Source organism: Numenius arquata, chromosome 6, assembly GCF_964106895.1.
Source record: "Numenius arquata chromosome 6, bNumArq3.hap1.1, whole genome shotgun sequence".
NCBI lineage: Eukaryota > Metazoa > Chordata > Aves > Charadriiformes > Scolopacidae > Numenius > Numenius arquata.
Genome location: NC_133581.1, coordinates 1788305 through 2034565, shown reverse-complemented (window position 1 = coordinate 2034565; position 246261 = coordinate 1788305). Strand labels below are relative to the sequence as shown.

General features: G+C 56.9%; 13 protein-coding genes across 13 annotated transcripts; 7 read left to right on the top strand and 6 right to left on the bottom strand.

Moving 5' to 3' along the window:
- Window positions 1–2683: 2683 nt before the first annotated feature.
- VPS37C (VPS37C subunit of ESCRT-I) lies at window positions 2684–5449 on the bottom strand. The gene is made up of 4 exons (XM_074149225.1): window positions 5357–5449; window positions 4145–4316; window positions 3669–3751; window positions 2684–3400 (listed from the first exon to the last, which is right to left on the bottom strand). Exons 1-4 carry the CDS (start codon window positions 5447–5449, stop codon window positions 2684–2686), a joined length of 1065 nt encoding a protein of 354 aa, XP_074005326.1.
- A 12367-nt stretch (window positions 5450–17816) lies between these two features.
- On the top strand, window positions 17817–21054 carry LOC141465666 (pepsin A-like). Its single transcript, XM_074149222.1, has 9 exons — window positions 17817–17872; window positions 18229–18376; window positions 19204–19321; window positions 19560–19678; window positions 19771–19970; window positions 20190–20306; window positions 20414–20552; window positions 20701–20793; window positions 20905–21054. The coding sequence occupies exons 1-9, from the start codon at window positions 17817–17819 to the stop codon at window positions 21052–21054; spliced, it is 1140 nt and encodes a 379-aa protein (XP_074005323.1).
- Window positions 21055–22355: 1301 nt separating this feature from the next.
- Window positions 22356–30825, bottom strand: VWCE (von Willebrand factor C and EGF domains). Its single transcript, XM_074148693.1, is given in 22 exon segments — window positions 22356–22768; window positions 22925–23015; window positions 23114–23196; window positions 23332–23422; window positions 23634–23716; window positions 24548–24644; window positions 24802–24887; window positions 25437–25530; window positions 25532–25549; window positions 25635–25720; window positions 25846–25933; window positions 26055–26137; window positions 26215–26308; window positions 26390–26730; window positions 26830–26958; window positions 27194–27310; window positions 27403–27519; window positions 27633–27761; window positions 28243–28332; window positions 28412–28506; window positions 30202–30342; window positions 30806–30825. Coding segments are annotated over 22 exon segments (2586 nt in total).
- A 2821-nt stretch (window positions 30826–33646) lies between these two features.
- Window positions 33647–50659, bottom strand: DDB1 (damage specific DNA binding protein 1). The gene is made up of 27 exons (XM_074149208.1): window positions 50599–50659; window positions 49264–49412; window positions 49023–49139; window positions 47159–47380; window positions 44676–44790; window positions 44481–44578; window positions 42615–42773; window positions 42212–42295; window positions 41918–42034; window positions 41508–41610; window positions 41277–41352; window positions 41087–41195; window positions 40765–40943; window positions 40506–40669; window positions 40308–40415; window positions 39779–39986; window positions 39242–39337; window positions 38944–39055; window positions 38251–38374; window positions 37258–37422; window positions 36750–36844; window positions 36426–36596; window positions 35621–35730; window positions 35242–35411; window positions 35037–35139; window positions 34585–34708; window positions 33647–34431 (listed from the first exon to the last, which is right to left on the bottom strand). Exons 1-27 carry the CDS (start codon window positions 50657–50659, stop codon window positions 34348–34350), a joined length of 3423 nt encoding a protein of 1140 aa, XP_074005309.1. The 3' UTR covers window positions 33647–34347.
- Window positions 50660–51678: 1019 nt separating this feature from the next.
- Window positions 51679–55531, top strand: TKFC (triokinase and FMN cyclase). Its single transcript, XM_074149223.1, has 16 exons — window positions 51679–51865; window positions 51947–52057; window positions 52156–52337; window positions 52450–52528; window positions 52698–52787; window positions 52921–52955; window positions 53047–53131; window positions 53209–53298; window positions 53418–53534; window positions 53674–53793; window positions 53896–54039; window positions 54499–54605; window positions 54716–54819; window positions 54912–54945; window positions 55067–55156; window positions 55308–55531. The coding sequence occupies exons 2-16, from the start codon at window positions 51964–51966 to the stop codon at window positions 55458–55460; spliced, it is 1524 nt and encodes a 507-aa protein (XP_074005324.1). The 5' UTR covers window positions 51679–51865; window positions 51947–51963; the 3' UTR covers window positions 55461–55531.
- Window positions 55532–56303: 772 nt separating this feature from the next.
- Window positions 56304–60557, bottom strand: CYB561A3 (cytochrome b561 family member A3). The gene is made up of 6 exons (XM_074149239.1): window positions 60495–60557; window positions 58741–58946; window positions 58461–58669; window positions 57476–57630; window positions 57045–57201; window positions 56304–56896 (listed from the first exon to the last, which is right to left on the bottom strand). The coding sequence occupies exons 1-6, from the start codon at window positions 60554–60556 to the stop codon at window positions 56873–56875; spliced, it is 813 nt and encodes a 270-aa protein (XP_074005340.1). The 5' UTR covers window position 60557; the 3' UTR covers window positions 56304–56872.
- Window positions 60558–60703: 146 nt separating this feature from the next.
- On the top strand, window positions 60704–65176 carry TMEM138 (transmembrane protein 138). The gene is made up of 5 exons (XM_074149241.1): window positions 60704–60738; window positions 62504–62741; window positions 62827–62998; window positions 64559–64634; window positions 64780–65176. The coding sequence occupies exons 2-5, from the start codon at window positions 62614–62616 to the stop codon at window positions 64890–64892; spliced, it is 489 nt and encodes a 162-aa protein (XP_074005342.1). The 5' UTR covers window positions 60704–60738; window positions 62504–62613; the 3' UTR covers window positions 64893–65176.
- A 326-nt stretch (window positions 65177–65502) lies between these two features.
- TMEM216 (transmembrane protein 216) lies at window positions 65503–66913 on the top strand. The gene is made up of 4 exons (XM_074148692.1): window positions 65503–65515; window positions 65712–65813; window positions 65917–66009; window positions 66678–66913. Exons 1-4 carry the CDS (start codon window positions 65503–65505, stop codon window positions 66911–66913), a joined length of 444 nt encoding a protein of 147 aa, XP_074004793.1.
- Window positions 66914–67912: 999 nt separating this feature from the next.
- On the bottom strand, window positions 67913–77857 carry CPSF7 (cleavage and polyadenylation specific factor 7). The gene is given in 10 exon segments (XM_074149217.1): window positions 67913–69011; window positions 69132–69306; window positions 69463–69631; window positions 69739–69857; window positions 69997–70277; window positions 70279–70406; window positions 72036–72181; window positions 72470–72573; window positions 73192–73410; window positions 77804–77857. Coding segments are annotated over 9 exon segments (1389 nt in total). The 3' UTR covers window positions 67913–69011; window positions 69132–69137.
- Window positions 77858–78969: 1112 nt separating this feature from the next.
- Window positions 78970–82290, top strand: SDHAF2 (succinate dehydrogenase complex assembly factor 2). Its single transcript, XM_074149242.1, has 4 exons — window positions 78970–79082; window positions 79753–79976; window positions 81735–81844; window positions 81998–82290. Exons 1-4 carry the CDS (start codon window positions 79068–79070, stop codon window positions 82126–82128), a joined length of 480 nt encoding a protein of 159 aa, XP_074005343.1. The 5' UTR covers window positions 78970–79067; the 3' UTR covers window positions 82129–82290.
- Window positions 82291–87229: 4939 nt separating this feature from the next.
- On the top strand, window positions 87230–88093 carry LRRC10B (leucine rich repeat containing 10B). Its single transcript, XM_074149238.1, has one exon. It carries the CDS (start codon window positions 87230–87232, stop codon window positions 88091–88093), a length of 864 nt encoding a protein of 287 aa, XP_074005339.1.
- A 7004-nt stretch (window positions 88094–95097) lies between these two features.
- Window positions 95098–128194, bottom strand: SYT7 (synaptotagmin 7). Its single transcript, XM_074148691.1, has 13 exons — window positions 128164–128194; window positions 114408–114511; window positions 111815–111894; window positions 110059–110190; window positions 109173–109388; window positions 104204–104566; window positions 101621–101746; window positions 98573–98708; window positions 97780–98050; window positions 97176–97345; window positions 96563–96677; window positions 96272–96471; window positions 95098–95202 (listed from the first exon to the last, which is right to left on the bottom strand). The coding sequence occupies exons 1-13, from the start codon at window positions 128192–128194 to the stop codon at window positions 95098–95100; spliced, it is 2049 nt and encodes a 682-aa protein (XP_074004792.1).
- A 67766-nt stretch (window positions 128195–195960) lies between these two features.
- DAGLA (diacylglycerol lipase alpha) lies at window positions 195961–235582 on the top strand. Its single transcript, XM_074149210.1, has 19 exons — window positions 195961–196055; window positions 196601–196812; window positions 199249–199350; window positions 200647–200785; window positions 205093–205180; window positions 210645–210779; window positions 211910–211987; window positions 213892–214016; window positions 215178–215334; window positions 215659–215742; window positions 215889–215966; window positions 221277–221357; window positions 223362–223504; window positions 225127–225195; window positions 227004–227076; window positions 228775–228971; window positions 229772–229901; window positions 231145–231326; window positions 234655–235582. The coding sequence occupies exons 1-19, from the start codon at window positions 195961–195963 to the stop codon at window positions 235580–235582; spliced, it is 3096 nt and encodes a 1031-aa protein (XP_074005311.1).
- Window positions 235583–246261: the final 10679 nt, after the last annotated feature.

Sequence of the window (246261 nt, the reverse complement as noted above, 5' to 3'; positions counted from 1 at the left end):
AATAATTTGCCATATCCATCCTTCCCCCCCCTCTTTACCCCCCCCCCCCCCCCCCCCGCAGCCCTGGAAAGTGCCTGCAGAGCATCCAACCCTCCGGACAACTCCTCCGACAGCGATTACGACCTTCATTCCACCCGCAGACTGTGACACCCCCCCCCCCACCCCACACCCCCCCGCCACAGCTGGGACCCTCTGGGGCTGCCCGGGTCCCCCCCCCCCACCGTGTCCTCCCCCCCCCCCCGCCTGCCACCCAGCGCGGTGACAAACCTGAGCAATTGCTGAATTAGCGGCTTTTCTCCCACTTTTTTTTTTGGCAAACCATCTTTTTTCCGTCACATCCCCCCCCCCCCCCCCCCCCCTTTCCCACCCTGCAGGCAGAGGTGGGATGCAGCCCCCCCCCCCCCCCCTCCAAAAAAAAAAGGTGCCATCCCTGCCCACGGCGGGGGGGGGGGGGGGGGGGGGATCCTTGAAGGTCTTTTTGCCCCCAACCCTGCTGTGATTCCACGCCGTGATGACCCCAAGGAAGCCCAGGGAAGAAACGATCAATACCTGCTTATCTTGGAAAAAAAAACCTGCTCGCATCACCCCCCCCCCCCCAAATCAAAGGGGGGGGGGGGCCCTGGGGAGGGGCAGGACCCCCCCCCCCCCCCCCGAAATCCTGCCCGATTGGGAACCAAACTGGCCCATACTGGGCACGGGGATGGCAGGGGCTCAGCTCCAACCCGGCTTCGGCTGCGCCCCGGTATCCCAACACCTTTCCGAGCAAGTTTTTCTTCTTCCTTTTGAGCCCCCCCCCCCCCCCGCCCCCCCAAATCACGGGGGGGGGGGGGAATTTTTATTTTTTAAGTTATGAATCTAAAAGGCAGCTGGGTGGAAGGAGGCGTCATACCAGCACCCAGAGCGAAGGTGGCGGGGGGGGGGATGTTTGCCGGCTTCTCCTTCTCTAAAAACCGGGATAACCACACTCTTCCTCACCCCCCCGGCGGGGCTGAAAGTGAAATGGGCTACGAGACACCCCCCCCCCCCCCGCCCCCCCCCCCCCCAACGTTTGCCGGGGTTGGGGGGGGCCACGTAAACACGATGCTTGGCTGCGTTGGCAGCACGGGGAAGGGAGAAACACCCGGAACCGAGCCTAAAATATTTAATAAGTTGGAATAAAATTGGGGTTTGGTTTTTTTTTTTTTCTAATTAGGGCTGGTTTTCCTCCTTCCCGACCCCAGCGAGGGCCGTTTCTTCCATCATCTGCCCCCCCCCCCCCCCCACTTCCCCCGATGGGGGGGGGGGGGGGAAGAGGGGGTGATGGAGAGGAGCCCCAGGGAAACGAGCCCCTCGGGGAAGATGAAAAGGAGAGAGGAGGAGAGATTGGAAAAAGATGGTCCTGCCGGGGGGGGAGGGGGGGTGGTAAGGTGGGGGGGGGACAAGGTTTTATCGACAAAATCAAGGGGAAGTTGGATGCAACAACACCGGGGGGGGGGGGGTGGTGGTGGTGCAGAAAAAGATCAATCCAAAGCATCAGCCGGATGCCCCGTCGTTTCCGAAAGCAACCACCGCCGGGATGCAATTCATCAAATTTTATTCCTGTAATTAAGCCCAGAGAGGGAATTGTTTCCATCGAACGACCCCCCCCCCCCCCTCCCACCGCTCTCCCCCCCCCCCCCCCAAAGTGTTTGCCTTGTTCTAGTCCATTAGTCCTCTCTCCTTATAAATAACTTAGAGGGATACAGGCAGGAGCCGTAAGGATAAAGTGCTGAGCAAAGCAAATCCCATTAATTGCTGGCTCCCTCCGTTAATTAGTGTTTCCTGAGAAAAGGGGGGGGGGGGGGGCGGAAAGGAGCCGGCAGCACCCTAAAAACCACCCCCCACCCCATTCCCAAGAGCCCCCGGTTTTCCCGGAGCTGTCACCCCCAGATGCCTGTCCCCCGGAAGCGGTGGGTGGGAAAGGCTCCTGTGAGGGACGGAAGAGAGAGGTTTTTACCCCAAAACCAAGAGAATTTGGGAAAAGGCGCCGTTTCGGTACCTCTACTGGGGGAAGCCGGAGCAGCTCGAGAAGAGCTGATGGGGGGAGTTTTCCCATCCCGGTATAAAAACCACGGATAGATCTCACCGTCCGGCTCGCCCGAGGGGCAAGTTGGCTACCTCTCCCCGCCACAACTAGTCACGGATGGGCCACGAGCCGGGGTGAGGGGGGGGGGGGGGGAGGGGGGGCTCTCTGCCTCTCGCTTCCGGGAAGGTGAGTAATTTTGTGGGAAATACTGTCAAGGATTCTCCGCCGTGTCCAAAAAAACCACCCGGGAAAAGGCTGAGAATGAGGCTATGAGGTGTGTCACGGTCTCTCTCGCCCACACACACACAGATACGAAGGGAGGGGGGGGGTGTCACGGTTTTTGGGGGGGGGGGGGGGGGGTCACGGTCAGTGCAGAGCATTCCCCAGTACCTAAAATATGACCTGGCTTTCACACCGGAGCCCGGACGAGCCCATTTGGAAGCCACCAATTCATCCCGCCAGCCATCCTCACCGAATTGCAGCCCGCGGGGGGGAGAATCAGCCTGTCTGACCCCCCCTCCCCCCCCCCCGGAGCCGCTACTGTCCCTTCTCCAAGAGCAATTTTCTCGACTTGCTCCTCTTCCTCAGTCCACAAAAATAAGCGGAGAGGGCAGAAGACACTCCCCCAGGAGTCCCCATTTAGTAGCCAGGCCAAGCGGGGCGCTGAGGGTTCGGAGGGGGGAGGTATCCAAAGGGTCGGGGGGGGCCAGAAGGATAGGGAGGCTGCGGGGGGATTGGGAAACTGGGGAGAGGGGGCTGGGTTGGGTAAGGACACTGTGGTCTCCCTGCCCCGGGGGGAAAATAGGGAGGGTACCCGGGTCTGGGGGGAGGAGGAGGAGAAGGACGAGAGCCAGGAAATGGTGGGAGCTGAGGGGGGGCCCTGGATGGAGACCAGGAATAGCCCGGAGCTGGAGATGAGCCCCCCGGGGGGGGGTTGGGATACCCTGGGGCCGAGTCCGGTGGGTTTCCGGGACCTGGAGGGTACGGATAGGTGGGCTGGGAGGATGCAACGTGCCCCACGGTGACTGGGGGGGCAGAGAAAGGAGCCGGAGGGAGAGCTCCGTGGGCTGTGGGACCCACCGGCATGGTGGGGGTCGGGCTATAGGGCAAGGGGAAGGAAGGAGCCCCCGAAGGAAAGGGTTGAGGCTTTGGGGGGTCCGTGGGCGCAGGTACGTGAGGAGGTGGCGGCTGCTGAGAGTCCCTGCCGGGCTCCTGCGACGTTTCCAGCTTCCTCAGGATCTCCTGGAGCTTTTCGACTCTGACCCGGCGCAAGTGGGACAATTTCCTCATCCCGGAAAAGCGTTCCAGAAACGTCTCCAGGGGAACTTCGCCCTCCAGGAATTTCTCGGCCATTTTCTGGAAGGGAAAACAAACATCAGCACTTCATCCCTCTACTCTTCTTCCTCGAACCAAGCTTAGGATTTACGTCTCTCAGAGACACGCAGGGAACTGTTGAACCACAAACCAAAGAACAAGCCAATTTTTTTGGAGCAACGACGCCAAACTCCAAAGAGATAACCCTTTATGTCTTCGATAAAGGATATAGACGAGTCTCGGGAGCGTAACTTTAAGTCTTTGAGGACTAATCACTTGAATTGTTAATGGATTTAAAGCTTAAACTCACCTCGGACTCCTCTTCGATCTTCTGGCTTTCCACCTGCAGGAGATCCAGCAAGGTCTGAGGCTGCATCGCTGCGGAAAATTTCTCTGGAGAAACAAAGAGAGCAGGGGAGCGAAACGTTAAAACATAAAAAGGGGCAAAAATATTAACAAAGAGCTCCATTGCACTCCCTTTGAGAGAAAAAGAACTCATCCCGCCTCGGAAACTCCTGATGCAAAGAGAAAACGTGAAGAGGAAAGAATTTATCCACTGCTGCACAAGAAAGGTCATTTTCCAAGGACAGCATCCTTGATCTATCCGGCTGAATTTTACCAGGAAATAGGAAAATATAGATTTTACAGGCAGCGAAGTCCTTTTCCGCCGCCACCGTAGCGAGCTTCTCTCTGCTCAGTACGGCCAGAAGCGAAAGGGAAGGATGTTGCACTGACTCCAGCCCACGTGACATCGTCGGAAAAGGCGCAAGGTTTGCAGAAGCTCACCCAGTTTGGCTTTTTGCTCTTTGCAGCGCTCAGCCAGCTTCTGCAGCTCCTCGTATTTGCTGGAGAGCTCGGTGCGGCCCGTCTCCAGCGGCGCCTGGAACTTCAGGTTCTGCTCGGCCAAGCTGCGGTTGGCGGCCAAGGCCATCTCCCGCTCCAGCTGCAGTTCCTGAACCTGGGGAAGGAGACGGGATGGTCATAGAATCATGGAATTGTCTCCAGGTTGGAAGGGAGAGAGTTGGGGGGTTCAGCCCAGAGAAGAGAAGGCTCCGGGGAGACCTTGGAGCCCCTTCCAGTCCCTCAAGGGGCTCCAGGAAAGCTGGGGAGGGACTCTTGATGAGAGAGGGGAGCCATAGGAGGAGGGGGAAGGGTTTGACACTGAAAGAGGGGAGATTGAGATGAGATCTGGGGAAGAACTTCTTTGCTGTGAGGGTGGTGAGACCCTGGCCCAGGTTGCCCAGAGAAGCTGTGGCTGCCCCATCCCTGGAGGGGTTCAAGGCCAGGTTGGAGGGGGCTTGGAGCAACCTGGTCTGGTGGGAGGTGTCCCCCCATCATGGAACTGGATGATCTTCAAGGTCCCTTCCTACCCAAACCATTTTATGACCTTTCGGATCATCGAGTCCAACCAACAACCCAAAACTGCCAAAGCCACCACTAACCCATGTCCCTCAGCACCACGTCTGCCCAGCTTTTAATTATCTCCAGGGATGGAGACTCCACCACTTCCCTGGGCAGCCTCTTCCAAGGCTTAATAACCTTTTCAGTGTAGAAATTTTTCCTATTCATAGAATTGTCCAGGTTGGAAGGGACCTTTAAGATCATCTAGTCCAACCATCAACCTACCCCTGATAAAAACTAAACCATGTCACTAAGCACTATGTCAACCCGTCTTTTGAATACCTCCAGGGATGGTGCCTCCACCACTTCCCTGGGCAGCCTGTTCCAAGGCTTAATAGCCCTTTCAGTGTAAAAATTTTTCCTAATATCCATCCTAAACCTCCCCTGGCGCAGCTTGAGGCTGTTTCCTCATCCTATCGCTTGGTATGTGGGATAAAAGACCGACCCCCCCTGGCTACACCCTCCTTTCAGGGAGTTGTAGAGAGCAAGAAGGTCTCTCCTCAGCCTCCTTTTCTCCAGGCTGAACACCCCCAGCTCCCCCAGCCGCTCCTCGTTAGACTAACGATGCCCAGCCAGAGCCACGCCGTCCCCACGTACCTCCTGCGACTCCAGGGCCAGGCGTTCGATCTCCTCTGCATTGTCCTGCAGCTCCTGAAGCTCCTCCACCGTCCGGTTCCTCAGGCTGTCCATCCTCCCAGAGAGAGCTCCTAAGACAGGGAAAAGAAGTCAACTAAAGACGAGGTTTTTTCTAAAGCCAACTGCAAATAGGTACTAATCCTATTAGGGATTTAAACCCAGCTTTGCTAAACTGCTTGAAAGAGCTACACCAGAGCGCTTCCCCCTGCGATAGAAAGAATCAGCGAGGCCAAGGGCAGAGTGAGAAGAAAAATAGAACATTTCTATTCCTTCCTGCTTGGGAAACTGACTTTTTTTTTTTTTTTTTTAATCCTTTTTGGAAGGATTATTTGCTGCATCAGGAAGAGTGTGACCAGCAGGTGGAGGGAGGTCATCCTCCCCCTCTGCTCTGCCCTGGGGAGGCCCCATCTGGAGCACTGGGACCAGTTCTGGGCTCCCCAGTTCCAGAAGGACAGGGAACTGCTGGAGAGGGTACAGTAGAAGGCTACAAAGATGATGAGGGGCCTGGAGCATCTCTCTGATGAGGAAAGGCTGAGGGACTTGGGTCTTTTTAGTCTGGAGAGGAGAAGACTGAGGGGGGATCTGATCAACACCTATAAATACTTAAAGGGTGGGTGTCAGGAGGATGGGGCCAGTCTTTTTTCCAGTGGTGCCCAGGGACAGGACAAGAGGGGACGGGCACAAACTTGACCATAAGAAGTTCCACCTAAACATGAGGAGGAACTTCTTCACTTTGAGGGTGGCAGAGCCCTGGAAGAGGCTGCCCAGAGAGGTGGTGGAGTCTCATCTCTGGAGACATTCAAAACCCACCTGGACACATTCCTGTGGGACCTGCTCTGGGTGGACCTGCTCTGGCAGGGGGTTGGAGGAGATGATCTCCAGAGGTCCCTTCCAACCCCATAGCATTCTGGTCGCCACCCGTGCCCTCCCGTACCTCCCCAGTTCCTGTCTCATTTGATGCGTTTTCTAAGCGTTTTCTTTACCAGCCACGTGGTGCCATCGCTTCCTTCACCGTGTTTTCCCTTAGGAAACGTTAAATGATGGAATTATTCACGTGTGCTTAAGTCCCCATCCCTGGAGGTATTTAAAGTGGACGTGGTGCTGAGGGACGAGATTCAGTGGTGGCTTTGGCAGTTTCGGTTTGTTGGTTGGACTCAATGACCCAAAAGGTCATCACTCGACTTGAAAAATCAGTGAAATATGTCTAAAATTGGTGAAAATAATGGATTTTCTGCACTACATCCATGACTTATTCCAAATAATCTGGGCTGTCTGATAATATTTAGTAATTATTAGCTCTTCGTGTCCCAGGTGGGATGCAGGAATGTGGGAATACACTAAAAAACCAACAAGAAACACAGGAGCAGAGGAATTCCCGCACTGGGAAAGGGCCGTACCAAACAGGCGATGGGGATTTCAGCGGCGTCCTAAATTGCTCCTGGTTCTTCTACCTTTCACCCGGGTGAGACATCCCAACGATATCACTCTGGGAACGTTGCATCAGCCTCCGCACCTAACACAGCAGGACACGGTGAGGCTGAGGGTTACCAAATCTCTTCACCCAGCATCCAGCCAAACCCGTCCCAGCAAAAACCACCTAAAAACTGGGAGATTAGCCCCTTTAGTACATGTATACATAGGGAACTTCATCACTCTACGAACAGAAATAAACTTATGGGTTTTTTTTTTTTTTTGGTCATTAATGAGGCTCACAGAGTTTAAGAAGGAAAAAGCAGGGATAATATCAAATGGGAAGCTCAATCTCCGGGCGCAGAGGTCAGGGATGGTCTGGGGAAGCGTCCCAACAGCCCACAGGAGAGGGGACACAAAGAGCTGGGCACTGTCCTGGCTCTGGCCAGGCACCAGCACGTGGCTGGGGCTCTCTCCTCACGGATCTCACCGGTTTTTAGCAGCGTCCCGGTAAGAGGCAGCCAGCGAGGTGACACTTTGCCTCTCCGAGGGGCAACGCGTGGGTCCCTACGGCTCGGAAAGGCTGGGGGGCTGCCCGCAGGACTGCCGCGCCCCGGTCACCCCCTCGGTGCTCTGTGCCCTGTTAGGGAAACCCTCCCCGCAGCCCTGGGGGTGTCTGCCCAAGGCCTCCGCGTCCCGCCACCCCGGGGCAGCGGAGCCGCTCGGGGCCACTCTCCTACCGGGACACGGCAGAGGCTGCTCCACCAACACCAGGCCCGTCCTGGGAGATGGGGGGGGGAAACTGCAACTGCGGGGAAAAGGCAACCGGGAGGGAGCGGGCGAAACTGGGCTTCCCCCGCGGCTCCCGGTACAAGGCCCGGCCGAACCCCCCCCACCTTCCGCCCGGAGGTCCCGGCAGGTAACAGCTACAATCGCCCACCGGAGGGGCCGTGAACACCGGGGGAAGCGTCGGGACGAGCGGGGCCCGCCTTCCCTTTGCAAGACACCGGGTGTAACCCCGTTACCGGCTCCGCCGCGCCCGCCCGGGACTCACCGCCGCGCAACCGGGGCCCTCCCTCCACCGGGTACTTCCGGCTTCCGGCGCGGGAGCGGAAGTGGGATGTACCACCCCGAGGCCAGGGCGGGGGGGGGGAGGGGAGGGAAGGAGGCGGGTGGTACATCCCGCCGCCGCCATCTTGTGGGGGTGAGGGGGGCGCCGCGGCCTGGGCTTCAGGGCTGCCGTGCCGGTAGAGTGCGGCGGTATTTTATAAATATTGTGCCTTTTTTTTTTTTTTTTTTTTTTTAAATAAATAACGTGTCTTTATCTGTCAGTGTGGCTCTCCTCGAGCTGTGGCCTGCTTGAGCCTTTACATCCTACCTGTTCGTATCATGCAGGGCCTGCCCTGACGCTCTGGTCCCTTCCCCCTGCTGCCTACCTTTTTAAATTTAATTTAATTTAATTTTGTGCTTTCCTGGTACTTGATGTCAGCCTGCTAAATTATTTGGTGTTAGCGATACGTCTCAACTCATCGTAGCAAGTAGCTGGGTACGGCCTGAGCTTGAGCACTGCAAGTAACAGGTTTGCCAGCTCCTCTGGATAGGATATCCTTTAAATGTTATAAGGCCTTATGTGTGTTCTCACGAATAATGAGGCTTCCATCCTTAAATTTATCAAGCCTGCTAATGAAAAGAGCTCCTAATCAAGGGAGGCATGTATTGTATCACTCTCGAGGAAGCCCATTGAGCATAAAGACCCTGAGGATGCTACTAATCTATGCATTTTGAGAAGCTTAGCCAACTTGGCTAAAGGAAAGTGAAAATTCTCAGTGTCCTAAGCTGAACTACTTTAATTACAACACTAAAAATACACATCCATAGGTCAGGAAGACCCTTGCCCAGGTGAACACTCTTCCCTTGGGCATGTGGTAGCTATAACTTGAGGGTGTAACGTTACGTAAATTACTAACCCATCAAATACAGGTAGGAGGTACTAATACTAACATATAATATACTAATATATAATATAAATTCCATACATAGATGCAAAGTCTCCACGTGAGCCCTGAGAGGCAGCTGCTGCTCGGACACTTTTGCCTTCACCAGCCTGTTCCTAAAAGCCGGGAAGCTGTAGAGCCACAGACAAACGATGGGGCGAGATGAATCGTTACGACAAAGAGTTAAAAGGAGGGCATTACAGCACAGCTCACCCTCGTCCGCGGAGCAGGCAGCTGGTTGAAAATTCAGGCGTAGCGGCTTCGGGTTGGATTCGCGGTGAGATTTGAGGGGGTTTCTGCCTCCTCACGACCTCACCGGGGTCTCCCACTCAGGCAGCTTCCTCCCGCTGTCCCTGTTTTGCGGAGGTCTAAGAGCAAGGAGGGACGCTGTTCTCCGCAGACCATTGATGCTGGGGGGGCTGGAGCCCCTCTGCTGTGAGGACAGGCTGAGAGAGTTGGGGGGCTTCAGCCTGGAGAAGAGAAGGCTCCGGGGAGACCTTGGAGCCCCTTCCAGTCCCTAAGGGGGGTCCAGGAAAGCTGGGGAGGGACTCTTGATGAGGGAGAGGAGCCATAGGAGGAAGGGGAAGGGTTTGACACTGACAGAGGGGAGATTGAGCTGAGATGTGGGGAAGAACTTCTTTGCTGTGAGGGTGGTGAGAGCCTGGCCCAGGTTGCCCCGAGAAGCTGTGGCTGCCCCATCCCTGGAGGGGTTCAAGGCCAGGTTGGAGGAGGCTTGGAGCAACCTGGTCTGGTGGGAGGTGTCCCGCCATCATGGAACTGGATGATCTTCAAGGTCCTTTCCAGACCAAACCCTTCTATGGTTCTATGATCTCATGCTGGTGCTACAGACACTCAAAACGCCTGTTGTTTGGTGTGACTTGGAATTCTCTTGGCTGTAATCTGGGTACGTCCAGCCCTGTGAGAAATGAAAATGAAATTAAAACTTCAGTGATGGGTAAAGGGATGGAGGGGACGTGAGGTGAGTGGCAGTAAAGATGTAGCAGAGGGGGAGATGGGGGGTAAGGGTTGGTGGAAGGGCAAGAGAAGAGAGGACAGAGAAGCGGAGGCGGTGAGATATCGGATACGGAGCACTGAGGCAGAACGTACAGACCTCAGCAACGTGCCAAAAATCCACATTACGGCTTTTTTTTTTTTTCCCCCCAGGTGGTGCAGCTGGAACCAAGAGAGAAAAGCAAATCCCTGCTGAAGACCTGCGTCAGGTCTTCCTTGTGTGGAGATAGAGGAGGAGGAGGAGGAGAGAGAGGAAGCAGGAGACAGAGGAAGCTCTGAGAGCCCCTCACCCTCGACGCCAAGCCAGCCTCGGCTTTTCCACCCGCAATTCCCCATCCCGCAGACACGAGCGGGGATAAGGAAAAGCTCCTCGTTGCGGGATGAGACGAGCTGGAGGTGCCGAGGGGGAGAGAGAGGAACGTGGAGGAGGTGGCAAGAGGCTGGGCAAGGTCACCCAGGTGTCGGAGAAGGGCTGCAATATCCCCGGTATCTCGGGGAAAAGGCACCTCGTCCCTGCCAGAGCCACGCACCACGTGAGGCCGCCTTGGCTGGTGTGTAATAAATAACGAGTCACGGGAATCCTAATGGGTCCCCTCACGGTTTAATCAAGGGCGGGTTTGTTCGTGGCGGGGCCGATAACCGGGTCAAACCCCGGTGGCGTTGCAAGAAAAGGAGCTTGACTTTCCAAAGGGAGATGGATATTTTTCACAAGGCTCGTTTGAGGAGCCGTCTCCACGGACGCAGAAGGGCCGGAGCCCTTATAATCGTTAAATTTAGTTCACAATTTATATTAAAACGTAAGGACTAAGCAGAGGATGAACTAAGTTGGGTTCAAATATGTTCTTTGCAACGGAGGAAGGGAAAAGTATCCGGTTTATATAGTAAAGTGTTACCCAGCAATCAAAAATGTGATAAATTGCTATTTTTCTGGTTAATGCTGAAGGATGTGCCTGACTAATTTACTTAATTTGTATAAGAAGTGGTTTCAGCTGGTCCTTATGATACATCACTGTTGCTTTATCAGGTGAAATACTCAGAGGCCGATACCCAGCACACGCCGTGAGCCAAAAATGACTGAAAACAGTTAAAAATGCAAAATTTCACCAAGTGGCACAGAGCAGCTGAGGTCAGTTCGAGGTCTCGCTCCCCCGAGGAAGTGAAACCGTGATTTAAGAAGTGTTTTGGAGTGAAATGGAAACTTTGCAGGACTTCGTTAGCGCAGCTGATGTTGTTTGGGGCTCCCAAGTGGGGGGGTGGGGGGCAGGGTAAGACCAGAGAGCAAATTAACATGCAATTAGCCAAAGGTTAAAAAACAACCCCACCACCCCTCGCGTGCGAAGGGCTTGATCTCATCCTTTGTGGGATTTCACCTTTTACTGATTATCGGGGCCAAGTTCAGTTGTGGTTTTGATTGAATGTTCCTTCTGAGCCCGGGAGTCAAGTGAAATTTGGAGCCTTTCCCAATGAAAGGGGGGGGGAATAATCGATAGCGTTGTTCTTTCTTCTTTTAACCTGTTTGTTTTCAAGCGGGTGTTACCTGTGTTCCTCAATAGGGAAAGGATTCACACGACGGAAGAGCCTTTCTCGGGATCCCACCCTTCTTTTTCACGGGGAGTTGATCAGAAAGCGCCGCTTCTGTCTTCTCAGCGCCACATCCCGGCCATCTGTCTGCCTGTCTGCTCGCGAAAGCCACAGTCTAACCAGTTCCTCGCCCTTGGACAACCAGGAAGCTTCGTGGTCCCCGTGGTCCAGCCGCTATCTCGGCGATCTGGTCAGAGAATCTAACGTTCACCGATTTAACAAACCACAGACCAAGGTCACCCAACGTGTTTGTCACCCTCCAGCGTCACCCACCGCAGGCAGAGCGGTGGCCTTGGCCGCCCACAGCATCCCACCACCAGCTCGGCAAGAACCTCTGGGGGCTTCCTGGGTAAATTAATCGACTATTTTTACCTTAATCAGAGGAATTTGACACCCGAGGAGCCTCAAACCAGCCCTTGTGCCTTTCATCTGACAGCTCCGATAAAGCACTTCTGTGACGTGTGATAATACCGTTAGGGGAAGAACAGGAAAAACCAGGAACAAGGGACTGGAAAACAAGTTTACTTCCTTCATTTGCACTTACCAAGATAATCTATATCTCAAGAAGGTGATTTTTTTTAATTTTTCATTTTCCGGGCAGAGTTTTTCAAGCCTGAGTGTGGAAGTCGGATAAAGCTGTCCCTGAGCTTAGTCAGCAAAGTCTGGAAATCTGCAGCAGTGGCGTTCCCTAATCTTGTGCGTCTCCCACAGAGACTTTCAGGCACCTGGCCATGGGGATTGGTGGCATAATTCGCAACGGACCTTGCATTCCTGACGGGAATTTGCCGCTCGAGGGCCCATCTTGGAGCCAAAGCAGCTTTTGGAGGTGCCTGTCTCCTCTTATTGGTGATGTAAATTGCTCACGGAACCTTAGGAATTACATCCACCGTGTCTTGTGTAACCTTTTTTAGGGACAATCTCTTTGCCCACAAATTGCTGCCGATCACTGGAAGCGTAAAACATTGCTGTCACCATTCCTGTGCCACCATGTCCCCTCTCGGCAGGGGGACACTGTAGTCACCACCCAACTTTTCCACCTTTGAGGTCAACCACCACCAGTCCAGCCACCAGCTGGTGTCCCCCCAGACCATCTGGGGCCACCGGGGGCTTTATTTCAGTCCTTTTTATGAGTGGTTTAATTCTTCTGCAGAGCCCAAGCTCCTTGTGAGCTCCTCTGCACGCAGGGAGTCAACTCCAGTCTCTCTCAGACATCAAAATCTCACATTTTTCTGGACACAAGCATAAATCTTGGAGGATTTTATCGAACAGGAATCCGAACCTGGCCACAGCTGCATCGGGAACAGGGAAACCACAATGAAAAGCCTCCGGATCCATTCCTCCAACTGAGCTTTGGGGATCTCCGCATGGTTTGGTGCCCTCTGCCGCCAAGCTGAGCTACAACAGAGCGGCCACCCAAAACTGGGCACCCAAACTGGGTGCCCAGTGGCCCCCCCAGCACTGCCTGCCCCCTGCCCTCCCCTCTGCCACAGTGGGGACATGACAGAGTGGTGTTTTGAGCCCTTCGCAGCTTGGTTTTGGAGTTTCCTCAGGGTTTCCTTGCTCCCTTTGGGGGCCAAAGGGTAGATTTTTCTGGAATCCAGCGTGTCTCGTTCCTTCCATTTCTCTCCCAAGGTTGGAAATGTCCCGTTGGCCTGAGCCTGGCTCCTTTTTGCACTGCATCCCCCTTCGATGGCACCACGAGCCTGTCTGCGGAGCCATCCCCGTCTTTGACAACACCATGAACCCACCAGGCGCTTTGTGCTGCTGATTTCCCCCTTGAAGAACCCACAACAACTTATTTAGATGAAGTTTGGACAATTATTCTCTCACCTGATGACCCCTCCCCACCTGGGATGGAGAATCAGGAAAAAATAGAAGAACCTGCGGGTTGAAATATAAACAGATTTAATAGCATGAGACGAAATAATTAACATTAATAGCACTAAAGAACCAATACTGATCCCGATATTGATATAAAATACACCAGGACTATCCCCATCCCATCCCAGGAAGCTGGTCCCTCCCAGCAGGGACAGCCGGTGTGGGACACTGCGAGCGCTGCAGCTTCGGGAGGAATGGAAGGGCTCAGGGCTCCAGCGCCAGGGCAAGTTCTCAGGGTGGCAGCCATTAAAGGAGAGAGAGAAAACTCCTCAGCAAACTTCCTAATTTCTATGGAATTTAACGTTCGTGGTATGAAATAACCCCGTTGGCAGCTTGGGTCAAGCGCCCGGGTCTCGCTCCTCCTCGTCCCCACACCTCGAAATCACTGAGACTTTGAAACCCCCACCCCAGAGCTGGCTGTAAAGTAAATATTTTCACCAATTCAGAACACTAGACTCTTCTAAAAATGCAGTTTTCCCAGGCATTCGAAGAGACCTTACTGAAAATTAAAATTACTGAAGGAGAAATGAATCCTGCATCGCTCAAACCAGGATGACGGGTCACACCACGTCTGCCTCCGGATTCCAAGGGGCTGAGCTTCCCCAGAGGGCTCTGAAAACCCTCATTAATTAAGACTGGAGGGCGCCTGGGGTGGAAGGGGCTTGGGAAAGAGGGTGCAGCCACTGATTCACCCTGTCACCGGCATGGGGAAGCTCGGCGCAGCAGGAAAGGGCTGAAATCCGTCCGTCTGGCCAGGCTGCCACTTTCAACCACCTTGGGAGGGAGAGGACCCTCACCTCCAGAGCCACCAGCGTGAGCCACCACCACTTCCAGCCCCAAAAAGACCAAGCTCATGTGTTTTTCCAGCAAAATCCCTCCCCTGGATTCCATACTTCCATGGATGGAAGGGAACGGCGATGCCAAGTCCCTGTTGAGAGCCGCAGCCCTATGGGAAAGTCATTTCACACCCCGAAAGTGATTATTTTCCATCCTCCCCCATTTCTTTTGTTCCTTAATGGTGCTAAATATTTGGTCTGAGGTTTTTCTGGGGCCAAATTCCACAACTTCTTCACGCTGTGGGTAATGACGCATCCAAAAAATCAATGCCTGTCTGAATACACACAGTTTTTCATTGGCTCTTAGCGATGGGATCTATTGACAGAAGAATGTGCTCAGCCCAGAACCGCTCATAGTTTGACAAATTACTTCTTTACATTGAAAAAAAAATAACGAAATCCTGATCCTCAGTCATTACAACTTTGCATGTGGAGCCCTGTTTCAGCAGAAATTGTGTGCAGGAAGGGGTCTGCAGCAGAAGACTGAAAACCTGCTTTGTGTCTTCATGAGGTGAACACAATTCCCGGATTTGGGATGAAGTTTGGGCATTCAGAAGAGGCCGAACCTGAAATGTTACTGCTCTTCAACACTCCCTTTCTCAGGTGTCTTCTGCTCGTTACCAAAATCAACGCAGGATGAGCATTGGTGTTGGAGACCACTTTGGAGGCAGCTCAGTTCTTCATCACCCCACCCTGAGCAGAGGTGCTCTGCTCCACCAGTGTCCCAGCAAATGCCTTTCACACAAATAGAGGAAAGAAAGTCCATCGGGACCTCCATCCCTGTCCCAGCAGAGTGGACAGTCTGCTCAAGGAGTGTTCCAGCAAATGCCTTTCCCATAAATTGAGGAAAGAAAGTCCACCCTGGCATCACCAGGACCTCCATTCCTACCCCAGGAGAGGGGACAGTCTGCTCAAGGAGTGTCTCAGATCACACCTTTCCCACAAATGGAGGAGAGTCCACCCTGGCATCACCAGGACCTCCATCCCTGCCCCAGGAGAGGGGAAAATCTGCTCCACGAGTGTCCCAGCAAATGACTTTCCCACAAATGGAAGAAGGAAAGTCCACCCTAGCACCACCAGGACCTCCATTCCTGCCCAAGGAGAGGGGACACCTACCACCCTGCTCCCCCATCACATTGCTCCTCACCTGCACCCACCAGTTACCTCCTCCTGGACTAAGGACCGTTTCCACCTCTCAGCAGGACCTTGCTCTCTACACAAGAGCCACACCAACACGTGTCCATGGCTAGTGGCCCTATGGAGCTCCAGCCACCACCTCCTGTGGACCTCCTATGGCATTATCTTGCTGCAGCATGAAATGGGTGCCCATCCCAGGAGATCCCAAGCAGCATCCTGGAGGAATTCCTGAGCTTCAGCCCTTGGAAGATGAACAGGTGGGAGCTTTAACATTTCTCCAAACCACCCCGAGATGAGCATGGCCATCAACAGGCTGGTCTTCCACCAGCCCCTAGGCGCAGGGAAGCTCACAAAGGGCTCCCAGCACAGGGCAAGCAAGAACCAAACAAACCAGCAACCTCCAGTTTGGAATCACCCTTAAATACCAACGGGATTTGCAGCAGCTGATCCTCATTTCTGCAGCTGCCCAGGGGAAAATCACCCAGAGCCCCCCCTGCTGGGGTTCCCCGGGGATCAGTGAACACCCCCTTGCCCCCGTGTGCTGGGGAGGAAGAGGCTTTGCCCTCCCTGGGTCTCGCTCCTCCTTTTCCCTCGTCCGTCCTCTTTTTTTTTGCTGAGGTTTTTCCTCCCTTTCTCCCCAACATCACCCATCAGATCCTACCAGTGATCATTTCATTCCCCCACTGCAATTTAGCATCTCTCCTCAATTCTTTTATTATTCTGGGGTGAAACTGGGAGCGAGGGAGGAAAACCAATTGGGCGGGCTGGTCCCCAGCTCGTTGGCGCTGGATCTGGTTTTGTTTTCCCTCCCAGTGCAGGACAAGGTGACCGTGCCGGTAGCCACATCTCAGCCACGTGGTGCTGTGACGGTGGCTGTGACGCCTGGTCCCAACGCCGGGCGCCTCCGACACAACCCAACGCGGGCGACCTTGCCGTTATTCAACCAACCTGAGCTGATCTTTCCTCCAACTGGTCCCATTTCCACAGGCAGCCCTGGGGCAGGTGAAGGTGCATGAAGTCCCAGCATCAGAAGGACATGGACCTGTTGGAGCGGGGCCACCAAGATGCTCGAAGGAGGCTGAGAGAGTTGAGGGCGGTTCAGCCTGGAGAAAAGAAGGCTCCAGGGAGACCTGAGAGCCCCTTCCAGTCCCTCAAGGGGCTCCAGGAAAGCTGGGGAGGGACTCTTGATGAGGGAGGGGAGCCATAGGAGGAGGGGGAAGGGTTTTAAACTGAAAGAGGGGAGATTGAGATGAGATCTTCAAAGAACTTCTTTGCTGTGAGGGTGGTGAGAGCCTGGCCCAGGTTGCCCAGAGAAGCTGTGGCTGCCCCATTCCTGGAGGGGTTCAAGGTCAGGTTGGAGGGGGCTTGGAGCAACGTGGTCTGGGTGGGAGGTGTCCCCCCATCATGGAACTGGATGGTCTTGAAGGTCCCTTCCCACCAAAACCAGTCTGTGATTCTAAGCTGACCCCAGGGGCAGGGGGGCAGATGTGGGGGCTCAGCTCAGCCATGGTGGAGGAGGTGGGGCTTCCACCCTCCCCACCTAGAGCCCTGGGACAGGCGGACAGAGACGGGCTGTGTTGAACTAACAGGAACCACCACCTATAACAGGTAAAACTGGTGAGGAACCATGTTTTCCCGTTGGCTGTGGGTGCAAGATAAAGCTAATTCACCCCAAGGCAGCCCCGGGGGGCTCAGGGCAGTGGCCAGGGGCCACCAACTTTGTCCCCCGCTCCCCCAAGGGACGTGCACCCTTGGGCGGGAGCTGCGCGAAGGGTGTGAGGCTTCAACTCCCGGGATCAGACTGGCCAGCAAAGGGGGGAACCGGGGGACCAGGGGACCCCAAAGTGCTGATGGGGGACACCAGGGGACCCTAAAGGGCTTGGGGGGGGGACAGACCAGGGGACCCCAAAGGACTGGTAGTCCCGTGCTAGCCCCACATCTTCACACCGGCTCCACCCTGACAACTCTTCACAGTGGGGCAGGGATGATCTGGAGCAGCCCCAGGACCCTTCATACCCCAGTTACCCCAGGGCTGGGGAAAATGTCCCCCCCTCCCCTCCCGACCCCCCAGCCAGGTAAAGGCAACTGGGAAATAAGTTGGGTTTTTATCTAACGGCGCGTGATTTACACCACAGTTCCTAGGTCGCAGCCGTGTCTCCGCCTTGCGTAATTCCCCTGGTGGTCAAAGACGGGGGGAGAAATGCCCAGAAATGACCACAGCCATCCCCGTGACCCCCCCTCACCTGTCACCCTCCCCCCAGTGCTTCCCCCTCAGGACGCAGAGTAACTGTATGTGTGGGGGGGGTGCTTTTCTCCCAGCCTCCCGCAAGCATCCCCGTGTCCCGACCGAGGTATTTGACCCCAGGGAATGATGGACAACCCTCAACTTGACATTTCCCTCCCCTCCTCACCTCCCTTAAGGACGTTGTGATAACTGTCCCCGGAGCCGTTTGCCTTTCTTATCACAGACGGTGGCCAAACAAGCCTGGCCAGTATATAAGGAGCCGGGCCAGGACCGGTGGCATACGTGGTGTGTCCCTTCGCCTCAGTTGTTGGCTGGTAGAAGACACCATGAAGCTGCTCCTGCTCCTCACCTTGGTGGCCATGGCCCAGGGACTCGGCTACAGGTGAGCCATGGGGGGTGTTGGGGTGGCCACAAGGCCACCACGGGTCCTGAGGACCCCCCAGCACCCATACTGGGGGAGGCAGGACCAGGTTGGATGGGGCTTTGAGCAACCTGGTCTACCGGGAGGTGTCCCTGCCCATGGAACTAGATGGCCTTTAAGGTCCCTTCCAACCCAAACCATTCCCAGCAGGGATGGAGGGGGACAACTTACAGCCACCCCCCCACCCCCCTCCCCAAGCCATCCCCATGTCCCCTGGGTCCCGTGGGGCAAGAGACAGGGGGAGCATTACCCACCGCCCCCCCCAGGCCCTTTGCTGCCTACTTCCTGATGATGGAATGTCCCCCCCTTGTCCCCAGGGTCCCTCTGAAGAAGGCGAAGTCCCTGCGGCAGATGCTGCGGGAGCGGGGTTTGCTGGAGAGCTACCTGAAGCAGCACCACTTCAACCTGGCCGCCAAGTACTTCCCCTCCCGCATCTCCGCCGAGCCCCTGCAGAACTACCTGGACGTGAGCATGGCGGGGCTGGCACTGGGGGGGCTGCCGCTTTACCTGTCCTCCTAGCCCCTTACCCAACCCACTAGCCCCTTACCCTTCCCCCTAGACCCTTACCTGACCCATTAGCCCCTTACCCTTCCTCCTAACCCCTTGCCCATCCCCCTAGCCCCTTAACCCCTTACCTGACCCACTAGCCTCTTACCTGACCCATTAGCCCCTTGCCCATCCTTCTAGCCCCTTACCTGACCCACTAGCCCTTACTCATCCCCTTAACCCCTTACTTGACCCCCTAGCCCCTTACCCTTCTTGCTAGCTCCTTACCTGACCCCCTAGCCCCTTACCATTCTGCCTAGCCCCTTACCCATCCTCCTAGCCCTTTACCTGACCCACTAGCCCTTACTCATCCTCTTAACTCCTTACCTGGCCCCCTAGCTCTTACCTTTCTCCCTAGCCCCTTACCTATCCCCCTAACCCCTTACCTGACCTCCTAACCCCTTACCGGACCCACTAGCCCCTTACTCATCCCCCTAGCACCTTACCTGACCTCCTAGCCCCTTACCCTTCTCCCTAGCCCCTTACCTATGCCCCTAATCCCTCACCTGATGCACTAGCCACTTACCTGACCTCCTAACCCCTTACCCGTCCTCCTAGCCCCTTAACTGACACCCTAGCCCCTTGCCCTTCCCACTAGCCTCCTACCTGACTCCCTAACCCCTTACCCTTCTCCCTAGCCCCTTCCTATCCCTCTAACCCCTTCCTTACCTGACCTGCTAGTCCCTCACCCATCCCACTAGCCCATTATCCATACTGCTAGCCCCTTACCCATCCTGCTTTGACAGAACGAGTACTTTGGCACCATCTCCATCGGGACCCCAGCCCAGGAGTTCACCGTTGTCTTTGACACCGGCTCCTCCAACCTGTGGGTGCCCTCGATCTACTGCTCCAGCCTTGCCTGCAGTAGGTGTTTGGTAGCCCCCACGGCCACCAAGCGAGGGGTGAAGGCAGGGAAAGCATTGGGCTTGGCCACCCCCCTGCCGTGCCTGGCTCTAGGAACCCCTGGTGGGGGCTGAGAGCTGAGGACAGGTCTGCCCTGTTCCTCCCAAGGGGACGTGGGCAATGGGGGACCACCAGAGGGTCCCCCCCTTTGTCCCTGGGGACAGGATGGACCGTGACCACCTCCCTCCTGTGCCCTCAGGCAACCACAACCGCTTCAACCCGGCTGAATCCTCCACCTTCATCAGCACCAATGAGAGCCTCTACATCGCCTACGGCACCGGCAGCATGTCTGGCGTCCTGGGCTACGACACCGTCACCGTAAGCTAGGGCCACACCCGTCCCCCCCAATCCCACAGGAGCAGGGACACGGGGACATCATCCGCCCAAATCCACCCCCTTTTCCTGAGCAGGTCTCAACCATCGAGGTCCTCAATCAGATCTTCGGGCTGGCCGAGACCGAGCCTGGGGCTTTCTTCTACTACACCCCCTTCGATGGCATCCTGGGGCTGGCGTTCCCCAGCATCGCCTCTTCCGGGGCCACCCCTGTCTTTGACAACATGATGATGCAAAACCTGGTGGCCGAGAACCTCTTCTCCGTCTACCTGAGCAAGTAAGTCCTGGCTGAAGCCACCCAGCCCTTAACCCAGCATTTTCTCCCCTTTTTCCCCTCCCACCGGGGTTGGCTCCAGCCCCGTTCCCCGCTGGCGCGATGCCCCGTGGCTCCTTGGGGACACGGCTTCAGCGCCGGCGGCAGAGGGTGGCAGCAAAGCCCCCCTCAGTGATGACTGGTGTGCTGGGACCCCCCCACCCGATGGCTCCCCCCTTTCAGGGACGAGCAGAGTGGCAGCTTTGTCCTCTTTGGTGCCATCGATCCCTTCTACACCACCAACGGCATCACCTGGATCCCGCTCTCTGCCGAAACCTACTGGCAAATCACCATGAACAGGTAGCCCCCGGCAGAGCCGCCGGGGTTGGTGGCTACCATTTGCCCCCCCCCGACCGGTGTTTTTGGGAGATGCAGCCCCTCGTCTCACCCTGCACCCCTCTCTCCAGCGTCTCCATCGGCGGGAAGGCCATCGCCTGTGCCTTCGGCTGCCAGGCCATCGTGGACACGGGCACCTCGCTGCTGGCCGTCCCCGAGAGAGCCCTCAGCGTCATCCTGAGCGTCCTCGGCGCCAGCCCCAGCGGCCAGGTGAGGTCCCAGGGGACCGCGCAGGGCTTTGGGGGGCTCTGCGGGGCGCCCAGCTGGGGGTTCACTGGTCCCCATCGCTCCCTGGGGTACATGGTCCCTCTTGGGGTGGCCGCTGACTGCCACTTGCCACTGTGTGTCCCCCCCCCAGATCAGCTGCAGGGCTGCCAGCAGACTGCCCAGCATTGTCTTCCACATCAACGGCAAAGCCTTCCCAGTGCCTCCCAGTGCCTATGTGATAAAGGTGAGCATCCCACCACGGGGAGGGGACTGGTGGGGCTCAGGGGCAGGGCGGGGGGGGTGTGTGTGTGTGTCTGGCAACTGGTAGCCACCATCCCCCGTGTTCCCGCTGCAGAGCAATGGGTACTGCACCCTCGGCTTTCAAGGCATGGATGTCCCCACCGAGTCGGGAGAGCTCTGGATCCTTGGGGACGTCTTCATCCGCGAGTACTATGTCATCTTCAACAGGGCCACCAACATGGTGGGGCTATCCCGCCTGCCCTGAGCGTGCCACCGCGCTGGGGACGGGGACAAGCAGCACACCCTGCTGTCCCTGGTGTCCCCAGCCCAGTGGCTGGCAGGGCTGGCCCTTGCCCAGCGCTCCTGTCCCCTCCAGCCATGGCCACCAAGCACAATAAAGCTGTGGAGAAGCCCCCCTTGTGTCGTGTCCCTCTGGGAAGGGCTGGCACGGCCACCCCGGGGTTGCCACTGCATCCCTGGGCATGGCCAGAGGACACTGGTGGGTGGGTAGAGGAGGTGTCACCTTATCCCATGGGGCAGAGCCGCCTCCTGGTGGTGTCCTCAGCCCCACAGAGACCCCACAGACGTGGGGGTGGAGGTACCCACAGCCGCTAAGAGCTCTGGGTTCCCCAGGGGGGCTTTATCAAGGGGGACAGTGCTTGTCACCGGGGCCAGGACTTGCCTCTATGTACAGGTGGCCCAGGGCCACTGCTTTCTGTCCCCGTGCCAGCCCAGGGCACAGCATCCGATGCCCACCTGGTCCCATCCTGGTGGTTGGGGGGTTGCTTTGTGCCACTAATGACAACTTCTCCCTGCTGGGGACCACCTGGAGAACTGCCTCCCCGCCCCCCCCCCCCCCCCACCCCGTGATGCTGCCGGGTGCCACGGACCCATCTTGTCACCTAGGTAGGGCTATGTCCCAGGTGCCCCTACCCAGGGGCAGCGCCAGTCTTGGCCCCCCCCCCCACATGCTTCCCAGGACTTTTGCTCAGGGAAAGTCCCGACCAGGAGCAGCCAAAATTAGCCAAAACCACCCCAAAACACCCCAAAACCAGGAGCAGGGGGACAGGGCATAAATATCAGGGTGACTTTATTGGTGGCAGGGAGGGCAGGTGGCCCCCTCCCCATGGTAGCCGGGGGGGGGGCAACACTCACCCTGGGGTGTGCATGCCACAGTTGGGGGGCTGGCACAGGGCACCCCAGGAGCATCTCCCAGCCCCACATCCTGCACCCAGAGGGATGGGGGGAGGGAGGGGGGGGGGCACTGATCCTGCCCCACAGTCCTGCCTCAGTGGGGTGGTGGGGGGCTGGGGGACCCCCCAGGGGGGCAGACGGGGACCTCAAGAGAGAGGCAGTGGCCACAGACCCGTGGGAGAGGGGATGCTGTTGCCCACCCCATCTGCTTGCCACCCCCTCCCCAGCCACCCCCCAGCCCCCCCCGGGGACCTGATGGGCCAGGCCTGCTGGTCCTGCAAGACCCCCTCCTCCTCTCCCTTTCTTCATCCTCCTCTTCCTCTTCATCATCCGTCCATCCATCCATCCATCCATCCATCCATCCATCCATCCCTAGGGAGCCCCAGTGGGGCTCTCCCCGCTGGCCCGTGGCTTGGAAGAGGGAGCCGTGTCCCCGGGGAGTCCCTTAGCCTTGGGACTGGGGCTGCCTGTGGGATCTGGGGGGGCTGCGGCCTCAGAGGGGGTGTTGGGGGGCAGAGGGACTGTCGGTGGGTTCCTGGGGGGGTTCAGTGTGGTCGGAGGGTGTTCAGGGGCACTCAGTGTGGTCAGGGGGGGCTCCCTGGCCCCCCCACTCCCCGGAGAGGGGCCGAGGGGGGCTGTGTTGGGGAGCAGGAGCTGGGCCAGGCGGTGGCGGGGGGGCCGGGTGGATTCCGGGGGGCGCAGGGTGCCAGTGGGTGACTCCTCGAGGGTTGGGGACAGGGACGGGGACAAGTCCCTGCTCTGCAGCGGGAGCCGGACGTCTGTGGCTGATGGGAGAGATGCTTTTGGTCAGCACCCACCTCTCCCCCCGCAACGGGGATCCCCCCACCCTGCACGGGGAGCACCCAGACACCCCGGGGGTGTCACAGCATGGCAGGATGGGGGGGGGGGGGGGGTGTCCCCAAGCCAGATGTCCCCGTTACCTTGGCAGGGGGGGCAGCAGGCAGCGGGCAGCGTGGGGGGATCTGCGCAAGAGCGGGGACACAACCTCTTCTCACAGCTCACCTCCCCCAGCTGGCAGTGAGGGGGGAAAAAAGGGGGGGGTTAACCATCCCCGTTGTCCCCTCCCCAGTCCCCCCCCTGTCACCGGAGACCCCCACCCCCCCCCTCACCTGGCAGGTACAACGGGTGCAGGGCTGTCCCTCGGGGGTGAAGGTCTGGCCGTTGCCCACCTTCCTCCCCTGGTAGTTGCAGTCTGGGGGGGGGGGGGGAGCGAGGCAGTGGGGGGGCTTAGCACGTGGTGGTGGGGGTCACAGGATGGGGGGGACGGGGTGCCTCGTGTACACACACACACACACACACACACACACACCCCAGCCTCATTTCTTACCCTTACAGACGGGGCAGCACTCGCCCTCGGGGTGGAAGGGGTAGGTGCAGAAGATGGCACAGTCCACGGGCGAACAGGCCACCGAGCCCAGCTGCGAGAGACGGGAGAGACGGGGGGGCGAGGACCGGGCGTTAGCCCCCCCACCCCGGCCAAGGTGGGTTGGGGGATAAAAAAAAGAGGGGGGGCAGCCCCAAAACACCCAGGAGATTTTTCCTGCAATGGAGGAAAAAACTGGGGCTCAGCCCATGGGGCAGGAGCCCCCCCAAAAAGCCCCATCTCACGGTCCCCGGCGCGGCCCTCACCAGGCAGATGCAGCTGAGACAGGGGTCCAGGATGGAGGGGAAGGTCTCGTTGTTGTAGAAGATCCTGCCCATGTAGGTGCAGCCTGGGGGGGGGGGGGGGAGGGGGGGGAAAAAGGGGCATTTGTGGTCCCCCAGGGGGGCTTGGGGACCTCCTGGGGATCCCTCTGCTTAAGGCCAGGCTGGCTGGCTCGGGTCCTGCCTGGGGATGGAGAAGGGACGAGGAGGGAGAAGGGGATGGAGAAAGGATAGAGACAGGGGGACGGAGAAGGGAGGATGGAGAAGACGGAGGGAGAAGGGGGAGATAGAGAGAGGATGGAAAAAGGGATGGAGAAAGGGGGATGGAGAAAGGGGGATGGAGAAAGGGGGATGGAGAAGGAGAAGGGAGGGTGAAAAAGGGGATGGAGAAGGGAGGATGAAAAAGGGGATGGAGAAAGGATACAGACGGGGACAGAGAAGGGGGGACAGAGAAGGAGGGGAGAGAGAGAGGATGAAAAAGGGGATGGAGAAAAAAGGGGGGATGAAAAAGGGGGGATGAAAAAGGGGGGATGAAAAAGGGGATGGAGAAGGAGAAGGGAGGATGGAAAAGGGGATGGAGAAAGGATACAGACAGGGGGATAGAGAAGGGAGGACAGAGAAGGGGACAGAGAGGATGAAAAAGGGAATGGAGATGGGATGGGGATGGAGAAGGGGGGGACAGAAGGGGGGGGACAGAGAGAAGATGAAAAATACGATAGAGAAGGAAGGATGGAGAAGGGGGGACGGAGAGAAGATGAAAAATGGAATAGAGAAGGAAAGATGAAAAAAGGGACGGAGGAGGGGATGGGGACGGGAGGATGAAAAAGGGGACGGAGATGGGGATGGGGACGGGAGGATGAAAAAGGGGACGGAGATGGAGAGGATCCAGCAGCCCTCACCTGCCGAGCAGTCGGGGCAGCACTGCCCGGGGATGCGGATGGGGTAGGGACAGGTCTCCACGCAGTCTGTCCTCTTGCAGCTCACCGAGCCGTCTGCCTGCGGGGGAGAAGCACTTGACAGAGACCTCGGGCTGGCCAAAACTACGGAGTTTAAAGCCCAAGGAAGCCACCGGGGAGCACGGCCGCCAGCGTCCCCGGCGTCCCCAGGGCAGGAGGGGGACAGGAGCCGTGAAGCAGAGCAGGTTCTCATTCACCTGGCAGATGCATAACTCACAGGGATCGCCCGGAGACCAGATCTGTCCGATGGGAAACTCCACCCCGTTGTCATCCACGAAGCAACCTGGGGTGAGGGGACACGGGGGGACACGCTGTCACCCTCCCGATGCACGCTCAGGCGTCTGCACCCCGTTTCCATCCTGTGCCCACTCCCCACCTCCCAGCCCCATGGCTGTGCAGCCCCCCCAACACCCTGCCGGTCCCCGTGCACCCCCACATCCAGCGCCCCCACTTTCCCCTATCCTCCCTGTCCCCAGGTGTCCCCTACATCCCCCTTCTCCTTGTCCCCAGGTGTCCCACACATCCCATCCTCCCTGTACCCAGGTATTTCCCACCTCCCACCTTCCCCATCCTCAGATGTCCCCCCCATCCCACCCTGCCCACCCCCAGATGTCCCCTTCCTCCTGTCCTCTGTCCCTCCCACCCCACCCTGCCCGTCCCTGAATGTCCCACCCATCCTGTCCTAAATGTCCCCCCCATCCCACCCTGCCCACCCCCAGATGTCCCCCCCATCTTGTCCTCACTGTCCCCCACGTCCCGCTCTCCCTGTCCCCCACCTGTCCCCCCCCATCCTGCCCTCCCCATCCCCAGTTGCCCCCCAGTGTGGGCTCACCGGCGGGGGGGTCCCGGCAGGTGAAGCAGCACTGCCCGGGGCCCAGATGCCGCTGGTGCTGGGGACAGTCCAGCACGGGGCAGGGGGCGAAGGAAGCACTCCACCTCGCCACCCTAGGGACACAGGGACATGTCATCTGCTAGCCCCACAGCCAGACCCAGCCCCGGGGACCCCCCTCCCAAGCCCCCCAGGACCTACCCGGCAGATGCAGGTGGTGCAGTTGTCCCCGTCCAGGCTGAACCGGGCACCGTGTGCGTACGTACGGCCCCGAAAACTGCACTTTGCTGGGAGGGAGAGGGGTAACGGGGCCGGGACTGGTGTCGGGGAGCAAAGTACGGCCCCTACCGAACCCCCACCCTCAGCAGAGCCCCCCCCAAACCCCAGGGGCTGGGGGTGCCAGGGGACCCACCTGGCTGGCAGGAGCAGCAGTCGGCCGGTGAGGCACTGGGGCAGGAGCCCGGGGGGCACTCAGGGGAGATGCAGGAGACGTTTCCAGCCTGTGGAGGAGAACGTGGGGGTGTCACAGGCCAGCTATGACATGGGGGGGGGACAGTGCTGGGGTTGGGGGGGGCATCCTCCACCCCTGAGCAGGGATACTGGGGCGGGGGGATGCCTCACCAGGCAGAGGCAGACGGTGCAGTTCCCATCGGATGGGGTGAATACATCACCCTCGGCCCGGGCCACCCCCTCGTACAGGCAACCTGCAAGGCCAGGAGGGTCATGGGGACACCGGAGAGGGGACAATGGGGACAGGGGGACAGCGGGGGGGGGGGCTCACCTGCGCAGCTGGAGCAGCAGCCCCCGGCCGGGGCGGGCAGGGGGTGGGAGCAGGGCACAGAGCAGCTCACAGCCTCGCACAGCACTCGCCCCCCCTGCAAAGTCACAAGGTGGCTCGGCTGATGTGACAAGGACAGGGACGGGGAGGGTGGGATGGGGGGGGGGGGGTGTCTTACCTGGCAGGAGCAGCTCCGGCACCCCGGCTCCATCCAGCGAGCCCCGGGCTCTCGGGGAGCCCCCCGGTACCAGCAGTGAGGGGCCGAAGGGGCGGAGGTACCGGGGGCTCCCACCGTCCGTGGGGATGGCTCGGTGGCCGGGGACATCGAAGCGGGAGAGGAGGAGGAGGAGGAGGAAGGGAGTTGGGTCCCAGGAGCCGCGGCGGCGGGGAGGTGGGATGAGGGGGAGCCCCTGGGGACCAGGAGGGGTCCCCCAGAGCCAGGGGGCAGCAGGAGGAGGGTGGGGGGATGCTGCAGGGACTGCAGGATGGGCGACGGAGCCAGGATAGATTTGGGGTAGCCTGGGAAGGAAGAAACAGGAGTCACTGGGGGGAACCGGGGGGGGGGGGGGGGAGCAGGGGGGGGGGGTCCCCTCCACTCCCAGAGAAGGGGCTGGCTACCTTCGCAGGAGACCCTGTCGCCGCTGAGCCGGTAGCCAGGGCGGCAAGAGCAGAGATAGCTGCCCGGCGTGTTGTGGCAAGTGTGCTGGCAAGCTCGGCGCTCTCCCGGCCGCCGGCACTCGTTGACATCTGGGGGGACACGGGGACTCGTGTCAGCGCACGGGAAACAGTTTGGGGGGGGCGGGGGGAACATGGACAGACCCCAGTGCCATCCCCTCCACCGTGGCCCAGGCAAGGATGAGGGCAAGGTAGCAACATGGTGCCACCGGCGGCCACCTCCGTCCCCTGGGCTTCATGGGATGGAGAGGGGATGGAGAGGGCAGAGGGGACGGGGGACACAGGGACACGGAGTGGGGGGGCTCACCCACGCAGGAGTGGCGGTTGCCGTGGAGGTGGTAGCCGGGTCGGCAGGAGCAGCGGTAGCTGCCGATGCTGTTCTGGCAGCGGTGCTGGCACGGCGTGGCCAAGCATTCATCGGTATCTGGAGGGGTGGGGGCTACAGGTTAAGGTTTCGGTAGCCCAAACTGGCTACTAATTGCCCCCCCACCTATCCCTTTCTAGCCCCCCCCGCACCCTGGCAGCTGTGGCGATCGGCGGAGAGCTGCATGCCGGGCCCGCACTCGCAGACGAAGCCGCCCTCGGTGTTGACGCAGAGACCCTCGCAGGCAGCGCTCAGGCACTCGTCGATGTCTGGGGAGGTAAGAAAGGAGAGCTGGGAATGGCAGGGGCGGGGGGGGGCCACCCTCACCGGGACGGACCCCCCCCCCCAACATCCCACCGGGACCCTCCCCATCCCGGCTCACCTGTGCAGCGGATGCCGTTGGCCGTCTCCACCATAGAGAAGCCCAGGGGGCAAACGCGAGCCACCTCTTGGCAACCGCCGTGGTTACAGGAGAGGTCGCAGCCGTACTCCCCGCAGGTTCCCGGCGGCTCTGAAAGGCGTGCGAGGGGACCACGGGGCACCGATGCCACCCCAGAGACCACCCCAGTGTGGCATCCCATTGCACCCCCTGCCCTGGGAGCGCCCCGGATCCCTGCTGGGGACGGGGACCACAGGGCATCGACGGCACCCCAGCGCCCACCCCACTGCAGCACCCATTGCCCCAGGGACTGCCCCCCGCCCTGGGAGCACCCCAGAACCCTGACAGGGACAGGGACGGGGACCACAGGGCACCAATGCCACCCCAGCACCCACCCCACTGTGGCACCCATTGCACCCCCTGCCCTGAGAGCACCCCGGACACCTACTGGGGAGGGGCACCACAGGGCACCGACGCCACCCCAGCACCCACTGCACCCCAGACCCCCACCAGGGACAGGGACCATGCCGGGGGATGCCACAGGGAGAGGTGACAAGGAGCCGGGAAAACCCAGGGGTGCCAGTTTTCGGGGTGACGGGGAGCGGGTGGGTACCTGGGCAGGTGATGCCCTGCTCTCCATCCGGGCAGGAGCAGAGGTTGGGGGCGATGCATAAGCCGCTGCCGCAGCCAAAGGAGCAGAGAGCTAGGAGGACAGGGGACTATCAGGGGGACAAGGACACCTCCCCTGTCCCCCCCTGAAACCCCAAAAAACCTGTACTCACGCAGGGTGCACTGCCCGCTGCCCGGGGACAGCATCCAACCGGGACAACATCCGCTGCCGAAGCCCGAGAAGCAAACGTGGGGCCCCACACGGCGCCTGGGCGACCGATCAGAGGCTGAGGCCACCCTGTCCCGAGTCCCCCAGGACACAGGGCAAAGGTCCCCCCCCCCCGGGGAAGCTCCTCCAGCTGGTGAGGACCCCCCCTCCCCCCCTCCCCAGGAATGCCAAGACGAGGGGGACATACAGGAGCGGTCACAAGATGCTCATGGTTACCCCATCCTGGGGTGCACAGCATGGATCGGAGGGGGGAGGCAGGTGTGGGGCAAAATGGGGTGTGGTGTGACCCCAAAACCAGGTGGGACAGAGGGAGAGGACCGTGTCCCTCCTGACCCCAACACACAGTGACAGTGGAGAAGTGTCCCCCAGGAGGACACGGGGAGCAGGACATGGTTGTGGGCAGCAGAACAGGGATGCAGGGGTCACGCTCTCCTGGTCCCTGGTGGATCAGGACAGGGGAGAACCGTCCCCCAGCAGGACGTGGGGAGCAAGACATGGATGTGGGGAGTAGGACACGGATACAGGGAGCAGGACACAGATGTGGGGGTCACGCTCCCCTGGGTCCCCACAGGACCAGGTCCCTCGGGAGGATGTGGGGAGCAGGACAGGGATGCAGGGGTCACGCTTCCCTGGTCCCCCAGCAGGACATGGATACAGGGAGCAGGACACGGATGTGGGGGTCACACTCCCCTAGTCCCCCCCAGCAGGACACGGGGAGCAGGACAGGGATGTGGGGGGGTCACACTCCCCTGGTCCCCCCAGGACCAGGTCCCCAGGAGGATGCGGGGAGCAGGACAGGGATGCGGGGATCACGCTCCCCTGGTCCTCCCAGCAGGACATGGGGAGCGGGATATGGATACAGGGAGCACGACCTGGATGCGGGGGTCACACTCCCCTAGTCCCCCCCAGCAGGACACGGGGAGCAGGACAGGGATGTGGGGGGGTCACACTCCCCTGGTCCCCCCAGGACCAGGTCCCCCAGGAGGATGCGGGAGCAGGACAGGGATGCGGGGATCACGCTCCGCTGGTCCTCCCAGCAGGACATGGGGAGCAGGATATGGATACAGGGAGCACGACCTGGATGCGGGGGTCACACTCCCCTAGTCCCCCCCAGCAGGACACGGGGAGCAGGACAGGGATGTGGGGGGGTCACACTCCCCTGGTCCCCCCAGGACCAGGTCCCCCAGGAGGATGCGGGGAGCAGGACAGGGATGCGGGGGGTCACACTCCCCTGGTCCCCCCAGGACCAGGTCCCCCAGGAGGATGCGGGGAGCAGGACAGGGATGCGGGGGGTCACACTCCCTGGTCCCCCCAGGACCAGGTCCCCCAGGAGGATGCGGGGAGCAGGACAGGGATGCGGGGGGTCACACTCCCCTGGTCCCCCCAGGACCAGGTCCCCCAGGAGGATGCGGGGAGCAGGACAGGGATGCGGGGGGTCACACTCCCCTGGTCCCCCCAGGACCAGGTCCCCCAGGAGGATGCGGGGAGCAGGACAGGGATGCGGGGGCTCACGCTTCCCCGACTGTGGCCACCCCGGGAGCAGAAGGGGGGACCCGTGGGGTGCCAGCCCCTCCGGTGGGGATGGAAGCCCCGAAGGCAGGCCAGGGGAGGGCTGGCCGGAGCCGGGCACCGCACGCCGCCATCCCCAGGTGTAGCTGGGAAGAAGGAGAAGGGGGGGGGGAAAAAAAAAAAAAAAATAAAAGAGGAGGAGGAAGGGGAGAGAAATGTGGCTACCTCTCCACGGCAAAGCTGGCCGGCTTCTTCCTCCCGGGATACACCCTGCCCTGGCCGCCCGGGAGGAACAGGGACACACAGGCAGCCTGGAAGAACAGCTCGACCAACATGACAGGCGGCTCCCCGTTCCCAACCGCCTGCCTTTCCTCGGCGGCACGGGGCGACTACCGCATGTTGGCCCTTGGCCCTGCTCCTCCTCCTCCTCCTCCTCCTCCTCCTCCTCCTCCTCCTCCTCCTCCTCCCCGCCCGGGGAACAATGCGGGGGGTGGAGGGAGGCGAAAACTGGGGGGGGGGGGGGGGAAGGATGAGGAAGGGAAAGGAAAATAAACCATCGGCACCCAACTCTCCACCCACCCCGGCGCTGGGGACCCGTTGGCCATGGGGATGCTCGCCCTCAGAGGGTGACTCTCTTGGTGGCTCCATCCTGGCCACGAAGGGTCGGCGGCTGGAGGAAAAAAAGGGTGATGGTGGTGGTGGTGGGGGGTCCCGTCCCCGTCCCCCCGTCCCCCGTCCCCCCCCCAGCCCAAGGGGGGCGGGAAGCAGCAAGGAAAGCGTGTGTTTCCCCCCCCCCCCCCCCCCCCCCCCTTCTTCTCTCCTTTCCCACATCTGGCAAAGCTCCGGCATGGCCCTCTCCCACCCCTCCTCCTCCTCCTCCTCCTCCTCCTCCTCCTCCTCCTCCTGGAGGCACTGGGCCGCCTTCCCAGTCCTGCACGGGGACCCACCAAAGAGGAGCAAAGCAGCAGATAAAGAAGGGGGGGGGGCCCCCAAAATAGAGCTGGGGAGGGTGGGATAAGGGATGGCTTTGGGGCAACCCACCCCACCCCCCCCCCAGAGGCAAAATTCCCCCCCCCCCCCCGGGGTCCCCTCAAGCCTTCCCGAAGCGAAGGTCGCAGGCAGGTAAATGATTTATAGCAGGGAGCAAAGGGCTGGGGCTGGTGGCCCCCCGGCAAGCGAAGGGCTGGGGGTCAATACCTGCAGCCTCCCCACAGAGGGACTGACCCCCCCGACCCCCCCCTCCATGAGGATTTACCCCCCAAAATACCCCCCCCCCCCCAGCCCAAGGGCTGGGGTCACACACCCCGGGAACGAGCCTTTGCCGCAGCGTCACCCCCCCCGCAGGCTTAGAAATTAGATGCTGGGGGGGGGGGCACAGGCTGGTTTTAGGGGTGCAGGACCTCCCCCCCCCCAGTGGCCATGGCTGGGGGGCAGCGAGGAAGCCCCTGGAGGGGGGGGGGGGGGGCATCACCCCAGCCTCAGCCATCAGCTCCTGGGATAAATACCACCCCCACCCCCCCAGCAGCGTTTCTAACCCACCCCAGGAGGCTGTTTGCACCCCCAAAAAAACCCAGGGGGAATCTGCCAACATCCCCTCGGCACCAGTATCCCCAGTTTGGATAGCGCCTACGGGAGCAGGGCAGAGGCTGCCACCCCCCCCCGAAGACCTCTCCCCAAATTTTAGTGAGGGGCCAAGCAAGCTTCCCCCCCCCCCCCCCCCCCCCCCCCCCCCAACACACACACACACAGAAGGGAATGTGGAGCCCAAACACCCCAACTAATTAAAAAACCCCACCTCTAATTAAACCCATGCTGCTTGTAGGCAGCAGGAACACAGGGCCCAGGCTCGTTACTGGGGGTCACGCTCCATTCCCCCCCCCCCCGGGTCCCAAACAGCCTCTCCGGGCAGGGATATTCCCAAATAAAGCCTTCTCCTGCCACCTCCACCAAGAACCCGGGGGAGCCCCAGGATGTTTTTGGCACCAGCTGGTCCCACCTCCGAGGGTTTGGGAGAAACCGGCCCTGGAACAATCTGGGGGGGACGGGGGGGCTGATAGGTCTTAAGGGGGTGGGTTATGGAGATCCAGGGGGGACACGGAGCCATGGAGAGGCCCAGGATAATCCAAATGCCATGAGCGCTGTGAGGAAGGAAGGAGGGAAGGGGGGAAAGGAAGGAGGGAAGGGGGGAAAGGAAGGAGGGAAGGGGGGAAAGGAAGGGAGGGGGAACAGGAGGAGGAAGGGGGAAAGGAACAGGAGGAGGAAGGGGGAAAGGAGGGAAGGAGGGAGGGAAGGAAGGGAGGGGGGGAACAGGAGGAGGAAGGGGGGAAAGGAAGGAGGGAAGGGGGGAAAGGAAAGGAGGGGGGAACAGGAGGAGGAAGGGGGAAAGGAACAGGAGGAAGAAGGGGGAAAGGAGGGAAGGGAGGGGGGAAAGGAAGGAGGGAAGGGGGGAAAGGAAGGAGGGAAGGGGGGAAAGGAAGGAGGGAAGGGGGGAAAGGAAGGAGGGAAGGGGGGAAAGGAAGGAGGGAAGGGGGGAAAGGAAGGAGGGAAGGGGGGAAAGGAAGGAGGGAAGGGGGGAAAGGAAGGAGGAAGGAGGGAAGGAGGGAAGGAGGGAAGGAGGGAAGGAGGGAAGGAGGGAAGGAGGGAAGGAGGGAAGGAGGGAAGGAGGGAAGGAGGGAAGGAGGGAAGGAGGGAAGGAGGGAAGGAGGGAAGGAGAAGGAAGGCAAGCAGGGGCTCCTCAGCCACCCTCACGTGCATTTTGGCAGTGACCCACAGGCGAGGGCAGCGTGAAGCAGGGGCAGCCCCCGCCCGCAGCCAATTTACAGCAGAAATAGCCAAACGGAGCTAATTAAGGTAATTATTAATCTGTACTCTATGCACAGGGAACTGCTGCCCAGCAGGGAGGAAATCGCCCCCCCCCCCGGGCACCCATGGTGGGGGGGTCGTGGGGCTGCAGAGGAACCCTCAGCCTGAGCGCCAGGCCCTGGAGCTGCGAAGAATTCAGCATCGTTAGCGCTAATTAATGCTCGAGGACTAGCGTCCATCACCCTCATCCAACAGCGTGGTCACAGGGGGGTCACAGGGGGGTGGTGACGAGGGGCCGGAGTGGGGGCCACGTGGCAAGGAGAGGCTGAAAAAAAAAAAAAAACAAGCCCCCCCCCCCCCCCCAAGCTCTACGGGGACCCGAGGCCGGAAGGAAAAGGCTACTGGGAGAAGGATCTCTGGCTCGCTGTCACCAGCTGGGGACAGGCCCAGGAGGGTGGCAAGCGCCCCTGTGTCACTACACACCCCCCCTTCCTGTCCCCACCACGAGCCGCCCAAAAGGGACGCCTGCAGAGATGCTTGGTCCGAAGGGACATAAACCGGCCCAAATCTCCTCAAAATCCAGTACAAGGTCGGCCTCTCCCTACTGGGAGCACTGGGCAACGCCGCTCTCCACCCGTTTGCACCAGGTGTGTGTGTGTGTGTGGGGAGTCAAATTTTCTTAAAAGTCCAAAAAAAAGCCATAAAAAAAAGCATCCGGGGAACAAACACGGACCCTGGATTGATCCGTTGTCCTCCCCCCTCCACGAAGGGACAACGGTCTCCAGGAAGCGCCTCCTCGGGCGGTGGGGGCCACGGCTCTGCCCTGAGGACACCGTCCCCGCGTGTCACCGGGAGGAGCCGGACCTTTCCTCTTGGACTACTTTATTTGGTAAAACTCAAGAAACCTGACAACTGATGGAGCTTCCCAGAATTTTCCCCCCCCCCCTCCCTGAGAGAGAGGGAGAAGGGAGAAGGGGGGGGAGAGGGGTTGTGCCGCTCCAACCCCCCCACCCCCCCTCTCACCTCCTGCACGTCCCACCAGCCCCAGGTGACTCCTCCAGCCCTCGGTCCCAGAAGGGGCTGCGCTTCCTCCTCCTCCTCCTCCTCCTCCACCCCACCCCCCAGAAAAAACCACAACGAATTGAAAAAGAATCCCCCCCCCCCCCCAAAAAAAAACCAAACCACCAACCAAAAAGCCAAAAAAATAAAATACTGAAGACAACAGTGAAGAGTGAATCCAGGCAAGGGCACGGCCTCAGCCAAGCGCTAGCGGTTGGTTGCCCAAGGAGCCACCAGTAAAGCCCAGTTTGGGGTCAGCGGAGTCCGAGGTTTTCCATCTCCGAGGGGCAGAGATTTGGAATCCAAGCAGGCGACGGACGCGGTGCCTGAACAACACCACCCCCCCTTCCCCCCCAAAATCCCTAACAAGCCGGTTCCCCCCTTCCGAAATTCCTTCCCCCACGTCCCCTCGGGGTAAGGGCCACCACCGCCGGTGTCCCCAAGGTGGGGACCAAGTTGCCCTCGTTTTTACGTGGAGGAAGGTTGGCAGGAAAGAACCTCCAGATCCCGCTAATGGATGCGGGTCAGCTCCTCCACGATCTTGATGAGGTCGTCTACGGTGGCCTCTCTCTTCATGCCGCTGCCGTCATCGATCTGCCAAGGAGAGACAAAGGCATCAGGGCACAGAGACGTCAAGTAGATCCCAAAGAACATTCCCAAATCCAGGAAGGAGAGCGTTTAGGGATGCCGGAGAAAGGCTTCCGCGGCTGATTTTTGAAGGGTTTTGGTTCACATCACCCATCTCACCTGCAAATTTGCCACCACCTCCTGCATCTTGGGCCGGCTGATGTCCAGGAAGCTTTCGATCAGGTCGCCGTCGATGAAACCCGTGGCCGGTTCCGTCTTGCGTTCGGTGTGGAACGATCTCCAGGTGCCAGCGTCAAGGAAACGAATCCAACACAGAGTCACATCGACCCCCGGGATTATCCCAGATGGGCAGGACAAGGCGGCGTCACGGAATTGACATTTTTAGGTGCTACCACAAAGCCAGATTCATCCTCAAACCCTCCAAGATAGACCCTTCTCTCTCTCTGGGCACCGGAAAAAAACACGCTCCCACCTTCTCCAGCTGATGGATGGTGCCACCAGAGTGTCCCAAAAGGGACAAACCCACGGCTGGCTCAGGCCAGATTCACAAGCCACTCCCCCCATCCCAGAATTAACCAGCACCGGCTCCAGGCTGAATTGGGAAAGGATATAAGGAATGCTCGATCTTGCCCACGCTCTTGATGACTTTATTCAGTCTGTTCTGCATGTCCAGGAGGAGGTTGTACCAGCTCTCCGACAGCGAGGTCACCAGTCCTGCCAACAAAAAGGGACACGAAGGTTCAGGGCTCATCCCAGTAGCTCCCAGCATGCAGGGATGGGCAGGTTGCTGGGACTGGAGGGAATCCCGGCTCTTACCGATCATGCCGTTGACCGTGCCGAAGAGAACGGAGCCCTGGGTGGGCGTGGATGTCTCACCCAGGTTCTGCATGACCAGAGACCCGTGACAGAAAACGTTGACAAACTCTCCCAGGTGGGACAGTCCCACCTCCTGCAGATGCTGGCGCTCCTCATCGGTGGTGGCCGCACTGGAATTCAAAGTATCCTCCTCAATTTGTGCTTGGGGGCGGGGGGGGACAGGATGACACATAAAAGCTTCCCCCTGATGCTCCTCAGAGCTGGGCAGGTTTCCTCCCAGCTCTCCTGCCTGATCACAGGCTTCTGTGGAGGCCAGAAGGTGCCATCGCCCCATCCCTCCCCGTCACGCGGTGCCACCTCCCTCTCACGGCCAACTCACCTGTCCTTCTGGCAGACAAAGAGATTGAAAGCGTTCTCCGCTCCCAAGAAGTTGTCGTCGTCCAGGATCTCCACGGCGCTCATCCAGTTTGGATTGAAGTCCCTGGCAATCTGGAAAGGGGACAAGAAGGCACGCGGTGGGCACAGATGGCACATCCTTTGAGCCAGCATCTTCATTCCACCCAATGCAGACGGTCGGGAGCGAGGTGGGATCCCGTCCGTCCCCTCTCTGCTATGTGAAGCGGCTGAGGAAAAGGCTCAGAAGCGTCTTCTGGAGGTGGCCCTGGCCCGAGTGGCACTTGGACAAGGTCAGGGCGCACCCTGGGCAAACGCATGGCCTGTGCCAAAGCCAGACCCGGAAAAATTAACAATCTCGGTGCACAGATTGTCTCAGTGCTTGGTCCACCCTCCAGATGGAGACGTCCATCCCCCCAGGTCCACCTTCCCTGACAGAGACACAGCTCCAGCTGCACGACAGGGACACCAGATGGCAGCTCCTCACCCCAGCAGGAGCCAAACACACACCCAACAAAACCTGCTCCTCTCAAGGCTTCCGATTCCTTGCCCGTTTCCCTGGCAGCTCAGGGATCCGTCCCCTCCAGAAACCACAGGGATCTGTCTAAAAGCATGTCCAGGTGACGCCGTTCTCATGGCACAGCCCCACCGCCTTGTCTTCAAAAGGTGGGACGAGCCACGCTCCTCCTTTTGTCACCTTAAACACTGTCCCCCCTGCCCAGAGCCTGTTGGGACAGGCGGGATGGGCTCCCAGCACCCCTTCGACCGCGATTATTCGACAGCATCGATACCTCCTCGAAGTTTCCTTCCATGGGCTTGTAGGCAAGGAGGAGGACGGAGCGCATCAGGTCTCCCACGAGGATGAAGTCTCCCTTGGTCTTCAAGTAGAGGGCCATGATGTTGTTGTAATGGTTGCACTCCGTGCGCAGCTCCTTCTCCGCCGTCCACTCGTAGAGGCGCACCTGAAGGAAGGGACACGGCGCTGAGCCGACGGGGACACACCCCCCCCGCCCCAGCGAGGACACGCTCCCCAACAGAGATTGGGGACCTGAGTGACATCCAGCAGCTCCGAAAAGTGCTCCCCAATCAAGTCAGGGTCTCGCAGAGAGTCCTACCGTGCTGTTGATGCTGGCTAACAGCTTCCCGTTGAATTCCACCATGGAATACACGGCTCCCTTGACCTCCTTCTCAGCCAGGCTCTGCAGCTTCCCTGGAATAAACCCATGTCCCACCCTGTTATTAGCCCTGCACTCCCAAAGGTGACAAACCAAAGGGACACGGATGAAAAAGACCTCTAAAAAACCCTAAAAACTCCCTCAGAGGATCTGTGGGAAATAGGACAGGAGTGACAGTGACAGCAAGGGCAGACACAGCAAGCAAATCCCAGAATCCAGCTCTGGTGAGGGATTTTTGGAGCTTCTCCAGGAGACGGGGGGAAAGGGAAGATGCTGGGATGACCCGTGGTGGAGTGACAGCACCTACAGATCCTGTCCGGGGGCAGCTGAGGGTGGCCCCCTCGGGGAAAAACTCCGCCTGCTGCCAGGACAAGAGCTCTCTTGGGCTTGAGGAGCTCAGCTCTGATCTCCTTGAAGCAGCTGGACCACGAGAAGACCTCGCTCTTACCGTCAGAGTAGTGGAAGACGACGATGCGACCCTGCTTGGGCTCCGCCTCCTCGGGATACACCATGGCGGTGCCCACGATGAAGTAGGTGTTGGGATCCTTGCCCAGCTTGCAGGAGACCAGGCTGAGGGCATACTCGTTCTGCAGGAACTGGTGAGCGTGAAGCACTGGGCAAAGAGGAAAAAGGTAGAAACAACTGGGTCCACTCTGGTCCCGGGAGGCAGCAAGTCCACACGTGGGCAGAGCAGCTGAGAACTTAAATGTCTAGTTCTCCCAGTTCCAGAAGGACAGGGAACTGCTGGAGAGGGTACAGCAGAGGGCTACAAAGATGATCAAGGGACTAGAACATCTCTCTGATGAGGAAAGGCTGAGGGACTTGGGTCTTTTTAGTCTGGAGAAGAGAAGACTGAGGGGGGATCTGATCAACACCTATAAATACTTCAAGGGTGGGTGTCAGGAGGATGGGGCCAGTCTTTTTCCAGTGGTGCCCAGGGACAGGACAAGAAGAAACGGGCACAAACTTGACCATAAGAAGTTCCATCTCAATATGAGGAGGAACTTCTTTCCTGTGAGGGTGGCAGAGCCCTGGAAGAGGTTGCCCAGAGAGGTGGTGGAGTCTCTGTCTCTGGAGACATTCCAAACCCACCTGGACACATTCCTGTGGGACCTGCTCTGGGTGGACCTGCTCTGGCAGGGGGTTGGAGGAGATGATCTCCAGAGGTCCCTTCCAACCCCATATCATTCTGTGATACGGCCACGTCAGCTACCTGGAGACCCCCTTTCCTCTTCCCCACCACCACCTTGCGCCACTAAAACCCCACTAAGCCTTAAACTTATGCCCTTATGGCCGATATTCCTCCAGGAAAAATGCTTCACCTGAAGGAAACATGCAAAATCCAGGATCTTCACAAGTTTGTGAAGGTCATAAATCTCAGCCACACGCTCCCGGAGGAGAAAACCGGACCGGGGTATGGCCAAGTTTTGGGTGGTGGTACCTTCGAAGGTGTGTTGATCTATGATGAGCAGGTTGTGCACCTCCACCTCCTCTCCAAAGGACGTCTCGTGTGGCGCCGTGCTGCTGGAGAAGAGTTTGCTGGTGCTCACGCTGCTGGACAAGGCCTAGGACACAGGAAGATGGGTCACATCCTCGTGCTACGTCCTCACGCTGCTCCACACGGGCTGAGGCAACCAGGAATCAGAAGAATTAATGGGACAGAAGGTGAAACAAGGAGATCCCTGGGCCTGAGTAAAGGGACACGCTCCCTGCACCACAAGAGGTGTGTGACACGCACAGCAGAGGTGGCACCGCTGAGACACAGCATTTATAGAAGATTTTCTGAAGCACTGTGGCTTCCACCAGAACTCCCTCAAGGGGACTCGTCCCAACATCCCCAGGAGGAGGAAACCACTTGAGACCCAGAAACCTATACGGGAGACGGAAGGAGCAGCACCCAAAGGTGATGTGACAGAACAGTGAGCGTGCCACGGAGAGTGGCACAGAGAGCCCTTCTCACCACCACGGAGAGATCTTACCACCCCATCTCCTCCCAGGCTGCCAAAGGGAGAGCTTGCACTCAGAGCTTTGGAAGAGAAGATGGTCAAAGGAGGATCTGCATCAGGGTTTTGGCCTGAGGAACCATGATCCCCAGGGCCCCAGAGCTCAGATTTAGCAGTGACCCTCCCCTCACCTGGGTGCTGGCGCTGGGTCTGAGGGCAGTGGTGCCTCCGCTGGCATCCTGCACCTCGATGCGACTCGAGAGCACCCCGAAACACTGCGATACCTCTTGGTAGCAGATCTTCCTGCAGGACAAACAGGGCTGCTTGGGCAGGAGGGCCAAGAAAGGCCGCTCCAAGGAGAGAACAAAGGCTCTGGAGATAGCAGGAGACTTGCCCGGACTGCTATCTCCCCCCAACCTTGTCCCACACAGCACAGCAAGGACCCTCAAAAGCCAGGCTCCCTCCTCTTCCTCCTCCTCCTCAGCTCACCTGGGCGATTCATAGAGGGGAACCGTGCGGATGTGAAGCTTCTGGATCTCGTCGATGGTGCCGATTGTCAGGGTGCTGTTATTGGCCAAGGCCAAGCTGCCAGGGTTGGGGCGGGGGGGGAAACACAGAAGAAATAGCGTTTATAAGGGCGGGGGGCACAGAAAAATCCTCCCTCTCCTCCACACCCCTCATAACTGCTGATCCCAAGGTCCCACTGCTCATCCCAAGACCCCATTTCTTCATGCCAGGATCCCACTGCTCATCCCAGGACCCCGTTTCTTCATGCCAGGTTCCCACTGCTCATCCCAGGACCCCGGTTCTTCATGCCAGGTTCCCACTGCTCATCCCAGGACCCCGGTTCTTCATGCCAGGTTCCCACTGCTCATCCCAGGACCCCGGTTCTTCATGCCAGGATCCCACTGCTCATCCCAGGACCCCGGTTCTTGATGCCAGGATCCCACTGCTCATCCCAGGACCCCATTTCCTGACCCCAGGTTCCCCCCACCCCATGTCACACCAGGCAAAGGGCCTGCTTACCTGTCGGGATACCCGTCCGAGTTGAGGGGACACATGTAGTTGACCTCCTTCAGGTTGACGTTGGAGAAGACCAGCTTGTGGTTGCTGCTGTAGATGACGGTGGGGCGGTCGGAGCAGGCAAAGACGTTGGTGGTGGACAGAGAGCGGAAAGTCCTCAGGACGGTGGGTTGGGTCCCCAGGGTCACCTTCTTCCTGTCACTCAGCAAACCTGCATGAAGGGAGGACTGATTTTTGGGAGAAGCCGCAAGGGAGCTCGCAAGAGTAGGACGGCATCGGGGCTGGAACAACATGGGGAGAAATGAGGGTGGGTAAAGGCATCCTGCTGTCAACGCAAAGGAACGGATGTCACCATCCATCTCCTTTCCCAGAGAGAAATCTGCCACCTCCCAGTGCCACAGTCCCACCCGAGCACGACCCCGTCACGGTGAGAAAGGGAGCAAAAGAGATCTCTCTCCAGAAGGGCAAAAGAAAACATGTCAAGGAAGGAAAAGGACACGAGTCCAGCTCAGCGCTTGGCCCTTGCAGTCACCTGTCTCCAGGCTGAGCCCAAAGTAGAAGAGAGCTCCGTCCCCCAGGGCACACAGAAGGTAATGGCTACTCTCGAAGGTGGTCATCAGGATGGAACGAGGGATAATTTCTGCGGGGAGCAGAAGAGAAGGCCTATGTCACTCCTGTCAGCCAGGTCGGTGACAGCTGCCACCACCCAGCAACCCCAGGAGAACCCTACCTCCTCCCAGCATCTCCTTGTGCAGCAGCTCAAACGAGGGCAGCTTTAGGATGCGGGCAGAGATGTCTGTCCAGAGCCCGATGGCACACAGCGGGGACATGCCATTAGTGTCCCCCAGAGGGGTGATGTCCAGGCAGGCAACTTCGTGCTCCATCTCTGTGCAGCTGGAAGGAAGGAGGAAGCAGACAGAGGTGTCAGTTTTGAGCCCAAGGACAGAGGAGGCTGAGAGCCCTCGGGCCACGATAAAACATGCACCCACCTGATCTGCCTGAGCTCCTGGGGTCGGATCTCCAGGTAGTACAGGGCTCGTCCCACAGCCACCACCACCTGGTTGCTGTTACAGGAAGCCACGCTGATGTTCTTGCCGTTGGGCTCTTTCCACTCGCTCACCAGGGCTTTGGGCTCCTGACTAACCAGTCTCACAGAGGCAGAGGTGATCTGGGGAGAGAAAACACCTCTGCTCGGAGCCAGAACACCACCTCCCTTCTGCCACGGGTCCAAGGAAGTACTGCAGCCCCCGACAAGGGGCACAGATCTAAATTAGCCCCGCGATTAATAAGGACAGAGACATCTGGCATTACCTGGATCAGCTGCTGATGAGCCACGTTGCCACAGAAGAAAGTCTGCTGATCATCCACGAACCCCGTGAGCTCCGTCTCTTCTACTTCCTCCCCGTTCAACATAAGGACCCTGAAGGGGAAAGGGAGCTCCTGTTATTTCCTGCTCCGACGCGTGGCCGAGAGCCTGGCTCGTTGTTTACCCCACCTTTACCTGGTCTGGCCAACAAAGGACAGCACCAACGTATTGTCCGTTTCCCGCTGAGAGTCCGACCTCAGGGGCCACAAACCTGCAATAAAGAGAGGCCGCGTTTGCTCACTAGGAATATTCCACGAGCTGGTGGGTGGCGAGTCCCCTGTCCCACTCCTCAACCTCTGTCTGTGTCCCCAACTGGGCCCTCTCAGGCTGTGGGCTGAATTTGGCAGCACCGAACAGGTCACGCACCTTTAATCCCTGGTAAATCAATGCTGGCGTGTTCATGGATCCCGATGCCGTTGCGGATGATCCGCAGCGATCCCTCTTTAAACGCGCCCGAGCACGTGACCAGCTGGAAGAAGAAGAGAGAAACTTCACCAACCCTTGCTGGGAAGCTTCCCCACTCCTCCTTATAGGGCTGGGTTGAGGGGAAGAGGGAACACCCATCTTCTCCGCTTCTACAAGCAAGTTTTTTGGCAGCTGGTCCTTCTTCATGATCTAAGAATTAGCCTCCCCACTTGTATCTCCCTTCAGTTTAAGACCTCAATCCCATCCCCGCACCTGGATAAGTCTTTGAGATCCTCCAATAAATGGTTTGTGGTATTTTCCTTCCATGGACAACCCCAGCACCGAGGACAGAAAAGCAGAATCGACATTACCTGCCCTTGGCCTTGTCTTTCCAGGTCCACCACGCACATGTCGACGATGGGGCCGAGGTTGGTGAAGGTCTCCATTGCCACCACATAGGAGCCCTGCTCGTTGCTGTCCACGTTGAGCTACGAATAAACACAATTATCGGCTTTCAACAAGGGAGACCGAGCACAGGGAAAGGGCGTAGGACAGAGGAGAACGGGAAATCGATCCACAAACACCTCTCGAGGCCACGATGAAAATAAATACGTACAAAATCCTGTCTGAACACACAATTAAGGCAGGAGGCGGTCGCCACGTACCTTCACAAGCTGGGAATCCCCAAGCCGAGACCCGACAAACACAACTCCATTGTCCAGGTAGGTCAGACACTCTGCAATGGATGTCTGGGAATTGAGAAGACACAGATGAACCACCAGTGGCATGAAGAAAACCCTGCCGTACCCCAAAAGCACCACTCCTGAGCTGCAGCCCCACAGGAGGGGAATTTAATCCCTTTATAATACCCACAGAGAGTCCAAACTTCTCCCAGGGATGGCGCACAAGCACTGGGCAAAGCCATGGAAAGATGGTGACATCTTTCCATTCCAGGCTCCAAAAAAGCCACCGTTCCTGCCATCAAGAGCATTTCCAGCCCATGGAGCCTCCCAACCCCGTGGTGAGGAAGTGACAAGGGACAGCACAGGCCACGTGGCCGAGTCCTACCTCGCCGAGCAGTTCCACCCGCAGATCCTTCAAGGTGACAGTGCCATCCATCTGCTCCTCTTTCTCCAGCAGCAGCATGAAGAGGCGTCCTTCCATGTCCCCCAGCAGGTAACGGGACCCGTTGGGATCCACTCGGTTGTGGCATACGATCGTACTTTGCTGCAAGCAAAGGAGGAGGGGATTTTTAGGAACAACCACATCCACAGCGCACCAGCTGCTGGAACCACAGCTGAGTCCCACTTCTCCTGCCTACAGGGCTGAATTCGCCCTTCAGCAAATCGTATCAGCAAACACAACCTGGGTCTGTGGTCAAACAGTCAAACTTTTGATCATTAGGAACCATCTCCTCACATTCCTAAATTAAACACGTCTCTAGCTTGTTCACAGCCCAGGGAAGACAGAATCATAGAATGGTTAGAGTCGGAAGGGACCTTAAAGATCACCCAGTTCCATGATGGGGGGACACCTCCCACCAGACCAGGTTGCTCCAAGCCCCCTCCAACCTGGCCTTGAACCCCTCCAGGGATGGGGCAGCCACAGCTTCTCTGGGCAACCTGGGCCAGGCTCTCACCACCCTCACAGCAAAGAAGTTCTTCCCCACATCTCATCTCCATCTCCCCTCTGTCAGTGTCAAACCCTTCCCCTTCCTCCTATGGCTCCCCTCCCTCATCAAGAGTCCCTCCCCAGCTTTCCTGGAGCCCCTTGAGGGACTGGAAGGGGCTCTAAGGTCTCCCCGGAGCCTTCTCTTCTCCAGGCTGAACCCCCCCAACTCTCTCAGCCTGTCCTCACAGCAGAGGGCCTCCAGCCCTCCCAGCATCTCCGTGGCCTCCTCTGGCCCCACTCCAACAGCTCCATGTCCTTCTTGTGTTGGGGACTCAAGATGCCACCAGAAAGCCTTGTTTTCCTAACGCTGGGCCTTCCACAGATGCTATTTGGGACCCGCAAAGCTCCAACCCCCCCTGCATCTCCCCACCCAAGCTCCGCAGACATTTTGCTCTGCGCGGTGGTTGCTGCCTGGCCTCCTGTCAACATATTTGGTTTTGGTTTAAAAACCCTGCTCTTGCAGATCTTTATTGTAGGCAAACATCCCACTGGCCTTGAGCACAGACGTGCCCGAACTCTGTTTGCAGGTCGAGGCCCAGATCCGTATCTCAGCAGAGCACAAACGACTCGCTCCACCTGCTCCAATATAACAGCTTCTCCATCGCAGAGCCCCGGCAGCGGTTTGAGAGCCCGGCTTTACCCAAGATTTATCGTTCTTTTCCAGCCCTTCATTATTTCCAGCTTCAAAGGACCTTTTCATCACAGCTCAGCCCCAGAGCGGCACCTCAGCTGTGCCATTTGTGCTTCCTGCACCATTTAAATGTGGGAACTGGCCCGTGCCTCTGACAAAAACCACAAGCTCAAACTTCTGTCACTAACCCTGTAAAGTTTGGGGGGTTTTTTTGTTTGTTTGTTTGGTTTTTTTTTTCCCTTTGAACAAGCGCCCAAATCACACACGGATGGACTCAAGTCCTATCTCTCACTGCCCGAACTGAAGACAGGTACTGGCCCGGATCCATGCCCAGACCACGCACCACCTCCTAATTAATCCCTTTCTCTGGGACCTAAGTAAGATTTCAGCTTTATTGCACCGTTTCCCAGCGCTCCACAGAGAGCAGAGCCACACGCTGCCACCAGAAGAAGGATCACATACGTCCCTCAGTCCCCAAAAACACAGACCAGGCAGTAAGTGGCCCTATTAGGCTACAATTGGAGACCAGAGCAGTTTAAATTCTTGATGACCGGTAGCCCGATACCCCACTGAGACACCTGGGAACGGAGGAATTACACGGGATGCATTTCTAGATCTCAGTAGTCACTCACCTTGATGATCGGTGGAGCTATAGCCAGATATTTATCTCCGTTGTGATAGGTGATAGACTCTTGCCCGATGATGATGGCGCCTCCAAAAGGCTCTGGCACTGCGCAGGGGAGAAGATAAATGTCTCATTAGGGAACCTGTGCAGCACCGCTGAGAAAAAAACGGGAGGGAAGGTCTTTTAAGAAAGAAGAACCAACCTGCGATGACCATGGAGGCTTCGGCCTCAACGTTCTCCTGTTTCCAAGGCCCTTTGTTAAACTCCTTCTCACGCAGGGACACCTCGTACGTCTTGACGTGGCGCCCCTGAGGGTCCTGAAAGAGAAGCCACAAGTGATGACTTACGCTGATGACTCCGGAGGCCGAGGAACCTGCCAAAACCAGGAGATTCCACTTCATCTCCTGCAAAAGCTGCCGCCACCACCACCAGCGAGCTCCTGAGGCTTCCCACCCCTTCCTCAGACCCCCTCAAACCACCCACGGGTCTCAACAGATGCCCGTCAACCTTCTCCCTACCTTTATCCACATGCAGAACAACCTTTGAATCAACCTCTGAGCCCAAAAAAAAAAAAAAGACTAAAAACTATTTTTGCAGTTTTATACAAATGATTTTCTGGGATTTACATTCATCTGACGCACAGCTCTGCAAATCTGGGCATGGGTGGCACTACGTAATGTCACCACCACCTCCAGTCCCCAGCAAGGTGTTGGGGAATTCAGCTCAGCTGTAGCCTCATCTCGATGCTCTTTCAGCCTGGTTTTCCAAGGAAACATAATCTGCTTGTCTAATAATCCCCCCGCGGCTCAGCCATTCCAGTAATTCCCAGCCCAGCGGGCAATTTCCAGCCAAATCTGACGCACACAGAGGTCTCCGAGGCAGCGAGGCCACAAAAGCTTCACGGAAACACGCCGTGGGTGGAGAAGAGACTCCCCAAAATCAACTCCTCGCTAAGGAAAAGGGGGACTACGCTCGAGAACCCGCATGGGGAAACGATGTACGAGCACCCAAAGCACAGAGAGGGCTTTGAACACAACCCACCGACCGATTTCATGTCTCAAAAGCTGAGATGAGGCTTTAAATCACAGGGAACCGGGTTTCCTGTGGGGCAGAGGAGTCACTAATGAAACTTATGACATTTCTTGACCTTTTTACTCCACGCCACAACAGCTCTTAAGCCTTTTTTTTTTTTTTTTCATTTATTTTTTATGAACTTTCCCTTTTTGTGGTATCTTCCGCTGGTTTCAGAACTACCCAAAAATTCTCTCAAGACGCTGCTGCTGTCCTATTCCGTCCAAATCCTGTGATAATGATTAATCAATTGAGAAGGAATCAAAGCAGCAGCTTGGAAACGTTCCCCTCTCCACGCACACGCAAGTCAGACACCCGGGGACCAAAACAAAGCCAGAGTTTTATGTAAGGCCTTAATGACTCAGAGAGAACTCGCATCTCGCTCCTGCTGCAAGGATAAAAATCGCTTTAAGGGCGTTAAACACGGAGCAAGCTATAAATTTACTCTTTATTCATATAATACCCGTTTAGAACGAATGAACCGTTAACAGATTTGCTGTGATTTTATCTGTAAAGATGTCAGATTCGCAGATAAAACCTTTTTTACTCGCTGAGTTCATGGGATGACCAAACTCCTCCTTTACAACGCTCTCGAGCGGCGAGTGGAAACCCAGCAACACCCAGCGAGGCCGAGGAGAACACGCTGACGTCGGTTCAGGTGACAAAGGAGAGCATCAGCCACGCACAGGGCAGGGGAAAAGCACCCTCCTGACACAGGGGGGGAAACCTCAGCTGCCCTCCCAACCCCTAATTATGTGGCGACAAAGTGATTTTCCATCCCCTCTCTCTACTCAGGAACTGTCAGGGGGGTTCGACAGCACCCACCTCTCTTGGAAATAATTATAGTGACTTTTGAAAGTAGACAGGGAATAATGAAACCACTGGTAGGCAGCCATTAGTAGGTCTCATGGTATGAGTTTGCCACCAAAAACTATCCTGAAGCTGAACTAAATTCACACCAGATCCTGTCCCAGGAGCTTTTAGCCAGGCCCTGACTAGCCTCGACTTTGACAAAGGAAAAATAATCCCTCGCTCAGTCAGCACAGCACAATTGATTCACAATAAACATTTAGTGAAGGGCCTACAAGCCCTGTCTCTGTGTGGATCCAGGCGACAGCAGAGGTTATGGCCACTCTTTACGAGATAGAACCTTTAGGAGAGGTTATGGCCGCCTGGAGCAGCCTCCCAAATACCAAACGAGACATTCTGCCTCTTTTTTTTTTTTTCCCCAAGGGAAAGGCTCAAGTCTCACAGCAGTTCCTGTAAGAAACAACTAATTCTGGCTCTAATCTACCTGTTCGGCACTTGCTGGAAAGATCCGTGAGTGTTTAACAAGGAAATGGTCCCATCCAAGCACCAATTGTGGGAAAGCATGGATTATTCTCTCCCCCCCAGAAACGGAAAAAAGCAGCACAGAGGAAAGATGGACTTTCCTCGGCCACACACTGAGCCTGCAGGAGCCTTTCACTCTGCCCAAAGCACTGTTTTCCGTAGGTTCCAGGACACTGCCGCTGCTCCAAGCCCTTCGGAAGACCTTTAGAGAGCTTTGGCTAGCCCAGCAGCAACCTCCAGCGCCCTCCGCCCGCGTCACCCATCGCCAACCAACCGCGGTACCTGGTAGACGAAGCAGATGGTGGGAGCCTGACAGCCGTAGAGGAACTTCACATCGATGACTTGAAGCTCTTCCAGGCGGATGTTAAAAGCCTTTAGCTCCTTGTTCTCCCGGTCCAGGGGGATGACCTTGAAGAGGCCGTCGTAGAGCCGCAAGCCGATCATCCGGCACTCGGGGTCAATGATGCCGATGATGCCGGTCTCCGAGGGACGACCGATGCGATCCTGAGCGAGAGATTCGTGGAGAAGGGAAAGAGAAAAGGGCGATTAGCGTCAGAAAAAGATCCCCCCCGTGGGACTCGGGAACAGTAGGTACAAGAGTTCGACTTGTACGGCTCCCTGCACGTCTCCCAATGGGATTTAAAACACCCTGTGGCAAGCGAAAGGTGTTTTCTTTCACTTCTCCTGCCTCGAGCGGCAGGTCCTTTCCACCAGCGAGCCTGGCAGAACTCCCACAGCACACATTTTCTCTCTCCCAGGAACCAGACGCTCCAGGAGCGGACCCTGCAACCGTTTTTTTCATCCCAGCTCTCTACTGAACGACCTGGGAGAAGCCACATCGCTTGCCCTGCGCTGGCAGAGCGCGCTGCTCTCCCCTGCTGCGAAGGGCTTTGATATCCACGACCGAAAAAAAAAAAAACAATCACCCTTCGGAAATCCAGCCCCGTTATCAGCCTTCACAGATCCCTCGGCACCGGGTGGTATCAGCATTTCCATATGTCGCCAGGCAGAACCGTGGCACGGGGGAGATTAAACACTTTTCCACCCAAACACACTAACGAGTTACCGACAGGACACGACCACCTACATCTCCTGTCTGTAACCACCCCCCCCCGGCTCAGCTCCACCAACGGGCCGTCAGCAGGAAGTTCAAGAGCCTGGAAACAGATGGAAGATAATTCTGGCTTGACAGTCGATGGAAATCATTTGGCCAATGACCACCAGAAAGGCAAAGAGAGACGGGGATTTCTGACCTGCTCCAAAGGCCTGATTTTAATCCACATAAAGAAGAATAATAGAGAAGAGCCACAATTACTAACAATATTGATTAGGGGGCCTGGAGCATCTCTCTGATGAGGAAAGGCTGAGGGACTTGAGTCTTTTTAGTCTGGAGAAGACCAGACCGAGGGGGAATCTGATCAACACCTATAAATACTTCAAGGGTGGGTGTCAGGAGGATGGGGCCAGTCTTTTTCCAGTGGTGCCCAGGGACAGGACAAGAGGAAATGGGCACAAACTTGACCGTAAGAAGTTCCATCTCAACATGAGGAGGAACTTCTTCACTTTGAGGGTGGCAGAGCCCTGGAAGAGGCTGCCCAGAGAGGTGGTGGAGTCTCCGTCTCTGGAGACATTCAAACCCCACCTGGACACGTTCCTGTGGGACCTGCTCTGGGTGGACCTGCTCTGGCAGGGGGTTGGAGGAGATGATCTCCAGAGGTCCCTTCCAATCCCGTATCATTCTGGGATTCCGTGACTGCATGGCCACAATGAGAAGAGTAACTTCAACAGTCATGGTTCTGGTATGCAGCAAGTAGAGACGGGCCACGAGATACATTTTCCAAGGAAAATTCCACCTTACATTGAGTTTTGAGCGCTAGTTCTCTTTAGTATCTCAAATTAATCTTATTCTTCTGCTAACTACCCCGTTGGAAGACAACTGTAGCTGCATCCTCAGTTCTTGAGCCCGAAAATGCAGGTAAAAAGCTCTGAAAGCAGCAGTAGAATGGTATCGGAGTCAGCGCTTGGCGAAGAATCATAAATAACGAGGCAGAAACCCATCAGCTGGGCTCACCCTCAGCGCTGGCAAAATTAAAACCATCCCCAAGGAAGGGAATTCTCCCCTTCAAGGTGCTGCAGCTCCACTCACCTGCACGTTGCCGTGAGCGCGGGTGATGATATCGATGCTGTCCCCGTTCTGCTTGTACTCCAGGATGCAGGCGTTATACTTGGCCGTCAGGATGAACAACAAATCCTTGCTCTCCCCCTGCGAAAGGAGAGCGGCGGCGGGTCTTCAGGAGGGTGTCACGTCCTTCCAGTGGCCCCGGAGGACTCGCGCTTGCCCTCCCCAGCTGGCCAGAAGCCCCCCTTTCTCCCCGCAGGGCACTCACCTTGGGGCGGAAGAGCTCCATGACGGCGGTCTTGCCGTACATCCCCACCTCCTTGACGGGCCGCAGCCCCTCCGCTGTCACCACGTAGATCTCCAGGCGCGTGTTCTTGGCGATCAGCAGGTTCAAATCCTCCGCCGAGGTGAAGTGGCCTGAGAAACGGAGAGAGGGAATCGCCATCGGGCCACAAAGAAGCGACAAGACGGCACCTTGAGGTGCTCTCGCTGAACAACCTGCAGGAGCCTGGTGATTTTGGGGAGTCTGAGCTGCACCTCCACAGCCTCACCCTGAGCACCAGCACCCCGAAACCCCAACATCTTCCTCCTGAACACCCATCCCCTCAGCAACCACCTTCCCTGAGCTCTGACTTCCCATCTTTCCCCAGTAAACCCCATTCCCAGGGGCCCTTTCCTCTACACCCCCTCTCCAGAGGATGTTGCGACACCCCAAAACACCTTGCAATAAGGCAAGACACACAGACAGACATCACCACCCCCCCTCCCCACAGCACCCCAATCCTCTGCTGCTCTGTAATCCCCCCCCCCCCCCCAGGAACCCCACTAAGCTCTCAGAAACCTCAAGCCCATCCCAGATCCCCCAGAGAAATCCCACTGCACCCCCAGTTCCCCCCAGCACCCTCAGTGCAAACCCAGTGCCCCACACCACCTCCAGGAACCTCAATGTGCCCCCAGTGCCCCACAGCACCCTTCTAGAATCTCAACCCCCCCACAGCTCCCCAACAAACATTAAGCCCCCCCAGCTACCCTTGGTGCCCCATAACACTCCTACGAACCTCAGGGCACCCCCCAGGGCTCTCATTGCTCCCGCAGCCCCCACCTCCCCTAAATCCCCCCGTACCTCAGCACACCCCAAGGCACCACAGTGCACTCACAGACCTCAGGGAACATCGTGGCTCCCCTCCAGTGCCCCACAACCCCCCCAGGGGCCTCGGCAACCCCTCAGTGCCCCCCCCCCCCCCCCCCCAGGGGCCTGGGCGCCCCCTCAGTGCCCCACAGCCCCCCCCAGGGGCCTCGACACCCCCTCAGTGCCCCACAGCCCCCCCCAGGGGCCTCGACGCCCTTCAGTGCCCCACAGCTCCCCCCAGGGGCCTCGACACCCCCTCAGTGCCCCACAGCCCCCCCAGGGGCCTCAACACCCCCCAGCCCCCCGGTGTCCCGCTGACTCCCAGGAACCTCAATATCCCCAGCCCCCCCAGGCAATTCCGTGTGTCCCCCCCCCTCCCCATTCCCCAGTGTCCCGCAGCCCCCCGCCACCCCCACAGGCCCTGTCGCCCCCGTTAGGCCGGCAGGGTCCTGGCGCCGCCCCCCGCCGGTATACCGGTGACGCAGCCGTTCACGGCCGTCGGCTTTTGGGCCGTGACGACGTAGTTGTAGGACATGGCGGCGGCGGCGGGCGGAGGCCGGTAGGCCGGAAAAGGACCGGGGCAGGACGCAGAGGGGAACGCAGAGGGAGCTGGGCCTAACGCGGCCTCTCCGCCGCCGTCACCACCCCTTCCGCCCGCCGCCGTGACGTCACCGGAAGTGGCCGCGCGGGGCCGCTCTAGGCAGCTTGGAGGACCCCGAGGAGCAGACGAGAGGGCAGGTGGGGAAGGGGGATGCTGCGGCGGATCCCTAGTTTGGGGGGGGTCCCTCTTGGGGGGGCCGGTGTCCACTTGGAGGTGCACCCCCTGGTCCCTCCCATCTCTCCGCTGGGGAGGGAGTGCATCCACCCGGTCCCACGCTGAGAGAAGGACCCCCATGATGGGGTGCCCCCCTCTCCAACCCCCCCCCCAAAAAGGGGGTCCCTGCTGTGTGTGGGGGGGTGGCACACCCACCCATGTCCCCCTGTGCCCCAGGGATAGTGACCCCCTTTCCCCTCCACCCCGGGAGGGGGTCTCTACTCGGGGGGATGCTCCCACCCTTGTCCGTCCCCCCCCAACCCTGGAGGGGATAATCATTGGGGGGGCTCTCCCACCCTGGTGTCCCCCCCCCCACGCCAGGATGGGGTCCCTGCTTGAGGAGGGGTGCTCCCCTCTTGGTGTCCCCCTACTATGAGGGGGTCCCTGCTGTGGGGCTTGTCCTACCCTGGTGTCGCCCCCCCCTGACACACATACACAACCCTCCCAGGAGGTTATCCCTGTTTGGGGACAAAGCTGAACCCGACTCTCCCCCCCCCCCCATCACGCCTCGTCCCCGTGGGACGCCGGGGTGGGACGGGGGCCAGTCCCTGCCAGCGGCGGACCTTGCCCTGCCGACAGAGTTTGGACTCGGAGCTGAAAAGCTGCACGGGATCCGCTGCCCACATGGAGGTGAGCCCGGGGTGGCGGGGAGCCCCCCTGCTCCCCCCCACCCCCCCTCCATCCCTCTGGGGATCTCCTGTGCCCCACCACCACCGCCACCCCCTCTGTGTCACCAGGTCCCCAAGAAGCTGGTGAACTCGGTGGCCTGCTGCGCCGATGAGGCACTGGCCGGGTTGGTGGCTTGCAACCCTGGCCTGCGGCTCCTGCAGGGACACCGGGTGGTCCTGCGGGCTGACCTGGTGGCCATCCGGGGTCGGGTGGCCCTGCTGTCCGGTGGGGGATCCGGCCACGAGCCCGCCCATGCAGGTGAGCCCCCCACCACCACCAGCCACCACCGTGGGTCGGTTGCCCCCAGCACAGCCCCGAGCACCCCCTCCCTCTCCGCAGGGTACATCGGCAAGGGCATGCTGACCGGCGTGGTGGCCGGTGCCGTCTTCACCTCGCCGGCCGTGGGCAGCATCCTGGCGGCCATCCGGGCGGTGACACAGGCTGGGGCAGGTAGGGTGACACGGCGGGGCACGGGTTGGGGCTTCGACCCCTTGCCACGGCTTCCCTTGCCCTGCCTTTCTGTGTGTCCCCCTCTTTCCCCGCCACAGCCGGGACCCTCCTGATCGTGAAAAACTACACCGGGGACCGGCTCAACTTCGGGCTGGCGCTGGAACGGGCCCGGGTGGAGGGGGCCGACGTGCGGATGGTGGTGGTGGGGGACGACAGCGCCTTCGCCGCCCCCAAGAAAGCCGGGCGCCGCGGGCTCTGCGGCACCATCCTTGTACACAAGGTCTGTAGGGTGTCGCTGGCGCCCAGGGATGCCCCCCCCCGCCCCACCCCATCTCCTCTGGGTAGGGGGGGACGGGGCACGACGGTCCCTCACCCATGTCTGTCCTTTGCAGGTGGCGGGGGCCCTGGCCGAGGCGGGGGCCGGCTTGGATGAGATCGTTGAGAAGGTGTCGGCGGCCACCAAAGCCATGGGTACGCGCACAGGACCCCTTGCTGCCCTTTGGGGACCCCCTGAGGATACTGTGCCTTGTCCCCTGTCCCCCCCCAGTCCTCTTGGTAGTTCACAGCCCTGGGGCAAATCAGAGCCCCCCCATCAGCCCCAAACCCCCCAGGTTTAACCCCATCTTCCCTCTCCACACAGGTACCCTGGGGCTCAGCCTGTCCCCCTGCAGCGTCCCGGGGTCCAAGCCCACCTTCCACTTGGCTGATGATGAGATGGAGCTGGGCCTGGGTGAGGAGCCACCCCCCTCCCCCCCTCGTATCCCCCCACCCTCTCTGCGTGTCCCCCGTCCCCCCGTGGGGCAGACATGGCCCGGTGCGGGAGGTGCCCCTCAGCATGACGTGATGCCCCTCCATCTCCGCAGGGATCCACGGCGAGGCGGGTGTGCGCAGGATGAAGGTGAGCAGGACCCCGCTGTCTGTCCCCTCCCAGTTCTGCTCCCCAGCCCCCCCCGATCTGCCCTCACGGTCCCCCCTTGTGCCCCCCCCAGGTGCTGCCGGCGGACGAGGCGGTGGAGACGATGCTGGCGCACATGACGGACCCTTCCAATGCCTCCCGTCTGCCCCTGAGCGCCGGTGAGCCCCCCTGACCCTTTGTGCCCCCCCCACAAGAGCACCTGGGTGGGGGTCTCATTCTGCCCCCCACCCTGCAGGAGCCTTCGTGGTGCTGGTGGTGAACAACCTGGGTGGCTTGTCCTGCCTGGAGCTGGGCATCGTTGCCGGCGCGGCCATACGTCGCTTGGGTGAGTGCAAGGGGGGGGGACCTTGGGACACTATTCCCTGGCTCTTCTGCTCCTGGGGACCTCTGACCCCCCCATACTTTCATTCACGGACCGCCCCCCCCTGCTCCCTGTGCCCGCAGAGAGCCGAGGCGTCCGCGTCACCCGGGCTTTGGTGGGCTCCTTCATGACGGCGCTGGAGATGGCTGGGGTGTCCCTCACCCTCATGCTGGTGGACGAGGAGCTGGTGAGGCTGATCGGTGAGTGGTGGTGGTGGCGGGGACACGGACGTGGCACGGGATGGGAACGGGGTTTGGGGAGGGGGGGGGATGTCCCCAAGGTGCTGGGTGAGGATCCAGCAGAGTCGGAACTCGCCTCTTTCACCTCCTGCCGCTCCAGACGCCGACACCACGGCCATGGCTTGGCCCAAGGTGGCCGCGGCGCCTGCGACGAGCCGGAGACAGGAGGTGCCAGCGCCGAAGGAGGGACAATGGACCACGCAGCATGGGACCAGCACGGGTAAGGGCAGCCCCGGGGAGTGGGGGGGGCTCGAGTCCCTCAGGAGCTGTCACCTCCCCCTGCCTCAGTTTCCCCGGCAGGAGTGACGTGTCCTCCCCGCAGGTCCTGGTGCGGCGCGGGCGCAGGCGCAGAAGGTCCTGGAAGGGGTGTGCAGCACCCTCCTGGCCATGGAAGATCAGCTCAACGAGCTGGACCGTGCGGCAGGGGACGGGGACTGCGGCCACACGCACGCCCGGGCTGCCCGAGGTGGGTGCTGTCACCTTGGGGAGTGACGGGAGGGGGGGGTGAGGGGCACTTTTGGGGACAGGGTCCCCCAGCCATCACCTCCCAGGAGTGGGGGCTCTCCTGGGATGTCCCTTCTTGGGGAGGAGGGGACGACCCTGAGCTGTTCTCTCCATCTGTGGAGCAGAATCTGCCCCCCATCTGCCCCTCCCTGGGGTACAGGGTCCCCCCCCAATCTGTCCCTTTCTTGGGGGGGGGGGACGACACCCCCATCTGTCCATCCCCACACCCTGGGAGCCACGGCCCTGAACTGTCTCTGCCCCAAGGCATGGGAGTGGGGGGGACAGTCCCTTCTTGTCCCTGTGGACAGGGATCCTCAGGTGCCCCTGGGGCACTTAGGGGTCCCCAGCTGCCCCCAGGGGAGATGGGGGTCCCCAGGGGTCAGTGAGGGAAGCCCCCCCCAGCTCATTCTCATCCCCGCAGCCATCCAGGAGTGGGTCCGCACCTGGCCCCCCCCGGCAGCTCCGGCCCAGCTCCTCTCCACCCTGGCCGACCTTCTGCTGGAGAAGATGGGGGGCTCCTCCGGCGTGGTGAGTGTGGGGCGAGAGAAGGCGGGGGCCGTGGGTCTGGCTTGTCACCCCGGGGGGGAACTCTGGCTGTGCCACCACCGTGGGCGGTGACGGGGATGGTATCCTGGCAGCTCTACGGGCTCTTCCTGACGGCGGCCGCCCGGCCCCTGCTCAATGGCAACGATCTCCCAAAGTGGGCTGATGCCATGGATGCCGGCATCGAAGCCATGCAGAGGTGAGTTGCCGTGGGCTACGGGACCCCCAGATTCTCACCGGGACCCCCAAATCCCTCTGCAAGACCCTCACAACCTCCTGCACCCCACGCAGGTACGGAGGAGCTGCGCCGGGGGACAGGACGATGGTGAGTGCTGGCATCCCGGGGCGCGTGGGGCAAAGCCACCTCGCTCCCCACAAGCCACAGGGTGGGGGCTACCAGCCCAGCCACGGCACTGGCTCTCAGCCCCCTTCCCCGTTTCTCCCAGTTGGACTCGCTCTACGCTGCGGCACAGGCTCTGCAATCCCTACGTAGCCCTGGTGCCAACCTGCTGTCGGTGCTGGCCACCGCCGTGCAGGTAACGGGGCAAGGGGAGCCCGGAGTGGGCAACCTGAAGCTGGGCTGGCAAGGGATGGGGTGGGAATTGCCACAATGGGCTGGCCCGGTGACACGCCGGCTGGCCCGGCGACACGCCAGGTGGCCCAGCGTACCCCGTTTTTCCCCGGCAGAGCGCGGAGGCCGCGGCGGAGGCCACCAGGCACATGGTGGCCGGGGCGGGCAGAGCCAGCTACATCAGCTCTGCCCAGCTCCTGCAGCCCGACCCCGGGGCGGTGGCGGTGGCAGCCGTGCTACGGGCCGTGCTGGAGGGGCTGCGGAGCTGACGGTTCCAGAGGTGACAGGGGGCTCGGTACCATCCCCCACATACCCCCAATAAACCTTTTGTGGACCCCCCAAGGTGGCCCAGAGCATCCATCACCATGAGAGGGACGGGATGGTGGGGTCTGGGGATGGTGGGGATGTGGCCAGCTCCTCCAGGACGTGTCCCCATGCCAAGGGGGACAGGAGCAGAGCTCAGAGAATGGTTTTGGTGGGAAGGGACCTGAAAGATCATCCAGTTCCATGATGGGGGGGACACCTCCCACCAGAGCAGGTTGCTCAAAGCCCCCTTCAACCTGGCCTTGAACCCCTCCAGGGATGGGGCAGCCACAGCTTCTCTGGGCAACCTGGGCCAGGCTCTCACCACCCTCACAGCAAAGAAGTTCTTCCCCAGATCTCGTTTCAATCTCCCCTCTTTCCATTTGAAACCCATCCAGCTGGTCCTGTGCTCCAGCGTGAGCGTGACTGGGCTGGTGAGGAAGGAAGCTTCTGGGCCGGCCACCAGCCCTCCCCATCGGCTGCTGGGAGGGGAAACCACAGGGCTCACATGGCCCCACGCACGGGGCCTGGAGGAGGCTCTGGGAAGGGGACAAAGAAGAACTGGGGGATGGGGAAGAGCCTGCCCCGCTGAACAGGGTGACCCCCAGCTGGGGTGAGCAGGGGCACTCGCTGGCGTGAGCCCAGGTTGCCCAGGGACAAGGACAAGCCAGGTCCTCAGAGAGGACAAGGTCCTTGGGCAGCATGGCCGGGTTCGGCCACCACCAGGATTTGCTCCCTGGGCACCCACCTCTCCTGCCCCAGCTCCTGGTTGTACCCTTTGTCCCCAAGGAGGTGGGTGCAGGAGCGCTGCAGAAGCCAGCGGTTTATTACGTGTCCACGAGGGCCCCAGGAGGCCGCTGGGCTGATCCCCGCACCCGCGGGGCGAAGGGAGAGGCACAGACAACCCGACGAAGGGCAAGGCACAGCGCCAGCGTCCCCTCTGTCACCGCTGCCAGGCACAGGGGTCCTCCTCCGCTGGCTTCTGACCCGACCAGGTTCCCACAGCTCCGGCCGCTGCCTTGAGCGATGGCACCGCATGGTCCGGGGAGGGCTTGAGGGCCACCAGTTTGGCACGGATCGAGGAACAAGGGGCCAGCTGGACCCGGCAGGAACTGGCAGGCAGAGGCCCGAGGATGCAGGCAGGAGCATCACGGCCGCGGCTGCCTTCATCCTCCGGCAGGCAGGAGGCCAGGAAAGAGGCAAAGAGACGTCCTCACCGCAGCATTTCTCTGCCGTTCCTCTCGCTTGGAGCGTGGGGTGCAGGCAGCCGGAGTCCCCAGTGAGGTGACAGGCCGAGGGCAGAGCAGGCAGGGGACCCACGGGGAGAGAGAGCTCAGGGCTGGCAGTCCCGGGAGGGCAGGGAGGGCCTCGGCAGGCGTCAGCGCTCGGCGGTGAGCAGGGGCTGCGGGGAGAGCAGGGCTGAGCCCGGTGCCTGCACCCCCCCGGCCCTCCCCACCCCACGGACGGGGCTGCGGTGCCAGTCAGGTCCCCCAGCTCAGGTCCCCAAAGCCACCCCGTGACCCAGCATCTCCCCACAGAGGTGCCGGTACCTGGCGAGAGTCCGGGGAGTCGGCGTCGGGGCGCTTCCAGCTCGGCCTGGCCAGGGCGCCCAGCACCAGCACCCCAAAAAGCAGGATGAGGAGCCCCAGCGTGTTGGCGAAGACGGCCTCGGCGGGCAGGAGCTTGTACTCCATCGTCCCGTTCTTCCTTGGGAGATAGAGGGGACAAGAGCTTTCCTGGATGTCCCCAGCCCTTCCCCTAAGGTCACGCAACCCGCCCTGCAGCGCGAAGTCGTGCAGATTAACCACACACCTGAGGGGAGAAATGGCTCACTTCCCTTCTCCGCCCCGCGCTCGGTTTCACTCGAGGCCACTTCTGGCTCTGAGAGGCAACGAAAAGCCCAATTTCCTCCCCCCACCCGACCCCTCCAAGCCCCCCCCTCCCTGCAAAAGGCTCTCCCCACGCTGGCCGCGATGCTCACAGGCTGAAGAAGAGCTTCTCGTTGATGCCCGACACGCAGGAGGCCACGGAGAGCATGAGGATGGTGGAGCCGAAGAAGACGTGGACGGGTTTGTAGAGGGCACGGAGCCAGGCAGGAGCCCAGGGCAGCAGGAAGGCGCTGAAGCCGGCCACCCACTGCAGGGACAGAAGATCGGAGGGTGACAGGCACAAGGGGACAGGGTGAGGGAAGGTGAGAGGGTGACAGGCACGAGGGAACAGGGCGAGGGAAGGTGAGAGGTGACAGGGACAGGGTGAGGGAAGGTGAGACGGTGACAGGCACGAGGGAACAGGGTGAGGGAAGGTGAGAGGGTGACAGGCACGAGGGAACAGGGCAAGGGAAGGTGAGAGGGTGACAGGGACAGGGTGAGGGAAGGTGAGAGGGTGACAGGCACGAGGGAACAGGGCAAGGGAAGGCGAGAGGGTGACAGGGACAGGGTGAGGGAAGGTGAGAGGGTGACAGGCACGAGGGGACGGGGCAAGTGAAGGCGAGAGGGTGACAGGGACGGGGTGAGGGAAGGCGAGAGGGTGACGGTGAGAGGGTGATGGGGTGAGGGAAGGTGAGAGGGTGACAGTGAGAGGGGGACGGGGCAAGGGAAGGCGAGAGGGTGACAGGCACGAGGGGACAGGGCGAGGGAAGGCGAGAGGGTGACAGGGACGGGGCGAGGGAAGGCGAGAGGGTGACAGGGTGAGGGAAGGCGAGAGGGTGACGGCGTGAGGGAAGGCGAGAGGGTGACGGCGTGAGGGAAGGCGAGAGGGTGACGGCGTGAGGGTGACGGGGTGAGGGAAGGTGAGAGGGTGACAGGCACAAGGGAATGGGGCAAGGGAAGGCGAAAGGGTGACAGGGACGGGGTGAGGGAGGTGAGAGGGTGACGGGGTGAGGGAAGGTGAGAGGGGGACGGGCACGAGAGGATGGGGTGAGGGAAGGTGAGAGGGTGACGGGCACAAGGGGCCAGAGCAGCACCCACCTGGCAGGAGAAGAGCAGCACAGTGGCCAGCCCCACCCAACTGTGCAGCGAATACATGTTGGGCGTCCCGTGGTCGTTGTGGAAGCGAAAAACGGCCACCAACCCCAGCACGGCCAGGATAAAGGCTGCCAGGGCCAGGGCGCCGTGCAGCACCTTCCAGGGCAACTTGGGTCCCCTCCAGGTGGGGGGTAGGCGATACACCAGGGCCGCTGTTGGGCGAGAAGGTCAGGCAGGAGCCGTGCGATGGCCGCGTCGCGCCGCCCCGTAACGCCCCGCTCACCTGCGCCGTAGAGCACCACCATGCCCGTCACCATCAGCACCGGGTGCCAGTTGAACATCTTGGCGCTGCCGTCCAAGGCGAAGCCACCGCGCCAGTGCTGGCACCAGGCGCTGACGAAGGCCACGCAGACGAAGCCCAGGCCGCCCAGGAAGGCGCAGAAGGGTAGGAAAGGCAGATCCAGCATCTCTGCGATGGGATGGCGGTGCCTGGGGAAGAGAGAGGTGTCCGCTCAGCCTCCGCCGGGGGTTTTCTGCCGGCACCGGCTCTCGCCTGCGTGCGGACACCCCCCAGGGAGGAGCCAGACTGAAAGGGGAACCAGGCACCCCGAGGAGAAGTGGCCCTGGCCCAGCTGGTCCCTGACCTGGGAAGGACGCCAGGACCGGAGCCGTCCCCAAGCTGGGGTGAAACCAGCCCCTTCAGAGCCAGGTCCCTGGGCAGCACCCCATGGTGTCACCCTGGCATGCTGCACCCCAGTGCCGTGCCCAGGGGGACAGCAGCCAGGGCCCTCACAGGGGGTCCAGGTGTCTCCTGTAACCCTGCACCCCCCTTAGATCGTCCCTAAGAACCCACTGATCTGATCCCCTCCCTCTCACACACACTTACACTCTCTCCGTCCCCCCCAGCACCCCCAAACCTGCACCCCAGCTCCCCATTGGCACCTCCACTCCCTCTTGATGCGCCCCCCCCAGCACCTTGTACCCCTCCAGCTGCACCCACAACACCGGGCTCCTCCCAGCTAGGTGCGAGGAGGCATTCCCGTACCCCCCCCAAACCCGGCAGCCCCCGCACCCCTTTTCCCTCCTGCCCACTCTGGGTCAGCCCTCACCCCACCTGCTCCACGAGGGCTGGGGGGACCCCCCGGTAACAGCCCCACAACCCTGACTGGAGTGGGCAGTGGGACCAGCACTGCCCTGCTCTCAGCCCACGGGGCTCGAGCAGGTGACTGGCAGGAGCATGGCTGCGCTCATTTGCCTGGTGATTTGCATCTGCCCCCAGAAATAGATATTTATATCTCCTCCCAGGGCGGGGGATGGCCCTGTCCGCCCCAGATCGGCTGCCCCACGGGATGGTGCGGCAGGAGGTGGGTGGGACACGGCCCCGGCGCCGCGTGGGGATCACGAGCTCAGCCGCCCACTCGCTCCGAGGCCTTGCAATGCTCACCACGGTGCCGAGCGGCCCCACGTCTCCCCTGGGCCTGGCCCCATGGCTCCCCCAAAGCCTGGGCCCCAAAGTTCCCCTGGGGCTGAGAACGTGGGACCTGGCCCCACAGCTTCCCCAAAGGCTGAGCCTCAAAGTTCCCCTGGGCCTGTAGATGTGGAGCCTGACCCCACGGCTCCCCCAAACATAAGCCAAAGGTTCCCCTGGGCTTGGGGATATGGCGCTTGGCCCCACAGCTACCCCAAAGCCTGGGCCCCAAGGTTCCCCTGGGCCTGGGGATGTGGGGCCTGGCCCCACAGCTCCCCCAAAGCCTAGGCCCCACAGCTTTGCTGGGCCTGGCCCCACGGCCGGGGTCCCCACAGCTCCCCCAGACACAGGGCCTCGTCACCACGACTCGTCACCACCACCACACCGGGAACGCGGGGCCCAGCCCTACGGCTTCCCCGGGCCTGGGGACACGGAGCCCGGCCCCGAAGCTCCCCCGAACCCGGAACACAGGGCCCCGCGGCTCTTTGCCGGCCCCGGGAACAAGGAGCCGGCCCCACGGCTCTCCCAGCCCCGGGGACGCGGGGCCCGGCCTGGTCCCGGGGCCGTACCTCAGCCCCGCCCGCCGCCCGCTGGGCCCCGCCGCCCCCTCGGCCTCGTCGGGCGCCTCCATGTTGGCCGGCGCCGCTCTGGCCGCTCGCCTCGGTGGTGGCTCCCGCCCAAACCCCTCCCGGGCCGGCCACCAACGAGACGCGGCGGCCAGAGCGGCCCCGGTGGCGTTCCTCCAGTCGCGCACTTCCGCCCCCGCCTCGGTGGCCGCGCCGTTGCCATGGAGACGGAAGATGGCGGCCGCAGGTCAGCCCTGGAGCTGCTCCCGGCGGGCGGAGGGTGGGAGGCGGCGGGGACCACCGTCACCCACAACCCCCGGCACCCCGGATTGAACCGGAGGGGCGGGACGGGGACACAGAGGCCTGGAGGGTGGACGGGATACGAGCTGGGGAAGCCCGGGCGGCGCTGCGGCCTCCTCAGGGACTGGGGTGGAGGGGAAGGGGGTGGTCGGGGGCTGCATGGGGAGGCAAGAGGGGACCCGGGGCCGCATGGAGAGGCAAAGAAGGGACCCGGGGCCGCATGGAGAGGGCCCGGGGGCCACGCAGGGGGAGGACATCTGCATGGTGGCTGTGTGGAGGGGGGGTGGCATGGGACCTGAGGGTGCAGGGAGCTGCCCCCCCTCTGCCATGTCCAGCCTTGCGGCTCCCTTTCAGAGAAGGAAGGCCTCAGCAGGACACAGGGGATCCCCCGTTTTCTTGGACCCCTCCCCAAGCACCACCTTACCTCCTTCTGTGTCACCTCCCGCTGTGCTGCTGTCCCCAGGCCGTGCGGACCCCGGGATGGCTGTCAGCGTTGGGAGAAGTGGGCAGGAGGGCTGTGCCTCCTCGCTCGTCCCCGGCCAGCCCCGCTCCCTCGCTGTGTCCTCGTCCCCTCTCGCTGACCCGCTGCCCCAGGCGGGGTTGCACAGTCCTGGGGTGGGGCGAAGGAGAGCGATGCTGGGACACGGCGTGCCCAAACCTGTCCCCATAGCGTGGCCTGCTCAGCACTGCCCGTGGAGCCCCGTTGGCAGGTTTAGGGTTTGTCCAGCGCAAGAGGTGTGAGTAACCTGCCTGGACGCTGCTCCCCGGGGCTCGCACGTCTCCCTCGGCCCTGTGTTTCTTCCCATCTCTTCCCTGAGATCAGGGTGGCTCTGAGGCTGGAGGGTGGGAGGGAGATACCGGACCTGAGGGTGCTGCGTGGTGAGAAGACAGAGGGGAGACAGCTTATTCGTGACAGCCCAGGGGCAGAGCACGGCTCTGCATCGGGGTGCTAAAAACAGCAGGAGCTGCTGTTGGTTTGATCTTGCTTTGGGTTTTCTGGCAGAAAAAGGTGCAGGAGGGTGCGTCCCACCCTGTCAAACAGGATGCCCGTAAGCCAGCAATGTGCCCTTGTGGCCAAGAAGGCCAATGGCATCCTGGGGGGCATCAGGAAGAGTGTGACCAGCAGGTGGAGGGAGGTCATCCTGCCCCTCTGCTCTGCCCTGGGGAGGCCCCATCTGGACCACTGGGACCAGTTCTGGGCTCCCCAGTTCCAGAAGGACAGGGAACTGCTGGAGAGGGTGCAGCAGAGGGCTACAAAGATGATCAAGGGACTAGAACATCTCTCTGATGAGGAAAGGCTGAGGGACTTGGGTCTTTTTAGTCTGGAGAAGAGAAGACTGAGGGGGGATCTGATCAAGGCCTATAAATACTTAAAGGGTGGGTGTCAGGAGGATGGGGCCGGTTTTTTCCAGTGGTGCCCAGGGACAGGACAAGAGGTAACGGGCACAAACTTGACCATAAGAAGTTCCATCTCAACATGAGGAGGAACTTCTTTACTTTGTGGGTGGCAGAGCCCTGGCAGAGGCTGCCCAGAGAGGTGGTGGAGTCTCCGTCTCTGGAGACATTCAAACCCCACCTGGACACGTTCCTGTGGGACCTGCTCTGGGTGGACCTGCTCTGGCAGGGGGTTGGAGGAGATGATCTCCAGAGGTCCCTTCCAACCCCGTATCATTCTGGGATTCTGTGAAATGAAACCTCTGCTCCCCCTCCAGGTCCCGGCTTTAGGGAGAGCCGACGCTGAGCCCCTCACAGCTCCGGACCATGAGCCGGTTCTGCCTCTGGGGATGCCGGGGCTGAGGGCTCCAACCCCGCGAGAAGGAAGATGCTTCAAACCAGCAACTACAGCCTGGTGCTGTTCCTGCAGTTCATCCTGCTTTTCTATGACCTCTTCGTCAACTCCTTCTCGGAGCTGCTCCGCACGGCCCCTGCCGTCCAGCTCGTCCTCTTCATGTGAGCACCGGGTGGGCGTCGCAGGCGGCGCGATGGGGGCAGGAGGGCTTGGCTTCTCACCACGTCTCTCTCTCTCCTCCTACAGCATCCAGGACATCGCGATTCTCTTCAATGTCATCATCATCTTCCTCATGTTCTTCAACACCTTCGTTTTCCAAGCCGGGCTGGTCAATCTTCTCTTCCACAAGTTCAAGGGGACCATCCTGCTCTCGGCGGCCTACCTGGCGCTCAGCATCTCCTTTCATGTCTGGGTTATGGTAGGTTCAGGTGGGCTCAGGGCTGTCGGCTTCTCCCCAGGGCAGGTGGCACGGGCAACGGTTCTCCTCCTTTGCTGGCCACAACCCCCTGCTCCCTTCAGTCCCTTTCCCGTGAGAGGAAGGCCACGATCTACCACTGCAGGGACAGTTTGGCGTCCCCCTGTACGACCCCAACATAGACATCAGGCTGGAAGGGAGCTGCCCCATCCTGGGTCCTTCCCTCTGAGGAGAAAGACCTGGGAGTCCTGGTGGACAACAGGATGCCTATGAGCCAGCAGTGTACCCTGGTGGCCAAGAAGGCAAATGGCATCCTGGGGGGCATCAAGAAGACTGTGACCAGCAGGTGGAGGGAGGTCATCCTCCCCCTCTGCTCTGCCCTGGGGAGGCCCCATCTGGACCACTGGGACCAGTTCTGGGCTCCCCAGTTCCAGAAGGACAGGGAACTGCTGGAGAGGGTGCAGCAGAGGGCTACAAAGATGATCAAGGGACTAGAACATCTCTCTGATGAGGAAAGGCTGAGGAACTTGGGGCTTTTTAGTCTGGAGAAGAGAAGACTGAGGGGGGATCTGATCAACGCCTATAAATACTTCAAGGGTGGGTGTCAGGAGGATGGGGCCAGTCTTTTTCCAGTGGTGCCCAGGGACAGGACAAGAGGGAACGGGCACAAACTGGAACATAAGAAGTTCCATCTCAACATGAGGAGGAACTTCTTCCCTTTGAGGGTGGCAGAGCCCTGGCAGAGGCTGCCCAGAGAGGTGGTGGAGTCTCCTTCTCAGGAGACATTCCAAACCCACCCGGACACGTTCCTGTGGGACCTGCTCTGGGTGGACCTGCTCTGGCAGGGGGTTGGAGGAGATGATCTCCAGAGATCCCTTCCAATCCCGTATCATTCTGTGATTCCGTGACATGCTGGAAAATCCTCTTTCCCCAGGGAAAGGCCAGCTCTGTGCTGGCACAGGAGCCCGCCCTGGGGTAATCCCCGCTGAAGGCCATGACAGCAGCTCCTGGTTTACCTGGAATTAATCCCCAGCAAATGCCAGCGCTCAGAGCTTGGGGACAGTCCCCTCCACGCTGCCATCGAGCAGCACCAAGGGCTGTCGGGGGTCCTGGCTCTCTCCAGGAATTATCTTCCCCTTTTCTCCCTAAATCCCTCCTGTCTCCTGCCCCAGCCCCAAAGGAGCAGCCCCCACGCCCTGCCCAGCCCCTGGGCAACCTCCGGCCTCTGGCCAAAGGTCCATCCCCACCTCGCTAACCCAGGGACGGGGGAAACGCTTTGAGCTGGGCTGGTAGCCACCAGGTTGCCCGAGCGGGCCAGCATGCTGGTGGCTGCCCACGCCATCCGGGCTGGGGATTTGAGGGGGATTTAGGAGGATCTGAAGTTCTGAAGCCAGAATAGGTCCCGGGCTCGCTGGCTCAATCCCCTGAGCTGCTTAACCTTTGGGGGGGCTACTCCCCCAGCCGGCACCGTTGCCCCTGGCCCGTGAACAGCCCCCAAACTTAACATTTTTTTTATCACTGTCTGTCCATCCGTCCATCCGTCTGTCCGTCCATCCGCCTCAGAACCTGCGGTGGAGGGACTCCAGCCGCTTCGTGTGGACCGAAGGCCTGCAGACCCTTTTTGTTTTCCAGCGGCTGGGTAAGGACTCACCATCCCCAGGATCTTGGGCCGGGGGGGGGGGGGGGGGGGGGGGGGGGTAAGGGGTTCCCCTCTCTTTTTGGGGAGCCTTTGGGGGCTAAAGTGGGTGCCCTCCCCCCCTCTCCTCACCCCTTCCCTCCCGCAGCCGCCGTGCTCTACTGCTACTTCTACAAGAGAACCGCCGTGCACCTGGGGGACCCCCTTTTCTACCAGGACTCGCTCTGGCTGCGCAAGGAGTTTGCCCACTTCCGTGGGTGACGGGCCCCCTCGGGCTCTGGGCCACCCCCCGCCCCCCCCCCCGGCTCTCCTCCCTCCGCTCCCCGCTAGCCCCCGTTGCCGACTGGGACGGCTCAGCCACTGTCCCACCCCCCGGGGGACCAGGACTCCTGCGGATGCCGGGAATGGGTGGAAAGCCGACGGTGGTGCATCCCGGTTGTGCATCGGGAAGGTCCGTCCCGGTGCCACGGCCCCTGTTGGGACTTGAGTGGTTTTTGTAAATGGTAAAAACAACAACAAAAAAATAAATTGGCTGAGTTTTCCAGAATTTTTCCATCATTTCCTGATGTCTTGTGTGCCCCGTGTCCCATCCCCGCCTCTTCCCTTCCTCTCCCAGCTTTACCCACACCTCACAGAATTCCCACCTCCCGGCCTGGGCCGCTTATTCCCACATAGGAACGGAGGCAGAATCGGAGGGCGACCGAGGCTACCGGCCCGGTAGCCCACCCTTCGGCCGGCGGCGGGACTCGAACCCGCGTATAAGCGGCCCAAGTCCTCCTGAACCATAGAGAGGGAGGGAGAGAGCGGCCGAGGCCGCCTTCCCGCCCAGCGCTGCCGGGAGCGAGGGCGGCGGTTTCCATGGAGATGGAAGATGGCGCCCAGGAGTGAGTGCGGGGCCGCGGTGGGTAGAGGGGCCGGGGACCGCGACAGGGGAAACGGAGCCGGGGCGGGGAGAACAGCGGGACGGGAACCGGCCAAGAGGCAGCCGGGCCTGGAGCGGGCCCGGGGTTTAGCGGGACGGGGAGCGGGGCCGGACAGTGCCGCCCCCGCCCACCTCTGCCTTGGGCCCCCCCGCCCCAGGCCGCCAGCGCTCCTCGGCGCCGCTGCAGGTCCTGCTTTTCCTCAACGGCTGGTACAGCGCGACCTACTTCCTCCTGGAGGCCTTTATCTTCGTCTACAAGGGTAAGCCCCCCCCCCCCCCCCCCCCCCGGGGCTGCAGCCCCCCGCCCCCGAGGCCGGGGTGGTTGGGTGCAGGCCCTGAGGGCAGCCATGGCTGTGCCCGCAGTGCTGCTGCTGCCCTACCCCTTCACCAACCTGGTGCTGGACGTGGTGCTGCTCTTCCTCTACCTCGGCACTGAGGCCACCCGCATCTTCTTCGGTAAGTCGTCATCTTTGTGCCGTCAAGAGGGAGCCGGATGGGGCTGGAGAGAGGTGGATCCACGCAAGGTCCTGCACGATGGGTTGGGGCAATCCCAAGCACAAATCCGGGCTGGGCGGAGAATGGCTGGAGAGCAGCCCTGAGGAGAAGGATTTGGGGGTGTTGGTGGGTGAGAAGCTCAACACGAGCTGGCAACGTGCGCTGGTAGCCCAGAAAGCCCCCCACATCCTGGGCTCTGTCCCCAGCAGCATGGCCAGCAGGGCCGGGGGGGGGGGGGGGGGGGGGGGGCGGATTCTGACCCTGTGCTCCGCTCTGGGGAGACACCCCCTGAGGTGCTGCCTCCAGCTCTGGGGCCACCAACATCAGAAGGCCATGGAGCTGTTGGAGTGGGGCCAGAGGAGGCCACGGAGATGCTGGGAGGGCTGGAGCCCCTCTGCTGTGAGGGCAGGCTGAGAGACTTGGGGGGGTTCAGCCTGGAGAAGGCTCCAGGGAGACCTTCGAGCCCCTTCCAGTCCCTCAAGGGGCTCCAGGAAAGCTGGGGAGGGACTCTGGATGAGGGAGGGGAGCCCTAGGAGGAGGGGGAAGGGTTTGACACTGAAAGAGGGGAGATGGAGATTCGCAGTGTCCCCCCAGGGGGACAGCCCCCCCCCCAACTGCATGTCCCCCAGGGTCCAAGGGCAACCTGTGCCAGCGGAAGGTGCCGCTCTCCATCAGCCTGGCCCTGACCGTCCCGGCGGCCGTGATGGCGGCCTATTACCTGCTGCTGCAGACCTACGCCCTGCGCCTGGAAGCCATCCTCAGCGCCATCCTCCTCCTCTTCTACGCCGCGGAGCTGCTGCTGGGCGTCCTCGCCTTGGTCTCCTTTTCCAGGTACCGCCGCTCGGCCGTGCCGGGAGCTGGGTGACGCCGGGGTGCGGTGGTGGTGACACGTCCCCAATTTTTTTCCCCTCCTCGGCAGCGTGGATTCGTACTGAGGCCCCGGCGCCACGCCAAAGGACCCGGCACAGGTACGCGAGGCGGCGGGGAAGCCCCCGGTGCCACCTCCACCACCCAAACCAGGCCCACGCCGGTGCCCGCGGGGAGGGGACACCCCCACCCGACCCCGCTGCCACCCGGGACTCGGCCCCCCCCCCCCCCAGGGCTTGTGACAAAGGTCAGTTCGAGGTACGGAGAATTACGATGGGTTTGGGTTTGGTTTTTTTTCTACTGCCTTCACAGAATAATTCACTATTTTCCAATAAATATTTTATTTTTACCTGCTGCCTGGCCACATGGCGTCCCCCCGGGGGGGGGGGGGGGGGGGGCAGCGGGCTGGGGGTGAAGCGCTCAGGAGCTTCCAGCACTGCCCTCCCCCCCCCCCCGAGACAGCTTGGGGGGGGGGGGGGGGAAGGCACAGGAGCCCCTTAAAAGCATCAGGAGGGTCAGGGAGGGCAGGCACAGAGCCACCAACAGTCCCCAAGCGGCGCTCCCCCCTCCCTCCCTCCCTTCCCCGAGCCCCCCCCCCCCCCAAAACGCTTGTCACCTACAAAAACCCCGGCGACACAAGAGCCCCGCCAGCGCCGTCTAAAAGATTTGACAACGTCATCAAGTTTATTACACAATTTTTCCAACCTATCAGAAAGACAAAAACGCATCTAGTCGCTGCGAGCAGGAGGGGCAGCGCCTCGCTTGGGTGGTTAATAGGGGTTTTGCTCTGCACTTCATCCCCGCTATTTCGGAAAGAAACTAAAAATTTGTGGCGTTAAGTAAAAAAAAAAAACCAAAAAGAAACAAAAAAAAAAACAACAAAAAAACAAACAGAACTCTTCCCCCCACCCCCCCCCCCCGAGCGCTCCCCCCCCGGCACCTCATGGTATTTTACAAGATGGAGGGTTTTTTTGTTTTGTTTTTGTTTTTTTTTTTTCATTTGTTCATGGGATTTCACCCTAAAAAAGACCTCCGGAGCTGGGTTTTTCCTGTCCAGCAACAGTTCAGAGGGTAACGCCGCCCGGCCGGCAGCCCTGGGGGCTGGCACTCGCCCTGGAAGTCACCCCCCTGCCATGTCCCCTCAGCTCGCCCCAAACCCCCCCGGGGTCCCCCTTTCCTGCTGGGGGGGGATGATACACCCCTGTGTGGGGTCCCTAAAATGGTACGGAGCCGGGGTGGTCTCCTGCCTGACTGCCCGCTGCGCAGCCAGGCTGGGAAAGGGGGGAGCCCCCAGTATCCCCAGGGGACAGATGGGTCCCCAATGGGGAGGGGGGTGACAGCCCACCCTGCCTCCTCCGCTTCCTTTAAAACAAGGAAGGCGCTTGCAGGAGAGGCCGGAGCTGGTTTTGGGAGACGAGAGCGGAGGTGGCGATGCCGCTGCGGGGAACGGTGTGGCAGAGGGAGGGGGTGACCCCCAGCCCAGCTCCAGCCCCCCCCCAGTCCCCAGGGAGGGGGATCGGCCACGCTTCCCCTCGGTCGGAGGGGATAAAAAGCAGGAGCGCGGCGCAGCATCCCACGGGACATGGACTGCCAGGGTGATGGGGACAGGAGTGTCCCCAGACGAGGTGAGGGGGTGGTACGTGGCAGAAGACCCTGTACCGCTTTCCAGCGAACCCAGTCACGGGGTTGGGAGCCACACGCCTCCGAGCCCTCGCGCTCCACGGCACGGGATCCATCCCCTCCAGCCACCCCCGGAGAGGAAAGGGCTCACAAACCTCCCTCCGTGGATTAAAAAGCACCATTTCTCTTTGGGTCCGAGTGGCCACGGAGCGGAGCGGGGGTGGCCCAGGCGTTCCCCGTCTCTCCCGGGGAAGCAGCAGTAGCGGTGGGTGCGGGCAAGGGCTCAGGTCCCCCCCCCAAGGCCACGAGGTGTCGGTGGGAATCCCGCCGGGGCACGGCTTTCCTCGGGTGCCCGGAGAGAGCGAGCTGGGGGGGTGGCGGGGAAGGGACGGGGGGAGGCGGAGCGGCCTCGGTCACGTAGTCCTGGTCGAGGTGAGGAGATACAAGTCCATTAAAAACCACTTACTGCCAAATTCCTGCAGGGAAGAGATGAAAAGAGGGATCAGAGCAGCCTCGAGTATCTTTTCCCACCCCATCCTCAGCCCCCCGAGACCCCCACACCGTGGGGCAGCAAAGCCCTGGCCCCACCACCTCACCTTGTCTCAGTGGTGCCGGTCCCTTTCTCTGTCCCTGTCCCGATGTCGTTCGTGCTCCCGGTTCCGTTCCTGGAAATAGTCCTCGTGCCGATCTTCGCTGTGGAGAAGGTCCCGGTGTCTCCGGCTGCTTTCCCGGGACCGGCTGGGAGATCGCTCCCGAGATCGGTGTCTTTTCCTAGGGAAAAAAAGAAGAAAAACCCAAAGCTTTCGGTCACCTCCAGCGAGGATCTCGAGGGGTGGGGACTGAGATGGCGAGGAAAAGATCGAGACGGAGTGTGAGGAAGCCACCCCCCCCTGTGGCTACAAGCCCCCCCCAGAGCCAGGGGTGTACCTGGAGGAGCTGCTGCTGGCGCTGGTGCTGTAGGACTTGGCTTCGATGCCGTGGAGACAATCTTTGAGGGAGGAGAGGAGGACGCGGCACCGCTCGTCGTTGGCCACGCGGGACTGCTTGATGACGGCGATGGCCGTGAGGAGGGTCTCGATGGCGTCGCTGTAATCGCCTGGGTGGGGAGAGGAGGAAGGCTGAAGGGATGAGGATCTGCCGCGGGATGGGGGACAACACTTGACGGTGGCGGGGTTGGGGACGGGGACACAAGGTGACCGTTACCTGCGCTGGCGCCGGATACCGCCTTGGAAATGGCGCTGCTGGAGATCGCCCGGTTCCTGTTCATGATCTCCTCAAATTCCACTTCGCTCACGGGGGGAGGCGGGGGGCCGAGCTCCCGGCTGCGCAGGAGGCACACGGTGGGGTGGGGGGGGGAAGGTCAGCAAAGCTCCCCCTACATTTGGTAACCCCCCCCCCCCCCCCACCTCCCCCAATTTGGTAGCCCTCTCCCCAAATTTGGTAGCCTCCCCCTCATCTCACCTGCTGTGGTTGTAGGGAGCCATAGCCTTGCCGTAGGTGTCCGGCGGAGGACCCAGGGCCGCGTTGGGTGGGGGGAAAAAGGCAGGGTTGAGGTGTAGGGCTGGGGGGACAGCCCCCGGGGGTGGCACAGCCAGGTGGGGGGGCAGTCGAGGAGGCGGGGGCATGAGATGCTGGTAGTGGATGCCGGGTGGAGGTGGGGGGACGCCGAAGCCGGAGGAGAGGGGTGGCGGGGGCGGCATGGGGGGCGGGGGCAGCCCCATGAGGGGCAGGGCGGCGGGGGGGGCGGTTGAAAAAAGGCAGGACAGAGGGGGGTTTCTCCAAGCGGGCAGGCGGCAGGGCATTCTCCGTCGGCGTTGCACGGCCGTCCACCGAATCCACGGAGTCCCGGGAGTGAGCCCTCGGCGGAACACCTGCAAACGGCACAGGAAGAGAGCCATGAGTCGTGGCCGGAGGACCCTACAAGGTTTCGGAGACCTCCTCCTCCTCCTCCTCTTCTTCCTCCCCACCCACGGTGACCGGCGCGAGGACTGTCCTCTCCCGCAGCCCCAGTGAGATCTGGCCTCGGGAGAACTCAAGGTGCCCAGAGAAAGATCCAGCCAAACAAACGTAGCCTCCGCTTCCAGGTGCCTCCAAGAAGGTGGTCCCAGCTCTCCAGCAAGACCCCAGTTGCCCGCAGGGTGCCCCGGGGATGCCCGCTCTCGGCCAGCGGAAGCCACCGAGCAAGCGATTAACAGGGACAGAAGCGAAAAGCCACGAGAAATGGCCGAGAGATCCCCCAGCAGAGAGGTCGCTGGGTCCCCAAAAAGACATCCAATGACGCGGAGAACCTGCCATCCGCGCACGGGGTTCGGAAAGGCCTGAGCGTGGAAGGAACACGAGGGGAAAGACACCCCCAAGTGCCCACAGCAACGGGAGCTGCTGGAGGAAAGAAAACTCAGCTCTGTCCCTGAAGAAAGGGACAGGAACCTTTGCTGTGTCCAAAGAGGCTTCGAGGATGAGACAGGAGAGGTTGGATGGAGGGCACTGCCTCTGCCCGAGCCCCTCGGGGGAGCCACGGCTCCCCACCGGGTCTTGCCGTCAAGCGGACCACCGTTCCGGCACCGGTGCTGCCGGGGGGGGAAGGCTCAGGACAGGCCAAATCTCAGCCTCCCCGTGCCCGGCCAGGCGAGGGGGTGGAAGGGACCGCGTCGGGAACACCATCTACCACCGCACGGTGCTGCCAAGCAGCAGATCACGGCGGACACTGGAGCTGAAGGGAGGGTGCGAAGGTCACGGCTACCCCACTGCAACTCGGCCTGGGGCTGGGGGCGGGGAGAAGCTTAGAAAGAAGGGGTTTGGGTTTTGTTTGTTTTTGTTTTTTTTTTTTAAAACTTGTTTGAAAACAAGCCACGGGGATCTACAATGACCACAGTTGGCCAAGACCTCCTCCTACACGCTCCTGCCATGACAGTCCCTGCGGAACGCCCCCCCGCCCCCAGCCACGGTCCGTCCGTCCGTCCGTCCGTCCGTCCCCCCCGATCCCAGCTCAGGGCTGGGGGCGTCACATCGCTGCGGAGTGAGGCGAGGACCACCTATTGCCATTGTAGAAAAGCCCACGGCCAGGCCCCAGCTGGAATATTGAGTCCAGTGTTGGGCACCTTACCTCCGCAGGGATGGACAAATTCTGGAGGAGATCCAGAGAAGAAGCTACTAATAGATATGGAGGGTCTTAGCTATGTTGATAGGCTGAAGAGCTTAAGCCCATTCAGTTTGGAGAGGAGGAGGAGGAGGCTACGAGGGATCTTCGCAGTGTATGAGCACCTAAAAAGGGGATCATAAAGACTCGGGTCAGGATCTAATCAGACTCAGCAGCAACAGGAAACAACCCCCAGAGACTCCTGGCAGCGCTTCCCCCCCAAACCCCAAGGTCTCGGTGGGTTTCGGCCTGACAGCTTTGCTCGGGGTGGGGAGTGTCTGTGGGGCCCACGGGAGCCGCTGTGTGGCACGGAGACACCCCCCCCCCCCCCGCCCCGACACGTGGCGTTTTAACCTCAACTCACGTTTGCGAGCCTGGGCCTCGAACTGTGAGAGGTTCTGCCGGGTTGCCAGCCTCACCTCCACCTTCTCCCCGTTGAGGATTTTGCCGGGCAGGAGCTCCAGGAGTTTGTGGACCGAATTTTCGGAGGCCACCACCACCTCCGCGTACCTGCAGGGGAAAACCCGGCGCGTCAGCCAGAAAGAGCCAAGCCCACGCTTTTCACCCCCTGGTAGGGGGTAAGGACCCCCCCCGGGGCTCCATCCATCCTCACAGAAACCACCCAGTGCCACCACCTCCCCCTGCCTCCCCTGGGAAGCCGAGCCCAGCCTGGAGTTACGTGTCCCCCTCCTCTTTACCATCCCAGCTCCGTGTGCCCCCTCACTCCCCCCACAACGCAGAGGACGTGGCCACAAGGTTCCCCAACATGTCCCCCCCCAACCCCCGGCCAGTTCTCACCCTTTCGACTGGCCATTGGCTCTGTTCTCCGCGAATTTCAGCTCCACGACGTCGTAGACGCCAATGGAGCGGATGGTCTGGATCAGCTGCTGGTCGGTCGTCCACTGAGAGGAAGAGGAGGGAGAGAGGTCGATGTCAGCTCATGCAGCCCTTGGCAGGGCCCCGGTGGCCCCCCCAGTTAACCCAGGCTCAGCGCACAGTGGGTGGGGGCAGCGCATTTTGAGTACAGACCCCCTCAGAGCCCCTAATTTAAAATCAGCCTTGAGTCTGAAACCGGCCCCGGGCACGGCTACCAGAGGGGTCTCTGTTCTCCAGACAAGACAGAGCCTTCCCAAGACTGTCCTCGTGTCCCAACAGAAGAAGATCCCCCCACGCAGCCCCCCCCAGGAAGGCAGAACCAGGCAGGGGGAGCAACCGGTGCGAGTGAGGCACCACAGCCACTGGCGACTCGCCCCAGCCTGGATTTGAAGCCCCTCAAGGCTACAAATCCCTTTTCCCTGAGGATCACAAGGTCAAGCCCAGCTCGTCACCCAGTTAGCGTGGACTCAGGAAGAACAGCACACCCCCAAAAGAGCCCTACAGCCCCTCGGGGGTGTGTGTGTGTGTGTGTGTGTGTTTCTTTGGAGGACTCCCATCTGTGTAGGCACCACGGGAGACCCCAAATGATCCAGAGAACCCCCACGGCGGGCAAACCCAGCCAGGCAGGCAGCGATGCCACTCACCCAGGAGAAGCTGCCCACGTAGACGGCGGCTCTCTTGTTGCGCAGCCCGCTGTACGTGTAGAGGATGGCGGGAGATTTGCTGTTGGGTTTGGGGGAGGGCTCCTGGCGGATCTCCGGAGGTGGCTCCGTGTTGGCGGTGCGGCTTTCGGCGGGCTGCGAGCTGGCTGCTAACACGTCGTCGTACAGATCCATCTGATCAGCATTACTGAACTCGGAGTCCTGGCCAGGGGGAAAAAAAAAAAAAATATATCAAAACCAACAACAACAACAACAAAAAAAAAAACCCCAAAACCAAAAAACCTGAGCGCCTCCGCCAAGGGGACACCCCCAGGGTGAAAATACAGCTCAAAAAGGGACCCGTGGGCTGCGAAGAGCTTAAACGGAGCCCTGGAGATCTCCAGCGCCGACCATCCAGCAGAAACACAACCAGAGGAGATGCTTAAAAGTCGCCTCAGGCTCTGCCGCAGGTGTCCCACCGGGCGGACGAACGACGTTGGAGGTTTGGAAGCCTCCTTTGGAGTTTGCAAACCAGTCGTCCCAGTTCCCCGCCTGCACAGGCTCTTCCGGGGCAGCGGAAAACCCCGAGTCCAAAGGTTTAGCACCCAAAGGCTTGTCTCGGGTCTGTTCGCAGATGATGGGTGAATCACTGCCATGAGTGAAGCCACGGCAAACAGATCCGGGTGCCTGTTATCTCTCAGGAGCCACGTCCTCTGGCCCGGAGCCCTGTCCCCTCCCCTCGGTGACATCCTGACGGCGTGGCCCCTCGATCAGCACTTCATTTTTACAAGGACAACTGCCCCCCCCCCCCCCCAGGAGCTGCTCTTCCCCCACCGCTCCCCTGCCTTGCAAAAAAACACCCCTTTGGCCCCGGCTTACGACCACCCCTCACTGGTGGAATCCACCCCGGAGCGTCTCCTCTTCCTCCCGGGAGAGGTGGACAATCCCTCATCTTCCACACCTCCATCTCCTCTTCCACCAGCCGAACATTAATCCCGAGCCCCACAGCAATGGGATCAGCATCTCCTTTCCCCACCAAGGAGGATTACCGGTGCCCCGAAAACAGGGTGACGGGCTCTGCTTTGCGATGCTTGACGTAACCCTGGAGCATTTGTGATCCGTAAGGAGATGGAAAAGGGAGGAATTCTCCACAAGGCTTTACCCCCGCTGGTGACCGGTGCTGGTTTAATTTGCCACCCCTCTCAATTTCCAAGTAAAAGTCCTTTTTTCTTTCCCGCCCGCTCCTCCGCTGAGCCAAACTGGCCCGCGGGGATCTCGGCTCTCCCGAGCGACGGGGCAAGACCCAACTCGCTGCTCCGGGCGGCCACCAAAAAGCGACTCCCCTTTTCTAAGCGGCGCGAGGGCAATGAGTTCAGTGGTGGAAAACCGAAGGCCCTCAACGGACCAGCCTCTAACTCCTCGGCGGGCACAGGCTTCGCAAATCCATCCTGGGGGTTGCGCCCCCACCCTCAAACCCCGCCGTTCACCGCAAATTCCTTGCTTTTTTGGGGCCAGCAGAGCCTTTTTCAGGGCGGGAGCTCCACACGCTGTCAAACTGTGACAGTCCCGTCCCCTCCCCTCCCAGCACACGAACCAGCCGCCGAGGAAGCTTCCGAGCTACGGAACTCCAGGTGTCCTAGATCCGCCTTCCAATTCCCACTCTTTTCCCGGCTATATTTAATTCGGAGCGTACGGCAAGCGTTGTGTTTACTACTAGGGCTCTTCAGGCTAATTGCTCGCCCGGATTCAGCGCGGGCCGAGCATCGTTTCACGCTACAAATTTCCTCCGTTAGTAGCCGGCCGGCGGGAGAAACGCGCAGGTCGCCTGATGCAGCACTAAAAAAAAAAAAAAAAAAAACCAAAACACAAAACCCCAAGAGATTCTGCCCCCAAATTTTAAATTCCAGGATTTCAGAGGCGGTTTGGATAAAATCTTCTCCCGGAAAACATCTTCCGCGAGGTGGTTAAACCAACTGCGCTGCGACCGTCACGCGCAACACGGCCCTTGGCGGGGAGAGACGGGGAAAGGTGCTCAGCACACGGCTTTCAAAGGCTCAGGGAAATCTAAAAAAATCCCACCGTTTTACCAAAACCCACTCTTTTTTTTTTTTTTTTTTTTTTGGCACCTCGTACCTTTCGCGTCCGGCTCTTTCGGCTGATAAAAAAAGGCGAGAAGAATTTCACCAGGGAGAACGGTGTTTTTGTTTTCCTTCTCAAAACAGCTCGAGTGTTTGGTTTAATCCGCCTCCCACGCTCCTGCCCTCGACCAAGCGCCTCTGGAAACGGCCCAACTGGCAGATTTCAGCCCAAAAAGTTTTTTAAAAAAAAAAATAAATAAAAAAATCGAGAACAAAAATAGAGAAGGGGGTGGTGCTAGAGGAGAAATGGCTCGGAAGCCCCCGGTGATCCTGCTTAGGGGATGCTTCAGCTTGGGAGCTTTTAGGGATCCTCTTGGGATCTCTAAAAAATGCTCTGCTTTAAAAAAAATCCCTGGGGTTTTTAAACCCCCTGGGGAGTTCTGAAAGCCCCTGGGGGGGGGTTTGAAGCCCCTGGGGTGGCACAGGGACCACGGGGCAGGCAGGGCACCTTCCCACCCCGCTTCGATCCCGGGCGCGGCGGCGTGGACAGATTAACGCTGGGTTTCCTCCCGCGGCCGCCTAGCCCGGGGCGAGCGAGATGCCGGAATCGGCAGCCTCCATAATCACTTCCAGCTTCAAGGAGCCTCCGTCTACTCGCCCGTGTCAAAGATCTTTTGTCTCCTGGCCCCCAAAACCCTCCAGTTAAATCGTTCCACGCTGTGCAGCCAGGCCTGTTCCGTCCTCCTCTCAACGCTGCGTAACTGCTTTACGCCCAAAGATCTCCAAAACTCAACCGAGACCAGTCCAGACCCACCCGAGACCAGTCCAGACCCACCCGAGACCAGTCCAGACCCACCCGAGACACCCTCAGCTCCCCAGCAGATATTTCCACGTCAACTCAAGCCACTGCTTTTGTCACTTTTCCTGCTCCAAGCCACCAAGCCTTGGCAGAAAAGCCCACCTGCAGGGACAGGCCCGTCCCCGCAAGCGGCAGCGGAGTCCTCCCGTTAAATCCTCCCGCTCGTCCCGTTGTCCATCCGTTGTCCTCCGAGACTTTCCGACTCACGCCCACCAACGTCCCAGCTCTCCTTCTCCCACCGACACCAAATACCACGTTGGATTTCGCTGCTTCCCTTCGGCGTCCGGAGTAATTGCCATAGATGAAATTTCCTGGTTATTCCTTCTTAATCCGCGCCTTCCACCCTTATTCCCTGCATTTTTCCAGCTCTCCCTTCCGCTCCCAAGTCCAAGTAGAACCTATTTCCCCAATTCTCTTGAAAGCAAATTGCAGGAGAACAGGCCCATCAAGGCGATTCCAAAGCCGGAGAAGTCCTGTTTGCTCCCAGCATGGTACTAGATTGTCTAATACATGGGGAATCGGCTTTATTCCAGGATTTTTTTCTGGAAGGACGCAGGAATCGGTACTTCAGAGCAGGAAGGTGGCCGCAGCTTCTACAATTTCTTTGCAACTCACCTTTTTAGGGAGATTCCCGTTCTTTTGGCCACCTTGGAGCCAGTTTGGACCCTGCCCTTCTCCAAGGCGACTGCTCCCAGCGGAGAACTCCTGCTTCTGGAAAGAACCTCGCAGTCCCCTCGGCTCCAGGGCAATTAATATAGTTTCTGGGATTTTGCTTTTCCTTGGAAGGTCTAACCCACGGCGAATTCTCACCCGATAACGTCCCGTCTCACCCAGTAACATCCCATCTCCTTAGAGCAAAGGGTTTCTCACCCTCAGCTCCTCTCCAGCCCCCTGGGAGCTCACAGCAATTCCTTTCTCCGTGTGTTTTTCCTTTCCAGTTCATGCAGCTCCCTCTCCGCTTTCCTCCACGGGTTTCCCACGGCAGTTTTTAATCCTCGAACATCCAGGTTCGCGCTTGTTCTCCCAGATCCCCTAAAATTCTCTAAAATCTGCTGCTCTAAGAGCTACATCCCCCTCCTTCTCCGTCATTTCTTCCTGCGAGTCCCAGGTGGCCCCAGAACGGGGAAAGGTGGCACAGGGACATCTCTCCGATCGCCGCGTGTCCCCGTCGCAACTTCCCAGCCCCGGCGGTCCCGCAGTTTCCGTGCCCTGGGTCCCCTCAACCGCCCAAGTTCCCTCTTCCAGTTTGGATTTCTCAGTTCTCCAAGCGGGCTGCAACTATCCCCCTTCCGTCCCCGCTCCTCACTGCCCTGCTCCAAACCCTGCCTCCTCCTCCCAAAGGTTTTATCGCCATCCACACGTCAAATCTCCGGAGAAACCCACAGAAAGACACGTTATTCCCAGCTCAAGGTGGCAGCTGCCAGGATTTAGGAAGGATCCCAGCCCTGGGTTCCCTGCAGGGACTCTCCAGCGCTGCAAAACCCTTTCCCAAACAACACCGGTCGCAGCCTCAGCCTCCAACCAGTTGGTATGTCCTCGTTAACGACTCCAGCACCTCGTTAATAAGTTGGTCGATGCTGGTAACGGTGTTCTTCCCTCCCTCCCCACCCCACAAACGTGCCCCCCCCCCCAAAAAAAAAGAAGAGGGGGGATCTGCTCGCCTGGACGCGCTGCTCACCTGGTTGAATTCCTCGTCGGCGTAAATATCAATCAGATCCACTCCCTCGGACATATTTCCAGAGACGGGAGCAGGAGCCCGGGCTGGGACCGGGGCGAAGCAGGAAGACGGAAGGTGCACTGCAGTGGGGTGGGGGGGAAAAGGGGTCAGTGAGGCACCGGGGACCCACTCTGCAATTACCCCCCCCAGGTCCCCTCTGCCCCCCCAAGTCCCCTCTGTCCCCCCCAAGCTCTCACTAGGGGACTGTGGCATCCCCTTTCCCTGCAGCCACCCCCCCCAGAGGAGCCCACAGCCCCAGAGGGGCGGCCGCTGCACCCTCTGGCTGGGACCCCCCCTGGAGGGCAACCCCACCCTGTCCCCCTCGCCTCGCTGAGAGCCACCCCCAGAGACAACATGGCCCCGTTTCCCCCAAGGCCTGACCCATCTCTGGGGGCAACAGATCCTCCCCCACCCCCCAGGGGGGCAATAAACCCCCTCAGGGGACAACCCCACCCCGGGGCCCACAGCCCCCCCGACCCCTCCTAATCCAAACCCGGCCTGACCCATCTCTAGGGGCAATAATCCCCCCCAGGGGGGCAGCAAACCCCCTCAGGGGACAACCCCACCCCGGGGCCCACAGCCCCCCCGACCCCCCCTAATCCAAACCCGGCCTGACCCATCTCTAGGGGCAATAAACCCCCCTGGGGGGGCAACAAACCCCCTCGGGGGGCAACCCCACCCCGGGGCCCACAGCCCCTCCGACGCCCCCTAACCCAAACCCGGGGCCACCGACTCCTCCCACCCCGGGCAGCCCCTCCTCAACGCCGTGATCCCCGAGGTGGGGGAACACGACCCTACCGCCCCCCTCAACCCCGCCCTGGGCCCGCCACCGACCCCCGGCCCAGACACCCCGCCGCCTCTCGCCGCCACCGGGGGCCAGACCGCCATAACGGCCCGCCCCTGCCCGAAGCGGCGGGGCCTGAGGGAGAGGGAAGAGGTGGAGGGGAGGGGGCGGCGGGTCGGGACCCCCCCGCCCTCGGTCCCGGTCCCCGGCCCGGCCCCGCCCGTTACCGCCAGCAGGCCCCGAGCGCGCGCGCCAACCGCGCTCACCGCCACCGCCGCCGCGCACACGTCACGCCCACTTCCGGCACGCGTCACGCCCACTTCCGGTTCCTTCCCGCCCCTCCGCCCGCCGCACCATAGAGTCGGGAAACACACACACACCGCCCCCCCCCCAGCGTCCCAGAGCGGCCCCGGCGGAGGCTAGAGCGGCCGCTGCGGGGACATGGCGGCGGCCTGGGTGAGCGAAGGGAGGGGGTTACTGGGGGTAAACGGGGCTTACTGGGGACGGTGGGGAGCCCGGGGGGAAGAGCCAGAGGCCTGGGACGGAGGGAGGCCCTGGGAGGGGTATAATTGGGGGATCGGAGGCGGCAGGGCCCGGTGGGGGGGTGGGGGGCTATGGGATCGGGGGCAGCAGGGGATTTGGGAGGGATTATGGGGGTTCGAGGGCAGCAGGGTCTGGGGGGGGGTGTCACAGGATCAGGGGCAGAAGGGTCTGGAGGAGTTATGGGGGGGACAGGGACAGCGGGGTCTGTGGGAGGGGGGATGGGGGGCAGCAGCGTCTGGGGGGGGCATGGGATCGGGGGCAGCAGGGTCTGCAGGTGATTATGGGGGGGGTGAAGGGGCAGCAGGGTCTGGGGGGGGCATGGGATCGGGGGCAGCAGGGTCTGCAGGTGATTACAGGGGGGTGTGTAGGGGCAACAAGGTCTGGGGGGGGGGTGGAGTGGGGGAAAGCAGGATCTGGGGGGATTATGGGGAGGACTAGGAGCAGCAGGGCCTGGGGGGGGGTGTGGGACAGGGGGTTCATGGCCAGCGGGGGGGGTCATGTGTGTGCTGGGGATCTCCCCATCCCTGCTGTGCTGGGACAGCCAGGCCTGATGTCCCCTGTGCTGTCCATGTCCCTTTCACAGCTCTGCTCCCTGCCTGGCCGGGCTCTGTGCCGCCGCGTTTTGGGGCCAGTGTGCCTCCGGCGTGGCTACCGTGGCGACTCCCCGACGGATTCGGGCAAGGACGTGCTGGAGATCCCCTTGCCCCCCTGGCAGGAGCGTCCCGACGAGCCGCTGGAGACCAAGAGAGCCCGGCTGCTCTACGAGAGCCGGAAAAGGGGGATGCTGGAGAACTGCATCCTGCTCAGGTGAGGTTTGGGGCACCCGGCCTCCCTCCCGGCTTCTCAGCCACCCTCCGCCGCTTGTCCGTCTCCCCGCTGTCTGTCCTTCCCCGCAGCGCCCTGACAACGTGTCCCCTGCAGCCAGGGGCGGGCAGGGATGGCGTGTGCTTCGAAGCAGAGAGAACATCAGCCCTAAGAGATGGAGAGCTAAGGGTGGAAGGCCAGCTGAGGTGAGCGTAGTTCAGCTCCTTAACGATGTCAGAGGTTTTTAATTCACAGAATCACAGAATCTTCATGGTTGGAAGGGACCTTTGAGATCATCGAGTCCAACCACAAAAAAAAAAAAAAAAACCACAACAAAAAAACCCCCAAAACCACAAAACACACCACACCCACCCACAAACAGACACAACCCAACAATCTCGGGCACTAGAGCACGCTAGGGACAGGATGTCATCCAGAGGGACCTGGACAGGCTGGAGAGGTGGGTCCAGGTGAACCTTCTGAGGTTCAATAAGAGCAAGTGCAGGGTTCTGCACCTGGGCCGGAACAATCCTCAGTATAAATACAGCCTGGGGGATGAGGTATTAGAAAGCAGCCCTGAGGAAAGGGACTCGGGGGTGCTGATGGAGGAGAAGCTGGACATGAGCAGGCAATGTGCTCTCGCAGCCCAGAAGGCCAATCACATCCTGGGCTGCATCAAAAGAAGTGTTGCCAGCAGATCCAGAGAGGTGATTCTGCCACTTTCCTCTGCTCTGGTGAGACCTCACCTGGAGTGCTGTGTGCAGGTCTGGAGCCCTCAATATAGAAAGGACATGGACCTGATGGAGCGGGTCCAGAGGAGGGCCACCAAAATGATCGGGGGGTTGGAGCACCTCTGCTACGAGGACAGACTGAGGGAGCTGGGGTTGTTCAGCTTGGAGAAAAGGAGGCTCCGGGGAGACCTCATAGCGGCCTCCCAGTACCTGAGGGGGGCCTACAGGAAGGCTGGGGAGGGTCTGTTTACAAAGGCCTGCAGTGACAGGACGAGGGGCAATGGTTTTAAGCTGGAGAAGGGGAGATTTAGATTGGATATTAGGAAAAAGTTCTTTACTCTGAGGGTGGTGGAACACTGGAACAGGTTTCCCAGGGAGGTGGTTGAGGCCCCTTCCCTTGAGATATTCAAGGTGAAGCTCGACGAGGCCCTGGGCAACCTGGTCTAGTTGGGGGTGTCCCTGCTGACTGCGGGGAGGTCGGACTAGATGACCTTTGGAGGTCCCTTCCAGCCCGGCCCGTTCTATGATTCTATGAATTAACAGGGAAGAGCCCTGAGCGTTGCGGGAAGGGAGTTTGGTGGGGCAGAGCACAGCCGTCATCCAAAAAGCCGAAGGAGAAGCGATGTTGCTTAGAGGACAGAAGGCGGAGAGAAGGATGTGATGTTGGATAAATCACCACACAAGAGCTGTGCTCGCGTGAATCCGGGATGCAGCCATCGGTGCAGAGCAAGAGGCACAGGAGAGCTCTGGAAAGCTCCGAGCTGGTGGCTGAGCCGAAATCCTTTGGGAAGGACATATGTAATTCCATGTGCAATTCCATATACAATACATATGTAATGGGATGTATGAACGAGGCAGGGCCAGTCGGGTTTCAGGACTGAGGCAGTGGTTAAGGAAGAGAGGCTGGGGCTGGAGAAAGGTCACTTTGGCATCACGTGGAGAGTTGGGCACCAGCGCGGCCGGGAGCGGGTGCCAGCCCCCCCCTCTTCCTCCTCTCCCCCACACTCATCCTCCTCCATCCTCTTCCCAGCCTCTTTGCCAAGGAGAACCTGCACCGCATGAGCGAGCACCAGCTGAACCTCTACGACCGCCTCATCAACGAGCCCAGCAACGACTGGGACATTTATTACTGGGCCACAGGTAGGGTGCAACTCCCTGTCACCCCCATGCCGGGATCACCGGTGCCACTCTGAGCCGCGGGAGCTGGGCTCAGCGGGGTGACGGTGGCACTGGGGCGCTTCGGGACAGGACGGAGACGTTCTTTTTGCTGCCCCTGTGCTGTTTTCACCGCAGAAGCGAAGCCCACGCCGGCCGAGTTCGAGCACGACGTGATGGCCATGCTGCGGGAGTTCGCCAAGAACAAGAAGAAGGAGCAGAGGCTGCGGCAGCCGGACCTGGAGTACCTTTTTGAGCCACCCCGCTGATGGAGGGGGGGGCCCACCTTTTCCTTCCCCCGTGGTGGGGCACGGGGCCCTGTGGAAACGCTGCTGCTGCCTCCCTGTGCCTCTCCTCCTCTTCCTCCTCCTCCTCCGGCAGCGGCTCTCTCGGACTCTCAGGGCAAGAGGAATAAAGCCCTGGCTACTAGCCCTGCTGCTCCTCTTGTTGTGTGGTGGGCGCTGGGGCTCTGCCCTTCGGTGCCGTGGGGAGCGGGTGCTCGGGGGAGGCAGCGACACTCCGGGCTCGCTGTGGGACGTGCCACCTCCCCGCTGTCACCATCTCCCAGCTGTCCTTTCGAAACCCCTTTTTCTGGGGATCCAGGGAAGGTGGCCCCGCACCCAGGGGGCTGTGGTCCCCTCCGAAGTGGGACATCCCGCTCTCCCGGTGCCCTCTGTGGGGTGTCCCTGCCGCCCCCAGGCAGCAGGACAGTCCCTCTGCAGCCAAGGTTCCCGTGTGTCACCACACCCCGTTACCAGGAGACGGTGTCACCATGGCAGGGGACATTCCTCAGCCCTCCGGGTGGGCCAGGAGCTGCTCTGGGGACAGTCTGTGTGACACCATGGCGTCCGTCTGTCCCCGTGCCAACCTGCGGTCCCTGCCGTGGGGCTCGCCCGCCGTGGGGCTGGGCACCGGGGGAAGAGCCGACCTCATGAACTTCTATGCCATGACCTACGCCGTGGCCCACGGTAGGGGGTCCCAAAGGCCTCCCCCTGCGACCTGGGGCGGGGGGGGGAAGCTCGTTCCCGCGGCTGAGCCCCCTCTCCCCGTTGTCACCCAGCCCAGCCGCGTTTCCATCCCTGCCTCGGCCACCACACTGTCACCGGCTACGTGCCCAACAACGACTCGGCCATGCCCTGCCTGCTCCGCGCAGCAGAGGGGTGGGTATCCCTGCTGGGGGTGAGGGACAGGGGACAAGTTTTGGGGTCACTCCATCATAGCCACGCTGGCCTCCCGCCGCAGCCACCGCCAGGATGCCACGTCCAGCACCACGGAGCACTTCAAGCCCTTCTTGCTCCTCGATGGCCGGAGCCTCCTTCCCCGGCAGGTCCACCAGTCGGAGAGCGGGTACTTCCAAGCGTCCCCCCTTTCCTGGCTCCGCATCGGGGCGCTGAGTCCCCAGGGGCCCCCCCAAGCACCCAGGGAGCACGGCACAGAGAGCCCCTGCGCCAGTCCAGGTATGGGCTTGGGGGGGGGGTCGGTGGTCCTGGGGCTGGCTTTGTCCCCAGGAGGGTTGGGGGGTGTCGGTGGTCCCAGGGCCAGCTCCATTCCCAGGAAGGTTTGGGGGTGTCAGTGGTCCTGGGGCCAGTTCCATCCCCAGGAGGGCTTGGGGGTGTCAGTGGTCCTGTGGCCGGCTCCATCCCCAGGAGGGTTGGGGGGTGTCGATGGTCCCAGGGCCAGCTCCATCCCCAGGAAGGTTTGGGGGTGTCAGTGGTCCTGGGGCCAGCTCCATCCCCAGTAGGATTTGGGGGTGTCAGTGGTCCTGTGGCCGGCTCCATCCCCAGGAGGGTTGGGGGGTGTCAATGGTCCCAGGGCCAGCTCCATCCCCAGGAAGGTTTGGGGGTGTCAGTGGTCCCGGGGCCGGCTCCATCCCCAGGAGGATTTGGGGGTGTCGATGGTCCTGGGGCCGGCTCCATCCTCAGGAGGATTTGGGGGTGTCGATGGTCCCGGGGCCAGTTCCATCCCCAGGAGGATTTGGGGGTGTCGATGGTCCTGGGGCCGGCTCCATCCTCAGGAGGATTTGGGGGTGTCGATGGTCCCGGGGCCAGTTCCATCCCCAGGAGGATTTGGGGGTGTCGATGGTCCCGGGGCCAGTTCCATCCCCAGGAAGGTTTGGGGGTGTCAGAGGCCCCTTCCCCTGTGTCACTCACCCCTGCCCACCCCCAAACACAGGGGGACAAGCAGGGCCCCCAGACTGTACCCGGCACGGTGACACCGGGTAGCACTGTGGCTGTCTGCAGGGCTGGGGACAGGGCTTGGGGACCGGGCTGGGGACGGGGCAGGGGGGCTCCCTCCCTGCCCCCTCTGCTCCCCGCAGATATCCTACAGAAGATGACCATCGGCACCGTGGAGCAGTCGGGCTTCTCCAGGGCCACCCGAAGGACCGCCAGCCTCCTGCCAACCCTGCCGGGCCAGCCAGTGAGACCCCACATCACCCCACCGCGTCCCCTGTCCCCTGCCAGCCCCCCCCCCCCCCCACCCTCTCTGCCCCCCAAGGGACGCTTTTTCTCCCCCGCAGCTCGGCGTTAGCGTCACCAGGAGCGATTACCTGCCCTCCCTGCACAGCCACGTAAGCGGGGCGAGGGGACGGGGGGGGTGGCAAAGCCAGCCCCCCCCCCACCCCAGCAGGCAGAGCCGTGGGGCGGGGGACGTGGTGTCCCTGCCACCACCCCATCTCCATCCTCCATCAGGGCCACGAGATGCTCCCGGCGGTGCCCACGGGCTCCGAGAGAGGCAGCGGGTTCAACCGGGAGGTGCCAACCTCCCTGGGCACAGCGGTGAGCAGGGCCCCGTCCCCACTGCCTTGTCCCCACGTGTGTCATCCCCCCCCCCCCCGACCCTCCTCATCTTCACCTCACCCCCTGTCCCCCACACAGGGCTTGCCCGCAGTGGGCCACCCCTTCCCGCTCATCTTCCGAGGGCAGCTGGCACCCCCAGTGACCCTGAAAAGTGGAAGGAAGGTGGGTGCAGCTGTGCCCCCCCCCGCCCTTGTCCCCTACCCTGTCCCCTCAGGACCACGTACCCAACCCATCTCCATCCCCCCAGGAGCCATCGGGGTTCACCACCAACCACGGCCAGTATGTCCCATCCGTGTCCCCGCCAGCGCCAGGTGAGTTTGGGGTGACCCCAAGGCAGGGGGGGGGGGACACGACACATGTCCTTGTCCCAAGGGGGGGTCCAGCCTCAGCGCCTCGTTTCTCCTGGGTTTTCCAGCCCAGCGTTGGCGGGATCCAACCTGGATGATGGGACCCGTGGGGAGCATCCAGCCCCAGCGCCCCAGTGGCTTCAGCACCAACAACCACCCCACCGGGGACATTGTCACCCACCCCCCAGCGTGACACCACACACCTCCCACCCCGGGGTGTGCTGCTGCACTCCGGAGGTGCCAGCCCCCAATTCTTTAGGGACACCCCCCTATCCCTGGGAGCACACGGAGAAATAAAGCCCCAAAAAAGTCTTCCTGGGCACAGTGTCATTGTCACCTCTTCCCCCCCTCGCACCCCCCCGAGACCCCTGTGGAGGGGCTGTGGCTGCCCCCAGCTCTCGTTTTGGGGGCTGCCTACACCCCGAGGGCTGGCAGGAGGATTTTTGGGACACACACACACACACACACACGACCGGGGGGTGTCGCCTGGCCAGCAGCCGCTGGGGGGCTGTACGAGCCCGGCTTTGGGCGCTGGCTTTGGAATGACACAGCTGATTTGCGGCAGGGAAAAAGCGGGGAGGGCTGAGGAGGGGAGGGGGGGGGACATCGGGGGGCTGAGGAGGAGGAGGAGGAGGAAGGAGACCCCCCAACCCGGCCGGCAGGACCCAGTCGGGTGGGCAGCCATGGCACGGGGGTCCCCAGCCAAGTCCATCCCCCCCCGACCCCGGCCATGGGGCGTGCAACAGGGCTTCGGGGGGTGTGAAAAGGCACGGGGGGGGGGGGGGGGGGGGCTGTGCCCTGGGGGGGGAGCCCTGCAGCAGCTCCCGAGAGGTCCCAGGGGATGTGGGTGGTCACAGAGGGACACGCACACCCCCCTCCTCCAGCCCCAGCGCCCTGGGAGGGGAAGGAGATGGGAGAGGGGTGCGAGGGGAGGGGGCTGCTTGGGGGGGGGACAGGGCAAGAAAAGTGTAAGGGCAGGGCACGGGGGTGGCAAGGGAGGGCACAGGCAGGGGACAAGGAGGGGACAGGCAGGGCAGGATGGGGCACAAGCAGGGGACAGGCGGGGGACAAGGAGGAAGACAAGGAGGGGACAGGCAGGGGAGGGCAGGGTAGAGCACAGGCAGGGGACAAGGAGGGCAAGCTAGAGCACGGAGAGGGGACAAGGAGGGGACAAGGAAAGGACAGGCAGGGGATAAGGAGGGGACAGGCAGGGCAGGGTAGAGCACAGGCAGGGCACAGGCAGGGGACAAGGAGGGGACAGGCTGGGGACAAGGAGGAGGACAAGGAGGGGACAGGCAGGGGAGGGTAGAGCAGAGGCAGGGGACAAGGAAAGGACAGGCAGGGGATAAGGAGGGGACAGGCAGGGCAGGGAGGGGACAGGCAGAGGACAAGGAGGGGTCAGGCAGGGGATGGGCAGGGCAAGATGGGGCACAGGCAGGAGACAGGCAGGGGACAAGGAGGGGGATGAGGAGGGGACAGGCAGGGCAGGGTGGTGCACAGGCAGGGGACAGGCAGGGGACAGGGTGGTGCACAGGCAGAGGGGACAAGGGGGAATAGGCAGGGGACAGGGAGGGTGCAGGCAGGGCAGGGTGGAGACAGGCAGGGGACGGGCAGGGCAGGATGGGGCACAGGCAGGAGACAAGGAGGGGACAGGCAGGGGACAAAGAAGGGACAGGCAGGGCAGTGTAGAGCACAGGCAGGGGACAAGGAGGGGACAGGCAGGGCAGGGGGGGACAGGCAGGAGACAAGGAGGGGACAGGCAAGGAGATAGGGAGGGGACAAGGAGGGCAGGGTAGAGCACAGGCAGGAGATAGGCAGGGGACAAGGAGGGGACAGGCAGGGCAGGGTAGAGCACAGGCAGGGGACAGGCAGGGGAGGGTGGAACACAGGCAGGGGACAGGCAGGGGACAAGGAGGGGACAGGCAGGGCAGGGGGGTACACGCAGGGGACGGGGTGGTGCAGGGGCAGGGGACAAGGAGGGGACAGGCAGGGCAGGGTAGAGCAGGAGATAGGCAGGGGACAGGCAGGAGATAGGCAGGGCGTGGCCAAAGGGGCGTGGCCGCTCGGTGGGCGTGGCCCCTCGGGCGTGCTCACCACCGGGGCTGTGGTGGTGGGCGTGTCCTCTGTCAAGCCCCGCCCTCCCTTTCCCCGCGCTCCTATTGGCTGCGGCCGGTTGCCTTGGCAACGACGGCGGCGTCGGCGTGGTGTGTCCCCCGTCGGCGGGGATGGGGAGCGGCGGCTCGGCGGGGCCGCGGCTGGCGGCGGCCGAGGGCCCGGACGGTGAAGAGCAACGGCTGGAGGTACGGGGCGGACGAGTGCCGGCCGCCCTGTGGGCCCAACGGGGGTTACGAAAGCTTTACCTGAGCGGCGCGGGGCTGCGGGAGGTGCCGGCCGAGCTGGGGGCCTTGCGACACCTCCGCACTTTAGCCCTGGACGGTAACGAGCTGATGGAGGTGCCCGAGGCCTTGTGCCGCCTGCCCCGCTTGGCCTACCTCTACCTGGGCCGCAATGGGCTGCAGGCCCTGCCGCCCGCCTTCGCCCGCCTGCAGAGCCTGCGCTGCCTGTGGCTGGAGGGCAATTTCCTCGCCCGCTTCCCCCGGGCCCTCCTGGGCCTGCCCGACCTCCGCAGCCTTCAGCTGGGGGACAACCGCCTGGCCCGCCTGCCCGCTGGGCTGCCCCGCATGGCCGGCCTGCGGGGGCTTTGGCTCTACGGGAACCGCTTGGAGGAGTTTCCCCCCGTCCTGCTGCGCATGGCCCACCTCCGCGTCCTCGACCTGGACCGCAACCGCATCGCCCGCTTCCCCGACCTGACCTGCCTCGCCGCCCTGCGCCTCCTCTCCTACGACCACAACCCCGTCCGGCAGCCGCCCAGCGTCGGGGATGAAGTCCGGCTGGTGGGCGAGGGGGCGCAGGAGTTCATGGAGGCGCGGCAGGAGCGCCTGCAGAGCCTCCAGCAGCAGCAAGAGGAGGAGGAGGAGGAGGAAGAAGGCACCGAGGCCCCACCGGCGGCCCCCGAGGACGGCTCCCCGCTTCTGGAGGATGGGGAAGGCGGCTTGGCAGCCCTGCCGGGCTCCCCGGGGGAAACATGAGCCGCCAGGCTGCAGCCAGACACCCACAGGGACGCAGCACAAAGGGATGGGGAAGCCTCCACCGGGCTCCCAAGGGCCACCGTCTGCCCGGTAGGGCTGGGGAAGAAGGAAGCCCCCCAAGCGAAGGAAAACAGACGGTCTGAGGACCAGCATCTCCCAGTTGGGACAGCAAAGAGCTGCTGCCTGGATCCACAGGGCTCGTGGGTCACTGTCTTGATCTCCAAGCCCACCTCAGAGCCTCCCACGTAACCACAGGGTGCCTTGGATGGGGGGAAACATCCCTCTGCCGTGACGGGTGGCCCCACAAACCCTACTTGCCTGCTGGACAGGCCCTGGCTGGCAGCACGGGGCTACTGAGAGCCACACGTGCCCACGATGCCTGCACACGAGCACGGGGACCTTCCTACCACGCACAGCAGCTGCCCCACGACCTCCAGGGGTGTCCTTTGCTCCCGGCTCCGTGGGGCAGGACAGGAAAAAGCAGAGCCGTTTGCATCGGCATCGCCCCGAGGAGCAGCAAGGTTTGAGAGCGAACACACAGATCCCTTATCAGCCCCGAGCCCCCTCGTCCTGCTGCTGGAATTGGGCTCGTGGGGGGGGGAGAGAGAAGTCTCCTGGTGGGCTCCTCCCAGCTGTCAGGTTTGGGAAGGAGCTGATGGAAACTCCGCCCGGGCACAAGCGCTGCCTCTCTCAAGCCTGGAAGGTGTTTTGTACGGGAAGGGGAGCCCCACCTCTGGCTCTGCCCCAAAACGGGCACCAAAGCCCAAGCTCCCTCCTCTTTCCCCTCCCCGAGCGCCGTTTCTACCGCGATTCAAGCAATAAAAAGCACAAACCGGAGTGAGAAAAAGGTGACGGGGGTCGTTCTCCAGGGGAGGGGAGCTGTGGCAGGGAAGAGCCTGTTTGGGAGCCTTTGGAAACACAGGGACGCATCCTGGGGCAGGACCCCCAGCTCCTCTGATTTTTGAGGATGGAGGGGGGCCCCGTTTTCCTCCCTCCATTCCCAAAGCCGCGCTCCCGCTTCACCACCAAGCCCCAAGAGCTCCCTCCCCCAGGGGCTGGGACTTGCTGGAGGTTTCAGACCGCGCATCCGCTTTTAATTGCGAGGGGTTTGGGTTTGGTGGCTGGGAGGCAGCCAGCCCTCCTGCCACATCCTCTCCCACGCTCACGGGGCGGATGCTCACGGGGCAGATGCTGCCCCTTTGGAATTTTTTCCTCCCTCCCTCCCTCCCTCCCTCCCTCCCCGCTTTTTTTTTTCTCTCTGCAGCGGGAACCGCCGCTATTTTAGACCCGGCGGAGCATCCTTCTCTGCGGGATGCGCAGGGCCACGGCGGTGCCAGCCTCTCCGCCAGTGGAGGCTGAGGACCCCCCCCCCCCCCCCACCACCACCACTTTTCCAGTGCTAACGAGGCCCCATTTCCATTTCCCCGTGAATCTGGGGCTCGGCTCGCTCTTTCTTGGGGTTCGGGTCTGCCCGTGGGGGGACAGGGGACGCATTGTCAAGTCCCTCCTGCCACCCGGGCAGCCTTCACCTGTGTGGCTCGTAGCGTCCTGGCGTAGGGCACCCCCAGCCCCACGCGTGGCACCCCGGGGTGCTGCGTACGGCAGCGGGTGGCTCCCAGCCCCACACTGGGGTCACACCATCTGCTCTGCTTTGCCTGGGGAGACACTGCTGCTAATTAGCTGCTAATTATCCATCGACCCCCCACCCCCCCACCCCGCGGGGTGCTGCTGGCCCTGGCAGAGATCTGCAGGTTGCGTTTCTGCCCGGCGCAACCTTCCTGCTGCCACCGGCTCCGTGCAAGACCCCCTGCCAGCCCTTCGAGGGGTGCAGGTGGCTTCGGGTGCCACCAGCCTGTCCCCTGCAGCAAGGGCCGGATCCAGAAGCCCTGACACCCGGGGAGGGGGGGGGGGGGGTGTCCTTGCCACCCTGCAGCCTTTTCCCCCCCCCCAGGCTTTCGCAGCCCCGGGTTTCACGCCCTGGGCTGGGGAAAGGAGCTGGCTGGGGGTCCAGGCACCGAAGTGGCATCGGTGACAATCGGTGCGGCGACACGAGGGCCGGGAGCCACCAGGCTCAAGTTCACACATCGCCGCTAGGCAAGAAGTATTTCGGGGTGGGGGGCGGGGTGGGGGGGCTGCTGGCACGGCAGAGCCCCAGCAGCCGGCGAGGCGTGCGGGCGGGTGCATCATCCATACGTCTGTCTCTCTCTATATATATCCCTGCCTCCATTCCCGGCTCCGCGTCCGACGGTTTGTGGCCTCGCCGCAGCTGGGATCACGCTGCTATTTCCATCTGCTCCCGCCGGCTGCCAACCCGAAAGGGGAAGGGGCTCGGGCCATCGCCGCGGCTCCCACCGGCAACGGGAGCATCGGGATCTCCGCAGGGATCCAAGCGTAATTCCAATTTTTTTTTTTTTGGGGGGTTTTTTTTTGCCACGTCCAAAGAAGACGTAGCAGGAGAAAAGAAACCCGGGCTCTGGGATAACACAGCCCAGGTTTGGTGGCACCGACGCCATCGGTGGCTTTTTTTTCTTTTGCTGCCAAAAATCTCCAGTTTTGGCTCAGCTGGATGCGAAGCAGAGCCCGAAGGGGTGCGAGCAGCAGCGACCTGACCCCGACAAGGGGACAGCCTTGTCCCCTTCTCTTCTCCGCTGCCACCTCCAGCGCTATCTCAGCGCCCCCCCCCCCCACCCCAGAAGGTGGATCCGCAGGGACAATGTCCCGGGTGCGGAGGACACGGCTCTGCTGCCACCCCCGCGTTTGGAGTTTCTTTTATTTATTTAAGACCAGTGTGGGGTGAATTATTTAACGCAGCCACTCGAGCCTTTGCGGTCCCAGCCAGTGCCCCCCCCCCCCGTCTCGTTTCCCCCCCCCCCAGGCTCCCAGGTAGCCACGTGTCCCCTGCTTTGCCAACAGGACATGGTCCCCCGCCTCTGTCACCCCCTTCCTTCCTTCCCCCCCCCCCCCAGGGACCCAGCCCAAATTGTCCCCTGGCTGGGACAGGCACTCACCCTCCTGGAGCAATTGCTGCCCACATCAGGGCTGCTCTTAATGAACCCTCATTAATTGCCCTCGTTAACTGCCCTCATTAGCAGGCCCACCCCCGCACCCTTGCAGGTTACCCAGGTGGCTTTCATTGTTGTCCCCCCCCCCCCTCCCAGCAGGGACCCCTCAGAGTGTTTCTTCCCCCCTCCCACCCCCCAACCCCATGTGTCCCCCTCACCAGGGGGGTCCTGTCCCGTCCTCCCCCCTCCTTGTGTGTGCAGTGTGTGTGTGGGTGATCAGTGCTGGGGGGGTGCTTAATGCGGGGGGGGGGGGTGTGTGCTCAGTGCTGAGAGAGTTCTCAGTGCTGGGGGGCTGGGGGGGAGGAATCTAGATGCTGGGGGGATGCTCAGAGCAGGGAGGGAGGGGTGCTTGATGCTGGGGGGGGGATGCTCTATACTGGGGGAGACACTTGGCGCTGGGAGGGTTCTTGGTCCTGGGGGGGTGGTCTATACTGGGGGGGATGCTCGGTGCTGGGGGGGTTCTTGGTGCTGGGGGGATGCTTTATACTTGGGGGGGGCTGCTCTGTGCTGCGGGAGGGCAGTTCTTGGTGCTTGGGGGGATGCTAGAAGCTGGGAGGATGCTCAGTGCAGGGAGGGAGGGGTGCTTGATGCCGGGGGAGAATGTTTGATGCTGGGGGAGAATGTTTTATGTTGGGGGAGATGCTCTATACGGGGGGCTGCTCAGTGCTGGGGGGGGATGTTTGATGCTGGGAGAGGGGGGATACCCAGTGCTGGAGGGGATGCTCAGTGCAGGGGGGATGCTCTATACTGGGGGGATGCTCAATGCTGGGAGGGATTCTCTACACTGGAGGGGGATGCTTGATGCTGGGGGGGGCTGCTCAGTGCTGGTGGGGGATTTTTGATGCTGGGGGGGATGCTCAGTGCCGGGGGGATGCTTAATGCTGGGGGGGGGGATGCTCTATATTGTGGGGATGCTCAGTGCTGGGGGGATGCTTGATCCTGGGGAGGGATGCTCTATATCGGGGGGATGCTCCATGCTGGGAGGGATTCTCTACACTGGGGGGGGATGCTCAGTGCTGGGGGGGCATGTTTGATACTGGGAGGGGGGGATGCTCAGTGCAGGGGGGAGATGCTCTATGTTGGGGGCGATGCTCTATGCTGGGAGGGATTCTCTACACTGGAGGGGCATGCTTGATGCTGGGGGGGGGATGGAATTCTCAGCCAGGTGACACTCTGACCCCCATCCCCACTCCAACCAGCGCTCGCTGTGGACACAGCTGCTGGGGGACCACCGGAGTTGCCCCCCCATGTGTCCCCCCCCCACACCCCCCAGAGCCCAGAGACGAGGCACACGGGCAGTTACTGACTGTCCTTTATTACTGAGAACAGGGGCTGCCTCCAGAAAACGAGGGGCCCCGCTCCCCAAAAATAGGATTCTGCAAAGAAGGCGCCCCGACCCTCTCCCCCCCCACCCCACCCCGGCCTCTCCACGGTGTCCCCAGCCTCTGCTGCCCTAATTAGAAAAGGGGGCAGCCGGGCACGGCCACCACCCCCCCCCCTTGCAGCAAAGCCACCGGTAGCGGGGTGGCATCGCCAGCCGGGCATCCCCTCGCTCCAGCCGCTTGTCAGCCGGTCTGGGCTTTTGTATTTATAGAGGTTTGTTTTTTTTTTTAATTTTTTTTTTTTTAATTTTTTTTTGTCTTTTTTGTTTGTTTGTTTTTTCCTGTTTTTGTGGGTTTTTTTTTTTTTTTTCTTCTGTATTTTACACACCAGTTGGATGTTACCGTCACATGAAGAAGAGAGATACCTGAACAAGATAACGGCTAAGAGCTCTAGAGTTAAAAATGAACACACAAGCCCCGGGGGACGAGAAAACCTTCCCGGAGGAACGGGGTGCCCGAGGGGGTGACGGGTGGGCACCCCCTGCCCACGGTGCCCAGCCTTGGGGGTGCCCTGGCCCTGCCACCCCTTCCCCAGGCGTGTAAATCCCTTCTCTTTTATGTTAAAAAAAGAGAGAACATGATAAAAATACAAATGTCCCTAAAAGCATTATTATTACTGTAGTAGCAGAATTATGACTTCTCTCCAGATTGTCCAAAATTGTCTAAAGAGGGGGCTGGGGGGGGGAGGGGGGGCTGCCGGACCCTTCCCGGCTGCAGCCACAGGACGGTCCTGCTGTCACCGTGTCCCCAGGTGGCTTGTCCCCAGGGTGGCAGGGATGTCCCCCTCGGAAGGAGAAGGAACAAGCAGCCGGCCACCCTGGGGATTTTTTTAGGGGGGGGTTGGTTCTGGTGCAGGATCCCCCCCCACCCCCCCCCCCAACCCGCTGTGCAGTGGAGAAACCCCATGGAGCACCCCGGGGGTGTCCCCTCAGTGTCCTGTGTCCCCACACCGCCCGGTGGGGTGGCATTAACGCTCGTGGGGACGCGCCTGCCACGGGGCTGGGACACGCTGTGGCACAGGGACAACGGTGACACGGTGAAACACTCACTAAAACCAGGGTGTGTGTGTCCCCCCCCCCCCTTCAAGGGGACAGCCCGTGGCCTTGGTGGCACCCAGGGGGTTGGTGGCACCTTGCAGTGGGGTGTTGGTCTCTGCCCCACGGGTGCCGGAGGGGCGAAGGGTGGTGGGTGCCACGGTGGGGAGCAGGAAGACTGAGGATGGGGGGGACACCCACCCCCCACACCCCCCCGGCCAGGTGGGATGGCTCCGTGCTGGTGGGCACCCGGCCACCTTGGGGCTCGCTCTGGGTGTCCCCACACCCACGGGTGGCCATGCCCTGACCTGAGATGGCTGCGGAGGTGGCAGCACCCACCTCTCCTCTCCTCTTGGGGGGGGGCGCTCGCCATCCCTCACGCCCCCCCAGGAGCTACCCCCCGACCCCCGTGGGTCTGTCCCTATATCGGGGAGCCCCTGTCCCCGTCACCTCAGCCCCAGGGAGGGGGCAGGGGTCTGGCATGTCCATCCGCTCCTGCCAGGGGATGTCACCTGCCCAGGATGGGGACAATGGCGCTGGCTCCATCCCTTATCCCACAGGGACCCCAGCACTGGCCACAGGGGTCCTGGGGGTCCCGGGCCAGCCCGGCTGGGAGGGGACACTCTGGGGCTCAGCATCCCCTCGGAGTGGCAACCACCTGGCTTGAGGACATGCCCAGGGTGGGGATAACGGGGGTAGGGGCAGGATGGGGGGGGTCCCTACATGGGGTGTGACACCCCCCCGCCCCCCCAAGGACGGGGGTGTTCTCGACCTCCCGCTCCCACCCAGCCCCAAGAGGGAGGTAAAGCATCGAACCCGGCTGAAGGCAGTGCACAAACGAGCCCGCTTTGGCTAACGAACTGTGTCATGGCTTCCGATCCCAGGAGCCCGCGCCTGGCCCAGGAAAGGGGGCTGCCACCCCCTTTCCCCCCCCCACCGGGTGCCCCCTACCCCTTGCCAGCCCAACGGGGCCAGGGAGGGGCTCGGGGAAGGCGGTGGGGACGTGGCAGGACATGGGAGGGGGGGCTCCGTGGCCCCACTTGGGCGACGCTGATGGCTCGGAGAGGTTTTATTGAGCTGAAAGGGAAGGGGAAGTGGGGGGGGCGGGAACACCCCTCGGACCCACAGCCTGGCCCCCTGAAATTGGGGGGGGGGGTGGGGGGGAGGCTGGGGAGGGGCAGAGGGGCTCCCAGGGACCGGGGCTGGAAGCACTCACAGAAGTCCTGGCCGGTGGCGGGGATGGGGGGATGGGGGGGGGGGTCATCGCTTCTGGCATCCCTTCCCGGCTAGGGTTCCAGGGTGGCTGCGTGACCCCCCCCCCCAATATCCCAGCACCGGGGAGAGGTGAAAGCAGGGGGGGGGGGGGTCTGTCCCCCCTCCTACCGCAGGGTCCCCACCAGCCGGGCTGCTGTCCCACCGGTCCCTCGGCTCCTCGCAGAGGGGTGAAGGGGGGAAAGAAGGTGGTGGTGGTGGGGGGAGTGGGAAAGGGGGACCTCCCCGCCCCCATCCCTGCAGTCCTGGGGCGCTCAGGCCTTCAGCTGATGCCACTGTGCCACCGCCTGCCGGGGACGGGCGATCATGTCCTTCCAGTGCTTCACCTCCCCGGGGCCGCTCTTCCAGGACAGGTAGATCTGCGGGGACAAGTAGCCCTTGGACCACCCCCGGCTCCGTTCCTGGTCCCCTCCATCCCCACCCCACTCCCCGGCGCTGCCACCTTCGTCCCCGACCACCTCTGTCCCCATGCCACCGGCCACGGGCACCGTCCCCGGGCTCCACGTAGTGCCAGCCTATTTTTATCCATCGATTTTCCGTATGGTGACGTGGAAAACGGCTCGTGCCAGCCTTCATCGTGGCCACCGCTTGGGCTAACGTGGCTCCTGGTGGCAGAGCCACTGGCTGGCGTAGGGTGACACCGTGCCCGTGTCACCAGCGATGTCCCCGCTGGGCTCTGCCAGGGCTGGGGATGCTGGCACCTCTGTCCCTCCGCGGTGCCGAGCTGTTGTGGCCACCCCCCTGCCAGATTTATCCCCATTTAGGTGTTTTCTCGATGACAGCGTGGCGTTTGGGGATCACCGACCGACCGCGCGCGGTGGAGGGGTAATCAGGGCGATTAGCGCGCTCGTTTGTCATCGTTACCCTAACGAGCCCAGAGCCGGATAGATTTAATGTAAATCAAACCCAGAGGGGGATGAATTCCTCTATTCATCTCCTCGGGGCAGGGCCGGGGGGGAGTCCCATCGCGGGGACTGGGGCTGGGGTCTGCCCGGTGGTGGACAAGGACACCTGGGGACCCATCCTGTGCCCCGTCCCTGCTCTCCAGGGGACAGGGACACCACGGAGGGGGCTCTGCCTCTACCTGGCACCGTGACACACAGGAGCCATCGGGGACTTTGATTTTTGCCTGGCTATAAATAGCCTTTTGGCAGGTTCACGCTGGCCCCGGTGCAGGCTGTGCCACAGCATGACGTGGGGGCATTGTCACCTGGATGGGGGCCACCACATCGTCCCCAGGTGAGTCCTTGCCCGCTGGGACCAGAGGTGGCCAGGGGAAAGCCAGCACGAGGAGCCCCTGCCATGCTCCACCTTCCTCTCCTGCTTGAGATGGCACCAGCCACCATCAGCCAGGGACACGGCTGCCCCCCAGATGCCACCCCTTGATGGGACGCATTGCCGGGGTCCCTCCACCGCCGCAGGACCCACCTTGCCGATGACATCGTTGCGGCTCAGCCTGTCCTTGTCCATGACGGTGATGACAATGGTGGTCTCACGCAGCCGCTCCGTGGGGATGTCGAAGGCGAAGGACTCGTTGAAGACGGGGTTCAGGCACCGCTTCATGACCACCGTCTTCTTCTTCTCCACCCGCTTGTCCTTGTACATCAGCCACACCTTCACGTAGGGGTCTGGAGGGGGGGAACGGGGACAGGAGCGGCTCTCAGCCCTGGCTGGGCATCCGGCAGCCATGCCCGGCGTGGCAGGAGCCAGAGCTCGTACCTGACGTGCCCCCGATGTCCATGGCTTTGAGGTTCCGTGCTTTGATGATGTTCACCACGATGGAGTTGGCGGAGGGGTTGTAGCACAGCGACAGCAGCAGCTCCCCACGGCTCCCCTGGGGGACCCATGGAGGCCGTCAGGTGGGTGCCCCTCAAAATGCCCACCCCTTGCCACCACACCCAGCACAAGCCCTGATGGCACCCAAAGGCCCTGTGTCCCACTACGCAGGGACCCTCTGGGCTGGGACCTCCGCGCCCCCCGAGCTGTCCAGAAGGTGGAGACTTTGGGGCCACGTGGAAAATCAGGGCAGGAGGAAATGGGGCTATCCCCAGCGGGACGTTTTCTGGCCTTGCTGGAGGCAAGAGAAAAAGCAAACTTTCATTTTAGATCTCCCTGAAACAGCTCTTTTTGACCCAAAACTAAGACACTCGCTTTGGGCTACTTAGTGCCTTAATTTATAGATAAAGATTTGGGAAGAGGAACCTCCCCATCAGACCTCAAACCTTCTCGTAAAGCGGAAAACGTCCCCGTTGGGGGTAACAAGAGGGTGGTCATCCCACTGGGACACCACAGGGACTGTCCCCAAGGGGTGGGAGGGGGACCAGGGCCTTACGCTGCCGTCGCTGCACGGCTTCAGGTCCTTCCAGAAGGTCTGCATCTGGGTGAGGTCCACCTTGTTGAGGGGGATGGACACCTCCCCGATGGGGTCGTTGCGGCTGAAGCGGTCGTAGTCCAGGACCTGGAGGTACAGCACCCGCTGCACCACCTTCTCGTAGGGGAACCCTGTGCCGGAGAAGGGATGAGGAGCCATCATGGTCACGCCAAGAAGCACCCAGTGCTGGTGCCACCCTGCCTTGCCCGTGGTGATGGGGAGATGGTGGCACCAGGCAGTGGATGGGGAGCAGATGACAGCATGGGGCACCTCTCGTGGTGGCTTCGGACCACCACGGTGGCTGGTAGCAGATGAATTCCCCTGTGTGCACCCACCCACGGGTGCCTGATGGGGGGGGAAATGAGCCTTCCCCCGTGTCCCCTTCATGGGACACAGAGCAAACACCTCCAACCTGGCCTTGATGGCTCAGCCAACCCATCTCATCACCGATGGCCATCATGTCAGCAGCTCAAGCTGAGTTGATCTGGCCCAGAAGGGAGGACAGATGGTCCCCACAACCGCTCCTCTCCCACCCCAGTCCACTCCATTCCATCCCAGCCCCTACCTTCGAAGAGGAAGGTCTCGTTCCAGTGCGGGTTGAGGTTCTTCCGCTTCACCTTGGTCTCCAGCTTGTGCTTCTTGTCAGGGAGCAGGTAGATCTTGACGAAGGGGTCACTGGTGCCGCTGAAGTCCTTGGCCGGCAGCTCCTGCGCCTTCATGATCTTGACGGTCAAGGTGGACTCCTGGAAGTTGTAGCCGACGCTGAACTGGATGCGGCCCAGGTTCTCCCGGCTGATGCCTTCGTGGCCCTCGTCATCCTCGGAGCCTGGAGAGAGCTGTGGGGTGGGGTGTGGGGGGGAGAAGGGCGGTGAGACCAGCGCTGTGGGGCTGGTGGGGGTCTGCACACCCTTGTCCGTGTCCCGTCCCGTCCCGTCCCCCCCCGCCTCGATTTCAGGACCCAGCCCCGCGAGCTGTCAGGGGGCATCAGCCTCTCCCCGGCTCCTTGCCACCGCCATCGCCTCGGATGACTCCTGGCTCGGTGCCACGCGTCCCGGGGAGCGCCAATTAACCAAATTCCTCCTGACAGCCCGTCCCTCCCAGCTCCTCCGGCACCGCTCCCTCGTGCCATCCCCGGGAGGGGGACGACACACACACACACACACAGGGCTGCGTCACCTCGGCTGAGCCCCGGCTGCGGTGGCCGCGGTGCCCGGCTGTGACGGGGACTTGGCAGAGCGGGGTGGGACGTGCCGCAGCGCTTTGTGGCACAGGGTGGGAGTGGGGAAGAACCGAGGAGGGGTCCGAGGGGACAGCCGAGGGGGTGGGATGCCATCCCCAGGGACCCCCAATCCACCCACCATGAGCATCTCGCTGGTCAGGGAGTTGACCAGGTCGGAGACGGAGGAGTGCGGCTCCGTCTTGCGGTCGGATTCATCCTGCGGCGGCTGCCCGGGCACCGGCGCCGTGTTCACCGCCTTGCCGCCGGCTGGCAACCTGGGCAAAGAGAGGGCAGCGCCTTAGAGGAGGGTGGGGGGGACCCAAGAGCTGATGGGGAGACAGCGAGGGGCTCCCTGGGGGCACCCTCTCCCGGCGGATGCTGTGCCAGGCCCCGAGGGATGCTGCCGGATGGGATGGGGGCAGAGCCGGGCTGCAGGGATGCCCGGGGCTGTGCCACCCCCTGCACATCCCCTGGCCAGCTGGTTCTGCCCATACTGCCACCAGGGCTGGGTGCCAGCCGGTGCCCTGGGACATGTGGCATGCTGTCCGGGAGCACAGTAGCAGGTCACCCCCCCACCCCTCCCGGCCACGTCCCACTCCTGGCATCCAGAGAGCCCACGGCGATGCCAGGGATGCCCACGGCTACCAAGTCCCTACCAGCATCTGTGGCTCTGGCTGCACCTCACCCCCCCGGCTTTCACACGGGGCTGGGTGACGAGATGACCCACGGGTCCTTCACGCTGCGGTGCCCGGTGCTAATTGTCCCCTTTTTTCCTTCTGCCACCGAGCCCCCCGTGGTGTCCCGCAGCCGGGACCCCCGTCCTGGCTGTCCCCACACAGCCCTGGTTGTGGTAGCCGGGTCAGTGGGCAAGGTGCCGGGGAGGGTGGGCAACCAGGAGCCGTGGCGGGCACGGGGAGGGGGGAGGAAGAGAGCAGCGATGGAGGCAGGCGGGCACACACCGGGGCCACGCTTTCACGAGGCACAAAGGGGACAAGAGGGGACACAGGCACACGGCGGCAGGGACGGGGGGGGGGGGGGGGGGGGGGGGGCAGCCCCGGGGCGGCTCCGGCGGTGCAGAGAGATCCGAGGGGTGGATGCGCACACAGACACGGCACCCCACGATGTCCGTCCCTCCCGCCCCCCCACGCTCCTTCCCCAGCCGAGACACGGTGACAAACCAAGAGAGACGGACCAAAAGGGACACGGAAGGTGGCGGGCAGCCCCCCCCCCCCCCCCCCCCCCCCAGCCGGCACAGCCCCGGAGCGGGCAAAGCCACAACGCGTGCCACGAAGACACCCACCGACACGCCAAGCACACGGCGAGTTGAGGGGTTGGGGGGGGTGGGAGGGGGTAGCCTGGGGGCCATGGGGATGGTGGCCCACGCGGTGGCACGTGGTAGCCACCCTCTCGCACACCCACACATACGCACACGCACACACACAAGGTTATTCCGCAGCCAGGGAGGACCGCTCCCTGCCCGAGGCAGCTGGGGAGGCAAAAATAGGTTAAAAAAAGAGCAAAAAAAAATAAAATAAAATAAAAAAAATAATAAAAAAAATGAAGGCGGAGGAGCCGGCGGCGGGAGCCGCTGGGCGAGGAGGTGCCGGTGGAGCCGTGGGTGCCGGGGCCAGCGGAGCTCATGGGTGGCAAAGAGAGAGAAAGAGCAGGAAAAAGCAAGAGAAAGGAGGAAAAGGAGGAAAAGCGTCGTCCACCGCCGGCCTGCCGGGAGGGAAAGGGTCAGGGCCGGGGGCGGGGGGGGGAAGAAAGGAGAGGGGCGGATGGACAGACGGACGGACGGACGGACGGAGAGCGGTTGGTTGCCAGGACAGGAGACACGCCGAGGCTGGAGCTGCCGGGGACAGGCTGGAAGGAAGAAGCTGAGAAACGAGGGATGGAGGAGACGTTTCGAGGCAGAAGAGCGGGCGGTCGGCAGCAAGAGTGGAGGGGGCCGGAGCCCCCATCTCCTCTGCCGGCCAAACACCCCCCCCCCCCCCCCCCCAACATCCAGCAGGGGTCCAGGGGGGGGACGGGGAGGAAGGGGTGAGGAGGAGGATGGTGGTGGGGAGGCCATGCTTGTGCTGGGATGGGTCTTTCGGAGCAGCGAGCTGGGGCGGGGAGGGGGGGGGGAAGCAGGGAGCAGGGTTTTGCTGCCGCACAGCCACCCCCCCCACCCCTCCCGTGCCAGGCACCCAGTGTGTCCCCCCCACTCTTTGTCCCCTGGCACGGTATGGCACGGCCACCGGTGCTCCCGGCTGCTCAGTGCGACGCCGGGGGAGGGAAGCGCTAAAAAGATGGAGCGAAACCAAGCCGAGCAGGGTAAAAAATAGCTGGGGGGGGGGACGGGACGGGACTTGGGGGGTGTGTGTGTATGTGTGTGAGAGAGAACGGTGCCAGTTCATTAACACTCCGAGCACACGGCGGGTGGGGGGAGGCAGCAGCCCGGGATTAACACCCGATCCCGGTGGCAAAGAGCCAGCCCTCGCTGGTGGCCACGGTAGCCACGGTTGGGCTCCGAGCCCTTCGGCACAGCGGGAAGGCAGGGAGCAGCCAGAGGCGAGGGGTTGTGCCGCTGCCTGGGAGGAGAAAGGCGGGGGGGGGGTTGTAATGCGTGTGTTCCCCCCCGTCCCCCCCTCCTGCCGAGGTGCTTGCTCAGCCTCGGGGCCAGCAAGGCACGTGTCCCCGTGTCCCCAGGGGAGCTGCGGACCCCACCGTGGGGCCGAGACATGCATTGGGATGGGATGTGGTCCAGATGCCCATGTGGCATCATCGGGGAGGGTCCCAGAGAGCCTGACCCCCCCACCTCCGTGCATCCCAGTTCTCCTCCCGGCACCCTGCCCCGAGCATGTGTCCCCCCCCAACCCCCAGCATGCAGCCAGGGCTGGGGGGTGGGAAAGGGGATGGCAGGGAGGGAGGAGGAAGGGATGATGGTGAGGGGGGGGGGAGGGGGTGTGTGTCCTCTCCGGTGCAGAACCGTGGGTCCCGGTGGCGGTGTGTGTGTGGGGGGGGAAGAGCTGAGGACATCACCGTGCCCGCTGGGCCACCCTGTGCCGCTCCAACCTTTGGGCTCCACGAGGTGAGGCCAGCCGCCTCCTCCTCCTCCTCCACCCTTGGATGAAGCCCTTGTCTCCTCCTCCTCCTCCTCCTCCTCCTTCTCTTGCTGCGGGACTGCCCTCGTCCTCGCTCATACCTCTTGTCCCCCTGAGCGTTCGGCTGGTTCGGCTGCGTCCCAGCGGGTTGCAGGTCGGGGATATTGGCAAAGTCATCTTGCTCTGAGAGTCCCAAAACCAGGGATAACACCACCATCCGGCCTTCCCTGCCCGGGCGGCCCCGCAGGCAGCGGGAGAGAAAGAGAGAGAGAAAGGAGAACACAGCATCAGGCAGGGAACCGGCAGGAGCAGCGGGACCCCCTGGGTCCCCCCCCACCTCTTCCCGGGGTCGGAGAGGGGACCCTGGCTCTGCCCGCCGACCCCTGCATAGGAGATGATGTCCAGGATGGGCACGGAGGGGGCTGTGGGGACAAAAAGGTGACATGTGGGTACCGCCGCCACCCCCTCTCCTCCACCGGTCCAGGCAGGGAGGATGCCGAGGTCCTGCCGAGGTGGGGGATGAAGGTGCCTGGAGGGGCTGGGGACGAGGGACAGAGCGAAGGGAGGGAGGTCCCAGCATCCTTCCATGGAGTCGGAGATGGCGGTGCCATGGCCGAGGTTCTTTGGCCCCCCCAAGCTCCGGTGCCGCAGCCCCTCCCGGGGGCCCGTAACCGCATTTACGCCGCGGCGGCGGGGAGGCCGGCGGGAGGGTAAACAGAATAAAGACCAAAAGCGAAGTTAATGGCTTGGGGAAGCGGCGGGTGGTAAATGGCAGCGGCTCCTCCGCGGGGAAACGGGTGCCCTGGCTCGGCACCTCCCGGCTCTGCGGCTGCTTTTTACCCTCCTCCCCTTCCCCCCCACCCCCATCACCAATTAATGCTGGGACCAGCGCCGATGCTGGGTAAACAGGGAGAAACGTGACGCTGGGGAAGGCTAATGAGCCGCATCTCGGCGTCGGGGACCGGTGGCAAATGGAGCCTGTGAGGAACCTGCCGGTGGGTGAGGGCAGAGCCCAGAGGGGCGCCCACCGGCCGGTGGTGAGGAGGGGGTGCCAGAGCTGGGAGGAAGGCTCAACCCCCCCTCTCTCCGGGGCTGCCTGCGCAGGTGGGCACCCAAAGTGGCATCTCTCAAGTCTTTTCCCACCTAACCCTGATGGAGAAGGTGCAAGGGTAGGATCAGGCCCTTGTCCCGTGTGTCCCCGTCCCCCCCCCCCCCCCCCGATCTGAGCAACACCAGCCTCTGGGTCCAACATCCAGGACCCGAGCATCCCCTCTCCCGGGGTACCGGGGGGGGGGGGCAAACGGAGGTCAAGGGGGGAGCAGGAGGACCCCAGGGAGGATAGAGATGGTGGGGGACGATGCATCAACTCTGTGGAGGAGTGACAATGTCATGTGCCGGGGGGGGGGGGACGACACAACTCAGATTAGCCCCCAGCCTTTTTGAGGTTTGGAAGCCAGCGCCGACAGAGGAGATAGAGTTAAGCCAGATTAAAGATCACACGGCTCCGGCGGAAGGCAGCCTGGCAGGCAGCGATATCGGGGCCAAACAGACAGTCACCCCGGCGTGGGGGCCACCGCCGGCACGGCTGTCACCCCCCCCCTTGGGCAATGTCACCCCCTGGGGACAACACAGCCATCCCATGGGCTGGAGCATCCCTGTACTGCTTGGGGACCTGAGCTCGCAGTGCAGGGGGTGATCAGCAGCAAAGCCGGGGGGCAAAATGAGTTGGGGGGGGGGGGGGGGGAATGACATGAGACCCTTCTCCGGGCTGGGGGAGCCACCTCTGGTATCCCCGGGATGGGGCTGGAGGGGATGTGGGCTCTTCCTGCCGGCAGCGTTTCCCCAAGGTGGTGGCAGCTGAGGGGTTGTGCCAGGGCAAGCGATGGAGGGAGAGGAAGGAGGGAGAGCGAAGGAGGGAGAGCGAAGGAGGGAGAGCGAAGGAGGGAGAGCGAAGGAGGGAGAAAAGGGAGAGGAAGGAGGGAGAGGAAGGAGGGAGAGGAAGGAGGGAGAGGAAGGAGGGAGAGGAAGGAGGGAGAGGAAGGAGGGAGAGGAAGGAGGGAGAGGAAGGAGGGAGAGGAAGGAGGGAGAGCGATGGAGGGAGAGCGATGGAGGGAGAGGAAGGAGGGAGAGGAAGGAGGGAGAGCGATGGAGGGAGAGGAAGGAGGGAGAGCGATGGAGGGAGAGGAAGGAGGGAGAGGAAGGAGGGAGAGCGATGGAGGGAGAGGAAGGAGGGAGAGCGATGGAGGGAGAGGAAGGAGGGAGAGGAAGGAGGGAGAGGAAGGAGGGAGAGCGATGGAGGGAGAGCGATGGAGGGAGAGCGATGGAGGGAGAGCGATGGAGGGAGAGGAAGGAGAAAAGGAGGGAGAAAAGGAGGGAGAAAAGGAGGGAGAAAAGGAGGGAGAAAAGGAGGGAGAAAAGGAGGGAGAAAAGGAGGGAGAAAAGGAGGGAGAAAAGGAGGGAGAAAAGGAGGGAGAAAAGGAGGGAGAAAAGGAGGGAGAAAAGGAGGGAGAGCGATGGAGGGAGAGCGATGGAGGGAGAGCGATGGAGGGAGAGCGATGGAGGGAGAGCGATGGAGGGAGAGCGATGGAGGGTGCAGAGAAGATCACAATGGGGAAAGCGATGAAGAGAGCAAGGAGAGAGCAATGGAGAGGCAAGAAGAGAGCGCAAGGAGAGCGCACACTTACAGGAAGGACTTCATGTCCAAGCCACGGTTGCGGATTTGCCCCACCACGTGGTCCCAGCTGCCGGGATTGGAGCGGCTCCGGCCACCAGCCGTCCGATGCTTGGAGCCGGCGGCGATGCCCTGGCGCCCCTGGCCACCGCGGGAGCCCCGGGGGTTGCCGGCGCCGGCGGAGGAGCCGCTGTGGGCCTGGAGGTGGCCCAGGCTCTGGCTGGTGGTGGGTTGGCTGTGGTTGGCGCGTTGGCTGAGGGGCTGCTGGAGGCTTTGCTGGCGCATGAGCGTGCGGGGCCTCTGGCATTTGGGGTCTCCTGCTGAGGTGGGGATATACTCAAGGGTAGTGGCTGTGGACAAGGTGGAGTCCTCGAAACTTAGGGAGAGGAAGGGCAGAGGAGAGGAGAGAAAGGAGAAGAAGGTGAAGGGGCAAAATTGGAGGAAGGAAAAGAAGAGAGTTAGAGAGAAGATGCCCCAGCGCAGGGAGCGTTCCGGCAGGGGCCAGCGGATGCAGCGACCGGTTCCTCTGCCTCTCGGCCCCCGTTGGGTCTCGCCGGCGGCACGGGGGTCTCGCGCCGCCGCGGCTGCCGTCATCATCGCGCCCCGGGCTGCCGGTCCTCCCCCAGCTACCGGGGAGCACCAGGTCGGTTGGGTGCCCTCCCAACCGATTCCGGCGGCTGCCGGAGCCTTCCCAACACGCCGGCCGACCTCGTCTGCGAGCTAATTAGGCTGCTGCGTGAAGGCGAATCCCCGCGGCGCCCGCTCACGTGCCACCAGCCAAGCCCGCCCCGTCCCTCGTGTCCCTCCCAAGCCCAGCACCCACACCGCCGGGTCTCAGCATCCCCCCCTCGGGCCGGCTTGGTTGGGGGGAGAAGGTGGGGGGGCGGGGTGGGGGGGGTCCCACAGCGATGAGGAAGGGTGGCGAGCCCCCCCCCCCCCGTGATCATGGCATGCCACCAAGCTGGGTGTCCCCAAGGGCTAAGCCAGGCTGCCAGCAGAGGGGGACCCCACCGGGTCACACTCCCGGCCCCTCCATGATGGGGTTGGGGGGGGGGGGGGGTGTGACGGGGACATGGCCCCGGTGGGATGGGGAGCGCGGAGAAGCTCAGCCCTTTGGGGGACGGAGAGGGACGAGCAGGCGAGAGGCCGGCGGGGGGGAGCGGCGGTGGCCATCGCTGGCCATGCAGCACATGCCTGGCACGGCCCATGCAGGCGGGCAGCAGGAGCCCCGGGCACCGCGCTGGTGCCCACGACAATCTGAAAAAGCTGGTGGTCGCAAGACCAGGGGGTCCAGCCCTCGGGGGGGGGGGGGTGTCCTCCCCCCCCCCACCCCCACCTCAGGGACCACCAGGGAGTCGCCTTCGGCAGCGGCCACTGACCTTACCCCGGTCCCTGCGTGGCAAAGCAGTGCCATCGTGCATTGCCAGCAGCGGGGGACAGAGAGGGAACGGGGGGGACGGGACTGGGGGGCGGGAAAAAGGATAAATAGCTTAAAAATAATAATAAATTAAAAAAAAAAAAAAGAGGTGAAGAAAGAACGAAAGGTGAGAGGAAGAGAGAGAGGAGGGAGGGAAGTTGAAAGGAGCAGAGAGCTGGGACGGATCCGAACCCCACGGCCGTTGGCACGCAGGGCACTGCGCCGTTCTTACCCCCACCCCGACACCCCCCCCCACCCCCCTCCTTCCCCTTCCCCTCCCCGCCGTCACCCTCCGCCGACCTCCTTTCGCTTTCCTATCGAATCCCAAATTAGTTCCATTTACAACCTCTCAGTCACAGGAAACTAAATCTGGCTCCTCTCGGCCCGGCGCCAGCTGGAGGCGCGAGCTCCTGCCAGCACCGTGCCAGGCGGCAGCACGTCCTGCCCGTGCCCGTCCCGCTGCCACCGGGGTCGGGGTTACAGCCGCCAACCCCCCCCCCCACGGCCACGGATCCCCCAAACCCCTCCGCGCAAAAGATGCTGGAAGGCGGGATGCTTCACCGTCGGCTTCCTCATCCCCTTAACTCTGCCCTCGCCAGCCCAGCGGACGTCTGTCCGTCTGTCTGTCCGTCCGTCCGGCTCCTGGCACCTCCAGGCTCTGGAGTTGTCCCCACCGGAGCCTGTCCCCACGGCCACCGGAGATGGTGGGAGCAGAGGGGCCAAGTGGGCATAGCAGCGATGCCTTCCCATAGCCGGCTCCTTCGCCAGAGGAGCTCCCAGTGGGTTCCGAGACCGCGAAGGGATGAAGGCTGAGCATCTCCCCCTCTTCCTCACCTCTCGACAGGTTGAGAGAGTTGGGGGGGGTTCAGCCTGGAGAAGAGAAGGCTCCGGGGAGACCTTAGAGCCCCTTCCAGTCCCTAAAGGGGCTCCAGGAAAGCTGGGGAGGGACTCTGGATGAGGGAGGGGAGCCATAGGAGGAGGGGGAAGGGTTTGACACTGACAGAGGGGAGATGGAGATGAGATCTGGGGAAGAACTTCTTTGCTGTGAGGGTGGTGAGAGCCTGGCCCAGGTTGCCCAGAGAAGCTGTGGCTGCCCCATCCCTGGAGGGGTTCAAGGCCAGGTTGGAGGGGGCTTGGAGCAACCTGGTCTGGTGGGAGGTGTCCCCCCCATCAGGGAACTGGATGGGCTTTAAGGTCTCTTCCAACCCAAACCATTCTGTGGTTCTATGGTTCTCTCCCTCTCGCCGGAGAACACCAGCGCCGCGCCAAACAGGCACCCACGGCTCCAAACTGGGACACACACACTCCCCCCCCCCCCCCCCCAAATCTTTGGGACTCCAGGAGGCATTTGGGATTCACCCAAGGTGGCAAGACGGGATTTTCTCCATCGAAAAGGGTTTTCTCCCCACCGGGAAGGCTGGAAGAAGCAGCAAGGAGGACAGGGGCCAGCCCTGGGAAGCACCTTTGCTGTCACCACCGACCTCTCCGAGGACTCCGGGGAGGATGCCGGGACCCGCCGGCTGCTCCATTCCGGGGGCGATCAAAAACACAGGACGGATCCCACCACAGATAAATCACCGCCTCCCCCCAGCAGAGCTACGGTCGCTACCGGCAGCAGAGGATCTCACCGAGATCCTCACCCAGGCCACGAGCCCCACAGAATGTGCCAAAGCTCTGGTTTTTCCCCCTAAATCTGCCAAAACCACCGATTTCCCCAACTTTCCCCCAGGGATGGGGTGGTGGAGCTGCAAGAGAGGTGCCGGGGGGGGACACGGCGGCACTGCCACCGAGGGAAGAGGCTGGTGATGCCCCACACCGTCCCCGATGGCCGCATCCCTGGGAAAGGGACAAGGGACAGCTTCTCCTGCCTTTGGGACCATCCCCGAGATGATGCCCACTGGCATCCCCAGCCACCCTGGGCGCTGGAAAGGGGGGCACCCAAAGGTGCTCCTCCTGCTCCTGGCCCCCCCCCCACCCCGAGCCAAAACGCTGCCAAAACACTGCCAGGAGCCAGGGCAGTTCCTCATGGTGGGCACAGGGGGGGCATCTCTCGGTGTCCCCCATCCAAATGCAGCCCCACAGAGGGGAGTGGGCACAGGGGCACCCAATGTGGGCACCCAAAGGTGCTCCTCCTGCTCCTGGCCCCCCCCCGAGCCAAAACGCTGCCAAAACACTGCCAGGAGCCAGGGCAGCTCCTCATGGTGGGCACAGGGGGGGGCATCTCTCGGTGTCCCCCATCCAAGCACAGCCCCATAGAGGGGAGCGGGCACCCAGGCACGCTGTCGGTGGTGGTGGTGGCACCCAATGTGGGCACCCAAAGGTGCTCCTCCTGCTCCTGGCTTCCCTCCTGAGCCAAAAAGCTGGCAAAACACCACTGGGAGCCAGGGCAGCTCCTCATGGTGGTCACGGGTGGGCATTTCTTGGTGCCCCCCATCCAAACACAGCCCCACAGAGGGGAGTGGGCACCCAATGTGGGCACCCAAAGGTGCTCCTCCTGCTCCTGGCTGACCCCCGAGCCAAAACGCTGCTGAAACACTGCCAGGAGCCAGGGCAGTTCCTCATGGTGGGCACAGGGGGGGCATCTCTTGGTGTCCCCCATCCAAATGCAGCCCCACAGAGGGGAGTGGGCAGAGGGGCACCCAATGTGGGCACCCAAAGGTGCTCCTCCTGTTCCCGGCTACCCCCAAGCCGAAACACTGCCAAAACACTGCCAGGAGCCAGGGCAGCTCCTCATGATGGACTAAGAGGGGGTGATCTCTCAGCGTCCCCCATCCAAGCACAGTCCCGTAGAGGGGAGCCAGCACCCAATGCGGGCACCCAAAGGTGCTCCTCCTGCTCCTGGCTATCCCCCAAGCCGAAACTCTGCCAAAACACTGCCAGGAGCCAGGGCAGCTCCTCATGGTGGACCAATGGGGGCATCTCTCAGTGTCCCCCATCCAAATGCAGCCCCATAGAGGGGAGCGGGCACCTGGGCACACTGTTGGTGGCAGTGGGGGGCACCCAATGTGGGCACCCAAAGGTGCTCCTCCTGCTCCTGGCTTCCCTTCTTGAGCCAAAAAGCTGGCAAAACACCACTGGGAGCCAGGGCAGCTCCTCTGGTGGTCACGTGTGGGCATTTCTTGGTGCCCCCCATCTAAACACAGCCCTGTAGAGGGGAGTGGGCACCCAATGTGGGCACCCAAAGGTGCTCCTCCTGCTCCTGGCTATCCCCCAAGCCGAAACGCTGCCGAAACACTGCCAGGAGCCAGGGCAGCTCCTCATGGTGGGCACAGGGAGGGGATCTCTTGGTGTCCCCCATCCAAGCACAGCCCCACAGAGGGGAGCAGGCACATGGGGGCACCCAATGTGGGCACCCAAAGGTGCTCCTCCTGCTCCCGGCTCCCCCCCTGAGCCAAAACACTACCAGGAGCCAGGGCAGCTCCTCATGGTGGACCAAGGGGGGATGATCTCTCGGTGCCCCCCATCCAAGCACAGCCCCGTAGAGGGGAGCGGGCACGCTGTCGGTGGCGGCGGGGTGTGTGTGTGTGGGGGATGTCCGTGCCGGGGGGGTGCCGTGCTCACTCACTTGGACAGGCTGAGCTTCCCCGCGGCCAAGTGGCTCTGCACCGTGTGCCAGCGGCCCCTCGCCGCTTTCCCCGCGCCGGGCTCGCTGTGGGCAGAGACGCTGCTCCTCATGCCGTCCTCGCCGAGCCGCTGCTTCTCCCCGGGGCGGCCGTCGCGGTCCCCCGCCAACCCGGCGGCGGCCGACGCCGTCAGCTTGGCCCCTGATAACAGAGAGCCACTGGGCCGGGCCAGCGGCCGGACCCCCCCAAAAAAGACAGCCGGACGGACGGACAGACGGACACGGTGGTGTGTGGGGAGGGGAGCCGTTTGGGGGTAAAAGGGGAGGGGGGAAAAGAGCCGGAGGGGGACAGACGGACAAGAGACGGACAGACAGACAGAGAGAGAAAGAGAGACATCAGCACTGCAAAAGAAAAAGTTGGGGGGGGGGAGTGGTCCTGGCCGTGGGGGGTGTGCGGGGGCCTTGGCAAAACCATCCGAAATAAAAGTGGGGAGGAGGGGGGGGATGGGGATAAGGGTAAGGAAGGGGGGGGGTCCCGCTCGCCGGCAGCCCAGCCCCGGGGGGGGGGACCCGTCCCCGCTCCGAGGGGGTGCCCCCAACGCGCAACCCCATCCTGTGTCGCCGTGACGGGGCGAGGGGGTGTGGGGGACACACACACACACACAACACCCACCGTGGCCCCGGTTCCTCCCCCCGCAGCCCCCCAACCCCCGGGGAGGGGAGCGGGAAGGAGGGGGTTGCTCGTCTCCATGGGGCTGCCCATGGGGTGGCGTGCGGGGAACCCAGGATGAAGAGGAGGAGGAGGAAGAGGAGGAGGAGGAGGAAGGCGAGTGGGTGCTGCCCATATATACTCACTACACGGAGCAAACCCGGCAAAGGAGAGACTCACTTGAGGGAAAGGCGCGGATCACCGTACGGAGCGTAAGGTGAAATGTTTAGTATAAACTCCTTGGGAGGGTAGGAGCTCCATTTCTGCTGCACTGTGTTGTCATTGTTATTCCAAAAGTCTCTGTCTAGATCGCTACAGCGGCCGGAGACCAGGGGAGAAAGAAAAGGGAAATACAAGAGAGAAAAAGCTGAATTCCTGCGAGAAGGGGGATGGAAGAAAAGAAAAAAAAAAAAAGAAAAAAAAAAAAGAAAAAAATAAAAAAAAAAAAAAAAGCTGCCCTCCGCCCCCGGAGCGCCGGGATCCTGCGGAGAGAGAGACGGGGCGCCGCGGCCGCCCACCCCTCAGACACCGACACACACACAGACAGACACACGCACACACAGACAGACAGACGGACGGATGGATGGACGGACAGACGGAGCAGGGCAGAGCTGTGGAGAGACAGGAGCGAGTGGCTGGGAAGGAAGAGAAGGATGGAGCCGGGGTTAGAGAGGTGCCGGCGTGGCGTCCCCCCGGCACGCGTGTCAGCGCGTCCTCGGCACACGTGTCCGTGCATCCCCAACGCACGTGTCCGTCTGTACGTCCTTGCCTCCTCAGCAGCCGGGTCCTGGAAGCGCAGGCTGCTCGGTTAAACGTGATGCCGCTGCGTTTCGGAAACCCTTCCGGCCAAACCATCGTTGCCGGCACCGAGCCGGAACCTCCTGGCTCTGGCCAAGACACCCGTGGCACCCAGTTGCCCGGTCCCAGCTGCCTGTTGGGGGCTGTGGAGCCGAGCAGCCCCCCTGCCGGTACTGGGGGACTTGAAAAGCCACCGGTGGTCATCCCTCAGACCCCTCGTCGATGCCCTGCACGGAGCCGGGGAGGGAGAGCCGCCTGTGCCATGCCATGCCATGCCATCCCCTCCAGTCCCAGTGGGTCACGGCCAGCCCCGGTGTGGCCAGGAGCACCAGACCCAAGCGGAAGGGTGCCCGAAGTAGCTCCAGATGCCTGCACCCCAATAACACTCCCAGCAGGAAGCCAGGCCAGCCAAGGGAGGAGGTTTGCAATAGCCTTATTCCAGGCTATTCCCCTCCTGGTGGTCCAGCCCTGGCTCCTCCCAAGAGCCCTGCGGGGTGCCGGGGGGGCAGAGCTGGTGGCCAGGGGAGCCCCCCTGGCTGCCAAACTCCCACCTCGCACCCCAGCTTCACTCTCCTTTCCCCCTCCGCATCCCTGATGCCCATGGGCAGCGGAGCTGTGCCAGCCACGCACGCAGTGGGGCTGGGGAGGGCTCCGGCAGTGGGGCAGAGCTCAGGGTCCGCACACCCAGACCCAGGGCACCCGTGGGGACACCACGCTGAGGTCCCCGTGAGCCCATCCACTCAGTTGGGTGAGCAGAGGGGGCTGGAGAGACCCACCAGCCCTCCCGGTCTCCCGGAGCCCCTCTCCCAGTGGGGCTGGGGGACGTGGGGACACCTCTGCCCCAAGAGGGGGGACCGTCCCGTTCTGCCGGCGGCTGCAGGAGGAGCAGGGATGGGCGATGCTTTGGCACGATGGTGGGGACCCATCGCTCAGTCGCCCCTGCTCTCCCCCCGAACTCTCTCTGCCAGGGCTGGGTACAGACCATCCTTGCTAGGAGCAGAGGGACGGCCACCTCTGTCCCCAAGGAGGGACCTCCCTGCTGCCGGGGTTGAGGGGTGGCACCGATCCGGCACGTGTCCGAGGCTCCCGGCACCGCAGCCCCCTGCCCTTTTTACTCCCCCCTGACCCTGGCACCTACTTGATGGTTTTCTTTTCACTGCGGCCTCGGCTGGAGTCCGGGGTTCCCACAGTCTCCAGGGATGTCTTGTAACGCTTACCCTGCGGAGAGGAGAGGAGAAGGGGGGGTCAGGGGGTGGGCAGGGAGACCCCCCCGCACTGCACCACAGAGCAGAGGATGGGAGCTACCAGGGCCGCACCTCCATCAGCTAGATGGTTTGACCTGGATTTCCCCCTTTTTCCTTACAACCTCCTTGTCACCCGGCTCCATCCCATCGAGCCGGGCAGTAAAACTTCCCACAGCTTCATCCCTTGGCCGTTACGAGCCAGTAAAGGCACTGGGGAGGCACTGGTCTGGCCACCCTAGCTCTTGGGCACTGTCCCCAAGGGGCTGGAGGACAGGAGGGGTGCTCCTGCCCTGCGTCACCCCAAAGACAGAGCAGCAGCCACCACCTGCGTACCCTTCCACAGCCTCACCGGGGGAGGAGGCGGGTAATTTTAGGATTAATTGAACCTGAATTAATTGAGTTCACCTTCCCCACCGAAAGGGAAGAGCTGCCGTATGATAATGAAGCAGGCGCTGGCTCCTAACTGGGGCTTGTAATCAGGGCACTTCACTGTGATTTCCGACAGCAGGTTCAGCGTGCTGCTCCCATCCAGGGCGGACAAGAGCCCAATTAATGCCAATTAGCGAACAATTAGGAGGGGAGGCCGCTCTGCGCAGGTGCGGGGAGGCTGAGGTGGGATGGGAGCAGCTGCTGGAGCAGGTTGGGGTTGGGGACCAGCCCTCCCACCATGGTGGCCCTGGAGCTGTGAGCATCCCTCCTGCAGGAAACAGGAAGGATTTCTCCCTTCTCCTTCTCCTTCTCCCTGGCCTCATCACTTCCGCACGGAGCTGTCTCCTTGGCCGTGCTGCGGCAAAGGACTCCCTGTACCCCCGGCACGGGTGTCCTTGGGCAGCCTTGGGCTCGTCCTGCTGGGATCTGCAGATATACTGGTTCTTCTTGGATGCCCATGGGCTATACCTGATGGGATCTGCAGGGATGCTGGATCTCCTTGGGTGCCTATGGGCTAATCCTGCAAGGATCTGCAGGGATGCTGGACCTCCTTGGGTGCCCATGGGCTAATCCTGCTGGGAGCTGCAGGGATGTCCAACCTCCTTGGATGCCCAAGGGTTAATTCTCCCAGGAGCTGCATGGATGCTGGATCTCCCTGGATGCCCATGGGCTAATCCTCCCAGGATCTGCAGGGATGTTGGACCTCCTTGGATGCCCATGGGCTAATCCTGCAAGGATGCTGGACCTCCTTGGATGCCCACAGGCTAATCCTGCTGGGAAGCACGGGGATGCCCAACCTCCTTGGATGCCCATGGGCTAATCCTGCAAGGATGCTGGACCTCCTTGGATGCCCACAGGCTAATCCTGCCAGGAGGTACAGGGATGCCCAACCTCCTTGGATGCCCATGGACCGTTCTGGAAGGGGTCAGCCCTGAGCCCTGTGTCCAGCCTTGTCCCCAGCTGGCCACAGCACAGGGCTCGTGGGGACACAGCAGCAGCAGCGGCTGCTGGCCCATGCTCCCCTGGCACTAGCCGACCTGGGGCCAGCCCGGCAGGCGCTCAGCGGCTTTGGCCGTGGTTCCCATGCTGCCGTTCCAGCTCCGTGCGCTGTCGAGGGCCGATCAGGATGAGCCTTTCCATTCCCAGCCTGAACGCCATCCCCGGCCAATTTATACTTCTTTGTTCCTCTGCCAGCTTCGTCCTTCAGCCCAACTGGCCCTTCCCCTCCCTCCACCACCTCCCTCCCCAGCCTGCCCTTCCCTGCGTGCCACCAGCCGGGCTTGGTAGCCCCTTCTCACTCCCGCACACTACGGTGGCTCCCACCAAGGCTGCCTCGTCCTGGCCGGACCCCCTCACCCCTTCCTGGGGGAGCGTTGCCGTCCCACGGCTCGGGGGGAGCCACCGTGGGCATCTCCCAGGTGGGAAGAGCCGCCACCGTGGCAGCACTTGACCCAGATTTGAATCCGATGGCGAAGGAAACGCGGCCGAGAACACGGCTGGATCCTGGTGCCAGGGCTGCTCCGGAAAGAGGAGGAGGAAGGATGCAAGGCAGGAAGAAGTGCTTCCCCAAGCTAAAGGACCCCCCCCCTACCGCAGTGGGGCTCGGGGGGGCTGCGGTGGGGCCGGTTCACAGCTCCTGGCACTGCCAGGGATGGGCTGGCCACCTTCCCGTGGGGCTCTTCCAGGCAGAAGGAGCGTGCCCAGCAGGACAGGGGCCAGATTGTTACTGCTCATCGCAAATATATATATCTATCTATATATGTATTTGGAAACTTCCCTTTATGCCGCACAAACAATCTCACCCAAACATTTAATTATCACATCTCCTAAAGAGCAAAATAAAAAGCCGCAGCCGGCACCCGCCGCAAACCGCTCCCGGCAACTGCCTCCGCCTGCCGGTAGCCACGCTTGCCCAGCCGCGCACCCCACTGCCCTGGGACCCCCCCCCCACCCAGTGCCACCCCCACCCCAGCCATCACCCAGGGCCAGAGGGTGGCCGGGACCCCGTCCCAGAGGACCCCGGGACTCCCTGCCCCCAGCCGGCGCGGGGTCACTTACCATTTTGCGCTGGCACCACTGGCAGATCCCACAGAGGACGATGGTGACACTAAGGCTGACGGTGATGATGGCTGAGACGAGGAGGACGTCGCGGGAGGGAGCCCCTGCGGGGGGAGAGCAAACCAGAGCCACCGCTCAGCGAGGGGACAGGGAGGGGGGGGGGGTCACCCTGGTCCCCAGAGCTCCCCGGGAACTCAGGCTGGAGCAGAGCGATGGCTTTAATCTCTGCCGGCTCCCCGGGAGCGCTGGCGTGTCCAGCAAAGGTCACAGCATCACCACGGGCCTCCTGCGGCTCCCACCACCTCAGCTCGGCACAGCAGCTGCTGGTTTGTGTTGCTTCCCCTTCCCCTTCCCTTTCCCCTTCCCCTTCCCCTTCCCCTTTCCCTTCCTCTTCCTCTTCCCCTTCTTTTTCCCCTTTCCCTTTCCCTTCCTCTTCCCCTTCTTTTCCCCCTTCCCCTTCCTCTTCCTCTTCCTCTTCCTCTTCCTCTTCCTCTTCCCCTTCCCCTTCCCCTTCTTTTTCCCCTTCCCCTTCCCAATTGCCAGCCCTTCCCCTTTCCTCTTTCCCTTCCCCTTTGCCTTCCTAATGCCCATCCCTTCCCCTTCCCCATCCCTTTCCTTCACCTTCTCTTTCCTCTTCCCCTTTTCCTTCCTCTTCCCCACCTCTTCCTCTTCCCCTTTCCCTTCCCTATCCTGTCCTCTTCCCCTTTCCTCTTTCCTTCCCTTTTGCCTTCCTAATGCCCACCCCTTCCCCTTTCCCATCCCTTCTTCATCCTTTCAGCTTCTCCATCCTCTTCCCCCTTTCCTTCCTCTTCCTCACCTCTTCCTCTTCCCTGTTTCCTTCCTCTTCCCCACCTCTTCCCCTTTCCCTTCCCCATCCTGTCCCCTTCTCCTTTCCTCTTTGCCTTCCTAATGCCCATCCCTTCCCCATCCCCATCCCTTCAGCTTCTCTATCCTCTTCCCCTTTTCCTTCCTCTTCCCCTTTCCCTTCCTCATCCTGTCCCTTTTTCCTTTCCTCTTTCCTTCTCCTTTGCCTTCCTAATGCCCATCCCTTCCTAATTCCTTCCCCATCCCTTCCCCAGCCTCTCACCTTCTCCATCCTCTTCCCTTTTGCTTTCCTCTTCCCCATATCTTCCTCTTCCCCTTCCCCATCCAGTTCCCTTCCCCTTTCCCTTCCCCATCCCACCCATCCCCTTCCCCTTTCCTCTTTCCTTCCCCTCTGCCTTCCTAATGCCCATCCCATCCCCTCACCTTCTCCATCCTCTTCCCCACCTCTTCCCCTTCCTCTTCGCCATCTCTTCCTCTTCCCCTTCCCTTCCCCTTCCCCATCCCATCCCCTTCCCCTTCCCCATCCCCTCCAGACAAGCCTTTCCCTGTTCCCTTGCTGGATCCGTGCCCTTTCCATCAGTGCCCCGCAGCCACCCCACCACAGGGGTTCCCTCTTTGGTTCAGCCAAATCCCCACGGATTCACCCCAAACAGCAGCCCTGGGGGTAGAAAACCCCCTCGCCAGCCCCCGAGGGAGACCTGCCCCACAGCCCCCACCCCGGCACAGCCACCGAGATCAAGGCCACGCTGCCAGCGAGCGTGGTGGCCCTGGCACTGTGGGAATGTTAATAGGGACACAAAGTAGCTCGGAGGGGGGGGTCCAGGGGGTCCCCAACGCAGCTCAGCCCCATCCCCTGGCAGGACCCCCCCACCGTGGCAACCCCGGCATGGGCACGGGCCACCGTTGGTGCCACCGCCAGCGGTGGGAAGCGGCGCGGCCGGAGCGGCGCGCCCGTAGCCATACTGCAGTATAAATATTAAACAATAATTGTTAATAATTAATTTGCCCGCAGACCTTGTTATTGTAATGAAATTTGCCAGCGGCTCCGAGGCTGGGGGTGAGTCAGAGCGGCCATGGGTGGCCGGATCTGGGGCTCAGGCAGCCCCCCCCCCCCAACATGTGTTGGGGTCCCCGGTGCCACCGGTGCCCCCCCTCCCACCCCGGCATGCCCAGGGTGCCAAAGTGGCCACCTCACCGGTAGCCCCGTGGCCTCCGGAGGAATAAAAAAGAGAAGCAAAGGGGATGGGGGCAATAAAGGGGAGTTTTATAAAAGCCACACGGACGGCGCTGAGCGGGATGGAGGGGGCAGGAGGGTGGTGAGGTGGCCCCAGGGGGTTTCGGGGGTCAGGGTTACTGGGGGGGACACCACGGCCAGCCCCCCACCAGCGGCACAGCACACGTGTTCCCTCCATCCAAACCCGGCAAGGGCCCCCCCCCCCGCCCCCCCCAATCCCTCCTCAGTCACGAGAAGCCTGTGTATAAACCTCGCGTAGCAACTGTTGCCTAGGAGGGAATTTGGGACCAGCCCTTAATTTCAAACATTTATAAACCCCAGCTTGATAAAGCTGCTGGGGGGGGGGGGGGGAGGGGAGGGATATAGAGTCCCCCCTTCCCTTGAGATACCCAGTTCTCAGCGGTGTGGGACCCCAACCTGTTCAAATTTGGCACATGGGCTACCCAGGCAGGCTGGCGTGGCTACTAAATAGGGTGAGCCCCCCCCAAAAAAAAGGCCGGCTCACACCCCCCCCCCCCCCTCCGGTGCGCCCCACAGCCCTGATGCCTGCTTGGGGACACGGTGACATGCTGAAAGCGGGGTGCCCTGCCTGGCTGCGGTGAGAGTGACAGTCCCGTCCCCCCCTGCCATAATCCGCCCCCCCCCCCCCCGGCTTAGCCTGGAGCTTCAAGAGATGCTTCGGTCCTTGGTGGGGTCAAGTTCATCCTCAACTTAATCTGGCGAGAGGGGGATCAAAGGGGAGAAGGCGAGGGGCGAAGGGATGCGCGAGGTGCTGGCGCGGCATAAATGAGGGATTATCCTGCTTAGGGAGGAAAAAAGCCAGCGCTGTGTCCGGACACTGTCACCCAAGGGCTTGGAGAAGGACCTTGGTGCGTGCCGCCACCCGCCCCCCCCTGGCCAAACGTCCCCTGCCACGATGCCACCGCAGCCCCCCCTGAAGCCTGGCATCACCCCAGGAGCTTGATGGTTACACCGGTGGGGACCTGCCTGCCCGGGGGGGGTTCCATGCCACGGTGCTGGGGACTTAATGACAGAGTGGCTTTTAGCCCCCAGTGACCTCCAGGTGGGTGCCAGCCCTCCCCGATGGGGACACATGTCCCTCAGGCCATGCTGGCCACATCCCCAGGGCTGGGGGAAGAGATGCTGCCCCCCCCCTACCCCACCCCCGGGCTGCTGCTGCCCTCAGCACGATGTAAATGACTCATTTTCTGGGCAATTACCGCTGGTTAATTAGAGAAGCTGAGCGGAGGGCAGCTCCTGGCTTGTCCCCAGCCCTGGGTCCCTGCCCCGGGGCGGGGTGGGGGGGTAGCATCACCTCCCCGCTTGGGATGCCTGGCGTGGGGGATGCCATGGGGAGGGTGGCCCTGGGCACCGAGAGGCTGGAGGGGACACGAGGAGCTGCGTGGCCATGGCATGCGCCGGGAGGGGGGGGGGGGACGACGACACAGCCCTGAGAGCGGGTGACAAACGTGACGCTTGTTTGCCGCCACCGCTGCCCCCTCCTTCCCCCGCCACTCGCCATCAATCTCTTGGCTCTGCCGGCACGGATACAGCCGGGAACCTGCGAGACGGCAACGCCGGGACCTCAGCCCCACGCATCAGGGGGGGTCCACACCCCTGCCCTGGGGTTCCCACAGCCACATGTGTCCTCCCCCCCCCAAACCTAAACCACATCTTCCCTTCGGTGGTCCCGCCTCATGCCAAGAGCACAGTGAGGGGCTGCTCCACAAGCTGAAGAGCCCACGTCCACCCTTGGAGGCCACCAAGGGCTTGAAGGGCCATGGGGACACCAGGGCTGAGGTGTCCCCATCCCCTCGCACCCGCCGATGGAGGCTGGGGAAGGGGGGGGCGGCGCAGCCCTGCTTTCATCAGTATTCAATGCCGCTTGATGGGATATAATTCCACTTTTACAGCCGGCTATTGATGAGGGGATTACCTGCCTCGTTAGCGCTGCAGCGTGGGATTCGTGGGGCGCTGCGTGAGCAGCAGCCGGCTGTGCTGGGGGAGAGGGTCCTCGTGCTGGGGAGAGGGTCCCTGTGCCGGGGGAGAGGGTTCTTGTGCCAGGGGAGAGGGTCCTACATGCAGGGAGAGGGACCTTGTGCCAGGGGAGAAGGTCCCTGAAGGCAGGGAGACAGGGAGAAGGTCCCCATGCAGGGGAAAGGGTCCCCGTGCCATGGGGAGAGGGTCCCTGTGCCATGGGGAGAGGGTCCCTGTGCCAGGGGGAGAGGGTCCCTGCATGCAGGAAGAGGGTCCTTGTGCTGGGGGAGAGGGTCCTTGTTCCAGGGGGAGAAGGTCCCCATGGGAAAGGGTTCCTGCATGCAAGGAGAGGGTCCCCACGCTGGGGGGACAGGGTCCCTGTGCCAAGGGAGAGAGTCCCCGTGCCGGGGGGAGAGGGTCCTTGTGCTGGGGAGAGGGTCCCCGTAATAGGGGCAAGAGGGTCCTACATGAAGGGAGAGGGTCCCCATATGCAGGGAGAGGGTTTCCGTGCTGGGGGAAGAGGGTCCTTGTGCCGGGGGGACAGGGTCCCTGTGACAGGGGGAGAGGGTCCAACATGCAGGGAGGGTCCCTGTGCCAGAGGGAGAACGTCCCTGTGCTGGGGAGAAGGTCCCTGCATGCAGGAAGAGGGTCCTTCTGCTGGGGGAGAGGGTGCCCGTGCCAGGGGAGAGGGTCCCTGTGTTGGGGAGAGGGTCCTTGCATGCAGGGATAGGGTCCCCAAGCCAAGGGGAGAGGGTCCCTGTGCCAGGAAAAGGGTCCCTGCGGGGAGGGAGAAGGTCCCCATGTGGGGGAGAGGGTCCCTGTGCTGGGGAGAGGGTCCCTGTGCCAGGGGCAAAGGGTCCCTGCAGGCAGGGAGAGGGTCCCCAAGCCAAGGGGAGAGGGTCCCCCTGCTGGGGAGAGGGTCCCTACATGCAGGGAAAGGGTCCCCATGTGGGAGAGTGTCCCTGTGCCAGGGGGAGAGTGTCCTCACTCCAGGTGCCCTCCTGTGACCGTGCTCCTTGCCACGGAGCACCCCAGCGCTTGGCCAAGCAGGGCACCCCCCACCCTCTGGAGCGCTCCCCCCCCACCCCGGGTGCCTGGCAGTGGCGTCCGCTGGCTGTGACAGCGGCGTGCCACCGCGTGCCCATGTCCCCTGAGCCGGATCAGCCTTCGTGGCGGCGGAGAAAACACTTCCAAACCCGACACCGGCACAAGCCAGAGGCGCAGAAATCCCAGAGGGATTATTCTCCTCCGAGCAGGGTGTGAGCCCGAGATCTGCCACCATTGGCCACACGGAGAGAGATGCCAATGACAAAGGACATGACATGTGGCTGAGCGCCGGCGACGTGCCGGGGTGGCCACGGGTGCCAGAGGAGCCAGGTGGCCCTGAGCAGCCCAGCCTGGGGACACCTCATGGTGTCCCAGCCTGCTCCTGAGTGGGCTTGGGCTTTGGCTTTGTTTGCTTTGGTGGCCCTGTGGGTCTTGGTGGATTTGGGCATCCCAGTGGCTTTGTGCATCTTGGTGGCTTTGCACATCTTGGTGGCTTCGTGCACCTTGGTGGCTTTGGGCATCTTGGTGGCTTCGTGCACATCTTGGTGGCTTCACGCACCTTGGTGGCTTTGCACACCTTAGTGGCTTCGTGCACCTTGGTGGCCTTGGGGCATCTCGGTGGCTTTGTGTACCTTGGTGGCTCTGCATATCTTGGTGGCTTCATGCACATCTCGGTGGCTTTGCACATCTTAGTGGCTTCACGCGCCTCAGTGGCTTTGCGCATCTTAGTGGCTTTGGGCACCTTGGTGGCTTCATGTACCTTGGTGACTTTGCACATGTTGGTGGCCTCATGCACATCTTCGTGGCTTTATGCCCATCTCGGTGGCTTTGAGCATCTTGGTGGCTTCGTGCACCTTGGTGACCCTGCACATCCTGGTGACTATGCACACCTTGGTGGCCCTGTATATCTTGGTGGCTTCATGCACATCTCGGTGGCTTTGTGCATCTTGGTGGCCCTGTGCATGCTCAGCTCTCCAGGACAGATATCGCTCGAGTCCAGTGGAGGGCACAAGCTGCCAGGACCTGCCAGCACCAGGGGACTGACCTCTCCGCAGGTGACCCAGACAGGACAGCCCCAGCCGAGCTCTCAGGACCAGATTTTTGGGTGCAGAGCCCCAAAACACCCAACTTGGGGTCAACCAGGGAATGGGATGGACATCATGTCTACCCCGTGGCTGCTCGGTATTCCAGTCCCGTCTCCCTGAGCATCCTCGCCCCGAGCATCCTCGCCCCAGCCCAGCGGCAAGACTCAACGCTGCAGAGTACCCCAGGGGGGGGGTGTGGGGGTGGGAAATCAAAGCTACACGGACCCCCCCCAGCCCCATCTGCCCACCATGGTCCCCGCAAGTGGCGATCAAAGCCTCTCCCCGCAGAGAAACTTCTCCCCGTGCCGAGCCTCCTGCCACCGCCACCGCTGCCACCGAGCGGGTGCCCGTCGTGCCAGACCCCCCCCACCCCCAGCCCCTCCGCTCACCAAACCGGCAGCGGAAACGCGTTCACACCCTGGGAGGGGGGGGCGGGGGGGGGGGGAAAAGGAGGAGAAGGTGCCAAACGAAGCGGCGGCGCATCCCTCCCCCCCCAGCTACGTTTTTCGCCGCCAGCCGGGGTGGGACGTGACGCTGAGCCCGAATGGGGATGATGGTGATGGGGAAAGGGATGGGGGGTGGGAGACAACGCTGTGATGCCGGGAGGGGGTGTGGGGGCCCGACCCTGATCAGAGCATCCCCTGGCACAGCAGGGGGAGGGGGGGGGGGGGGGGGGGCCATGCCGTGGGGCAAGGAGCGAGGCGGCCGCCTTGCCACGCCGGGGCTTCCCAGATGCTGTTTGCCTGGCGCCGGGCCGTTAATTCCTCCTCTTCTCATCCTCCCACTCATTTGCTAGATATTTCCCAAACCTCTTATTTTTAGGCTGCAGCTGAAAAAGCTGTGAATTTGCAGCTTTTTGCTCCTGTGGCAGGATCCCGGGGCGCAATGCCGGGTGGGAGCGGGGCAGGACCACGGCGGGCAGGTGAAACCCATGCCCCCGGCACGGGCAGAGGAAGGGGAGCCGGGTATGGGGGGGAGGGGGGGGGGGGGGCTGCTGGGGTGTAAAACCTCCGAGTGGGGGGACAAGGCCTGGCCACCATCCCTAGAAACAACCTGCCGGGTGCTTTGGGGCTGCTTTGAGCCAGGCTTGATGTGCCACAGGGCAGAGCCAGGTGGCCACGGAGCTGGTTGAGACAGCTGGGTCTGCTGGTGCCACCCCCCCCAGGGCACCAGCTGCTCGGTGGGGGACGTTGGGACCCCCCCCCCAGCTCATCACAGCAGGGTCCTGGCCAGCGTCCCACCGTCGGGATGAGCCTCGGGGGGAAGAGGACGTGCACGGTGCCACAGCTCAGCACCCCGAAGCGTGCCTGGGGCAAGAGGGAAAGGGAACGGGTGTCTGTTCTCCATCTGTCTGTCTGTCTGTCCCCGCGTCCTCCTCTCCAACACATCCATCAATCCCTCCATCCATCCATCCATCCATCCCTCCATCCATCCCTCGTACACACATCTGCTTCTCCATCCAGCCATCTGTCCATCCCCCGGAGCTGTCAATCCTGCCGTCTCTGCCTCCCCCACGCGCGGAGCTCGCCTGCCCCACGGGCTTTTGCCTCCAGACACCCCCCCCCCCCCCCGCCCAACGGCGTGGGGCTGCCCCCAGTAAAAGCACCCGCCAGTGACCGCGGGCACCGTCCCCACCACCAGGGGTCTGGGGGATGAGGACCCCCCCCCCCCCCCCAAAAAACATAGCACAGCTCCTTCCTGGTGCCGCCAGGTGCAGCCAGGACACCCCCTGTCCCCAACCTGTCACCGTGGACCCCAAACCAGGACACAGGGACGTGTCCCCGGGGCCCTGACGCCACGGTGAGGGGCAGAGGGAGAAACCTGTGTGACGGAGGATAAGGAGGGGTGTTTCGCCACTTAATTTGCCGGGTCCCTTGCGCAAGCTCCCCCCCAACGGCTCCCAGTTTGGGTTTGGCACCAGACACCCAAACCGCCCCCCCCCACCCCGGTGGGCACCGTGGCCCTCGGTGCACCAGCGTGGCCAGGTTCTGCCACGGGCTGTAGCCACGGGGACGGGCTTAGCCCATCACACCTTCACGTGCCGCTCGGCAAAGCCACAAAGCCCCGGGCCCCGCGTGAACGGAGCCACCACCAGATCCACCCCCCCCCCCCCCCGTGGCCACCCCGAGCCCCCCGGCACCGGCTGGGGCTGTCACCCCCCCCCTCCTCCGGGGTGGCCACAAGCAGGAACTGGCGGTGGAGGGAGAATTTGGCAAGTGAAAGCGCTTCTTCCCCCGGTGCTGGGTTATTTTTGGCTGAGGATTTCCGGAGAGGCGCGTGGTTTCTCTGCCTAGTGGTCCCCACCACATCTCTCCTCCCCAGGAGTGCCCGGGCCCCCCCCCTTCCCTGAGCCCCCAAGGACTTTCTGCCCCCACGGGGTGTCCATCCATCACCCTTCCCATTCCGAACCCCGCTCCCGATGGCCTCCCAACGTCCCTTGTCCCCTTGGTGGGGCTGGCTTCTGCTCAGCCCCTTCTCCAGGTCACCAGCCCTGGGGTCCTGATGGTGTCTATCCCCTCTAGCCCCCCCCCGGGCATCGCCCCCCTGCCCTGGTGGCACCTCACCCGGGTGGCAGAAACCTCTGCCGGCGGCGGCAGGCACAGAGGAGCCGGGGCTGGGCTTTCACGCCGAGTGGCACTGCCAGCTCCGCCGCCCGCCGTCGCCACTTAGCCTCTCGCCCCAGGGCCCTCCATCATTCCCAGCCACTTCGGGTGACAGCGGGAGAGAGAGGGAGGCAGAAAGCCAGGGGCTCCCAGGGGACAGGAACGAGCAGGCTCCGTGCCTTGTACCCAGCCCTGCAAGCCCCGAGTTGCTTCCCCACCTCCCTGACACACCCCCCCCCCACCTCCCTGGCCACCGCCAACCTGGCCCCACACTGAGCTTTGTGGCCAGGAGGGCCACCAAGAGGACAGGAGCCCCGCAGAGTGTCGGGGGGATGCTCAGCATCGGCCACAGCCCCCCAAAGCAGTGGAGGGCTGGTGGTGCCGGGGGAGGAAGAGGAGGGTCAGTGGGAAGCACATGGAAAGATGGAGAAAGGCAGCTCGGGGGGGAGGAGAGAGGAGGCAGAGGAGGGGAGTGAAGGGCCGAGGAAGGCCCCAGGTGGAGGATTGGGGACACAGAGGTGCGGGCAGGTGCCTGGGGGGACGTGGGGCTGGTGGAAACCCTGGTCGCTGGGGTGCACCCTCCAGTGAGACAGGCTGACACCCTGGGGGAATAGGGGTGGCCACCCATGGGGGAGCGGGGACGGTCACCCATTGCCCCCCCTGCAGCCGCCAGCGTCCCACAGACGCAGGGGATGAGCCGCATGGACCTCGTTTCATGGATGTCTGGACATCCCCCCCCCCAAAAAACGCAGCCTCGGGGCTGTCCCCACAATGTCCCTGACTCGGGAGGGCAGGGACAAGGGCTGCCGTGCTGTGCTGTCCCTCTGCCGCCGCCCCGGCTCCGGCTCCGTCAGCGCCATCGGCCGCTTCCCTTTCAAACCTCATTAACTCCCCCCCCCCCCCCCAAGGTGACCCTCTCCCTCCTGCAGCAGGAGCTGCCCGGGGACAAGAGGAGGGGACGGGGTGCTGGCAGGGCACCCCCAGCTCGCAGCCGGCTCCAGAGCATCCCCGTAACCCCGACCGGGGCTGGCACCCACGGGATGCAGGACCCCTAAACTTAACTCAACCCAACCCACCGCCCCATCAAGACCACCCTGGACCCCTAGTCGCAACCCCGGGGAACCCTGTGTCCCCCCCCTCACCCCCCCCCCCACCCCGGTTTGGTCCCCCCTCGACGCTGTGGCTCTGTCTCTGCGCACCGGCCCCGCCGGCGGCTCTTCGAAAGCCCTTCCCCTGCTGGATCCATCCATAATAGATATTGTAGCTGAGCCCCCAGGGGCCGGGGGGGGGGGGTGGGGGGGATGGGGGGGGGTGTAAGGGGGGGGGTGGTGGTGGCAGGGATATTATCTGCATCTGTCTTCATTCCCCGCTCCCCCGCCCTTCTCTTCTCCGTCAGGCTGAAAAGCCGCGAGATCAGGCGATGGAAAAGCCGCCTCCAGCTCCTCGGCATTGCATTGTTGGGGGGGGGGGGATATCAGGCAGACCCCCCTGCCTGGCTGCAGCCCCCGGCCCTTCTCCTTGCTGTCCCCAGGGCCCTGGGACACGCGTGTCACACGTCGGAGCGTGGGTGCCCCCCCCCCCCATCCCCAGGCACAGGGAAGCTGAACGGCTCGGAGGTGGTGGGGGGGAAGGAAGAGCAGGCAGGACCCCCGGGGGGGGGGTGGGGGTGTGGGGGTCTGAGCACCTGCACCGACACCCCATTGCCACGGGGGGGAGGGACGTGATGGGGCTGCCAAGGCGGGGGGGGGGGGGGGAACACGAGCGCTGGGAGACAAAGGGACGGGGTGAGGATGCGGGGGATGCTCCGAGGTGCAGGCAGGAGCATCCCCCAGGCTTAAACCCGCTCCCGGCGCAGCAGAGGGGGCGGTGGGGAGGGGGTGAACCCCAACCCCGAGCTGGATGGGGGTGCCGGGAGGGGGGGGGACACACGACACTGAAGCCACCGGTGCCGTGCTCGTGCCGTGCGGGACACATGGCTGCAGCAGGTGCCTGGCTCCCGGCGAGGCCGGCCGGCCAGCCCGCACGCTGCCAGCCCCTCCGCTCTTTGTCTGCCTTCCCTGCCTGTCACGCTTCCCCCCCCCCCAAACCGTGTCATGCCCCCCCCACACACCCCCCCCCCTCTCTCTGGACCCACACCTCGCTCCTCAAGGTTTTTCTCAGCCCGTTTTGAACCCAGCCTTTTGTCACAGCCCTCGGGGACCAGCTTGCCGGTGGCCCCCGCCAGCCCGTAGCCCTGAGCCGGTGCGGGGAGGGAGGGGGGGCGGGGGGGGGAAACAGGCAGCTGCCTGGTTATTGATTCACCACCTCCATGGGGGCCGCCGCGGCTCCGCTCGGCATCAACCGGGCAGGAATGGAGACCGGGGGGATGGGGGTGTAGGGTGGTGGTGATGGGGGGCCAAGGACCCCCACCACCCGCTTGGGGTGCAACCGTCTCCGCCATCAGCGGGGACAAGGGATTGGGGGGGGGGGAGGGGGGTGTCTCGCATGGCAGAGGGGAGGAGGGAGCTGCCCGGTGCTCCCCAGAGCCGGCGTGGGTGGCGTGGGGGGGGGACACACGCGTCCCCGTGGCACAGAGGGCACCTTTGTCTTCCAACCCAATCTCGGCACCGCACTCGGTCCCGGTTTTCCCGATACCTCACAGGACACGGGTAGCTCAAACGATGGGCCCCCCCCCGCCCCCCCCCACAGCCCCCCAGCAAAGCCGCCCAGCTGGAGGGAGCCGTTTTGGGATGCTCCTCGGCTGGGTCTCAATTGCAAGCGCCTTTTCCCAGCCCAGGCCGGGCTCCCTGGGATGTCTCCCATCCCAGAACCAGACCTCCCACCCCCAGCATCACCTCCCAGTTCCACCTTGTCCCCCGCCCCCCCCCCCCCCCGCAAAAGCCCCCTCGCCCTCAAGGCCCGGGCGCAGGTGGCGGCAAAGTTTCCCGAATTTCCCCATACGGCATCTTCCCCCCACCGTGAAACTGGGGACTGCTGGGGGCCGCTGGGGGCCGCCGCCACTGTCCCCCGCATGGTGACAGGGAGCAGGGGATGAGGCCGATGTTGAAGGAGCCGAGGCGGGAGGGGCGGGGGGGCACACGGGCATCGCTTCCCCAGGGATGTGGGGTGGCAAACGCCAAGCTCCTGCCAAAGCCAGCGGGGGTGTGAGCCACCAGCGCCCTCCCAGCCTCCATCGGCGGGAGGGGGGACAGATCGGGCACCCCCCATGACGCCGGGGGGGGGGGGGGGGAGGAAAAGAAAGGGCGGGGGGACAGGGTGAACAGAGCAGACGGTGTCCCGGCACCGGCCGAGAGGTGTCGGTGCGGGTGTAGGCACCCCCGGCCCCACCAGGGCACCGCCGCGGGCCGGTGACGTGGGAAAACTCCCACGTGACGGGAGACCATGGGGATGGGGGGCAGGGGGTCTGTCCGTGTTGTGTCCCCCCCCCCCCCCAACTCCCCCCTTTCCGCCTTTTAACCTTGCAGCCTGGTGAGCGTTACCGGCAGCCGTCGGTGACCCACCGGGGATGGCCGGGGGGGGGGGGGCGAAGGGGCCGAAGCGGGGCGAGATGTGAAGTTTGGAGGGGACGTAACTCGGGTGCCGACCTCGGGAAGGGGCCGCGCCGCTACCGGTGGGGACAGGCTGGTGTCCCCCTTCTGTCACCCACCCCGCCGGGTGACCTTGGGCCAAGCTAGTCGGCAGTGCCGTGGCCCGCGGGGGTCACGGGGACGCGGTGACACGGGACGGAGCTGCTCCCGGACTGCAGCGGGAAGGGGGGGGACCGCTCATCCTCCGGGGTAGGGGGAAACTTCCCCTCCAGGGTAGCTTTGCCTTGGAGCCACCAACTCCCGGGTGGCCCTGACGCCTGTCACCTGCCCAATGGGTGGGTGACGGTGGCGGTGGCGGTTGCGTGGCCGTCCCCAGCGCTGCCCCAACCTGCCGGGCTCCCGCAGGCCCTGGCTCTGCCTTGCAGCTCGCCCCAGCGACACCAGCAGCGCCCGCTCTCCCCGCCTGGGTGCTCCCCCGCGTCCCCGCCGGCACGTCCCCACGCCACCGCAGGACACGCTGTCCTTCTGCCGCTCCCGGGGCTGGGGGGGGGATGTTGGTGGGAGGGGGCCCCCCTCCGGGACCCCCCGCCGGTGAGGGCTGCCAGGCCCCGGTGAGATGCGTCGCACCGGCAGCATCCCTCGCCCTCCGCATCAACAGCTCGGGCAGCCCCCCACCGGGTGGCTGCACACACACACCACACCACACCCCCCCCCAAAAAACACACACACCCCCCCCATCCCCGGTAGCGTCCCAGATTCCTGGGTGACGGGGCCGACCGATGGCTTCGGAGCATGAGCTCAGCAAAACGGCACCGGTGGGAGCCCCCTCCCCAGGCGCCCACCCCGGCGGGTGCAGCGGGACGGCGCTGGGGGGGACCGGGGCTGGGGGACACCCCCAAAAGGATGGAGGGGGGGGGGGGGGGGCAGCGATGAGGAGGGGCGGACGATGCGCTGCTCGCTGGGTGCTTGTCTGGGTGCCGGCACCCAGCGGGGGCTGGGGGCTCACCCCGGGGTGGGGGGTGTGGGGGGCTAGGGCTTGGCCGGGTGCTGGCCCGGCGGGTGGGGTGTCCCCATGCGGGGGTGTCCCCGGGCGGGGGGGGGGGGGGGGGGGGGGGGGGAACCGGGGCTCCAGCCGCTCCGCAGGGCGGTGACTCATTTGAAAGCGGCGGCGGTGACTTCTTTCTCCGCCAAACTACCGGTAACTCCCGACCGGCCGCTCCGGCGGAGCCGCAACCGGGGAGGCGAGGTTGGCGGAGGGGGGGGGTGGGGGGGTGGGTGGTAGAACCGGGCAACGTAGAAGGAAAGGGACGGGGACGGGGACGGGGACGGGGACGGGGGGCGCGGACCGGTCCCACCCGGGGGGTCGGCGGACCCCGGTTGGGTGTCAACCCCCCCCACCCACACCGCCACCCCCTCCCGGTCCTCCCCGGTGCTCGGTGCGGCGCAGGACGGGCTCACCTGCGCTGGCAGCCTCCGGGTGCAGGTACATGGTGGTGGCGGGCGGCGGGGCGCGGCGGGGCGGCGGGGCGGCGGCTGCCCGCTTCGGCGGGGCCGCGGCTCATCAGACGGCGGCGGGCGGCGGCGGCGACGGCGGAGGGGACCGGGGGCGGCGGCGGCGGCGGCGGCGGCGGGGAGGGGGGGGGCCCGCATGCGGCGGCGGCGGCGGCGGCGGCGGCTGGAGGGGGGGGGGGTTTGGGGGAGGTGGGGGGGGGGGGGGGCCGGCAGCCCCGCGGAGCCCGTGCTGCCCGCCCGCTGCCTGCCCTGCCTTGCCTTGCCTGCCTGCGGGGTGTGTGCGGGTGTGTGTGTGTGTGTGCGTGCGTGTGTGCGGGGGGTGTGTGTGTGTGTGTGTGTGTGCGCCCCGATCGCGCATCCACTTGCTGCTCGCTGCTGGCGGGAGAGGAAACTGCAGCCGCCGGGGATGGAGGGATGGAGGGAGGGATGGATGGAGGGATGGAGGGATGGATGGAGGGATGGATGGATGGAGGGAGGGATGGAGGGATGGAGAGATGGAGGGATGGAGGGAGGGATGGAGGGATGGATGGAGGGATTGAAGGATGGAGGGAGGGATGGAGGGAGGGATGGATGGAGGGATGGATGGAGGGATTGAAGGATGGAGGGAGGGATGGAGGGAGGGATGGATGGAGGGATGGATGGAGGGGGGTGCCGCGGGGATGCTCACCCACGCGGGGACACGCAGGGCCACGGAGGGGGGACACCCGCAGCCCCCGCACACGCAGCCCCGCGGACATAGATGGGGGACCGCGCAGGGGAGGGGAGGGGGGGGACGACACACGGCATCCAGGCACCCACGCACCCACGGAGGCGGGGGGGGGGGGACGGGACGGACACGACGACACGGGACACGGCGCACACGCCTGGCGACCCCCGCGGGGACACAGGGGGCTTGGCACAAGGGTGGCACACGCGTGCCCCCCGCACACGCGCGTGCACGGTGGCATTCCCCAGGCGTTTCCCATTCCCTCGGGAGCCCGAGCACAGCCCAGGCACCGCGCATACACGCGGGGGTGTGTGTGTGTGTGTGTGTGTGTGTGTCACATCTCCCTCTCCTCCCCATCCCCGCGCTGTCCCCATCCACCCCCGCAGGTTTCCCGTTGCCCCGCTCCGGTGGGATCCAGGCCGGGTTTTCCCGGTGCCGGGGCGCGGCGGCGGCTGCCGGGGCACTGCGGGGACGGCGGCGGCTGCGGGCGGAGGAAAACCCGGCACGGATTGATGGAGCGGGGTTTTGGGGGGGGGAGGGAGGGGGGGAGAAAGCCGTGTGCTCTCTCCCGTTATCCCCCCCTCACCCCCCCGCCATCCCCAGCACGTAAAGGCAATTTGTGCCCCGGCGTTAATTGCCTCTTTAACGATTAGCTACGGAGGTGCAGGCGAGAAGAGCAAACAAAGGGGAGAGCTGCTCCAGGGGTGCGCAAACAGCGGGGCCTGCCAGGCACCCCCACATCCCTCCGTGTCCCCAAGGTGCTGGCCTGGGAGGTCCCCCGGGGTGGGAGGGAGCATGGCCGAGGAGGAGCCCCCCCAACCTGGTGCAGGAGATGCCCCCAAATGCCTCCCCTCAGGCGCCCCTGCAATGGGGCAGGGGAGGAGGATGATGCTGGGGGCTTTGCTCCCAGGGTTGGGGGCTGTGCCCGCTTCCCCCTTCTGCTGGGGTGAGGGGGTCAGAGACACCCCCCAGCACGGGGGCCATGGGGCTGGGACAGCTGCCTGGATGCTCTGGGGCTGGTGGGAACCTCGAGGGGCAGAGCCCACCCTGGCCGTGTGGGATGGAGGGGGTCGAGTGGGAGCTCTCTGGAGTCATACTGGGAAGTACTGGGCTGGGAAGAGCCAGAAAACCACCATCCCGGTGCTTCAGAAGCTCTCGGCACTAAACCTCGGCTTTCCTTGCCCCCGGACTGGGTTTTGAGCAGGGAAAGAAGCAGGAAATATCTCTTTATAATAATATTTAAGGCAGAAAAGCCAGTGGAGGAAACCCGGAATGGACAGGGACTGGATTTAGGGATGGGGCTGAGCTGGGGGCAAGCGTGACCCCCCCTGGCACCGGGGGCTTCCCCGGCAGCGGGGGTGCCGGCACCGGGTGCTGCCTGTTCCGGCGAGGCCGTGTGGGTGATAAGGGACCCCGGTCTCGTGCTCCTGACTCACGCCACGGGCTTCTAGTAGCCCATCCTGGCATGCCACCCTTGGGGGGGGGGCACGGGGAGGGCTTCCTCTCCCAGCCCCTCGGAGCTGGGCCAGCGGCAGCCCGTTTTGGTGTCGGTGCCAGGAAAGCCAGAGCCGGCGCGGCTCGCCGGGGAGCTGCGTGCCAGGCAAACTTCTGCTCCAACACCCGGGAGAAGCTCTTCCAACCAGGGGGACGGGTGCCAGCCCTCTGCCCCTCTCCTTCGGAGCGCTGGCAGAGCCTCCTCATGGGAATGTGTAGCTTTATTTTGATTTTTTTTTTTTAATAATTTTTTTTTTTAATTTTTTTTTTTTCCTTCCCCCCCCCTCCTTCTCCTTCTCCTTTTGTGGGAACCTTCTCATCAAACCCCCTTGGCACAAACCCTTGCTTTCACTCTGCTTCTCTCCGCTCGCTTCCCACACACTCTTCAGCTCTAAAATCCCCGTCCCCGCAACGCGCAGACATCCCGGCAGCGCCGTTAACCTCCCGCACCCACACAGCCGCGCTCCGCCGCCCGCCCGCCCGCCGTCGCTTCCACCGGGGCCAAGTGGGTGTTAAAAACGCTGCTGACTCAACGGCGGAGCCGGGACCGGGCGCCTCGCTGGGTGCCACGCACCGGCCCCCGCCGCCGGCCGGGGCTCCTGCCGCGGGGCCAGTACCCAGCTGGGTGCTGAGCAGCGATCCCGGAGAGGCTTTTTCCTGCCCCGCGGAGGGAGAAAGTTGGCCCGAAAACCACGGCTCGCCCGAGGTCCGGGGGATGTGGGTTTTTGCGGGGAGTTGAGCCCCGAGTCGCGCTTGCCCCCGCGATCGCCCCCGTCGCTGCCTGCCGTGGTGGGGATACGAGCTGGCCCCAGCCCCGTCCTCTCCACCCCTTCTCCCAGCGTAAGATCCTGCAAACCCCTGCCATCCCAAAATCCTGCCCCCACAAACCCCTGGGCGACCCAAACCTCTGGGCAATCTGAGCCCCTGCTACCCCAAACTGGACCCTGCCATCCCAAATCCCTGGGCAAGTAGATCTCTGCCATCCCAAACCCCTGGGGACCCCAAACCCCTGGGCAACCAGATCCCTGCCATCCCAAACCCCTGGGGACCCCAAACCCCTGGGCAACCAGATCCCTGCCATCCCAAACCCCTGGGGATCCCAAACCCCTGGGCAACCAGATCCCTGCCATCCCAAACCCCTGGGCAACCTGAGCCTCTGCTACTCCAAACCCCTGGGCAACCAAATTCCTGCCATCCCAAAGCCCTGGCTACACCAAATCTTAGGAAACCTGAGCCCCTGCCATCCCAAAGCCCTGGATACCCTAAATCCCTGGGCAACTTGAGCTTCTGCGATCCCAACCTCCCAGGCAACCGGATCTCTGCCATCCCAAACCCCAGGGTACCCCAGACCTCTGGGCAACCAGACCCTGCCATCCCAAAGCCCTGGGGACCCCAAATTCCTGGGCAACCTAAGCCTCTGCTACCCCAAATCCCTGGGCAACCTGAGCCCCTGCCATCCCAAATCCCTGGGTACCCTAAATCCTTGGGCAACCTGAGCCCCTGCCATCCCAAATCCCTGGGCAACCCAAATTCCTGGGGCAACCTGAGCCCCTGCCATCCCAAATCCCTGGGTACCCTAAATCCTTGGGCAACCGGAGCCCCTTCCATCCCAAATCCCTGGGCAACCCAAATTCCTGGGGCAACCTGAGCCCCTGCCATCCCAATGCCCTGGGCAACCCAAATCCCTGGGCAACCTGAGCCCCTGCCATCCCAATGCCCTGGGCAACCCAAATCCCTGGGCAACCTGAGCCCCTGCCATCCCAATGCCCTGGGCAACCCAAATCCCTGGGCAACCTGAGCCCCTGCCATCCCAATGCCCTGGGCAACCCAAATCCCTGGGCAACCTGAGCCCCTGCCATCCCAATGCCCTGGGCAACCCAAATTCCTGGGCAACCTGAGCCCCTGCCATCCCAATGCCCTGGGCAACCCAAATTCCTGGGCAACCTGAGCCCCTGCCATCCCAATGCCCTGGGCAACCAGACCCCTGCCAACCCAAAGCCCTGGGCAACCCAAGCCCCTGCTACCCGGGACACCGGCACAGGGAGCTCCCTGGCCCCGAGCCCCAGCCCCAGCACGGCCAGATCTCCACCACCTCAACCCAAATTTCCCCGGCAGGCGCCGGCACAGGGCTCCCCAGAGAGCGGGCTCCAGCGCCAAATTGCAGTTTTCAGTTCGCAGCCGCTTTGGCTTTCACACTGTTCAGAAAGGAGTCATTATGCTCCTTTTCTTCTCCTTTTTTCCTCTTTTATTTTGTCGACGGGGAGAAAATGGCTATTTCTTATTCTCCCTTCCCCACCGAATGGGGAGAACTTTTTCTTATTCCTTTTTTTTTTCCTTTTTTTTTTTTTTTTTTTTTCTCTTCTCCCCTCGCTCGAGCCTTTCCCTACAAATTAATCTTTGGGCCGAGGCCAAGCCCGGGGAAATTTCATCTCAAACGATGAAATTTTCCGAGCCTACCGGGAGTAATTACAGGGGGGTTAGGAAGCAAACTGCTTCGCAACTTCGACAAGAGCGGGCTGTGACCCGGCGCTCGTTACAGCTAATAAAAATGCTAATGAACCGGCAGCACCGTCGGGGTTCTCCCCTCCTTTCTCCTTCTTCCTTCCCCGCCGGAGGGTCCCGGGGTGGAAGCGGAGCCCGGCGACGGCCGTGCCGTGTTTGCCTTTCTGTGCAAACACGACGGGAGACAGAACGGGTCGGGTGGCTGAGTGACATCGGTGGCTACCGAGCTGGCAGGAGTGGCTAGCGGTGTGGGTGGCGGGAGAGCGCCGTGGCCCCCCCCCCCCCGGGGGGCTGTGTGTGTGTGTGTGTGTGTGTGCGGGGGCCGGGGTGGGGGGTTGGGGGGGAGGCGAGTGAGCAGCAGAGATTTGCTCCGGGAGGATGCTCATCCCTCCCATGAGTTATTCGGGTGGGCCAATGATGCTGATTGCCCGTGGGCGAGCAAATGGGGGCTGTGACTACCGGTCAGCTGGAAACATCCCCCCCCGCCACGGGGGCCACTGAAGGGCTGCGACCACCACAGACCCGCTTTGCAGACCCAGGGCCAGCCCCCCTTCCCCCCCCCACCCCCCCCACGTCGCTGACAAGCCCTTCCTCTCGCTGGCAGGCTGGCGTGTGAATAACTGGCCCGGTGGCCACTAAACGCCCTGGTGTGTGTTTTAATTACCGAGAGAGCATCTGTCACCAGCCGCTCCCGGGGCGCAGCTGCTGGGCGTCGCGTTTGCTCAGGGCTCGGAGGGAGATTTCCGTGGTGGCCACCGCTGTTTGCCCTGGGCACAGCCTGCCTGTTTGCTTTGCGTTGGCTCATAAGCGCCGGATCCAGCCCTTTGGGGCTACAAACTGTGGACGTGAGGCTTTCTCGCTGTGCCGTGCCGTGACGTGCTGTGCCACGCCGTGCCACACCACACCAGTGCAAAGGGAGCACGTCCCTGGGCACAGACCGGTGGGGACACTGATGCACAAGGTGTGGTGGCTTCTCAAGAAGGCTCGTTGGCTATTTTAGGGTCCTCAAAGGGCTTGAAGCCATCAGGGCTCGGGCACGGAGGGTGGTTGCTACCGGGATACTGCCCACCCAGCCCCGGCGCTGTGCTCTCCGTCGGAGGAATTCGTTAGCGCTCCTCTCCCGGGCAGCAAAAATTATTAAAAGGACAAAAGAAACGCAACCAGAAACATGAATTCTAATTAACGCGCAACGCTGGAGACGGTGGCACGGCTGGAGAGACACGAGCCACGGTGGCCACGGTGGCCACGGCGCCGTTTCCCGCAGCCCCGGCCCAGCCTCGCTGACCCTGAGCCCCTCTCCACCCCTCGGTGTTGCCCCCACCCCAGACTATACCCCCCCCATTTGTGCCCCTTCGGAGGTAAAGAGTGTGCGAGGGAGGATGAGGAAGAGAGAGAAGCCGTTGTCTACGGGGGCTCCTAAAACCCCACCGGATTCATCCTGAGCATCCCACGGTGCTGGCTGCTGCCAGCCCCCTTCTTGGGGAGGGGGTTTCGCGTGCTGCCAGGGGGGATGTCACATCCCCCCCCCCCTCCTCCTGCCACCCCCTCCCCACTCCTCGCTGCCAGGCGGTCCCGGTCGAGGTGTTTCTACACCTCGGCTTCCCGGTGACCCGACGCTTTTTGCCTCTTTGGGAGCAATTTGGGCTAAAAATACTTCTTTGGGGAGGAGGGGTGGGATTTAAACGGGAAGTTTTCCCATGTGCAGTGTCGGCACGTCCCCTCCGTGTCCCGGCAGCTCCGGTAGAGCGATGTGAGAGCTGGGATGGCGCTTGCCACCACGGAGATGGCGCTTGCCACCAAGGGGATGGCCAGTGTAGGGTAGGGAGGAGGGCTCCCGTCCTCTCGGCATCGCCGGGGCAGCTGTAAAGCCCCGAGGAAGGCGAGGGAAAGGCAGCAGATGGAGGCTGAAGGCTGCGGTTCGGACTTTGCCCGAGCAGCTGCTCAGCAGGTGAGACGGGCACCGAGGCCACCCCAGCGAGGGCTGGGCTCCTCCCTGGTGGCCCCGGGCCAGCAGCACCCCCAGGATGCGGGGACACCCTATGGATGCAGGGGTACCCCGGGAACCTCTGTGGCGGGTTTCAGCCAGGACCACACGAGCCCTGCCCTCCGAAACCCTGCAGATGAGGTGGGCATCTCGGGGTGGCTGCCTGGAGTCCACACTTGCCCTTTCTGGCCGCGGGGAGCCAAAAATTGGCTTGTGCCAGGGTCCTTCTCTGCAGCCAGACCTTCTTATCCCCTTCTCCCTGCACCCACACGTCGGGCAGTGCCTCCTCTCCCTTGAGGTGCTGTTAAATAAAGGGACAGAAGATTGTTGGAGCACTCGGCCTGAAATGAAGGACATCGCCCCCATCGCCCTGCACCCGGGAAGCGGGAGCCGCTGGAAAAATCCTGGCCGATGCCGGCGTCCACCTGGGGACGGGGAGAACGATGCGGCGGCTGCATCTTCTCGGCCCTGGGTTTGGAATCAGGTTTCGATCGATGAAGAAGAAGCGCTCGCTCCTGACTCAGCAGGTCCCCCGCTGCCCGGCCGGTTGGCAGAGCTGGGCACCGCGGTCGCGTCCGGGCGCCAGTGGCTACCAGAATCCCCCGGGGGTGGCCACTGTGGCTTTGGGTCCCGACCGGGAGGGCTGGCACCGGCTGGGTGCCTCTTTGGGAGCGCTGTGTGTCCCACTGCCCGGGATGCTGTCCCCAGGGGAGCCGGGAGAGGTGACAGCGGAGCACGGGGAGCCCCACGGGGGGGTGTCTGTGGTGGCCCCACTCTTCCAACCTGGTGCTGCCGGGGTGGGGGGACAAGCCGTGCTGGGCTCAGGACACAGCCTGGGAGTGATTTGCAGCATCATCGGACCCCGCTCTTCCCTTTGCCCTCCCCCCACCCAAAGCCTGTTGAAGCCCCATCCTCCCCCCCCCTCCCCGCTGCTCTCAGAGCCCTTCAGGACTGGCCTCGGGGCATCTTTTTTTCATGAGGGCTGGAAGATGTTGGCGGTCGATGGCCGGGAAAGGCAGGGCTGGAAGAAGACGCTGCCCTTGGCCAGGTCGGCCGGGGCCGGGGAGGGGGGGGGGGGGGGGGAGCAGAGCCACAACCGCTGCCCTTCCTGCCCACCCCAAAGTGCTCCCGCGATGCCGAGGTGGGTCTGAGAGTCCCAAACAACAGCTCTCCGCGTCCTGATGCTCGTATAAAATGCGGTACCCGGCTCCGTAACGAACGGTGACCTCTATTAGGCAGGCAATTAGTCTCCTCAGGAGTTCCTAAAGTACATCGTTGGGGTTTTTCTTTTTCTTTTTTTTTTTTTTTTTGGTGGGTAGAAAGGCAGGCGGGTTCTGCCGAGTAACCGTACAATTAGGAATAAGTCATTCCGGCGAGAGCCGTCGCTGATGGATCGGAGCCGGTCGGGGATGGCTGGAGGCCGGGGGGGGGGGGGTGGGGGGGGGTGATGTGTAATTTCCTTGCTCGTGGCCGCTCTCAGCCCTGGCGTGGCTGGAAGGGCAGGAGCGAGGTCGCGTGGGACCGGCCGTTCCGCCGGAAAAACCTGATAAGAGATAAAAAAATGAAAGATCTGCCTGAAAAATCAGAGAGAGATATAAAAGGGCCGGAGAGGGAAACGGCAGTTGCACTCGTCGCCCCGACTTGTAGCAGCTCCCCGGCTCCCTGCCACGCCTGGGCATCCCTTGGACCCCTTGCCTCCTTCCAAAGCCTCCTGAGATGCTCCAGCAGCGTTGATGAACCCTTGCTTTGCCCTTGGCATCACAGAAACCTCCTCTCGAGGCAGCAGGAGGGTGGGCAGAAGTAGCCTGGAGAAGAGAGAGCCCCAGAGAAGACCCCGTCCAGAAAGATGTCCCAGGGGATGGGCTTGGCTTCGCAGTCCTCGTGTGGGATTAGGGACTGCCGGGTGTCCCCAAAGCCATGGGGTCTGGCTCAGCCACCCAGGAGCGGGGAACCAGCCCGTCCCCAAAGCCAAGGCTGGCCAGGACCCAGCGGGAGGTCCCCAGACGGGAGGGACAGCCTGGCAGACCATGTGGGGGCTCGATGCCCCCAGGTGGGAACTCGATGCCCCCAGGTGGGAACTCGATGCCACCACTGCCTTTCCCTGAGACCTTGGAGGGGTCATTTGTGCCCCATCTCCCTTCCCCAAGAGGCAGGGGAGCACAGCACCTGCCCTCTCTGTTGGTAGCCACGTGCGATGGCAATAGACAGCCCTCAGCGAGCCCAAATCTGCATCTGGAATCCATCCCCACCTGGTGGGTACCGCTCACAAGGGCTCGGGCACCAAAACCTGCCAGGGACGCAACGGGGACGACGGGGACACGATGGGGACAATGTGTGGGAAATTCCTGCCAAGGCAGAGCCGGGGGAGCCACGGAAAAAGCGACGGCGCAGGGCTGGGGCGATGATGCATGGCCGAGCGCTGCCACATCCGCCTGGAAACCAAACAGCTCTGTTCTGCTGCAGGTGTCGGAGCAAAGTCCAGGCCACCCGGTGTCCCCTGCGAGGGCTGGCACGGGAAAATCCTCCGTCACCTGCACTGGGATGGATCCAAAAAGCCAGGACCCCCCCGGGGCAGGGAGAAGTGGGGAATGGGGAAGGGAAGGGAAGGGAAGGGAAGGGAAGGGAAGGGAAGGGAAGGGAAGGGAAGGGAAGGGAAGGGAAGGGAAAGGGAAAGGGGGGAAAAAAAGAAAGGCAAGGGAAAAGGAAAAGAGGGAAGGGAAGGGAAGGGAAGGGAAGGGAAGGGAAGGGAAGGGAAGGGAAGGGAAGGGAAGGGAAGGGAAAGGGGGAAAAAAGGAAAGGCAAAGGAAAAAAGGGAAGGGAAGGGAAGGGAAGGGAAGGGAAGGGAAGGGAAGGGAAGGGAAGGGAAGGGAAGGGAAGGGAAGGGAAGGGAAGGGAAAGGGGGAAAAAAGGAAAGGCAAAGGAAAAAAGGGAAGGGAAGGGAAGGGAAGGGAAGGGAAGGGAAGGGAAGGGAAGGGAAGGGAAGGGAAGGGAAGGGAAGGGAAGGGAAGGGAAGGGAAGCTACAGAAAGAGCAAAAGTGGGAAATGTAGCCATAGGAGGAGGGGGAAGGGTTTGACACTGACAGAGGGGAGATTGAGATGAGATGTGGGGAAGAACTTCTTTGCTGTGAGGGTGGTGAGAGCCTGGCCCAGGTTGCCCAGAGAAGCTGTGGCTGCCCCATCCCTGGAGGGGTTCAAGGCCGGGTTGGAGGGGGCTTGGAGCAACCTGCTCTGGTGGGAGGTGTCCCCCCCCATCATGGAACTGGATGATCTTTAAGATCCCCCCCAACCCAAAGCATTCTATGGTTCTATGAGTCTATGAAATCAGCTTGAGATCCCGCCCCGGCGAAAAATCTCCGTCTGTGGAGGAGCAGAGTCACTAATGCGAGCGCTGAGGAGAAAGGTTTTTGATAGCAACAGGGGGTTTATTAAGAACAGGTTGTGCCAAAGGCCTCTAATAGCCTCCTGAAAGGTAATCAGCGATGAAGGAGATGGGGGAGCACAGGGCAAAGCAGCTTGGCACCTTCCAGCTCGGCGGTCGCTCTGGGGCCACGGCGCTGCCATTAAGAACCTGGCTCCTTCCCAAGCAGCCCAAGATGCCACCGCATGCGTCAGTCTGGGAGGGGGGGTGGGCAGGCGAGGGTGCCCGGGGGGGGCCGTGGGGATGCCAGGGGCCCCAGGAGGGATTTGGCAGCACCGAGATTTGCCGGCGGCATCCAAACCAGCTGCGGGGATGAGAGGAGCTGGAAAGCAGGGAGCCCAAGGGCAGCTGGGGCTTGGAGGGGACAAAGGGGTGGCAGGAGATGGAGGGGAGGGAGCCCAAGGACAGTTGGGGTTTGAAGGGGACAGAAAGGGTGGCAGGAGATGGAGAGGGGGGAGCCCAAGAGCAGCTGGGGTTTGGAGGGGACAAAAGGGTTGGTGTGAGATGGAGAGGAGGGAGCCCAAGGGCAGAGGAGATTTGGAGGGGAAAAAGGCTTGGAGGGGACAAAAGAGGTGGCAGGAGATGGAGAGGGGGAGCCCAAGGACGCCAGGGTTTGGAGGGGACAAAAGGGGTGGCAGGAGATGGAGGGGAGGGAGCCCAAGGACAGTTGGGGTTTGAAGGGGACAGAAAGGGTGGCAGGAGATGGAGAGGGGGGAGCCCAAGAGCAGAGGGGGCTTGGAGGGGAAAAAGGCTTGGAGGGGACAAAGGGGTGGCAGGAGATGGAGAGGGGGGAGCCCAAGGACAGCCGGGGTTTGGAGGGGACAAAAGAGGTGGCAGGAGATGGAGAGGGGGGAGCCCAAGGACAGCTGGGGTTTGGAGGGGACAAAAGAGGTGGCAGGAGATGGAGAGGGGGAGCCCAAGGACAGTTGGGGTTTGAAGGGGACAGAAAGGGTGGCAGGAGATGGAGAGGGGGGAGCCCAAGGGCAGTTTGGGCTGGGAGGGGACAGAGGGGGTGGCTGTGTTCAAGGAGAGGAGCTGATGGCCTTGTCCCTCCGTGGGGTGGGTGACAGCACTGGCAGAGGCAACCATGGCTGTGCCAGGCTTGGGACCACTCTCTGCCAGCAGCCCCTGGGGCAGAGAGGAGGAGGAGAAGAAGCAGGAGGAGGAGGAGAAGGAGGAGAAGAAGCAGGAGGAGGAGGAGAAGGAGGAGAAGAAGCAGGAGGAGGAGGAGAAGGAGGGGGAGGAGGAGGAGGAGGGAGACATGGCTTTGCATTGCGGCTGAGCAGCCCGTGAGCGGAGATAAGTGGTAATGAGGGGATTAGCAGTTATTAAATGGTAATGACCACGCTCCGAGCCATCACAGGGAAGGGGACACTTCAGGACGTGGTAATAACCTCTTGTCCCTGGCCGGGCGGTGGCATCCAGGCGGGCACGGCAAGGAACCGGTGGGACTGGATCAACCAGGGTCTCCTCGTCCTCCAGGGACCTGTGGGACAACACCTGGCAGCCTCATTTGTCCCATGTGTGTCCCCAAATAGCCATCTATCAGTCCTGCAGACCTGGCCCGGGACAGATGCGCTCTGTCCTGCCGGTGACAGACCCCAGGAGGGGTTGTGCCACTGTGTCCCTCCAAGGTCTCCCGCTCCCTGCCACCTGCTGGCCCGGTGCTCTCCATCCTTGGCTTCCATCTAGGTTCCACCTTCTCCATCCCAGTTCCAACCTAGGAGGGGGGGGGGAGAGGGGGGGAGGGCAGAGGCTTCTCCCTGTCCCCTCTGCACTGGGGACAGCATCAGAGAGAGGACAGCAGCCCCTGTCCCATCTGATTTCTCCTGGCCACCACCCCTGGACCTTCTGGCACCTGATTTCACCCGGTGGGAGCCGGCAGATGTTGGGGCCGTTAACACCCTGCGTGCTTTCGGCAGCCTGCGGGTTCCAGTATCACGCGCCACCGCCTGACACCAGTCCCCCCCCCCCCCGCCCCCCTCCTGTCACCGTGGTCCCCGAGGCTGGCAGCAGATGTCCGGCACGGTATCCCTCCGGCGTTTTGCCGCCCTCTCCATCGCCCCACGGCACCGGAGAGCACCAGATGGGCCGCTCCCGATGCTCCAGCGCAGCGCAGGAAAGCAATTCCCAACTCAGTTGGGGGGGGGGGGGGGAGGAGGAACGAACCCGCTCCCGGCACCTCCGTCACCCGTTAGCCCGGTGCGGATGGCGCGGGAGCCGTTCCAGGGCGCAGCGGGGCTGCCTCAATTCCCAAAAAGGCTTTAAAATCCATCCTGCTGCCAGCGCTGCCGAGCACCTGCTGCCTTCGCCGGGATGTGTGAGCCTCGGGCATATTTTGAGAACATTTAATTGCCTAAGTGTGGATTCGCAGCGCTTGAGCAGCGCCTCCCGCTCTCCCCGAGCCCCTTCCGAGAGCTGGGAAGGAGCTGGGGGGGGGTCCCTCAGGCTCCGGGGCTGTCCCCACGGCGGGGTGGCAACAGAAGGGTCTGTGACCATAGAATTAGGAGTTGTGTCACGGAGCAGAGGCAGGAGCTGGAGGAGGGTGTGGGATGGATTTGCCTTTTCCCAGTCTCCAGGCTCTCAACTCCAGGCACGGAAGGCATTTCAGGCTCGGACGTGCATGAGCAGGGGCAGCGCCAGCACTTAATTGGGCTCTGTTGTGTCTTGCCCTCGTTAGTGGCAGCTCAGCCTCATCAGAGGGGGGGGGAAGTTCTCCCTCCTTGGGCATGGCTGGGCTTGGGGATGGGTTCTCCATCCACTGGGAAGAAATCCCTCCTGGCACATGGAGGGATGGGAGTGGGTAAGGGATGGGATGGAATGCGGGGTGAGATTGGGATATGGTGTGGGAAGGGAGGGGGATGGGAAGGGATGGGGTGGGAGAGGATGGGGTGGGAGAGGATGGGAAGAGATGGGATGGGGATGGAGATGAGGATGGGGTGCGATGGGATGAGGATGGGAAAGGACAGGATGAGGATGGGGATAGGATGGGATGGGATGAGGATGGGAAAGGACAGGATGGGGATGGGATGGGATGGGAGAGGACGGGAAGAGATGGGATGGGGATGGGAAAGGACAGGATGAGGATGGGAAAGGACGGGATGGGATGGGGTGGGAGAGGATGGGATGGGAAGAGATGAGAGAGGATGGGATGGGGATGGGGATGGGATGGGGATGGGGGTGGGGATGGGATGGGATGGGAAGAGATGGGATGGGGAGAGATGGGAAGAGATGGTAGAAGATGGGATGGGAAGCAAAGAGATGGGGAGGAATGGGGTGGGATGGGGCAAAAGTCCCCCTCTGAGGAGCATCCAAGTGGGGCATCCCCATCAGCTACTGATGTTTTGGGGTTCCAAGTGTGGGTGAGCTCCTGCTCCATCCCAGCCAGCAGAAACATAACCCAGGACCAATTGTTCCTGCTGGGTGGTGGAGGGGGGAACACTGGGGCCCAGCTCAGCCCCCCCTGGCAGCACACGGTGCCAGCCTGGCACCTCCTGTGCCACAGCCAGGAGCTGCCAAACGCCTGTGGCGGAGCTGGGGGGGGGTGGGGGGTGGGGGGGTGGGGAAGCACCGCAAAAGGCTCCTCTCCCCCTTCCTTCCATCCTCATCCTCTCTGCACATACCAGGCTGGCATGGCGGGTCTCCCCCCACCCCCAGGGACCACCACGGGCCCCATCCCACCTGGGGAAACTTCTCCCTGTGTGACTCAACCCCTCCTGCTTCCCCCGACGGAGTCCCCCTCCGCGGCTGAGTGTCACCTGCTGACGCAAATCCTCCCCCCCCTCCCCCCCAAACGCCGGGTGCTGCATTTAGAAAGGTTTTATCCGCGGTGCCAGGGAGGAATCAGGCACCCGGAGGGGATGAGCGTGCGAGCCCCGGTGGGGGGGGGGGGGGGGGGCGTGGGGAGGACACCCCCAGATGTGGGGCAGCTTGGGGGGGGGGGACACGACACAGGCCACTCAGCCTTGTGATGGGGTGTCCCGTTCTCCTTCAGCAGCCGTGCAGAGCCGCAGTGAGGATGATGATGGAGGGCTGCTGGGAATAACTCGCCCCGATAGCAGAGGAAAAGTCCCGGCAACCCTTTCCCAGCAGCACAACGTCGACCTCCAGTTCCCGTATGGACAGGGAGGAGCGTGATGGTGGAAACCGGACATGAGTGTGGGCGCAGGTGCCCATCTCAGGGTTGGTCCCACGTCCCTTGTGCCTTCACTTTCAGGGGTGATGTCCCCCCTCTCGCCGCTATCTTGCCACACAAGAGCCACAGAGGACCCCATGGGGGACCAGGGCAGGAGCCTGAGCAGCTGCCAGGGGGCTCCAGTAAAGCCCCAGTTTGAATCCAGCCCTTCTTGGGTGGTTTCCCACAGGATGGCCCAGGGGAAGATGTGGGACCCCGAGGGGTGAGAGCGGGGCTGGGGACAGAGAAGCCCTGACCCCTTCCAGCATTCCTAGAGCACAGCCCTGGGGATGGGTGTGAAGGGCCGAGCTGAACCGGGAGCACTGGGAGCACTGGGACGTGTCAGGAGCACAAGGAACCTCAGGATGCACTGGGAGCATCAGGATCCCTGGTAACACAGGGATGCTCCAAGGAGCACTGGGATATGCTGGGAGCACCATGATCATTGGGAGCACAGGGATGCTCCAGAAGCACTGGGAGCTCTGGGAATGGAGGGAGGCCTGGGATGCAACAGGAGTACTGGGAGTATTGGTATCCCTGGGAGCACAGGGATGCTGCAGGAGCACAGGGAGGTCTACGAATGGAGGGAGCTCTGGGATGCACCAGGAGCACCGGGATGCACTGGGAGCACCATAATCATTGGGAGCACAGGGATGCTCCAGGAGCCGAGGGAATGGAGGGAGCTCTGGGATGCACCGGGAGGTCCAGGACAACTGGGAGCTCCATGAATGGAGGGAGGCTGGGATGCATCAGAAGCACCGGGAGCCCGGGGAACAGAGGGAGTTCTGGGATGCTCCAGGAGCACTGGGATGTGCTGGGAGTATCGGGATCGCTGGGAGCACAGGGATGATCTGGGAACCCTGGGAATGGAGGGAGCTCTGGGATGCTCCAGAAGCAACGGAATGCTCAGGAGCACCGTGAGCCCTGGGAACAGAGGGAGCTCCGGGATGCTCCAGCAGCACCGGGATGCGCTGGGAGCATGGGGGTCACTGGGAGCACCGGGATCACTGGGAGCACCGGGATGCTGCAGCAGCACGAGGATGCTAGGGAGCACCAGGAGCCCTGGGAACAGAGGGAGCTCTAGGATGCTCCAGCAGCATCGGGAAGCGCCGGGAGCACCGGGCGGGCGGCGGTGCGGTCTGAAAGCTCCTCCTCGTGGCTCCCGCGGAGAACTACCGGGCACCGGCAGCGGCCGCCGGGAGAGCCCCGGGGCAGGGACCGGGCCGAGGTGCGGGGCGGCGGCGGCGGGACGTGGGGCCACGGCCCGATGCTTCTCTCCTACCCCACGGGGTCACATCCACCCCCCCCACCGGGAAACGCGGGGTGACGGGGATCCCGGGACAGGGATGGAATTCAACAAGGGCCAGTGTAGGATGCTGCACCTGGGGAGGAATAACCCCCCCCACCAGGACAGGGTGGGGGTGACCTGCTGGAGAGCAGCTCTGAGGAGAAAGACCTGGGAGTCCTGGTGGACAACAGGATGCCCACAAGCCAACAATGTGCCCCTGTGGCCCAGAAGGCCGATGGCATCCTGGGGTGCATCAGGAAGAGCGTGGCCAGCAGGTGGAGGGAGGTCATCCTCCCCCTCTGCTCTGCCCTGGGGAGGCCCCATCTGGAGCACTGGGACCAGTTCTGGGCTCCCCAGTTCCAGAAGGACAGGGAACTGCTGGAGCGGGTCCGGCAGAGGGCTACAAAGACGATGAGGGGACTGGAGCATCTCTCTGATGAGGAAAGGCTGAGGGACTTGGGTCTTTTTAGTCTGGAGAAGAGAAGACTGAGGGGGGATCTGATCAACACCTATAAATACTTCAAGGGTGGGTGTCAGGAGGATGGGGCCAGTCTTTTTCCAGTGGTGCCCAGGGACAGGACAAGAGGAAATGGACACAAACTTGACCATAAGAAGTTCCATCTCAACATGAGGAGGAACTTCTCTACTTTGAGGGTGGCAGAGCCCTGGAAGAGGCTGCCCAGAGAGGTGGTGGAGTCCCCTTCTTGGGAGACATTCCAAACCTGCCTGGACACGTTCCTGTGGGACCTGCCCTGGGTGGACCAGCTCTGGCAGGGGGTTGGAGGAGATGATCTCCAGAGGTTCCTTCCAACCCCATAGCATTCTGTGATCCTGTGATTCTATGGAGCTGGCCCTGCAGCCACCTGGGATGGGACCACGGACACATCCCGGCTCGCTTCCCACGGGGCGGGGGGGGACCGCCAGCGTGGGCCACTCTCTGCACAGAGCCACCAGCCACCTTGCCAGAGGCTGGTTTAGGGTTTCTGCTGGCTTCCAGGAAGGCATTAAGTTAATGCATGAAATATGATTTCAGGCCACAGGCCGGGTATGAGTGTGGGGAGCGAGGCAGGAGCACTGCGAGTGGAAAATCACTTCTGCTGCCACCAGCAATTTCTTTTTTTTCCCCCCTTGCTGGCAAAGGTGTTTAAAATCAAAGGGGGAGAGGAGGAACGGGAACAACCAGGACCCTCGGGGCAGCTTGTGGTTGCATTTGCAGGGGGCTGTGCCCTTTTCCCTGCACCGTGGGAATGCCCGGAGAGGTTGTGCCGAGTGTATTGCGTCCCCATCCCAGCAGGTTGTTGCTCCTCCCTGGGAAATGCCCCCTGGAGTGCATATTCCCAGCACCTCTCTGCCAATCCCCAATGGATGGAGCAGGGCCTGGCAGCGTCACAGCAAAGGGAGAGGAGTAGAGTGGGGTCGGGGTGGTTTCGGGTGCTGGGACCCCGTGGTGGGGTTACCCCTCCTCCCATCACCCTTTCCAGCTGATACAAGCGGGATGTGATGCTGACGGGATCGCACCTGGCTCGCGGGGGAAAAGGGGTGGCCGGGTCCCGCAGGGGCAGAGCTGGCCCCCCCCCCCCCCCCCAATGCTGTACCCTCCAGTTATAGATACACAAGGAAAAATCAATACCTGGCTGCAAAATAAAAAAAAAAAAATAAAAAAAAAAAAGGCAGCTGCGAGGTGCTTTTTATAGCAAGCTGTCCCATTTGCATCCTTCCTCAGCGCTGACCCAGGGAGACTGACCTCTGGCTAAATTAGCTGCGTCGTCCCGAGGGAAACGGGCTTTAAAAAGCAGCAGCCAAAGACGAGGAGGTGAGGCTGGATGTGCTGGAATATTCCACCGCTGCCAACCCCTTCCCTTTGCTCCTCGCTGCCCCAAGCCCGTGTTCCTCGCAAGGAGGTCAGGCTGGTCCCCCTCGATGGCTTTGTCCCCATCCCGGAGCAGGGATGGGCGGTGGGACGGGGTGGCTGCCAGCAGCCCTGGCCCCTCTTTCCCCTGGGATCATTTTCCAGAGGGAAGAAGGGATTTGGGCAGGAGTAGAGCCTGGCTAGCCCTTCCCTGGGGATGCCACGGGGTGGTAGCCTCCTGCTCTGGGTTCAGGGAGGGAACCAAACAGAGAGCACCACAGGGAGAACAAACAGCCCCCCGAGAAACAGGGAGAGGGATGGGGGACCCTGTAGGTGCAGCCCCGGGATGGAGAGGGGCTGGCACTTTCCCCCTACCCTCCCAGAAATCCCACTCGTTCCCCCCTGGATTACGGAGGCGCCGAGGCAGGGGAGGGGAGCACACCAGCTTATCTAGGTCACGGATGCTGAGCGGCTAAATGAGCTCCCTCATTAGCTGCCTCCGTCTCCGCATTGCACCTACGCGGGGGCCGGGGCGTGCAAATCGGCCTCTGCCCTGACGAGGAGGGGATTTGGAAACTCCTGAGTGGGAGGGAAAGACAGATGGGTCCATTATCCCAAGGAGATGGGAGCAAGCTGCAAGGTGGGGAGGTAATGCCCCGGGGGTGGCAGGTTGAGGGGAGGGATGGCACGGCGATGCCAGGGATGGATGGATGGATGGATGGACGGATGGACGGACAGACAGACAGGGGACAGCAGGGGTGTTCACATGTACCCAGCGCTCCAGCATCCTTAAATCACCCTTGGCTTTCCTGCTCCCAGTGATGCACTGGAGGCAGGGCTGAGCCCCAGCTGCCCACACCAGTTCGCCCAGGTGCTGTGCATCGATCTTTCCCACCTGGAGCAGATGAGTGATAACACACGCCCTGATAAAAGAGGGATCAAGGCAAGCAGGACCTCTTTGGGATGAGAGGAGCCTGGCCTGGGACTTGTTGCTGTATCCGCAGGGATGGCTGAAATGGGGGGGGGTTCTGGAGCTGCTGGTGATGTGTCGGAGGAAGGTGAGTCATAGAATCACAGAATGGTTTGGGTTGGAAGAGACCTTAAAGACCATCCAGTTCCATGGTGGGGAGACACCTCCCACCAGAGCAGTTTGCTCCAAGCCCCCTCCAACCTGGCCTTGAACCCCTCCAGGGATGGGGCAGCCACAGCTTCTCTGGGCAACCTGGGCCAGGCTCTCACCACCCTCACAGCAAAGAACTTCTTCCCCAGATCTCATCTCCATCTCCCCTCTGTCAGTGTCAAACCCTTCCCCCTCCTCCTATGACTCCCCTCCCTCATCCAGAGTCCCTCCCCAGCTTTCCTGGAGCCCCTTGAGGGACTGGAAGGGGCTCCAAGGTCTCCCCGGAGCCTTCTCTTCTCCAGGCTGAACCCCCCCAACTCTCTCAGCCTGTCCTCACAGCAGAGGGGCTCCAGCCCTCCCAGCATCTCCATGGCCTCCTCTGGACTCGTTCCAACTGGTCACCTCCTGAAGCCTGTGACCTGTGGATGGACCAGGGTTTTTCCTCCGCCTTCCTCCCAGGTAACTTTTTTCCCTGTTGGCACTGCCTGGTTGTGACACTTGCTCTTTAGGTGTCAACAGAGTTGAGCTGCTCATAACCTGTCTGTCGGGTGTTAAACCCAGCCCCGTTGTCATAAAACCTTTTCTTGCTTTTATTTGATGTTGGTGGGGTTTTTTTGTGGCTGAACCTCAAATTGTGGTCCTGGGCTGGTCGGAGCCCTGCTGCGATGTCACTGTAGTGAACTTGTGTCACTCCCATCAGAAAGGCGCTTCCCTGCCTCTGGGAGGACTTTGGGTGCTTGTGGCTTTGAGGACACACTGCTGGTGGCCCAGCCGGCCTCTGGCTAGGAGAAGCTGTGGGCCAGCAGAGCCAGAGATGTTCCCCCATGGGCTGGGAGGGTATGGCAGGGAGAAGGTGAAGGAGGTGAGTCTGGATCAGAGAGCCGGAGAGGGACTCTTGGTCAGGAAGTGTAGTGACAGGACAAGGGGTAATGGTTTTAAATTGGAAGAGGGGAGATTTAGATTAGATATTAGGAGGAAATTCTTTCCTGTGAGGGTGGTGAGGCACTGGAACAGGTTGCCCAGGGAGGTTGTGGATGCCCCATCCCTGGAAGTGTTTAAGGCCAGGCTGGATGGGGCTTTGAGCAACCTGCTCTAGTGGAGGTGTCCCTGCCCAGGGCAGGGGGGTTGGAACTGGATGATCTTTAGGGTCCCTTCCAACCCAAATGGTTCTATGGTGGCTGCCCAGGGAGGTGGTTGAGTCACCATCCCTGGATGTGTTTAAGAGCCGTTTAGATGTGGTGTTGGGGGATATGATATAGGGGAGAACTTTATAGTGTAGGGTAGATGGTTGGACTCGATGATCCCAAGGGTCTCTTCCAACCTGGACAGTTCTATGGTTCACTGGCTGATAGGATCTGGAGCGCAACTGGCAGCGAGAGCACTCCTGAGGATGAGTCAGTGTCGCTGATAACCAGGCAAAAATTAAAAAAAAAACAACAAACCACAACCCCAAACCCTTTCAAGGAGAGACTCTGTTAAAGCTCTGCTTCGCACGCAGGGCTGCGTCGCTGGCGTGATCCCCGGGAGCTGCCTGCTCCTGCCCGGTTTCCCCCCAGTTGCGTGACCGCTCTGGGATGCGGATCCCGGTTGTCCGTACCCCAGCATCACGCTGGGGTCGTCCCAGTTCTACGTGGTGTCACCTTGTGCCCGTGCCAAGCCCCAAGCTGCTGGCATTAAGGCCTCGGGAAACGCTGCCGGAGGCCAGCGGTGGCCCTGCGGTGGCCCATGCCCTGGGGATGGCTGTAGTACCAGTGTAGGCGGGTGACCGGTCAGCAACAGCAGGAGTGACTGTGCGGTGCTGGGGTGTAATTGGTATCACCGCGAGCAGCTGAGGCCGGTGCTTTTAGGATGAGTAATTACATCAGCCTAATTTTGAAGAAAAAAAGGAAAAATCTGGCTCTTCGTGTCTTTGCCAAGCTCATTTGCAGGACAGCCCTGTCACAGTCGGGGTTGCTGTGCCAATATCCAGGCAGCTGTGACACCGGCATGTCCCTGGCCCCGTGCCCGCCAGAGGTGGATGGAGCACAAATGCCTGTCCCTCTGTCCATCCCCCCCCCTCCAAAAAAGTGGGGGTGTCTCTGCCCGCTGCAGGGAAGGGGGTGCCCCCATCAGCATCCAGGCAGCTGGTGGGGCTGAGCCTGAGGCAGAAGGGACAGAGGACACTGAAGTCCTTGCGGATGCAAGAAGAGCAAAAGGCTTGGGACAGCAGCCTCTTTATTTTTTTTTTTTTTTCTGCATTTACTTTTGTTCATGTCCTTGGTGTCTTGGTTTTAAGGTGAGGAGAGAGGATTCGGAAAAAAATCCTTTTGAGTCTTTCTGTGCTTGAGTGAGCTCCAGGTGTGCCTGAATTCCCGGCCACCTCCACCTGGGCTCTTCCAGGGTCTTCCAAAATACTTGTTTTTAAGGCAGTTTTCTGCCTGTGAGAGGAGCTGTGTCAGTGTCCCAGGCTGAGGGTGGGTCTGACTTGCCCATGTGGAGGACGAGCAGGGTTGTGGCCTTCAGTGCCAGTGTCCCACGAGCCACCAGGCTGCTTTGGTCCCTGTGTCTGGTTGCAGATGTTCCTCTCCAAGCTCTACCACCCAACACCCAGACATTCCTGCTCGCTTGAATTTTGGGCTGCTGTCACAGAGGCACAAAAGGGGGGTGGGGGGGGCTGCGTGTGCTCCGGGCAACCCCTCCGTTGCCCTGATGGGGACAAGATGTGCTGATGGCATCTCCTCCCCGACAGGACCACTAGGAGAGGACAGGCTGGAGAGCGGCCAGCCTGGGGACAGCCCCGTGGCGTGCGAGCGGGGCTGATATATTATATCTTCTTGGCTTGTCTAAGCATCTGTTTGTTTGTGTGGGTTTATCTCAACAGCAGCCGTGGCAGTTTGGCAGGCAATATGGTAGCTGCTGATATCTGCAGCTACTTTGAAGGCAGCTCCAAGATGTAGCTGCCTACACAGCCAGCTGAACGGTCTGGGCGAGCGGCTCTGAGCTGGCACTCGCCCCCCTAGCCTCATCTCTCTTCCCTACTACCAGCCCTGGTGATCCATGGTGGCCCAAAGAAAACCTGGAGGAGGATGGTGGCGTGTCCTGTGTCCTGCCCTGCGTCCTCCATCAGCTGCCTTGAAATATTCGAGGATGTTTTCCGTAGCGCTGGCTTCCAGGCATGCCCACCCGCATCCCAGTGTGGTCCCAGGGATGCGGAGCTTCTCCCTGGATGAAGCCATGTGCTGCCGAGGCGGCCAGAGCAAATTCTTCCTCCTCCTCCTGGCAGCAGGAGTGGAGTAATCCCGGGAAGCGGCTGATCTTGTCCCTGCTGCTTGGGATTCCCCCCCCTCTCCAGGGCTGCGTGTGTGCTCCCGTACGGAGGCGCGTTGGCTGGGAACACGTGGCTGGTGAGGGTCCCGTGTGGGCAACTTGCCGTAGGGTTGAGAGCCACAGCTCCTCGTTGGACTTTCTGGGGGTGATTTCCAAGTCCAAGAGGCGGCTGTGACAGTAGTTTGGGTGGTGGAGTCACGATTGCTGCCCCCGGAGTCCCTCTGGTTTACACCCTGTGGCTGTGGGAGGTGGTGATGGGAGGCAGCCTGCTCCAGCCCCAGGAGAGCCAGAGGTTCTCCAAAACCCCACGTCTCCATGATCTCAAAGGTTCCTTCCAACCAAGAAGATTCTGTGATCCTGTCTCTTCCTGGTAGACCTCGCAGCCTTCAAATCCCAGCTCAGAGCTGCTGTGGTCGGCACCACGCAGCTGTGCGTGTCGCAGTTTGTGAGCTCTTGCCGCCTCTGCTGCCAAGGTTTTTTTTTGGGGGTTTTATTTTTCTCCCCCACTTCCTTTTCAGCTCTTTCCTTCAGAGACTTGTTTACGGCCGTCAGGGTTTGACAGGCTCTTGGCACCTCTCCCACCCCCGGGAGCAGAAACTCCCGCCCTTGCCCCGTTTCGCCGCCGCTGCCGCCGTTTGAGACCTGTTGGGAAGGGCTGTCTTTGCAGGGACATCAAGTTGGGAGACTTTTTAGAGCCAGAAAAGACCTGGCACAGGGATGACAGCAGCAGAAGCCAAAAGGCTCAGATGGTTTTAAATGTCAGGGAGAGGTGTAAATGTATCTCAGAGACAGCGTGTCCAGGAGCTATGGTATTTTACAGACAGCTCCATCTCCAGAGCCAGCATCCCCTTGGCTTTTCTCTCTCTCTCTCTCTCGGAGCTGTGACTTTGCCTGGTCACTGTCCCCAGGCCTGCTGTCGGGTGGCTGTGACTTGCCCGTGGCGTTCCCAACCCGGGAGCTGTGGGGATGATGCTGATGTCCGTGGCCTCCGGTGAAGAGGAGCGGGATGAAGGGCTGCCGGAGGCGGGGGGTGAAGAGCTCTTGATGAGCAGAAGTGCAAGTGCATCTTGTCTCCTGCTGCTTGTGTGACCTTTTTCATTCTGAGATGATGGACCCTGACAATTGGAGGTGGGGGGGGGGGGGGAGAGGGGGAAGCAGTCATCTTCTTGCTTTCGCTGCTGCGTATTTGCCTGCTCTCCTCTGCGAGCCCCACCACCAAAAAAAAAAAAAAAAAAAAAAGAGTTTTAAGTCTCCAAGAGTCAGCAAGTTCTCTGTGCCAGCCATCTGTCCCATTTCCCCTAGCAACCATTCGTCCTTTTCTCCTTCATTAAGTAGCTGAGGCAGATCCTGACTGTCAGACCCTCTCTCGCTCCCCCTTTTCGCCCGCGTTCGGCTCTCCGGATCCATCCCTCTTCCCTGTCACGGCTGCACAGACTCCTTCCCCGGGAACACGACGGCCTCCCACGCAGGGGACACGGCCACGATCGTGTTTTGACAGGCTCTGTGTTTGCTCACGTTCTGGGCGGGCTCTGGTTTCTGCGCCTGCCTGGTGGCTAGTTCTTCCCAGCCTGATCTTAGAATCATAGAATCATCCAGGTTGGAAGAGACCCTTGGGATCATCGAGTCCAACCATCTACCCTACTCTACAAAGTTCTCCCCTACACCATGTCCCCCAACACCACATCTAAACATCTCTTACACACATCCAGGGATGGTGACTCAACCCCCTCCCTGGGCAGCCTGTTCCAATGCCCGACCACTCTTTCTGTGAAAAATTCTTCCCTGATGTTCAGTCTAAACCTACCCTGTTGGAGCTTGAAGCCATTCCCTCTCGTTCTGTCATTAGTTACCTGTGAGAAGAGACCAGCACCAACCTCTCTACAGTGTCCTTTCAAGTAGCTGTAGAGAGTGATGAGGTCTCCCCTCAGCCTCCTCTTCCTCACACTAAACAGTCCCAGCTCCTTCAACCGCTCTCCATAGGATTTGTTTTCCAGGCCCTTCCCCAGCTTCGTTGCCCTCCTCTGCACTCGCTCCAGCACCTCCATATCTCTCTTGGATTGAGGTGCCCAAAACTGGACACGATACTCCAGGTGTGGCCTCACCAGTGCTGAGCACAGGGGGACAATCACCTCCCTACTTCTGCTGGTCACGCTATTTCTAATACAAGCCAGGATGCCGTTGGCTTTCTTGGCCACCTGGGCACACTGCCGGCTCATCTTCAGCCGCTTGTCAATTAGAACCCCCAGGTCTCTTTCTTCCAGGCAGCTTTCCAGCCACACTTCCCCAAGCCTGTAGCGCTGCTCGGGGTTGTTGTGGCCCAAGTGCAGAACCTGGCACTTGCCCTTGTTGAAACTCACACCATTGATGTTGGCCCAATGATCCAATCTGTCTAGGTCTCTCCGTAGAGCTTCCCTATCCTCCTGGGAATCAACACTCCTGCTTAGCTTGGTGTCAACTTATTCCAGTTCCTTCTCCTTCGCCCTCATCCTGATCCATGTGCTGCTTCCTCAGCCTGCGTCGGGGTTTTTGGGGGCTGCGCAGGGAGCAGGGATTGGTGTTATTTGTGTCCCCGGCACATCTGGGCTCCAACCTGCCAGGGTGAAGATTAAATAGTAATTCTTGGGGAAGAGGCTTTGGAGAGTTGGATCGGGAGCTGTGGTGTGTGTTAATTTGATGGCTGCTGGTTTGGCTGATGATGTGGGTACTCAGCTAGTGACTTCCAGGACAAAATAGCCTCGATTATAGCAGCTGGGGCTCAGGGTGGTCCTAACACCCCATCCCTCAACACCTGCACACCCGTCATCTCTGCTCTGGGCACGGCCAACATGGCTGAGCAACTGCATTTCCAGCATTGCCTATCATAGAATGGTTTGGGTGGGAAGGGACCTTCAAGATCATCCAGTTCTATGATGGGGGGACACCTCCCACCCAGACCAGGTTGCTCCAAGCCCCCTCCAACCTGGCCTTGAACCCCTCCAGGGATGGGGCAGCCACAGCTTCTCGGGGCAACCTGGGCCAGGCTCTCACCACCCTCACAGCAAAGAACTTCTTCCCCACATCTCAGCTCCATCTCCCCTCTGTCAGTGTCAAACCCTTCCCCCTCCTCCTATGGCTCCCCTCCCTGATCCAGAGTCCCTCCCCAGCTTTCCTGGAGCCCCTTTAGGGACGGGAAGGGGCTCTAAGGTCTCCCCGGAGCCTTCTCTTCTCCAGGCTACTTCACCCTTGCTGCTTAGTTTATCTTCTGCTCTTTCCCTGTGCTGTGGTTTGACCCAAAGGTGCACAAGGAAGGATCACCCTGGGTTTTGCTGCTCTTCTCCCAACAGAAATGGGTTCTGGGTGGTCAGAGCAGCTCCTGGAGGCCACCTGAATGTAATACTGGGCTGTTTTGTCCTTCTGGGGTGAGGACAAAGGTTCTGGTGCACCATAAAACCAAAAACTGCCACGCATCTCTCACTGCAGGCTCTGCCTGAGAGGTCCTGGAGGAGAGACCCGTGGGAAGGTCTCACAGAAGCTGCCCTCTGCAAAACCAAGACCATCTTGGAGACTCAAGGCACTGGGAACTTCTCTGTAGGATAATTATTCCAGGATATTGGTTTTCACAGCAACCTTCGCTTTGTTCCTAGGTCCCTCTCCCATCTGCCCGACGGGCTGTGATCCCAACACCTCTGTGCGCTGCTTTGTGGAGGAGCGCCTCGCTCTAACTAATACAAGGAAGAGGATTAGGATCTCCACGGGAAGCAGAGTCTCCAGGCGAGAGCAGAGAGTCCCCCTCCGGCAGTTCCAGAGCTGGGCTAAAGCCAAGTGGGTTAAAAAAGGTCTTTGAGGTCCTAGAGAACCAAGAGCTGGCTCTGCAGCCTGGTGCGAGGCGTGGGAAAGGAGCCAGGAGCAGAGCCAGGAGAGGAATCCTTAATGTGAAACCTTCTGGTTCAGTTCAACCTCTGAGAGTCGCCTCCAGAAGCGAGAGCAGGTTCCGGAGTGAGCGGAGGAAAAGGGATAGCATTTGGCCTAATGAAATTATCCAAGAGCCCTGGCTTCAGCTGCTGTTTTTCTTTTTTTTAATTGCATCTGACTGATGGCCAGAGCCACGGGGAGGGGTGGCATCCTCTGTGCGGCATCTGCATCCTCCGCCCGGTGCCCGCATCCCACAGCGGCGTTATCATTCCCCCTCGCTTCCTCGAGAGCCTGGGAAGGGTGGAGGTGCTGCTCGGCGAGGAAGAAGCAGACATGGTGCTCTCTTTTGACTGCTTCTCTCCGTCGCCGACAGCCACAACACAGCTGAACCGTAAAGCTTCCCTCTCCCGCCGCAGCGATTCCCGGCGCGGGAGGTTTAGCGAGCTCCTGACAATCGAGAAGCAGCTCATCCATCCTTGGTCAGCCCCGTGGGCTAAATTCTCATGGTTTTGATATCTCGGCCAGCGCTTCTCCGCGGGGAATCTCCGTTAATGCCACCTGCCCGAGTCCTGCGGAGCCCTGGGAAAAGGCCAGCTCTCCTGCTTGTGGGGGTGAACGCATCCCACATCCCTAAAGATCCTGTTAAAAATCCTGATTCATCTCTGGGCTAGAGCTCTCCTTCCAAAAGAGGTTGTTTTTTTGTTTTTTGGTTTTTTTGTTTTTTTTTTTTTTTTTTTTTAAGCAAGGAGGATGGAGCCAAGGGCATTTGAAAAGTGGGCGGGGAGGAGGACTAAGAGAGCACGGAGGAATTTGGAGGGGAGGGGTGGTGGGGGTCAAGCGGATAAAGAAAATGACATTTTTATGTTTTATTCAGGTTATTGCACCTGAATTAGGCAGTGCTGGGATGAAGCCGGGGTCTCCGCTGGGCTGCCACCGCTGCGAACCCAACACCGTGAGGTCAGGTCTCCCCTTTGAACCTTTGGGGTTCACTTCTACGCTGGTGTGTTTTTTTTTTTTTTCTTGAAAACCATGAGGTTTTACAATCCGAGGTGGGGGGAAAAAAAAAAATATGCAAATTTCAGCACAGGGCAGCACACAGCTTGTTGAGAACGAGGGATCTGGGGAAGACGGAGCGCTGGAGGGTGATGGCAAATGTACCGATGGTCCAGAACCGCTCACCCCCTTGTCTCCCATGGAGGGGCCACCTGCAGCTCCCGGGCAGGAAAAGGCCCTGAGCTTTGCTAAGCAGCCCCAGCAGCAGCCAGAGAACTCCAGCGAAACGTTATTTAATGTTCCTCTTCGCTGGAGACGGCTATTTACCAGCGAGAAATTTCTGGGCTGAAGAGTCACAGCTTGGGTAATGCTGGATAATGTCCTTGGGAAGCAGAGGGGGGTTTGGGGAAGGAGGGGGGGGGGTGGTGGTGGTGGGGAAAGCGCTGGCGGGATTTATAGCAAGCCTTTGAGGCTTGGCTTCCATAGTTAGATCTGGCACAAATTTAGAAAAGCAGCTGGAGGATGAGTTTGTGCCTGGAATCATTAGCAGCGAGGGCTGTGCTGAATTACCGAATGCAACCTGGGCGGGGGGGGGAAATAATTTCTAGGCTTTCTGTCAAGGCCGGGGAAATAAATCCGTGCGCGCACGTAGGTATTTACTACGTGGCCGAAAGTGAAGCCACAGCGTGGTAAAGGCGTGGAGGGCCCTGGCTCCCCACGTGGAAGACAGGTTGGAGAAGGGGAAGGATCCTGCCAAGCCCGGGAAAGCAGCTTTGTGGCTGGAGAGGCATCGAGGAAAAGCTTGGGAGAACTCAAGGCTGGGTAAAAAGGGGCAGCTCACCAGTGCTGGTGTGGATGGAAAGAGCTGTGCCCAAGAGAAGGAGCTGCCAAAGCGGTCGGGAAGGGGCCAGCAGGGCTCTGCGGTGGGGACTGGCTGCTGCCCCCTACCCCCGTAACGGTCTGTCTCTTCACCCGTGTGGCAGGGGGTTGTCACCCCTGGGGGTAAAGAGTCCCTGTCCTGCATTTGGCTGGCATTTCAGCTCCCAGAGCAGTCTGTAAACCCCAGCTTGTCAGTCTAAGAGGCTGATTTTCAGCTTCCAGCTTGTCCCCAGAGCATCCATCCGCAGGTTGATACTGGAGAGGTCTCATCTCTGAAACAAGCCCTAGACTACGGCAGGAATTAAATGGTTTTAGGGGTTCAGGAGCAAGGTGTGGGGGCAAGAACCTGGGCTGCTCCGTGTTAGACCAGCCTCTACCCTTTTGAAAGGCACAAATAGGGGGCAAGATACCCAGGTTGCACTGAGTGGGAGTTTTTGTCCCCAGAAGGCACCAAACCTCTCTCCTGGAGGTACCTCTAGAGTACTCAGAGAATCAGCAGCATCCCTGCTTTGACTCGTGCAACTCCCGGAGCCTTTACGTGGGTACTGCTGCTGGCTGGTTTAGCTGGAAATATGCCTGTAAAATGCTAATGAGCATTTAATTAGCAGGAGGGGAGGCCGGGTGTGGAGTCCTGACCACGGTGTGGGGAGATGGAACTGGGAGAGCGGTCCCTCTCCGTGGCCTGGTGCCTGGAAGAACCGCAGGAGGCTCTGACCCAGCTTGAGGGAGATTTTTCGCAAACAGGCTGAGCATGGGAGAAGTGCCGTCATTAGGATAGTGATTTTTAGTTAAGATTTGAGTAATGCTGTTCATCTGCAGTGCTGCAGCAGCTGGTCCTGCTGGGGGGGCATTAACACCTGCTAGTTCCTGCCTTGATAGCTTTACGGTGCCAGGGACAGGAATGTGAGGAATCACAGAATGGTTTGGGTTGGAAGGAACCTTAAAGATCATCCAGTTCCATGATGGGGGGGACACCTCCCACCAGACCAGGTTGCTCCAAGCCCCCTCCAACCTGGCCTTGAACCCCTCCAGGGATGGGGCAGCCACAACTTCTCTGGGCAACCTGGGGGAGGACTGAGGAGCAGAAGGGGTCAATCAGGAAGCAGAAGATGGGGACAATCTAGGAGGTGGTGGCTTTGTGCGTTGGGGTTACAGCCGATTCTAGGGGCACCAAGGCAGAGCAGGCTTCTGGGGAGCTCTCATGGTGGATGATGAAGGACCTGGGTAGGTGGGAGCTTCTCTGAAGCCAAACAGGACCAGCCTGAAGTCTAGAAACGCTTTGGTTGTAGGTGATGGAGGCTGGTAGCTGTGGCTAATTACAGATGGGAGTCATGCTGGGTAATGAAGGAGAACTGATGGGGAGGTGGGGTGGAAAACCATGGATGCTGGAGGAAAACACAGCCACTTTATGCTTGATGCCATGGAAATGGGGGACAGGGATCCCTCTTGCTTTGGTTTTTAAAAGCGCTTCCCAAATTCTGGGTGTATCTGGCATTGATATCACCCGAAGGAAACCCAGAGTGGTGCTTCTCTTATTTTGGTGGTACTTTTCTGTGGAAATAGGGTGGATTGACATTCCTGAGACAGTGAGAGATGGTGGGTGAGGTACCGGGGCGTTTGCCTCTGAAGGGAATATTGGGGTAATATTATCATTCATCTGTTGTTGATGATCTGTCCCTAGTCACCCTCCCTTTGAGAACGACAGAAACATCTTTGCCACGTTCCACAGTCACCCCCTTTGAATTTAGCCATGTGAAATGGCCGCCATCACCTGGAGGGTCCTCTGCAAGGGCTGGAGGCTGGTTTCTCACCCCACACATCGCTCGGGCATCCCACACCCTCTGCCGTGAAGAAGCTGCCACCAGCGGCCAAGAGATGACTTTATTTTTCCCTCGATCCACGTGGTGGAAGAAGCTGTGGGATGATCACTTGGTGGTGAGAGTTTGCGCCCAGGCAAAAAGCCATCTGAAGGCAGCTTTAGCCTGCGAGGAAATAGAAATGAACTTGGCCCGACGCCTGCAGCTGGTTTGCACCAGGTTCACCCTGGTTTGGTGTTTTGCAGGGCTTGAACAGGAGCCAGAAGGCGGCTGGGTAGCCTGGATGCTCGAACCACTGTATCGAGGAGACTCTCAGAAGATCCCATGTAGGCTTGTTATTATTATTATTATTATTTTTTTTTTTCCCCCCCCTATGATTTTATTGTAATCTTCGCAGAGCGGTGGAGGGAAACTGGCAGGATTGAGGAGGAGAGGGGCTCGTTACCACAGGAGTAACGAACTGTCTGGTTCTGCCTGGGAGGCGAGCAAGAGCAGGATTTAAGAGCAGAGAGATTGGATGTGATGTGCTTGGGGGCGGTGGTAACTAAAACAAACTGAATAATAATAATAATAATAAAAAAGCTTCCCATGTACACAGCTATTTTTGGTAGCTGATGGCTTCTGGGTTTATACATTTCAGAGCCTTGTTACTTTTCTGAATTTCCTGGAGAGAGGGTTTGTTGTTTTTTTTTTTTTTTCCTTCTGGGTTTAGGAGAATGGGATCCTTAACCCTGGAATCCCACTGGCTTTCTTCAGGATGCAAGATCAGCAGAGCTGGGTGGGTCTGGTGGACCTGGGAGTCCTGGTGGACAACAGGATGCCCATAGCCAGCGATGTACCCTTGTGGCCAAGAAGGCCGATGGCATCCTGGGGTGCATCAGGAAGAGTGTGGCCAGCAGGTGGAGGGAGGTCATCCTCCCCCTCTGCTCTGCCCTGGGGAGGCCCCATCTGGAGCACTGGGACCAGTTCTGGGCTCCCCAGTTCCAGAAAGACAGGGAACTGCTGGAGAGGGTACAGTAGAAGGCTACAAGGATCATGAGGGGCTTGGAGCATCTCTCTGATGAGGAAAGGATGAGGAACTTGGGTCTTTTTAGTCTGGAGAAGAGAAGACTGAGGGGGGATCTGATCAATGCCTATAAATACTTCAAGGGAGGGTGTCAGGAGGCTTGGGCCAGTCTTTTTCCAGTGGTGCCCAGGAACAGGACAAGAGGTAACGGGCACAAACTTGACCATAAGAAGTTCCATCTCAACATGAGGAGGAACTTCTTTCCTGTGATTGTGGCAGAGCCCTGGCAGAGGCTGCCCAGAGAGGTGGTGGAGTCTCCTTCCCTGGAGACATTCCAAACCTGCCTGGACACGTTCCTGTGGGACCTGCTCTGGGTGGACCTGCTTTGGCAGGAGGGTTGGAGGAGATGATCTCCAGAGGTCCCTTCCAACCCCGTATCATTCTGTGATTCTGTTCTTTGTCGATGGCACCCTTCCTGTGTGCTGCTGTCATGTTATAGAGATCTCTGGTGGACCAAGTTCACCCGCAGACTCTTCACTTGTCCTGGAGAGCTGATATTGGTGATTCCAAGGTGACAGAGCAGCTCTGTGCCATATCTGTCTCTGTGGTTGCGGTACGGCATGGTCACACTTAAAGAACAGCACGGAGAATTCCCCCAGCCCTTGTATTCCTGGCTTATTCTTCAGACGCTGCACAAACAGCCCAGAGTAGTCCGGGGGTGAGCATGGGTGGTGATGGCCGGCAATTTATTAAGCTGGTGTTGGTGCTGAAGGTTTTATTGTGAAAGCGATGGAGGAGATGTCCTGATGGAGAGGCAATAAAGCAGGCTGTGTGCACCCGAACAGGCATGCGTCCGAGCCATCCACCGCCATAACCCCGCTGATATATGTACGATTATCTCTGATGCTGTAACTTCGCTCTCCTACATCCCTCCCGAGGCATAGGACTCGTCACTGATGCAAGTACATCTCTGCCCTGGGCACTCCAAACCCAAACTCCTTCGTTTTCCTCAGGTTGGGAAACTCCTAAGTTAATGCTCTTGCTACAGAGGATGTAGGTGGGGACCGGGCTCAGCAAGGCTAAAAAGGTTCTTAGCAAACATCCCATCTCTTGCGATACGCTCCCATTAAAGTCTTAATCAAGCAGCTTTTTTTTTTTTGCTTTTTTTTTTTTTTTTCTGGCAAGCAGTTATTAGCCCGAGTGTTCTGCCACCCGCCCTCGCACGCAGCGATGGGGGGCAATGCCCTTCGCGCGAGGGCAGAGCCGGGGGTGTTTTGGAGGGAAAACCCTCGAGGGAGTGTTAAGGAAACAGGTTTACCCAAAACAAAGTCCCAATTTGTTTGTAAATTGTCCCACTGCCAGGTAGGAGCCTGGAAAGAAAAGACCTGCCGATGGCTGCGTTGTGCTCTGTCGCTGGAGCCCTGCTAGAAAATACACAGTAAATAGAATAAAGCCTGGCCTTTGCGAATCGGCAGAGGTTTTCATGGAGCTGAACTGGATACAGACAGCTGGGGCTGCTCGCAAGCAGAAAGCCTGAGCTGTATGAGATTAATTGCCTGTGATGACTTGTGTATGTTAATTTGGCAGGATCTGGGCTGGTATGTACTCTGTAGCACCCCTTGAACTGAAAGGCTCGAAGGGCTCCTGATTGTATTTTCATTAATTAAATAGTCACTTCTAGTTTTCCTGGGATTCTTGCTTCTCTCTGCTCCAGGTTTCGGCGCTTCCAGGAGGCTCTGCCCACCGGGTTGGCACCTCTCTGCCGAGAATGCTTCGTGCTGAAGGAAGACCTTGGAAGTGCCACAGGCAGGATAAAATGATTTGTCTAAATACTATATTTGGCATCAGCTTTTTATCTAAACCCGAGCCACTTTACACCTGTCTGGCAAGATAAAGGGGACTTAAAATGAGCATGATTTTTATGCCTGAACGGTATACAAAGACCTCAGCATAAATGAATACCAGAGCTTCAAAGCTTTTGCTGAATGTTTTTCTACCACCTATAGGACTGTCAGGCTATTTTATTTTCAAGGTAGGGGTGATATCACTGAGCAGACCATTTGAAAGCTGCTCTACTTTGTTTTAAGGAGGTATGGACAGACGGGTATATGCCGTTATCCCCCGCTGAATGAGCTCAGCTCTTTTCTGGGACATGCATTCCTACCCACAGGAGACTTTTTTTTTTTTTTTTTTTCCCCCTACTTTTCCAGTCTTTGGCAATAACAGCATCTAAATGATGTCCTTGGCTGATATGTTGAAGTCGCTGCTATGTCTGACCCGAGCCACCGCTGTCCTCCTTCCCACCCAAATACCATGACCAGGGGAAGGCTGTTATGGTGAGTCCAACCTTAAAGGATTTTGTTGGTAAGTGTACGCATGAACGAGAGAAAATGGCACTTGTGTTGCCCCAGAGCGATGGCTGACTGGGCCGCACAGAGCCCTGAGCGACTACCGTCAACAAAACCTTATTTCCATTTCACTCACGTTAAAGAGTTTGAAGCCTTTTGATTCAAAGGCGATTACATTTCAAGCCCGGCGAGGGTAAACCGTTGCTTATTCTGCTCTGGGGGTTGAAAGTGGGGTGCAAGCTGTAGTAGAGCTGGAGCCTTGGCCTGGGGAGGGTCCCTGAGGGGAGGCCGCCATGTTGTGCTGGGGGGGGCTCTTCTTGGGGAAAGGGTGTTGGGAGAGCCAGGTTTCCCTCTGAAAGGCTGTGGCAGGGCTGTTTGGAGAGCAGTGCTGCGGGAATAAAGCTGCTTTGATGCCCAAAGTGGTTTTAGGGGGGGGGGGTCTGGCCACCACAGGGCTGGTATGTCCCTACCGCTGGCTGGAGGCTGGCAGCGGGAGGGAACGGGCTCCCTTAGGGGGGGCTACGGCCCTGACGCCAAGCAGAGGAGGCTCCTGAGGAGAAGGGGGAGGCCTGGCCGGGGTCGGGTGGCCCCGAGGTGGGGGGTGACTGGGCCGAGCCGGTGGTGGCCCCCCGTTACCGACCGGCGGGATCGGGAAGGCCCGGGCTGCCCGCGGCGCCGCCTCAGCACCGCCAGGGGGCGCCGCCGCCTCCTCCCGCACGTACGCGCACACACCACCCCCCCCCAGCTCCAGCCGTCGCCATGGTGACCGCTGGGTGCGTAGCGGCCCTTACGAAGCTGACGCAGTGGGCGGCCCGGCACGGGCGGGGGCGGCCCCTGCACGGGCGGAGGCGGTGTTAGAGAATCGGGGGGCCGCCGGGCCCCCGGGATGGAGGTGGCGGCGGCGGCGGCCCTGGGCCTGCGGCGGCGGAGAGGTGAGGGGAGGCGGGAGGGCGGCGACGACCCCCGCGCCTCGGGTCGGCGGGGACGGCCCCGGCGGGGGGGGCCGGTAGCGCCCCCCGCCCCGGTGGGGCCTTCCCTGCGGCGGGAGGGCAGGTCTCGGCGGGCCGTGAGGGGAGGAGGCCGTTGCGGGGTCCCGGCGGCCCGTTGAGGGCGAAGCGGGCGTTGGTGCGGGCCTGGGGAGAACTGCCGGCCGCTGTCCCCCCGCCCCGCCGGGGCTTCGTTCTGTCACCCCCGTGCTCGGGAGGCGGCGGGGCAGGTGCGGGAGGGGTTGGCGGAGCTGTACCCGGAGGAAGCGTTTGGCTCCGGTGCTGGGGGGAGGCGGCGGGGCCGCTGTCTCCTGCGGGAGCCGCCTCTTTCCTTTCCCGCTGCAAGGCCCCCTCACAAGGCGGGCTGCACCCTACAGAAAGAGGTGGGTTCCCCCCCCCCCCGCAGACAGGTGCAAGGCAGCACGTCAGGGCGATGTGGGGTCAGAAATGGCACCCAAGACCCCAGTCCAAGCTGGCCATGGCTGTCAGCGCTAGCCCGGTGTGGGAGATTGGCTGGGTGCTGCCGGCTGACTGCACAGGGAGAAGCCGCTGGTGTGTAGAGGGGTGGGTGTGACACAGGGATTCTTTCTTTCGGCCTTTATTACGTCTGCACTGGTATCTGAAACAGTTAGCTGGCACTAAAAAGAACTTCAGGGGTGTGGATCTGCCACAGTGGGTGATTGATGAGCCCTGACCATAGAAATCCCCAGTTAGGGTCACAGAGACCCGCAGGCACGTAAAAATAAAGGATATATCGCTCGGAGATCTTAGGGCTGGGACGATTGCCAGAGTTCTCGGCCAGAATTCATGCTGTGCCCATTATGGGAATATGGTACCTGCCGGCGTGTTTGGGACAGGCTTCAGTTGTCACTTGGAATATAGGAATTGGGGATTGCTGAGTCTGCAGGTCCTGATATGCGGGATGGTACTTAAAGCCAGCTCCAGGTGGGAAACGGCATAGTGATTGCCCAAGATAGTATGTACAGCTTCTGGGACGCAGGGGTGTTTCTAAATGTTACATACTGAAAGCAGCAAGTCTCCGTGCGATGGATTAGCCAGCATGTTAAAGGAAATAGTTCTGTGGGAAAGTATAACCTCTGCCAAGGTGGGAAGGAGATTACTCGCCTGCCAGGATAAAACCTTGTGTTACCTGGTGCTGAGTTGCTACATCCCGCTGACTGTCATTTTCTGGTTGAACAGGGAGAAGTGTCTTGAGCTTGTGTGGTCAGGCTGAGTGTTTTTAAAATAGTCGTGGTTGGGAGATAATGAAATTGTAGGAAGTGGCTTTTGTAAAGACAGAGTCTTTAATCTCTTGGGTTTATGACATTTGGCTTCTGTGAAACGTGTGCCGAGTGGGGAAGCGTCTACACTGTTAAGGAGGTTAGTTTGGGATTGGGGAGGAAGGAATATCTATTGGGCAGCAGTGGAAAGCTTTCAAAGTAGAAAACGTTATCTGGGTGAAGTTACTTGTTGTCCTAGGTGTTAGCTTTCTGTGTCGTAAAAGTTACACTGGGTTCTTAAAGCTGCTGATTCGATTACTGCTCAGCCCAGTGGATGTGTGTCAGTCTGTACTGGATGGACAGACCAGTAATGGCTAACAGGAACAAGAAACTTGAACAGTGCCTGCTCCGTGGTAAATAATGCATGTCGCCTGGAACTTCTGTAACCAAAACTCTTCAGAAAGGAGTAGGACAAGTGTTTCCCTTTAATCCATATTTAAATAAAAGAACAGATTTGGGAGTTATCATCTCTGCTGTTTTACAGCAATTTTAGTCCCTCTCTAACATGCTACAGAGCCAAAATTATAGGCTCGAACTACATACGTTTGCTGGCACTGATTTTGGTAGCGCTGACCTGTAAAAACAGATTTGATCCTTTTAACTTAAGGTTAGATCCTTTTGATTGCTATAGGGAAAATCAAATCGGAAGCCGCAGAAAGGGAGATTGCTGTAAATCCCTGACAGCTTCATAATCATTGCTGGGAAATGGGCAAGGAGAAATGCAAACTCGAGTGGGCTGTGTCCACCGTGTTCCTCTTTGGAGTCCTAGGCAGGAACAGTTGTGCAACAATATCATTTGAGTGGTTAAAATTGAGAAATGTGCTGCTCTAGGAAGAAAAAGTGGGGAGGACAAAAATACCTCCCTCCAATGACAAAGTTACATTTAAAAAAAAACATTAAAGAAGAGAAATAGGGCAAACCAAAATACTTGTCAGTCTGTTTCATTAGAAAAAAAAAAAAAAAAAAAAGACTGAATGTAGATATCAAACTATTTAAAAGTGTTGAGGAGACTTGTCTGCAGCAGATACTCGGTGAGTTTGCGTCGCACTCAATTTTGGCCGAGTTTTGCTTTTTATGAAACACGGTCAAAATTCCTACGAACAAACAGTTACAACAAAAAAATTCTTTGTGTGTAAGCGCGCAGATGTGCTTTTGGACTTGGGGTGGGAATATAAATGTCACATTCCTTGCTCTGTCTGCCTCGGTTTGTTCTTAGATTTTTATGTATCCCTTAAACACGGCTTTCCTCTAACCGGGAACTAGAGACACAAAACTTGGAAGCCCTCTAGCTTTTAGACCCGCTTGACTTGTGTGTTTTTTATCAGTCCCACCTGCCTTTGCTTCCCTCTGCAAACCAGTTTGGCGTTCCCCGTGGGACCCCGGTGCACCAGCTGTGGGTTACCATGTAATCCATGTGGAGTTCAGGTTGTGTCTCTATTTGTGTTGCGACCTTTAATCCCAGGGTGCTGCAGGTAATTGAGTTTTATAGTCCCAAGTGGAAAAACGGGCAGAGGGGTGTTTTTCCTGTGCAACCTCATCTTCGAAGTGAATTAATTTCGAGTTAACTCATCAAAACTAGGTCACGTTGCTTTTGAAGTTGCAATAAAGCTATACGGATTTGCAAACAAGATTTAATCACTTCTTCCAAGCCTTTGTGACTTAAAAAACTCTCCTTAAATTAATGGAAAGACCAATCTCCTTGGTGTTGTGGGTCCTTCCAGGCAAGGACCAGCAAGCCTGAGACCTGTAGGAGGTAAAAGAATTTTAACACTCGATTTAAACCAACAGTGATTCTTTTCTATCTTCAGATAAAGGAAAGATGATGTTTGAGGCTTTTATTTTTTCCCTTGGGTAGCAAAGTTTTCTATCTACCCTAGAACAAGCAGCTTTTACTTTGGGGAGTCTGCCTGCGCCCTCCTTTTCCTCCCAGAAAACAGCATACTCCTCTTTTTTTTTTTTTTTCTTTTTCTTCAACTTGCCACCTAGGTAGCAGCGAATAATACTTGGTTAAAGCCAGCAGTCTCAGATTCTGACAGTGATCCAGCAGATGAATAAGTACATCCTGAGCTGGATTCAGCAGTTTGAGGAAGTTCCGTTTAAAGAGACAGCAATTGAGATGCTCGGAAGAGTGAAACTTATTTTCATCTGCTTTTAGAGAGCTGTGGGGCTGGAATTTTTGGAGAGCTGGGGGAAAAGGAGTTCATGAAAGTGCCCTTTGTGCTATCGGGAGCGTGACAAATGGACTCTTCTGGGATCTGTGGCCAGCTTTGGGATGTTTGTTCTTGCTGGAATAGATTCTTGGAGTAAATCAGACTTTTAATTTGAAGCTAGTTTGCAATGATATTTTCTTTATTCTGCACTGTACATACACGATACTCTTAATTTAAGCATATGTCTGCCAGAGCAAACAAACATGGCACATGTTTCTCAGTGGTGGGAATCCTTGCGATGCTTTTAGTCAGAGCTATGTTCCTTTGTTTTCCAGCTAATGTTTTGGTTTGTGTATTCCTAAAGAGAAATGAGGAAAAATCTTGAAAATTTGCCAGGCAGTAGTATCTGTCCAGCTTTGAACTTTTAAGACAGAAGAAACTGAAATTATTTTGTCTGGTTTTGGTAAGAAATGGAAAAGTTTGCCCACCGAAAAAAACCTAAAAATCAAATTGCTGTGTATTTTCAAGAGCATGAGTATAGCTGGGCGTTGGTAGTGTACTCCCAGGGCACAGAAATACTCTAGAATTTGTTCCCTTTGTGCAACCACGTCGATCCTGCTTACGAGATCTCACTCTGCTTTCCAATAACACAATATATGTTTTGTCTTCTGCAGCAGCAATTGCTCTGCGGATAATTCTGGCATCTTGATTCCAAGTTCATTATAAAACCAAGTGTATATAAGAATGTACCCATACCTGATCCGTTTAAAAAAAAAAAAAAAAAATAGTCTGAAATACTGTGGACTGCTTAATTATTTGAAGCATCATTACAAACTTTAAAGAATGATAAAGATGCACATGAAAATCGATAGTTTTATATTTTAGAAGCAACATATAGTAGAGTGGAGTATCGTGGTATAAAATGCATACAAAATTTGGGTTTAAATGCAAAGCATAATGGTGCTGTACCTTGTTGATGGCTTTGAATGGAAGGTAGAACTCCTACTGAGCTTTAGAAAAAAAAAACGTGCCCTCTTTCTTCAGTCATTTCTCCTTTTCTGTTATTTTGCTTTCTCCCTCTTTATCCTTTTCCCTCCTCCTTCCAGTGAAAGGGCTGAGGGTCCCTTACCTCATACACTGGATTTCTTTGAAAAGATGTCAAGCTAAAAGATTAAATAAATAAATAAATAAAAAGGCTGCTGATTAATTTTCTCTTCCTTGCAGCAAGAGTAGGAAATGTGCATGGCAAGCAGAGGCTGCTTGACTAACAAGGAGTTTTCTCATGGGCTCTTAACTCGCAAACTTCCACTCTCTGCCTTTACACTAAGGCTTCTTTAACTGGATTTGTGCTCCTGAAGACCCCTGGAAGTCCTCCTCCTCCTCCTCCCTGCCCTTCCACTGGAGTTTCTGTCCCTCTGGCCTGGCCTTCTGGTCTCCTTCAGGCTGACTCCAAATGTCTGTGGAATTGTGTGAGAATTCATGGCTTTTTAGTTCTGTTCTAGCAATTAAATCCTTGCCAGCCTGCTTTGGTTCTTGCACATTCCCTTTGGCTGAAATTAAAACTACAAGTGGATTCCTCAGTGATGTCTTTGACCTTAGTAAGAATTTCTCCCTGAAAAGAGGCTACAACATGCCATCCTAGAGTCTTAAAAATTGTAATTTTCCTTGTGTTCTTCGCTTGCCATTTCATCAGGCAAAGGTGCTGTTCAGCAAGCAATGATAGCAAACCCTAGTAAGCTAATAATATGCTTGATAAATTGCCTCTGAGTTTTTAAAATGATCGTGTTTCCAGATCTACGTTGCTGCATCGGCAGTAGTCTGGTGATTACTCCAGCACACACCTCTCCTCACACATTTTCAGGAGTTTGTTCTCCCCCCGTTGCTGCTGGAATAGCTTATTTCTTACAGCTTGGCGCTCTGCGACACGCGAGACGGGAAGATTTGCTTGGAGCATCTAAACGAGTGTCATATTATCGATGAGCTAATTACTCTTTGCTGAATGAGAGCGGAGACTTGCTGATACTGAAATTGATAGGATGAGATTCTCCTTCTTGTGAAGACACGGTAAGATAATTTGAAACAGTGTTTATGGTTACTAGGAGTAATTAGCTAATCGATAAATATGAGAATGCTTCTTTAATAGGTGCTCTGAGCGTTTGGATGTCTTTTTTTTCTGCTGAAACATCTGGGTTTTTGTGATTTGTACATCTAGATTATCAGCACAGACCTGAGAGATCCTGAGTTTAGATCCAGGCAGGCTTCTAGGCTGAGTCCTCATGCTTTCGACAAATGTGCAAATAAAATGGTGAATCCCTTAGGCCACCTGAAATAAAATAGAACTGGATAATAGGAAGAAACAGGAAAATTCAGGACCTTGCTATTACATTTTTATTGCAGTAAGTACAATAGAACCGTGAGGCCGGTATGAAAAAAAAAGAGCTTCGGTGCATTTCTACCCTGAAAGGTTTCCATTCAGATCTGTTGTGCTGCTCCGTGTCTGTTAGAAGTTGGAATTTACACAGCTCTGCAGCTTTTAGAAAGAAGAATAAAATGGAATATTATGTCATGGCTTGTCTTTTCGGCACAGTTCTGTGTAACGTGCTGGCTGGTGTTTACAGCCATAGATACAGCCTTGATGTATTTTTGGAATATAGATTCCAGCTCCAAAGGCTGAGCTTCTGGAGGTTTGTCTTTTCCCCATGTGATCTGCCAAATGATCTTGCAAAATTGTGCTGGTTTCTCTTATGGGAAATTAACTATTTCACCTCCCATAAAAATCAGAGCAAGTCAGGTGCTTCTCGTGAGTTTGCAGCATCTCAGCCAGCCCGTGACTGTCCTGAATAAAGCGAATTCAATTGCATGCTGTGTTCCTTGGTCATATCAGGACCCCTTAAAAGTGTTTTTTATTGAAATTCAAGCTAGTGCTGTCTAATAGTTTCCCTTTATGCCTGGCTTGGCTTTTTCAGCGTCCAAAAGGTATGTTCTTTCCTTGTTTGAAACACAACTCGGATTTCAGCGTGTGAGAATTCAGATGTGAGAAGTAGTAAATGAAGTGAACTTAGGGCAACTCCCAGTCGCTAAATGGTTCTGGAACAGTAAGTTGACCACTTTGTTGCTTGTCTGCTGTTGAATTCAGAACAAGAGCTCTATTAAAAGTGCATTTCAAGAACTTCAGACCCTCTGGAAACAGCAGAGTTTTTCTAGCCCGATGGTCTGTCTCTTGTTCCGGGACATCCCTGCGAAGAGGATGTGTCCTTCCATCTCAAAGGTCTTGTGTTGAGCGCATTTACCTCTCAGCCAGATTTAACCTTTTAAACTACAGTACCCTTTTTGTGACTCTGTTCCGTCTGATTCAGTTGTTTGTCACCATCTCCATGGCATCCAAGCATCCGCTAATGACAACCGCTTCAGTAAATGAGAGTATTCACATATGAGCGTCTGTATTTTTGCTTGGAGGGGAAACGTGTCCGTGATTCCCCTGTCAGAGGAAGTGGGGAAAAAAAAAAAGGTCCCATTTGCTCCACTGAATGGCGGATAAGTTACATCCTTAAAACAAAATGAAGAAGCAGTAATTTGCGACTTCTCCCTTAAGTTCCTGTTGTAGTGGATGCTCTTTTTCTTCCCTGAATAGAATGGAGAATAATGACACATTTCTTTGAGAGGTTCTGTCTGTGGGATGGCTCTTCCCCTCACTTCTGTCATTTTCACTTATTTTCTAGCAGAGAAAGAGGCTGCTCTTTCTTTTCAAGCCTTCCTTCCGAGGTTAACATGGGGCTAAAACTATTTGGCACATGAATAATGAAGCGCATAGGAAGCGGGAGATGCTTTTCCTGAGATGTTACGTGCCTGTTCTAAAACCGGAAAGAGTAGAGTTTTCCTCCAACTTCAGTGACATGGGGAGCGCAGGGCAAAATGCCTTTGTGTAATTGTGGTGCTAAAGCTTCGCTCTGCAGGGAGCCATGGGCTTCTTTCTCCAGAAGCTCTTTCCCCTCTAAATTTCATGCCTATTCCTCGTTCAATATCTTGCTTTTGGAAAACAGTCTTTTATCTTCATTGATCTTTTTTTTTTTTTTTTTAAAAGAAGAAAAGCCTAAAAAAAGGAACATGCTTTATTCCGGATCTGAGAGCCATCCCTTTTGAAAACCTCAGGGGCCGTAATCAAATTTAACTCGATAGGAAATGAGGACATTCACAAATGCGGTGTTGTCCTCGGTGCTTCCAAATGTCACTGGCCTGGAAGAGTCTTGAGAGAAAGAACTTTGCGGGTTGCATGTAACTATTAGTTAAGTTGCTTTATAGAACCCCAGCTCTCTGCTGGTGGGAAAGAGAATTTATCGATTCTCCAGGGCCTTGGTCTGACTTTGTCTTTCTCTTGGGTGAGGGCGGAGGAATCAGTATAGGCGGGTTTGGAGGTGGGAACCACGTAGGATGCTGCAGAAAATGCTCCTTCTTCTGTGAACGGGTGGCTGAGTAAGTGTGGTACGTGCATCTCAAGTGCCTCCTGGGAGCCTGCTGGTAATATTTACAGAGTTTGTGAATTTGGAGTATGCGGTGGAAGAGTTTGCACGCAAGCCCAGAAGTGTCAAATATGTTTAATTTGCCCCAGTGAAGCAGGAGAAGGGTGTCGAATCTTGTGGAGGGAGGGGAGGGCAGGAAGCCCGAAAAGCCTCTGTGAGGTGGGGTGCAGGTATTTGGGGAGAAGAAACAGGAATATGCATATTTTGGTGGTTTCTCTGTGATCCAGCGTGCAAGTTTGAAGGATGTGTGCTTGAGTGTGGTTAGAGGTGTCTTGAGGAACACGGCCTTCATGGTGTAAGGAACCTGTATTTTGTGTCTAGTAGAACCACTACTGGCTTCTCGGGTATTTGCTCCCTGGAATAGCTTGAAAGCCTCTGGTTTGGAACTCTTAAGGTATATTGCACCTTAACCTTTATTCTTTGGGACATGAAATGCTTATTTTGTGATGTTACTTTGACCAGGTCCCCAAGGGGATAAGGCTCCTCATCTTGGGCTGCATCAAAAGAAGCATGGCCAGAAGATCGAGGGAGGGGATTCTGCCCCTGGTGAGATTCCACCTGAATTACTGTGTCCAGCTTTGGAGTCCTCAGCACAGGAAGGACGTGGACCTGTTGGAGCGGGGCCAGAGGAGGCCACGGAGATGCTCCAAGGGCTGGAGCCCCTCTGCTGTGAGGACAGGCTGAGAGAGTTGGGAGGGGCTCAACCTGGAGAAGAGAAGGCTCCAGGAAGACCTTAGAGCCCCTTCCAGTCCCTCAAGGGGCTCCAGGAAAGCTGGGGAGGGACTCTGGATGAGGGAGGGGAGCCCTAGGAGGAGGGGGAAGGATTTGACACTGACAGAGGGGAGATTGAGATGAGATGTGGGGAAGAAGTTCTTTGCTGTGAGGGTGGTGAGAGCCTGGCCCAGGTTGCCCAGAGAAGCTGTGGCTGCCCCATCCCTGGAGGGGTTCAAGGCCAGGTTGGAGGGGGCTTGGGGCAACCTGGTCTGGTGGGAGGTGTCCCTGCCCAGGGCAGGGGGCTGGACTAGATGGCCTTTAAAGGTCCCTTCCAACCCAAACCATTCTATGATATCACCTCAGAAGCAGTGATTTTTCCCTCTCCTGGGAGTGGTGGGGAGCAGACGGATTCAGCCACTGCTGTGTGCTCTTCTTCATCCGGAAGATTCTCCTGCGCTGTGGTGTGTGTCTGGGCTGCCGATGGAGGAGCTGAGGGTGGCCAGGTGAGGTTAAATGGATGTTTCAAGTCGGTAGGCGTTAGCAGAGAAATAAATTGATAAAAGAAGTGTCCAACATCGGGGACAAGAAAAGGAAATGAACCTTTGCAGAACTCAAACTTTTGGCACAATGTGAACTGAAAGCCCCATAAAGACACGCTGCTGTTCTGCGTTTTGAGGTTACGCTGTAGAAACTGGGGAGGTGAAGCGGCAGATCTGTTCTGAGACCGCTTTTAATGACTCCCAACTCTCTAAAATATTTCTTGAGTCGAGAGGGGAAGGAAATACCCTGTGTTTATTCTCTGAAATGAGTAAGCCTGCTAATAGGAAGTGTTAGATTACTTTTTTAAAGTTACGTTAACAGCTACGGCCGGGTGTACTGGGTGCTTTTGTCAGCTCCTCTGAGGGACGTTGCCTGGGTAGGCTGAGGAAGAGGATGGAACTGCCCTGAGGGAACATGGGAGTCTCCAACACAGATTATCCTGGACTGTCCTTCTCAGAGCTACCTGAGCTAATTATTATTTTAAAACATTGCAATGTTATGCAATGGACAAGTCGATGTCCTTTATGTCCCCAGCTGCTGTTGTATTTATCCTATGAAAAACTGGTTTTCCAGCTGCTCTGCTCATCTTTCTTTCCTACTTAACTCTTAATTAGTTATAAACAAAAAGACTTGAAAGCAGTATAATGGATGGGGTTTTAATTGAACAGAGGACGGCAAGAGACAGAAAGCTCAAGTCTTGCTCCCACTTAAATGTGTTTCTAAGGAATAAGGCCCTTCATTCGCATGCTCACAGCATTAGAGAAGGAGGCAGGAATGCTTTTAGGAAAATAACATAATTAAACTGAAAGGGAAGAAATCGCATTGGTTCCTGGTGCTGCAGCTGCAGGTCTTTGGCATTTTGTGTCACTGCTGTGTATATGGTAGCTGTGAAACAAAATCCTTTTGAGTGCCAAAGCGTGAAAGGGTGTGGTTAAAGCAGTCGGCAACCTTTTCACTTTAAATTACCTGATTTATGACATGAAAATCTCAATGTTAACATAGATTTGTTTTGCAAACCATTGGACTGTAAGTTACCTGGTGTTACGCCAAAACACTCCCTCTTGGCCGGCATGGGAAAATCCAGCTCTTGAGCCTCGGCTCCAGACCACAAGGGCTAAACGCTCCCGAAGAAAGAGTAAGTTGAACTTTCAGTACTTTTCAGTTCTTTTAACAGGCAGCATTTCCGTAATATTCTTCATTTATGTGAATATTTGAGGAAGTCTTTTGGGTGGGGGAGTGTGTGACCCTCCCCTTTTCTCTTCCTGTTCTGCTCTGGACTACTTTCATCTTTCCAGTATGGCTGGGTTTGCAGCTTTTATTTGCCACTATGAAGTTCAGACTGGTCTTCTGCCTTTGGATCTGGAGGTGCGAGGTTCTTACCATGGAGAAGGTGCAGTGCCAGAGGGTGGGATACTGGAACTCCTGGTTCTCCAGGCCTGGAGAAGTAGGAGATCCTGCTTCCATTAAATTTGTTCACCTATTTCCTTGTCCTTTAGATGAATAGACTGGTGTTTGCTCAACTGCCTTGCACCTGACTGCTGCCTTTCCAGCAGTTTGCATTTCATAATGGAGTTTTTGTTTAAACTAGATTTTTTTTGAAGAGGGGAAAAAAAAAAAAAAAAGTGGTGGATGCCAATTAGGAGAGAGGAAAAGGGAGGAAGACAATTATCCAAGATTCGGTGGCCCTCAGGACTGTGTGGCTGCTGCTCCCTTTTTGTAGGGAGCAGGAGAAGAGATGAGAAAAGTGTTATCTTTCTTTTCTTCAAATATTCATAGCGTTCCTGCTGCAGAGGAGCAAGGCTACCAAGGCTTCATTAGATATTTCTGCTATTGGAAAAGGAGATGAGGTTGGAAGCAGTTGTGGCTCTTACGTTCCTATGGGAACAGATAGGAGATGCAAGGGCTTGAATTCTCAACTATAAGGGGATTTGTCAAGAAAGGTGGGAAAAGGATTTAATTTCTGATTTGAGTGGGAAACTAATATTCATTCTTTCCCCGACTGGCTCCTGACTGCAAGTTTTTCTCTGCTGAAGAGGAGACGGGATTTTGTGCAGCGTCTTCAAAGGCTGCTTCGCTGCTCCGTGGCCACAGAGTTAATTACAAGCTGGGCAACGGGATGCACGAGTCCACCCTGTTGCTGTTTTGCCGACTCAGCAATTCAGGGCTCTTTTTAGATAGAGAGGGGGCAGCAAAAAGACCGCTGGATGAGAACACAAACACAGGAGCGGGGTTAGTAACCCCATCTGAATGAATGCTCCAGACTAAACTATTTCTAAATCCGTTCTTACCACCTCATTTAAATTAGATAAGATGTTCAGGGCAGGGATATCCGGTTTTCTTTCCGCTGCAGCCTGTTGTTAGAGCAGTTCCTGGGAAATCCAGGACTTTGCCCAGTTCTGTCCAGCACATGTCTCTTCCTGGGGAGATCAGCCGACATGCTGGGAGTAGGCTCTCCCTCTTCAGAACAGCTGGGTGATACAAGATTCATGCTGTATCAAGAAAAACAACCTCGTTATGTGATTTAGGAGGAATTGCAGTCCCAAAGTTAAGGCTGCTCTGCCTGTAAATTGAAAAGGAAATGGCAAAAACAAAGGAGCTTCATTAATGAAGAGGTTTAGGTTTCGAACAATAAGTGTCTTGTTTCCAGCTAAGTTCAGTAGAAAGCAGGCACCTGGCTGGGGTGGTGCCTTGCTGGCTCCTGCCTGGGTGTGCTTCCTGCTCACCAGCAACAGCTCTTTTTTTTTTTTTAAAAAGAGAAGAAATCTGGTGGCTTTGGCTGTTTGTCACAGTAGCTAAAGGCTCAGCAGAATAAGGAGTGATGGTCTTAAAACGGACCTTGTCTGGTGAGTAAAACCCATCATTTTGCACTTCCCTCTTAGAAAAAGTTCCCTTTCATGTTCTTACATAGAAATAATTTTTTTTTTTTTTTTTTTAGCTTGCACATCCTGATTCTTTGGATGTTACAAAGTCAACACAATCTGGCCAGGGAGCAAAACTAGGGCTGTGGCCTTAGGGATTCCTGCCTGTAGGTTACCGTCTCTTCTTTTATGATAAAGAGGATGGCTGTCAAGTTTTCCTGTCCTCAAAAGCGTGGGTCTTCAATTAGAGTAGGTGACTGGCCAGTAAATACGATGCCTTCTTGGTATTTAAAAACTTCCCTCTGCTGTGCTTGGTGCAAATAAGATCATTTCTTCATAGTCCTTACATTTTCTGTGTTTCCAACATTATAGAATGCAATTTGAATTAAGATGATTTAGGTGTGCTGAAAAGTTGAAGTGCTTCACTTAAAGAATAGCTCTGCCTTTATACTGAGGGCGCTTGGAACTATTTAGAGAACATGATTTCAGCTTCTTTGCGGAGGGAGGAAAGATCACCCTAGAAATGTAAGGGGGGGGGGGGGGGGGGAGATTCGGAGCTTCTGTTCTCAACTGCAAAAATCACAAAATTTTATCTCGGATTTTCCCTCAAATCGGTACGTCGAAAACTTGGAGGCACTTGAAGGAAAAACGCAGTATTAGTTGTGTGTGTCTCTGGTGTTCTCCGGAGATGTAGGGCGCAAAGGTCACTCTCAGCCCTTGCTGGCAGCCCCGAGCGGGAACACGATGCCTGGTGCTGGAGCTGAGGGAAGGGTGTTAAAGCGGCAGGCTCTGGCTGGGCTCCTTCGGTGTCTCTAACATCTTCCTTCGCCATCTTCTGTTTGTTTTCTAAATCCTTTGCCACCTGACTGGGTCAGAAAGTAAGTTGTTATTGTAATTTTGCCAGGCGTGGGAGCCAAATTGGAGGTGAGGCCACTTGAGCACTGTGGCCCAGATCCAGCCAAAAGTGAGGCTGAGCATGTAAGTCCTAGGAGCTCCCCCCCCATGTATATGCTCTGGTGAGACCCCACCTGGAGCACTGTGTCCAGCTTTGGAGTCCTCAGCACAGGAAGGACATGGAGCTGTTGGAGCAGGGCCAGAGGAGGCCACGGAGATGCTGGGAGGGCTGGAGCCCCTCTGCTGTGAGGACAGGCTGAGGGAGTTGGGGGGGTTCAGCCTGGAGAAGAGAAGGCTCCGAGGAGACCTTGGAGCCCCTTCCAGTCCCTCAAGGGGCTCCAGGAAAGCTGGGGAGGGACTCTGGATGAGGGAGGGGAGCCCTAGGAGGAGGGGGAAGGGTTTGACACTGAAAGAGGGGAGATGGAGCTGAGATGTGGGGAAGGACTTCTTTGCTGTGAGGGTGGTGAGAGCCTGGCCCAGGTTGCCCCGAGAAGCTGTGGCTGCCCCATCCCTGGAGGGGTTGAAGGCCAGGTTGGAGGGGGCTTGGAGCAACCTGGTGTGGTGGGAGGTGTCCCCCCCATCATGTCACTGGATGGTCTTTAAGGTCCCTTCCAACCATTCTATGATTCTACATGTTGTCCTGTGGCAGCCTGCTCTGCTTCTCTGTGTAGTTTAATAGGGTTCCTCTACCTGCCATGTTGCCTCTGTGCTCATGGAGATGAGCCTTTGGTGGGTGATGGCTCCTGTGATGGGCTTGGAAGGAGCCAGATGAGGCTGTTATTTGGGTTCCCCCACCTGCCATCATGCCTCTGCTCCCGTGCGTGTAGGTGAGCTTTTTATCCTGTAACCCAACCCATTTCAAAGACCAGATTGTCTCTCTGCCCTTCCCCTGCTTCTTTCACATACAGCCTGTTGCTGGTGGAAATGTATAATTTTTCATTTTGCTGCATTTGTCTCCTTCCTGGCGTATTAGGGTAAAGCGTAGGGAGAGGAGGAGGAAGAGAGGGAGGAAGGCATGTGTAGGCTCCTGGTGTTGCAATTTAAAACCTACTCGTAGAAAGGGAGTGGGGTCATTCTTGGGTCTTTTGTAGACTTTTTTAAATCCTTTTCCAGATTAACTTCAGTCTGGCAGATGGAACACCTTTTAAAATTTCAGTGGTGTCGGGAGAGATCATTGAACCGATGGTGAATTATTCATCGTGTCATTCCGTCAGTGTTCTTATTGCCTTACTCCAGAGCGATCGTTTCGGCCTCTTGGTATCATTCATTCAATTAAAGCAGGATACTCTATGCTGGTACGTGCTCTTCTGGACACTCTGATCCTCGCTGTGAGTGGAGGAAAGAAGAATCACAGAATGCTATGGGGTTGGAAGGGACCTCTGGAGATCATCCAGTCCAATCCCCTGCCAGAGCAGGTCCACCCAGAGCAGGTTGCACAGGAACGTGTCCAGGCAGGTTTGGAATGTCTCCAGAGATGGGAGACTCCACCACCTCTCTGGGCAGCCTCTGCCAGGGCTCTGCCACCCTCAATGTGAAGAAGTTCCTCCTCATGTTGAGATGGAACTTCTTATGGTCAAGTTTGTGCCCATTTCCTCTTGTCCTGTCACTGGGCACCACTGAAAAAAGACTGGCCCCATCCTCCTGACACCCACCCTTTAAGTATTTACAGGCGTTGATCAGATCCCCCTTCAGTCTTCTCCTCTCCAGACTAAAAAGACCCAAGTCCCTCAGCCTTTCCTCATCAGAGAGATGTTCTAGTCCCCTCATCATCTTTGTAGCCCTTTGCTGTCCCCTCTCCAGCAGTTCCCTGTCCTTCTGGAACTGGGGAGCCCAGAACTGGTCCCAGTGCTCCAGATGGGGCTTCCCCAGGGCAGAGCAGAGGGGGAGGATGACCTCCCTCCACCTGCTGGTCACACTCTTCCTGATGCTCCCCAGGATGCCATTGGCCTTCTTGGCCACAAGGGCCCATTGCTGGCTCATGGGCATCCTGTTGTCCACCAGGACTCCCAGGTCTTTCTCCTCAGAGCTGCTCTCCAGCAGGTCAGCCTCAACCTGTCCTGGTGGGGGGGGTTATTCCTCCCCAGTGGCAGCATCCTACACTTGCCCTTGTTGAATTTCATCAGAAAGAAGCCAGTGGACATCCTTTATTTGTTTTTCCACTTTAAAGAATGCTTAAATTTATCATGTGCTGAGCAAGTCATTGCTCAAAGCTGGGTGCTGTAGCAGACTCTGCTTTCCGGGCCTGTCTCCTCTCCTGTTTTCCTCTTTGCAATGAAAATAAAATCATAAATTATCCTGTAGCTTGCTGTCACAGGATGTGTTGCATGCTGTACATCCAAAGAAACACCAAAAGATTAGTTGTTCATGGGAGGAACAGCAACACTCATATGTATAAGTAAGGGTTCTTAGTTATCTTGCTTCCAACAGTAACCCAATTACTAACTGGTTCTGTTAATGAATTCCTCACGCGATTAAAATACTGCAGTGGTTTCATCGGGTGCCCTTTTGTAGCGCGCCTCTTGATGTGTGCCCCCAACGCTATGAGTTTCAAGGCAGGAATGCAAAAAAATTGAATATCTGATGGTTGTGTGGGGGAAAGGCTGGAGAGAGGCGAGTGCTTGACCAAGCAGGCATTCTCGAATACCCCAGAATTTGATTTCTTTCCGATGTTAGAGGCACAGATTTTTCACTGGATTGAGTGTGGGACCTGGCATCTGGGCGCAATTGTCCTGCGATCTGTTATGGAGCGCTCGAGAGATCGCTTTCTCAAAGAGATTATGATTCCAGGCATATTTTGGAAAAGAATTGGAGCCCTCAGACAAGACTCTGCTGTCGCTTTTGTCCTCGCGCACACGCGGAAGATCTCAGCCTGTGGTTTGAAGAGAATAATTCGCTAGTCCCATGGGCTGCGAGGTCCACGTGGAGTTTAAGTCGAACAAAACGTTTTCTGCAAGAAGGCAGGTATAATTCCTATAATTCCTTTTCAAAAGGGCTGGGAACGTTTTTCCCTGCATTCCCTAGAAAAGAACTGTAGGAAATCTCAGCTTGAATGTTTGTGCCTGAGTTGAAGAAATTAGGGGGGAGGGGGTGGAAATAAGCACAGGATTATGATGCAGAAGAGCTCAGATCTGGGCTAGGCCTCTGCCTGATACCAAGGTGCTTGATTGTGCCTTAATCAGCTGGGTTAATTGCAGTATAATATTGCTCTGAAGCCTTTGAGCTCTAATCAAGTACTGTAACTGAAAAAGATGAAATAAAGATTTTTATTTTTTTTTTTTTTTCTTTACAGGCTTTGAAAATTTGCAATAAATGAATTAGTTCCCAAAGCCCAGGTCTTGTGATCTCTTCCAAGATTATTCTGACGTTCTCACCAAGGGCTGTTTCGGGCACTTATTTCTGAAGCCCGATTGAAAAGCTGGAAATGAATGGACACTTCATGGTTAACAGTAATATAATTAAAGGCAGGGGGGGAAAAAAAACCCAAAAGTCCACACCTAGATAAATCCTGCAGAAGGCCTTGCCACAAAGGCACTAAATTTAATTACAGGGATAATGATGCATTGCCCACAGCAGAAGAGGAAAAAGTACTTTCTCTTCTAATAGCCTAAAACTGTCGGCTCGGAGCCAATTACTTGTCCTGGAGTATATCTGAATAAACAGCTTTTTTTTTTTTTTTTTTTTTTTTTTTCCTCTTATAATCCTGTTTGGATTATAAGTTCAAGTGTGAAGACTTATTTAGCATTTGAAATTCTTATCTGCTGGACTAGAGGAAAAGGTGGTTTCTCTTGGGGGAAATCAATTTAAAAGTGTATCCTTTTCCAAACAGCTCTTGGAGGAGCGATCCTGTCACTTTACTGGGCACGAGCCTCTGTTAGTAAGTTCTCCGGATGAGATTTGGGGTCAACTTCTGTTCTTTATCTTTCTTGTTGATGGAAAAGTGAAATTGCTTTCCTTTGGTTTACAAAAATTGCTAAATGACCCATGTCTTAATTTTCCAATTGACTTCAATTCAATAGAGAGAGAGAGGTTTGGACTCGGACCACCTGGCTTTTGTGCTTGGGAGCAGATACGAAGGCCGTGGCCGGCTCTGAGGAGGACCCTGCTGGTTTTTTTGGGGGAAAAATGACATTTTTCTTGTTCAATTCAGCCAGACGTGGACTTGAGTGAGAGTTTTAGCAGTCCGGTCTGCTCTTTTTTGAAAACAATAGCACAACTGAGTCAATTTTGAAAATAGGATGTATTTTTTTCCCTGGAGGGCCTGTGGCTGGGTGCCAGGCGAGCTGTGTGGCCGGGCTGCGTTGTCCAGCAGATCTCTTCACGTGTGACTTGCTCCCAGGTGAGATGTTCAGTCTCGTTTCTGGCTCCTTTGCATTTCACTGGAACCAAACTGATGCAATTTAGACAGTTTGTACCTAAATTTTGCCCGTTCCTCTTTGAGAGAAGATACCCAGGGAGAAGCTACCCAGCTCCTTTCCCAGTCCCTCTTTTCTGATCTCTGATCCCTTTTCATCTTATGTTCGTGACTCTCCTCTCTCTTTCAGTAACCATGGTTTTGATTTATGTTCTGAATAGTCTCCTGCTGCTTTTTTGTACCTCCTACCACAGCCCTGGGAGTCTGCAACACCGGAGTTAGTGACTCCTGTGTGTGGCTGGTCCACGTTTCCTCCGCTCCATTAGCTTTGGGGGAAGAATTATTCCTGATTTTTCTTTCGGTATAACCCGTTGTTAACCACAGACAGCTGCAATCTGTGCTTTTCAGTTCATGTCTCTACAGCTGCTTGAAGCCAAGGAATGTTTTTTTTTTTTTTTTCCAGGGTATTTCTTCTCCTGTAGCTCTCATCACGTGGGGTTTCTGCTTCTGCCTCACCTCCTTTCACCTCGCTTTTGTCCGTCTTTTCCGTCTTTGCTAAACTCATTTTGGGTCCCGAGCTGGATGGCCGAGAGGGCAGCGATGGTGTCCCTGTAGCGACAGGCTTTTCTAGCTCCTGCCAACGGGTGCTTTGTGACTTCTCCAGCAGCAGCTAATGAGAGAAAGCGAGGAGTCTATGGAAATAAGGAGGATGGTGGCATCGGGGAGAAAAATACATTTACTTTCATGAAATTATCAAGGTAATCCTTGAGATACGCTGGAAACATTTAGCTTATGTTGAGACTTTATATATTTAGGTATAAGCTACACCACGTATGAAGGAGTAGACAGTAATCCCCATAGTCTGCTCCATAAAGCCCTGTAATATAACCTCCTTCTGGAGCCGGAGTGATGAAATGAGCAGTAAATAGCTTTGTTGTGTGATGCTCTTGGTCGAACCTCAAGGAAAATCAGCTGGAAAGCATCCTGCAACGGGGATTTTGGAAGAGCTGTAAGGTAGAGTGGAAAGGTATAATGGTCAATATGCAGGAGACACCTGAAGAAAATTGGGTAGAGCTAATTTAGGTGATGTGTGAAAACTAGGGGGTGCAATGAAAAGGAGGTGCCTGTGCCCTGGCTGGAGACAGGAATGTCCTGTAGAACTGAGGTGATCAGATGTTTGGGGAGCAGAGGATGAGATGATAATTAGCTATTCCAATTCCAGCATCTGGAGTGATGAACCGCAGAGAAAACCAGGCAGAAGAAGTTTGTGAGCTCTGTGACACAACGGGAAAAAACTTGGAGTAAATTAAGAGTATTTGCAGGACTCATAGGTGGAAAACTAGAGGACTATGGAACTGAAGTGGGAGATGTTCTAAAACTGAATTGTCTAAATAATTAACTGAGCTAGAAACTGAATTCTCTGCTGCTCTTGCTCTCCCTGGGGAGCAGCAGGAAGGGATACTTGCTCGCCAGGGGTGTGCTGTTACCTGCCAGGCACGACACAGCCACCAAGGGCCTGGAGGGTTTGTAGAGGAGCTATATATATTCTATATATATAAGAATATATGCTGTATGTGTGCAGAAGGTGCTGTGCGTGGGTGGCGCGGAGGAGGGATGTGTGTGCTGATGTTTAGAAGTGTAGCTAATGGAGGCTCTGTCTGAAGAGAAGGGCTTTTTAGCTCTGGGTTATGGAAAGATATATATATATATATATAAGGCTTGAATATGACACGAGATCAGAGAAATCTGGGCTTGATTCATCCTTGCTTACATAAGCAAAATGAAAATAGGATTCCTGCTTTCTATCGCACGCATCCGAATCTGAGGAAGAGCCCAGCTCGGCAGGATTCAGCCCAGGATTTCACTTTTATCTCGCTGTGTCATTAGGGATGCGCTGGATGGGGAAGAATTTCTAGGAAGAAGAGGAAGCACGTGGTCTGCTTGTCCCGGTGATGGTATGTAGAGGTGTGAGACCTTTCTTGTGCCTCTTGCAGTGGTTATAGCATCTTCATCTGACGCACCAGCTGGAGAAAGCGGCTGGAGGGAAAGTAAACTCACGGGGGAACTGCCCAGGTTTGATTTTCACTGGGTCTGAATTCGGGACTTGATTTCCGAAGCCGGGAGGGAGTTGGAGCTGGATGTGCTGAACAGTTGGTGATTTTACTTCTCGCAGGCACTGCTGCTCTCTTCCCCGGTGATCTCCTCAGGGTTCCTAAGGGACAGGCCTTTTGGGCTGGAAAACAGCTGCCAGCAGCTGGAAGGAGGAGCTCTGCTTGTCTCCAGATACTCCAGGGCATCTCAGCAACAAAAAAAAATGTGGAGAAATAGATGGAGGGCTGTAAAGCCATGGAATGAAGGGAAATTACAGAAAACGCGGAGACTGAAAAAGAAAAGGGAGTAAGACGATGACAGACTAATGGGGGAGTGGGATGCCAGGGGAGAGAAAAAGATGCATAAAATCCAAAGGATTGGGTGAGGAGCCGATGGAGGCTTTCAGAAATCGCTGTGTGTGAAAACAGGACCGCTCTGAGCGCTGTCCCCAGCAGGTCAGGGACGATGGATGAGAGGAGCCGTGGGGAGGAGAAGCTCCCTGGTGTGTACATAACCGTGGCAAGGAGGCTGCTTGTGAACCTCCTGTGTGTGCGTGTCCGGAGCGGTGCCGATCCCGGAGGGTCTCTGGGAGGTGACTGGGATCTGGGTTTCCCGCAGCACGGAGCCCTGGAGGGTGTTATTTATAGCAGCAACCACTGAGGCAGGAAAAGTTTGCTCAAGCTGTCATTTGTGTGAGCCAGAAGAGCTGGAGTTGAGCTCTCCCTCCCTCCTGCTCTTGCTTTCTTCAGATTTTCACTGTAATTAGCAAGCTTTACATGAGCCGGGTCAGAGCCGGCAGCTTTCTTTAGAAGACTGCGTTCTCCAGGCAGAAATAAAGAAATATTTTTACTACTTTTTTTTTTTTTTTTTTTTTTTTTCCTTCTGGGACTACTTAGCCTGATCATTTGTTTTATTTCGAGGGCTGTTCTCGTGCGCTGAGGTGGAAGCCACGAGATGGGAGGGGCAGAACCACATTTCTTCTGAAGTTCCAGAAACCAGCGTCTGAAAATTCAGAGTTTGGCTTTAAACGTTCGCTTTGAGCTTAGGAGGGATAGAAAAAGTCTTTTTAAGATTCTAAGCTGTACTAATTAGGGCCGGTCTGGGATGAGAAATGCTCTTCTGCTCTCGTTTGCCTTGAAAGCCCATTTCCTTTGGGTTCTCAAAAAGGAAGCTCTTCAGATATTAAAGCGCTGGATTGAGAAGAGCGGAGGGTCAGTGTAGAGGCACAGCCGGTTAATAGCTGTGTTTCCGTGACAGACGGTGGCAATGCTCTGTTGTCACGGCCTGTAAGGCTTCTTACAGCATATATATTTAAGTGTTATTATCCAAGTTGAGGAAAATTCCAAGCTGAAATTCCCCAATTCTCTGCTATAGGATTTTAGTAAATATGAAGTGGTGTTTACGCTGCGTGGGGCGGATATTAAAGGTAGTCACTGTTCTGCTGACACTTGGCGTTTGGTAAAAAAGCTTCGCTGAGCACCACACACGTCCTTCAGCAGACAGAGCTCGTTATTTTGGTGTTTGATCTTTATTTCCTTAATGCCCCAGGGTAAACATTGAAGTGAAAGTGGATCTGCTCCACCATAGGGGCACGTGGCCGGGATTGGTGCCAAGGGAAGATCTCCTCTGGAAAGCAGCGCTCCTCTGGATGGCAGGAGATTATTAGACTTTACAAGGTTTTGTTAGGGTAAAAAAAAAAAAAAAAAAAAGGATTTAGGGGTCTTTTTTTTTTTTTTGAAGTTACTTCTGTGAAATTGGAGTTACACCGAGGAGGGGAGTTTCTAAATTGGATGCCATAAATACTGCTTTAGGTTCTGCTTTATTAAACGTGTTTGCAAGAATAACTGATACTCCTGATTGCGGTATATCCTGATGTTAGATTAGTTTGCAGGGAAGGCTCTAAGAAATCCAGAGTCGTGGGCAGGAAATAGAAGAGATTCTGCTTGATAAGGTGCAAGGGTGATGCTCTTGGGAGGAATAAGCTGTTTGAAAGTGGGAACCCGGGAAAGTTTGGGGAGTAATGGGAAAAGGCAGATGTGGATTTGTGATGAAATCCAGGCACTTAATTTTCAGGGAAATCACAGCAGCTGAGAATATTCCCTTTTTTTGAAATGCCGCTGCAGAATGAGGTGGGCCCCTGGAACAGTGTGTTGGTGTCTCTCTACTAGGAGTTTTATTAGAACATTGGGAAAAAAAACCCAACGGATTGGGTTTCGACAATTTTGTGGGTTTGGAGTGACCTGTTAAAAGGCAGTTGTGAAATGGGTTAACTGCATCCGTGGAGCCGTTCGTGGGAGTAGAGATGCGATGGGAGAACATTTAGCGAAGGGTAATTCGTTGCGAGTTCTAAGAAGCAATCCTTAGTGGTGAATGACATGGGGAAAGCAGCGAGAACTTAATTGTTTGAGTCATTTACAATAACCTGGAGAAGGCTCTTAAGTTCAGAACTCATCCTGGGTGGTTTAAGGACATGACAGAATACGCGTGGCCTTTGGGGTGCGTGACCTCCGTGACCCAATCTTTTCAGTCTGATTTGGAAGAGTGTAAGATTCAGGAACGTTCTTGCCCAAAGTAAAGAACACGAAGCCAAAGTGGGAATCCGAACGCAAGCGGAGGCACAGACCATCCAACGAGATCAGCAGGGATGTATTTTAGTGCAAATGTAAAAAAGTCGGAGACCAGAGAAATGTTGTAGAGACCAGACGTTTGATTAGAAACGGAGCTGTTGGTCCAGGGTCCCACGACTGGGGACATGATTGAGAGAGATCACTGAAATAAACAGGCAGCACCAGTAAAAAGAGAATAGAGTGTATCTGAGTAAGGTTTGGGTGCTTAGAAGCCAGTTTCCAATGTAGTCGAGCCTGGGTCTTTCACATGGTTAGCATCCACCTTTAATGATTACAAATTGTATTAAAAAGAGGTGCATTAGGGTGTCGTCTGCCAAAGAGCTTGTCACACAGTGGTGACTCTGAGCGTTTTTGACTTGCAACTGGGGATACACCTGCCCAACCACTTAGTATCATAGAATCGTTTGGGTTGGAAGGGACCTTAAAGACCATCCAGTGCCACCCCCTGCCCTGGGCAGGGACACCTCCCACCAGAGCAGGTTGCTCCAAGCCCCCTCCAACCTGGCCTTGAACCCCTCCAGGGATGGGGCAGCCACAGCTTCTCTGGGCAACCTGGGCCAGGGTCTCACCACCCTCACAGCAAAGAATTTCTTCCCCACATCTCATTTCCATCTCCCCTCTTTCAGTGTCAAACCCGCTCCCCTCCCTCATCCAGAGTCCCTCCCCAGCTTTCCTGGAGCCCCTTGAGGGACTGGAAGGGGCTCTAAGGTCTCCCCGGAGCCTTCTCTTCTCCAGGTTAAACCCCCCCACTCTCTCAGCCTGTCCTCACAGCAGAGGGGCTCCAGCCCTCCCAGCATCTCCGTGGCCTCCTCTGGTCCTGCTCCAACAGCTCCATGTCCTTCCTGTGCTGTAACGGGATGTGGGAAAGGAAAAATCCCAGGATAAGTTGTTGTGGGTTGTGAAGCTGAAAAAGAAGCGTGGTCTGTGAACCCTGGTGAAGTGAGAATCTAGAGGCCCTGAAATTCTGCGTGTGTCCCTATTAATCCTGATTATACCCCCTCCAGTGCTAGGGAGGAGGGAGAAGAGGCAATTTGAATGAAAACCTTAGCATCTTGCCCTTCCAGAACCACCTTCCCTTCCTGTATCAAGTGGTCCATGAGTGGAGCCGGTGTTTCCTCCTTCTCTCCTGGCAGTTGTACACGGAGGAAACCGTTCCACAGCGATTCCATTTCCTCGAGAGCCTGGTGCTGCTTGAATGGGTGTGCGCGGCTTCTCGCCGGCACGTTTTTTGGGGAGAGGAGCCGGGAAGGATTGCCAAAGAGTGGTGGTGTTGACCGCACAGTTTTTTCCCTGAGTTTGGCACCGATTTTTCTGTTCTCCCACTTCTTTCACTCTTCTCATATTGGCAGCGGTGGTCCCTTTAGTTCCCGTAAAAATGACTGGTGGCTTTCCCTGGATGTGACTCATCCTCTAGGGAATTCCTGAAGCAATGAGTCAAGTTATTGGGAAAACTGTTTGCCCACTAGCGTAAAGTAAGAAGCCGGGGAGCCTGCCTGTCGTATCGTAGAAAGGCAATTATTTTTCAGTGTGGCTGAGTTTTTCCTCTCTCTTCCTAAAGGCTTCAAGGCTTCAAGATTAGCTGAAGCAGGGATATGTCGCTGAATATATTTATTTACACCTTGAAATATGCTCCTCCTGATTTTTTTATTATTCTCCTGTTGGTTTTTTTTTTTTTGGTTTGTTTTTTTTTTAAGGTGGCTGATCTGATAAGCATTGCAGGGTGGAGTAAAACTGACAGATTTGAATTTACCGGTATCGTAGTGAGGAAAAAATATAGCTTGCCTAAAGAAATGAGGCTGTCAGATTGGCAGCAGTCAGCTACATCCAAAATACTCCTTTCCTAAGTACCATTTACCACTTCGTTCTGCCCTGACTGGCTTAACCCCAGCCTTTGTTTTTCCTATAGACAAATTAACGGTTGTGTGGTTTACAACCGTGAATTAACAAATTTTGAATACAGCCATGGGATATTACAACCAAAACAAAGAACTTCGATCCCTAATAATTGTGTCCAGTGAAAAATTAAACTATTGTACCACAAATGCGAGTGTGGGTTGGCCTGGGGTTGTTTGCGTTCCCAGCGGATGCCTGTCAGACTTGGGGTGCTCGGTGGTTTGGAAAGCGAGGTGCTCGTTGTATCTACGGATTTAGGAGAGCTCATCGAATTATCTTTTCCCCCCATCTTTCCCAAGCGTCACTCAAGCCAAGCTTTTCTTGTCGCTGGTTGCCGACTATTAAACATTAGCAGATTTTATTACCCTGTAGAACAGCAAGTTCTATTTAAAATACAAAATTAGTTTCACTTTTTAATACGTTGTTTTTTTTTTTTTTTTTTTCCCCCTAGCAACTTGGACATTATTTTTGCTCGAGCTTGGAATCGTCAGAAAGCTCAGATTGTGGGCTTCACTAGCACAAAATGTAGGTGGGTTGCAGATATGTCGGCATTGATACAACGATTGGGTGTTGTTTTTAACTAAATTAGTGTCAGCAGACTCGGATTGTGCTCCTTTTCCACTCCTAGGCTTTCAGTAAAGTGATTTATTTTAAGGTAAGCTTATCTGTCAACTTCTTTCTTGACCAGTTATTCATGACGACTTTTAATTTTCTGGAGTCTGACGAATCTGAAGCTTGGAGTTAAATTGGGCTTCTCCTGAGGTCAAGGAGAAACGATCTAGCGATCTTGGAGCTGTGAGGGTGAGGCTCTTTCCATCCCTCTCGGAATATTATTTTTCCTTTAATTCGGGCAGCTGAAACATCTCCTGGTGATTGCTGTCTTTATGTACTTAATTAAAGTGCTTTTAAGAGGAGGACTGTGCTCAGCCCTACAAACTTCTTCCTTTTTGCCCGTGGACAAATCCTGGCCTGTGGAGTATCCCAGTTGGAGAAAAAGGGGAGTGAATAAGTGCCGTGAATAGTAGTATTTTGGTATCACTTCACTCTACTTAAAACCTTTCCGTACACTTGCACTAAAACCAATGAGTTTTGCAAGATAATGCCTTTTTTTTTTTTTTTCCCTGAAGACACCACCGCTGTGGACAGGTACATCCCAAGCAGACACGTTGGTTGTTCTAGCGTCTCTAGAACACAAAATAATCATTCAGAAAATGCATTTCAACTCAATTTGTATCTCAGCTTTACAAAGAATAGCTTTATTGCTCAAGGCAGCCTCCAAAAGCAAATTGTGCCGCTGTCCCAGGCTAAAAGTGAGTATTTTGCCTGGTTTCCCCTCGCGTATTCCGTGTCTGTGTGTGATTCCGTTGAACGGAGGAAAAAAGATATTGCCAACTTGTTTTTTCTTAAATGATCGCTTTCTCTCATGTTATTCCTAGGGGAAAAGTCCTAATCCTTGCAGGTGCAGAAAAATGCTTGAAAACTAGAACCGTTCCTGTGCAGAGCCCAAAATCTGACTTAAATATGTTAATGCCGGTGTCTTGTTTTAAAAAATACTTGTGAATTTTGGTGTCTGGGTTAATGGCTTAGACTATCTGGGATTATCTTCCCTATTGCTCGAGGGATATGTCAGCGTTGGATCCTTTGCGGTTGTGGTGTTCTATGGGGAAAAGAACCAGTTTGGAGTGAAAACCCAATGTGATACTGAATCTTCTGCATTAGGAGTGAGCTTTTGAGACAGGATTTGTGGTTTTTTCTCATGAGAGAAGAGGAACCGTTTAAGAAAAACCTCCGATAAGAGGCTTTTGAAGTTTGAGGGTATAAATTATAAGGCTGCGAGGTTCAAGGAGGTAACAGGTAGGAGATGTCCATATTTGAAGATGGTGTGGGACACGTGAGAGCTATTTCTACCCAAGGTGAGAGGTGTTTGGAGAAAGAGGATGGATCAGGGCTACAAAGATGATGAGAGGCCTGGAGCCTCTCTCCTACAAGGAAATGCTGAGGGACTTGGGGCTTCTTAGTCTGAGAAGAGAAGACTGAGGGGGGATCTGATCAACGCCTATAAATACTTCAAGGGTGGGTGTCAGGAGGATGGGGCCAGTCTTTTTCCAGTGGTGCCCAGGGACAGGACAAGAAGAAACGGGCACAAACTTGACCATAAGAAGTTCCATCTCAACACGAGGAGGAACTTCTTTCCTGTGAGGGTGGCAGAGCCCTGGAAGAGGCTGCCCAGAGAGGTGGTGGAGTCTCCTTCTCGGGAGACATTCCAAATCCGCATGGACACGTTCCTGTTGGACCTGCTCTGGGTGGACGTGCTCTGGCAGGGGGTTGGAGGAGATGATCTCCAGAGGTCCCTTCCAACCCCATAGCATTCTGTGGTTCTGTGATTTAAGCAAATAGAACGTGCGCTTTGAAAACACCTCAATGTGTTCGTGCTGCCTGAGGCAAAGGGGCTTTGTGCAGAAATATTAGGGAGGAATAAGCCCAGATGGGCCAGCGTTGGGCCGAGAACTGGCCAGTCTGTTCTTGTGACTACCAGTGTATTCCTGTGACCGTCCCCGTTACGCTTCCAAGGGTATATTTATGCCAGCGATTAGGATTTAAGCTGGTGGGATGTACAGATAAGTTCTGGTCCCCTGGGTTTTGAAGGTCAGTTTATTCTCCGAGATGTATTTTGGGTATTTGTGGCAGTATCGTAGTTCCAGATCTAACCTAATCATACGAGTTCTGTAACGATGACATTGGAGGGAGACGATTGTGGTGCCATGGCCTTATCCTGGGGGACCCGCGACTGAAATGGGCCAAGCCACAAGAGGCTTTTTGAACCTTTCCTTTCTCAAACCTGATGGTTTAGTCCCATGGCTCTGGCGCTGGCTCGTTTTATTTCCTTCTCCTTGGAAAAGCGGAGACTATAAAGGAGAATCTTAAAATGTGAAGTCGACATCCCAAAATTAAAGACCCCATTGATTTTTTTGCCAGCGTTCCCTGCTCTCCATGGCTCGGTTGTAAATAAGGCTCTTAGATGTTACAGTAATACATACAATATTCTTTAAAGTACAGATCTGTTCCCTTAATCGTATTCAGTTGTGGTAGAACTATCCTCACAACCTTCTGGCAGCTGCTGTAGCATCTCCCCCTCAGGGAAAGGAGCTTTCCCTGCAGTTCCTTCCAGGCATTGCTCGCAATAGAGATCTTCTGCCGCTTGGAAAAGGCAGCCCTGTCTCAGAAGGGCTCATCTTCCTTTGCTGCCGTGTAATTTATCCCCACATCGTATTACAAACCTCTGTTCCACATTGAGGAGTTGTTCCTCCCTCTTTTAAGATGCTCGGAGATATTCCCCACCCTGGAAGGGCACTTTTTTTGAAAGTTTGGGAATTATTATTTTTTTTTTCCCATCTGTCCTAAGGCTTATTTCTGCTGTTTCTCGCTAACGGTTGTTACGGGTGAATTGTAGAAGGGGGAGATAGACAGGGCCAGACCTTGCCACCCAGTTCACGCCGCACACTGGGTCCTGCAGGAGGTGCTGGAGGAGAGATGCGTTTGTGTATGTGCGGATATTGGCAAGGAAATTCCTCTTGGCCAGCTTCGGGACACTCTGGATGGATGTAACCGCATCCCCCCTTCTCCCTGCAAGGGAAGAACAATTCCAAGATTGTGAGGGGAACCCAAGCTCAGAAACAGAGAGAGCTCCAATAAAAAACCCTTAAAAATAGCTGGACAAGGACTGATGGAGCTTGAGCCAAATTGGAATTGATGATTTCCGTCAAGTCCAGTAAGTGCTTATAGACAGGCGTGTTTAATGGGAACAGGAGGTCTCTGGGAGCTGCAGGGGCGATGGACCCAACCTGGGGTAGAAACCCCACGTGGGACACACTCATGAGGACAGGAAGGATGAGGGGTTCAGGTAAGGGTGACTTAAGGGGCTGGAAGCCTACTATCTGTTAGTGAAGCACTGTTTCAGAGGAAGGGTTTGTATTTTATGAGGAAGGGTTTGTATTTTATGAACCAGCAGATGTTTAAGGGTCAGGAGCTGTACGGTTAAACACACTGAATGTCATTTTTGGTCACCCAAATTTGTCAAATGTGGTTATTTTAAAACGCCGTTGCATTTTTAGCTCCCTTCAGTATAAAACCACTTTGGCATCTGCAAGAAGTAGGGAGATCTCGAATAGCTCTAATAAATCACTTCAGGAAGAGGAAATGCAGGTAGTGGTGAGGGACAGAGCATGGTTCTGTGGCTGGAAGGAGATGAGGAAGGTTGTGAGCGCTGTGGAGGAGGAATTTAGCTGCCATCCTGTGTGGCAGGAGGCAGTTCTAGAGGACCTAAGTGGATGGAGTGAACCTGGTGCTGTTCAGACACTGTCCTGGGCTACTCAGGTGACTCTCGGGGCTGACCTTGGGGCTTGTCTACTCTTGGGGCTTTTATTGCACCCACGGTGCACCCTCAGGACGGGCATCTCTGGGTACCAGGGCGAGGAGACCTGGCTGTGCTGTCGGGGGGAAGGGAAGCTGATGCCCCCAGAAACGGCTTTGCCGGGGCAGCACAGACAAGCAGAGGAGCATAAAATTCCACCCCCCAAGGAAATGCCGCTGTTTGAGCTGGTTTGTCTCAGTTTTTCAGATGGATTTTCTGAAGCGACTCCAGCAGATGATCCATGAGAGCTGGCAGTCCTGGGCTAGGACTTTTCAGGCTGGGACATTCCCTGGGAACACAGTGGCATTTCAGCCAGTACTGCAGGAGCCACTGGAAGGAGGAGTGTGCCAGGACACGTCGCTGGATTTCTGCAGAGCAGCAAAGGGCTTTGTCCTGTAGTGGCTTCTGCAACCATCTACAGAGCCAAGACCTAGAAAGCCTCTTTCTTTTGGGCTTTCTGTAGGAAAGCCCAAAAGATAGAATCATAGAATGGTTAGAGTTGGAAGGGACCTTAAAGATCTTAGAGTTTCAACCTCCCTGCTCTGGGCAGAGACACTTCCCACTAGACCAGGTTGCTCAAAGCCCCATCCAGCCTGGTCTTGAACACCTCCAGGGATGGTTGATGAAGGTCTGGTTGCTGGGCTTTAAACAGTTGAACCCCTTTTGAAGGAGTTAGGGTGAATAATACCATAGGACTCCAGAGTTCAGGCAGAATTTGGGGTCTGTCAAAGTCGGAAGAAACTATTTTTGATATCAGTGTGGTGTTGGCCTCCCATCTTTTGCTCGACAGCAGTAACAAGTGATGGTCTGAACTGCAGGAGGCTGACTGGGGACCAGGAGAAGGCTTTTTGGGTGATGGAGGTAGGGATGCTGAGTGAGTCCGTGGCCATCCCTTGTGGATCCAGGGATGAGGGTTTGCCGGGGGTTAGTGTAGTGGGTTTTGTGGGTGCAAACGCGCCTCGGGTGCCTGTGTGATGCTGTGAGCTTAGAGCAAATCCTGCGTGTGTGGATTCGGGATGGGGAGAGGCTGGTTCTCTCCTGGGGCGGTGGCGTGGTGTGGGTGGTCTCCTGCGGTTTAAGATCTTCTCAGCCCTTCTCCTTCAGCTGTGGCTGCCTTCAGCTTGTATTTACTTATATACCTTCTTCTGAGGCTAATGTCAGACGTGATGGGATGTTGGATTAGGCTAAATCTCCGAGGTTTAGCTGGAATGTTGTCTCGCTGTAGCATTTTTCTCCCTTGCTCTTTTCCTTAAGCCTTCCCCTACAGACGGCTAATTCTCCCCTTCCCCCACATCCTGTCATACCCCAGAGCATGTCACAAGGAATTAACGGCTGAAAAGGCCCCGGGAGAGGCTGCTCCTCTGGAACAGTCTCTCTTTTCTGTGACCGGGGTGGCCCCTTCTCTGTGCCCCTTTTGTGTCTCGTCCAATTCCCACCCCTTGGCCATTCAGTCCATGCCAGAGGGAGACACCAGCGGCCCCTGAGCCTTTCCCAGCCCTGCTGGGACCAAGGGGCTTCCCGCACACACAACTGGGGCTCCAGACCCATCCTGAATCCCTGCCCACAGCATTCCCAGTCCTTCCAGCTTCTCGGCAGCCAGAGGGAGGAGGTTTGTGATGCTGTTCTTGCTGCTGGAGGGCTTTTCCTTCTCTCCCATTGCTCTGCATCTCTGCCAGCATCGCCTGCTCTCGCTCCCGGTCCTCCTTCCCACAATTCACATACAATCTCCTCAGAATAGGGATGATGTCACTTCCTTCCAGAGGGTGCCGGGGGTGTGGAAAGGGGGGAGTCACGACCCCAGCTTCGGTGGCTTTCAGCAGCCCCGATGAATAAATGAGGTTGCTGTCTTGGGAGGGGAGGGAATTGCTGTGAAGATGATGCCCGGCTCCTTCGGCAGGGAGCCACCCCACCATCCTGCCCTTTGCCGAGTGGGATTTTCAATGGCTGCGAGAAGAGTTTGCTGTTCCCTCCTTCCCCTTGTGATGTCTGTCTCTGTGGATATACACTTTTCCTGAAATACCCTCACGGGAGAGAAGAACGCGCAGCGGCTGGACCACGTGCCATGTAAGATTTCTGCTTCTGTAGCTCCTTTGAGCGGAGGGTCAAGGGCTCTGGACTTCTTGCACACAAAGCTTGTCCCTGAATATGCTTCCCCCTGAATTTCAGTGTTGGGAGCTTGGGACAGCTTTCACTGGGGTTCAGCTTTCAAGGTCCTGGGAATTTTTCACTCTTTGCAGAAATTTTAGGAATTTTTCACTCTTTGCAGCAATTTTAGGGGTGGTGTAAGGGGTTCTCACTGTTGCAAAACTAGGGTCAGTGGTCTCAGTGCTATTTGCACTCTGACCTTCCGCTTTCCTCCCAATCCCTTTGCTAAATCCTATCTTCATCATCTTAAAATGCAACTCCTGGGATGAAGCCAGAGAGTCCTCACACTGAGAGATTTCCTTTTTTTTCCTGTGGGCTTTACAGTCTCAGGCCTCCTCTCGCCTCCCTTCTTTCCAAACTGGGGCCCAGGCCCCACACCTCCTGGTTTCCATTTTCTATAGACAGTCTGAAAATTAATTGGGACTTTTTCTGTGGTGTACTGGGAACCCAGTAACCACACAGCTAGGAGTGACAGTCCCACCATGAGTATTCTCACGTGTGACAGTGAGTGACAGCCCGCTATGCTCCGTCCCCATCTGTTGCTGTGGATAAAGAATTAACATCAGATGTTTGCTCTTGCTGGTACCCTGCCTCTTAAACTGGGGGAGGGTGGTGAAAGCCGGGCAGAGCGTGACTGCTTGTGTCTGGAGAGGTGGAAGAGTTGTGGAAAGCGCGTTGGTGGGATGCAGCCAAGGGATAGTGGGAATTGAGGTCTGAGCTTGGCTGGGAGGTGCTGCGGTGGCCAGAGGCAGAGTGAATGGGCATCCTGGAATGGGTGTCCCCGTATTTACCTGGAGTACTGTGTACGGTTTTGGAGTCCTCAGCACAGGAGGGTCCTGGACCTGTTGGAGCGGGGCCAGAGGAGGCCACGGAGATGCTGGGAGGACTGGAGCCCCTCTGCTGTGAGGACAGGCTGAGAGAGTTGCGGGGGTTCAGCCTGGAGAAGAGAAGGCTCCGGGGAGACCTTGGAGCCCCTTCCAGTCCCTCAAGGGGCTCCAGGAAAGCTGGGGAGGGACTCTGGATGAGGGAGGGGAGCCATAGGAGGAGGGGGAAGGGTTTGACACTGACAGAGGGGAGATTGAGATGAGATGTGGGGAAGAAGTTCTTTGCTGTGAGGGTGGTGAGAGCCTGGCCCAGGTTGCCCCGAGAAGCTGTGGCTGCCCCATCCCTGGAGGGGTTCAAGGCCAGGTTGGATGGGGCTTGGAGCAATCTGGTCTGGTGGGAGGTGTCCCTGCCCAGAGGGGTGGGACTGGATGATCTTTAAGGTCTCTTCCAACCCAAACCATTCCATGATTCTATATCCTGGGTAGAATTAATGATACTCAAGATATAAGCGCTTAAAACCGTGGCACATACCAGGCAGGCGGGTTATTCCCGGCAAGGCTAGAAGTCGCCAGATGGCCAGAGGAGTGAGCAGTTTGAAGGTAGAGCTGCAATGTACTGAGTGCTCCGATTATTATGTGCTGAGGAAGTGTGAATCCAACTGGTGTTGTAATTTCACATGTGCTTTGTTTGGGGAATAGAGCGTTTCCTTCACCCAAGTGAGTAACGTACTGGAAGTGTGTCAGCCCCTTAACTATGGAACCTCCCGGAAAGTGTGAAAGATTTGTGTAGGTTTTTAATATTTGGTGAGTGAAACGGGTAGGAAGGTCCAGTCCACCGGCCGTGGGTGTCGGTACAAGGGGGGAGACTCCTCTGTTTTGGGGTGTAGGTAAGGGATGGGGTAACCACACCTGAGGGATGAATAGTTTTTAGTAGGACAGGGCAGTTTCTGTTCTGCTGGGATACAGTCTGTGCTCTGTCACAAAACCAACACTTATCTTACTTGGAAGGTTCCAAAATTAGTTTAAATGTGATCATGTCACTCCTCCCCCTCCCCCCCCCCTTTTTTTTTTTAATTGAACCCAGAGCACTAAATTAAAGACACAACATACAAGTTTGGGGGTTTGCCTGGTTCACTGAGGTATGACGGTGATATTCCCTCCGAAATGCTGTTGGGAATCCCAATTATATCGTAAGTAACAAGTGTGGATGCTTTGATTTCTGCCTCCGTGAGCCAAACGGCAAATTGTCAGATCAGTAAGAAGAGTTATTACTTTGGAGGTGGATCTTTGGAGCATCGTGGTCACAGCAGGTTGTGGATGGAGCGCTCTGGCAGCGGTGCGTGAACATGAAAATTGGGAGGTCAGGGGGGTTAGAAGAGGAAAAGTGCTGTGATTTGGAACCGAGATCCATCAGTTGGGAGAACTTGGCGCTCTTGAGGTGCTGGCTCGGAGTGGAGAGTCACAGGCCACTGTGTGGTGTCCCCTGGTCGGTGGTAGCACAGGGAGGGTGACAGTTAAAGGAGTGTGACGGGATTTAGGGTGTGGAAGAGGCATAGGAATGACTGCTGGGGTCAGAAGATCGCTGGTGGCCGTGGGTAGACAACTTAGACATGAGCTCAGGAACCCAAAGGGTGACAAAACCAAACAGAAGTCGTCGTTGTGGGTTGTGGTTGAAGCACGTTGTGCAAGAAATACAGACGGGAGGTAGGGTGTGCTGCTGGGAAGGACGGAGCCGCTCCGGTGTGGTGGGCTTGGACTGGAGCAGGCTGGAGTAGGTACACCAGAATTGAAATGGTGTGGGAGAGCTATGTTGGGAGGAGGTGTCTGGATAGTCCTGTGGAGTCTTGTGACTTACACCGCTGCTGTTCCTTTTTTTTTTTTTTTTTTTTTTTTAAAAAAAAAAGGGGTTGTTGAATCTTTAAAAATAGGAATACAAACAAAATGGGAGGAGGAACAGCCAGCCCCTCAATCTTCGACCTTTTAATTGTTAGTGCCTGTCAGGGCCAGCGTGAACACAAAGGAGATGTGGAGCTGGCAGGGTGCTTCTCCACAGCCGATGGTCGAGTGAGGCATCTCCTAGGAGCTTGCTCCCTCAGCTCTAAGTCAATAACCAGTCTAACCAGTCAATAGCTTCCCTGGATGCTGCCGCTAACTTCTACTGGGTATTTTGGCTTGGCGAGCCAAGGGAGGGAAGGAATTGTTGGACAAGAAAGATGCAAGGCAGTAGATGTGCTTGTGGAAGAACGTTGGTAACGGGTGTTGAGTTGAGTTCTTTAGAGCTGAAGCCAGTATAACCTGTCCAGAGCATCCCCCAGTGACTGACCGACATGCAGCCCTAACAGGATTCCAAATAATCTTGTGAAGTGGAGCTGGGTGATTACGTTCAGTGAGTTACAAACCTGCTTCACCTGATACATCCCACTCTTTAAACTGTAGGTTCCTCTCCTCTGCTCTCCTTCCCGAGTGTGCCGTGCCCCCTGGTGCCGGAAGGAAGAAGCTCTGCCGTCTTTGGTATTAAATAGAACAGCTCTCAGGTGCAGTCCTTGGGCTGCTGTGGGGTTGTGGGGGCTTTCCTGAGGGGTTGGAAGAGGGTCCAGCAGCATCTTTGATTCTGGTTTTTTTTTTTTTTTTTCTTTTTTCCAGGAGGTGAGTGTTGTGCCTGCTGAACTTCCCCAGACCCGCTAGCCATGCCAGGGATTGTCGTGTTCCGCCGTCGCTGGTCTGTAGGCAGCGATGACCTGGTTTTGCCCGCCGTCTTCCTCTTCCTCCTGCATACCACCTGGTAAGTGAGAAAGGCAGAACCACGGTTTCGATTCTCCCATGAATTCTTTTTGCTATTCCTGTTTCTCGCAGCTGTAATTCTTCCTGCGCTTATACATGCGGCTGGAAGGCTTGTTTGGGGCATTTGTGACAGACACCACCATATTTCCAGCTTCTGGTTCTTTGGATAAGTTCTATTCTAAGTTATAATTCCAGTTCCAAAGAGGGAGCCTGATCAGAGCTCCCTGTATCCTCCAGTGCTACCCAAAGTTGTCCACTGGAGTTTTGGGGCTGTATTTCTGTACCAGGGGCTCAGGAAAAACAATTGGAATGGCAAATCCCATGGGATAATGTGACTTAACACAGATGATCAAATTGTTCTGACTGGGGTAGCAGGGCCTCTGGATGGCTTGTGGGGAGGAGATTTCCAGACCAAATTAATATTAATTATAAGTAGCTGTGGGACACTGAGCGTCCTCAGTAGCTTTGCGAGGAGAGCAGGTATGGGATATTACGTGCAGCTTGCTTTGGCTTACTGCTGGTAACAAACTGGTTTGTGACTGGCAGGTTTGTGATCCTCTCTGTGGTGCTCTTTGGGCTGGTGTACAACCCCAACGAGACCTGCTCGCTTAACCTGGTGGACCACGGCAGAGGCTACCTGGGCATCCTGCTCAGTTGTATGATCGCAGAGGTGGCAATCATCTGGCTCAGCATGCGAGGCAGTATCCTCTACACAGAGCCCCGGGACTCGATGCAGTATGTGCTCTATGTCAGACTGGGTAAGAGGCAGCGGCCTGAGGCCTCCTAATGACTCAGCCTCCACATTGCCATCTGCTAGCGCAGAAGACTTCTCTCCCCACACCCTGACAAACACACAGCTTCTGAAAGACATCCAGATGGCCACTTGTATGTGATATGCATCTGAATACATCGCATAGACTGCACCCTGTCATTGCTGTAAGACTCTCATGCAATGCCCCAAATATCTTTCTAGCAAACCTTTAACTTGTCATCCTCATTTGTGATGCAGGTACATCCTTTTCCTCTAACCAAATATGCTCCCCTTCTGTCTCGCCACACAGATCTGCGAGATGCATCTACACCTCTCCCCCACCTTTTTTTTTTTTTTTTTTCCACCCTTTTTCCTATGATACGGGCCTATATCCATGTAAATCGTGGTGGTTCTGACCGCGAGGCATGTGCGTGTCCTTCCCTGTCCTACAGACACTTAAATCTACACCCACCCACCTTGAGACACGTACTTGACCTCTTGACTCGCACGTGATGCATCTCTCCATCCAGCACCCTCCACTTTGATACTCCCCCTCCAGGCACCAGGAGATAAATAGGTTTTACCACCTGCTCACTGGTTGCATCCTCTCTGGGTGCATATTTTGTCTCCCTAAAAACATTTCCTGTTTCACTCACCCACCAAGAACTAGATCAGAAAAGAGATTGTTCCTTGTTATCTCATTCCCCGGCTTCTCTTTTAGCTTGTCCTCCCTCTTCTGTTCTGTTGCCTTCCAGGTACAGAAACTCCCATCAGATTTTTCTGTGCCAAGTGAAGATTTTTAAGAGAAAAATCTTTTGGAGATGCAGAGTCGGACCCTTCCCAAAAAAGCGTCTCATGTTTGTGCACCTCTGTTTTTTGCTGGGTTGTTTTTCCTGCAGAATTCGCTAAAATTATGTGTAACTTTGCCTGTCTGGGAGCTCTAAAGCTCTGTCTGGGAGATATTTCCACCTTTGAGTGCTAAGTGCAAATCATTAATGTGAATAGCAAACAAACCTTTCTAGTTTGCCAGCCACACTGCAGTCTCCCTAGGGAAGCACGTAGAGCCCGACAGTTTGAGGAACACGTGTTAAAACCAGACTAAATGGGGCAAGGGAGGTAGAGAGTATCCAAAGAGCTATTTTCCTACCCGAGAAACATCCACTTTTCTGCCTTTAAACCCTACATGTGTTCAGGATCTGTTTTTCCACTGTATCTTGAGTCTTGTATGTGCTTATTTGGTGAGGCTTTTTATTCTTAATGGCTTCGTCGGTTTTGATGATAGAAATAGGAGCGTGACCGTTGTGTGGGCAAGGTCCATGTGACTGTCCCATTTTAAGCCTGTGCTGTTTTAGCGCATGTGAATCTGGGGAAAAAGTTCCAATATGAACCCAGAAAAAAAATCTCATTTATTCTCCTGCAGCAGGTAATCTCCGAGGGGAGACGAGCGGAGGCGGGCAAAGCCCAGCTCACTTTGAGAAGAGAAGTTGGGCTGGTTCTTCTTGGTTAAGAAGATAAGTCCAGCCTTGGTTCTTTGCCCGCTGCTGTTGGAAACTATTTGCTCTGTGGCTCTTTGAACTCGTTTTTCCAGGCCAGTGAGAAGCTTTAGGAAGCCACTTATGAAAAGATACTGTGCCAACACGTAGATAAGGAGGGCGGAGGGTTAGTCGGCTGGAACGTGGGTTCAATCTCGGCTCCACCAAAAGCTTGTTGGGTGTTACTAAGCAAGCTGTTTTCCCTCCTGTACTTTTGGGGTTGTAGCGTGTAGAGGAATTGTGAGGATGGACACTTAGGAGCAGTGTTTCCCATCTTTTTTTTTTTTGGTTTGTTTCAGGGAGCCCCTGTCAGCCCCCGGTTTCTTGTTCATTACCACGGTAACGTGCAAAACCGAGGAACCGGTAAATAACTCCTTAAGGACCGTGTCCTGGGACCTATTACTGGCAGGACTGCAAAGGGCAGAGGTGCTGGGAACATTTGCTAAGTGTAATAAGCAGGATTAATCCCGGATGCACACTATTTATCTCATATCTTTGAATCGGGCAGCTGTTTGAGGTGGTTAATTAAGCCCTAGGTGGCGTTACCTGGTGATTCTCGTTAGCTAAGGGAGGCTTTCCGCTGTCACGGAAGGGACAGCCATCGCTTCACACCCCTAATACAGCCCAGGCACTGACAGGTCTGTGCACGTGGGGTCCCTGTGTCATTTAGGAGTAATTAGTGTTAAGGACACATTACATTTTTACTTCATTTTATCAAATATCACCTTCCAAACCACTGGGGCCCAGTCCTGCAATCATTTCTTCTGTGCTACTGTCCTGCTAAACAACCTGTCTTTGGGTTTCCTCTCCAGAAGACTGGGAGGGGCTGTTGTAAATCCTTGGGGAGACGCTGCTACTATCCATTATCTTCCTTTTTTTTTTTTTTTTTATTTATTTTATTTTTTTTCCAGCTATCTTGGTGATTGAGTTTGTCTATGCCATTGTGGGCATCGTCTGGCTAACGCAGTACTACGCTTCCTGCAATGATATCACAGCCAAGAGCGTCACTTTGGGTACGTATGTGGAACATATACGTATATGTGTGCATTCCTGTGTCTGTGCCGACATCCCCTCGCCCGGGAGAGCTAATTCACTCACGCCTGTGAGGATTGACTGTTGGATTGGGGCTGTAAACGTGGGGCTTGTTTTCCGGAGCCGGTATTGCTCAGAACAGTTGTTCGTTTGTCTGCGCTGAGGCGGGAATTCCTGTTCCCATGGAAGGGGAAATCTCTGAGACTCGGTTCCTCTTCAGTTCTAAAATGGTTTTACTGTTTTCCTGGAATTCCTTCTCAATCTCCGCCAGTCCCCTGGGGGGAAAAATGATGCTAATGTTGCAGCCCCCCTAGATACTTGGTGGCTATTTAATGGCCTTCTGCATGGGCAGTCTCCTGAAACAGCTGGAAAACCCAGCTGTGGTTTAGAAGCCTTTCCAGAGGTTTTCCTTTGGCTGTGCTGCCACACAGCAGGACCTGAACAGGCTGGAGGGTTGGGCAGAGAGGAACCCGATGAAATTCAACAAGGTTGAGGGAGGAATAACCCCCTGCACGAGTGCAGGCTGGGGGTGACCTGCTGGAGAGCGGCTCTGTGGAAAAAGACCTGGGAGTCCTGGTGGACAACAGGATGCCCATGAGCCAGCAATGGGCCCTTGTGGCCAAGAAGGCCAATGGCGTCCTGGGGAGCATCAAGAAGAGCGTGGCCAGCAGGTGGAGGGAGGTCATCCTCCCCCTCTGCTCTGCCCTGGGGAGGCCTCATCTGGAGTACTGGGTCCAGTTCTCCCAGTTCCAGAAGGACAGGAAACTGCTGGAGAGGGTCCAGCAAAGGGCTACAAAGATGATGAGGGAACTAGAACATCTCTCTGATGAGGAAAGGCTGAGGGACTTGGGTCTTTTTAGTCTGGAGAAGAGAAGACTGAGGGGGGATCTGATCAACGCCTGTAAATACTTAAAGGGTGGGTGTCAGGAGGATGGGGCCAGTCTTTTTCCAGTGGTGCCCAGGGACAGGACAAGAGGAAACGGGCACAAACTTGACCATGAAAAGTTCCATCTCAACATGAGGAGGAACTTCTTTCCTGTGATGGTGGCAGAGCCCTGGCAGAGGCTGCCCAGAGAGGTGGTGGAGTCTCCTTCTCTGGAGACATTCCAAACCTGCCTGGACACGTTCCTGTTGGACCTGCTCTGGGTTGACCTGCTCTGGCAGGGGGTTGGAGGAGATGATCTCCAGAGGTCCCTTCCAACCCCGTATCATTCTGGGATTCTGTGACTGATGCTGCCGAGGCTTACGAGCAGAGCCCCTGACTTCTGTCTTTGCAGGAATGGTGGTGTGCAACTGGGTTGTCATCCTCAGCGTCTGCATCACTGTCCTCTGCGTCTTCGACCCGACAGGCCGGACCTTTGTCAAACTGCGTGCCACGAAAAGAAGACAGCGCAACCTGAGGACGTACAACCTGCGGTAAAACCCTTTCTGGAAGAGTTGCTATGCTTTTTTTTTTTCCTTGTTCTTGACATTCTCCTTGCTTTGTTTTGGGGAACAGTCAGCTTCAGGCGGTGCTTCCCTTTGGTGAGGGTGATGTTTGGAAGAAGGCGGCTCAGACTGTCAGGTGCTGTGTGTGGGCATCTGTAGCCAGAGGAGGCGAAACAACACGGGATCTGGCTGGATCCTGCCTTAGTCACTGGATTTGTGAATCCTTACGAGCCCCTTGAGCCAGTGCTGACCACGACAGCCTGTTTTTCCATCCCGTAGCAGTATTTTGCCTGGTAACAGCCACCCAGTGCTTAAATTTTGCATAGATTGAGGCAGCACCACCTTCCAAAACCCCTTTCCTTCTTTATTTTTGTCTTCAATATACGACCTTTTGGCCTTGAGGTTTCTTGGTCTTGGCCAAGAAGCAGTTTCTTTTGTGTTGGCAGTCAGGTCTTTTAATTAAGAATTGATTGCATCTTCGAGCTACTCGGATGGGGATATGAAAGCTTTTTTTTTTTTCTTTTTTTCAGCGAGCAAGGCATTTTTCAGAAGGTTGTTTTTTTTTTTTTTTCCAGTAGCAGGACAACACAAACAGCCTTTGTTTTTTGTTTTATGCGGCCTTGACATATGTAACTGTCAGCGAGGAATGTGGCTTTGTAGGACTTGAGGGCATTAGGTTTTGAAGGCTAAAAAATGAGGCTTTGAAAAAATACTCTGCGAATTTTGCATTTCTCCTTGGGAATGCGTTATTCAAGGGGCGTTATGAATACGTGCTCTTCCAGTGTCTGTAAAAAGCATCCTTCAGGTTGCCCTTTTGAGGAAAAACTGGACTTTTCTAAGGACCGTGCAGCGAGTTTTGTTTGGAGGGGCGTTTTTTTTAATGGCAGAATCTAAGACATTTTTCCTACCCTTTCCAATATACTAAAATTAGCCTTGAATATTCGGAATTAGGGCCTCGTTAACCGACCGTGTGAGATTACTGCGTTGCGACCGGGACATTCCCGGGGAGATGGGGACGAGAAGCTGTGACGACACTGTGGATCTAATACCCCCCACTACATCAAAGCTCTTTGACTCAACGTGTTATTTTCCCGAAGGGAAACCGAGCACCACAAATTGAAAAGTTTTTGTTTTGTTTTGTTTTGTTTTGCCGGAGAACTTATGAGTAAATGAAAACAACCCCGAAACGATCTCCCTTGTGAGGAGTTTTGAGATCCCAGACAACTGAGGGAAGGTGTTTGTCCCTTGGGCCGTGGCCAGGTTTTTCCCTCCAGGCGCATAACGTTTTCAGGGAGCTTGTGCCGGCTCTTTTTGCACATTTTCACTCCGGGAAGAGAGCGTTACCAGATGTTAACAAGCAAAATAAAAAACCCTGCAGGCTATAATGTGAAAGGGAAACTTAAAACGTTACTATGTGTTCGCTGCTAAAGTAATTGTTTTCAAAGAATATATTTTGAAATCCGCCGCTTGCTTAAAGTAATCCTTTCCAAAGGATATACTATAAAATTCTCTGCCTTTTTCTGGATTATTATTATTCTGGATGCCTTTTTCAGCATCTTATAAGATGCTGGGGGCCAGCCATTCCCATTGAAATCCCTTGGTCTGCAGTGATACGTGCCTTCTGATATACAGCGGTAGTTGCACCTTTGTATCATACTTAACCTGAGCCGTATTTTCTCCATTAACTTGTGAAAAATCCTGATTTATTTATCACATTAAGGAGATACGTAACTTTGGCTTCCTTTTTTATCACTCTGCTGTCGCTGTTGACTCTGTTCCACGGTGGCTCTCCTTTACCAGTGGCATCGTGATGTGTGTGGGCTTTTTATGTTCTTGCAGAGCTAAGAAAATAAAACAACAAAACAAACGGCTCAGCTAATTGCTGAGGCTTTTCTAAGAAACTGGCTTCAGAGCTGCCACAAACACAGGGAAGTTCAGCCTCGGGAAGAAAGAATTTGGGGAAAAGTTGGAGTGAAAACAGTTCAGAGTGCGCCTGCTTGTTCAACCCCCGCAGTGAAGTTCTTTGCGTCGCTGCCCAAGTTCTTTGGCATTTGGTGGAGCAAAGTGTTTGCCAGCTCCGTCTTGGGACGTTCTTGTTCCCGTTCCTCCTCTGGAGCCTTCCTTGGGAGTTATAGCTAGTTGTTTTAAAACACTCCGGCACAAGTTACCCCATGCAGTGATAAAAGCTTGGGGCAGAGTGGCTGGAGCTGCCTGGCAGAAAGGGACCTGGGGGTGTTGGTCGACTGTGGGCTGAACGTGAGCCAGCAGTGTGCCCAGGTGGCCAAGAAGGCCAACAGCATCCTGGACTCGAGATTGTAACCAGTTTTGGGCCCCTCACGCCAAGAAAGACAGCGAGGGGCTGGAGCGTGTCCAGAGAAGGGCAACGGAGCTGGTGAGGGGTTTGGAGAATAAGTCTGATGAGGAGCGGCTGAGGGAACTGGGGGTGTTCAGCCTGGAGAAAAGGAGGCTGAGGGGGGACCTTCTCACTCTCTACAACTCCCTGAAAGGAGAGTGTAGCCGGGGGAGGGTTGGTCTCTTCTCCCAAGGAACAGGCGATAGGACAAGAGGAAATGGCCTCAAGTTGCACCAGGGGGGGGTTTAGGATGGATATTGGGAAAAATCTTTACACTGAAAGAGTTATGAAGCCTTGGAATGGGCTGCCCAGGGAAGTGGTGGAGGCACCATCCCTGGAGGTATTCAAAAGACAGATTGACATAGTGCTTAGCGACATGGTTTAGTGATGGTTTTTATCAGGGTTAGGTTGACGGTTGGACCAGATGATCTTAAAGGTCCCTTCCAACCTGGACAATTCTATGATTCTAAGTTGATGGATTGTCCTGCAGGATTTGCTCCTTCTTTTGCGGGGAAAATACTCCTTTACCAGCATTTTTTTCTTCTTTGCCTGATGTGATCACCCGCCAGAAAATAAAAGTGGTTGGTTTTTGATTGATCTTACCTGTATTGAATTAGTCTGTGTTGACATTTTTAAAAAAAAACCAAAAAACAGCATTAGAGGAGCTGTGGACTTTCTTACGGTGGTCACACAGTCACCTGCCTCAACGCCACTAAAGCCTGGCTTGATCTGAGGAGTGTTTGTGGCTACAACAGGAAAAAAATAAGGGACTGTCTTAATGTAACCCTGCAAACTCTGCAAAAGGTAGTAACTGGGACAAGCTCACAGCGGTGGAGTGAACTCAGCTATAGTTCGTTTGAAAGAGGGTTGTCCAATTAGCTAATTTTGCAGCTGAAATGGAAATGTCATATAAACCGAATGTGGGTTGAGCTAAACCTTCTGTATTCAGCCTTTTTCTTTTTTTTTTTTTTTAACCTTTTCTAAATTGAAAGAGAACGTTTAGCTTGCTTTCCTTTTGGATTAAAGTTATGCACCGTACTTGAATAAAGAGTACGAATTGTTTGAGTTCTGAGACTGTATTATGTTTAATAAGTATATTTTTCCAAAGAAGCTATTTATTGGGGAAAAAACAAATTGCACAGTTCCTCTCCTACTAAGTGCTCAGGGTCTTTTGTCACATTCCCACCCCCTGGGGCAGAGTTTTCGTACACCGTGGCACACGATGGCAGCTGCCAGGTTACCAGTAGACCCTCCTTCCATCTGGAGCACCAGGTCCTCCTGGACATCCTGCTTCCAGCAGATAGAAAACAACAGTAGCTTCATTATGGCCATCATTCAAGCAGGTCACCATGGATATAAATACAGAGGCTTGGCCAGAACAGCAAATTATTGACCTTCTTGTCCTACAAAATGAGCTGAGTTGTTAATCTGTGTGCTGTCTCCTTGTCTCTGCTGGAGCAGGATAAATATAAGAAAGTGGTTTAGCATACATTTTGCCAGTGATAGTGTGGGCTGTGTGACTTTGTGTTGGATCCTACTATTTGGAGAAGAGAAGGCTGCGAGGAGACCTTCGAGCCCCTTCCAGTCCCTCAAGGGGCTCCAGGAAAGCTGGGGAGGGACTCTGGATCAGGGAGGGGAGCCATAGGAGGAGGGGGAAGGGTTTGACACTGGAAGAGGGGAGATGGAGATGAGATCTGGGGAAGAACTTCTTTGCTGTGAGGGTGGTGAGAGCCTGGCCCAGGTTGCCCCAAGAAGCTGTGGCTGCCCCATCCCTGGCGGGGTTCAAGGCCAGGCTGGAGGGGGCTTGGAGCAACCTGGTCTGGTGGGAGGTGTCCCCCCCATCATGGAACTGGGTGGTCTTTAAGGTCCCTTCCTACCCAAACCATTCCTTGATTCCATGTTCTGCCTGCCCTCATATGCATACTCTGCCCTTTATTTACAGACACCGCCTGGAAGAAGGACAAGCCAGCAGCTGGACACGCAGACTCAAAGTTTTCCTTTGCTGCACAAGGACAAAAGACTCTCAGTCGGTGGGTACCAAATATCTCCTGTTGGGGAGCAAGCTGTGTGTGTGGTGGTGATATGTGGGACTCAGCAGAGCGTAGCAGAGTTGGGGTTCCTGCTGTCAAGCCTGGACCACGTGTGTCTCATTTCACCACGAGTGTCCTTTGAGATCTTGAGGCATGAGGAATCCGCTGAGCCTTGACAGTAGCGCACGTAAAGGACTGGAAATCCCTTCCAAGAAGGATCAAATTGAGCCACCCTCAGAATGCCCAGGCTTGAAATCTTTCTGCGTGTGGGTTCCTTTTCCTTCCTTTCAGCCCAGATAGCCCAAATGAGCATTTCTCTTTCTGCAAGAGGAGCTGGGTATTCCGTGCAGTTGTTTCCCTCTAGATGCAGATGTGACATCGCAGAGTAGGACAGTTGTCTTTTCAAAAAGTGGCTTGTCTTAACCCTCTGGTTTCCAATATTACAGGACCCTCTGAAGGTGAAGTTAGCACTGAAAAGCAGCGATGTCAGTCTTAAACTCTTCTCCTTGAGTTGTTCTTTACCTCGCTGTTACAGTGAACTGGAATAATAATTTTAAGTGAAGATATCAGTGGAAGAAATACATATTTTTCCACTATTGCTTAGGTTCGATATTTGACAGCACTTTTTGGTCAGCTTCAGGTTCCCTTTATCAGCCTTTTTTTGCATCAGTCTTATACGCTTAAGGAGAGAGACCTCTTTGAAAAAGGGAAAATGTGATCCTCTCAGAATCAGCAAAAGAATAATTCAGTAAAAATCGGAGTAGTCGATCCATAGATTCACATGAAGATCATTGGTTTGAAGTTTTCACATACTACAGTTGGGAATTTCCCTTGCTGTTATCTGGGGAAGGGTAAGGGGCTGGATATCTCTTCCCCAAAAGTCCATTCTTACTGGGAGCAGCGGGAGCAGCTTTGTGCCTCAGGGTGGCACCACAGGACTCCTGAGGATCCTCTGCAGAGGTGAACACTGAGGTGGGAAATTTTCCTGATTTACTCATCATATTTAAATTGTTGAGAATTTAAGAGTATTTGAGAAACCTGGAAGGACCAAGCAGAACCGGGGAATTGTTATCAATCAAAGCTAGAAGAAAGTCATAAAGGTGGTGATACGTCCACATGCCCAGAAGCAATTTAAAGTGCTTGCATGAATATGGGCTCTGAATTAGTTACAACCTCTCAGGAAAAGAGCTAGGAGTTATCAAGGACGCTTCGGCAAAGACATCAGCGCACAGCAGTGGCCAAAAAATCGGAAAAAGGTTTAGCTTTGGTAGAAGGACATAGAAAATGACAGGGAAAACACCAAGGGACCGACATCCTTGATGTCCTCACTAAATATAGCCTGGTGTTCGGTCTCCTAAAAGATGCAGCAAAAAAAGGAGCGTATTGGAGGGGATATGAACTTGTACAGGAAGAGAAATGAGGCTGGGATTTTAACCTCAAAAGGGAAGAGTGTAATAAGATGAAGAGCTCGGTAAGAAAAATGGAGAGTCAGGTGAAGGCTACCTGAACATTTGTTCATCCCAGATGGCAACCAGTATGAATTAGATTAAAAGGGTTTGTTGGAAACCGCAGGATGCAGTTTCCGAAGCGTGGCCGGCTGCAGGAATTGTCATCACCCTCTTGCTGAAATCCAGCGACGTGTCCTGGCACACTCCTCCTCCCAGTGGCACGCTCTCTGCGGTACTGGATGAAATGCCACCGTCTTCCCAGGGAATGTCCCAGCCTGAAAAGTCCTAGCCCAGGACTGCCAGCTCTCATGGATCATCTGCTGGAGCCACTTAGGAAAATCCATCTGAAAAACTGAGACAAACCAGCTCAAACAGCGGCATTTCCTTGGGGGGTGGAATTTTATGCTCTGCTGCCACTTTGCTGCCCCGGCAAAGCCGTTTCTGGGGGCACCAGCTTCCCTTCCCCCCGACAGCACAGCCGGGTCTCCTCGCCCTGGTACCCAGAGATGCTCGTCCTGAGGGTGCACCGTGGGTGCAGTAGAAGCCCCAAGAGTAGACAAGCCCCAAGGTCAGCCCCGAGAGTCACCTGAGTAGCCCAGGACAGTGTCTGAACAGCACCAGGTTCACTCCATCCACTTAGGTCCTCTAGAACTGCCTCCTGCCACACAGGATGGCAGCTAAAGTCCTCCTCCACAGCGCTCACAACCTTCCTCATCTCCTTCCAGCCACAGAACCATGCTCTGTCCCTCACCACTACCTGCATTTCCTCTTCCTGAAGTGATTTATTAGAGCTATTCGAGATCTCCCTACTTCTTGCAGATGCCAAAGTGGTTTTATACTGAAGGGAGCTAAAAATGCAACGGCGTTTTAAAATAACCACATTTGACAAATTTGGGTGACCAAAAATGACATTCAGCGTGTTTAAGTGGATGAAGTGCCACGGTGCTCCCAGGGAATGTCCCAGCCTGAAAAGTCCTGGTCCAGGACTGCCAGCTCTCATGGATCATCTGCTGGAGCCACTTAGGAAAATCCATCTGGAAAACTGAGACAAACCAGCTCAAACAGCAGCATTTCCTTGGGGGGAGGGTGGAATTTTATGCTCTGCTGCCACCCAGCAAAGCCGTTTCTGGGGGCATCAGCTTCCCTTCCCCCCGACAGCACAGCCGGGTCTCCTCGCCCTGGTACCCAGAGATGCCCGCCCTGAGGGTGCACCGTGGGCGCAGCAGCCCCGGCTCTGAACCCTGACAGGCATCCGAATGGCCTGGTTTCTGAACAACTCTATTTTATTCAGGAATGCAAAATATTTCGCTTCATGTCAAGCTCTTTTTTAACAAACTTTTCATTCTGCAGTGACTCTCTGTTTCGACGTGGTTTCTTTTTTTTTTTTTTTTTTTTTTTTCCAGTTCAGGATAAAAGCAGATCCCAGAATCTCCAAATTCCTCGTGCTATTGAATTTCCATTTTACATTCAGCCAGAGCAATTTCCAGGCTCTTTTCTTCGCAGAAACAAGCTCTGACTTTGTGTGTCCTGGCATGACAGCGTGTGGAATGAATGCCTGTGTCATGGATGAGAAATGAATCCAGTGCTATCTCTCCCGGTCGTTGATGGAAAAAAAAAATGTTCTGGGGCGGGGGGAGGATCGCCCTCCTCTGGGCTGGAAAATAATTGCACGGAGGGGACACGGCATCGGGGCAAGAATCTCTTCTGATGGGTTTGGAGTGAAGGCTGAAGTGCCAAGTCTCCACCATCTTTGCCAGCCCCGGAGCCCGCAGGGTTTGTAGCAGAATAATATGGTCAATCCTAGAATATAATATCAAAACCTCTTTATTTTGGAACAAAACATGTTGAAATTCCATTACGGCCTTTCACTTCGGTCCGAGAATTAAAGGGTGTTGCTGTCACTTTGGGTCAATGGGTGTTTGTCATATTTTACTTGCGTTTTTTTTGTCCGCTTGTAGGAACTGTGCTGAGATTGATGGGGTCAGTCCTTCAAGGAGACTGCGGTTGTAGCGGTGGGAGAGGTTAATGCCGGGCCGTTTGCTCTTCAAAGGCACAGCTGGCACGGAGACCTGCACAGTTGGCACCTGAAGCCCCGTTCTTAATGGGGATTTAACTTGCCTTTTTGTAGGCAAGTGAAAAATGAGAGAAAGTAATCTTGCACTCCAGGAGTTTGTCAGAGAGAAAAGAATGTAGGTCATTTCCTGCAAGACCGCTCGGGAGAGAAGGGATTTGCTTTCTTGCCTGTCAGAGAAGAGGGATGGAGAGATCCTGTCCTGAAGACCAGCCTTTCTTAAGTGCACGGCTCGGGCTTCCTACAGACAAGCTTCGGGTGCTGAGGAAAGGACACAGCCAAAAAGTTCTGAATAAGGTGGTGGCAGACCTTGGTAGGAAAGTTTGATGGCGAGAGTTGAAATCCTGACTACTGGAGTACTACAGCTCTTGCTCGGTCCCGCTTTTTGTTGATACAACCTCTGGGTCCCTCTTGTCTTCAAGCTCAGTGGTCTGAGCGATGGACAAATCATAGAATTGTTTCGGTTGGAAGGGTCCTTGAAGATCATCCAGTGCCACCCCCTGCCCTGGGCAGGGACACCTCCCACCAGACCAGGTTGCTCCAAGCCCCCTCCAACCTGGCCTTGAACCCCTCCAGGGATGGGGCAGCCACAGCTTCTCGGGGCAACCTGGGCCAGGCTCTCACCACCCTCACAGCAAAGAAGTTCTTCCCCACATCTCATCTCCATCTCCCCTCTTCCAGTGTCAAACCCTTCCCCCTCCTCCTAGGGCTCCCCTCCCTCATCCAGAGTCCCTCCCCAGCTTTCCTGGAGCCCCTTGAGGGACTGGAAGGGGCTCGAAGGTCTCCCCAGAACCTTCTCTTCTCCAGGTTGAATCCCCCCCAACTCTCTCAGCCTGTCCTCCCAGCAGAGGGGCTCCAGCCCTCCCAGCATCTCCGTGGCCTCCTCTGGCCCCGCTCCAACAGGTCCGTGTCCTTCTGTGCTGGGAGATCACTATTGTCTCATGGTCTAGCCCATCTCCAACCTCCCAAACTGTTCTCACTTAAGATCTCGCGGGTTGTTTATTTCTTTTTGTAGTACAGAGCAACAGGGAAAATACCATTTCTCCTCAAAATATCTTTGTCACTCCGCTTCGGAGCCTTCGCATGACCCTCTCAGGTCACTTCCAGCTCTGTCCTTCCTGTGGTGCCTTCCTTTCTAGGATTTGGTCATGTGCTCTTCTGGGAGCTCTGCATTTAATGTCTTGGATCATCTTCCAGGTTTTCCTTTTCAGGCCCTTTCACTTGGGTGTAATCCAAGATAAACCTGGAAAAGCTGGGCAACTTGCTCAGCTCCTTCGGTACCAAGAGCTGCCCTGTGTGACATGCGCTTGTTGTCATTAACTCTTTGAAATTATGTAGCAAGGGGCCTGATGGTGAAGAACGAACAGCTACAGAGCTCCAAAAGCTGTCGCTTCCTCTGTGATGTGACCGGGATGGTGAGCTCTGGGTTAAGGGTGGGCAAAATGATCCCAGGGCAGTTATAGCATCGAAGAAGCTGTTAAATAGACAAAAATAAGTGCTTTTTTTTTTTTTTTTTCCTGAAGAGCCTTTGTTCCAATGAAATTGCTGTTGAGAAAGGATGACTCTGGAAGGGGATTTGCTTGGTTTTCATCTTATTTCCTCTGTTTTATTTACAGTGGAGAGATGAAGAAGTTTCCTTTCTCTCCCTTCGTGTCTTTCGTGTCTGTTTTGATGTTGAGGTGATCTGTTTGCCCACACACAAGCACCCGGAATATTCCACATTCAGTCTCAGCCGAGTCCTCTGGGTGTGACTACGTAAAATAAATAAAAGATATTAATATGATGAGACCAGATACGGTGTTCCCTGAAGGAAATCTGGATGTTTTGGAGCGAGAACTACAGAAACGAGGCCATTGCTGCCACATCGGTTCTCGTTCCATGTCCTGTTTTGAGGCTCCCCACACCCAAACTCCTTCTCAACTCTTCTCTTCCCTGGTTTTTGCAGGACGCCTACTCTGAAATCGCCTACCTTTTTGCTGAGTTTTTCCGAGACCTTGACATCGTCCCGTCTGACATCATCGCAGGCCTGGTTCTTCTGCGCCAACGACAGCGGGCGAAGCGCAATGCTGTGCTGGATGAGGTGGGTGACATGGGTGGGGGGACCATCACTGTGGCATCTCGCTTGGCCTCTGACTGACCTAGAACATCTAGGTCTAGGGGCCTGGAACATCTCTCTGATGAGGAAAGGCTGAGGGACTTGGGTCTTTTCAGTCTGGAGAAGAGAAGACTGAGGGGGGATCTGATCAACGCCTGTAAATACTTAAAGGGTGGGTGTCAGGAGGATGGGGCCAGTCTTTTTCCAGTGGTGCCCAGGGACAGGACAAGAGGGAACAGGCACAAACTTGACCATAAGAAGTTCCACCTAAACATGAGGAGGAACTTCTTTCCTGTGATTGTGGCAGAGCCCTGGCAGAGGCTGCCCAGAGAGGTGGTGGAGTCTCCTTCTCTGGAGACATTCCAAACCCGCCTGGACACGTTCCTGTTGGACCTGCTCTGGGTGGACGTGCTCTGGCAGGGGGTTGGAGGAGATGATCTCCAGAGGTCCCTTCCAACCCCGTATCATTCTGTGATTCTGTGACATGCTGCTCTTGTGACTTGGTGTGTGACAACTGCACCCCTCTGCCCACCTCGTTTCTGTTGTGTGATGGATTTCTACCAGTCACTGATCTGTAAAATCAAAATATTAACTTCTTCAGTAGCTTTTTCTGAGGTTCCTGAAGGGCCCAAGTGACACTGAGTCGATGTTGTGAAACCTGTCATCATTTCTAGGCAGGTGATAATAAAGATTTAGCTCTTGACCCTAAATGGACAACTGCCTTGAAGGAGGTGGTAGGTCCTTGAAATGAAATGGGAAGATTATTTCTCCGATATAGTGATATAGAGATAATTCCAGCATCCTGGGGGATGCTGCAGAAGGAACTTTAGTGAAAAATTCCAAAATTCCCAAGCCGTTATTGGCATTGAATTTTGTGGATTGTTAACCCAATAAAAAACTGTTTGAGTGGGTTGGTTTTTTCCCCGGAGGTGGGATTCAGACAGCAGCAATCAAATCAGGCAGAAATAAGAACAGCAGAACTGGAACCAGTCAAAGAGACTAGTTGGGTTGCTTGAAAGTACCTTGTCCCAGTTTACGTGGCGCTTTCTGTTTCTCGGGCGGTGGATTTTTGTCTTGGTGTCACACAGAAGAATTTTTCCGTTTGTGACTTACAGGCAAACAATGACATTCTAGCTTTTCTCTCTGGGATGCCAGTGACCAGGAACACGAAGTATCTGGATCTGAAAAACGCGGTAAGTCGCTGGACTGTGATCTTGCAAACTCCCCACACTTCCCCCGTGTAATCTGTTTTCTTTTTCTTGGTGGCTTCTTTTATTCCTTTCCACCCTCTCTCTGGAATAATCCAAGAAATTGGGTACAAGAGGGTACAGCAGAGGGTTACAAAGATGATGAGGGGCCTGGAACATCTCCCTGATGAGGAAAGGCTGAGGGACTTGGGTCTTTTTAGTCTGGAGAAGACCAGACCGAGGGGGAATCTGATTAACACCTATAAATATTTAAAGGGTGGGTGTCAGGAGGATGGGGCCAGTCTTTTTCCAGTGGTGCCCAGTGACAGGACAAGAGGAAATGGGCACAAACTTGACCATAGGAAGTTCCACCTAAACAGGAGGAGGAACGTCTTTCCTGTGATTGTGGCAGAGCCCTGGAAGAGGCTGCCCAGAGAGGTGGTGGAGTCTCCTTCTTGGGAGACATTCCAAACCTGCCTGGACACGTTCCTGTGGGACCTGCTCTGGGTGGACCTGCTCTGGCAGGGGGTTGGAGGAGATGATCTCCAGAGGTCCCTTCCAATCCCATATCATTCTGTGATTCTGTGAAATTAAAATTTATCACAACAGAATATAATAGCACTGCTTGCTCTCTGGAAGCATTTTGTCTCTAGATCGCTTTTAAAGCACTATCTCTGGGCTCCGCTTTGTGGGAAGTGTTGGTATTTCTGCTGGGATGGGAGAGAAGGGGATGGGAGGTTCCTCCAAAGCCAGAGGTAGGAGCTGAGCGCTGCATTCAGGAGTGTCCTGCAGAGCTCCATATGGAAGTACCACCAGCGGAGTGAGATGGAGCCTTCCTCCCTGGAGATTATCAGCATTTCTCAGGATGGAAGTGGCTGTGGTCTGTTCTGCGGGGAATTAAGCTTGGTTCTTCTTCTGCCGTGCCGCTATTGCAGCTATTCCCCCCCCCTCCTCGATTTGCTGATATTGCTGCTAGAGGGGCAAAACTGACCCAATCCCAGAATCTCTGCTCCAGTGGTTCTGTCGTTAACCTGCTTGTGGCTGAGCTGTACCGTGCTGTCTTTAATTTTAACATCCCGCTCGTGCTCAGCCTGTCTCTTCTCCTGAATTAGGGGTGTGGAGGGAAAGATGTCAGCAGAGCTTATAGAAGACACCACTGAGCCCCCAAACTGGCTTTATGGTCCCCTCTGGGCATCTTCTTTAAGGACTGTGACTATGTGGAAGCACTATTTTTACAGAGCTCATCCTCTTGGGACTTAAAACTAGTTTATCTTCTCAACTAGGGTAGTATGGGGAAAAAACCCTGCTTTCTTTGCAGCAGGGTGTTTGATACACAGAGAAGTTCCTACCAGTCCCTCAAGGGGCTCCAGGAAAGCTGGTGGGGACTCTGGATGAGGGAGGGGAGCCACAGGAGGAGGGGGAAGGGTTTGACACTGAAAGAGGGGAGATGGAGATGAGATGTGGGGAAGAACTTCTTTGCTGTGAGGGTGGTGAGAGCCTGGCCCAGGTTGCCCCGAGAAGCTGTGGCTGCCCCATCCCTGGAGGGGTTCAAGGCCAGGTTGGAGGGGGCTTGGAGCAACCTGGTGTGGTGGGAGGTGTCCCCCCATCATGGAATTGGATGGTCTTTAAGGTCCCTTCCAACCCCTTTAATGAGTGGGGTCCCTCCACTCATTAAAATAGGCAGCACTTGTTTGGGGAGGGGGAGGATTTTGCCCAGCATAACCAGTTTGCTCTCCTGCAGCCACCTGGAAACGCTGACAGTGCTGTTCTGGTGGTGCTGAGAGAAGGCTGACGCTCAGAAGAAAGGGTGCACGTTTCTAACTCTGACGGAAAAAGGGAAACGGTAGAAAAAAAACCCTTCAGTATCTAAAAGAGAATAAGGTGTTCAGTGAGTCTCCTGTCTCTTTCAGCAAGAGATGCAGCGGTACAAAGAGGTGTGTTACTACATGCTGTTTGCCCTGGCTGCCTATGGCTGGCCCATTTACCTGATGAGGAAGCCCACATGTGGACTCTGTCGCCTGGCCAGATCCTGCTCGTGAGTGGCCACCCTGTCTCTCACTCTCCCTTCTCTTCCCTTTTCCCTTCTGTTTCTCCCAAACTTAGAATATTCCTTTTTTTCATCAATTTGCTCTCATCATCACCCCCTTATTAGTTCTTCCTCCTTTTTTCTGCTGCTTTTTTCCTCTTCTCTCTTCTCATGCTTTTTCTTTCCATCAGTAACTCTCTGCCTTCCTACTCCAACATCTTCCTCCTCGATCTCTTCCTCACGGTTGCTTGTTTTGTTAAATAAACCAGACTGTCCTATGCTCTGTCCTCTCCGGCGTGCCAAGGATCACGCCAGCCCTGTGCAGTTCCAGCAGAAAGACCTCAGCTGGCACAAAGCCGCTTTCAAACTGAGTCAAAATAGCTGTCGTGGAGCTCAGAAATCAGATTTATCAGCAAGCCCAGATACTCAGGGAGCTGACGTTTGGGTCTTTATTAAAGCATTAGCAAGATTTGGCTGGAGTTTGTGCTGCTTTCTCTCTTGACTAATAGTTTTTCTGCCGTGCTGTGGAGCGCTCGCCTCACGGTAGCGATGTTTTAGTTCAGGATGGCGATGTTTTAAATGTTTGCTTTCAGCTGCTGTGATTCCGTCATAAAATTCTCTCTGGGCTCGAGCTTTTTGCACTTACGCGGGCAATTTCTGTGCTGAACTTATTAGGAGGAATGTACTTTTTGAGTACTTTTGTTTTTGAAGGGTCTCGTAAGGGAAACAAGGAAGAAAAACCTGCTGGTTTTGTTCTGGAATGATTCTAGACCTGTTTTCTTTTCTTTTTTTTTTTTTTTTTTTTTAATAAATAAATCTAGCTCTCAGTAAACACACTTTGTGTGTTGGAGCAAGGTAGGACTGTGCTATGAAGCGTAGCATCCCTTGAGGAGAGATCCCAGCCCCACCAAGCATCGGTTCTTCGGGGACTGGTTGCACTGTAGCTCTCTCTGGTGCTCAGAAGGAAAACTGCAGCTGGTCCCAGTGCCCTTTTTTTGATGCTGATACATAAATTTTGCATTGTTTTGTCCAAGAACTCCTGCAAGGGAAGGAAATCACTCCTGGTGTGACGTGCGGGGTCTGTTTTTCCCTTATCTCCAGACGTTTGCCTCTAAAACCAGTCTCTTCCTCCTTCCTCTTTGCCTCAAAACTAATTTTTTCCTTCCGCAGATGTTGCTGTCTCTGTCCTTCCCGTCCCCGCTATGCCCCGAGCGTCACCATCGAAGAGGACAATTGCTGTGGCTGCAATGCCATCGCCATCCGGCGCCACTTCTTGGATGAGAATATGACCTCAGTGGACATTGTTTACACCTCTTGTCACGACGCAGTAAGGAGAACCTGCCACCCCCTTCATATTCGGGCCCTTCCTAATGGGATTTACCTGCTTCCAAGTGTAGTGGGACAAAGAAGGAAACTTAAGCCTTTTTTTTTTTTTTTCCTGACCCTAGAGCTTCCCATCCTATTTCTCCATCAAGAAATTCTGCCACTTGGACAGAAATATTTGCTCCTGCCAAAAATCAGATCATTCAGAGGAGTTTTTACCCATAAGGCATAACCTGTCGCGCTGCTCCGCTTCCTTTTCCCTGAACAGGGAGAAAAAAATTAATCAGGAATGTCCTGCCTGATTGTTACAGCAGTGGATCTTTTCCAGGTCTATGAAACGCCTTTCTATGTGGCTGTGGACCATGATAAGAAGAAGGTGGTCATTAGTATCCGAGGAACTCTCTCTCCAAAAGTAAGTGCCCCCTGCAGTGGCCACGCACACCTTTCCAGTGGCCTCACGTGCCCTTGGCCACCCCGGCAAACTTTCAGGTGGGTCTGAGACCGTCCTGACTCACGCTTTTTGACTTACCCAAAACGTGGTGATTTCGCCTCTTCCAGGATGCCCTGACTGACCTCACTGGGGATGCGGAACGCCTTCCGGTTGAGGGTCACCACGGAACGTGGCTGGGACACAAGGTGTGTAAAAAAAATAAAAAGAATAGAAACCAAACCCAAAACCAGAAAACCACCCGCTTCTTTTTCTAATGTTTTGGCTTTTTAATTATAGGCCAAAAAAAGCGGTCTTAATCACTTGAGGTGTTTTTAAGAAGGGTGTTACATACTTGAGGTGAAATGGATTTGAGATGTTAAAATAAAAGCCTTAGTTGTACCAGTTAAAATCGCTACGTCTGTAATTAAAAAACCCATCCAATTAGCAAAAACGAAACCGTAGGGGGCATCTGCGGAGACCTACAATGAAACTATTGGAGTCCTTCCAATTACTTTTTTTATTTCTTTCTTCCAATGACCTTTTCAGAATTTGCCATCAAACCCTGAGAACTCGTTTAAAATTCTGTTTACAACAGGGACGGGCCCTTGAACCTCGGAAGAGGCTCCTGGCAGGACTTGGGTCTGTGTAATGAGGCTGATGCCGTGCGTCTGCGTTAACGATCTCACTAAATTCGATTTACTCTAGAGCTGACCTTTGCCCCGGTTCAGCAAATAACGACCCACACCCTGAGTTTTAAGATTATTTTTGAAAACGATATTGTCTACCTGCTCTTTGGATAATGGGTATTTCTTTCGTTTCCCTCCATATAAGAAAATTAACCCAGGAATTGCATAGGACAAGTTGCCAAAAACATAGATAAATGAGGGAGTATTTTGTCAAATAACTGATATTCAGCTCTGTGAATACTTACTATTTGTTTAACGCTCCTGAAGCATTATTTCTGCTGTTCTTCTGGTTTTGTACTAATTCATTAAGCTCAAAATTACTTTGCCCAATCAATGTGATCAACAGATTGCACCAAGAACAGGAGGTAAAAGGAAACCAAAGGGAATTTGTTAGTCATAGAATCAGAGAATCACAGAAGGGTTTGGGTTGGAAGGGACCTTAAAGATCATCCAATTCCATGATGGAGGGACACCTCCCACCAGAGCAGGTTGCCCCAAGCCCCCTCCAACCTGGCCTTGAACCCCTCCAGGGATGGGGCAGCCACAGCTTCTCTGGGCAACCTGGGCCAGGCTCTCACCACCCTCACAGCAAAGAAGTTCTTCCCCACATCTCATCTCCATCTCCCCTCTTTCAGTGTCAAACCCTTCCCCCTCCTCCTAGGGCTCCCCTCCCTCATCAAGAGTCCCTCCCCAGCTTTCCTGGAGCCCCTTGAGGGACTGGAAGGGGCTCGAAGGTCTCCCCGGAGCCTTCTCTTCTCCAGGGTGTTCTATTTTTAATGCGCAGAAAAGCTAGTCCGTGCAGAAGTTGCCTTTTTCTTTTGATCTTTATGTGAAAATATTCATATGCCAGCGATTTATATGAAATATTATCAAATCATTCCCTTTGTCCTATATTGAGGTTTTATTTGGCCTTTGTGTTATTTCTTTGTGTATTGCTACTAGTGCAGAAATACAGCTTTATCTTAAATTATTATCGATATTAATCTTCAGACAATAATATACTGTTGATTCCCGAGGGAAACTAGTGAAAATAATAGAATTTAAAGATGTCTGTCTTAATGCATTTTTAATGTCCAGAAATCAACTTTAATACAAAAAAATAAATGAAGTATCTTGCTAAGGCTTAACATTTAATTTGGAGAAAACTATTTGGCTGTTCAGGAGCTTCCAGGAAGTTTGTTTGATTTGTTGTTTTTCGTGCCGATTCCATCCCGTGTGTGTTGGTGTGGCCTCTTCTCTCCACCAGGACCTCAGGCCGCGTCCATCAAACATCCTACAAATTCAAACTCTTGATGTTTAGGTGAGCCTTTCTTATCGCTCCCCCCGCCCCGTTCCCCAGCTGAAAGCCTTTGATTGCTCAGGCTGCTGCAAATGCCACAGTTCAAAAGTATATATTAGGTTTCTGAGCTATTTTGGATCAAAAAAACATGGCTGTAACTAAGGTTTATGGGTTAGCATGCCAAAAAAAGCAAAAAAAGGGATTTTGACAATCCCTAGGGGAAATTAACTGCAAAAACAATCTGGCTTCGCTGTTTTTGAAATAAAATCCACACAAAGTTAATTTAAAAATCACAGAATCCAAGAATGCTATGGGGTTGGAAGGGACCTCTGGAGATCATCTCCTCCAACCCCCTGCCAGAGCAGGTCCACCCAGAGCAGGTCCCACAGGAACGTGTCCAGGTGGGTTTGAATGTCTCCAGAGAAGGAGACTCCACCACTTCTCCGGGCAGCCTCTTCCAGGGCTCTGCCACAATCACAGGAAAGAAGTTCCTCCTCATGTTGAGCTGGAACTTCTTATGGTCAAGTTTGTGCCCGTTCCCTCTTGTCCTGTCCCTGGGCACCACTGGAAAAAGACTGGCCCCATCCTCCTGACACCCACCCTTGAAGTATTTAGAGGCGTTGATCAGATTCCCCCTCGATCTGGTCTTCTCCAGACTAAAAAGACCCAAGTCCCTCAGCCTTTCCTCATCAGAGAGATGCTTCAAGCCTCTAATCATCTTTGTAGCCTTCTACTGTACCCTCTTCAGCAGTTCCCTGTCCTTCTGGAACTGGGGAGCCCAGAACTGGTCCCAGTGCTCCAGATGGGGCCTCCCCAGGGCAGAGCAGAGGGGGAGGATGACCTCCCTCCACCTGCTAATAATCATAAGTCAAGGGCATGAATCCATACTTAATTCTGGTGAGCCTGTATAGAACAAAACTACTAAAATAATAATGTTATGGAGGTTTGTTTCGAGGTGTTGAGCCAGCTGGGATGAGAAGAATTATGTGTTAGAAGGAAGCCCAGAAACCTCAGCCGTGATACCACCTCTCACCAGTTTGATAGAACCCTCCGTAAGAACTTTCTAGCCCTTTTCTCTACCTAATAGACCCCCCCCGCTCGGTTTTTACACACCCAGTTCAGTCATGACAGAGCAGTTTTATGCCTTCAAACTGCAAACAATACAGAATATTTCCGTTTTACTTTTTCCTGGGTCTCCAGCCTGTTTGGTTATTTGCCTGTGAGGTTGGAAAATTAAGCCCAGATAGTTTCATTCATTTGAAACTTCTGAAACAGCGTCCGCTTTAAGGGAAAGTAACTCTGCAGTGATAAAAATCTCCTTCCATAATATTAAAATCACTGTCTGTATTAGAATATACTGCAATTATCAAAAATATAGCTATGAGGCTGACTAACAGCCCATTAGTAATATCACCATGGATTTAGGTCAGGCTTTTTAAAAATAGAAGCCCAAATTCACGTTGGAAATTTAAAGAAGTCGTCTGCCGTTCGCTTCTCATTAGAGTTGGAAATGGAGACTCTTTGGGATGCAGCAGAGAGATCTGAACGCAGGCACCAAATAACCCCGGCAGCTGCTTTTTGATAACGACGCCGGCGTTACAGATGCCCCATTTCCAGGCTCAGCAGAGTCACCCGTGTCCTGCTCCTTCTCTTCAGTCCTCATGTGGGGTTTGATGGTGCGTTTGATATCGAGGACTTTGAAAAATTCCGCGTTTCTTTGCTTTTTTGCGAGGGCCGTGAATTCTTTTACGTCTCCGCGATTAAACGGTGCTCAATAATGTTTGCTTTGTACTTAAAACTCTTTTCAGGTAGGGTTGGAATGGAAAATAGCGGAGGAGATGAGCTTCCCTGTTTTTTTTTGGCCAAGCCAATGTGAATTATTTGAGGTCTGTAATTATAAAATAGAAGTAGGTGATTCCTGTTTACCGACATTCATCCTGGACCACATCATCCTGGACCATATCACTGGTTTTCAGCCTTGGTAGCTCTTACACCGAGGGAGAAATGCTCTTTGGATGCAGCCCTCATAGAATCATAGAATTGTCCAGGTTGGAAGGGACCTTTAAGATCATCTAGTCCAACCATCAACATAACCCTGATAAAAACCGTCACTGAACCATGTCGCTAAGCACTATGTCAACCCGTCTATGTCAACACCTCCAGGGATGGTGCCTCAACCACTTCCCTGGGCAGCCCATTCCAAGGCTTCATAACCCTTTCAGTGTAAACGTTTTTCCCAATATCCATCCTAAACCTCCCCTGGTGCAACTTGAGGCCATTTCCTCTTGTCCCATCACCTGTTCCTTGGGAGAAGAGACCGACCCCCCCTGGCTACACTCTCCTTTCAGGGAGCTGGAGAGAGCGAGAAGGTCTCCCCTCAGCCTCCTTTTCTCCAGGCTGAACACCCCCAGCTCCCTCAGCCTCTCCTCATAAGACTTTTTCTCCAGACCCCTCACCAGCTCCGTTGCCCTTCTCTGGACCCGCTCCAGCACCCCAGTGTCTTTTTTTTGTGGTGAGGGGCCCAAAACTGGACGCAGCCCTCGAGGTGGGGCCTCACCAGTGCCCAGTACAGGGAGACCATCACCTCCCGAGTCCTACTCCCCACGCTGTTCCTGACACAGGCCAGGATGCTGTTGGCCTTCTTGGCCACCTGGGCACACTGCTGGCTCATGTTCAGCCCACAGTCCACCAACACCCCCAGGTCCTTTTCTGCCAGGCAGCTCCAGCCACTCTGCCCCAAGCCTGGAGCGCTGCCTGGGGTTGGTGTGACCCAAGGGCAGGACCCGGCACTTGCCCTTGTTGAACCTCATCCCATTGGCCATCAGCAGAGGGGAAATGTTTAGAACCCAGACTCTCAGCTTATTTCCCATCTTCCAGCAGTTCTTAACTTCTAGTGAATAAAAACTGTTCATAATTTGGGATTAATGTCCTTTGACAGCTGAATCCCCTTCGTAGTTGCCGCCTTCTCCAGTCCTCGATAACTCTGCTGCCGCTTTTTTCTCCCTCCAGTAGTGTCTTGGGGTTTGTAGTATTTTCCCTGCGAACTTGTTAGGCTTTTTCATGCTTTTATTCACATATTTATATTATTTCACAGAGTGTGATTTTGCAGTTAAGGCACTGACATGTAGAAAATCAAAGTTTGTTTCTCCATTCTACTGCCGGTCCCAGGATCTGCTCAACTACCAGATGCACAACCTTAGGTTTAAGAAGTGGGTTGTTTTGTGGTTTTTTTGGGTTTTTTTCCCCTCTAGATTTTACGCCGTGAGCCCAGGAATAGGTCCTTTGAGCATTATCTTCATTTAAGAACTGTCATTACTTCTAAACCAGTTTGGGGCTCTGGTAATCAGTGAGCCGAGACATCTGCCTAATGAAGTCTGGTCCTTAATGTGGAGCGGAGTCAGTGGGTTTTTTTTTCTCCAGCCTGGCCCGTGCTGTGTGTCGCTCCAGAGCTTATACAACGTTCAGGGCACTATAGTGTCTGCTGAATATTTAGATCTGAGCTGATCCGCAGCCGTTTTACATCCCGTTTCCTGTCTTCGTGTTTCCCTCAGGGAATGGTGCTATCTGCTGAGTACATCAAGAAGAAATTGGAGCAAGAAATGGTGCTTTCTCAAGCTTTTGGACGAGATTTAGTGAGTATTAGTTTTCCTCTAGCCTTGCAGGCTGTACGGAAGACGAGATTTTCCTAAAACACTGAATCTGTTGTACTAATTGCTCAAATCTTCCTTCGATTCCTATCCCTCTGGATTGCCAATCAGGCAACGAGTTACTCATTCCCCTAAGGCTTTTTTATTTTGAAACCACTGATTCCTGATTCCTTTCTTTTTTTTTTTTTTTAACTTTGGCAGAGCTGAGGCAGGAAGTCCCATTTGGTGGCACATGCAGGACAGGGAACATTAAAAACAAATCAACAGGAACTAAAATCCCATCTCTATGGAGATTCTCTTTGGAGATGACGATGGGATGCTGTGCTGACTGTCTGCCTGTGTGCGTTTCTCGTGACAGGGAGCTATCGGAGAGCCCGAGAGAGACGTTAGGAAGCAGCTTACCTTGGTTTATGTGTCGGTTAATAGCTCGGTTTATGTCCCTGTTGGAGAGGGAACTTCTGAACCGCCTGATCCCCTGCTTGGAAGACAGTTGTGCTTTTCCCACGCCCGAAAAGAGCCTTGGCCTGAGCGGTGCCCACAGGGAAATTAGAAATAGCTCAAGGGAGAAGGAAAAAAGGGATAAAATCCTCAGTGATTCCCTGAAACTCGAGTGTGAGACCACTCAACGCTAAACCCTTGTGACGTTTGGTAGATACAGGGAGCTCTACGTAGGCATCTGATTTCTTTATACGGTATTTTATTCCTCACTGCCCAGAAAGTGCAAATTTCTCTCGTTAAGTGAGCTGTTACCCGTGAGGAGTTTTTCCTGATGTCCTGTAGAGCTCAGTCGCTGCCTGACTGGTAAGGATACGGTGACGTTGGGAGCTCTAAGCTTTGGTTGTCTTCACGTGGGACAATAAGTATGATATTCTGTTTGAAGGTGGCTTTATGTACGGTGGCTCCACCTTCTAATTAATGAAAAATAGCGTAACTGGCTGGTCCTGACCCGCAGGGATGGAGAGAGAGCTTGATTAATAGGAGATGGCTTGTGTATAGAAAATTAAGTACTGCCTGAAGCTGAACTTTGAGGAATATCTGAAAATATGATATAGCCAGAACGTAAATGTCCCACCAAAGGTTCATCTAGTCCAGTACCTCGTCTCTGACAGTTGCCAGCAGCAGATGTTGAGGGAAAAACTCTAAAAAGTGAGGAGTATAAAGTCTTAATTCTCCCCTGGCATTCACCTCACTGATGGAACAGGCACGATGGTGGCTTAGGGGTGGTCTTGAGAAGGAAAAAGACACAAAGATAGATCTTAAATTCTTGTGGCCTGGTTTTATCTTCTCTGTGTTCTCTCATCTTAGGTAGAAGCCCAGCTTTAGCCACTGCTGTGGTGACCTGGAGCCGTGGAGAGTCGGATGCTGGATTCTCTCTCCCCATGTAAAGCCTGGCAGAGCTCTAGAAAAAGAAAACAGAAACTTTTAAAACGTTGTTGTAGTAAATTTGTAGGTTCTGAGCCGTGCCTGGCCCTCTGGGAATACCTTAGGGAATAGCTTTGTTTCTGAATCGGTTGAGCAGTTGTTGAGAGCATCTAGACTTAGAGGACTAGTGTTCAAAGCGCTGGTTAGGATTTGGGTTTTTCAGCCTGCACGAGTGGTGGAATTAATGAAAGCAAAGCATTTCTAGAACCGAGGTGACCTCAGATGGGTAAGCCTGGACTCAGATGTTATCAGAAGGCTGTGTCAGATTTGAGGAGGAGCAAAAGGCTTATCTCAAATCCTAAATAACTTCCAACAGCTTGTGTAAATCTCCTTTTTCTTTCTTTTTTTTTTTTTTTCCTTCTCTGCTTCCATTTCAAAATCTAACATACCCTCACTGGTTCCCACTGGCGGAGGAGCTGGTTAGCTGGAATCTGGAGTGCTCCTGTATAGGACAGACAACGGGGAAAAGGGACAGATTTTGGGGCTTGTGGACTTTCCTTTCAGTCTGACCTCAATTTCTTGGCGTGGTGTTTTTTTTTTTTTTTTTTTTTATTTTTCCCTTTTCAGGGGAGAGGAACGAAACACTACGGCCTGATCGTGGTTGGTCATTCCCTGGGTGCTGGCACGGCTGCCATCCTGTCCTTCCTCCTGCGCCCCCAGTACCCATCGCTGAAGTGCTTTGCCTATTCCCCTCCAGGTGGGCTGCTGAGGTAGGTACTGGGGCAAGAGGACCAGAGAGGGTGGATGTAGTTGTAGCTGGAGCAAATCCTGGTTGAGATGCTCTGAGAAACAGTAAAAGACAAATCTCTGCCCTGAGAAGGGTGTAGAAAAATGGAGAGGCAGCCCATGGGAGCTGGGGGTTGGTGGCAGCCTTTGCTCTGTGTTATAGCTCGGTATAAAGGTGGCCACTATCCCAAAGATTCTAGTTTATGACTTAGTTGTCGGTGGCCATAGCTCTGATTTCACCCTGACTAGTGGAAAATGCAAGTTGAGTGGAAGAGGGTGCAGTTTCCTTCTCCTCTGCGCAGTGCCAGGGTGTCCTCTCCCCATCTGCTTGTGAGTAGAGGTACAATAAGGGAGATATTTGACCAAATGTAGGTGTTTGCAGCAGTTGATCTCATCGTCTGGGCTCCTGACAAAGCAGCCGGCACTTCTGGGGTGTGATTTCTGGCGTTCTAAAGTGGGTGCCTAAAATAGGTCAGAGGGATCGTGCTTCTTGGGTGCCCGTTTCTTGTCCCTTGGCTGTAGGGGGGAATCTGAGGAATTCGGATGTCTGAAGAGAAGGTATAATGAATTCCTCCCACTGTAAATCGAAACAGACCTGCTGGCCGTGTTATTTACCTGGTAGCCAAACAAACCCATCACGCTCGATTGCTGTGAAGTGAGATAAGGTCTTTCTAGTCATGGCGGGTGCCGTGGGGACATGTGAAAGCAGCTATGGACCATCAGAAACTTCTAGTGATGGTCGCTGCATCACGTTCCAGGAACAGCCGAGGGTTTTAAACCATCCTGCTAATGAATCTGGACATTAGCCTGCCTTGTTATGATAATAATCCCTCCTCTTCTGCAGCTGTAGATTAATTGCTCTGCAGAACATTTCATGAGGGTTTTATAGCTTTCTGCTCAGAGCTTCCACTCCTGAGATCCCTTGGTAGCTTGGGCCATGCTGTGTCACCTCAACTGTCTCAGTTCAAGGAGGTGCCTCTGCCACACTTTAATTGCACTATATTTTTTGCCCAGGGTCATTTCTAGATCAGCAATGTGACATCTGTCTGGGGTGACTGATTCAGAAGATGATTTCTAGGAAGGTAACTGATTGCAGAACCAGCTCGGAGAGTGGAAGCCTCTCGGTTCCCTCTTGTCTTGGTGCTCAGGTTGCTGCAGAAAGTGGCCCTCTTGGTTCTATGCTGTCTTTTTAGAGTAGGCTCAGGAGCATGGAATATCTTCTCCTTCCTTTCTGCTGTCCTGGCCATTTCCAAACTATAGGAAAACAGTTTTGAGGCTGTTTTAGAGTTAGAGAACTCTAAAAAGTTGTTAAAAGTTAAAGAACTTCCTTTTCCAAGTATATTCAGAGCTGCGTGCAGGTAAGGATGAAGGAGCTGCTCTGTATGAGCTCTATCATAACAGAATAACATAACTTGGGGCATGGGATGTGAATATCAGGCTTTTCTTCAGCAGGTTGTGAGTCCCAAAACCCAAAGGTTGTGGGTTTTATGACCCTGGTTCACTCTTTGGTAACCTCGCTGACATTAGTCGACAAAGTGGGAATGAAGTGCAGTTTGCTGCCAGTGAAAACACTGTTTGCTTCTGCTTGGTCCTGTTTCTCTTCCAGTGAGGATGCCATGGAGTATTCAAAAGAGTTTGTGACTGCAGTCGTGCTTGGCAAAGATCTAGTGCCCAGGCAAGTTGAGAAGTGTTGCAATTTCTTGATGAGTATCTGCTGTTCTCTCCCAAAGCCACCTGTTTCCTGTCAGAAACACCTAAATAATCTCTGTTTCCAGTTTCCTCGCTTGCCTGTCCTTGTATCCTTCTTATTCATCCTCCTACTTCCCTGTGTCTTTTACCTGGACACCTATAGTGATGTTTCACACAGCTTTTTATAGGGATATCCCCTCCTCCCCCGACCCCGTCTCTGAGCTGCCTGTATGAAAGAAAAGGGTGAAAATCCTGTCTCTCTAATTATATTTATTGTGGTGTCCGACACGTGTCGATGGCGTCTTCCTGGTGGTTCCTGTTATCTCACATCTCTTTACGCTCTGCCCTGAACTAGATGTTCTGTCATCTCGTTTTTGTACCGTTTGTCCCTGAATTACCTCTTCCATATCATCTCCCATCTCTGAACCAGCTCCCTCATTTCTTCTGTCTTGGCATTTCTCACCTCTCATCATCTCCTGGGGGCCGCGTCCAATGCCCTGTTCAGCAGAACCAGGAGCCGGACCACCTGGGTTTTACTACTTCTGCCCTGTTGTGTGACCTCAGATAAATAGTGACATTTCTGCCTCCGACATAAGGGAGGGAGGGAAAGCACGAAACGGTGGGGAGGAATATCTAACCCCCTGTACCAGGACAGGTTGGGGCTGACCTGCTGGAGAGCAGCTCTGAGGAGAAAGACCTGGGAGTCCTGGTGGACAACAGGATGCCCATGAGCCAGCAATGTGCCCTTGTGGCCAAGAAGGCCAATGGCATCCTGGGGGAGCATCAAGAAGAGCGTGACCAGCAGGTGGAGGGAGGTCATCCCCCCCCTCTGCTCTGCCCTGGGGAGGCCCCATCTGGAGCACTGGGACCAGTTCTGGGCTCCCCAGTTCCAGAAGGACAGGGAACTGCTGGAGAGGGTCCAGCAAAGGGCTACAAAGATGATGAGGGGCTTGGAACATCTCTCTGATGAGGAAAGGCTGAGGGACTTGGGTCTTTTTAGTCTGGAGAAGAGAAGACTGAGGGGGGATCTGATCAACACCTATAAATATTTAAAGGGTGGGTGTCAGGAGGATGGGGCCAGTCTTTTTCCAGTGGTGCCCAGTGACAGGACAAGAGGTAACAGGCACAAACTTGACCATAAGAAGTTCCATCTCAACATGAGGAGGAACTTCTTCACATTGAGGGTGGCAGAGCCCTGGAAGAGGCTGCCCAGAGAGGTGGTAGAACCTCTGCCTCAGGAGACATTCAAACAACACCTGGACGCGTTCCTGTGGGACCTGCTCCGGGTGTCTCTGCTCTGGCAGGGGGTTGGAGGAGATAATCTCCAGAGGTCCCTTCCAACCCCGTATCATTCTGTGATACGGTATTGAATGTGGTTTTTGGTGACCTGTCTGACAATCTTGTCCATCCTGTCATCTGTTCAGTGGTGTCATATAGCTTTCTGCCACCTTTCTACTTTATCTGTGCCATCCTATTCTTGTTTCTTGCTCACTTCTTTCTGTGATTGCATCGTCTCCCTCCTCCTCTGTTCATTGACCTCTTCCATATCCGTGTCCGCTGAGCTGATTCTGCTTCTACACTTCATCCCTGTTTATGGTCATGATGGTTTCCTGTGGCCTCTGAACCCCAGTTACTGGTCCGGGGTGATGCCACGACCCCCCTCTGAAATGATTTGCAGTTGTTGCATTTCTTGCAGTATCTTTTTTGGCGTAATTTCTTGTTTTCCTGCGCTGTGTGTCCCTGATGTCCTGTTCCCTCCCCAGCTCCTGTAAACGCATCTTCCTCTTTTCCCAGAATCGGTCTCTCTCAGCTGGAGGGATTTCGCCGGCAGCTCCTGGATGTTCTTCAAAGAAGTAACAAACCAAAGGTAAGAGGAAAGATTAACAGACACCTGAAGGTGAGTCTCTGAGCAGCGCTGGTAAGCTCTTAGTCTCACACAGCAACACTGCAGGCTTCTCCTGCCCTTCAGGGCCACTGTGACTACTGTTTAGGTAGCCAGAGGAGTGATGGCAAGAGCCGGAGGGCAGCCGGAGAGGTCAGGGCAAAGGGCTGTGCTCTGTTTGCAGCCTGTGTGATGATTCTGGCTCAGGGGCTGTAGTTCACCATCACAGGTCTAAAATAACTGAGCAGGAAATCTCATCTGAGCCTGGTTTGAAGTCTGTGTTCCGGCTGTAGCTTTTCTTGGCCAGTAACAACTGGTAACGGGCTAGCAAGTACCACACTTGTCTGCTTATAGACGCTGCTGGGTGGTGCTATTCGAGGCCAAGTGCTCTGTTCATGGTTTGGAGATAGGAAATGTGGAAGGTTGTTCCTCCACAGGCTTCTTCACCATTATGCTAAGATGAAAAACCGTAAGACGTTAAGATTTTTAGGGGGAAAATAGTATAGAAATGACCTGTAGAGGGAGAAAACTGAGCTTACATTTACTTTTCTTATTGGCATTTTATGGTTTTTGTGTTGCTTATGGGGTTTTGGGTGAACTTCTGGGGTTTTAGGACTTCTTTTAGTGCATAAAGAAAGGCTAAACCGAAATTTCTGTCTGTTGTATAGTCTTTTGCTTATTTTTGTACGTTAAAAATTCAGTTTCCATCTACCTTGTTTATCCTGGAAGACATTAAGTTACAAGTTGGTACTTGCTCCCTATCCCTAGAATCATAGAATGGCTAGAGTTGGAAAGGACCTTAAAGATCATCTAGTTCCAACCCCCCTGCCATGGGCAGGGACACCTCTCACTAGAGCAGGTTGCTTAAAGCCCCATCCAGCCTGGCCTTGAACACTTCCAGGGATGGGGCATCCACAACTTCCCTGGGCAACCTGTTCCAGTGCCTCACCACCCTCATTGTAAAGAATTTCTTCCTTATATCTAATCTAAATCTCTTCTCTTCCAATTTAAAACCATTGCCCCTTGTCCTGTCACCACTCTTCCTGACAAAGAGTCCCTCTTCAGCTCTTCTGTAGGCTCCCTTCAGGTATTGATAGGCTGTTATAAGGTCTCCCTGGAGCCTTCTCTTCTCCAGGCTGAACAACCCCAGCTCTCTGTCTGTCTTCATAGGGGAGGTGCTCCATCCCTCTGATCATCCTCGTGGCCCTCCGCTGGACCCGTTCCAACAGGTCCATGTCCTTTCTGTGTTGAGGACTCCAAAGCTGGACACAGTACTCCAGGAGGGGTCTCACGAGCGCAGAGTAGAGGGGCAGAATCACCTCGCGAGACCTGCTGGCCACACTTCTCCTGATGCAGCCCAGGACACGGTTGGCTCCCTAATTCTACAGAAATCCCTAATTCTACAGAAGCCTCTAGTGAAAAAAAAGGAAGGATGAGATGTTGCCACTTCAAAGGTTAAAACAGGGAAAGGAAGAAACAGCTTTTCTGGGCAGGGTTATCTCTCTCTCTCTCTAGGTCTGTTATTTAAGCAATTGAGGCAAAAAAAAACTGTTGTTTTTTTTTTCCTTTTCTGATATTAGGTATTGAGTTTAAACCTACCAATAACGTTTGGGAGATGACTCTGCTTTTCACTGATGTTTTTCTCTTCTCAATATTCTCCCTCCTCTTCCTCGTGTCGAGCAGTGGCGAATCATTGTGGGTGCTACGAAGTGCATACCCAAATCCGAGCTCCCTGAAGAGACGGAAGAAAACTCCGTAACGAGTAATCGCCTCTGGACCCATCCCAGCGACCTGACCATTGCCCTCTCTGCCAGCACCCCCCTCTACCCCCCCGGCCGCATCATCCACGTGGTGCACAACCATCCTGCTGAGCAGTGCTGGTGAGTGCACCCAGAGCCGCCGAGGCATAGAATCAAGGAATGGTTTGGGTTGGAAGGGACCTTAAAGATCACCCAGTCCCACCCCCTGCCCTGGGCAGGGACACCTCCCACCAGACCAGGTTGCTCCAAGCCCCCTCCAACCTGGCCTTGAACCCCTCCAGGGATGGGGCAGCCACAGCTTCTCTGGGCAACCTGGGCCAGGCTCTCACCACCCCCACAGCAAAGAAGTTCTTCCCCACATCTCATCTCAACCTCCCCTCTTTCAGTGTCAAACCCTTCCCCCTCCTCCTAGGGCTCCCCTCCCTCATCCAGAGTCCCTCCCCAGCTTTCCTGGAGCCCCTTGAGGGACTGGAAGGGGCTCGAAGGTCTCCCCGGAGCCTTCTCTTCTCCAGGCTGAACCCCCCCAACTCTCTCAGCCTGTCCTCCCAGCAGAGGGGCTCCAGCCCTCCCAGCATCTCCGTGATCCTGAGTCAATAGGTGTGGGGGGGAAATTTCTTTTTGGAAAAGACTCTCCAGGGCAGGAACCCATCCATGAAGGAGGTGATCATCTTTTTTTGCTGTCTTAGTGACAGTGACTGTGGTGTCAGAATAGAGAAATAGTCGTGTCACTGTTGGCTGGCGCAGAGTTGTGGAGCAACGGCAGTAACGTGTACTTCAATATCTTCTCCCTCTGTTTTTCCTCATGTTGCTGCTTCTGTCTCTGCAACCTGCTGTTTCTTTTGCACGCCAAAATATTGGCCTGCTCTTTCATCTCCTGCTCCCTCTTTTCCCTTCTGTTTGCACCCTGCCTCCTTTCCCAGTTGCTGCGAGCAAGAAGATCCCACGTACTTTGCTATCTGGGGGGACAACAAGGCGTTTAACGAAGTGATCATCTCGCCCGCGATGCTGCACGAACACCTCCCGTACGTGGTCATGGAAGGGCTCAACAAGGTAAGGCAGAGAATTAGGATCCAAAGGGCAATTAGTGCCCTAATTAAATGAGTGCCTTGTCATGGGCCTTTATGTACACGGGACAAATAGACCTTGCCCAGGAGAGCTGGTTGTTCAAATACACAAGAGCGTTTATTTTGGAGGGGAGGAAGGAAGAAGTTGTGCTCGGGGCCAGTCACGCCCAGGCGTGAGTTGAATGTAACGAGGTCTGGAAAAGGAATGTAAATCTCCGTCCCAATTCCCAGAGTCCCAAACTCAGGCCCTCTTCCCAAATTTAACGTCATAATAACATGAGGTTGGGTGGTGTTTTGTTCCTTCTCTCAGCAGCTGCCCATTACAGACCGCAGTTCAGGTGAAACCCAAGCTGCTCTGTTAGTTTGAAGGGTGACTGAGCTTGTGTGTAATGGTTTTACACTGGTTCTCTGCCACTAAGCTCCAGTTCCCAGCTACGCAGCTCCACCGTGAATCACAGAATCACGGAATGGTTTGGGTTGGAAGAGAATTTAAAGATCATCTAGTTCCATCCCCCTGCCCTGGGCAGGGACACCTCCCACCAGAGCAGGTTGCTCCAAGCCCCCTCCAACCTGGCCCCTCCAGGGATGGGGCAGCCACAGCTTCTCCGGGCAACCTGGGCCAGGCTCTCACCACCCCCACAGCAAAGAACTTCTTCCCCGCATCTCATCTCAATCTCCCCTCTGTCAGTGTCAAACCCTTCCCCCTCCTCCTAGGGCTCCCCTCCCTCATCCAGAGTCCCTCCCCAGCTTTCCTGGAGCCCCTTGAGGGACTGGAAGGGGCTTGAAGGTCTCCCCGGAGCCTTCTCTTCTCCAGGCTGAACCCCCCCAACTCTCTCAGCCTGTCCTCCCAGCAGAGGGGCTCCAGCCCTCCCAGCATCTACGTGGCCTCCTCAGGCTCTGCTCTAACAGGTCCATGTCCTTCTTGTGCTGAGGACAGAGCTGGACACAGTATTCCAGGTGGCGTCTCACCATGGAGGTTTAGCCACGTCTCTGCTGCTCCTGCAGCTTTCTACCAGTCACCTCCTCACTGGGTTTCCAGTAGGGCATTCTGACAGCATAGAGTATGTCAAAATGTATTGATACAATCCTTGTATCTCAAGACTTTGCCTTTGCAGAAGGGATTGGTAAAAAACAGAGGCAAATCCAGCTGTGGGAAAGCCCTGAGCTGAGAAGAGCAAAGCTTCTCTCTCCAGTAAAATGCTCCTGTTCCTCTGCTTGTCTTAAAACAGGTCTTGGAGAACTACAACAAGGGGAAAACAGCTTTGCTTTCTGCAGCCAAAGTGATGGTGAGTCCTACAGAGGTGGATCTCACCCCGGAGTTGATCTTCCAGAGTCAGCCCTTACCCAGCGAACCCTCGGTGCAGATCGGAACCGGAGCCCTAACGGTGGACAGAAGGAACAGCAGTACCAAGTAAAAATATACCTTTGATTTCTTTGAAGGATTTGTTGGTTTTATGTGTCCTTTTTCTCTTGGGACATTGCAATCGATGTTTGTGGAAAGGATAGACCCAAGGGCTGCCTTTTTGGGGGGCTTTTCAGTATGTTTTGTGTCATTTTGGGGGGAAAATATCCTTTGTATTGCTCAAGAATCTGCGAGTGCAGCAGGGTCGGGAGAACCTAGAAGTTGAAGATTTAGAAGAAAAAACTCCCTTTTCTCCTTATCCAGGCAAATGGGGGTTTCCCTGAAACAGTAAAGGCCAAGTTTGCCGTTTTGCAGCCAAATTTCTGTTTTCTTTTATGATTTATGTGCCCAAAGATAACCTGTACGGTGATGCTGAAAAGCTGGGAAGCATTGAAAGCCATAAGCTTTCAAAAATACCTGTGTTAAAGCTACTTTATGGTGTAATATTATAAGTGGGACAATGTGGGTACAGGGGAGGGTAGAGCAATTGGTGGCCTCATTCTGAAGACTAGAGCTCAGTCCAGGGGAAAAGCATGTGTTCTGGGTGCTGAAGAGGTGGTTTTCTGAAAGCTGGACCACCACCGAGCACTGTCATAAGTTTGGCAAAGGCCAAAAGGTGGAGGAACATCGAGAAGGTTCACAAAGTGGTTTGGAGAAGAGCTCATTCTTTGTGGGGTACGTAAAGAGCTTTCATCCAGGAGCTGATGGCGGAAAGACTCCTTGCAGACCTTCAGGTAACATTTGAGGCATCGCAGAACCACAGAGTTTCTAGAAGCAAAGAAAATAAATGTAAAAATGTGGGCAAAGACTCATTTCAAAGCTAAGACACGTGACTTGCATCGCAGAATTGCATTTTATAGGGCAAATTTGCAGCCAAAACAAGGAAAATGGGAGAAAGAATCACAGAATCCCAGAATGCTATGGGGTTGGAAGGGACCTCTGGAGATCATCTCCTCCAACCCCCTGCCAGAGCAGGGACACCCGGAGCAGGTCCCACAGGAACGTGTCCAGGTGGAGTTTGAATGTCTCCAGAGACGGAGACTCCACCACCTCTCTGGGCAGCCTCTTCCAGGGCTCTGCCACCCACAAAGTAAAGAAGTTCCTCCTCATGTTGAGATGGAACTTCTTATGTTCCAGTTTGTGCCTGTTCCCTCTTGTCCTGTCCCTGGGCACCACTGAAAAAAGACTGGCCCCATCCTCCTGACACCCACCCTTGAAGTATTTATAGGCGTTGATCAGATTCCCCCTCAGTCTTCTCTTCTCCAGACTGAGAAGATCCACGTCCCTCAGCCTTTCATCATCAGAGAGATGTTCTTGTCCACTCATCATCCTTGTAGCCCTCTGCTGTACCCTCTCCAGCAGTTCCCTGTCCTTCTGGAACTGGGGAGCCCAGAACTGGTCCCAGTGCTCCAGATGGGGCCTCCCCAGGGCAGAGCAGAGGGGGAGGATGACCTCCCTCCACCTGCTGGTCACGCTCTTCCTGATGCACCCCAGGATGCCATTGGCCTTCTGGGCCACAAGGGCCCATTGCTGGCTCATGGGTATCCTGTTGTCCACCAGGACTCCCAGGTCTTTCTCCTCAGAGCTGCTCTCCAGCAGGTCAGCCTCAACCTGTACTGGTGCAGGGGGTCATTCCTTCCCAGGTGCAGCACCCTACACTGGCCCTTGTTGAATTTCATCGGGTTCTTCTCTGCCCAACTCTCCAGCCTGTCCAGGTCTCACTGTGTGGCGGCTCAGCCTTCTGGGGTGACAGCCACCCCTCCCAGTTTTGTGTCACCAGCAAAGAAGATGGTTTGAAGTCAGAGGTAGCAAATGGGGGTTGTGAATGGAAACAGAAGGCAGAATTGGGGGTGGGAGAGGATTATTTCTTTGCAAGGGAAGCACTTCCGTGGAGATTTCGGGCAGAGAGACCCAAGAAGCAGCTCAGTGTGTGTGTGGGAAGAGGCAGTGTGAGATGGGCTGTGCTGAGCGATGGATGGCTGAGTTATCCTTGAGAGATAACACGAGCGAGATTCGAATTCAGAGGAAAGATAAGCTGCCAAATAAGATGAAAAAGGTAAAGTTTTTGTCACAGAGAAAGCCAACGCTTAGAGACAGTGAAGGAGAGCTTAGAGACAGCCCTGCAGCTGGGATGAAACAGCAGGAACAGGGATCGGCCCACGTTTGTGAAAGCCCGAGAAGATGAACTAGGTCGAGCAGCAGGGAGAGGAAGGAGCCGTGGTTTCTGTGCCATGGCCAGAGCAGATCCAAGGAGCCGTTTCCCTTTGAGGTGAGTGAAAGCAGAGGGGAAATTCCGAGATATGAAAGGGAAGGGAAGGGGGGAGAGGGCAGAGAGGCTTAAGGGAGGTGCTAGAGGGGAAACAGTTGTAGGTTGGTTGTGTTTAATTCGAGGTTAGAGACAGTTCACTGGGTCAAACTCCTTCTTTTGGGGTCACTGCTACTCTACTGAAGTCCCAAAGGGATCAAATATTGGCCTAATCATAACCCTTTCCCTATCCATCATGTCCTTTCGGCAGGTGGAACAGTCCTCTGCCAAGCTCGGGCTCTTTTCCCAGACATTTCCTTAAATTCTTGTCTTTAGGGCTGTTGCTTTGGCTGCAGCTGATCCCAGGCTCTGTGTGTGCCTGGTGTGGGGACCTCCTTCCCCGTGTCCTCGTCATGGTATCTCTCTGGAGGAGCCTGCCCCATCCTTTAAAGTCTTAGTGTGGAGCCTTTCTAAAGATCTTTACTCGTCTTTAAGCTGAGTAAATTGCTTTTTAACGTATTTTAAAGTCTGCTACCTGAGGTGGGGGCTGAATTGGTCATGGTCAACGCTCCGAGAGCCTCCTGTGTTAGTAAAATAGGGATTGTCAGCGTGGAGAAGGAGGGGGAGGCAGGAGATCGGAGTAGTTCCAACGCGTGAGAAGGAAGAGAAAGCGGTAGGTGAACTGTAGGCAAGTCCTTCGACCTTTCTCGCCTCCATCCAGAAGTGTTGGGTGGGTTTTTCTGCCTGTGTGGAGGCTTCCACCCTGGGTTTGGGCGCTTTCAGTTAGAAGTGCTGCAAGTTTCACCGTGGTCCTAAGTGAAAATGGGGCTGAAGAGGGAAGACGTTGAGCCAGGAGAAAAGGGAGAAGGGTAAGAACCTGAGTTTGCAGAGGGAAGAAACTGTGCTGAATATTTTCAGCTGGGAGGAGGGAGAGATAAGAGGTTTCTTGCCGTTGTGGATGGCTCTGGTTAGAGCAAAGACGTGCCCTCGGTGTGTGTGAGGAGCTCTGAGGCCAAGACTGGGTTCCTCTGACAGCCTGAGGTTCTGTGGAGTGATGCAGCCTCACCTTGTTTATTTTATTTCTTATTGCAGGAGCAAGTCCCATTCGGAAATCAGCTTGGAGGGGTTTTACGAGACCAAGCCCCTTTCTCCTGTGCAGAAAGACCCCGTGGAGCTGCTGCTCCTGGATACAAAGGAACGTCTGTCTGTGGAGCTGCAGGACCGTCGCGCCCCTCTGGCGACCATGGAGAGCCTCTCGGACAACGAATCCATCTACAGCTTCGATTCAAGGCGTTCCTCTGGTTTTCGGAGCATCCGGGGCTCCCCCAGCCTCCATGCTGTCATGGAGAAGGACGAGACGCACTGCTTTTACATAGACCCCGTTATCCCTGAGGAGAACCCTTCCCTCAGCTCGCGGACAGAGCTGTTGGCTGCCGATAGCCTCTCCAAGCACTCCCAGGAGACCCAGGCCCCTGACAACGTGCTCAACAGCGGTGGCACCACCCCTCAGCGCCGCTGTAGCGAGGAAGGGGCCAGCAGCGAAGGGGACCGCGTTTCCTTAGCCCCTCGGGAGGAATTATCCCTCCAGAACGGCCGCCTGGCTGACGTTCCCAGTCCCCAAGTGTTGGAATTTGCTGAATTCATAGACAGCCTCTTTAATTTGGATAGCAAAAGCAGCTCCTTCCAGGACATCTATTGCATGATGGTGTCAGACAGCTCCAGTGACTTTGCGGAGATGCCCAAGTCCGTCAGCGATCAGGAGATCCTCTTGAGGGCACAATATGAACCCAACTTAGTCCCAAAGCCCCCCAGGTTGTTTGCAGGCTCAACAGATCCTTCGTCGGGCATCTCGGTCTCACCCTCTTTCCCCCTTAGTTCATCTGGAGAACTCATGGACATCACTCCCACGGGCGTGAGCAGCCAGGAGTGTTTGGCTACTGATAAAATCCGGACTTCCACCCCCTCCGGCCACGTAACCAGCCCTGCCAAGCAGGACGACCTCATGATTTCAGCCCTCTAGTTGTAGGAATTAAAGGGATGCGGCTCTGCGAGCTGATCCCCTAGGCTTGAATGCTGGGATAATACGTGGAGGAGGTGGTCAACGGGGCAGTTTGGGTCGGAGGAGACGGCTGGAAATGGTCCTTCTGGGGTGACACGGTGGTGGATTGTGCTGGAGAAGAAGCGTTGCCTCCCGAGGGCTGCTACGCTAAGCGGGGTCTGAGTCGCTCAAGGTAGATGGCAATTCCCTACCTCAGCCTGTCTCGTTTGGTTTCGGAGGCAGATTCCTCGCCCCCAGGGCACCTGCTGAGTTTTGGGAGTGAGATCCCTCCCCGCCTCAGGGAATCCTCTGGAGTGAAGGATTCTCTGAAGCTCGAGGATTGGATAGAGAGAGGGGGGCCAGGCCACATCATCTCCCCCCTCCTCGGTACCATCTCGGTGGTTTTGGAAATGAGCGGATTGAGGCTTTGGGCCCTATTGCACTACCAGGTCGGATCTGGCCCAAGATCCAATTCGTCACACTTCCACAGGGATTGCTTATTTTTTGTAGGAACACTCTCTCCCTGTTTTAAAGCCATTGGGGGCTGTATTTTCCCCAAATGCAGTCCCCCCCTCCCCTGGCCGGGCGCAGCCAGAACGGGGCTGGCGCTGTGTTTTCTCTCCCCTGGGTACTTCAGTGAGCACCGGGCTGCTTCCGAGAGGGAAGGACGCCGTTCCGAAGAGCCAAAACCCTCCACCACGTCCCTCCTTTGCCAGAAAGAGTTGTCCTGGATGTCACCGTCATCCCTTCTCGGTTCCCTGGACCGCTCTTGAGCTGGCGACGTTCCTGCAGGACTGATTCTCATCTCGGACCTGCGTGGATGGATCGACTTAAAAAATTTCACGTGCTTTTCAACACGTGGCGTTATTCGCCGGGTCCCTGCGGAGCCTGGGAGCTTCTCCTGGTCTCTGCTGGGTCCTCACACCGCCCGTAATCGCAGACCAGTGCCATTGAGAGTTCAGGGAAAAGATGAACTTTGACTAAGTATTGAAATCTCTTGTATGTTTACAGAGCTGCTAAGCTTTTTCGGAAGGTATTTATTAAGCAAAAAGGGAGGTTTTCCCTACAAAAAAGCATCTTCGTTCTCTCCTTCCTGTGCTGTTCCCTCCGGGGGCCGAGGAGGGAGAGGATGGAGGGGGGTATGATTGCAAGTCCCCTGCTTTTAAAGTGGGTCAGAGTCTGGGGGAAGCTGCCTGTATCCCTCCTTCTCCTCAAAGCTTGACGGATTCGCAAGGAAAATAACCCGAGCGCTGCTGTGCAGAGCCTGGGTACCCAGAGGATCCTGCCAGACCCATCTGGGAAGGCATTTTCCGATGATGGGAGCAGGAGAAAAACTCCCTATCTAGAAAATTAAACATACTCTGACCCGTAGAAGGCCTTTAATTGACAAAACGCCTTCATATTTAAGCTCGGTGGAGTTAACCGATCAGTCTTGCTGGAGTTCTGTCCTCCCTCACTGGAAATGAAATTCCTATTTTAATTTCCTTACGCTCGCAGAGATGTTATTCCCCTCCTTAGGTGTGATATTTCCATTGTGGGAGGATGGAGCTTTGCTCGTGACAAGTCCCTGGGCTCCCGCTGTGTTCATTGCGTAGCCTCTGGGAGCCCCAGGGATGGGTCAGGGCTCTCTTTCCTGGGTGTCACACAAAGGAGTGGCATCAAATGCCACCAAGTCAGAACGGGAACACTTTTATAGCCAGTGGGTAAAGAACTTCAGGTGCACAGAAGTGAATTCAGTGTGGGATACTGTGTCCCCTGCTCCTTACAAATCACAGCACCTTCAGAAGGGCTTTGTTAAATGGGCAGTAAAATATTGTCCCTGTGCTTTAGGTCCCAAAGGTGACCTTTTTTACACTGGCTTGAATTGGAGGGAAGAAACCCCTCTGAATCCAAAGTAATTTGTAAAGGAGAAATGCTTTGATTTTGAGCAAGAAGTTACTTTTTTTTCTTTGTAGTCCCTTCAGGAAAGAGCAGTTTTGTCCCCCTTCCTGAGAGCTTTTATGATTGAGGAGCTCCTGTAGAACATCTAGATAAGTGCCATCAGGTCATCCACTATTGCAGACCACAGGGTAAAGCTGAATTACTGCACACACCCCCCCCAAAAAAAAAAAACCCACTAAAAAGGTGGTGTCCAGGAATACGCACAATAAACTGGGTAGTTTTGAGGGGGAAAAGGGGAGCTGGAGGGTAGGGAGGCGGAGGCTAGCGGGCTAGCTCGCCTCCTGGTGTGGGCTACTGACAAGTGTTGCTAGAGAGGGGGAAAAGGAGTTCATTTCTGCCTTTAATCGTCGGCAGAAGCTGGGTAATAATTAACCCTTAGCACTTAGGCAGAGCTTTATATCTGCAAAGCACTTTACAAACATTCACGAGAGAATCATCCCTGTCCCTGGCAGTGAGGTATTAGGAGATGCCCGTCTCTGGGAACTACTGGTGTCCAACTGGAGGGTGGTGGGGAGACGCCTGGAGGTGAGGAAGGTGGATTATCTCCCACTTAGGGGAAAAAAAAAAAATAGTTTTGGTAGTTACCTGATGCTGTTTAATGGGTCACAATATTGCACTAGGAAGTCACCCGGGAGAACCTCCGCTGTGTCCTGGAATGTGTGACACTTCCCTTCTCTGTGCCATCGGAACTGTGTCCCAGGGGGACGGGGTGAGCAGCAAACAGCCTGATACGCTGCATTTTTTTTGCTTCGTGCTCTGTGATTATAAGGCTTTTTCTGAAAAACCTGGAAATACCTAAAGCTTGCGACCTGGGCTTGCCGTAGATCAAGGCAGTGAAGGTGCAAACCAGCCTTTTTAGTTGAGGTTCTTGCGTCACACGAAGGATAATTCCTGTTTTCCTTTGTTCTCTTGACAGACAGATCTGTTCTCGGTCCTCACAAAGTCAATCCGTCTTCTTTGCATTATTTCTGCTTTAAACTCCTCTCTGTGTCTTGATTCTCGTCACTCCTTTGCTGTAAGAGCATTTGGAGAGGCCGATTTCCTATTTCGTCCTGGGAGAGCGTATCTGGAAAGTTAAAATAAATGCTAAGCCTTGTAGCTACCTCCTTCTTTTTTATACTTTATACTCTTGTCTGCTTTCTCTGCCCTCGTTCCGCAGAGCAGCCGTCTGGAAACGTGAAGCATCTCCAGATTTTTTTTTTTAATCCCTTGCCTTCTCCTTCCTCCTCTTAAAGCTTTGTGCCTTCGAACCTTTGTGCGTTCCCTTGATATCGCTCTGGGATGTTCCATCCCGCGTGGAGGCGGCGCTGGAAGTGCAGTTCCTGGGGCCTGACAACCCCCCCCTCCCCCCCAGCAAAGCACCCAAGGCTTCACCCGGTTCGGTGGCACCTCCTTAAAATCCCCTGGAAGAGCGTGGTGGAGCGGAGCTGAGGCCACGCAGTTTCCTGCAGAGCAGAGAGTAGTGGACTTTGTGCACCTTAAAAATTAAAGCGCAGTAAGTGGAACCCTTTACACCGGTGGGGCTTTGCCAAAGGGTCTAACGGGGATCTCTGTCCTTTCCACCATCCCCTGGTGCGGCAGATTTTGGCTGCCACCGTTAACTGTCACTTGCGTTGCGTGATTTTTGGTGATGTTCTCAACAAACTTGTGATTTTGAAGCATTCAAGGGCAACCCTGAACTTTGGGGTGTGCTGAATTCCATCCGACGGCTTCGTTAGGGACGGCCTCTGACCCTGCCGTGGGAAGGCTTTGGTGCTGCTGGCCATTTTTTCCGCCTATAAACTGCGATCCAACCCTTTTCCGTGTGTTTGAAGTGGAGAAAAATAATCCCATTGATAATATCCCGGTGAATTTTGACTGCCAAGCCCTTAGCGTGCAACGTTGGCTGGCTGGGGTTTTGGAGGCTCTTCCGCATCCATAATAATTGGGGGGGGGGGGTGTTTGTGCTTCCGACTGTAGCGGGGCCAGGATCCTGCCATGCCGAGGACGTGCAGGTGCTGAGCAGAAAGAAAACCCTTCTCCAATATTCCCCGTTATCCCTTCTCCTTCTCTGTGGAGCCTCCAAGCATTTGGAACATGCTTTTTCTCTTAAAATTGCTCCTCTCTAACCTTTCCTCTTCTCTTTGCTCCGTCTCAGGACGATGGTGTCCTAAGTCCACATCCATGATCGCACCGCTTAAGCGTGGAAAAGCGTGTTCCCCGTGATCCCGTGATGACTTAGAATGGGATTCCTGGCTTGATTCACTTGGGATTCAAGGATGAGGCCATTTAGAAAGGGCAAAACTCTTTCAACCACTGAGCGGTTCTTCAGCCATCTCTAATTTTTGTTTACCTGGTCTGTGGGCGGTATTTTTAGTGTCTATTCAGAATTTCTCCACCTTTTTAAGACCTTTTTTCAAAGCAAAGGGCAGATGTATGAGATATTTCGCTCTCTTGCAGAGGCTTGAGATGGCAAAGCTGGTTGTGAGCGGGGATGTACAAACCCAGTCACTCCCATTTCGGGGCTTTTTAGGACGTCGGTGCTTCGATTGCGGTAAAAGCTTGAAAGGATCCGAACAGGATTTAGGTGGGAAGTCGGTGTTGCTGTCGGTGAACAAGAGCACGTAAGGAGGAGGAAAAACACCGAGGGTGTTTTTAAATGGGTTTAAAAACCCCGTTTTTAAACCTTCCCTTAAAGAAATAAAATCACTGAAGATATTATCAGGTGTCTTTTTGCTTTTTCATTGCTCTGGTTTAATGTGGGTCCCTCTTCTCTCTCAAACTTTTCCATGTTTCTGGTTACTTCTGCTTCCCGCTTTTAAATTCATTTTAATCCTTCCCGTATCCTGCTTTTAGACGGGGCGATGGGATCTGTTTGAGACCATCCTGTTGATATGTAAAATGGCCTTTTCTAATACATTCTTTTTCCACTTAGAGGGTTTTTTCAGCTTTTTTATCTTCCTGCGGGCAAAGACCGGTATTTTCATTGAACTCCCTGCACAGATTGCCAGATTAATTTACTTGGGGCGTATAAATAATTAGAATTATCCCTTGCGATGCTGATTAGGTGGGGTTAATGACTGCCGAAATGCGTGTGTTGGTGTGTTTAGAGTTTATCTTTTGTGGCTTTATCCCTAGAGGGAAGACTGGGAGAAGGAGCTGGCCCAAAATATCCGTGGTTTGTCGGCTGGCGTTGTATTGGCATCCTGATACTTGCCCCTTTGCCTAGGAAAGCTGTTGGGTATTTCTCCTGGCAAAACCAGGATAAATATTACCTAAAGCTTAAAAGCTCCTTCAGCTTTGCCTGGATTTTTGCTGAGAGCTGTTATTTAATTGATGCTGCTGCCACCAGCCTCTCGCAGAGCTTCTCTGCACTTTAGGAGAATCCTTTTTCTAGTTGGAAAAGCATAACATAAGGAGATATTTGTTGTTTAAGTGTAACTTAACTCCCTCAGAGTTCTGTAGCAGCAAAAGTAACGAGCTAAAAATTTGAGGGGGGGGGGGAGAGAGGGAGAAGGGAAATGGGTCAAATATCTAAATATTTACACTGAAATATCAGTGTAAAAACCAAGAGAGATTTAACGTGGATGGTTCTTGATGAAATATCAGCTTCTTCCCGGCTTGAGGTTTTACCTGGTGCCTCTTTAGCCTGCCCGAGGAAGGGAAAAGGTTGGAAAAGCAGCGGCGGTTTTGCAGGGACTCCTCTGATGCTGGGAATGAAGGAATAGGTGGCTGGGAAGCGCTGGGAAGCGCTGGCTGAATGAGGCTTGTCGGAGGATTTAGGGAAGAGCTGCATTTCTTGTGCCAAAGCTCCCTCTTCTGGCGATGCTCCGGGCATCCTGCTGGAGGCAAACGTTTGCCCCTTCTTGGCATCTGTGGTAAGAAGGAGAGAAAGAAAAATTGCAGCTGGGAGGTTGGACTTGATCGGGGAGTTCTTGCTCTCCGGTTAGATGGTCGTACTGGTGTTATGGGTCAGGTCTGAGAGGTATGGGATGGAGATTGTACCGATTTTCATTGATTTATTTTTATTTTTTTTTTCCCCTTTGCCAGCTCCTGAGCCTGCTCTGCTCCCTTCAAGGGAGGAGCCGCTGCCCCTTCCAGCGAGATGGGGCAGGTTGGAGGGCAGGGATGAGCCCGGCGGGGGGGCTGTGGTTTTGTTTGTTTTGGGCTTTTATATTCCAGCTCTGAGAGCAGGGACCTTTGCTGCCGAGACGGGTGGATGTTAGATCTGAGCCTCCCCCCCCCCGCCCCGAGCTGCTCCACTCCGCTCCGGAGGATGTTACTGCCCAAAACTTAGGCTGCTTAAGGGCATGTACCCTGGAAATTCAAAATAATCGAGGAGAGAACAATTCCTTGCTTTGTCGTAGGGACTCGCAGTCCTAAAAAGCATCAGCTGTCTCTGTTACTGTTGTTGTTTTCTCTTTTTTTTTTTTTTTTTTTTTGCTTATTTTCTTGAGTTTGTACCCGTCGTGCCTTTGTTTTCCTTTGGCTCGAGGTCTGAGCCTTCTCCTTTGGGACAGGACATCTGCCGGCTCCCGTTCCCGCTTCGGCTGGTTCTTCTCCGGGTGTCGGAACGGGAACGCTGCGGACTTGCCGCATTTCCCCACCGCCTCGGGTGGCATCCGAGTGCCAAGAGCAAAGCCTGACCCGAATTATCCTTCTCTGCCCGTCTGGGAACCTCATCTTGGGCAAAACAAGTGTCTTCTCTACTTCTTGGTGTTTAACAGGTCTGTTCACCGGTGAAACTCCCCTCTCGGGTCTGTTTCTGAGTAAAACTCTTTCTGCTCTTCCAAGATCTGACTCTCTTTTCCCAAGAGCTTAATGCTGAAGGGCTTGTGTTCCGAACCGTCGCTGCAGTTTTGATTTACTGACATCAAAACAGCTACCTTCCAAAGGTAAAGTCTCTAATTTTTAGGGAGTTGGGCATTTTTTGGCTGCTTTCGTTGCTGTGTTTGAGACCTCTGAGACCTCACGGTGGCATCCCATCCTCTATTTTTCATTTCCTGAAGCTTTCTACCTGCCAAAAATATCTGTATAATAAGGGCACCTCTCTCTGCGTACTTATTTATTTTGGCAAAACCTTGAAACACAGAGCAGGACAGGAAAAAAAAAAAAACTTCATTTTGGGTGGTTTTCTTATTTTAATTGGGATTCCACTGCCCTTCTTTCCATCGTGGGCTTCGTGCAGTTCTGATGGCTCAGAGTCGGAGGTGACTGGTGTCACTCAGGCTTGGTGGCAGCTGCCCGTAGGGTCTGTCCTATCTCAATGCACTACTCTGGGGATGTCGTGTGTGATCGCAGCGCCCTGTGTTTGCTAAACCACCACCACCTTTTTGGGTCTTAACTCCTTTACCGGTACGGCCACAGCGCTTGCTGGTGGCCACTGGTGGCCAAGTGGCATCATCTCCAGCTCCTGAGGCTCTAGCGTTCCCGGCTTTCCCTCCACCGAAGCTGCAGGTGACGGCCAGGGAATGGTCTCAAGCTCCTCTTCTAGTGATAACCTTAATTACTAATGTCAACGCAGGGATTATTGGTGATGGGTTCCCCCCCTGCCCGCATGGGGCGGCGGGAGAGGAGCTCTCTGTCCTTTGGCTCTGCTCTCTCCTCTGGTGTCCTCCTGTGACAGCCACCGCTCTGGCCTGTCCTCGCCCCCCTTATGGCTATGAAGGAGCAGAGGCGGCAAAACCAGAGGAACTGGTGGAAAACTATTGGTTTTCTCATCTTTTAGTGGTTTTTAGTGGTGACCGTGTTGGGTGGAGGCCAGATCTCCATGGGACAGGAGCTGGCTGCTGGTGGGGGGAGGTCTCCGTGCAGCAACGGCATATAACCCCCATGTCCCCCTTCTCTCTGACAGTGGACACCGATGCCTCTACGGAAAAGCCCTTCCGTCTCCTTCTGTCACCTCTGTCACCTCCCGTGCTGGGGCAGCTCAGGGTAGGGGAGCTACGAATTTAACTCTTTGACCCCAATTTGCCTCTTTATAGCTCAAGCCTTTTGCGTTTATGGGTGAAACGGTCCTTTTAGGGAGCTCTGAGCGCCTCTCGCGGGGCTGAGAGCACTTGCATATGCAATCGGGGGGGGGGGGGGGGGACAGCGCAGGATCCCTCTGTGTCCCCAAGCTCGGCCACGAGGTCGCTGCCCATCCCGGGAATGCTGCCCTCCGAATCCCTGCTCCCGGCTGCCCCCAGCATGAAGACTACGAGGAAAACTCAAAAGCACTCTCCTCACGTGCCATTCTCATGGGACTTTTTGTACCTATGTATGAAAGATCCAAACTAATATTGCTGTAAAGAGAGAGACAGATTAATATAGCATATTATATAAAGATATATGTATATAAAAGTTTCTGTATATGGTACGGCACTGTGTATAAAATTGGATGTAGAAGCATGGCTGGCGTATGTGACTGTTCCCAAGGCTGACCTGGAGGGGTGACAGTTGGGATTTGCCTGAGGTCACGTCCTAAAGGCTTGTGCGTGAGTTTGAGAGGTGGAAAAAAAAAAAAACACCCCAACAACCCCTGTTGTGTGCTCTCTCATCGCAGAGGGACGAGGAAATACCCTGTTGGGGCATCGCTGTAGCTCTGGGGGACAATTTCACTGCCACTGGGGGCCGATTGTCACCTCGTGAGCTCTGTCTCTTCTGGATCTCAGCCTTTGAAGTGGGGAAGAATGCTTCGGGGACCATCTCTGTCCCTTCGGGGACCATCTCTGTCCCTTTGGGGACACTTTGTGCTCCGGCCTGGCCCCGTGCAACCAAAGGTGGAAACCGCGGGGGTCTCAGCCCGAGCCGTCTCTCTCCTTCGAGGAGAAGAGGGTTCAGGAAGAAACTCAATGCTTAGGACGTTGAATTTAAGTGATCCGGTACAAAAAAGAGTGACGTTAGGGCAAATTAAGGGTGGTTGATGAGAAGGGACCCTCTGGAAGGGTCCGAGAAAGCGTCAGGGAGGGAAGAGGAGGACTCGGGGGGGGAAAACAGCGATGGGCTGGGATTCTCCTGCAGAGAAGATGAGTTTAAACATGAGTCAAAGTTTCACAGGAGCCCGGCAGAGCAAGGGCCGCCTCTTTGTGTAGGTTTATAAAGCAGGATTTCAACGCCCGGTGCTGTTTACAGATAAATAATGACCATAATAATTCATATTCCAGAAAGGGAAAAGCATTAGTTGTGGCTTTACGGGGTCGGAGAGAGAGAGAGGGGGGGGGGAGAATATGAGGGGAGGCAGTGGAACAGCTTCAGGAGAGGAACAGGAGCTTTTTGAGCAGCCCTGAGAACTAGAGGCAGGAAAAAGGAATGCCTGGAAGGAAATAATCCTATTAATGGCTGCATGGAATAGTTTTTATGGGTTGCTCCTGAAGAGACTTAAGTACTATCGGGGAATTAAGAGCTCAAAGGTGGCTGAACTACTGAGTCCCTATAAAAATGCCTATAAAAAAAAAAAAAGGGCTGGTATGTCCAAGGGCTGCCTGATCCTTGGGGTTTCGGGGTGGGTGTTTTTTGGTTTTTTTTTCTCCCCGTAGCTCTATCGGTCTTGTAAAAGGATTTTGCCTCTTCTGGAAACACTTCCTCTCCCGGGGAAAGAAAAAACCATCAAACTCTGGATGCTACCCTCCTATAAACAGAAAATAATCCGTGTGCCTGCTTTAACACGGTTACTAAGGAGAAAAAATACATGGATGTGGAGACAGCAGGCTGGGGGGATGCTGCCTTAAAACCCGTTTTACTATTAAAAACCTTATTTTATTGAATGTAGCGAGGGACGTAGCTCCTATTTCCGAGGTTCTTTGGTGACCGTAGGAGGAATTTCCAGCTTATTGAGAGGATTTCTCAACCCGTTGGCCATAAAACAGCCAGAACTACACCAGAAAACAAATTTTCAGGCAAATTTTAAGCCAGACTGATGCGTTCCCAGGCAAGCAGAGAGAAAGCGAGTGAAAACTAATGGAAATATGTAAGTAGTTAAAGCTGTGATGTGTTAATTACTCATCAGTGGAAACCAGCATCGCCCGAACCGGTTCATCGGGTGGTTTTTCGAGGACGGACGTTAGGTCGGACTCGGCTTAGAAAAGAGAGAAAAAAAAAAAAAAAAGATTGAGAAATAGTGATTTGAAGGTGATTGTACAGAAAATATATTTAAAAAAAAAAAAAATAATGCCATGAAAGGTTATTTATTCAGCTTTGCTTTGGAGAAGAGGTGAAGTTCTGGTCACTTGTGTCACACAAAACCTTCCTTAACCAAGGGATTTTTCTCGGGAACGGTGTTAAATTTAAGGGAAATAGAAACAATTTAAGTAGGGGAAGGGTTTCTGGGTGGCGTCTCTCTCGGCGCTTTGATGAGGGTTAATTCGGTGCTTCCAATTAACAGTGCGATAGAGAAAAACGGGTGTGATGCTTGTGTGATGGGGTCAGATAAGTAGGAGGAGATGGAGAACCAGGTCCCTCTGCCTCTGCAAGGGAAATCCTGGAAAACTATCCGAGTGGAAGAGCGGGATAAGGAGAGGAAGAGCATGGGACAGAGCTCGCGAGGGACCATAACCGCGGAGCTGGGGGTGTAGGGAAGGGTGTAACTCGTGGATTGGGGAGACCCACGTAAAAATACATGGAATTTTTCCGACAGCGTTTGAATTTCCCTGCATTTTCGGCCATTGCTGCTCCTGCTGCCGTTCTTCCAGGAATTTGTTGGGCTTGGTTGTTCCTGTCAAAGCAGAGGGGCTCGATCCCGCCTGGATTTTGCCTCCCCCGGG

Excerpts from the sequence above, each read along its gene's own strand:
- VPS37C (XM_074149225.1), bottom strand. The coding sequence starts at position 5,449 with ATGGACAGCCTGAGGAACCGGACGGTGGAGGAGCTTCAGGAGCTGCAG. Across the intron at positions 4,317-5,356 it reads TGGCCCTGGAGTCGCAGGAG|GTTCAGGAACTGCAGCTGGA; the intron begins GTACGTGGGGAC and ends CTCCTTCCCCAG. Across the intron at positions 3,752-4,144 it reads AGAGCAAAAAGCCAAACTGG|AGAAATTTTCCGCAGCGATG; the intron begins GTGAGCTTCTGC and ends TTGTTTCTCCAG.
- LOC141465666 (XM_074149222.1), top strand. The coding sequence starts at position 17,817 with ATGAAGCTGCTCCTGCTCCTCACCTTGGTGGCCATGGCCCAGGGACTC. Across the intron at positions 19,679-19,770 it reads TGGGCTACGACACCGTCACC|GTCTCAACCATCGAGGTCCT; the intron begins GTAAGCTAGGGC and ends TTTCCTGAGCAG. Across the intron at positions 20,307-20,413 it reads TGGCAAATCACCATGAACAG|CGTCTCCATCGGCGGGAAGG; the intron begins GTAGCCCCCGGC and ends CCCTCTCTCCAG.
- DDB1 (XM_074149208.1), bottom strand. The coding sequence starts at position 50,659 with ATGTCCTACAACTACGTCGTCACGGCCCAAAAGCCGACGGCCGTGAAC. Across the intron at positions 44,579-44,675 it reads AGCCTCCATGGTCATCGCAG|TGCCAGAGCCTTTTGGAGGC; the intron begins GTTGGTTCTTCT and ends TCCCCTGCGCAG. Across the intron at positions 41,196-41,276 it reads TCCTTTGTTGGCCAGACCAG|GGTCCTTATGTTGAACGGGG; the intron begins GTAAAGGTGGGG and ends TTTCCCCTTCAG.
- TKFC (XM_074149223.1), top strand. The coding sequence starts at position 51,964 with ATGCTGACCGGCGTGGTGGCCGGTGCCGTCTTCACCTCGCCGGCCGTG. Across the intron at positions 52,338-52,449 it reads GCACCATCCTTGTACACAAG|GTGGCGGGGGCCCTGGCCGA; the intron begins GTCTGTAGGGTG and ends TGTCCTTTGCAG. Across the intron at positions 53,535-53,673 it reads GGAGCTGGTGAGGCTGATCG|ACGCCGACACCACGGCCATG; the intron begins GTGAGTGGTGGT and ends CTGCCGCTCCAG.
- CYB561A3 (XM_074149239.1), bottom strand. The coding sequence starts at position 60,556 with ATGGAGGCGCCCGACGAGGCCGAGGGGGCGGCGGGGCCCAGCGGGCGG. Across the intron at positions 58,947-60,494 it reads GGGCGGCGGGCGGGGCTGAG|GCACCGCCATCCCATCGCAG; the intron begins GTACGGCCCCGG and ends TCTCTTCCCCAG. Across the intron at positions 57,631-58,460 it reads TGCTGCTCTTCTCCTGCCAG|TGGGTGGCCGGCTTCAGCGC; the intron begins GTGGGTGCTGCT and ends CTGTCCCTGCAG.
- TMEM138 (XM_074149241.1), top strand. The coding sequence starts at position 62,614 with ATGCTTCAAACCAGCAACTACAGCCTGGTGCTGTTCCTGCAGTTCATC. Across the intron at positions 62,742-62,826 it reads GTCCAGCTCGTCCTCTTCAT|CATCCAGGACATCGCGATTC; the intron begins GTGAGCACCGGG and ends CTCCTCCTACAG. Across the intron at positions 64,635-64,779 it reads TTTTGTTTTCCAGCGGCTGG|CCGCCGTGCTCTACTGCTAC; the intron begins GTAAGGACTCAC and ends TCCCTCCCGCAG.
- TMEM216 (XM_074148692.1), top strand. Across the intron at positions 65,814-65,916 it reads CTTTATCTTCGTCTACAAGG|TGCTGCTGCTGCCCTACCCC; the intron begins GTAAGCCCCCCC and ends CTGTGCCCGCAG. Across the intron at positions 66,010-66,677 it reads GGCCACCCGCATCTTCTTCG|GGTCCAAGGGCAACCTGTGC; the intron begins GTAAGTCGTCAT and ends CATGTCCCCCAG.
- SDHAF2 (XM_074149242.1), top strand. Across the intron at positions 79,977-81,734 it reads GAGAACTGCATCCTGCTCAG|CCTCTTTGCCAAGGAGAACC; the intron begins GTGAGGTTTGGG and ends TCCTCTTCCCAG. Across the intron at positions 81,845-81,997 it reads CATTTATTACTGGGCCACAG|AAGCGAAGCCCACGCCGGCC; the intron begins GTAGGGTGCAAC and ends TTTTCACCGCAG.
- LRRC10B (XM_074149238.1), top strand. The coding sequence starts at position 87,230 with ATGGGGAGCGGCGGCTCGGCGGGGCCGCGGCTGGCGGCGGCCGAGGGC.
- SYT7 (XM_074148691.1), bottom strand. The coding sequence starts at position 128,194 with ATGTACCTGCACCCGGAGGCTGCCAGCGCAG. Across the intron at positions 110,191-111,814 it reads AGTGAAAAGAAAACCATCAA|CGATCTAGACAGAGACTTTT; the intron begins GTAGGTGCCAGG and ends CGGCCGCTGTAG. Across the intron at positions 101,747-104,203 it reads TTGGACATGAAGTCCTTCCT|GGAAGGCCGGATGGTGGTGT; the intron begins GTAAGTGTGCGC and ends CCGCCCGGGCAG.
- DAGLA (XM_074149210.1), top strand. The coding sequence starts at position 195,961 with ATGCCAGGGATTGTCGTGTTCCGCCGTCGCTGGTCTGTAGGCAGCGAT. Across the intron at positions 199,351-200,646 it reads AGCCAAGAGCGTCACTTTGG|GAATGGTGGTGTGCAACTGG; the intron begins GTACGTATGTGG and ends CTGTCTTTGCAG. Across the intron at positions 200,786-205,092 it reads CTGAGGACGTACAACCTGCG|ACACCGCCTGGAAGAAGGAC; the intron begins GTAAAACCCTTT and ends CTTTATTTACAG.